Source organism: Ursus maritimus, unplaced genomic scaffold (assembly GCF_017311325.1).
Source record: "Ursus maritimus isolate PB19 unplaced genomic scaffold, ASM1731132v1 scaffold_13, whole genome shotgun sequence".
Lineage (NCBI taxonomy): Eukaryota > Metazoa > Chordata > Mammalia > Carnivora > Ursidae > Ursus > Ursus maritimus.
In genome coordinates this window covers 58,200,354-58,488,015 of record NW_024423675.1, presented here as the reverse complement: position 1 = coordinate 58,488,015, position 287,662 = coordinate 58,200,354, and the positions used below count along the sequence as shown (strand labels likewise).

General features: G+C 41.1%; 1 protein-coding gene and 2 pseudogenes across 12 annotated transcripts; 2 read left to right on the top strand and 1 right to left on the bottom strand.

The window, feature by feature from the left end:
• The first annotated feature begins 7,147 nt into the window (after positions 1-7,147).
• On the top strand, positions 7,148-8,343 carry LOC103660909 (annotated as a pseudogene).
• Positions 8,344-45,813: 37,470 nt separating this feature from the next.
• Positions 45,814-262,524, bottom strand: SCAF8 (SR-related CTD associated factor 8). 12 transcript variants are annotated; one of them, XR_005834413.1, is made up of 26 exons: positions 261,981-262,510; positions 256,143-256,205; positions 230,398-230,481; positions 226,249-226,293; positions 216,442-216,603; positions 215,003-215,156; positions 214,009-214,139; positions 210,924-211,100; positions 209,404-209,483; positions 207,587-207,704; positions 201,571-201,702; positions 201,177-201,289; positions 199,498-199,691; positions 196,097-196,197; positions 193,669-193,782; positions 192,335-192,491; positions 190,302-190,435; positions 188,544-188,688; positions 185,862-185,930; positions 183,213-183,431; positions 181,013-182,480; positions 77,597-77,685; positions 63,494-63,610; positions 56,384-56,556; positions 55,237-55,269; positions 45,814-46,708 (listed from the first exon to the last, which is right to left on the bottom strand). XR_005834413.1 is itself a non-coding variant. In XM_040627988.1 (22 exons), the coding sequence occupies exons 1-21, from the start codon at positions 262,008-262,010 to the stop codon at positions 181,027-181,029; spliced, it is 3,876 nt and encodes a 1,291-aa protein (XP_040483922.1). In that variant the 5' UTR covers positions 262,011-262,510; the 3' UTR covers positions 113,391-114,526; positions 181,013-181,026. The 12 variants fall into 12 exon arrangements, 6 of the variants coding, with proteins under 6 accessions (XP_040483922.1, XP_040483927.1, XP_040483926.1 ...); XR_005834417.1 differs by having other exon boundaries at positions 45,814-46,705; XR_005834412.1 differs by lacking the exon at positions 55,237-55,269.
• LOC103660878 lies at positions 245,044-245,565 on the top strand (annotated as a pseudogene).
• Positions 262,525-287,662: the final 25,138 nt, after the last annotated feature.

Here is a 287,662-nt window from a genome sequence, read left to right as displayed (position 1 = left end):
GGGGGGGGGGGGGGGGCACTTCCGGTGAGGGCATGCCAGGAGGGCCCTACCTCCAGAACCAACCCCCAGGAGAGGCTGGAAGCTGGCTGTGACAAACAGCCAAGAATGTTCCTGTCACCTCACACAGCACTCTTACTTCATGCACCCGAATCCCCTTGCATGGGGGTGAGGGGAATTCAGGAGAACCAAGTGTGAAATGTGAACAGTGCCCCTGGAGACGTGCAACATAGAGGCCAGGAATTCAGAGACGTGGTAACTCAGGGTACATCACAGCTTTGCTCCTCCCGAATGCCACTAATCCCAGGAGAGCTCCCTGGAGAGCCGATATTTGTAGGTTTCCCCCCCACAACCTATGGCTGCAAAATACAACATTCATCAAAGGAACCACTGCAATCAAATCTCTAAGTGTTTTCTGAGGATCCACCATGAACCCTAACTTACTATCTCAGGTACTACCGGGCATGAAAGTGACTCATGACATCTGCTCCTCCTGAGCTTATATTTCAGACTGGAATATATACCTGCACATTGAACAGGAGATTACATACACTGTATGTAAACAGGTTACATGTTATAGATCTAACATATATTATATATAACAGAAAATTATATATAGGAGAAGTATGTATAAGACAGATTATATATATAATTAAATTTTATATAGTCTATAACAGAGGACTATATGTATATTCTATACATAATAAAGATTATGCATATTATTTTTTCTTTTATTTATTCAGTTGAGAGAAAGAGAGGGCATGCACAGGCAGGGGGAGGGCCAGAAGGAGAGGAAGAAGCAGGCTCCCTGCTGAGCAGAGTTCCCAACAGGGGGCTCCAACCAGGACCCCGGGATCAGGACCTGAGTCGAAGGCAGACACTTAACAACTGAGCCACCCAGGTGTCCCTTGATGCAAATTTTAAAAACAAGGGGAAGAAAGAAGAGACTAGGACAGAGAGACACCAGGGCTGGGCCTGTATGGCAGGATAACCATGAAAGCGGCAGCAAGCAGGTGACTGTGCAGGCCAAGGAGAGTGGGCTCCCATGAAACCAAACCTTTCGGCACCTTGATCTTGGACTTCCAGCCTCCAGAATGAAGAGACGATAATTTTATGTTGTTAAAGCCAACAGCAACAACAAAATAGGATTCTCTTAGAGGGCCAATTTTAAGACAAGATAAGATCATTGAAAACACATCTGGTAAGCTACCAAGGCAGAAGCCACTTGTTCTGGCATTAAGGCAGAGATCCCCACAACCGATACTGCTCTGGGACGAGCTGCCAAAGGAGGCCCAAGAGCACCAGGGTTGGACCTCCTGAAGATGGCAACCAAGGGAGGATCTCAGGCCCACACCATCGCTCCCAATTCATAGGAGGAAGCAGAATGGAGGTCACAGGAGTTGAGGTCAGCCATCCACTCCTGGAGTGAGTACCCTCATGACAGAGACAAGCAGCTGATGTCCTGTCCCAAGGCAGGGCTCTGGCCATGCAGACACGAGAGGGTGGTGGCATTTCTCCCCTTTCTAAGGGGGTGAAGATGCTGTTTGGTGCAGGAGTGCAATGGTAGTCAGCCCAACCCACTGCCTTGCCCCATGCCCCCGCCACACCCGGACTGACTCTGTTTCCCAGTTTTGTCTTTTACCTCTAGCAGCCCCTTCTAAATCTATAGTTTCTCAAAAAGCTTCCTTACTCTCAAATAACGCAAAACCGCCCCACCTCTCAGGATTCCCCCCCCCCCATCTCAACCAGCATCACCCACAGAGTCAGAGAGCACTGAAAACTAGAACAAACAGCAGAATACAAATAAGGGAATTCTACCCGATGGCCCCAAGTAACAGAGAGACGAGGAGGTCTGGAAGCGAGAGAAGGTAGAGAAGATGTGAGCTCAATACATGAGTAGAAATGCCACTGGACGTGTAACAGCTCGCCCTGTTACATGACATCACAGAATTTATAAAGCCCTTCGTACATCCTACCTCCCATGTCCTCCCTACAATCCTTTATTTGTGGTCCCACAACCGTTAAACAGTGGAGCTGGGATGCCTTTGGTCTGAAAAAACTGAGCATTAACACTTCTCAAAAATCTCTTATTAATACCAGAATGTGTGTATAATTCATCTCTTCCCATTAAATGAATGGCAGTAAAAACCCCTGTTATCCTTCCTCACATTTAGGAAATTACATAATAATGAAAGAATTATAATTAAGGCAAGGTCAACTCCAACCTCTGACTGCAGCTGCTGTAAACATACTACCCCATCTATCCGGGAGATCGATAAGCAACCCGTACATCCCAGTATTCCAGAGCCCTCTCCAATAGGAAGTCACAAGGTAGCCTCCACCCCCTGCCTCGATTTAAGCCCATTTCCTCCAGACCGCTGCTCTATAGACCATATAATGACCCACTGTTCATAACACCCTCGCCTACTCCTCATTTTAAAAAGTCTAAGTTTAGTTTTGTAATCTTAGTCATAAGCACAGTGTTTTTCACACTAGCTTCTTAAATCAGCACTGCTGTACTCCACATCTTCAACGCTTTGCTGAACAGACAGGAAAAGACAAAGGAAAAAAGGCAGTCCGTGTTCACTCGGCATATCCTCCGCATTTTGCGTCCCATCTGCAGCTGGCCACGAGGGAAGACTTGTTAAGCGAAAGTGGAAATATGGCATTCTCTCTTTGTGACCTGTCCTCGAAGGCAGGCGGCATCAAGAACAAAGCATCAGTCTCTTTAACCCCCCACTTCCCATCTCAGAGAAAAGGGGGGGGGCAGGGCAGGTGAAACCCAGCGCACCCAAAGCCAGCTAGCAGATGGTGGGCCAGAGGGCACCAGGGAGCTGAGATGCTTCTCACAACAGGTGGGTAATCGGAAGGATGACGAGGGCAAGAAGGCTTCCTCGAGCTTGGAGCACTGAGAGCCTTTCCTTTAATTTACTATGATCCTTATCATTCAGGTATGCTCACTTTGGGAAAACTGACCAAGATCCAACATGATTTGTGCTCTTTATACTTCGGTAAAAAGATTTTTTTTTTTTTTAATACTCCTTACTTAGCAAATCTTAAAAGAGAAAATTCTCCAAGTCAAGTTCTACTTTCTCCTATGACAGGAGAAGAAGATCGCCTCGTTACTTCTTAACAGTGAAAATGGAGAAACAAAGAATTCCTTATGGTTGGCTACATGGTACAAAAACAGGATAGAGAACAGAGATCCGGCCAACCACAGCGTCGGATAAAGATGCGGAACAGCAATGGGGACAGTAAAGAGTAGGGACTCCGAAACAAACCCTCAAGAACACAGTGAAAAGTATTCATGCTGACCCACAACTTCAGGGGAAAAGAGCATTTAGTAGTGGGTAAAAGGAGTGAGCTGTGATTTCCTTTTTCAGGACAATAAAGACAGATTTTAATTTTAGAGCCTTAATCATCTGATAGATAATTGCCAGCTACCAGACTAAGGGAAAAAAATGGTTAACAGCTTACTTAAGACCTAACATATGCCAGGTACGGTTCCAAGCTCTTCATAGCATTTCAGGCTCACAATGAAATTTGAGGTGGAGATTTTATTGCCCCCATTTTACAGATGAGAAAGCTAATAAGGTTCAGAAAATTTACAAAAGAGCATACATATAATAAACAGTTCAGAGAGAAAAGATCTGAATCAGATCAAATTCCAAAGATGATGCCCCTCCTAGTACACTACCCGGGACTGTCAGGCAGCTTGGAAGAAAGTTCTTGAACAACAGGACAGAGAAACTCTGAAGTAACAACTAGGTGAAGAAGAACAGAGAGAGTTATAGAGAGGCTTGCCTAAAGAAGGCGGCAAATCTCTCAGAACGAAGCCCTGAACCTAACAACTAATAATTTTTGATTTCTGAACGCTAAGAATTGTAGAGCTAACAGGGACCTTGAGGATCAACTCACTTTCCATGGAAAAAAAGAAAAAGGAGTAAATAACATTTCAACACATTTCCCCCCACCTCTCTTTTTCATTCAACATTTGTCAATAAATGTTTGCTGGGTGCCTCCTGTGTTTTAGGGCATCATTAACATTCTAATCAACCATCTCCTCTAACTTTCCACCTAAAAGACCTAAATAATGCACACGGGTACACGGTTATTCTTTCTTTCTTCAACATGCCCAGATAGATTTACCAGAAAGTGCATTAACTATTGTTAACAAAGCATCGAATATAAGCTCCAAGTCCCAGGAAACGTGAAAATTCTATAGAAATTTTCATAGGGGGGCATCTGGCTGACTCAGTCGGAAGAGCACGCAACTCTTGATCTTGGGGCCAGGCGTTTGAGCCCCATGTTGGGTGTAGAGATCCCTTAAATAAACTTTACAAAAAAAAAAAAAAAAAAACAGAAAAGAAATTTTCAGGGCACCTGGGTGGCTTAGTCAGTTGAATGACCGACTCTTGGTTTCGGCTCAGGTCTGATCTCAGGGTCTTGAGACTGATACCCACGTTGGGCTTCAGGCTCAGCAGAGAGTCTGCTTGAGATTCTTTCTCCCTGCCCCTCCCACCACTTGCTCTCTCTCTCTAAATAATAAAATCTTAAAAATTAAAAAATAACTAGAGAAAAAGAAATGTTCATGCTAAAAAAAAAAAAAAAAAATCTTGGTACCATCACAGCCTTCCGAGAGTCTTTTACTTCAGTCAAGCAAGGACTATGTGTAGGACCCTGTCCCAGAATTAATCACGCTCCACTGACAGTCATTTGTATTAACAAGATTTGTAATGTTTTAACGTATGATTTTGATGAGAGCAAGAACTTCCAGGCTTTTCCAGAGGCCTCCTTGGGGACTAAATTAGGTTTAATTTTCTTAATTACGGAAAAAAGGAATTGAATTTAATTCCAAATTGCTTAGACTTTACAGTTCCAGGGAGGATGATCTCGATCTCTCTCTCTTTCTCTCTTTCACACACACGCACGAATAACATGGTATTTGCAAAACTCCAAAATTATTCAGAGTCTCCTGATTTAAACACAGGAAAATAGCTAGCAAAATTAAATTTACCACTTAGACATCCATCCAGCAAATGAAAAATCAGCACCATCATTAAACAAAATAATAGGCTCATTTCCTCCAAACCATATCTCTACTACCTTTTTCTCTTCAGTTGTGAAAGCTTCTTTGACCCTGACAGTTTCATTAATACAAGTTTATATTTCCCTAGATTTATTTAAGGTAGGGATGCCTGGCTGGCTCAGTAGGTAGAGCATCTGACTCTTGATCTCAGGGTCGTGAGTTTGAGCCCCATGTCAAGTATAGAGATTACTTCTAAAAATTAGTAAAACTCCCTCTCCCTCTGCCCTTCTCCCTGCTTGCATGCGCACGCACACTCGCTCTCTAAAATTTAAAAAATAAAAATTTTTTAAAGTTTATTTAAGGTGGATTTTTTTGTTATTTTCAGTATGGATCCTCTAAACATTAAAAATATTTATTTATAAGTAGCTAATGAAAATGTTTTTAAACTTTATTCTTAAAATCTTCATAATACAGAGCATCTACAAAAACATTTACAACTAACATTACACTTACTGGTGAAGACTGAATAATTTCTACCTAAGACCAAGCCAACATTTTCTTGGAGGCACTAGCCAATGTGATAAGGCAGGAAAAATTGGTTAGGTAACCTAGCCAGGATTCAAACATGGGACTCACAGTCTGTCATAGGCTCTGAGGCAGAAGCTCCATGAAGAAGCAACTGATAAAAAGGCTTCTTTCATTTTTTTGATTCACTCAGTTGCAGGAACATAGCAAACATCTAAATGAAGATATCCAATTAGAAGCTAATAACACTAGACCCATTAGAGAGGTCCCACCTAGAGGTGTATTAACTGGGCGGAAATGGAGATATACAAATGGTAGTTGAAAGCAGGGGCAAAAATATGATTATCCTAAAAGGATAAAGAGGACCGGGGATGGTCCCCTAAGGAGAATGTCATCTTATGACAGTGGGAAGAAGATGGGAGAAACCAAAGGGCAACAGGAAAGGAATGACGAACAAAGAAGGAAGAAAGACAAGAGAAAGGGGCTAGGCCAGAAGCCAATGGCTGCAGATGCTTCAAGAAAGAGAAGAGAGACAAGAGTGTTCAAGGAAACAGAGCTGCTCTAAGAAAAATGTACACAAGAACAATCTCTTGGGCAAAATTTCTTTTTCTGAGTATAACTCATATCTGGCATAGTTCTTTTTTAAAGAAGCTAAGTCTTTCTATTCTTAAACTTCTTTGTTATCTGTAAACCTGAAACACTTGCTTTGCTTCTACTCTGGATTTCAGAACCAAAGCGTTATACCAACTACAAGATGAGGGAATATCATAAAAAAGATATTTTTAAGCCACTGATATTATAGACCACAGATAAAATATAACTTTATGCTTTTGAGCAACATTATCTTTTTCACTGATGCCCTGGAAGAGAAGCCAGCTGCCCTCCAGGAATTAAGAGTATAAAACGTAGGGGCACCTAGGTGGCTCAGTTGATTAAGCATCTGACTCTTGATCTCAGCTCGGGTCTTCATCTTAGGGTCATGAGTTCAAGCCCCTCGTTGGGCTCCATGCTGGGTATGGAGCCTACTTAATAAAAATAAAAAATAAAATCAAATAAAAAGTATAAAACTTAACCATGGCTCCTAAAAGATCACAGAAGTGGCCCAGTGGTAACACCACAAAACTTGATCTCCCTGGGCTTCCTTCCAACAGGGCTTCGGGCTGCAGAGGTCCTGAGGTCATCACTGTGGCAATGAATAGACCCAGCTGTATTAGCCTATTCCCAGTATCCAGGAAGGGAGCCCTAAGACCTGGGAACAAGGAAAATCAAAAGCAGTCTGACCAGATGTGTTTAATGTACAATATGGCAGTCACACATGCAAGGCACGATCACAGCCAATACAGAGAGAAAATGCAAATAAGCTATGGTCCTGGAATCTCAAACTACAATAACTTAACACATAGTTGTTTTCTGTAAAAAGACAGGAAATATTAGACCAAAATTATTTTAGTCTATATACAACACAAATGTTTAAAAAAAAAAAAAGTCTCCTGGCTCTCTGCTCCTTCCCATTTGACAGACACCTGCAGCTTCTGGTGCTGTGCCAGCTGCATCCCCAAGACGTGACAGTGAAGGTCGGAATAAATGGATTTGGCTGTATCGGGCTGCTTTTAACTCTGGCAAAGTGGATACTGTTGCCATCAATGACCCCTTCGTTGCCCTGAACTACATAGTCTACATGTTCCAGTATGATTCCAACCACAGCAAATTCAACAGCACAGTCAAGGCTGAGAACAGGAAAGCTGTCATCAATGGAAAGCCCATCTCCATCTTCCAAAAGCGAGATTCCCACCAACATCAAACAGGGGTGATGCTGGTGCTATCTTGTGGAGTCCACTGAGGGCTTCACCACCAGGGAGAAAGATGGGGCTCACTTGAAGGGTGGGGCCGAGAGGGTCATCATCTCTGCCCCTTCTGCTACTGCCCCATGTTTATGATGGGTGTGAACCATGAGAAGTATGACAACTCCCTCAAGATTGTCAGCAAGGGCTCCTGCACCACCAACTGCTTGGCCCCTCTGGCCAAGGTTATCTATGACAACTATGGCATTGTGGAGGGACTCATGACCACAGTCTATGCCATCGCTGCCACCCAGGAGACTGTGGACAGCCCCTCTGGGAAGCTGTGACATGACAGCTGAGGGGCTGCCCAGAACATCATCCTTGCTTCTAGTGGCACCACTTAGGGATGGCTGTAGACAAGGCCATCCCTAAGCTGAATGGGAGCTGGCATGGCCTTCAGTGTCCCCACCACCAACACGTCAGTCGTGGATCTGACCTGCCCCTGGAAGAAAGCTGCTAACTGCAAAGACATGTGGTGAAGCAGGCACTAGGGGGCCCCTTTAAGGACATCCTGGGCTCCACCAGGGACCAGGTTGTCTCCTGTGACTTTAACAGTGACACCCACTCTTCCAGCTTTGATGCTGGGGCTGGCATTGCCCTCAACGACCACTGTGTCAAGCTCATTTTCTGGTAGGACAATGAATTTGGCTACAGCAACTGGGTAGTGGACCATACTTGCGAGGGCAAGAGGAAGAAAGAGGCCCTCAGATGCTGCTAGGGAGTCCTTGCCCCAACTCATCCCCCAACACACTGAGAATCCCCTGCTTCCACACAGGTTCCACTCCAGACTCCCCAAACAAGGCGAGGGGCTTGGGGAGCCCTACCTTGTCATGTACCATCAATAAAGTATATTATACCCCCCCCAAAAAAAGTCTCCTGCATTAAGCCCCACTTTGGCTCCTCTGCACTCAGGGGGACACTGCTTGAGATTCTCCCTCTCCCTCTGCCCCTCCCCACTCACCCCCCACCCATGCGCGTGCATGCACTCTCTCTCAAATAAATCTTTAAAAAACAAACAACAATTGATAGGACAATTAAGTCACACTTTTAATCAACTAACTTAATTAGCAGGGAGACGTATTTATGAAAGTGCATTTTCACAGTGGGATGTGGGGCACACCATCAAAGGGGTGAATATACTAGAAGGCATCCTGTGAATACCAATTGTGTGGCATTTCATGAAAATTCTCAGCCATATATAACAAAGAAGTAACAATACTCAGGGAGGACAAAGACCCTCATGGGAGCTCATTCTACCAAAACCATGAATGCATTCTTAAATTTTAAATTTTATGGCTATTAGGCATCATTACCATGGGAGAAACTTCCTTACCTATTATTCCCCAGGTCTTCTAACAAGAGGCAGAGAGACCTCGATTCAAACACAGGAAACTCTCTAAAATGAAAGGTTTAATCTCATCATCTGCAACTACAGCATCTCCCTTGTTGAGCCATGAGCTCAGAGCAGGGCACTTACCAGAAGTTATTTATAGTGAACAACAGAATCCAAAAATCTAACGTCCACCCTTATAGAGAAACAGCTTTCTTCCAAGAGTTACGCCACATAAGTGAGGGAAGTTAGCAAACACAGTCTCCCACCATCACATGAGGGACGGGCGGACATTCCCCACCTGGTGCCCAACGCCTGAGCAGACGGCCCCTCAGCAGTGGGGTGACCGTGACCAGGAGGCTTGTGATTCCGAAGCAGAATAAAGGCAGAGATGGTCACCTAGTTCCTTCTTACAGCCAGCCCTGGTCCCATCCCTGGTGAGCACGGCCTGCCAACCTTCATCTCTCCAGGTCACATCACAAAACGTAAGCAGCCATCACAAGATTTTCAAAATCAAGTTTACCAAAAGGAGGAAGTTCAGTTTCAACTTGAACACCCTCAGCCACTTCCCTTGTTTTCCAGGGAAAAGGCCTGAAGATTCATCACAACTTGGCCGGGGAAATGGCTGAGGCATAAAGCGTTTTCCCTCTAACATGCAATAATGATATTCCAGAAAGGTCTTGCACCAGGGGCGCTGGGGGTGGGGAGATGTCACTCTCCTCTGATCACTGGATCACCCTCTTTACCTGTGTACCCCAGCCACCTTCCCTGCCTCACCTCCCATGTCTGATCGTTCTTCCCTCCAGCTGCCAGCCTATCAGGCTTCCTCTTACTAATTTTAGGAAGTTATCATAAAGTAACACGGAAATCATTTCAAGCCCACTTGCTTCTACAGGTGATAAACTATGAAACTTTCAAAGAACAGCAAATCCTTATTTCACATAGCTCCTGAGTACAGAAAAAGCTCCAATTCATTTCAGGAACCCTAACGCACCAATCAAGAAATGAGGAATGAACATTGTTCCTCCTTTAATGGATAAGATATCAACTTAGTCAACCAAAAATCCGTTGGAATGATTAAGCAAGTTCAGTAGGGGACCACAGAGTAAATATAAAAAAAATGAGTAAGTTTCTACCTGTTAGTGATAACCACTTAAAAATTGAGGGGAAAATTCCTTTTTTATCACCTGCAAAAATTACTTCAAAACTAGGAAGAAAATAACAATGTATAATATTTATATTTAAAAATATAAAACTTTTACTAAAAGGCATAAAAAGATCTAAACAACTCTGAGATATTCTATATTCCCTGGTAGGAAGACCTAAATCAACAGGTCAATTCTCCTTAAACTGCTACAGGTTCAGCGCAATCCCAGGTAGGTTTTTAGAACGCTGTGATAGGCTGATTCTAAAGTGCATCAAGAAGAATGACATTGTGGAGTAGCCAAGAGGAAGCACTCTGAGGGGAAAGACAACGGAGTATTTGCCCCATCAGAGAGCAAAATATTCGGTCAAGGAACAGTAATTTTAATAGTTTGCTACTGAACAGAAATAGTCAAGTCCAGACAAAGATACAAGTTACGTGGAGATTTAGAATACGATAAAGGTGGCATTTCAAGGAAGTAGAGGAAAGATCAGGGCTGTGGCAACTGACGTTTGAGCAAGTTTTCTGTTCCCAACCCACTGCTCCATCGTAGGGTTTCCCAGTGCACAAAACCAGCAGTACGACAGTGTCTTCTACGTCACCCAGGCTGCCAAAGCCAAAACGCGTGCGTGAGCTTCCTAGAGCGTCTCCCCAAGTCCCTAACGAAGGGTGAGCCCACACTTGAACCAAGCCAGAATCAGAGTCGGCTATTTCGACTTCCAAGTTCTCATGGGAGAGCCGAGACACCGCCTCTCTACGTCCAGAGGCTGGCACCAGGGCCAAGGGGCCACCCAGGCTGTCATGTGAGTCATGGATGAGTCAGCCCCTCCCAGCCTGCCAGCCCCTGCTTGAATCCATCCACCTCTAGCCAGTGGCCTCTTGGTTACAAAAACATTTCCAATCCCCACTCTGTGTTCTGGAATGGTCTATTCCCTTCAGAACGTGACGAGTGACCACAGTGAAATTCTGCAAAGAAAAGTAACTGCATAGCATCAAAACGTTCTACCCCCACAGTGATATTGGGGGGGGGGGGTGAGAAACTCTCAATTTCTGTTGCAAAAGGATGATCCTGAATGAGAACCTTGGGAAGAACTTGGGGAAAGCATGTTAGAAATGATGCCGAGATCATTTGTATTTCCTGAGGAGGAAATAAAGATTTTTATGTGAAATTCTGAACATGTTCCTGAAGGGAATACTGTTTAGCATTTTATGATGTGACAGCGTACCCAGGTCTTAAATAGTCCTCTCATTAGGCCTTTTTTGTCCAGTATCTAGCCAAAGCCATGTAGCACTTCAGAAGGCAAAACAAAATGCCTGGATAGAAGCTGTTTTGTGTTTCCGCAGAGAAATCCAGCCTATCATTATCAGAGCTCCAGCAGAGTGACAAGGCACCTCTGAGCAAGAAAGAACAGTTAAAGAAGCCTATTGCACTTCTGAGATGGGATTCCTGAGACATATATAGAGACCAATTAATGTTCGGCGTTCTGAGTTCTCAGAAAGGCCAGAAGAGGCTTGCATCAGCCGCTCAATACCGAAAGAGCCAAGTCCTTTTCAGGCGGCTCCAAACGTCTTCCTCCCTTGCTTCCGGTCTCGCGGAATGGGGAGGGTGGGAAGAGGCAGAGGGGAGGGAAGGTGCTCACAGCATTTGTGTATGTGTGCTGAAAATACATTTTTTTATGTGACTAGCAACACTGGCAGGTACTGACTTCGGTGGTCAAAGACATAATTTCAAGTAAATTCATTTTAACTCTGATGAAAAAACATGATGGGCACGAGAACACATTAAATAAAAAGTAAACTTTAAAACAACCCACAGGTTCTAAGGGATGCTAGATAACTAAGAGGACACTGAAAGTATAACATGAATGAGCACTTCGTCCTTTCACATCTGTCTCCCAATCCATGTATGACAAGTGCTGAGACCTGTAAGGGTCTACGGTCCTAACTCTGAGACACCTGCACTCCCCACTCTGCTACCACAGGACACAAAAGCACAAAGAAAGTCAGGGCCATTTGCTTAGTACAATGAAATCCCATCCCGGCTCTCCTACGATTTCATTCACTTTGTAGAGCTTGGCTTTCCAACACGGTAATTGCTTTCTTTTTTTAAAGACATGGATTTACACCACATTTGAGTGTCCCTATATATAGGTTTCAGTCTACTATAATAGCAACCTCACAAGATCTACCCTTGAAGACCTAAATATAACAATTTAGGAATAGGGGCCTTCTTTTCCTATAAAGTAAAAATATTAAAATCATCAAAGATAACTTGCCCAACTGCCACCAAAAGACAATTCCTAAACCCAGTTGTTATGACATCCTCAGAAAAAAATGCACGATTTCTTCCAGGAAATTTGTGGCCTGCGAATTCTGTAAGATTTAAAAAAAAAAAAAAAATACATCATGTTTCGTTTCTGTTAGTTGTTATGATCTCTGGTTCAAATATTGGTACTTGAACCTTACGGTTCGAAAAGCAGTTATTCTAGATTGCTTAGAATTCTCAGAATTCACTTCCGTTCTTCAATTACTTATATCCTATGGAAGCGACAAGTACTTTACCCCAAATCGTGAAGCCTCAGGTAACAACATGGTAGAGTCCAAAAAAAAAAAAAAAAAACAAAACAAAACCAAGGGCTTTGGAATCAGAGCAGGTCAAAACCCAGCTCTAGGGCCTACGTGCTCAGCTCCCCGAGCCCATGTCCTTGTGGGCAGACTGGGAGCCCATGTCCTTGTCTGCAGCCAGGGAGGGAATCCCTCCCGCAGCGCTCAGAGTTCAAGGACACCGCTTGAGAAGGACGCGCTACAGGCCCTGGTATGGATGGGCTCCTGCAAAGCCCACTAGGTGACGATGTCCCCGACGCCCACTCAGGTTTGAGAATACTGTTCCATCTCTTCATTTCTCAGAGCAAGAAAAGGGAGGGCCAGAGACATTATGTCCAAACCAAATCTGCAGCTCAGGAAGGGGTGTAGCGAGCAGACAATCGAGGCTTCTAGTTTGATGAGGACGTCTAAGCATGAGGAACCAAAGCACAAAAACATTCGGGTCCACAAGGGACTCGACCTCCAAGGATGGCAGGCTACGTCTCATGATTGTTGAGTGTGTGCAGAAATGAGAACTTTCCCCCCAAGAGAAGGCCTCCGAGGGATGACGGGTCACATGCTTCACGCAGCTTTCCAGCATGTCCTCATCTTTGCTTGGCCACCTGACACCATTCCCGGCAACGGCTGCCCTTGGGCCGGGATGCCACCTCCCCCCCGCTGCAAGAGCCGCAGAGAACACACAGAAGCGCGCACACCCAGCCCGCGCGAGACCCACTCACAAAACACGCAGGAGCAGCCAAGCAGGACACAGGGGCACCACGGAATGACGGACTCCCGGCTGTCCAAAGGCAAATCCTCAGAAAAACTGATTTGCTTCGAATCAAAGGCGCCCCTCCCATCGGCCCCTCACCAATCTGCATCTGGGCAGACTTCGCACCTCAGATTTCACTCCAGGGGGAGCCGTGGCTTCAAGAGTCCGGGGCCGGGTACGGGCAGCCCCCATCGCTGACATGCCCCCGAGGTGCAGACCGGCCTCCACAGTCCACTTCCTGAAGTGGCCGGAAGTAAATGCAAGTGAAATCCAGACACCTCGGACAGAGAGGAAGGGGTACAGATTTCAAGATGAAGTGAATTCATTTGCCAGGAAAAAACATAGAACAGAACCGGGTTCCTCCTTCTCTCCTGGTGCCCTAGTTTGAAAAACCACTTCGTCGAAACAGAAGCCAGAAATGAGGAAACCTAAGACAGATATGAAAACAAATTCACTGTATTCACATCCACAGCTGCAAAGCCAAAACCAAACCCAGAACAGGACACAAGCAAGCCCGGCGACGCTTTACTCAACACCATCATCAGTTGAACATTCTCTAAGGAGAGCCTGTATTTAAGCAGTAACCATACTCTTCACTTCAGTAAACTTTAACCTCTTGTAACTCAAGGGATTTGGCAACAACAGACGTGGTATGGCTTCTGCAATGGCCCAAGCAATGTTCTCTCCAAGGTCTGAGCTGTACTAACACAACTTGGGAGTCCTGGTTGTTTACAAGTCTCTCATTAGCATTGAATGTGTCAGAGATGACGTCAAGGGGCTGAGAGCTACACAGGCACCCGCGTACGCACAGCATGCCAACGATGTTTAAATATGGCCAACTTTCTACAACAGTGGCTAGAGAGCTCACCATCTCTGTTCCTTTCCCCTTTATCTTATTTTCTTCTCAAATGATTTTGTGGAAAATTACCGAGTTTTGAGAGCTACACTGAGAAAAACAGAGGAGGCAAACCATAAGAGACTCTTAACCACAGGAAACAAACTGAGGGTCGCTGGAGGGGAGGTGGGGAGACGGGGTAACAGGATGATGGGCATTAAGGAGGGCACGTGATGTAATGAGCACTGGGTGTTGTATAAGACTGATCAATCACTGACCTCTACATCTGAAATGAATACACTACATGTTAACTAAACTGAACTTAAATTAAAAAAATAAAAATAAATGGTAGAATTAAAAAAAAAAGAAAACAGGACTAGGGAGGTCATTCTCACAAGCTCCTCTGGACTGATAACACAATAGGGGAGGAAAGCAAAAGCAAGAGTTACCAAGCATGATTCTGCAGATTCTATTAGCTGGTCATTAAACTGACAGCTGAACAGTACTGAGCAGCTTTGGGTGAAGCAGCAGCCAGGGACAGGTGGCGAGGGATGTGTCTTCAGGTGAACTGTCTTTGTCAACTCCTGTACCTCACACAGTACTGAGGTGTGTGGTGTGTGTTAGATACGGGAATAAGTGAATGACCAGACTGCACCATTCATGCAACAATGGGAATGGAGAGACTTGAATTTCAGTCCTACCTTTGACCAGGACAAGTTCTATGACAAGATATATGGTCAAGTCACTTAACCTAGCAGGAAATGCTTCACTATCTATTTAAATGAGATTAACTGAAAGGATGGTATCCAATTACACTTCTTAGAACCCATAAATTTTTACTATCTAAAGTCTGGTTATACAACGACCTCACACCTATCAGGATAGCCACTATTAAAAAAAAAAAAAAAGAACAAATATCGGTGAGGTTGTAAAGAAACTGGAACACCTGTGCACTGCTGGTGGGAATGCAAAATGGCGCAGCCATTACGGAAAACAATATGGCAATTCCTCAAAAACTTAAAAACAGAATTACCATATGATGCAGCAATTCCCCTTCTGAGCACAGACCCAGAAGAACTAAAAGCAGTATATCAAAGACCTATGTACACTCATGTCCATAGCAGCACTATTCACAATAGCCAAAAGGCAGAAAAATTCAAGTGTCTGTGTATGCGTGAGTGGACACCCAAGATGTGGTACACCCGCACAACAGAATATTATCCAGCCCTAAAAAGGAAGAAAATTCTGACCCATGCTATACGACACAGACGAATCTTGAGGACATTACACTAAGTGAAAAGAACAAGTCACAAAAGGACAAAAACTGTAGGATTCTGTTTATATGAGGTACCTAGAGCCCTCGGATTCAGACACAGAAGGGTGGCTGCCAGGGGCTGGGGGAGGGGAATGGGGCATCATCATCTAATGGGCACAGAGTTTCAGTTCAAAATGAAATCAGAGCGCACGTGGGTGGCTCAGTCAGTTAAGTGTCTGTCTCTTGACTTTGGCTCAGGTCATGATCACAGGGTGGTGAGACTGAACCCCGCATCAGGCTCCGTGCTGGGTTTGGAGCCTGCTTCAGATTCTCTCCCTCCCCTCACCCCACCCCACCCCACTCCTGGCTTGCGCATGCGTGCACTTTCTCTCTTAAAAAAATTAAGGTAAAAAAGATATTTATGGTACACAAATTATCCCTCAATATACCTGATTTTACAATAAAAATATTTTCAAAACTTCCCCTGATAGTTAGCCTCTCATTCTTCAACAAATGTTCAATCACCCACTGGTATGCAGCTGATTTAGGAGCTCCTCTGTCAGGAATAGGAGAGACCCTTTCACTCTCACTCTTGCAAAGTGTCAAAGACGTTGGGGAACGCAAGAATGGCTGCAGAGCTGGGAAGTGGGAAAGCCAGCATGGAGAAGCCAACCTGACTCCCAGGCCACGTGCTACCACCTTGCTGCCTTTTCTGATCTATCCCCCCTGCTCTGCAACAATGAAGCAGAGGCTCAGAAAGCTTAGGTGACTTCCCCAAGATCCCACAACTGGATGGTAGGCTGTGGGCAAGAAGTCAGGTCAACCAGTTATCAGTCTCGTGTTCTTTCCATGTATCACAGGAAAACGTATTTGGGGAGAAAAGGTACCTCCGGGGTCCCACTGGAATCTCCACGGCAGTCCATCCCCACCATTTTCAACCTTCCCCCCATGAACAGCCTTCACTGCATCATTCATTTCTTCATTTATTTTCATTCACCTAATTTTTAATTTCATTCATTTCTTACTTTACCATTCACTCAATGAATCCTTACTAAGAACTTAATCTTTCTTAAAAATGTCCTCTAGGCACATGTTCTCCCTTACAGCTACCATTCATTATTCAATCAGCAGATATTTACTAACACGCCAGTAACAATGTGTTTCTTCAAGGACTCTTCGAGAAGAGATGGAGGGAACTATTATTACTAATTAACTACTGAATAGTGGCAAACACTGCCGCTATTTAGAATTATCACAAAGCAATCTAACGAAAATACCGTCAGAACATAACCAAGGGCCAAAAATGCATGGTACCACCAATGGGGTTTCTAGCAGTCAAGAGGAGAAAAAATTCCATGTACATTCACCGTTGGCTTCCATGCAGAGTCTCAACATCCTAAACGAACTAAAAAGGACCTGGCAACATATCAGGGTAAGTTTTGAAAATATTTTTATTGTAAAATCAGGTATATAGAGGGATAATTTGTGTGCCATTCGAGGCCAGTCCTGTCCAATTCCAAATACTATACTTACCCTAAAATTCAGGGATGTCTAAGAAATTACCAAAAATACAGGTAGCATTATAGTACTGATTTGGATTTTAAAGTTAAGAGACCAGTGGACACGCAAATACATTATTTATTCATTCAAAAACTTTGGAGTTCCTCTTAGGGACAGAGCCCAGTGCTAGAGATGTTGCCAGAAGCTGAGACAGAACTACACCTATGTTATCAGTCCCGCTTTCAAGGGGGTTACAATCTAGTAAAGGCAATGCCAATCATGGATTCTGGGCGATAAGAAATGGATGCAAGCGGATTTCAAATAAAAATACAAACCAGAAACTCTAGGGGTTTCCCAACAGGAGCTGGGAATAAGTGATAAGAGACAAGACAGTGTCACAGACAGGAGAAGAGAGGCATGTCGCCCCTGCAGCATGGATAAGACATGGCTAAGTGAATAGATACTAGGAAGACATCCAGCAGAGAGAAAGTGCGCCAAAGGTCTAGAACAGTGCTACCCGACTGAAATAAAATGGGAGCCATGTAATTTAAATTTTCTAGTAAGTATACTTAAAAAGGTAAAAAGTGAGGTGCTTGGTGGCTCAGTCGGTTAAATATCTGCCTTCAGCTCAGGTCATGATCCCGGAGTCCCAAGATCAAGCCCCACATCGGGCTCCCTGCTCAGCAAAGAGCCTGCTTCTCCCTCTGTCCCTCACCCCACTCGTGTGCTAATAAATTTTTTTTTAAATAAAAAGATAAAAAGAAACAGGTGAGATTAATTTTAATATTCTTTAACCCATGTATCCAAGTTATTATTTTACCATGTAAATAATCATTCATGAGGTAGTTTACGTTGGTTTTTTCACGCTAAGTTTTCAGAACCCAGTGTGTGTTTTGCACTTCCCGCATCCTTTAGCGGCACTGGCCACATTTCACCTGCTCAACAGGCACACGTGGCTCGTGGCTACCGATGTGGACGTACAGGTCTACAGGAAAACCATAGAAGATGGAGGGGGTTGTTGTTTTTGAAGGGCAGTGACTAAACCAGCTAAGCCAAAGCAACGACTTCATGAGAAATCCTGAAGAGAGAGCTTAAAGTTCACCTCAATTTGTACCAAAGGAAGTCGGTAATGTTCTAGGACAGGTAACATGAGGTATCAAAGGATGATCCAACAAGCTACTGCTCTACCCCCAAGACCTCTGACCCCCAGGGACGGCAACCCTCTGGATTCCATTCCATCTGCCTGTCCATGTCCCTCAACGGGTCCTGGCCCCCCTCAGGCCCTTTCTGAGGGGCCCTCTGACCTATCTCCCTCTATCAGTTCCACAATGATGTCGTTACCCATCTGAAGCCTCTTGCCCCCCTCGTTCTCTTGGATAAACCTGTCCCTGCTGGAAGTCAATTCTGGGGGTTCCATCTTTCCACCCCGCACTCCTGAACTAGCCAGTCCCCCTGCAGTTTGCCTTCAAGTGTCACTGAATTGTGGGGGTGGCCACCAGGCCTTCCAGTTCTCTAACCTGAACCTCTGCTGCTTCCTACTTTTTCCTGATGTTTTCTCAATTCTCCATCATCTACACGGAGGCTCTTCCAAACTTGTTGCACTTACCCAAGTAGCTCCTGCCACCCGAAAGCCCCCAACGGTCAGCCTATAATCCTGCCCCCCATCCCATTTTAAAAGCACATTCCTTCAACTTCTGTCCAGACCTCAAAATCTTTCTGTCTCTTCCCTGGCCCACGTGCTCACAAGACAGGAGGCTGTCACCCCCCAGGCCACCCACTGGGGCTCCAGACCTGGCTGAGCCCCGCGTCCAGCCCACCCCCACCCCAGAGCATCTGCAGTTCAGCCTCTCCACCTCCAACACGCCCATTTCCTTCCCACACGTCCACACTTGTCTTTTTAGCCCTGCACCGAATAAGTCTTACCTCTGTCCTGTCTTCTGTTTCTCTCTTTTGCCGCCAGATACTCCTACAAAACCTCTTCTTTACTTTTGCTTTACTTCTTTACTTACTTTTCAACTATCTGTGCTGTCGCTATTCCTGACCGTGACAAATGGGGCTTCCATTCCCAAACGCTCTTGGAATGGTTTCCAATGATTTCTAAACTCTAAATCCAATGGCCTCTGCTCGCTGATTGGCAACCAACGCAGAAAAGTCATGAGGAAAAAAAGGAAAAACTCGCTACATCTCCACACCCTGAGACCCTCACCTGTAACACTCTTCCGCCATCTGTCTACACGGACATACACACAAGTCCTTTCCCATTCTGTAGGCAGTCTTTTTTATGGTTTATCTGCCACCCACCTCCTTCCACAGTGCTAACCTCCCTCCTTCCAGGCAGTATGAGCATGCATACAAGATTGCCGTTTGGGATCTCATATTCCACAAAAACGAGATCATATTCTACATGGTTCTTTGCCTCTTCATTTCTCGTGGGAACCCTTCCAGGTCAGGAGGGACGGAAATCCGAGGCATGGCTGTGCCACGTTCTACCCACCCGTTCCCCTGCAGAAAGCATCCACTTTCTTCCCAGTTCTTTGCTACTACAAACAATGCTGCAATAAATATTCTTGTACAAACAAATTACATACAGCTGCTTTTATTTCTATGGGATAAAGTCCCAGGAGAGGAACCACTGGGTCAAAGGTTATGTGCATTTTAAATGTAATAGACTCTGCCAGCACTCTTCCCGCCGGGGCTATTCCCACCAGCACTGCTGGAAGACTGCCTTTTCCCAATATTCCTACCAGCAGGAGAGAGCATCCCTTCTTAAACTCCTACCAGTCTGACAATCTGAGGAACAAGGTTTAAAAACTCACGCTCACGTCCCACCCTGCTCTGTGGCATTCAAGAGATGAACTCTCTCCTGTTTCCTAGTCTTATTTTACCTCCAGAAAGTAAGCAGACAACACGGTTGTGTCCCAGTCCCTTTCTCCTCTCTTCCCTTGCTCTTCTCTGACAAGACCATTCCTTCACAGGGTTTTAGTCGTCATTTCTAGGGGCAGGATCCAAACCTGCATATCCAGCCAAGACCTCTCTTGGGAGCTCCAGACTTCTAACTGCTGGTGGGACATTTCTCACAGACACTGCTGACACCTCAGACATCGGCAGGCCCAAATCCAAGTTCCCCTTGACTAGCTCTGAATCTCCTCCGTCGCCATGTCTGTAACACGGGCACCCAGGCCTGAGCAGCCAGTGTCCTGTTCTACTCTTCCCTACGCTCTGCCCACATGCAGCAAGCCTCCGGGTCTGGGCAGTTCTCCGCCCCTTCTCTTGTCCATCGGGTGCAGGTCCCTCCTACATCACCAGGGCCCCTGCAACAGCCTGCTTGCACCCCCAGCTCCAGCACACACCCCGACCCTGTCAGTGCGACCCTGCGACCCCTCCCCAGTGGCAGGTGACGTTGAACCCAAACACCCTCAACCACACTTGTAAGATCTTCCAAGCTCTGTTCCAGTCTACTATCCAGCCTTTCGGTGGGCAACTCCCTCAGACCCCAAACTCCACACAGGCATGTCTGGTTGCTGGAGCCGCGAGGAGATTCTTCTCTAATAGGAGAGAAAACTGCAAGAAGGACAGAGAAGGTAAACGGATGCTTCCTGGAATTCCCTCTGCCACTCTGGCCCTGCCAAGGACATGTCTGTCTTTCTTAGCTTCAAAGAGGAAAACTGTCAGATAAAAGAAACTGGGTAAGTAAATGAATCATATAAAATAAACTGACAAGAAACTACAATAGGGTGTAGTGTATACTCCAAAATGACCAAAATCTGAAGATGGATGAAGAGAAAAACCGCCCTACTCAAAATATTCCTCCATTTTTACAAATGGCAGCAAAGAGCTTCACAATCACATCTGTCTCCTGATAGAGCTTCATGAATCAGACAGGCATAACTGGCTGGCATTAAAACTCAGCAAGAGAGCCCTATCACATTACAATAGAAAAAAAAAATCACTAGCGTGAATTGAACAAAACTTCCTATATAAAACTTGAAGAGACAAAGCTCGAAAACTATTTGGCATAATAATTCAAACTAGTCATTTGGAAAACAACGAAAATGACTTAATAAGCATTTACTTGATGCCTGAGTTAAACTTCGTCCTGAGTAATTGAGGAAGGACAATAAATAAGAGATAAGCTCAGCGACCTTAAAGAGTATACACACCAGGGGCACCTGGATGGCTCAGCCCATTGAGCTTCCTACTCTTGGACTCTTGATTTCTGCTCTCTCCTTCTGTCTCTCTGCCCCCTCCCCCTGCTCTCAGGAGCACAGGAGCCTGAGCTATCAAAAAAAAAAAAAAAGGTATACATATGGCTAGGGAGATGAAGCCTACACCCACAAAGGGAGATAAGGGAGGAAGAAATAGATTTTCAAGGGCAAAAAGTCAATACGCAAGGAAAATGAATATGAATAACATGAGATAAATCAAAATACATTTTCGGAACTCTACTATGTGGAAAAGATCTCTGCATTTTTTTGTCAAAGCAAACAGAATGATCTGCTCCACCTAAGTTGTTTAGAAAAAAAAAAAAAAAAGCCCCCCTAACAGTATCTTAAATGTTTTCTAGCCTCACAGTAATGATTAAAATCCAAATTTCAATCATGCTTCACACTTTGGAAAGACTGTGAGCGCCGCTCCACCAACCGGGGCTCCAGCCTCTTCTGATGGGAACTGTCAACAATCCATCACCCATTCTAATGGCGGGATGCGGTGTCACAGATAATTTAAACAGCTGTCAGAGCTGAGCAGCTCTTCAGAATTCCATCTGGCTTGTAAAACACACAGATGCTCTCCACCCAGCCCCCGCTCAAGAAAGAACCAGGAGGAAGGATATGAAGTCAGACAAACTGGGATCCAGTCCCAGCTGTATGCCTCACAATATTCTCAGCTACAATATGGATTCCCAAAATCCTTTTCACGTCGTGGAGGGGAGCATTCATTTAAAAGCCACATGAGAGGACCTAGCACAGTGCCTGATGCACAAGAGAGACTCAGTCAGTAACCCCGCCTTTCGCCTCTTCCCTTGAGCCCCTCAACCTTTCACAGCATGTCATTTCCAAAGTGCAGTTCTTTAAAGCAAAATTTCAAAGCAACAGAGACAAAATTCTATGCCAAACTCTGAATGTGGGGATTTACAGAACGTCAAACACGTATCAGGCAGAGAGGTTACTTTACACTCGCTTGCCAGATTACCTGCTCAACTAGCTGCTGCATCCGAACCCCAGCTGCACTTCAGGCGCCACGAGAGCCTTCTCATTATGGCTGAAAAAGCCGGGGGCCTCCAGCCCACCAAGGGGTGAAGAGCAAGAAAGGAGGGAGCAAACTCAGGAACCACAGCATGACGCCCACACTTACGTGGGAGGAGAAGGTGGGCAAGTCAGTTCTCCCACCTGTCCTCTAAAGTGAATCTGGAATAACTCTAAGGTCTTCCTGGTATTTTAAGATTCGAATAGTTCAGGAGCTCCAAAGGGTGCAGTGTAAGATTTTAAGGGGGGGTGGGTGGATATAATAGGTATTTCTGTAATAGCATTGCGAACTGTCCTGTGGCTAATTCTATGAAACATATATGATAGAGTCATGACTTAAAGGATTCAGTTGGTGGGTTTGCTTTTGCTTTTAACAACCCCAACCACCCACTCAGCATACAGGTAGGAAAAAATAGGGTTTTTTGCAAAACCACATTCGATCAAAAGCTCAAAAGGAGGATAAAACAAAATATGTAAGGATTATCTTTCTCTTCCTACTCTGTGAACTCCTTTTTTTCCTTAGTAAACTGTCACAGGAAAAAAAAAAGGATGACAAATGTGAAGAGATATACAGTATAAAATGGAACAGAGCAATGGAGGGAGGGGGTAGAGGGAATCAGGACTCCGTCATAAAAGGTTTGTAATAAACTGGAGAGAACAGAAGATACTCTCTTTGAATTTGAGCTCTACTCAAACACTACATTTTATTAACCACTCCTTTTTTTCTTTCTACAAAGAAATTCAGCACAGTATCAGCTTTGATATATTTATAATACTTCTCTGGGAGAAAGTCCAGAGTCTACATTTGGTTTTAAAAGAAGGTTCTTCCTGCATAGAAGTTATCTCAAAAAGCCAAAACACACATTCAGAAAAGCCGAGCCTCTTGTTAACATTTCTCAAGCAGACAGTAGCTATGCACCATTTGGTACCCACCAGAATCCCTCCAAAAGTATCAAAAGGCTGCCAAATTCTCTATGCATTTATAAGAATAATCCCAAAGAAGTGTGTGTTTGCAGAAGAATTCCATTTTGACTGCTATGCCCATCAAAAGTTTACTGTCTCCCCCGGGAGCGTTCACTGGTTTTAGTGACTTGGACAAATATTAAAATAGCTGTAATTAAATGGATTTCTGAGAGCCAGATAAGGTATAAAAACGGAGGACCATCCCAAAGGAACTAAAATTATGCTAGTGCATGTTTAAATTATATACTAGTCAAAAGGTCACTGTCAGACACACCTCTGAGAAAAACAGATCAATATGACTGAAGGAAGTATGCCCCGAGACAAGCCATTTCACAGTTCAGTACTGAGATGGCTGACGTAACTGTGCTGTTCAAAATAAATATTTCATACCCAATTATCTTAATATGGTAAAAAAAAAATTTTAAAAATCTGAGAAGCCACACAATCTCAATTCAGTTCATTTGAATAAAAGAAGATACTCATGAAAACGGCACCATGAGGTCAAGTCCAAGGGCGAGAGCATCTAATTCAAAAGTTCAAGCACAGGGGCGCCTGGGTGGCGCAGTCGTTAAGCGTCTGCCTTCGGCTCAGGGCGGGATCCTGGCAGGATCCTGGCGTTCCCGGATCGAGCCCCACATCCGGCTCCTCCGCTGGAAGCCTGCTTCTTCCTCTCCCACTCCCCCTGCTTGTGTTCCCTCTCTCGCTGGCTGTCTCTCTCTCTGTTAAATAAATAAATATAATCTTAAAAAAAAAAAAAAAAAGTTCAAGCACAGACCAAACAGTTGCCTGTCCCAAAGTTGCCTAACTATGGTCGATTCCAGAACAGCATCCCTGCCCCTTAAATGGACAATTACATCTTACAAATTGAGTGGCCACCTAACATATCTAAGGAGTCATTTTTTAAAATCACTCTGTGTCAGCGTGCTCACCCAACGTTAATAAGGCCTGAAAAGAACGGCTCCTTCATTTTGTTTTTTATCCCCTTCCCAGGCTCAAGAAGAGGAGTAGCCTACTAGTTCATGTATATACACAGCAAGAGCTCCCAGGCCTTCCCAAGCTCCTCACCTCCAGAGAAACCGGCCAGAATAAAAATGGTAACCTGTGACTCAAAGGGTAGGTCTGTAACGTTTTAAAAGACCTGCTGTAATCATGGAACACTGCAGCAAGAACTGGGGATGTACTGTATGGTGACTAATATAACAAAATAAATATTAAAAAATTTTTTAAATAAAAAATAAAAAAATAAAAGACCTGCTGTAATGACATAATTATAAAACTTTAAAGATGCTCCAAGCCGCGAGTATATGGCACGGGCTAACACAAACTCTAAGCATTATTACCACATGTATTTTCAGTCTCAGCACGAATATCAGTGCCTGGGCAGAGTGCAGACGGTAGGTAAAGCAGCAGTGGTTTCCACATGGTTAAGGACCAGCAAACATCAGTGAGTGTCTGGCAGCTTCCAGGAGCCTCAGGTGCTGCGCCCACTATAGGAGCGAGGGGAACTCCTAGGGACATCAGCAAGACCCGCTGTCCCCCAGGGCCCATCACCACCTGCCCGCTGACTGACGCCTAAAGCCCACCCTCAGAGCTGCAGTCTTCTCTTCACTTCAGTCCTGCCAAGCTTTTTCAGAAAATATTTTGCTACTTTCTATCCATGCCCTGTCCCCCATTTTCGAAGTCATTCTTGAAGGAAAGGCACAGAAGTGTAAGGAAGGCCTGACACAGACACACATATCTTAGAAAAGCTCCCAAGGTGATTAAGAACCCTTTCCCCAGACTGATAGGTATCTACCTACCTATAGCATTCATTCATATGTATACACAAACATTTATATGTACAGATAGATACATATAGCCCTATGTAAATATACATCCGTATATAACCTTTATATATAGGTATATCCAATATATACATATCTGTATACATATAAGACACATTTTGCCTTATAACTTAATATACCTACATGTGATGGTTACTTTGTCAACTTAAAGGATGTTCTGGAGATTGGATTAGCATTTAAATCCATGAACTTTGAATAAAACATGTTGCCCTTCACGTGAGTAGGCCTCATCCAATCAGCTGAAGGCCTGAATAGAACAAAGAGACTTGCCTGAAAAATAGAGGAAGAAAAACTTCCAAATTCATTCCATGAGGCCAGAATTACCCTGATACCAAAACCTGATAAAGGCACCACAAAAAAAGAGAACTACAAGCCAATATCTCTGATGAACAGAGACGCAAAAATACTCAACAAAATGCTAGCAAAGCAAATCCAACAATATACTTTAAAAAATCATTCACCACAATCAAGTGGGATTTGTTTCTGGGTTGCAAGGGTGGTTCAATATTGGCAAATCAATACTGTACATCACATCAATAAGAGAAAGGATAAGAACCATATGATCGCTTCAATAGAGTCAGAAAAAGGATTTGACAAATACAACATCCATTCATGATAAAAACCCTCAACAAAGTAGGTTTAGAGGGAACTTACCTCAACATAATAAAGGCCATTCATGAAAAACCCACAGCTAAAAATCATCCTTAATCGTGAAAACGAGAGCTCTTCCTTAAGGTCAGGAACAAGACACGGATGTCCACTCTCAACACTTTTATTCAACATAGTACTGGAAGTCCTAGCCACAGCAGTCAGACAAGAAAAAGAAATAAACGGTATCCAAATTGTTAAGGAAGAAGTAAAACTTTCACTATTTGCAGATGACATGGTATTATATAGAGAAAACCTGAAAGACTCCACCAAAAAACTGCTGAAACTGACAAATGAATTGAGTAGTTACAGAATACAAAATCAATGTACAGATATCTGTTGCATTTCTATATACCAATAATCAAGCCGCAGAAAGACAAATTAAGAAAACAATCCCATTTACAGTTGCACCAAAAATACTAAGATACCTAGGAATCAACCTAACCAAGGAAGTGAAAGATCTGTACTCTGACAATTATAAAACACTGATGAGAGAAAGTGAAGATGACACAAATGGAAAGATATTCCACGCTCATGGATTAGAAGGTCAGATATTGTTAAAAAGTCCATACTCCCATAGCAATCTGTAGCAATTCCCCCTAAAAACCAACAACATTTTTCACCGAGCTAGAACAATTCTAAAATAAGTATAGATCTACAAAAGACCCCAAACAGCCAAAGCAATCTTGAGAAAGAAAAAGCCAGAGGCATCACAATTCCAGACTTCAAGTTATATTACAAAGCTGTACTAATCTGGGGTGCCTGCTTGTGTGGCTCAGTTGGTTATGTGTCTGCCCTAGGCTCAGGTCATGATCTTAGAGTCCTGGGATCAAGCCCCACATTGGGCTCCCTGGTCAGTGGGGAGTCTGCTTCCCCCTCTCCCCACCCTCCCTTGGTCCATCTCTCTCTCAAACAAATAAATAAAATCTTTAAAAAACAGGCGTACTGATCAAAACAGTATGGTACTGGCACAAAAACAGACCTTGATCAATGGAATAGAATAGAAAACCCAGAAACCAACCCACAATTATATGGTCAATTAATCTTTGACAAAGCAGGAAAGAATATCCAATGGGAAAAAAATGTCTCTTTCAACATATGGTATTGGGAAAACTGGACAGCACCATGAGAAGAATGAAAGTGGACCACTTTCTTACACCATTCACAAAAATAAATTCAAAATGGATTAAAGACCTAAATGTGAGACCTGAAACCATAAAAATCCTAGAGAAGAGCACAGACAGTAATTTCTTTGACATCGGCCACAGCAACTTTTTTCTAGACAGATCTCCTGAGGCAAGGGAAACAAAAGCAAAAATAAACTGTTGGGACCACATCAAAATAAAAGGCTTCTGCACAGTGAAGGAAACAATCAACAAAACTAAAAGGCAACTTATGGAATGGGAGGAGATATTTGCAAATGATGTATCCGACAAAGGGTTAAGTAACCAAAATATATAAAGAACTTGTAAAACTCAACACCCAAAAAAAAAAATAATCCAATTTAAAAATGGGCAGAAGACATGAATAGACTTTCCTCCAGAGACATACAGACATGTGACAAGAAGCTCATCATCCCACTTATCAAAGAAATGCAAATCAAAACCATGATGAGAGATCACCTCACACCTTTCAGTGGCTAAAATCAACAACGTGAGAAACAACAGTTGTTGGTGAGGATGTGGAGAAAAAGGAACCCTCTGGTAAACTGGTGCAGCCACTGTGGAAAACAGTAGGGAGGTTCCCCCCAAAAAGTTAAAAATAGAACTACCCTACAATCCAGCAATCGCACTACTGGGTATTTACCCAAAGAATGCAGAAACACTAATTCAAAGGGATACGTGCACCACTACGTTTACAGCGGCATTATTTACAATAGCCAAGATACAGAAGCAGCCCAACTATCCATCAACTGATGAACGGATAAAGAGGATGTGGTAGAGATATACAATGGAATATTACTCACCCATAAAAAAGAACGAAATCTTGCCATTTGCAATGACATGGAGTTAGAAAGTATCGTGCTAAGAGAAATAAGTCAATCAGAGAAAGACAAATACCATATGATTTCACTCATATGTAGAATTTAAGAAACAAATGAGCAAAAGGGAAAAAAAGAAAAAGAGACAAACTAAGAAAGACTCTTAACTAGAGAGAACAAACAAATGGTTACAAGGGAAAGTGGGTGGGGGGACGGGGGACACAGGTGATGGGAATTCAGAAAGGCACTTGTGATGAGCACCCAGCGATTAAAAACTTCAAAAAAATTTTTTAAAAGACCTGCCTGAACAAGACTTGATCAGACTTTATCTGCACCATCAGCTCTCCTGGGTCTCCAGGCTGTCTGCCCACACTGCAGATTTTGGATTCACCAGCCTCTGAGATGATGTGAGTCACTTCCTCATAATAAAACCCTTCTGATACAGCAGTATGATCAACAGTAGCCAAATCATGGAAAGAGCCCAAATGTCCATCAACTGATGAATGGATAAAGAAGATGCGGTACATGGGGCGCCTGGGTGGCTCAGTTGGTTAAGCATCTGCCTTTGGCTCAGGTCATGATCCCAGGGTCCTGGGGTCGAGTCCCTCATCAGGCTCCCCCTCTGCGGGCTGCCCCGCCTACTCATGCTCTCTGTCAAATAAATAAAACCTTAAAAAAAAAAAAAAAAAGATGTGGTACATAAATACAATGGAGGATTAGTCACCAAGGAATGAAATCTTGCAATTTGCAACAACATGGATGGAGCTAGAGTGTACTATGCTAAGCGAAATAAGTCAGAGAAAGACAAATACCATATTTCACTCATATCTGGAATTTAAAAAACAAAAGGTGAACATAGGGAAAGGGAAGGAAAAAAGAAGAGAGGGAAGCAAACCGTAAGAGACCCTTAACAACAGAGAACAAACTAAGGGTTGACTGAGGGAGGTGGGCCAGGGATGGGCTGGATGAGTGATGCGTATTGAGGGCACTTGCTGTGGTGAGCACTGGGTGTTGTAAGAAAGTGATGAATCACTGAATTCCACTCCTGAAACCAGTATTACATCGTATATTAACTAAAATACAAATAAAAATTTGAAAAAAAAATTGTGAAAATCCACAAAAAAATAAAATTCTTGCATGGCTGTATATATCCTAATATACCCTACAGAACCCTAATATACCATATCCAATACACACATATGCGTAGACACACATACGTATATATTTATATTAAACTAAAAAGTTTCAAGCATTAGTTATCCTTACTACATGCAATACACTTAGATACTTTCTATTCCATATTATGCTTTGCTATTCTATCTCATGTGTCTTAATATGGGTACTAGTCAAAAAAGAAAAGTCAGAAAGCCACTGGAATAAAATTCTACCCCTAGAATTTAAAAAAAAAAAAATTTTTTTAAGAAAACAACCTGACCCACTAAACTGATGTCACTGCCCGTGACAGTGTGAAAAACACTGTTTTATTCAAAAGGCTGCATACCATATAGTGTTCTGTCCCAAATGTCTTCATGTATCACAGAAATTATTCTGTATTTATGGATACTTATTTTGTAGATCTTTTCTTATAATGATAGTGAGATAAGGAAAAAGAGTGAAAATAATGGTTTCCAAAAGCCCCAAACAGAATCACTGAATACCAAAACCAAGTTTAAACTAAGTCAAAATGTACCCTAAGGTTGATTTTAGGGTTTCCATAAAGTGGATAACAAAGGGAACCAAGAGCAGTAGGCAGACATCCTCTTTGGACACTTGTAACTTATGAGATCTTTCATTCTAATTATTGAAACATTAGTACTGCTGCTCTCCGTCTCATCTATTTTCCAGCAAAGATTCCAGTCAAGAGTAGGAAATTCAATTGCAGGCTTGACCATCAGACTTACAAGAACAGGTTAAATGATATGAATTCAATTACACATACTGGCTAAATACAAAGACAGGAAGGCACATCCCTGTTACCCAATGATCCCCTCACCCTTCCCCCCATTTCCTTTCTAGTAATTTCCCCATTTCTACCTGAAATGAACTGGAAATCTTCTGTTACCATGACGGTCTCAAACTCATTTACTTCCTACCTATTTACATATCCCAAACACGGTTTCTTATGTTAAAATCACCATCAGATTCTTCCAACTTTTTAAGTAGCAGTCTACAGTGTCAAGAGCATACAGAATCAAAGCAAAAGGTACCGATGCTTGGGGCCTTAGAAATGCTCTTCCACGGGATTCACGACTACATTCAGTTCTGCAGAGGGGCCCCAGGGACTTTCCCCATTCCCATCTCAGGGGAGTAATAAAGCCAAAAGGACACATGAATCCTTTTGTCCTCTGCCCCTGCTGTAACTCACACAATTCCAGTTTATCTCTTTTGTTTTGGAGATTCACAAAAGATGTAGTTCGGAACAAAAGATTCCTCTGATTTCAAAGGTGTGAAAAACCAGTAATACTGTACAGTTCACGAACAGGAAAACAGAAAGCCGGAGCAGCTGAAGGCGGTTTATGGGTCTACAATCCCATTCAGTGCCGACCAGCACTGGATCTCCAGAGCAGCAGTCCCCCAAGTGTGGCTGGGATCGAGAGAAGCAGCATCTCTTGGAAACTTTTTAGAAATGAAAATTCTCAGGCCAATCCCAGATCCTCATGAGAAAGGGTTAGGGTGGGAGGGTGCGGCCCAGCCATTTGTGTTTCACAGTCGCTCAAGGTGACTTATATGCCCTGAAGTTTGAGAGCCTCTGTTCTGGAGCAGAGCCCATTCTTGCCATTATTCTCTGCCCTCTTCCTCTTCTGATCCCACATCTCTGCCAGAAGCACACCTGAAGCAACTGCCCCCAAAATACTGAACCTAACTGCAGAGTCACCCACTGAAAAAGTGAAGACATCACGAGGAGGTATTCAAACACAAGTTACCACGCAGTCCACGAATTTTTTCCTTTCTCACAACAGGAACATCCACATCCCAAAGGGTCAAATAAAAGTATCAGAGTTTTCAGAGAATAATTCGAGAGGGCAGTTTTCACTAATATTTCAGAAATTAAAGCTCGATAGGGCAACTGGGTGGCTCAGCTGGTTAAGCGTCTGACTTTTGGTTTCGGCTCAGGTCATGATCTCGGGGTTGTAGGATCGAGTCCCACGTTGGGCTCCATGCTCAGCAGGGAATCTGCTTGAGATTCTCTCCCTCTCCCCCTCACGCCTTGTGCGCTCCCTCTCACGCGCGCACTCTCTTTCAAATAAATAAATAAATCTAAGAAAGAAAAAAAGAAAGGAAGGAAGGAAGGAAGGAAGGAAGGAAGGAAGGAAGGAAGGAATTAAACCTCGAAAGGGCTGAGCAGTGCTCTAAGACGCTTATTTTCAGGAAACCAGAATCATGGTACCCTAGACTGTCGTAACCAATAATACCTAAGAATAGCACCAAAAAGACAGCTAAAATGTTAATAAACTATGGGAAGATTATTAAACTATGAGATGGCTCCTTCCTGAAAAACCTAGTTCAGGTACCTGAAAATAAGGAGAAACACAACTATTTCTCATCCCCAGCCTGAGGTGCTTAATTCCACCAGGCCTCACAGTCTGCAAGGTTTGAGGTAGAAATCCGTCACCTACACAGGTGACTGTGCTGACCTTCTGCAAAATAAACATACAAGAGGCACTATGCAGCCTAGCTGCCCTGAGCGCATGTCAATTTCATGCTATTTTAACAAATTTCAAGAGTGCCACATGAGAAATTACCACAGGAAGCTTGAACGTCTAAATTTAAGAAACACCATAAGAATCATACTATTCAAACGCTTAATCATTTTTTCCTTTATGAAATAAAATCTTTCAAACTAGTTCCTATTAAGCACTCGGTAGGTGAACTTTCACCTTGAAAAGTAAATACAGTATATACCAAAGTGGAGAGGCTTGGGGGAGGAGTGACAACAGGGAGAAGCTTTTAGCTAATTTCCTGAATTGACTAATGTGAGTAGTATAATTGGCTTACAAAGAACATTAATATTGCCATGGCCTCTGCTCATTTATTCACTTCAGATTAATTAGGATAAAGGGATGCACCGCAATAATGAAGATCTAACAGGAAAAGCCCTCCTCATCTCTTAGCAACGTTCCCCCATGCCCTCCCCACACAAACTCCTACTGTTTGCTTACCTGCAAAAACCTACAGAATACTTGAATAGCAAAGACACAAAACGTGAAAACCAGACTTCAGACCACAATAACTAGTACAGGTGGACAGAATTTAAAGCATCAGTTGTTGCTTTTTAAAACAATTATCAAAAACAGCACAGCTATTTATAAACATAAAGCCAAGACAAAGTCATGTATCTTCTTACACAAAATAAAGGGGGTGAACATGAACTACAGGCATCCAGCTGGCTCTGTCAGGACAGCATACAACTTTTAATCTCAGGGTTGCAAGTTCAAACCCCACTTTGTGTGTAGAGATTACTTAAAAAAATAAAATCTTTTAAAAGGGGGAGGGGGTGGAATTAAACTAGATTGCTTCTAAAATTCCTTTCAGCTCAAATAATGTATATAGTATCCTCAAATCCCCTACTCACAAATTATTAGAAAAAGTCTATTTATCTTTGTGCAGATGACACAATCTGCTTTAAACAACACAATAAGCTGCAGTTGTAGGCCATCCTATGTAAAGTTGTGCATTCCTTTGGGCAATCTCTAAAGTACACAAGCTAAGATGTTATTGCCTTCACTGATTCCAAAAAGTCGTAGGTTTCACTTCCATTCCTGTAGAAAATCTAAGACATTTCCTGGTTCTTTGATGCAGTCCTTGTAACAGGTCCTCCTAATTGTTAAGTAGAGAAAAAAAACGTCCCGAGTAGACAATCCTGGGATCCAGGCCTATCTCTGCTCACCACTAACTTCTTACGATAGAGGATTAAAGCAGGTCATTTAACTTCCCTCAAACATCAAGCTTCTCTTCTGAGAAATGGGTTGAATTACAAGATTTGTAAAGGCTATTCTGTTCTAAAATGCCTAGTGTCTAGGTGGCTCAGTCATAATAATAATAAATAATAATAATAAATAATAATAATAATAATAATAATAATAATAATGCTTAACGCATCTGACTCTTGATTTCAGCTCTGGTCATAATCTCAGATGTGGGATCAAGTCCCAAATCCAGGCTGGGTGTGGAGCCTGCTTGGGATTCTCTCTCTCCCTCTCCCTTTGCTCCCACCTCTCTCCCTCCACTCTCTATAAATAAATTAATTGCTGATACATGACAACGCAAAGTAATACCACAAGGTTTGTGATTTGAGACATCTTTAATGTGTATGTGAATATAAATCCTCACATCTGTATTACTATTTTTAAAAGTTTGTCGTATCTTCTGCAGACAGAAATATAAATGTACTGAAATTATTCAAGAATTTCTAATGCATTCTATAAATGTTTAAAGATTTTCCTTTAGACAACACAAAAATTCTGAGGTGTTATTTAACATTGACAATAAAATGGGTATGTGCCCATCCATTTTCAGGACTACTCATTTACTGATCTGCTGAAAATTCCAAGCATTCGCTGCCAACTGTGTATACACCATTCAAGTTTTAGTCAATTCTCTACCTAATGAGATTTATCAAGCCATCAAAATTTAGTTTCTGTAACAGGCAGCTTTTCAGGAAATGCCATATTGCAATGACATTCTCAACACACGCCAAGGCTCCAGAGATGTCAACCATCCTTCTGGACTCAATTTCCTCACACATTTAGACTAATGGTCAAGGTGGAACTTATTATAGATTTAGTGACATCCCCCCAGTTTTTAGACAGGTGATTTTAAAATCTCAATTATATGGAAACCTGAAATAGAACTAAGCAAAATGCTGCCTGTCGGTGTTTCTTAGGAAATGATCTTTATTGCAAAGATAGAAATGCTTTTTCACTAACAGTTATTACAAAATAGATGTTCCTAAATACACTGAAATTTTCTCTACTAGTTTTTGCTATTAATATGCTTACAGTTAATATACTTAACAAATCTTTTCTTTAAAGACCAAATGTTTCTTTTAAGATTTTTATTGAGAGAGAGAGCACATGCGCACGTGGGGGGGGGGGAATCCGAAGGAGACTCCCTGCTGAGCACGGGCCAAAGAGGGGCTTGATCTCTATCTCAGGCACCCGCCCCCCACCAAAGGTTTCTTTTTAAAAAAAATAGCGCCCATCACACCACAAATCACAGATCAGTCAGAAAAATAAGAACAACAACTGCATCCGTAGGTGGATAACCGCCAAGGCTCTTGCGCCTCTCTAGCAAATTAACTAACACAGTTAGGTCCTCCCAAACCAGACAAGCCACTGAGGACAGGCACCATGCAGGGCGCAGACACAGGAGAGGGCGTCTGAATTCCACGGGCACACCCCCACCTCCTCTCCAGGCTAAGTGTCCTACAAGGCAAATGTCACCCAAAGGGCAGAGTTTCTCAAACTACAGCCACCAGCAACACGTGATGTGCTTGATAAAATGCACCCCAGATCTCCAGAGTCACCATCTCCGGGTAAGTTCCAGGAACCTGCACGGTCCTCTGCGGTTAGAGTACTGGGTGACATGAGGAGCACTGGGTGTTACACGCAACTGGGAAGTTACTGAATATCTGAAATTAATGATGTACTGTATGTTAGCTAGTTGAATTAAAAAAAATAAAAGTAATTAAAAAAAATAGTCAACTTTACCTTCCAAACTGATAGGCAAATTCAAGTTTAAGAACTGCCATCACTGACCTCAGCGTCTCCACTTATGAGAGAAGATAACAAGACCTGACCGCTACCTAAATCCTCCTCTGGTCACCCTCACAATCCATCACATTAAGGCTCAGCAATGCCATCATTTTACATTTTCACAGTAGCTCCAGCTGGGGCCCATTGTGGCTACTCTGTTCTACACACACTCCACACGGCTACAGTGTTCATACGTAGTCTATACCCGCCCTGCGCTTCAGAAAGCCACGGTCACCACCTCCACTAGGGCACTGATCTCATCTCAGGTTCTTCCCCAGCCCTTCTTCTAGTTCAACGCGGAACTCCCCTACACCCGGTTCCAGAAGCCTTGACGTTCATATTACCCACAGCCCCCAAGACCACAGATAACTACCTCCTAGCAACGTCTACATACTCATTCTGGATTTACGAAGACCCAACATGCTGCCAGCCCTGCCCTCCTTACTAGTGTTGGGTGATGGCTACCAGTCCTCCAGCAATGTTCAAATGCCAGTGAGCGTAACAGAGAATAAATCTGCTACTTTTGAATTCTCATAACATTTTTCCTTCTGTTTTCTTGTACTCAATACTGCATGGAATCATTGAGTTTTATAGCTGAGAAGTCATTTAGTCCAATGTGATTCCCCTGGCCACCAACGTTGCAAATTAAGAAATGGAAACGTAGGGAGGAGGTCGTGTTTTGTTCAAGATCACACACCTATTTTTGGTGAAACTACCCAAAACCCAGGCTCTTAAATCTATCCAAAACCCGCAGCTCCAGTCTTTTGTTAATCGGGTATGGTGACTGCCTGAACAAATACAAGAACAATTCGACTGAACACATACGAGTATCTTTCACATAGTTCCTCCTTTGCTGCCCATCAGAACGCAGAAAAATGAAGGTACTGATAAAAGTCATATAGGTCCCAAAACATCACAAAGAGCAGATGATCACTTCTAAATAGTCAATAAGGAATTCAACGGAGAGAGGGGAAGGACACCGGCATACATACCACCTCTATGTGGGCAATACCGCCATGAGGCAGAAGGACCCTAAGCTCAGACAGGGTACACCTCTCAAGAGAAAATAAGGGGGTAGGAAAGTATGAGGGAGAGCTTCAGAAGGAGGCCATGTGAGATGAGTGCAGAGGGCTACGTGCTCTCCAGATAAAACAACAAAATTCTGATGCAGGAGAAAATGAAAAGAAGTGAGTCACTAGCGGGGCTGGATGTGCATCTAATGAGTGGATCCAGTCAGAGGTGTTTCTGGATTTCAAGTCTTAGGTAAAGCGAGGTTATTTGCCCCCATGACATGCAGTGCCGTTCTCAACAAGAAAGCGGGTCAGCGGACAGCTGCGAAGGGAGAGTTATTACAGAGAACTATGGTTTCACGGAGTCATTATGTTTTTCCAGAGGAAAAGCTCAAAATGGAACGGTTATATGGGAAAATATTTCAGTTTTTGATGTGGCAAACATTCATCAAGGTTTCATGTCTACATACAGTAAGTATTAATCCCAGACATCTCAAACGCCACCAATGCAAATGATAACTTAATTCACTTTAATGTATTCCAAATGCATTCTTCCTCAGTTTCTGTTCCTATGTACAAATGCCTTCTTTTGAAAGTACAAAAATATCTACTCTAAACCAGCTTCATGGTTATCCAGAGTGGTAAGGGTAGATATGACTATTACCCCACCAAGTACCACCCTCGTGTGAGGCCTGAAGAGGAAAACTGATGAGAAGGACTCGATGCCTCAGCTCCTGGAAGACATTACATGAACCACTCGAACACGATTTCGTTTTCTTCCTGAGAGATCTAAGGCCCTCCTACGTTCAGGGGAGTTGCCAAATGAGTAAAAGGTGTATTCCAGACCAAAACCTAGATCCATTAATACCCAGTATAAGGACATTGCTACCACCCCCCACTTAGGAAAGATGGTGCAACATTTTTAGCACTTTGTTATTGATAAAGTCCATGTAAAGAGTCAACTATCTGGCAAAGGGTCACTTGACTTTATAATCATGATATCACCTTTCAAAACAATTTCAATGACCACTTCATACACTATCAACACCACTTCAGAGTGTCCACTGAATACCATGCTGAACCTGGAAGGGGTACAGAGTAAGCCCAGCGATCCCTGTGTGATGGAGAAACGGCCAACAACTATCCCACGATGAATCAACGGCCGATAGAGACCACGTGCTAACAAAGTGCCTGGAAACCCAAGAGAGGCTGAGACTCGGAAGGCAGGCTCGGCAGAGTCTGAACGGATGAAGGCGACGACGAGTTCGCCAAATAGGGAAGAAGCGTCAGAGGGAATGGAGGGAAAGGAAAGGAAAACCGAAGGAGTCGGGCCTGTACTTCGCCACACCACCCCACAGCTCCGTCCTGCGAACATCCTTGTTTTACACAATTTGAGACAGCCACATGGCACATACCAGGAGCAGGGAATGCACACTTCCAGAACTCTTTCACTGTGGCAGGCAAGGTTCTAAGCACATTATGTAAATTAATTCATTAATTTCTCAATTCTCAAAACAATCTTCTATGAGGAATGCACTGCTGTCACCCTCCTTTTAGAGACGAAAAATCCTGAGGCATCGAAACCTCTTTACTAGACAAAAACCACTTTGAAAACCGATGGTCACCAGAGAGGAAGTGGAGGGGTGGGTGGGTGAAATAGATGGAGGGCATTAAAAGTACCCTCATCGCCACGAGCTCCGAGTCCCGCACAGAATTCTGGAATCACACCTGAAACTAGCAACACTGTATGTTAACCACACCAGAATTTAAAAATTTTTTAAAAACCACTGAAATTTTAAAATAACAAAATACTGCACTAAAACCCATCAGCACACTTTAAAGGCGATGGGAATGCGTACCTTTTACCAGCTAACGGGACGATTTGCAAGCTTATTCAGTATGCCGGTTCCCAAACCACTAATGACAAGAGAACCTTCAAAATTCCACTTCTGCATCTTGTTCCCAATGCAAAGGGATCAGTAATGGGAACTCCTGAAGAACTATGTCCAAGAGACACAGTCAGAAATCTAACCATGAATTTAAAAGAAACCTTGTAACCCAACACCATGAAAACACAATGAAAGCAGCAGTCCAGATTCTATTACTCCATCTACAAACCTCGTAAATGGAAACAAAGCAGACCCACTTCCAGCTGGATGGAATGCCTGGAAAGGATCGGGCTGGATCCCAGGGCGGGCGGAATCCAAGACAGGAAACGTACCACACACCCCTGGCCGGGAACCCTGTCGGGCCACCAGCCTGTATCTACCGCCCCTAGTCTGTGGGAGGGCTTCGGAATGGGAACTTCTTGTTCTTCCTTAAAATTCTGAACCCAGTCATAAAAATAAAAGCTTTCAAATTCTAGGTTGTTATTAAAATCCTTGATTCGCTTACAATTACAGACATGCCAACGGCTGACAGGATGAAAGGGGAACGTGGAAGCACACAGAGGTGGGTCCGATGTCAGCTGTGACTGCATTTCTAGATGAACTTGGGTGAGGGGGCCCCTCCCGCAAGTCCCCAACCTCCTCCTTCGGTGCTGCCGAGATCAGTGAACATCCGTAACCGGACACAATCCTCCGGCATGCCTTCCACACGCTGTCGCTCACCAAGCCCATTTCACCATCTAGTTAGGGAAACCTCCAGGTCCGTCCCCAAACCTCTAAGCCACTGCCTTTCAGCCTCGGCCCTATTACAACTGCTCCTCCTCCCTCCAGCCCAGCCTTTCTACATCCACCAGGCGCCAGTCTCCGAGGGGCGTGGTCTAATATGCAAATCTCCTCCACCTACAAGGGGATTCGCTAAAGTGATTTGCTCCATCGCAAAGTCAACTGCCTTTCTTCTCTACTTGAAGTTCTCTCTGTCAAAGATTTAGAGTACTTAATACAATTTAGGGGCTCACTAAATACCTATTCCATATTGAAAGGCAGTGTAGACTTCAGTTCCCTCCTGATTCCACAAACGGACAGCCTCTCTTCAGAGGAATAAACGGGACCATGGGTACACAGAGCCTAGTACAGTGCCTCGTAGGCACGTCCTGCCACAGATTCTCTCCTCCTGTTACTGTTCAGTGGTCCGAAGTGTACGAAGTACTTTCACACACATGAGCTCATTCGACTCTTCTAATACTCTGAGACTTACGAGGTTACATGAAGAAACTCAGGCTACTGAGGTTTAAGGCCCCGGAATCAAGGCTAGCCTTTGGCAAGACCTAGTGATTCCAAATCCTGAGTTTTTCAATGATGCCTTGTCAGGAGTTCTGGCATTGTTTATAGAAAACCATTCCTACCCATCTCTTCCAAGAAGTTTATCCAACAAAAAGTGTTATTTTATTGCACTTATGGAATACAAACACATAGGCCAAATGTCACCATAACGGATTTAAAGGACTCTGGTTTGTGCTATACCGAATAATTCGAGTAAACTCTCAACTGGCTTATTCATTCACGCCTTCATTCAGCAAATATTTATCACACGCCAATTTGACACCAGGCACTGTGTGTGCTGCTGGGAATCTTCCCTTCCCTGAGAAATTATAATTATACAAGGTTCTCCGACTGAAGCCAGCGATGAAAGGTACAGAATGCCAGTACCTGAATCACAGACCAACGAGCGAAGAGCCAGAAAATCTGGGAACACATGCTATGCTCCTGCATAAGCTCTGTGACCTGAGCCAAGTCCCCAGTACTAGAGTTCCTTATCTAAAAAATCGAAAAATTGGTCCACATTATCTTTAAAGTTATTCTGTGCTATGAATTCTAGAGATTCCAGGATTCCATTCAGCAAGTCCTTAACACATTTACAAGTATTATTTTATACCACAATTTTATAAAATTCTGTAATTTTTAGGATGACATCTGTTCTGATATCAAATGGCACTTCGGTTCAATTTATTAACACATGTTAACGTAAGCAAAGCTCTTTATGGCCTTACTTTCAAGATTCTTGCATCCTTCTCTCAGCAAATCATGATTAAACGTGTAAACCTTAGCGCCTTAAAAAGTAGCTAAGGAGGCCCATTACATGTTGGCACACATCTCTGATGCCCACCTATAAATTCATACTCCCAGATTCTTCCCTATAATCAAGTAGAAGACATCTGTTTAAGAATCACCCTGAACAGCCAGACAAAAGATGGAGCGAACCAAAGCACATTCCTATATGCTGACTTACATGAGAAATCTTACCCCAAACACTTGCTTCAGAATTTTCTAGAGTCCTATAGAAGTGATCCTTTCTTTTCTCACTCATTCCAGGAAACTTAATTGGGCTTCTGCTCTGTCAGCCTCTGGGATGGGTGCTGAGTACAACAGTGCAGAGAGGCTGAAGCAGGGTCATCACTAGCCCACACTGTTTTTGGATGAATTACAAGAGATGCCTCATCCCAGTGGAGACAAGTGCACCAGGGGTTTGGTAAGTGGGGTGCAAACAGGATTTCTACCTCTACTTGTCCACTGGACAGGATAACCTTGAGCAGTGAACAACCTGCACAACTGTACAAGGTAGCATAGCTAGATATGTTTTTAAAAAATCATGTTCTAGTAGGGGCACTGCCTACTATAAGAGAAGGAACTTAAATGCCTAGGGATTATGGAAAGAAAAGGCTCCTGGAGAAGGTATTTGACTGACACATGAAGGATGTGTGGGTAAACAGCAGATGGAAATTGGAATAAGAATAGTGTAAGCGGAATGTTCATTCATTCCAGATAGTGGTCCAGAAATGACAACTTGGAAGTAGTATGATGTGTCTGGCAGTGTATAGTACATGTGTGTAAGGAGGAGAGGGAGGGGAGACTCAGGGAACAGTCCCTAGACAAGACTGAAAAGGAGCCAGATTATGAAGCATCTTATATGCCATGACATGTTAAGGTGTGGAAACCTGATTCTGAGATCACTAGCGGCTTGTTTTACCACTGAAAATAAACTCTTCCTCAATTATACTTTGCCATATTTTTTTTTACATTTGCTAATCACAAAAATCTCTGATATCCTAAAGCAACAAGTCTTATAAGCCAAGCGGGCAAAATCCAATGGAAAAGAAATTTACTTTTAGAGCTGCACCCATTTTGTTTGATATTTCGTTTTTAGAATCTGAAAACCTTAAAGAGTATCAAGAAACATCTTTAAATGTGTATATACACAAGTTCTATTGGTTATGCTCAAATTATAAGCCCAGTAATTGACACTTTTTATTCACAGCCTAGGTCTGAAATACTTCTAGCATATGGTCTGCACCTGTAAGAAACTTGTTAAACTTATTTGGAAAACTTCTAGAGACACCCAGCTTAAACTATTGGAGAGGGAACTGGATAGCCAGGTGCTATCCATTAAAATAATTATGTCAGCAACATTTGAGAAACAGGAGGTAGAATGGGTGAACAACCATAAGATGAGAACCCCAAGACCTTCACCACGTAGAAATAAACGTCTTATCAGGACCCAAGGCTGCCTGGAAGATTTCAAGGGAAACCAGCCTGCCTTTTAACGGGGCCACGGCGGCAGAGGCGACGCAGAAAAACCTCCCCATGAACAGAATTATCTTCAGAGCGAAGCAGCCTCCTCTCTGCCCCTCTCCCCAATAAAGTTACCCCATTTTGCTATTTTAAAAATAAGGGGCAGAAGCCTGTCAATATTGTTTCACCGTTTCTTAATGATAAACTACCCTGTGCAATCTTACTCCATACCTTTACGGTGGCTGTCAGCAGTCAATTGTGGGAAGAAAGGACTCTTTTCTTCCTTAACTGGTTTTGGTAAATATGATCCATTTGGGACACAACGTGTGCGTCGGCTTTCCCAGAAACTTGGCACCTCGGCCCCCCTAGGAGCAGGGCCCGTCAGGGACTGTCGGCGGCGCGGGCGGGGCGGGACTTGTCTCCCCTCACCCTACCCCCAGTCCTCCCCGACACGCCGGGGCTCCCACTGCCCGCAGGGCCCCAGGACTTCGCGGGGGCCGCACGCCTCTGAAAGCTGAGCCGCCGCCCGCTGCGATCTGCTCTCCAGACCCCTGCCCGGGCTCCGCTCCCGGTCCCCACGACGGCTCGGCCCGGCGACACGCTGACACGCGAGGCCCGGGGAGTGAGCCCGGCGTGCTCGCGCCGCCCCGGGCACTTCGTGGAAGAGAGTTCTGGCGAGTGTTGCCGCCGCCGGGTCCGGCTGCGCAGGGAAAGTAGAAGCGCGCAGCGCGCTGCCGCCGTCCGCGGGGTCCTAGACTGGCTCTGCGCTCCACGACCCCCACCCAGCTCTCTCCCGGGGAAGAGGGAGGCCGGCGCCGGGAAACAAAGCGGAGGGGAGGTGGGACGGCGGGCCGGGTGCCAGGCCCGCCCGCAGGGGAGGCGGCCGCCGGGAGCCGCGCGAGGGGAAGGGGGCCCGGGGCGCGCCCGCCGCCGGCCGCTCCGCCCGCCCGCCGCCCCTTACCTTAGCTCGAGCGCCCGGACCTGCGCGCCCGCCGCCCTGCCGGCCACACCGCTGTTTCCGCCGCGCCCCCACCGTGGGGCCCCGCGGGGACGCCGACTGCGCGGGGGGCGAGAAGTTGCTGGGCTCCCTCGGTCCTCCCGGGCGGACGCGGCCACGGCCGGCCCTCGCCCTGCGCGCAGCGCCTGTGGCGGCGAGGGCGGCCTCACCTCCTCCCGGGCCGCTCGGCCCGCCTCCCTCCCCGCCCGCCGCCCAGCCCTCGTCTCCACCCCGGCCCCTCCCCAGCCCCCTTCCTCCGCTCACCGCGGCGCGCGCCGATCCCCTGCCGTCCAGCCCCGACCGTCGCCTCCCGGGCTTTCTTCGGGACTTGCCGACTAACGAACACCCAGAACTCGCAAACTGAGCGGGCGCCTACCCGGGGCTAGGGGCTCTGCCTGCCTTCGAGGCTCGAGTAAGCTCCAGCTCCTTCCCCAGCAGAGCTGAGTGGAGAAGACGGTTCCTCGGGTACCACCGAGAACAGTAGCAGGCAGAATCCCAAGTCTCGTTGGGCAGGCGAGAGAGAGATGGAGGTGAAGCCGGAATGGAGACCCGAGGGTGCAGGAGAATTGGGACGTTTGAGTTGGAGAAGCTGCGGGGTTTATGAGAGAAACCTGAGTGATCCCGAGGGCCGGGATGGTGGGGGGCGGGCGCTCAGGAGAGGCGGGAGTGAAGACTGGGTTCCTCTGATCGCTGTCCTTGCCTTTGCAGAGGCTCTCCCTTGAAGAGGACTGGGAAGGGAAGGAAGATGTAGTCCAAGTGGGGTCCTCCAAGAAGCAGGCGCCGAGACAAGACAAGCTGTAGATGGATTTCTTAGGGGAAATGGCTGTGGGATTAAATGGAAAAAGGAGAGGCTTGCTTTATGCACTCCAGTGAAGGAAAGAGGGAAGCAGTCACCCTAGCTTCCCTGCCTGCAGTCTAAGGAGGATCGTTGTGAGTCCTACGTTCCCAGTTCCCCCTGGGACCCACCTGCCTCGTATCCATGTCTCTACCAGTCATTGGCTGCGAGGTGTGGCCTTGAGCACAAACCCAGAGATGAATTTCAGAGTACAAAAGCCAGGGCCTTTGGCCAATGAAGCTCCAAGACCGCTGGGGGAAGATCCTCACAGCTGCCCACAATCTAGAGGACAAATGGAATCAACTCTCCCACACACAGCTACAAATTTTAAATAAAGCCCCAAGGGTTTGCTGGAATCAGATGGACCTGGCTCTCCACCTTCCACTGACACGGTCTCTGCTCAGTGAACTGGTAACTCACCCCTTCAACCTGCAAAGGCTTTTCCTGGCCCTGTCTTTGCACCTGCACACGTGGCTCTACCTAGGAAAATGCCTCCTCAGTCCACTCACCCCTCAATACTCAGTTCAAGCATCACCTCCTCTCAGGAGCTTTTCCCACTTAGCACATGACTTGTTTCTGCCACAGACCTACCACACAGCGGTTTGGTTTTTTGGTAGTTTGTGGTTTTGTTTTTGGCATAGTTTCCCCCCACTATATTATAAAATTTGTTTTCCCCCAATTATACAAGTAATATGTTCATTGCACAAACTTGGAAAAATACACCCAAACCAAATGTCTCCAACTCCCCCAGTCTTCAAAGAACAGCTTCCCTTGATAGCCAATTAGAGTCTGAGCCCCCTTTCCATGTCTATCAGTCTAGGTCCAGTCAGGAGAGAGAAACCACACAGCAATTAAACAGTAAAAGTTTAATATAAAAAATATTTAACTACAACAGGATTTGGAGCAATGAGGGATTGGCAAGTAAGAAGTAAATAGAAAAAAGAAAATAGGTATAGCAGGTGAAAGAATTCAGGAGAAGCCACGACCCATAGGGCTGAGACAGAGCTCCAAAGGACAAGCTTCCTGCTCCCCCAGACTAAGACCCAGACCCTGCTGGAGAGAGCATGGCCATGGCTCACTGAACGGCAGAGAAGTCACTATGGTATCATGCCGGGGAACTTGCTAGAAATCCACCTTCTGCAATTTGCTGAGAATCTGCCTCTGAGGTTGTGAGGAACGCTGTTCACAGAGCAGTGTCTCATGGAAGCATTTCAGTGCAATATCACCCTGAGAGCAAGGTGCTGGGAGAAGCTGTTGGCTGCCCTGCACTGCAGGATCCTGGTCCCAAAGACACTGCCCAAAATGCAGAAGCCGGCCAAGCGAGGGCATGGCAGCCAGTGGGCAGAGCTCTGTTAGTCCTGCAGTATCTCCCCCACACCCTGTACTGATGCGTAACAAGCCAGCTGGCCGAGGAAATTATACAAAAGGCCCAGATCTATTTGTACGGAGAAGGCAAAAAGGATGAAGTTTGGAACTGACGGGTAATGACTTGGTAACCAGCACACTATGCAACCTCAAAAAGTCCAGGCGTAGTCACTTCCTCCCCAAAATACACCGGCACATCCCAGAGGCACACTGTTACGTCTACGAATCTTGTCCCCCAGCTGGCCATTGTGTTCCTGACTACCGTGCCCTCTCTCGCATCATGTCTCAGCCTTTCCCCCCTACAGCTTTGCCCCACCTGGAGGCAGCGATGCCTCCTCCCCGAGTTCCTCAAGCACAGCTGTTGTCAGGCTCAACAAAATTTAATAGGGGAAACCGAATGGGATTACAGAAAGGAAAAGAAAAAGTTAAAACCTAATAATGGACCCCAGAATGTGAAACCATCCACAGAGCTCCCTACAGTGTGTCTCTCTCCTTAGCCAGAATCCCACATAGGCAAACAGCATGTGCCCCCCCCCCACCAGAGTCCAGGCTGCAGCGCCGTGAGGGCCTAGCAAGAGACAGACAAGCTTCTCTTCACTTTCACCTAGTCCCGCTCCATTAAATACAGAATAATCTGCAGAGATGCAGCTCTAAGATGAACATACATGTTGTTAGGAAGAGAAACTTAGTCCCCCAGTACCTAAACTCACTAATTAAGCCTCTTACGGAGCATCTACTCAGCACCGGGCACCGTCCTGGGCAGTAGGGATATAATCTGGGTAATCGTTACAATATGAGGGAGATAGATAGTAAACAAATCATTTTACAAATAGTTCTTTTTCATATCTCTGCTAAAGATGCAAAGCATATAATAATGAGTTAACCTAGCACTAAGGAATTAGAGAGGGACCCCTGGAGAAAGCAACATTTAGCTGAGCTCTGAAGGACTGAGTTGGAACATTCCAGAAAAGGGGGATGCTGAATCTGAGGCTCTGAGGTGGGAAAGAGCCAGGCCCATCTGAAGAAAGAATTTAAGGACAGAGCAACAGGAGATGAGGCCAAAGGGGCAAATAAGAGGCAGTCATGCGTGCTCGTGTAGGCATGTTAAGAATTTTGGATTTTATCCTTCCAACAATGAGAACCCACTGGAGGGTTTTAAGCACCAGTCTAGCTAGGGGTGGAGAACAGACTGGAAAGTGCAACAGGGAAGGGTCTGGGGAGAATACATGAGACTCGTGTTCAGAGCAGAGATTGGGCCTGGAGATAGAGATTGAGAAGTAACTCGTCTGTAGAAAGAGAGCATAGCCCCAGGTTTGGCTGAAGAGCTGGTAAAGATTGCGGACAGAAGCGAAAGAACTCTCTCCAGGTGGGGTGGGGTGAGCAAAGAGAGCTGAGAAGGGAGAGCCAGGGGGACGGCGGACAATCAGGAAGTTATGCTGGATCATCTTCATCATAGAGCAAGATCAGCTTCCCTGGAGAAGAACCAACGGCCCAATCAAGGCAAATCTACTCCTAAAGATAAATTCAAACTTCCACGCTTGGCAAAGAACAGCATGAAGGTTTAAAAAAGGCAGCCCCAATCTCCTCCCCACCCACTCACTTCATAGCCATCAAAACTAATCAGCCACGGTTCCCCATTCTTTTCTAAAAAGTTGAAAACAATATTAGTTGTAACCCCACTTCCTAGAAATACCCATGTTGTTATATTCTCTGGCAGAATCTTTACTTAAATTACCCAAATCTAAACTCAAAGTAAAGGAGCATCCCCAATTCATCTTTTTCTCTGCATTTTCTTTTTTTTTTTAAGATTTTTTATTTATTTATGTGACAGAGAGACAGCCAGCGAGAGAGGGAACACAAGCAGGGGGAGTGGGAGAGGAAGAAGCCGGCTCATAGCGGAGGAGCTGATGTGGGGCTCGATCCCAGAACACCGGGATCCCGCCCTGAGCCAAAGGCAGACGTTTAACGACTGAGCCACCCAGGTGCCCCTTTTTCTCTGCATTTTCTGGCACATAGAAGGTGCCTAGCTGTGTTTACAGAATTGAATTTTGTCTGCAAACTCTCTCCAGTGCTGAGCAGTATTTCTAGTAGAAGGACACTGAGCTCACAGCTTCAACCAGCAAATCATCCCACTGGCATTCAGTGTCAACACAAGTTTTCTTAAAACACCTTCACTTTGGGAAGATTCTTTTTTTTTTTTTCCTAAGTCGTGGCTTTTGGCTCCTTTTTCTCTCTTTCCCGGCACCTGAGGAAAGACAGTCTTCCTGCCACGTAAATTCTCTGCTACAGCCCAGACCCCGCGGGCCATAGAAACGACGTCACACACACACACAGCACCATAGAAACAGCACCGCGCACGCGCACACACACACACCCAACACCACTCAAGAATGGCCATGTTTAATACCCATCTCCACGGAGCTGAAAAGCAGTAGCACAGCCTGTTCATGGGCAAGAAAGAGGATTCCGGTCAACAGGCACTTGCACTAAGTGCGCTTCTATTCTATTCTATTCTTCACACCCTTCCCAGGAACAGGCTTCTCCTGCTCTCCCTCCCAGCAACCCCGGGATCTAGGAGAGAGCCGAAGACCACCGTGCCTCCAGTCCAGCCATCTCCCCAGCAGAGGCAGGCCACTCTGCCCTGTGTCAGGCTACTTTTGGAAAAGTCGAGAGTTCTAGAAGATAGCCTTTTCGAGGAAGGCTACATCTCTCCTTTCTGAAGATCGCTTGGTCACATAAATGGGTCTTTCCTCTGGCTGCTCGGGAACTTGCACAATTTACTTCACTGCATTTTTTCAAACTGCTGAAAGAAAGAAAGCAGTAGGCTTGATTACAATTCCAAAAATCTGTGTTTAACCCAGAACTTTAGATCCACCCTCTAGAGCCATCCATTGCCTTAAAACCATTTGCACGTGCATATGCATGTGGCTGAGAGGTAGGCTCGTGCAGTGTGTGTGCACGCCTGCACACGTGCGTGATGGATCGTCTGTCTCCTGGATTCCTTTGACCAGTTTTACTTCCCACTACCAAGTTCATAGGATCTAACTTTTTTAAAAATCTTTTTTTTTCTTTTTATTTAATTTTAATCCAGTGTACCTAACATACTGTTATCTTAGTTTCAGGTATACAACACAGTGATTCAACAATTCTGTACGTTACTCAGTGCTCATCATGGTAAGTGTGCTCTTAATCCCCTTCACCAATTTCACCCACCATCCTACCCACCTCCCCTCTGGTAACCATCAGTTTGTTCTCTGTAGTTAAGAGTCTGTATTTTGTGTGAGTCTCTATTATTGTTTTGTTTCTTATACTCCACATATGAGTGAAATCATATGGTATTTGTTTTTCTCTAACTTAATTCACTATTATACCCTCTAGCTCCATCCACGCTGTTGCAAATGGCAAGGTCACGTCCTTTTTCGGGGCTGAGTAATATTCCATTGTATACATATACCACATCTTCTTTATCCATTCACCAATCGATGGACACTTGGGCTGCTTTTATATCTTGGCTGTTATAAATAATGCTGCAATAAACAGGGATACATATATCTTTTTGAATTAGTGTTTTCATTTTCTTTGGGTACATACCCAGTAGTGGAATTACTGGATCATATGTTAATTCTATTTTTAATTTTGAGGAACCTCCATACTGTTTTCCACAGTGGCTGCACCAGTTTACATTCTCATGAACAATGCATAAGGATTGTTTTTCCCACATCTTCAGTAACACCTGTCATTTCTTGTGTTTTTTATTTTAGCCAATCTGACAAGTGGGAGGTGGTATCTCATTGTGGTTTTGATTTGTATTTCCCTGATGCCGAGTGATGTGGAACATCTTTTCATGTGTCTGTTGGCCATCTGGATGTCTTCTTTGGAGAAATTCTGTTCATGTCTTCTGCCCATTTTTTAATTGGATTATTTGTTTTTTGGGGTTGAGTTGTATAAATTCTTTATGTATTTTGGATACTAACCTTTTATCAGATATGACATTTATAAATATATTCTCCCATTCAGTAGGTTGCCTTTTAGTTTTTAAAATTTTTTTTAGATTTTGTTTTCTAAAATTTCTACAATGAACATGGATTACTTTTGTAAACAAGAAAGTTACAAAAAACCCTAAATATCATACTGAGCCAAGCTTAACAGCCCTTTTTATTCTTTTTTAAATTTTTTTCTTTTTTAAATGTATTTAAATTTTGGGTAGTTAACATACAGTGCAGTATTGGTTTCTGGAGTAGAATTCAGTGATTCATCACTTACATACAACACCAGAGCTCATCATAACAAGTGCTCTCCTTAATTCCCATCCCCCATCTCGCCCATCCCCCACCCACCTCCTCCATCAACCCTCAGTTTGGTCTCTATTATTAAGAGTCTCTTATGACTTGTTTCTCCCTCTCCTTTTTTAATTTTCCCCTTTCCCACATGTTCATCTGTTTTCTTAAGTTCCACATATGAGTGAAATCATATAGGATTTGTCCTTCTCTGACTTATTTCACTTAGCATAATAAACTCTAGCTCCTTCCATGTCGTTGCAAATGGCAAGATTTCATTCTTTTTGATGGCTGAGAGATTCCATTGCATACATATACCACATCTTCTTTATCCATTCACCTGTTGATGGACATTTGGGCTCTCTCCATATTTCAGCTGTTGTAGATAATGCTGTTATAGACATCAGGGGGGCATGTAACCCTTTGAATCAGTATTTTTGTATCCTTTGGGTAAATACATAGTAGTGCAATTGCTAGATCATAGGGTAGCTCTATTTTTGAGGAACATCCGTACTGTTCTCCAGAGTGGCTATACGAGTTTGCATTCCCACCAAGAGTATGAGAGGGCTCCCCTTTCTCCACAGCCTCACCAACACCTGTTTCTCCTTGTGTTGTTAATTTTGGCCATTCTGACAGGTGTGAGGTGGTATCTCGTAGTTTATTGATTGTGTCCTTCACAGTGCAGAAGATTTTTCTTTTTAAAATGCCAATAATTCATTTTTGCTTTTGTTTCCCTTGCCTGTGGTGACGTGTCTAGTAAGAAGTTGTTAAGGCCGAGGTCAGAGAGGTTTCTGCCTGTGTTCTCTAGGATTTTGATGGTTTCTTGTCTCACATTAAGGTCTTTCATCCATTTTGAACTTATTTTGTGTATGGTGTAAGAAAGTGGTCCAGTTTTCCCAATACCTTTTGTTGAAGAGACTTTTTTTAAAAAAGACTTTATTTATTTGAGAGAGCAAGTGACTACATGAATGGAGGTGGGGGAAGAGCAGAGGGAGAGGGAGAAGCAGACTCCCTACTGAGCACGGAGGCCCCACTCAGGGCTGGATCCCAGGACCCTGAAATCATGACCTGAGCCAAAGGCAGATGCTTAACCGACTGAGCCACCCAAGTGCCCCAAAGAGACTGTCTTTTTTCCACTGGATATTCTTTCCTGCTTTGTTGAAGATTAGTTGACCATATAGCTGTGGGTACTTTTTAGTTTTGTTGATTATTTCCTTTGCTGGGCAGAAAATTGTATTATGATGTAGTCCCACTAGTTTATTTTTTTGCCTCTGCTTCCCTTGCCTCAGGAGACATATATAGGAAGAAGTTGCTACGGCTGATGCCAGAGACATTACTACCTGTGCTCTCTCCTAGGATTTTTATGGTTTCAGGTCTCACAGTTAGGTCTTTAATCCATTTTAAATTTATTTTTGTTTATGGTGTAAGAAGGTGGTTCAGTTTCATTCTTTTGCATATAGCTGTCCAGTTTCCCCAGTACCATTTGTTGAAAAGACTGTCTTTTTCCCATTGCGTATTCTTTCTGCCTTTGTCCAAGATTAATTGACCATATAATTACAGGTTTATTTCTGGGTTTTCTATTCTGTTCCATTGATCTATGTGTGTTTTTGTGCCGGTGCCATACTATTTTGATTACTACAGCTTTACATTATATCTTGAAATCTGGCATTGTGATACTTCCAATTTTGTTCTTCCTTTTCAAGATTGTTTTGGCTATGCCGGGTCTTTTGTGGTTCCATACAAATTTTAGGATTGTTAGTGCTGGTTCTGTGAAAGGTGCTATTGGTATTTTAGGGACTGCTATAGATTGCTATCGGTAGTATGGACATTTTAATAATATTTGTCCTTCTAATCCATGAGCATGGAATATCTTTCCATTTGTGTCATCTTCACTTTCTTTCATCACTGTTTTATAGTTGTCAGAGTACAGGTCTTTTATCTCTTTGATTAGGTTTATTCCTAGGTATTTTATTATTTTTGGTATAATTGTAAATGGGATTGTTTTCTTAGTTTCCCCTTCTGCCATTTCATTCTTAGTGTATAGAAATGAGATGGATTTCTGTACATTGATTTTTGTGTACTGCAACCTTATTGAATTCATTTATCAGTTCTAGTCAATTTTTGGTGGAGTCTTTCAGGTTTTCTATATATGGTACCATGTCATCTGCAAATAGTGCAAGTTTTACTTCTTCCTTACCAATTTGGGTGCCTTTTTTTGTTGTTGAGTTGTTGAGGATTTTTACATCTATGTTCATCTGAGATATTGGCCTGTAGTTCTCTTTTTGGTTGGATATTTATCTGGTTTTGGTATCAGGGTAATACTGACCCATGGAATAAATTTGGAAGCTTTCCTTCCTCTTCTATTTTTTGGAATAGTTTGAGAAGAATAGGTATTAAGTCTACTTTAAACATTTGGTAGAATCACCTGTGAAGCCATCTCATCCTGGACTTTTGTTTGTTGGGGAGTTTTTTTAGTTTTTTTATTTTTTATTTTTATTTTTTAAAGATTGTATTTATTTATTTGACAGCAAGAGAGGCAGCCAGCAAGCAAGGGAACACAAGCAGGGGGAGTGGGAGAGGAAAAAGCAGGCTCCCAGTGGAGGAGCCTGATGTGGGGCTCGATCCCAGAACACTGGGATCACGCCAAAAGCAGACGCGTAATGACTGAGCCACCCGGGCGCCCCGTTGGGGAGTTTTTTTAATTACTGATTCAATTTTTTTGATGGTAATTGGTCTGTTCAAATTTTCTATTTCTTCATGATTCAGTTTTGGGAGATTATACATTTCTAGGAATTTATTCTTTTCTTCTAGGTTGTCCAATTTGTTGGCACGAAACTTTTTCATAATATTTTCTTACAATCCTTTGTACTTCTGTGGTGCTGGTTGTTATTTCTCCTCTTTGATTTCTGATTTTGTATGAGTCTTCTCTCTCTCTTTCTTTCTTTCTTTTTTTTTTTTTTTTATGAGTCTAGCTAAAGATTTATCAATTTTGTTGATCTTTTCAAAGAACCAGCTGGTGGTTTCAGTGATGTGTTCTACTGGTTTTTTGTGGGTTTTTTTGTTTTTTTTTTTTTTTTTAGTTTCTATTTCATTTATTTCTCCTCTAGTCTTTATTATTTCCTTCTGGTTTCCTACTGGTTTTAGGTTTTAAGTGTATTCTTCTTTTTCTAGCTCCTTTAGGTGTAAGATTAGGTTGTTTGCGATGTTTCTTGCTTCTTGAGGTAGGCTTGTATTGCTATAAACTACCCTCTTATAACAACTTTTGCTGCATCCCAAAGATTTTTGGACCATTGTGTTTTCAATTTCATTTGTCTCCATGTATTTTTAATTTCCTCTTTGATTTCTTGGTTGACACATTCACTGTTTAGTAGTATGTTATTTAACCTCCATGTATTTGTGTTCTTTCCAAATTTTTTCTTGTGATTGATTTCTAGTTTCATAGTGCTGTGATGAGAAAAGATGCATGGTATGACTTCAGTTTTTTTTAATTGGCTGAGATATGTTTTGTAGCCTAAAATGTGATCTATTCTGGAGACTGTTCCATGTGCACTTGAAAAGAATGTGTATTTTCCTGTTTTAGGATGGAATGTTCTGAATTACCTGTTAGATCCATCTGGTTCAATGTGTCATTCAAAGCCACTGTTTCCTTGATTTTCTGTTTGGATGCTCTATCTATGGATAAGAGTGGGGCGTTAACAGCCCATATTATTATATTACTATCGATTAGTTCCTTTATGTTTGTTATCAGCACCTTTTTGGATTTGTGTGCTCACATGTTGGTGCATAGACATTTATAATTATTATATCTTCTTGTTGGATTGTTCCCTTTATGATTATATAGTGTCCTTCTTTGTCTCTTGTTACAGTCTGTTTTAAAGTCTGTTTTGTCTGATATAAGTATTGTTACTCTGGCTTTCTTTGCACTTCAATTTGCATAGTAAATGCTCTTCTATCCCTTCACTTTCAATCTGCATGTGTCTTTAGGTCTAAACTGAGTCTCTTGTAGGCAGCCTATAGATGGGCCTTCCTTTTTTATCCATTCCATCACCCTATGTCTTTTGATTAGAGCATTTAGTCCATTTACATTCAAGGTAATTATTGATAGGTATGTACTTGTTGCCGTTTTATTACTTGTTTTATGGTTGGTTTTGTAGTTCTCCTCTGTTCCTTTCTTCTCTTGCTATCTTCTCTCATGTTTCACTGGCTTTCTTTTTTTTAAGATTTATTTATTTATGTTTAGGGTGAGAACATGAGTGGGGGGAGTGGCTGAGGGAGAGGGAGAAGCAGGCTCTCTGCTGAGCAGGGAGCCAGATGTGGGGCTCGATCCCAGGACACTGAGATCATGACCTGAGCCAAAAACAGACACTTAACCGACTGAGCTACCCAGGCACCCCTGGCCTGCAAAGTTTCTGCTGAAAAATCTGCTAATAGCCTTATGGAGTTTCCCTTGTATGTAACTGTTTTCTTTTCTCTTGCTGTTTTAATAATTCTCTCCTTACCACTACTTTTTGCCATTTTAATTATGTGTCTTGATGTGGACCTCCTTGGGTTGATATTGTTTGGGACTCTCTGTACCTCCTGCATCTGGATTTTTGTTTCATTTCCCAGATTTGGGAAGTGTTTAGCTATTATTACTTCAAATAAATTTTCTGCACCCTTTTCTCTCTTCTCTTTCTAGGATCTCTGTAATGCAAATGTCATTATGCTTGATGGTGTCACTGAGTTCTCTAAGCCTCTTTTCATTTTTTTTCCCTATCTCCTGTTCAGCTTGATTACTTTCCATTACCCTGTCCTCCAGGTCACTGATTCATTCTTCTACTTCCTCTTGTCTACTATTTATTCCATCCAGTGTATTTTTTAAAAAGATTTATTTAGGGGTGCCTGGGTGGCTCAGTTGGTTAAGTGTCTCCCTTCGGCTCTGGTCTTGATCCCAGGGTCCTGGGATGGAGCCCCACATTGGGCTCCCTGCTCCCCCTGCTGGTGCCCTCTGTGTCAAATCAGGGGGGAAGAGAGAAAGAATCCTCAAGCAGACTCCCTGCTGAGTGCAGAGCCTGACATGGGGCTCGATCTCAGGACCCTGAGCTCATGACTTGAGCCAAAATCAAGAGCTGGCCAATCAACCAACTGACCCACCCAGGCGCCCCCCCCCCCCCCNNCGCATCCAGTGTATTTTTAATTTCAGTTATTGAGTTCTTCATCTCTGATTGGTTCTTTTTTATGTTTTTTGTCTCTTTGTTAAGGGTCTCACTGAGGTTTTCCACTGTTTTCTCAAGTCCAGTGAGTATCTTTGTGACCATTACTTTATATTCTCTATCAGGCACATTACTTATCTCCATTTCATTTAGGTCTCTTGCTGTGATTTTGTCCTGTTCTTTCATTTGGGACATATTCCTCTATCTCATTTTGTCTAACTCTCTTTGCCTGTTGCTATGTGTTAGGAAAGTCAGCTACATCTCCCGTTCTTGAAAGTAGTTTTGTAGAAGAGCTTCTGTAGTGCCCTGTGGTGCTGTGTCCCCTGTTCACCAGTACTTGGCACTTCAGAGGAATCTCCTGTGTGTTTTGTGTGCCCTACTGTTGGGCCTAAGCTGCAGTTGTCTGCAATGGCTCTCTTTGCCTGTTGCGGGCAGGCGTAGGTCCCTGTGGTTGTTAGAGGGCCAGTCTAGGGTTGTCTTCGGTTTGAGTTGAGTCAGACTAGACATTTGCCAGAGATGTGTTAGCACCGAACTGCCGGGCACTTTCTCCGTGTTGTCTTGAGAAGCTTTCATTGCTGGGTAGGGCCTGCGATCAGACCAGATGTCTGCTCCCAACCCACAAATGGGACTGGTGTATATGGTCATCTTTCCCTTTCTCAGGGTAGGAGTCACGTCACAGTGGTGCTGGCCCCTGTCAGGGCTGCTTGCACACTGCCAGGCCTGTGGCACTGCTTTGGATGGGCTCCAGCCAAGTGTGTATTGGAGGGAGTGGGTCCACAGGAGACCACAGTGGCTGGGCTCGTGGTGCCAGCAAGGTCCTTTGCTCCTGGAGAAGACTCTCTTTCTCAGTTCCCTTATCCCGCGACACTTGCTCTTGGACTTTATCACTCTGGTTGGACTCTTCCTGAATTCCTTTTACTTCCTCCCAACCCCATTCATTACGTTCAGACATTTCCACTCTCCCCTGAGCAGCATTGTCTTCCTAAGCTTCAGTTAGGTACGTGCTGCTGCTGCTGCTGCTGGTGCTTCTTATCAAAAGCATTAGCATGTGGGGTTTGGATGCCATGGTGCTAAGTGGGCCAGAAGAAAGGAGTAACAGATACACTTCCGCTGGCTGACAAAGAGAGCTTACTCCACATCTGAAGTGGAGGGTTGTTGGTGTGGAGTCATCTGATATCTGGGCAGGATCTTTAGAAGTGAAGTGATTTTTTGAAATTAAACTACCTAGAGAATGGACATGGTCAAGATATTAGACTAGCAGCTTTCTCCTTTAAGCTGAGCTATGACATCTGTTCAGGTGTACCAGTGTATAGTTGAAGAGATGCCCACGAACTTATTTTGTACCTCCTCAGAAAGTTATACTTCGGGGGCGCCTGGGTGGCACAACGGTTAAGCGTCTGCCTTCGGCTCAGGGCGTGATCCCAGCGTTATGGGATCCAGCCCCACATCAGGCTTCTCCACTTGAGCCTGCTTCTTCCTCTCCCATTCCCCCTGCTTGTGTTCCCTCTCTCGCTGGCTGTCTCTATCTCTGTCAAATAAATAAATAAAATCTTTAAAAAATAAAAAAATAAAAATAAAAAAAGAAAGTTATACTTCGGTGAGGATATACCACTTTGGGGTTTGGGTACAAACTAGGGTATTCAAAACTAGGGTATTAAATCAACTAAAACCTGACCTTGAGCTCAGATTTATATGCTTCTCAATTTTTTTTTTTTAAATCCAGCATATCTCAAAAGAAAGAAAAAGTCTCAGGGTACTCTATAACTATAATAGTGGACATTCATCAAATGTGTCATATATATATCATCTATTTATGTATATACGGAATATACATATTTTCATGTCAGTACATATAGTCTTACCTGATTCTCTTAACAGCCTTATCCTATTGCATTCTTAAAAAGGAATTTACAAACATTAGTGTTAGAACAGAGAAATGATGTCATACAGAAAAAAATCTGCTTTTTAAACTTGTGTCTAGCATATAACATAAATACTGAATTAACAGACATAGAATTCATGAATTTTTATTGTCTTAAATTACAGCAATAATATCTTGAATTTGTAGCTATTCTTTCTTTTTTTAATCCAAACTTTCTAACTATAAGCTTTAAATAAGCCATGAGCTTTAAAATACAAACTTCAGATTTTTAAATTAGATATAGTTTTCTATAGGACCATTTATAACCTTTCTATAAGAGATTAGACTTGTATCATTACACTACCACGAATAGGTTTCCATTAAAAAATAAAAAATAAGTTTGATATTGAAATTTTCTCTTCTGAATTATTATGGAATTACCATCAGTATCTGCAGTGACCCCCCCAAAGGTATAGGATTGATGAAATCTTTCTGCCATGAATTTTTCTCTGTTACTGAATTTTAAAAACACTGACATTTTACCATTTTTCCAAAAAGAAAAGAAAGAAAGAAAATATGGCTGTTGTCTATTCTTTATGCCTCTGGAATAGTTTGCTTCCTTCCTTAACCCCACCCTTTATCGCCCTCTCCCAAGAAGGTATGGGGAACTACATTTGCATATTTTATTATTCTGTCAATGGAATGAGAGTCCCTGCAAACACACTTTCCCTCGTGGAATTCCCTCATAACAGACAGCCTGTTTTAAACAAGCAGCCCGGTGATCAGGAGACGACCCAGAAGCTCAGTGCAGGGGGCTGCCGGCCTTCTTCCTCTCAACTCACAGCCTGGCTGTCTCTATCCTCTGAGAATATATACTCCCTGCCAGCAATGCCACAGAGAATTTATAAAGCAATTTCAGTTCCTTGTGACGAGGTAGACCCAATTTATCACCCGTTTTAGAAAATGTTTTGTTAAAGCACCGTTTTCTATCACAGGAGGATCTGGTTAATTTCTGTGGCGTCCTACCTCAACCTGAAATTTGACTGAGAAATCCACACACACACGCCCCCCCCACTATTACTAGGAGCCAGCAGCGCTCCTGCTGCTACCTGCTCACACAGAAACCTGAAGGCGGTCGGTTTACTTACTGGAGAAGGAAGTGGCTCAGAATCTGCCTTTTGTCATCACAATGAGGTCATGAGAAACAAGCCCTCCTGAGAGGAGCACTCTCTTGTCTCAGCAGCACTGTCCCGACGGCAAGGGGAGCAGCGGGGTGACTGACTGCAGTGCTGCAGACCGTGACCCCACACGCTTCCAGTTCCTGCGAAGAGTAAATGAACAAGCAGTGTGTCATAGGGTCACCCCAGCCATCCACAGCCCCCAGGACCACCACCCCACCTATTCCTCCTGGAAAGCTACATTTTGCTCCCATTTCATTCCCAGTCCAACACAATTTCAGCAATACAAAGGCTGACTAGTGGAGGAAGACAAAAAACAAATTTCCAGAGAATGATGCCCGCTACCCTGCCCTGTGCACACTCACTCTGCCATTCTGCCACCTCCCAGATGCCCCCCTCCTCGGTCTTGCTCCCTACCTCACTCAGGACCTTCCCTGCTTCCCACACGGCTTGGAGCTGCCTCTGACCTTCATGCCCACAACCATTTGGTCTTCAGCCTTCTCCTTGTCACCTCCCAGAGAGCATCCAAACCTCTCCTCCTCTCCAGCATTCCCACCAGAACGGGAATGCGCAGGCGCCCGACAATCACCGCAAGTTCCCGGTAACTCTCGGACACTTTGGAACCGGGGAAAGTGGCGTCTGTCTGTGAACACCTACCAACTCTGTGCTTCCACTGCCTTACGACTATTTGTCCCCCTCCCTAACTGGACAGTGGACCCTAGGGTGGGGGTATACTCCTCATCTGGGAAATGGGACAGTACTATCACCTGTCTCATCAGGTGCTTACAAGATGCATATGAAATAACTTATCTGAAGCACTGAGCTCAGCGCTTGGCAGAGCAAACGCTCGATAAATGTTAACATGTCATCTCCTCTCCCTCGGCTAGTAGACAGTGAGGGTGTCGCTGTGCCTGGTCCAGGACTCTGAACATCATAGGCACTTCAGGGCCACTTGCCACACGAGTTTCCTCAGTGGAGCCGCGTCTGTCTCTTGCTGGGCACACACATGTTGCAAAGCCCTGCTCAGTGACGTGGCAACTGGATGCTTAGCCCCCACGGGCGGGAGTCTCTTATTTCTTTCCCGTCTGTCACATTAACTTCCTCTATTTGTTAACATTAACTAGGTTCGGAAAAAATTCCTTTTTCCCTTTTCCCCTTTCATCTGGGAGCTGCTCGTGGATCACTGTTCCCTGCAGGCTCGAGTTCACCTTCATCTGAGGGTGCAGATAAGAAACGCTGTCAGAGCTCTTTCGAGGTGACCTAACCCTCTCTGCACCGAAATTACATGGTTAGCAGAGGTTCCCCTTTAATGAAAATCCAGTGCCCTTCCTTCTCTGGCCATATCACGCTGCATCATCCCAGATGTGATGTAAAGCACTGACCATCCTACATTTTCAAGGAAAGTGGATGTGTGCGTGCACGCGTGTGTCTGCATGTGCTCGTGTGTACATATGCGCCCGCGTGTGTGTGCACGCACTCCCACGGCACAGTGTCACAGCTAACGGCCCCCGCTGCAGTCAGAATGTCTGGTTTAAATCCTGGCTCCACGTCTTACGCCAGTTTTGTGACCTTAGGAAATGACTTACCCCTCCAAGCCTGTTTCCTCATGTGGAAAGGGGGATAATAATAGAGCGTACCAGATGGGATCAAATGGGGATTAAATGAGTTCATATCTTGTAAAGCACACAGTAAGCACCATGTGTTATACAAGCTAAAAACAATTACAGAATTCTTTTATCTTGACGCTTCCTTTTCAACATATTTTCAAACACGAAAAATACGTAATATGTGCCACAGCATGGGCTGTGTCCGACGTAGGGGGTCTTTATTGCTCTTTGATGGACTGCTATCTGAATTCATATGAACAACACAACCCTGGACCACTCTGTGGAACAACACAGATGATTTTAGCACAGAACCAGCATTGGGTAAAGAAACTCAACTGTATACTAGCCCAGGGAGAGGAAATTCAGAGACTGATGATACACTCACATTTATTGAGCGTTTGCTCTGGGCCAAGCACTGAGCTCAGTGATTCAGATAATTTATTTCATTATTCTTGCAACTGCCTCACGAGATAGGTAACATTATTGTCCCATTTCACAGATGAGGAGTCACCTGGGTCATAAAAAGGGTAAGCAACTTGCCCATGGTCATAGAGCTGCTTCCCAGCTGACCCAGAGTGGACGGGTCTGATCACCAATTGTACGGGGAAGACGGGACTCTTCATTTTATTAATGAATTCCTTTCCGTTTGGAAAATATAGTTCCAGATTTCCAAGTTAATTATCATTGTTACCACATGGATGTTTATTAAATATTGGCTGTTGATTACAATGACCGAACCCTAGACCACATTGGGAAGCTGGCCATGGCCTTCTGGGTTCCTTCCCCAATATCTCCTCTAGGTCCCAGGACAGAAATCACACAATAAACCACTGGCTGTTGCTAAGAGCTTAAGCCATGAACTTTCTCAGGGGACATTTGTATTTAATTGAAAAACCAACAATGCCTTTGAGAACAAAAGGGATGATGAGACACTGTGAATGGAATCTCAGACATTCATATGAGCGATGAGGGTGATTTAATTGTGGAGGCCTCCCCGCAGCCCGTCAATCACTCCGACAGATCGACCCTGATGGTACACATTTATATGAGGAAATGTTGTGCTGCACTGAGTAATTTCCATAATTCCCTTCCTGGTGAGACCTTGGCCTGAGTTATCCTCTACTGCAAAGTACACATGGTTGTAAACTCCGACTATTTCCTCAATCAGTGTCAATCCTGACTCAAGCCAGTTTAGGCTAGTCATGAAACAAGAACCAGAAAAGCAAAAGCCCCCGACCCTTGCCACATCGGTGTACTTAAGGCAATGGATACCAGGGTAGATATAAACTTGAGAACAACTACGTGGAGAGAGGCATATCTGCACACTGAGGATGCAGGGGACCATGAATCCCCCGTGCAGGGAAAACGTAGGCTCAGATCCCGAGTTGAATATAAAATGTGGGGACGGGAACAGAAATCTAATTATCTTTGCTTTTCCATTATTGAACTCAACTCAGTACACCAGCATCCCACAGCACCTGGGGCCCTTGGGGTACACAGGACCTAAAAGCTGTCCTCTGGCTCTCAGTCTAAAGCTGGCTTTTTTTTTTTTTCTTTTCAATTCATTGCTCCACTAGATAGGGGCTTCTCAAGGGGCCCCAATTCCCTGGGGCTGACCCCCAGGAACACCACTTTGGGATCTCCAAATATTTTCTGGGTTATTTTATCCCCATCTCCAGGGACAGGGGCACAGCCTCACACAGCAACCAGCTAAACTCTCTGATCCTTTCTGTACCCCAGCTCCCTTGGCCCTGTGCCCCAGCCCAGGACAGGTGTTTATCTCCAGTCTCAGAGTAAGTTTGTGCATGGGGTCAGGGGGTCATTGTCCTTAGGATATCACACATGCTTCTCTGTTGTACAGTTTTCCTTTGAAATGCCCAAAATGAACAATCTGGTTCTTAACTTCATGCTTCTAGAGATAGAAGAAGAGCTTATATTAGACCAACCCTTCTGATCCGAAAAACTAGCAGTAAATCTGGATAAACCATCAGGCACACAAACTCATGTCTAGAGTCATTAAAGAGCTGCCCAGACAGCATGGTCTAGGACCAAAATCTCTGAGAAAAGGGAATTCTGGAGAGAGGAGCCCAATATTCAGTGTCCTTTTCTCCTAGAGATGTTTTCCCATCACTAAGCTACCAAGACAGCCAGAGAGAAGGTATCTGCAAGAATTGGGCCCCATAAAAGTCTGGCATCCAGACTATGCAAAGAATTTAGACAAATCAATTAACTAAAAAAAACAAAAACAAAACAAAAAAAAAACAGTCATTGCAATTAAAAATGGGCAAAAGGTTGGAACAGTTACTATACAAAAAAGAAAAAAAAAGATAACCAAATAGCTCATAAACATGCAAAAAGATATTCTACCTCAGTCATCAGGGAACCAAAAACTAAGACAACAAAGAGACCCTACAGCATACCCTCCAAATAGCTAAAAATAAAAAGACGATCATCTCAAGTGTGAGCGAAGCTGTGTATAAGTCTCATAATTGCTGGTGTGAGTATAAATTCATATAATCACTTTGGAAAAACTTTATGACGGTGACTCCAAAAATTGAATCAATGCAGAATCTATAATCTTGAAATTCTAATCCCATGTGTATACCCAACAGAAATGCACTTAAACGTGCTCAGTGTAGGTATAAGAGCGTTTACAGCAACATTACTTGTATGTGATAGTCCAAACAAGACACAATCCAAGTGTCCCTCAACAACAGAATAGATGGGAGTGTGATATATTCATATGATGGAACACCGTACAGCAGAGTAAAGAAATCAACTCTGGCATGAATCTTACAAACATAATGTTGAGAGAAAGGAGCCAGACATAAATTAATTGGTACTAGGTAGTTCCCTTTCTAGAAAGTTAGAAACAGGTGAAACTACTCTCTGGTGTAGGCGTCGGGATAGCGGTCACCTCTGCTGACCGTGAAGGGACCAGGGAAGGGAGGTGTGCTGGTAGTGTTCTATTTGTTGAACTGGACTGTAGTTACAGATATGTTCATTGGCGTAAATCCACAAAGCTGTATCTTAGAATCAGTGCCTTTTTCTGTACTGATGTAATTTTAATTAAAATGTTAGTAAGACAAGCATTCATCACGCAGACTCTTGACATCGCACATCAGAGCTATAGCTTTTCATGCACTTGGTCTTTGTGCAAAATAGGATATAAGCATCATTAGGACTGGCATGGCTTTTTGGATCTCATCATTAGACCTGATCGCATTTGCCTGTTGGCGAGGCCTACTCGTGTTCCTCACCTTCAAACTGAAGTTCTTGAGATGAACCAGCACCCCACCTTCATGAGCTCACCTCCAGAGTTTGCTTGTTTTAATTTGCTATGAATCTTCTTGAAGTCCCGCTACAGTCCTTCAACCCAAAGACTCCTTCTGCCCCGAAAAGCAAACTCGCTCTCCGTGTTCCTGCCTCCAGCACGGAGAGCACAAAGACAGCAAGCTCCTCTTCAGGGGTATCCTTGAGATCAAGGACCACCACTCCCAGGCCTGGCCTCTCTAGCCCCCTTGATTTTCCCTTATCTTCCTTTGTGCCACAGCTTTGAGCAAAAGCTCAAAAGTATTTTCTGAGCCACTGCTCAGAAGTATTTGCTTTTTCCCATCCTGGCCTCCTGAGGGGTGACATTGGGGGAAGGAAGTATAGGAACACCCTGGGCTTAGTTTAATCATTTTGATACCAGAACCTGCCACATTCACGTGACTCAAGGTTTTGTGATGCAAATGTGTCTGCAGGTCCCAGGTGGTGAAGTGGCAGAGTGGGGTGAGGCCATGGCGAAGCTGCCATCCAGAAGCAGACGGGGCACCTGGAGAAGGGCCTCAGGCTTCAGCAGCACGGGCAGAGCTGGGAGCAGACCCTCAGAGCACCTTCCTGATGAGGAAAGAGCCAGGGTCAAATCTTGGTCCTACTCAAGAGTACCGTTACTAATGACTGAGGGTACTCATCGGTTGTTACGGCGTGCCAGGCATCAGGCTCTCTTAGTTCATCTTCAAATCAACCCAAAGGGGTAGAAATGGTTTATTTTGCAGATGAGACAACTAAAGCCAAGACAGAAGAAATAGCTTGTCCAAGTTTTCGTGGCTAGTAGAAGTAGTAAAGCCAGGGTTCAAATCCAAGGTTCCTGTCCTCCAAACCAAGGGCTAAGGAAAACATGAACATATGGGACTAGTAAGTAGTGAAAGCTGCCCAAGATGTGATAAGACGTGCACACAGTCACTATCTACCAGACAGACCGAGAAGCGCCACGGGAAGAGAACGGGCAAGCGTCGTGATCATTTTTGGCTGCAGGGGACTCCATCAGTAGTGCTGAGGTGAGCGGGGACATTTACTCTCCATGTTACAATATTATGAAAATCTGACTTTTCAGATTGGAGGCCTTTTCTATAATGACACAGTGGGGCTGAGCTGAGCAGACACTTTTAGAATTCCTCCTTGCAGCGGAAAGATTCTGGATTTAAATATCAGTGGAATATAATTGAAAAGCTAGAGCTATCCCGAGGATGCCCAGCCACACCCCTGTCAGGTCCCTCCCAGCACCACGGGTAAGACCCTGAAAAGACCGTGGGGGCCTCAGTACTGTGTGCACTCTCCAAATGCCTTTCCGGCCATGGAATGTTCGTGAATTTTTATTGCAGGATAGACAACCACTTATCTCTTTGAAAGAAAAGCAAAATGGGAAACACTGCTTTCATAAATGATTGCAGGGTATATTATCATCTATAGAAAATAGTAATTTTCTTTTTAAACAAAGAAATGACTTCATTGTCATTGCCATATGTTTACTATAATAGACCATTTGTGGAAGTTGCTACAAGTTGCCCCCCAAAACTTCAAGATTTACATTCAGCCATTTATATTTCTATTTAGGCACTGTGGTTTTCCCCAGCATGGCTCTTGTCTGGGGCTTCAAATTTTAGAGGAAAGCCTACAGATTGAGGGCCAGCCTAAAGTACCAAAATTTGGTAATGGGGTAGACACGAGGAAGACTCCTATTCAAGCAATATTTACAACTTATTTTGGCAGAGCACTTTTTTCTTAGAAGTCTTCTAAGTTTCCAGTTCTTTTATTGAGGCTTTATTTGAAAGTCTGGCCTATGGATTCCCAACTTGTGAGCTGAAACATTCCTCTATGGTAACGTTTTCACAAAAATAGTGTGATAGCGAGAAGCAGAACCCATTGCATCCCCCATTTGCTCAAACGGTGCACCTTTATTTATTTATTCCTTATTCATCAGCTAAGGATGTACTCTGTGCCAGGCACAGCACAAGGCTCTGAAAATAAAAAGACATGGTTCACACTTTAGAGGAAGTTCCAGAGCACAGTGAGTGCTTATCCCTAGAATGCTTATCCCACTCTAGGACATTTTGGGGGCCAAGGAAGTGGGGGCAGCTACACCTAATACCTAGCATGCTGTCCTACAAGAGGGAAGCAAAGAAGCCCAGCCTGGGGGATTGGGAGTCACCTGTCCATCATCAGCCTGGTGGCTTTCAGACAGTTATGGCTTTAGCTTGATGCCCACGTGTCACATCTGTATCTGAAGGCCTGTTTGAGTTGCCACGAGAAAGGACATGGGGATACTCTGTAAAATATGGAAGTCTTACATCAGAGCCTGAATCAAAGGGAAAAACACAAAATCATGTGCATTTCAAAGCTTAATTCTGCAACACAGTCTCCAAGGTAATATGATCTTCTTGTGTTCTTCCTGCAGTTTTGTTTCCTGATTACTCCCAAAAATATATAGACATTTTTTTTTTAGATTTATTTATGTATTTGAGGGAGAGAGCGTGCACAAGTGGGGGGTGGGGAGAGGGAGAATCTTAAGCCGACTCCCCACTGAGCATGGAGCTTGATGAGGGGTTCGATCTCAGGACCCTGAGATCATGACCTGAGCTGAAATCAAGAGTCGGACATTGAACCAACTGAGCCACCCAGGTGCCCCTAGACGTTATTAAAATGAAAGGGACCAATGTGACTATTGATTCAGTGGCCGTGAAAAATGGTGACAAAAACATTAGACATAAGGAGTAGAAAATATTCCAGATAATAAGAGGATAAGCAAACAGCCCGCATCACTTCTCTGCTCATGTCCTTGCTGAGGAAATGCGGGAGCATTGGATATGGTAGCATAAAAGTGACAGTCTAAATAAATACACGGGCTCTAATCCTGCTTCCATTAGTTTCTAGCTGTTTGACTTCAGATAAATCCCTTCATTTTCCTCTGGCTTCCTCAGTTTCCCCATGTGTCTAGTGGGGACAGTCCTACCTCACTGGGTTGTTATGAAGAGTTACAGGTGTGATGTTTGGTGCGTGGCCCCGCCAGGGACAGGTTTATCTGTATATTTTAATACATTAACATCATTTGTATTTAAATATCAAATTTTCCAAAATTATAATTGGTGTTATATGTAATTTATTATATATATGGAATTTTGAGAATTCTCAAGGTTTTGAAGGAGGTGATTTTTCAATATAAAAATTTAAAAAGCTGGGCGCCTGGGTGGCTCAGTGGGTTAAGCCTCAGACTCTATTTTGGCTCAGGTCATGATCTCAGCGTTGTGAGATCGAGCCCCCAGACGGCTCAGTGCTAGGCATGGATACTGTTTAAGATTCTCTCTTGGCCCCTCCCACCTGGCTTGCTCTCTCTCTCTCTCTCTCTCTCCCTCCACCTCTCTCTCTCTAGAAAAAAAAAATTAAAAAATAAAACAAGCTGAGCGGTACTCACTTTTAAAAACCACACTGCACGGCGCTGCGTGTTGGACTTGCTGCGTTTCTCCGCGGAAATGAGAAGCGTTCGTAAAAAGCCAACACCGCCCCACCTCCCACACAGCACATATGTTTTTCTACTTTCTCCAGCAGTATGAGTCTCTAGTTTTAGTCTTTGGAAAAAGCTTCCCCAATTATATGAAATTAGTCATTTACCGTGTAGTAGAAGGGACCAGAAAAGAGCATTCAGGATTTCCATTTCACAAGAAATGTCTGGAAAGGTCTGGTCTCAGAAGCAGGAACTGTGTGTCACAGCAAGCGCACCCGGAGCGCCCCGAGCGGACTCAGAGCCGCCCGCACCGTGTTTCCAGCCCAGGGCTGCCCACCGCCAGCTCTGATACCCGCAGGGCCATTTCTTCCTCACCCACATGACACTTTGCCTGATGAAGAAAGTATGAGTTCCCATTTCTGCCAACCTTCTGGAGAAAATGCTTCTGGCTGCCCCCGGACAGGACCCTTTCCTCCCTCTCATGGTCACATGGGAGGGTCAGCTCGCCATTGAACTTGGACTGCGGAACTTTGGGTATTACTTGACACACGCAATGAAAGAAAAACAATTTTTTGAGTTGTTTTAACTTAGTAATCGTGACAGAGGAGGTTCCCTGTGATAGGGAAATGTCCGTGGAAGTGCAGAGGAATCTTTCTAAACTAAGGCAGAGGAATGGCACAGAATGTTTGTCTCACATCTGAGGATAGGGAGGGAGCCTTCTAGTGCTCACTCATGGGCTCTCCATACAAAACAAGGGCAGAGTCTGTCCATGTCTTTCTGTGGGGGGAAGAGTTTGCCTAATTTTTATGGTGACTCACATGTAAGCCTGAATTAAAAATCTGCTCAAGTTGTGTGAAATGAACAAGAGCTGAGTAAAACAGCTTCATGGTAGAGTTCTCTCCTGAATATAAAATTGATCAGGAAGATAAATCCAAATACTTTCTTTCCCCACTTGAATCCAAGATACATGCAGAAACTCACAAGTCTAGGCAACCCCTTAGTTTAAAACATTTAAGTCATATCAACTGAGCAAGAAAAAATTTTGAAACACACTAATCCTTTCATGAATTTTGTCATTAAAAACATTCTCAATATAATCAAGGGAAAATTAGTTTGAAAAAAAATGTTTTTCTGAGAGAGTGCGCAAGAGCGCACTTGTGAGGGTAGGGGAGGAGCAAAGGGAGAGAATTTTAGGCAGGCTCCACACCCATCCCCCATCCCTATGTGGAGCTTGATCTCAGGGCCATGAGATCATGACCTGAGCCAAAATCCAGAGCCAGGTGTTTAACTGACTGAGCCACCCAGGGCCCCAAAATGTTTTTAAAGGATGGTTCTTAGGGGTGCCTGGGTGGCTCAGTTGGTTAAGTGTCCAACTCTTGATTTCAGCTCAGGTCATGATCTCAGGATCATGAGATTGAGCCCCAAGTTGGCTCCACGCTGGGCATGGAGCCTGCTTGAGATTCTCTCTTTCCCTCTCCCCCTGCCCCTCTCCAACTTCTTTTTTTTTTTTTTTTTTGTCTTTATGTTTTAAAAGTATTTTCTACATCACTCTTTCAGGAGGAGGAACCTAGAATTGAAAAGGGTGCCAATGGACTATGGCTAAAATATACCCATTTTAGTAGGGAGAGGACCGTATGAAGTCAAACTATTTGTGCATTTCTACATCCTCAACACATGGCCCTGTCCTGGAATATACTGGACACTCTTAAGTGTCCAATAAATGAATGAATGAATTCATTATTATTGAATTCATGAATGAATCACTTAAAAGGATGAACTCAGTCACTAACACAACAAAGAACGTTGTTCACGAGAAAGAAGATAAGAAAAAATAATTAGAATTAGAGTCTGAAGGCATAATTTACTTAAGACATGCTTCTGCTGTGCTCATCCTGTTTCTTCTTTCTCTCTGCCTTAATCTCCTGGTGGCCAGTGTTTGTGCTGTATGCGGGAAGGTGGTGTGGACAGGAAGGGATATAAGTACTGGCCACCATTGCAGGCGCCTGCTTGGTGTGTTCACGTGAACAACAAAGGTGCCTGAACATCATTAAGCCCAAGCCCTCACCCTGCAGATAAAGAAAGTGAGAAATCAAATGACCTGACGAAGGTCCTTGGCCCAATCAGCTGAACATAAGCAATATCATATCAGTATTTATTGCTTTGGGAGGGCAAGGGCTATGTGATGCCAAAAGAAACTTATCATAGATTGATCTGATATCAGCTCCCCAGCCCAAACTCTGGGTTGGGTTTGTGTAGTTCAACCCAATTGATTGATTGCTTTTGCACTGATTTTAATGAGAAAAGCTCAAAAATAACACACTCTCTCTTTTTTTTTTTTTTTTTAGAGAGAGTGTTTGTGTGCATGCGTGTGCACAAGCAGGGGAGGGGCGGAGAGAGAAAGAGAGAGAATGAGAATTCCAAGCAGGCTCCATGCCTGGCACAGAGCCAGATGCGGGGCTCCCTCTCACAACCCTGAGATCATGACCTGAGCCAAAATCAAGGGGGGGGGACATTTAACCGACTGAGACCCCCCGATGCCCCTCAAAAATAACACTCTAAAATTTTACTCTGAACACAAAGGACCAGGGGAGTCCTTGCTGGAAATGCATATGTCTGATCCCAACTCCTGAGATTCTAATTCTGCAGACCTGCATTGAGGCTAAAAAATGGGAATTTTTACAAACACATGCAGTTGATTTGGCTGTAGAAGCTGTACGCTGGGACACTGCCCCGAAGTGCCTTAGCTCAGCCAACATCTAAAGCAACGCTTGCGGGAAGTTCCACTGACTGATTCACGGAGCTTGTCCAACGAATCATGACGTGTGCGAGTAACGTGGGTACATCAGGCTTTGAAGGCTACTGCTGTATCACCACTGTTAGAGAGACGTATTCAACGGTATGTAATCATATGCTAGTAGCAAGTGCTGTATTCAAAACCATTTATTTTTCTTCACTATTGGATACTTGTCAAAGTGGAGTTCGCTTCCCAAGACCGAGCTAAATGCTGTGCTCTTAACATGATGGAGAGACTGAGAGGCACCACCACGACTTCAGAAGATCCTTGAGGAAAGCAGCCAAGCCGGTCTAGTTCTGCTAAGTGCATCCCTAGCACCCCTATTTGCTATGCACATAGTAGGTACATGAAAAAATATGTTTATAAATTAATCAATACAAAGGAATATGAAATAGTATGAACACTTGGATAACGCCTCTGTATAAGTAAATACCAAATACTTGTAATTATAAAATTGATTCATCCTTTCTTAGAAAAATAATTGATACGTTGGAGAAGGAATGAACTGTAAGTCTGGGAGGCAACGGAAGGAGAGCAATCCAGGGCTGGAGGGGAAATCTGACCTTTCTTCCTGGGATCTGTCTATGTTTCTGATTCCCTAAACTTTCCATTACTCTAAACCACAAGTTTCTGGAAGGCTCAGTGTATTTTAATTAAACCCCAGTGATGAACACAGACTTGCCAAACTTCATGCTGGTTTGTCCCACTGGGCTTCAAAGCAGAGCCTAGAGAAAACAGTGAGGAGGGGATCCCACTTGCCCACTCATTAGGAATTTGCACGACCCTCCCACAAAGCAGAATCACAGAATAATGGGGTTCGGAATTACCCTGAGCGGGTATAATGGTCCTGAACAGTAATCCTTCCCCTGCCTTCCAGGGTCAGCGTTCTGTTCTTTATTTGCCTGTTTTGTGTTCACAAACGAAAGGTCTGTCTGTGTGACTCAGGCTACGAAAATGCTTCACTTGGCAGCCAACGTGGGTATTCCCCACTCGGGCCTCAGCACAAGTCCGGGAGAAATAAGAAGGCCAGCACAGCCACCCTCCCCTGCTGCCATCTGTAATGGTCCCCGTGGCCTGTGCCAACGGCCGCAGTGGAAGGTGGAGGCTGGAAGGGAAAGTGTGACCTGAGCTAAACTCTTCTCAGAGAGGCAGCATTTTAAAAGTGGGTGGGCTTGACTGCGAGACAGTCTCTCTTTTTTTCTTTTCTTTTTTCTTCTTTCCTTTTCTTTTTTCTCTTCTTTTTTCCTTTCTTTCCTTCCTTCTTCCTCCTTCCCACCCTCCCCCCTTCCTTCCTTCCTTCCTTCCTTTCCTCTCTCTCTCCCTTCCTTCCTTTCTTTTCTTCTTTCTTTCTTTCTTTCTTTCTTTCTTTCTTTCTTTCTTTCTTTCTTTCTTTCTTTCTTTCTTTTTCTTTCCTCTCTCCCTTCCTTCCTTCCTCTTACTCTCTCCCTGTTTCTCTCTGTCTTCCTCCCTCCCTCCTTCCCCTCTCTCTCCCACCTTCCCATCCTGCCTTCCTTTCTTCCTTCTTTTCCTTCTTTTTCCTTTCTTTTCTTTTCGCCTTGATCCTTCCTTCTGCCAGCCCTCCTTCTTTCCTTCCTTTCTTTCTCTTTGGGTCTCTTATGAAAATAGAAGGATAAAAAGTCTCAAAGAAATATTCAACTGGCAAAAAAATAAAATAAAATTCAACTGGCAGAGATTTCTGTGAACAAATCTGGCCTTTCCCCAAATCTGTCACTCTCACCAACTCAGCCCTTTGCTGTCAACGTGAGAGACACAGGTGGCTACTAAGAAAAAGTATGGAGAAACAAAGAGAAAATTCATTAACTAACCCTTACAGGATGGCTGCATGTACGCTCTAATCTGCAAAACGTCACCTGATGGGAACTTGCATGCTCCATGCAAGTCACGCACGGGACACCCCAGTACCGGGTAGCATCCTTGGCCGCTGCATAGCACCCAAAGGCGTTGGCAAGATAATCTTGATTCAGGACATTGAACCACATTATACCTGAAATATACTCTGAGAAATGATTTTTGGACTCTGAACACAATTATGACAGTCACCAACTCTGCCAACTTTACCAGGTAAATAAGGAAAAATAGGTAGTTTAAATATTAAATACTTCAGGTTTTGGGACAATCCCTTCTAAAATGGGCCCAGAAACCAATTTCCCGTTTGCACAGCACAAATTCATTTCAAGAGAAGGGGGGGCGGTTTCAGCCACCAGGTCTCCAAGGCCATCCAACCCGGGATTGACAGTCCCCAGGGGATGCACCGGAAACTGGATGGCAGCAGCGCAGCCGGACGGCCATGAAGTTCAAGTCCAGGAGGTAAACTGATATCTTCATGTTGGGCCAGCTCAGCATTTGCTGATGTGTTTTAAAGGGGAATTCAAGAAGATTTGGAGACAGCTCCAGGCTTGCGTTTCAGTGTTTCGAAGTCATTTTGCTCCGGAGTGGCCATCGCCTCAAATCACCCTCCGCATCCAGCGCTGCCATCTGGGAGCAGGTACGCTGAGCTGCGGTGGGTACACGCGAGCGCTCGGCCCAGAAAACTGTCATCTGAATGATTTACACACACGTCTTGAGCCCCGTCAGGCACTAAAGAGATGGATGCCTCGCTAATAAATCTCACATTTGTCAACATTAATTTAAGGCACTCCGAGTTGGCAGTCGAGAGCATACTTTTCAAATAAGCAGCCAACTTTTCTTCTATTAAATCTTTAGGAGAATATATTACCAACTTCTGGGAAATACCATTTACTAGAAGTTGAGCTGGAGTGGGCCGAGGAATTGGTAGCATAAATCTTCAGGCTATGGGTCCACGTGTGACCAGCAAGTCAGATGATGCCGTTGCCTACAAGGCCTCCAAGGTCGTCTCTGCCGAACCACAACCCCTGGGACGGCTCAGGCTGCCCTGGGGATTGTGTCAGTCTGGGAGCAGGACCAAGAAGCACTACAGTGACAGAGGACAGGTTTGGAGTCTGTGCTGAGAGAAGGATATGAAATGAAGAAGGAATTCCTGGACCATGAGCTCTTGGAGCTCAAAATCCAGCTGAAAAACAAGATGGCGCCAGTGAGAGTATGAGCAACACTGCTGAGCAGCAGGTAGGTGACCATGCACCAAAAGATGGGACAGAACTTCAAGGAGGGAGGGAGAACATGTTGGAGGGACAGGCAAGGTGGTACTGAGGCAAGCTAGAGGCCCAGGACCTGCAGGGGAGGAGCAAAGGGCCCAAGTGGGTCATCGGGAAGGACAACGACTTAAAGCAGAGGTCATGGTGGGACACAGAGTGCCCTGAAGGTCAAGCAGGGAATGGGTCTGTCCTCTGGGCACCCCGGAGCACCAGAGTTTTCTGAAAAAGGGAGAAGAAGAAACCAGCATTTTATAAAGATTGATACAGAGGCTGTGCTATACTGGAAGCCTGGCAACGGCAGAGCCATTAGGACATTGTCGTCATCACCTAGGCCCATGGATCCGAGTGACAGGTGTGTACTCCCACGTGTGCTCAAGGTGATCCACCGAGACAGTGGGAAGAAAATATCGGAATTCTTATTTGCATTTACTTTTAAAATTCCCATATTTTTTAGTGTCTATTTTATGTATTTTAAATAGTTTAATAGAACTGCATATGTTACCAACTGACATGTGTCCCTGCCAAATTCATGTGCTACAGCTACGACCTCTAACATGGCTGTATTTGAAGACAGAAGGTGATAAAGCTAAGCAGGCTCATAAGGGTAGAGCCTTATTTTGGCAGGACTGGTGTCCTAATGAAAAGAGAAAGAGACACCAGATCTCTCTCTCCACTCTCCCTCTGCACCCCCAGCTCCCCGTGCACCCCATGCACGCACAGAGAAGAGCCCATGTGAGGACACAGTGAGAAGGTGGCAGTCTACAAGCCAGGAAGAGAGCTCTCACCAGAAACCAACCCTGATGATGCTTTGATCTTAGACTTCTGGCCTCTAGAATTGTGCCCAAAAAAATGTCTGTTCTTTAAGCCACCCCGTCTGACAACACAAGCAGACTAATATAGTATAATATAATATATAACACGTAAACAATCTAAAACTGGAAGAGTGAATTATATCTCAATTAAAAAAAAAACTTTTAAAGGGGGCGCCTGGGTGGCACAGCGGTTAAGCGTCTGCCTTCGGCTCAGGGCGTGATCCCGGCGTTGTCGGATCGAGCCCCACATCAGGCTCCTCCTCTGTGAGCCTGCTTCTTCCTCTCCCACTCCCCCTGCTTGTGTTCCCTCTCTCGCTGACTGTCTCTATCCTGTCGAATAAATAAATAAAATCTTTAAAAAAAAAAAAACTTTTAAAATTCAAGGTCCATATATTAATATATTTTGTTAATGTGCATGATCAAAAGAGTTTGGGGGAAAATGCTCTAGGTGCTGGGGCCTGAGTTGATATGGCAGTGAGTGTTAAGAGCTACTGCAGAGGGAAGATAGAAACTTGGTGAGCCACTGGATATAGGATTTATTTATTTATTTAATATATATAAATGTATTGTATATATTATATATATTATATATATATTTTGTATGTATTTTATATATATTATATATTTTATATATAAATAATATATATTTATTCATATAATATATAAATATATTATATATTTATTATATAAATAATATATATTAATATATATAAATAAATATAATATAAGCTCTTAGTTGTTCAGTCCAGGAGACAGGGAGAGCTATCTGTTTCCCTATTAAGAGGGGATGGCAAGACTTGATCCCACAGGAGGCTCAGAGAAGCCCAAGGACCACAAGGACTGGTGGAATTCCTTGTGGAATGCCCTCAGAATGAGAAAGAGGTGTGAAAGGAAAATGGGAATTTCAGGGCCACAGAGGTCAAATGAAGAGAGACTTTCAAGGAGGAGGATAGTTTGGGCAACAGCAGCAGGGAGGTTAAGTGGAAGGGCCTGAGAAATACCTTTTGGAATTGTAGGAGGTCACGGAAGACTTTTAGAAAGTGAATTCATTGGAGGGGAGAGAGTGGACATCGGACGGTAGGGGTTAAGAAGGGACAAATGGAGAGGAAATTAAGGCAGCAGGTAGCGTTTGGATTTCAACCATGAGAATGTCAGTATCAGAGTCAGAACTGTGTGGGGTGGGAGGTTCTAATGTGTGAGCTTTCTCCTTTATCTTGGACCCCAGAGGAATTCCCCATGACTAGTGAAACAGTGGTAACGAGCTAGGGAGGTGGGACAGGGGGTCAGGGTGGCGAGGCAACAATAAATTGTTCCATCCTGTTCCAGAACCTTCCAGACAGCTCTGGTTTTGTGTGTGCAGGTCTAATTTTGTAAAGCCAGAAGAGATACACAACTCTCAGATCTACACACTGATTAGAAATCTGAAAAATTTTCCCAAACTTCACATCTTCCTTGAAAGTTTAATGTCGGAGGCAGGTCTGACATAAATGGTGGGACTAAGTGGTGGGAAGAGGTTGGAGTTCATTTGGCCATTAGTATCAGGGTCTCATCCACCAGCACCCAAGAGACCATCCATTTCTATATTCTGGCTTTGCCTGGATGGAAAAGTATTGACCACCTATTTCATGAGTGTGCAAATGAATTCAAAGTCACACATGAGAACTAAATGATATTTATAAAATTCTTTGAGATCCACAGAAGAAAGGCGCCATTTAAGTACAGCATAAGTATTATCAGCTAATGACGGAGCATCCTGAACAAATCAGATTCTCCCAGAAAATAAACAATAAACCATGTCCTGGGAATAAATTCAGTAATTCTGGAACGCACATTGAACATTTTAGATGCAAAGCAATCCTAGCTGATAATGCTTCAGTAGCCAGTCTTTCCACCTCTAAAATTATCTTCCCAGTCACATCCTTGGACATTGGTGGACTCACACAGAACATTGACATCTGTCTGGTAGAATCATTGATTTCCAGGGCTGGAGGGGTCTCCTAGTCCAGCCACCCCTTTGCTCATTTAATCCCCTCCGTGATCCCCATTTGCACTTTCTTCCATCTAAAGATAGTTTAGAAGTCCTTTAACCATCCTTTGTATCCTCGCAAGACAAGGCTCCTTTAAGGCATCTGCGGTCCTAAATCTCTCGTCATGTTCATCCCTGCTTATTCACTCTTCTCTTTCTGTATCCTTGCACATCCTTTTAAAATCAAATCCCACTGGCAGGGCCCCAGATTTTCTGCAATAATGGTTTTTGCACACAGTGACTTGCCTGAATTTGACAAATAAAACCTGACGTGACCCTAGGGTCAAATGGCTCATATATATCCTCAGAAAGTGGTTTAGCTGGTCACCGAGTGTTAGGTGATGAGGTCCTCTTTAGATCCTTGAGCTCTGAGGTTAGAGTATCAGTCCCTGCCTGAGGCCATTCCTGAGCTGCTAGTATCAGAGCACAACTGGTTAGAACAAACTAGCGATGGGGCTCAGGGATGGCTCCCTGTCCTGGGCTTAGCTGTCTCTTGCCCAGATGGTCCGGGGAACTTGCCAGTACCTTTGGTTATAAGAGGGAGGGGCAGAGTGTAGAAGGCTCAGAGTAATCACTGGAAAAACAGATCTCAGTAGCATCTACATGAGGGATACGTCGGGCGGGAGCTCTACCAGGGACAGAAGACAGTGACAGAAGGAAAGACAGGAGCCATGAGAAAGAAGGCCTTATGGAAATATGTCTTGGCTTAGGAAAGGGTGAAGGGTGAAGTGCAAAGAGAAAAGAGAGAAACATTCAGAAATTATTCAAGTCGTTCCTCAAGACGGTCTCTTCCCATACTTGGCCTCTCCATGCAGACATCCGGCGTATGTTTGAAGAGAACCTTTCATCAACCCTGAAGTATGCGTGTGCATGCTTGGGGGTGGATGGTTGCAGGCAAGTGTGTCCACGTGTGCTTGTATGTGTGCGGGCATGTGTGCGTGTTTATAAGGTAGGGCTGCCCATAGGGCTGGGTGGGGTGGCACTTGTCTGTTTATTCTCCACTGGCTCAGATGTTCAGGTGAGGGGAAAAGTGCAGGTGGGGCTGGAATGGGGAATGGACTCGAAGCAAAGACAGGGATCTACCCCTACGTGCACCCTCTTGGAATCTCTTTCGAAGAGTTCAAAGAGGTAACAAAAGGCATGTGTGCCCAGCGTGAGTTTGACACACGTGAAAATATACACCCAACTGTTTACCTTCTAGAATTTTACGGTGCAAAAGAGGAGGCTAGTCCTAATAGCATGGCAACAGAGAATGTCAAAATGTTTAAGCTATGGTCTCTCAGCAGGCATGGGAAAATGGTTTATCTTGGATCCATGGGCAGCCATTACTGCAATGAGGAAGTAATAGAAGAAGCCATCCAAAACAAAAGTTTCAAGGTCACAGAGAATTTTTCTTCTCATCCAAACACAACAGAATCTCATAAATGTCAGACCATGAGCACAGGCTGGGAAATTCCACAGAAATGGAATTTTTTTTATGTGAGATCCTCGTACTGGAACTTCAGTTCACAGAGGTTTTCACCTCTTAAAATTAGAGCACTTCACAGAAAGAGTGCAAAATTGACTATCAATCTCACCTTACGTGAAATAAGTCCTTTTTTATGCATTTGACAAAAAAAAAGCTAATCTCCAAGAAGACCATTTTCATTTTAGCCCAGTATTTGACTTTGATATTCATATAAAAATTCGATAGCAATACATTTGAAAAGAACTCACTCAAAAATAGAAATTTTCTATTAAAAAACTGTTGAATAATCTGGTTTACCAAGAATTGTTTGGATCTGTTGCTGACAAAATGGCTCAAGAAATATCGATATGTTCCAAGTCAACAGAAAGGGACTACCCAAGCTACAGCGTAGGATGTGTCTACACTGATGACTCTCTTCCCTGGGTCCTCATAGCACTTACTCTGTTTAGACCATGCACCTATGTTATAATTAGAGTTTTTGTGCCTGGCAACACTCCCTACCTCTCACCTTCCACCTCACTGTGATGGTCTTGGAGGAGAGCGCCTGCTTCCATCCTCCTTCGATTCCTCTGGAACCCAGGTGAGTGCCTCAAAGAAAGCAAGTGTTCCATAAATGCCTGGAGAGGGTGTGGGAAATATGTTAGATGTGGTAGGCTGGGATCAGGTTACATGGCACTTTGGAATCCAGGCAGAAGAAACTGGACCTGACCCATCACTCGCCAGAAGGAGCCGTTTCCGGTTTTTGAGCAGCGGGTGATAGGAAAATCGTACTTCAGTTCTGCAGCGGGGCACCAGAGCGGGAATCTAGCAGAAGCTGTCGCCAGAGGCGACAAGCATAGGGAATAAATGCAAATCGAGAGTGTTCTGAAAGAGGAGAACTTGGTGACAATTTTGAGGGGATGGAGGACAGGAACGTGTCCGTGTTGGCTGCAGTTACGAGATCAGATGGCTGAAAGAGATCGCTCCTAACAGACACTGGGATGCGGATGTGGGGGCTAGAAGGTTGGTTGGTCACATTGAAACTAAAGAGACCCCCAAGATGAAATGGTCAGACAACAATTTTTAACTCAGAAGGAGTCAGGGCTAGAGATTCCAAACAAACTAAGACAGGCTTTAAAGGAATCTAAAATGGGCTTCAGAGACCTCTAAAAGGCCTATATGCTTAGAAGCATCTGGAATCAGAGCAGTGGTGATGCCTCCCTAGCCTGGCCATTCTACTATTTCATGAAATATTATATTTCCATTCAGCTTCCTTCAGCCAAACGTTCTGAAATTTCCAGAAAAGATCCATTACCTACAAATCACTGTTGTAATTTGCATGGCACTAGTCTTCAAGGGAAGACACACAGTTTCATTGAACTTAGTCTTCAGTGAGCACTCATAATAGACAGCACATATATAGCTCTTACCACGTACCTGGGGCTGTCTCTGGTATTTCATGTGCGTTGTTGCAATTGACGCACGCAAACCCTGCAATGTAGGAAATTTTATGACCCCCAATTTGTAGAGGAGGGAAGTAAGACGGGAGGTGGAGTCTAACACAATCAGTAAGTGACAGAACTGGGATTAGAACCTGGGGAGTGAGGCTCCAGGGACTGTGCCCTTGACCACCGTGCTATCCCGCCTCAAGAGTGAGGGAGTCCTTAACTACAAGGGCACCCAGTCCAGCAGGAGGGAGAGAAAAGTAAAAGTGTAATATGGCCATGACGCGGTAAGTGTAGGACGGAGGTGTGTGCAGGGGCTGTGGGCACATGGGGTGGCTACAGCCTGATACAGTGGGTCCCAGAAAGGCTGCCCAGAGGCTCAGTCACATGAGGGAGTCTTGCAAGGTGGGTAGGGGAAGAAGAGGCTGGAGATCACGCCAGATAAAGAAGAGTAAGAGCAAAGACACAGAGGGACCCAGCACATGACGGGTCCAAGGGTGAGGAAGGGATATGAGAGATGAGGCTGAGGAGGGGGCGAGGATAGGGTCACAGAGCCCTTGAAAGCCAGGTTAGGAGGCTGGGTTTAATCTGGAGGGAGACGGAGGCATTCAGGGCCATTCTCAGGGGAGGGACACGGTGGCACAAGCATCCTGTTTCACGGGTTAGGTAGAGCGGGCCATGGAAACCGATCAGAAGGTCAAAGCAAGGGGAGAGATGAGCCCGGGAGAAATGCGCTAAGAGAAGACCACTGCTGACATCAGCTTCTTTTGCTCTCTACACAAGCACCCATGTGCCAGCCCCTGAATTGAATGGAAGCTGGGTACATGTTCATTTTGAAAACAACAAAGGTAAGGGAGTCGTTTTTGACATTTTGGGGGAGGGGGGAGCTTAATTTTCCAATTGAACCACTTATTATCCGATTTTCTTCTCCATCAGAATCTCTGTAGGGGGCAAAGCCTAGACAGGGCACATGAGAAGTTTCTGATAACTGCGCCACAGCAAGCATTTTACTTCCCTAGACATCTGAAAAATTGTGAATTTGATGCCAGGGCCGGTCAGACGTCCCCAGTGACCGCGCTAACTTCAGGACGGCCTGCGCATTCAGAAGCTGGGCGTGCGCGGACCAGCTGGTGGCAGACAGAATTCGTTACTGACCTGCTTACATTGAATCCAGACAGCCGAACATGGAAGACTGCATATTCTGCTAGACTTAGAAGCTCCACGATCCTCTGAGCCATTCTGTCCTAGAAGAAAACAGGTTGGTTCGTTAAACCACCCGCATGTCAATTATCAATTCACACCACATGAAACGAAACGCTCACACTTCACGGGCAAGATGAAGTACAATTCCAACAAATGACTGTGACGCTTCATGCCGAAGCTTGATTTCTGAGCCTTAATTGATACAGCTCACAGATAACCCGCCTCTTTGGCCCTCGGGTCAGTAAAACACCCGTCTAGAGCTTCTACCTGACAGGAGCAAGAAACTGAGAGAGAGAAGGTTCTAGGCACATACTTGATTCAGACTCTGCAACTGAGAAGGGTTTTCATTGGAATGTTATCTCCCCAACGGTCAACACATTCCAGCGAGGGTAAAATGAAGGATTCCAAAGTTCGTGTTTGGAATCACAGAATTTTGAGGATGGGGGAGATTCTCCTTCTCACAGATGAAGAAATGATACCCACAGGGGCTGCGCCACCAGTTACAGCTGGAATCAGAGGTTCACCAACCAGGGCTCTTTCTGCCACAACAGACATAATTTAGGTGTCGAGCCTCTAAAGTGAGGGCTCTCGTGAAGACTTTCGAGTCACAAAACGCGCCATAGTTCATCTTAAATTTAAACTTACTTTAGAATCTTTTAAAATGTGGAAGTAATTTTCATTTTCAAAATTCTAATAAGCTCAAGTCTTTACTTTTCATGGAGAAATGAGCCCCAGGCCAGGGTAGGACAAAGAGGACTCTCCCCTGTGACCTTCCCATATTTTCAGCCTTTTCCTGAAGAGCAATTTGCCCCTGGCTCCATAGCAACTCAGAAAATTCTCAAGTACTTGAGCTGGCTGAGGCTTTAGGCTAATGGAGTTCAAACCCTCATCACACTTAAAAAGACAACAACAACAACAAAAAAAACCTGTAGTGCTATCAGATGGTGAATTAAGGGAGAGCTAGTCCAGAAAACCCTAAAGAAACATATGTTAACTGAGCATCTGTTGGTGCTAAGCCCTGTGTTCTCTCCCCTAAATACATCTCACTCAGTTCTTAAAATTGCTCAGACGGAGCTCTTCCCTCCAACCAACATTTACCTGAGCGTCCGCTACCTGCTAGGCACCAAAGTGTACAAAGTATACAAAGGAGAAATAGACATACTTTGTTTCCTGCCTGCAGTGAGGTCACAGTCTAACAGGGATGGGGCAGAGACAGTCTGCTGCATTCACTAGCCCTGTGTTGTTCAAACAGCCACTTGTGACTTGTTAGATGATCATGAAATTAATTCAGTGGGTCTTGATCAGCATTAAAAATAAATGAGTGAACAAATAAATAGAACAGCACAGCACAGAATAGGAACTATCAGCATGCATGAGGTAAAGGTAAGGAAACTCACAGGGATTTATGTCTGTATATCGGTTTCAATCGTGTATACAATCGTAAGATACATTTCCTTTTGTGGGTCATGGTGGAAAAAAGCAGGAAAGCTCTCCAGTTATAGGACAAAGTGACAAGTGCTCTATTAGAAGTCCACACAAAATGGTGAGGGCAAAGAGGAGTCAGAGAGCACCTGTCTGCGGATCCATTAGCACCTGGCCCCAGAGGGAGCTGGGGACAATCTTGGTTCTCACCAAAGAGAAGTTCTCTTAAGGATGGGATGTCCAAACCTAATAATGCTCAGCGTTAGGACAAGCTCAACAAGGACCGGTATGAAGTTTCAGGGACTAGAGAGGAAAACAAGGTTGGGGGTCCCTTCTCCCGCAATGTTGGAAAGAAGGTGGGCACCTCCAAAGCCAAGCCAGGCTCAAGAAGAGGGAATTAAACCTCAAGAAGATGGAACCCAGATCTAGCCCTGATTGCTAGATGTGTGGGAGCGGCTGGAAGCTCCACCAGCACCAGCTAGCTCTGGAATGAATTCCCAGAGGGCAGGAGAGAGCCTCTGGGGTTTGGAAAGCCAGGAGATGGGAAGTCAGAGGTGGGGCCCTTTACACGATCTTAATCTCGAGATCAGCGCCCCCTTGGGATGGCAGGTTACTGCAGTCTCCCTTATCAGGATAGAGTTATTACTAAATCTCCTTTTCTTTTAATATCGCTACCTCCAGATATTCTAGATACCATGTTCATTATCTGAGGATCGGTGGCAATCAGCCAGATGGCCATGCAGAGATTTCTTCTCCAGTTTCTGAGGGAGGACTCAGGGCAAGAGAAATAAAGACCTTCGTATAGAATAAGATGAGTCACTCATGTTGTAAGACTCTCTGACATGGGAGTTAAGTGACTGCAGCAAGAAGTCCCTCAGGGGGCAGTCAAATGCATTATTTTGGTGACTTGGTTTTTTATCATTTAACAAGCAAAGACATGAGATGATGTCAAGATGAATTATCATGTGTGTTATTTAATCCACATTTCCCTTGTACAGACTTATGATAACAAAGTGGCTTTTTTTTTTCTAGTAATCTCTTCACCCAACGTGGGGCTCAAACTTACAACCCTGAGATCAAGAGTCATACGCTCTACCGACTGAGCCAGCCAGCTGTCCCCAGACTTATGACAAGAACTGGGTACTCCGCAAAATAAACAGCCCGCAAAATATAAAGAAAAATAACAACTCGATGTTTATGTTTCCTCCCCTATCATGTGTGACAGAACCATACAAGCACAGAGTCTTTCATAAGCTCCCCCTCACTACGGGTGAAGGCTAAAGAAAGAATACGAACGTACGTCGAAAGCAGGAGACATAATGAGGGTATGAGTGTTTATTCCAGTAAAAACAAATTAAATAGTTGATGTTAAAATGCTTCATGAACTACGTGGTATTCTGTAAGTATGGACCATTTTTTAGTTATCATCAATGCTAATAAATTATTACCAAGAAAAAAGTTAAAAGCATGAGTGCTGACAAGTAAATAAGATTGTATTTCATGCTTCCCGACTATGTGGTTTTTCACACATCTTTAGTTTTAAACCAAGGACTCAGGTGTCACTAACATTTTCAAGGGTTAACAATAATCAGGCGGAAAGTTTAATAAATAATTGTTCTTCATAAGAGAAGTACAGATTGACTTTGATTAGTAAAAATGACCTGCATCATACAGATACAGAAGCGGAGTGGTTTGTCTGGCCTCACACAGTGACAGAACCAGAACAGAAAGTCAGACCCCCGTGACGCCAGAGTCCTCGCATTTTAACTTCTAACCTTGCTCATGATCTTGGTGGTTGGTTTGCTTTCTCATACGGAGCTATGAGCTGTTTTCTAGTCTTTGTCCAGAATACAGATGATTGCATATAATGATTATATATCATAATCACACACATCACAAAATCAACAGGATAATAGAATGAAAAGCTCTCCCTGAACAGCTGCAAGACAACATCATCTTTTCTACTGCTAAGTCTGGATTCAAAAGATTTTGAGCTCCTTAGCTTTTTAAAATTAGTATTATTATTATTATTTGGTTTTACTATGTTTCAATTAAAATTAGGTGTTATCACCTTGTGTTTAGGGGAAAAAAGTCTCGAAATAATATTTCACACAAGAAAGGTAACTAAAGTGGGTGTGTTGCTGGTAGAATTTAACTTAAATACGTTAAGTTCTACTTAAAGGTTGTTCAACAGATAAGTTATATGGGGATGGAGGAAGTATCTACAGTTTTAAAAAGTAGTAAAAGGTACAGTTAATAGTTTTAAATGAGCGAGATTAAACTTTCTAATGTAGAGACGCACATTTGGGTGGTAAAACGACTAGAAGTTAAACACAAGGAACTGATTACCACAGAAGTTCAGCCAAGGAGTGGTTTCTTGTGGGAGAAGAGGGGGGTCTGTGATTGGGGTGGGGCACACGGAAGGGGCTTGTGGGGCTAGTAGCAAAGTTCTATTCCTTGACTTGGATGATGTCGCCTTACGGTAACTCACAAACCGATGCACTTGATTTGTGGGGCTTTCTGTACTGGCAGGGTTTGGGTTTTTTGGTTTTTTTTTTCTTTTTAGACTAAAAGGATTTACACAAATAAATCATTTGTTTAAAATTGGAAACTAACAATACATTGATCAATTACTTGTTGTTTTCAGGTCTGGTAGGACAAAGAGAAAATGAAAGCACAAGTTCCCTTTTAGCTTTTAAACCAGCTGGGAGCAGCTCAGAATTTCCTCTCCCAGCAGGCATGGTCAAGATACACCCTAGGCAAATTCTACTGAACAACAAACCAAGGCCAGCAGTCTCGTTTACGGCGGAATACCTGGGTCTGGGATCCCAGCCAGCAAGGCAAAGGCCTCTGCTATACCTCCTGGCCTGGCTCCAGCGACGAGAAAAGAGAGCACATTGCAGAGGACACAAGCCATGGTTATGCGATCTCGCTCTCTAGAGTCTAACTTCGCTCCTGTTCCTGTAGCTGAATAAAATGCTTCGCCCTCTTCTGTTTATTTGCACAGGGGGCTGTTTAACATAGGGGCACAAAGGGTGGGGGAAAGCCACAACCATGTGGGCCAGAATGATTTCCAATCACAATAAACATGCCCAAAGAGGGAGGAAGATGGCAAGTGATATATTTCCTTTCTAACATTCTTTAAAATAAATGCAGGGCCCTGGAGGAGGCAGCCTGACATGTTTCCACGAGATGAGTAGGTGCGGAGAAGCACAAAGCTTTGCACGCTACCTGCGCCACGCCCCGGCCCCATTCCAGACCCAGTCTGGCAACTGGCTCCCAAGAGCCTGAGTATCTGGAACCCAACTACGATGCCAAGTCCCCTTCACTGCTTGGAAATTCACAAGGCTCCTGTCTCTTCCATTGGCCCTTGGCAGCTAACATCAGGGGAGATACTCCTCGCTGACACATTCTGCAAAGCCTCCCGCATCTCCCAACACAGGCGCGGACCACGGAGCAATGCTGTGACAGTTTAGACACCCCGGCCACGACAGGCCACAGCTGGGAGCCAGCCAAACCTACATTCTGGTCCGTAATGACCTTTTGAAACTATTTCCCCTGAAACACGTGAGCAAAATCCACACAAATTTTAAGTAACATATAATTGTTGTGAAAGAATATAAGGGATTATATTTCCTTCATCTGCTTCTATGAATTTCTCCCCTGAGTGGCTAAGTCCACGTGTCGTGCTGCATGACTCACTTTGAACGACGTTCAGCAACGCTGAGCACCGTGGCACAGGGCACATTACACACTGTGAAGCCTTAAAACGCAATCACCAACAAGAAGCTGAATTTCCCGTTGCTGTCGGGACGGAGTGTAAGAGCATAAGCTCTCAAGTCCCATAAATGAGAAAAGCTTCTCTCCTTTTCAACATGAAAAGACACCCTCCCCACCCCCCCACCACACGTCTAACAACTAATGACCTGGCCATGGAAAGGCTCCCATCCAATGATTAAACTTTGCAAGTCTATCAAATTCCCATCTTAGACAGCTTATTTAGTTGTTGTTCAAAGCAACAGTCTATGAATATGTTGTGCTGAAGCTTAAGAGGGACATACGATAGCTTTGCAGGGTGACCTGTTGTTATTATTAATGTTGTCCCTAGAGTTGTGCAGTGCACAACCTGTGAGACGACATATGGCAGCCCTGATTATTCTTATAGCATCAGAATATACTCTTTATTTGTATATGTGCATGTTATATATACTATAAAAGTAATATTTATATTACATATTCCATACCCATGTAAATCCTATTGGTTCGTCAACTCTTATTCAGTAAGTTTTGTCATTCTAAACCAACATTAATAAGCTAATTATGTTTAGTGCTTAAGTGTGAGGTTCTTTCTCTTTTTAATCTTTGAGTTATAAATCTACTTGAAATTCACACTTAGTTTCACCAGAGTTCACTGTGATCATTGATTTTCCCTCGTTCCCCCATTCCATTGGTCACCCAAATTGGAGCTGGATTCTTATTCTACCTTATAAATCTCTCTCAAGTCTCCACCCTCTCAAGCCTTCTGATATCTCCTCCAGACCATTACAGTAGTTTTTCACCTGGCCTTCCAACTTCCAAATCTCGCCTTCCAAATCAATCTGTCACATTATAGCAAGAATTACTTTTTCGAACACAGATAGGTTTAGATCACTCTGTTTTAGAACATTTAAAGGCTCTATATTCCCCAAGAGATGAAGTCCAAACAAGTCTCTGTAGTATCTGACCAGTCTACAGTCCAATCAGCTCATCAGTCTGGGTTAAAATGACTTCCAATACCAACAAACATCCATTCATGCATTCATTCAATGAAAATCCACTGTGTCCTCTTAAAAGCACAGCAGGATGGAGATGTTATCTAATGTGACACTGGATCATTTTGCAATATACGAAGGTATCAAAGCAATACACCTTAAATTTACACAATGTTATGTGTCAATTATATCTCAATAAAGTTGGGAAAAAATAAAGTTACAAATAAAGATGTCTTAAACACACACACACACACACAGTGGGACTCAGGAGGACTGAAGAAAGTAATAAGACCCATTCCCAGACATAGGGGTGTAAATACTTTGGCAGGAGATACCAACATGCAAATAAGCAATTATAATCGATCATGGTGAGTGCAATTGGCCCCACGCTGCCATGCCAGCCTCATATCCAGCGATGCTCCCAGGCACAGTATTTGCTTCTTTTCTAGGGCTGCCTGTTCTTGGTTTCTACCCCTACTCTAGCAAATTCTTATGTTTTGCCACAATCATTTAAGCGTCTCTGCTCGCTGCTACTCTAAGGGCAGCTCCTATAGTTTAAGGAGCTGTGACTTCTCCAGCTCCTCTCCTACCACTTGGCACACAATGCAGAATGGTCAAGTTCAGCAAGAGAAAACCAGGCGCCCAGGGCAAGGGGCTGGAGCCACTTCCCATCCAAAGCAGTCACTCCTTTGGTCCTGCCTCAGCCCCTGTTTCACTCCTGTAAGCCTGTTTCCTTCCCAGGGTGCGGGAAGATGTTCTCTGGGGCCCCAGAGGGCTGCAGTCTCAATGAGGTGGACGTGGGAGGAAGCACCAGGAAGGGACTGCAAACTCATAACGAGGTTGGTTCATTGGGCTGCCCTGCACAGCAAAGATCCCCTGCAGCTAACTCTAGAATCTCTTACTTCTTGAGCTCGGTAACTAAGAGTCTGGGTTCTATGGATGTGGTTTCTGGAAGTGGTTATCTTCGCCTGAGGCCAATATGTTAAGGCTACTGGAATAAATATGAAAGAAGAAATGAGGAATCATACCTGAATTTAAGGACAAATGACTTCCTTCCCTCCCTCCTTCCTTCCTTTCTTCCTTCCCTCCCTCCTTCCTTCCTTCTTAAAGGTGGAGAAATTAACTTGCATGATCGATAGTTGTCATTTTTATATACCTGAATATATTATTAAACAGTCCATTTAAAAAATCCATTTCAACTAAGTGAAATTAATTTGTCATCCATTTAGTCTTACAGAGGGTAAGTCTTAAAGAGGGTAAGATGTGGAAGCTGCCCTTAAGAAATTCATCATCCAGTGGCAACGTTTAGTTCATTGATAGTTCTGCCATTTCCCCCAAACTAAGACATTTCAATCCATAGACATTTATTTTGGGGGGAACACAACTCCCTCTAGGCTAAAAGTGGTGACTTGCCCCAAGAAAAATGGGCCAAAGCCCAAATGATAGAAAGATAGACTGGAGTGTATATGTCTGCAGAAGAGCATCTGTTCATAAATATTTACAAATACAAAGAGAGGTGGGTGAATGTGGATGGAGATGTTTGCCCTTCAGATCAGCGTGGGGGGGGGGGCGCGCAGAGGTGGCCATCACGGGTGTGTGCCCTAGCCACAGGGGCCAGCAGCGGGGGATATGATTTCTTGCCCAACAGCTGGGATTCCCCCAGCTCATGATCACCCTGTGACTGTGAAAGTCCCCACCTTGTTCTGCTGCCTTTCCATGGAATGGGGACTGAAGACCTGATGTGCCCGACCCAGCCTCTGCCTGCTCCTTTCGCAGTTTACTCCCTGGCACCCCCATCTTCCCGGCAAAGGCAAGGTTATGAGCCTGCCCCTTCCTCGAGACAATCTGATGTGCTCATAAGACAGGCTTTGGAGACCCGGGTGTCATTCTCCTCCTTACTACCCCAGCTCCATCTCTGCTCCTCCGGGGGACATGGGGGGGGGGGTGGTCACAGCAGCCTCTGTCTGCAGGGCCTGTGACTGGCCAGGTTCAGAGTCCTACGAATCCAGGGAAACTTCAGTAAGTGAGCTCAGCAAGTCAGCATCTTCATCTCAGAAATGAGAAAACTGGGATTCAGAGTGGCTTACCCAAAAGATGCCCGGTAAGTAAAAGCCATAATGGTAAGTTATGGCGAAAACCAAAGAGACGCTGTTCAAGTTTGAGAAAAGCACATTCCAGAGCAGTGGTTTCCCCTCTGCCCAGCTGAGGCCCATCTGAAGTAAAATTTGCTTTTCCTTTCTTTTCTTGAATGAAGTAAACAGCCTCGCTTTTAAATTCATTATGTAAAATTAGCTCCAGAGTAACAAGGAGCACAGACTAATAAAGTCTGGTTGGGAGGAAAGAAGTTTCCAATCTACCAATCTGCCCTATCTAAAACCCACAGCCTTTCAAAAAATTCAAGGCAATGTTTGCCCAGAGATCAATTTAGTCTTGCAGAGAAAACCCTGAAGTCGGGCGGGAAGAATGTGAGTAACAAGGTGCAAGGATCAGCATAAATTCAACTTCAAAAGGAGAATAGTCCCTGTTTCTGTAAACACTCCCCTTCCAGATAAACAACTGGGTCCCCAGATTGAAGATGAGTCATGCCCATCCCCGGAGTCCCCCCAAACCACACATTCCTCTCCTGTCCTCCGCAGGCATTTGCATACATCCTAACCTAAACCAGGGCCACTTATAAAAGGGCTTGTGTTTAACTTTATTTTATTTAATTCCAGTGCTTTCTTCCAGCTACCCAATCTGTATGTAATTAAAATCATATGGCAGCAAACGTTGAACGGTATGAAAAGTTTTACCATATGTATACAATTGACTAGCTGTAGAATTTGGCATGTCTGCAGTGATCCCATTAAGTGGGGCGAGCCTGGCTTATTTTGGAGTATATGTTATATGTTTTGGAGGAGTTCTGTTGTTCGCTTCTACTCATGCTGCCTGTGACGCTTAACCCTTTGTCAGCAGTCCCCAGGTTATGTTCCTGCCTCTCCACCATGAGGATCGCTGCACCCTAGCTCTTAGATGATTTGCCTCATTGGAGGAAGGCTCCTTTGAAAACTTTCCATTTTCAGAAGCAAAATTAGCTTTCTCGGTCTTGACAGACAAAGGCGGGGCAGATACCATCAAAGCCTCCAGGACCAAGTGGAACCGAACAGAGAAATTGCAGATGGAATCATTGCTTCCAAATCCTAAAGGCACACTCCTTGAAACTTGAAAGAAGTAATTTTAGGACAAAAAGAGGAAGTGCTGGGCTACCGTAGATAATAAAAATATGAAACTTATGTCCCAAGAGGTAGCAGATACAATATAAAAGGATTGAAGCAGGAGTTAGCAAAGGTCATGCTGACAGATCCACCTTTGAGGAACATTCTTGACATTCTGAGACTGACATGAGGGAGGAAAACTATATCTTCCCAAACTGATCATACGCCCCCCGCCCCCCTCTTCCCTGCCCAACAAAGCAGCCTGGACGCCTTTGTCAGAGGAAGAATTCTAGGTTAGATGGGCCTCCAATCTGACTTCATAGGTCACTCTACTGAGACTTGATAGACTGTACAGTTCATATGGCTACACGGCTGCAATTTTGCTTTAAGCCTTTCTTCAATATAGATTTCAGAATGAGCTGAAGTCTAACATGTGACGTGAAGAGACACATGTTCTTTTTTTTTTTTTAAAGATTTTATTTATTTATTTGACAGAGAGAGAGACACAGCCAACGAGAGAGGGAACACAAGCAGGGGGAGTGGGAGAGGAAGAAGCAGGCTTCCCAGCCAAGCAGGGAGCCCGATGCGGGGCTCGATCCCAGGACGCTGGGATCACGCCCTGAGCCGAAGGCAGACGCTTAACAACTGAGCCACCCAGGCGCCCCGAGACACATGTTCTTAATCCGTGGATTTAAAATTGTTTTAGAATTACATCAGTGAAACATATCCTCATAAGAAGAGTCAGGTCACCAATCCTCCAATGTGAGACTCTAAGAATAACACAGAAGAAGATCTCCCAGGTTGGCGACCACGCGGAGATGCGGGGAGAGTGGCGTGGCCAGGAAGCTCGGCACCCTCTCCCCACACCTCGCCTTGTGCCTCCTCCCTCTGGCTGGGGCCCGTGCCTGCAAGAGGGAAGCCTCTATTCCTGAGACCACTCCTGCTTTGGGAACCTGAGCAGATGGAGTAGGAGAAGCCTGCAAACCCGAGTGGCCTCACCCTGGGAGATATTTTCATAAGATACAGTGATGGACTGGATAGTGATTGATGACTGGATGAGATTCTAGTCATGTGCCAGGATCTTGTGACTTTTAAGACCGCTCTGCTACGAGGGACCCAAGTTCAAAGACCGGGAGTGGACTGTAATATCGGGATGTGTAAGTGTTACAAACAACACCACAGGCTAAAACGGTGTCGCTTAGGCTCCGTCACCAAACTGGGGCTTCATACCTAACTGCATTGCGGTTTCAGCCTCCCCCAGAAATGAAGACTTCACTGGCCAGTCAGGAAGTTTCTGGTCAGTACCAGTGAGGTCATTTGTCGCCTGGGCCCTCTCCATTCCTCAAAGGAAGATGAGGTCATCTGCATGATAAGACCCGCTGCTCTTCCCCCTCAGGGAAGGTGACCTTGCCTGAGACTAATCTTTTCTTTTACTAATAACTTCCTTGCCCCACCCTTCTTCCTATAAAAACTTTCCATTTTGTACCATTCTCAGAGCTCTCCTCTGCTTGCTAGATGAAATGCCGCCCAATTGGTGAATCATTTAATAAAGCCAATTAGATGAACTAAAAACAAACAAAAAGCAATGTAGGATAAAACAACTTTCCAGCTGAATGTCTTACAAGTTAGTTGTTAAAAATCTTTAAAAAAGGACTTTCTGGAGCTAAAAAAAAAAAAGAGGAAAGAAAAAAGAAAAAAAGAAAAAGAAAGGAGCTTTGGAAAACATCAGTTTGTTGCTAGAGGCAGGAGTCCTGCCAAGCTGGGGGGGGGGGGTGGGCTAAGGCCGAGGCACCGAGCATCTGCTGGGAAACCGAGTCACGGAGAGCAATGACCTCAATTCCCTCATCAGATCACCTTTCCAAACCAGAACTCAGATCCTGGTGCTCAGCGTGGAATACGAAAGTACAGACCCCTAAGATTAGAAAAACGAACCTAAAGAATTCATCCCTTAAAACAGGAAAATATTGTGAAGTGTTTAAAGATCGTTTGGGAGACAGAAATGTCACATTTGCAGCTTGGGCTCATGGTAAATGATGAAAAACATGAGCGTTGACCAGCCGAGTGAAAGAGCAAAGAGAAAAAAGAAAAAGAGGAAGCTGTGATAGTGGCACTAACGGCCTGAACTCAGGGAAAGGAAAAACATGTAAGGAGAAGACCTAACCAGGGGGAGAGAGGAGCTCCAGATTGTAACGAAGACAGGTGAACTGGGCTGTCTGACAACTCCGCTGGGTCCGCCAAGCCCCTGGCCTGCGTGAGCCTGTCACCTGCAGCATGGCCCCCTCACACACCTTCCAGACGCAGGGAGGAAAGGACTGAACTTCTCGGTCTACAGACGAGGACACTGAGGCTCAGAAGAGCCCCAAAGTCACAAAATTAATAAGTGACCTCTTTGACTTGAGTCCTGTGATCTTTTTCCAGTAACATGCCTTGATCTTTTTTTTTTAAGTTTTTTTTTATTTGTTTATTTGACAGAGAGAGAGACAGCCAGTGAGAGAGGGAACACAAGCAGGGGGAGTGGGAGAGGAAGAAGCAGGCTCCCAGTGGAGGAGCCTGATGTGGGGCTCGATCCCAGAACGCCGGGATCATGCCCTGAGCTGAAGGTAGACGCTTAACGACTGCACCACCCAGGCGCCCCGATTTTTTTTTTTTTTTGAGAAAGAGAGCATGAGTGGGGGGCAGAGGAGATGGAGAAGGAGAGAGAGAATCTCAAGCAGACTCCCCACCGAGCCCAGAGCCCAATGTGGGGCTCCATCTCATGACCCTGAGATCATGATCTGAGCCCAAACCAAGAGTCGGACACCTAATCAACTGAGCCACCCAGGTGCCCCAAGTGCCATGATTCTTGACACATTAAACAATTTGAAGAAAAAAGGTAAAAAAAATTTTTTTTCTCCCAACATTTTCTCCTTTCTTACATCTATTACAGAAAAACAAATGGGCTCCAAACATCTTTCTCCTCTTTGGAAGATGTAATTCAATCACTAGAGGAGAACTAACTAACTTAGGTGATTGATCAGATTCTTTCTGAAATGATACCATCATCTCCCCCCCTCGTCCCTCATTTATTATCTAGGTAGTACTGAAAGTTTGGGGGAAATGGTAGGGCCTTTCAGGAGGCTAGAGTGAAAAGTCTTTCTTTCATGTTCTATTTCTTTCACTGAAGGCAGAATGGGGAAATGCCATATTCCGTCTGGGGACCCACCGCTGGGACCAGTAAGGATTTAAGGGACACACAAAGGCTTTCTTTGGCATCAGGTAGAGTTACGAACCTATCTGAGGAAACCAGATGGAAAGAACAGTGGATGCCAAACGTACTGTACAAAAGAAACAAACACTGCATTTATCACAATCTCGATTCTAAAAATAAAAGCATTGACTTGGGCACCCGAGTGTCTCAGGGCAGGGTAGGTTGAGTGATGCTTAGATTAGCCTGAGTACTTAGTCTTATCTCTTTTCCATGGATTAGTCCCTAATGTTTTTCTGACTTTCTCCTGCTCTGGGTGGAATCTTGTAACGTGTGTTACTGGCCTACAGATGAAAGCCCATTGCAAATCAGCTCCCTGTTAATTCAGTACATTTTAGGACTTCTTCCCCTTGCCTAACAAAATACAATATTTTGATTTTGAATATTTCCTCCCAAATCACCAAATAGGTGCAATTTCCTTAATTGGTTTCTTGGTTCAACTTGAGCTTGTGTGCCCTTATTTCCGTCTATTCCACAGAGTTGGATAATAGGAGATCTTGTATTTTCCAGCTCCTCTTAAGTTAGAACATAAGGGAATAGGCTTAAACTGAACTAAGAAAACATCAATTCAGAAATAAGAATTACTTCCAGACCAGTCCAGAGGGTCCAGTCTCCACGACCACACATGCCTTCACCGAAACAGAAGCATGAGATGCTTTAACCTAAATAACTACTCTGTATTATCTTGATAGAGTATCCACAGTTTTCGAATTTATCATTTCCCCAGGCTGGGCAACCTGTTCAGCTGATCACTACAGGAGATGGCTAAGCTGAGAATCACTAGGTGATGGGGGAGGGGTGGTGGGCTCTGCCTGAAGCTGGGAGCTTCAGGCTGCTCCTGGCGTGATAATCCTATTAAGCAGCTCCTCCAACAACAGCCTGGTCTTGAAGTGAGTGGCTGAAAGGTAACAGGTCTGTGATCTTAAGTGTCACTTAACTACATAGGTAAAACTCCAGGCTAAACTCAAGGACTCATCAGCATAATCAAACATTGAGCATGGAGGGCCCTCCAAGGAGCCCACTTCCTGACAGCCTGGGTTCTCGTAGTTACAGAATGGTCCTTGGAGAAAGGGGTCTTGCCTTATTTGGGCAGAAGCAATTTACTCTGTTCACTAGAAACTCACCCTGTCTAGACTATGGGGTTGATCTCAAGGGTGGGGATGAAGAGGAACTCTTCTGCATCTCGCTTGCCAAGGTAAAGGCCTCAGGTTCACTCTCACAGCAATTATAATCAATCTCAAGACGTCCTTTGTGTAACAGAGGATGCTGAGACAGCTGCTTCTTCATTAGTCGGGAAGATTAAATAGAAACCTCTTGTGAGTAGAGCATCCACTGGCTGATACCAGTTCAGTCCCCCAGTGGATGGCCCATTTAGATGAATGGAAACACTTTTTTGTCCAGTTATTCTATCAATTACTGTCAGAAAGATGTTAAAATCCCCAATTACGATTGTAGGCTTATCATGCCCTTAAATTCTGTCCATGTTTTCTTCATGTATTTTAAGCTCTGTTACTAGGTATATACAGACTTATGATTGCGATGTGTTCCTGGAAAATTGTCCCTTTTATCCCTGATAATATTTATCATTCTGAAGTCTATTATCTTGTATTAGTATGGCCTCTCCAGTTTTCTAAAGCATACTGTTTGTAGGACACACTTACTCCCTCTTTTTACCTTCAACCTACCCATATTTATATTTAAAGGCAGCGTATCTTTGGGTCTTTTTTCCCGGTCTAACAATCTTTGCCTTTAAATTGGAGTTTTTAGTCCACTTACATTTAATGTTAATTATTGATGTGATTGGATTTAAATCTGCTACTCTGATTTGTTTTCTATTTGTTCCAACTGTTATTGTTGTTTTTTTAATTCCTCTACTCCTCCTTTCATACATTTTTCTGGAATAATTAATTTTTTTTTTTTAGAATTCCATTCTCATTCCTCTCCTGCCGTTTTAGCTGTGCCTCTGCATTTTCTTCAGAAGAGCTAATATGATTTTTATAAAGCACCAAAACAAATGCCTTCACACCCCCTGCCTGGATACCAAATCAGTACATTAAACTATGTACAATGGTTACTGAGGGGAACCGAGAATCCTGCCTCCCACCTCCCTACTGTGTCTTCCCCGAGGTACTTAACAATAGAGAAAGGCAATTCACCCTGCCTTCCGGGGAGCCTGTCTAGTACTGTGATTCTACATACTAAAAGAATTATAGACGTTTTGTCTTCAAGTTTTCTTTATAGTAATTTTTATAGACTCTAAATCCCTGGATCTTCATGGCCTCCATCCTAAGAATTCAAATTCCTGCATTTATATTTTGTTTCCTATTTTGTTTCCTTCCAATAGGATTGCAATCCGTTCTCTTAAAAAAATTTTTTTTATTGACGTCTAACTGACACACAATATTCTGTTTCACGTGTATAACATAATGAATCAATATTTACATACATCGTGAACTGATGGCAGCAATAGTCTGGTCACCGTCTGTCACCATACAAAGTTAGTACAGCGTTACTGACCGGGTCGCCCGTGTGGACATCACAGCCCCGTGGCTTATCTACTTTATAACTGGGAGCTTGTATCTCTTGATCCTCTTCACGCATATTGGCAACCACCTCTCAGTCCTTCTGGCAATCACCACCCTGTTCTCACTCTAAGTCTCGTATGTTTAAAACCAAGTTTCAGGCCTGAGAGAACCAAATACATCAAAGGCTTGCAAGGAGCTCCCTCTTGAGGTAGCCTTTATAAAGATGTTGAAAACTGCCTTCATAGGACTTGGTGGTAGCCCTTGGAGCTTTCAGGAACTGATCAAATTAATCCAGAAGATATCCTGGCTAAATTATAAGCGTAAATATTTCCTTATCAGAAATCATTCTAACTGCAAAGAGACAAGATAACCTCTAGCAGAAAAATAAACACAGTGCCTCCATCAATGGATTCCCTAAATTTAAAATAACAAAACGCAGGAAATACACTACCAACCACAAAGGTAAATGCAATTCCAGAGTTCTGGTGCCCTTGTTAGTTTTAGATATTGTTTCTGACCAGGAAGAAAAGCCAGCTTTCTGCAGAGAAAGAAGGGGGTGTGGGTCTGGGTGTGTCGCCCAGTGGGGCTTCTGAGTCAGAGGGACCAGGATTAGGATATTGACTCTGCTGCTTTGAAGCAAAGTGACTTCGGGGACGTTTGGAAGTCCCCTGAAGCCATCTGCAAAATGGGGGGTCATAAGAATTTACTTCAGAGGGTGTGAAGAGTACTAAGTAGTGGGATGCAGGTGGGCCGTTCGCACAGGGCCTAATGCACAGGAAGTACTTGTGAGTGCTTAGTACTCCCACTGCTGTCTACATTTGTAAGACTCTTAGACAAGGGGCAGGACACCATTTAAAAAAAAAAAAAAATCACCAGGATGCTTCTTCCATCCCTGATTACTGCACATTTTTTACTTTAGCTAAGAAGAATTTTTTCCCTACCTTTTTCACCATCATTTAAGCCACCACCTGCTAAATCACGACATTAGCAACCACAAACTTCTTTACGATTCTGTGCCTATGAGGCTTGACCAAACTGAGTTTTGGAGGAGTCCGTTCAGTCATAGGTATGGGGCTGATCTCCACGTGCATGGGGAGCTGCCTTCCTGACTCAGTGCTGGAGAGCTGGGAGGAACAATCTCCATGCGGGATTTGTGCTGTTGTCCCAAATTCCCCCTAACTTCAGCCTGGCCTCAGAACGGACGTGATGTCTACTCTTTTATAAACGTAGCCACCAACGGGAGGGGATATGGTGGGAACTTCTCGGTCAGCTTGGAAATGCCCTATTTGTTTGTGTTTGTTTGTTGACTTGTTTGTTTTAGGTCCCAGCTCTGCCCACACATTCAAACAGCAGACAAAGCTGGGAAACTGGCAGGAAAGTCTGCAAGATCGGACCGGTCTTGGAGAAACAAGAAGGAAAAAGGGGTAGAGAGATAAGGATCTCACTTTCCCACAGACTCAACAGTGGGAGCTGGGGAAACACCCAGGTAGGAGAGGCGAGATAATGATATAATGATAAGGTGAGAGGAAGACGGACGGGCGGAACAAGAGCGAGTAGGGTCTGGAAGGCCCAGGGTTACAGTGTGGAAACAACTCTGCAAGCTGCCAGGGCACTTCCTTGGGGGGGTCCCCCAGCCATAGAGGGCTCGGGGCCACCGGGGCACACCGAGGAGCCGTCCGACAAACACTGAACATGCTCGTAGAGCCCACGACAGGAGCTGCAGGCAGGGAGTTCCGTGGCTCGCTATAGCACGAACCACGCCTGCTGGATGGAAACAGACCTGTCTGTCGGAATCGAGTGCAAAGTTTGCCCATGTTTTGATCATCACACAGGAGTTTTGTGATAAAATAGCGTATTTCAGTGCTTGTGACTGACCCCTGCTGTGCCCTCAGCACCTAGAGGACGGCAGTTTACTTTTCTTCTTTGCCATGGAGGGCAGGTGGATGGGAACCAGTGAGACTCCTGCCCTAAGAGCATTAGGAAAAGGCCCCCCAGCCCAGGGATGACTTTGTGACACCTCTCTCAGGCTCACTCTGTTGGCCACTCAGAGTGTGCTTCTGAAGCACAAGTCTTGATATGGGAAATGGGTGTACAGGAAGGATGCGCAGAACCTTCAGGAAGCCCCCAGATGTTGCCCCCTGGTGGGGGTCGTGACTTCCCTGATGTCCCTCTTGCCCAGCCTGGCTCCCCATGCGTTAAAGGGGGAAGAATGCAGGGTGGGGGAGGGCAGGGAAGCAGGGGAGGTGGAGAGGCAGCAGACTCAGGCACAGGCTGCTCTTGCTTTCCTGGTAAGGATGAGCGGTGAAAGGGGGCAAGCTGTGTACTTTCCCACCTTTGTCTTGGGGCCTAGGAAGGCCTGGGAAGGCCCCAAACGTGAAAACAGAAGCCACGCATTGCATTTCCCAGCGGCTTCTCTATGACATCTTTTCTGATCTTGATATGCCCTAGATGACCAACTTAAAAGGGAAGGTGATAAACGGAACACATTACTTAAAGCTTGCGACACTGGCCTTTGTTTCTGTGACATCGCGGCCACCGTGAGCCATTTTCATTAGGACTGCGAGGGAACCTTGCGGAAATATTTGTGGTCTCGTGAGAAGGGCTGAGGGCGTGCATATGCACGTGTGTGTCTGTGTGTGTTAGAAGCGGTAAATTGTAGCTAAAAAGCACCCACAGAAATGCAAACTGGTGCAGCCACTCTGGAGAACACTATGGAAGTTCCTCAGAATCTTATATTTGAACTACCCTATGACCCAGCAATTGCACTACTAGGTCTTTACCCAAAGGACACAAAAATGCTGATTCGAAGGGACACATGCACCCCGATGTTTACAGCAGCATTATCAACAATAGCCAAATTATGGAAAGAGCCCAAAAGTCCTTCGACAGATGAATGGATGAAGAAGACGTGGTGTATGTATACAATGGAATATTACTCAGCCATTAAAACATGGCATCTTGCCATTTGCAATGCCACGGATGGAGTTAGAATATATTATGTTAAGTGAAATAAGTCAGTCAGAGAAAGACAAATCCCATATGATTTCACTCATACGTGGAATTTAAGAAACAAAACAGATGAACAAATGGGAAGGGGGATAAAAGAAGAGAGGGAACAAACCATAGGAGACTCTAAACAATAGAGAACAAGCTCAGGCTTGATGGAGGGAAGTGGGTGGGGGATGGGCTAGATGGGGGATGGGGATTAGGGAGGGCACTTGTGATGAGCGCTGGGAGTTATACGGAAGTGATGAATTCACTGAAACCAATATTGCACTATGTTAACTAAAATTTAAATAAAAAATGAAAATAGAAAATAAAAAACACCCATAGGAAAAACTCAAGTTCTGTGTTTTAAAAATGTTAGCTTTCAATAATTACAGGTCACCTGCCCTATGAAATGAATAAATGTGATTATCCCCATTTTCTGATAAGAAGACAGGTGTTCCCGATGACTAATATTAGTCCTCATGATGACGTCTGACTGCGCTGAGCTCATTCAGGTCAGATACCTGTTTAAAGTCAGTGGAAATCTACTTCGAGTGTAAAGATTTCAGCTCAAGTTCCATACTCAGTTTAGAAGCTCTAAAAAGCAAATGTTTTAAACTGATTGTGTATTTTGGTACAGAAAGAATCTGGGATCACAGAGAAACATCTGGGCCCCAGCTCTCATTTGCTTATCGCCTCACTGTTGTGTCCTCACCACATTCTGTCTCTGTGGACTGGCTGAACTGGACAGCGCAGTGGGCTGGGGTGGGGGGCCGGCGGAACAGAAAGCAGCAGGAGCCCCCAGGGGCTGGTGGGACGCCTCTCCTCCAGGGGCCGGAGAGCAGACACAGAGCATCTTGAAAGCAACTGCTCCTGGCTCGCCAAGGCCAGGAGTCACGTGCCTGAGGGCATGGGAGCCAGGCTAGTGTTCGAATGCTGCTGCAGTCAAGAGTCAGAGATCTATCTAGAACCTTCCAGCCCATGCTGGGAGCCTGGAGGACAACGTGAACCTCCGAGGACAGACTGATGGCTTGTCTATGTCTCACCTGCCGGTTTTCAGGGATGGAAACCCACTCCCTCCTTACACCGCTTTCGAGCTTCCCCTTGGTGACCCTAAGAGGACATACAGCATTTCTAGGGTCCCCCCGCCTTGCCCTGCAGGCCTCACCTGTCCTTTCCTGATCTGTTTTCTCCTGGCTCTTAGAAGGGATCTGGCCAGTTCCTAACGCAGTAACAGCTCCCAGCTCTGCACCAAGGGCTTTATCTAACAGCCTCGTTTGGTTAATCCTTCAAGAACTCCCACCTCTTTTTTTCCCCACGTCACCCCTGACCTGTGGATGCGCCAGTGTTCCCAGCTCTCTTCCCCTGGTTCCTTAGGACCCCATACAAGCATCACAGGGCCCAGTCAGAAATCCCCGAGTGGTCCCTGACTCTGCCCTGCCCACCTTCTCATACCCAGCCCCCTACAAAGTCCTGCTAAGGCTCTCTCCTCTCTCATTTCCACTTCTCTCATCTTTGCATAGCTCCCCTAAGCTAGGAGGGAGAGCCTCTGAGCTGGGTTCCCTGCTACCACACACAGTCCACTTCCATCCTTCCAGAAGTCGTGTGATAGAATGATAACATTCTCCCACCTACCACTCCTCAGGGGCTGCCGTCACACCCAAGGGGCATATAGCCTTCGGTCTCAGCTGGAATGTCACCTCTCTAGGGAGAGTTTTCCCTTGGCGACACGTTTCATTCTCTCTCACCCCCCACAAATTCTCTCCTTCAGACTCTTGGCCTCGTCTTACATTAATTACAACTGAAATGCTGTTGGCCATTTCTCCGTGGCTTTCTGTCTTAGAACACACAGATCACGCATGTCACCGGTGCACTGAAACATACGTCCTATGCGGGCAGCTGTTTGCATCCCAGAGCCGCAGTAAGTATTTGTCAAAGGCTGAATAAATGACCCATCTGGTGCTCAGATTTTTTTTCCTGCCTCTTCATTCCATCCTACCTACCTCGTTCAGCTCTCAACTTTTCAGGCCTCTTGGTTTTAGGGGCATATACTCCCACCCATGGCCTGCCTGTTAGAGGAGTGAGATCAGACACCCCACTGGAGACTTTAGTTCCTGGTTCCTTCCTTCCAGAGCCCTTCCCTAGAGAACTGCAGCATCGGGAGCTTAAGCTGGAGTTCCTGGGCTCCATTCTGTCTCCAAAGTCAGCTTCGAGATGCAAGACAACGTATCAGCAGTCCTGAAGCTAGAGGCCCCAGAGTGATAAAGGGCTTCCAGTGATTCATTGGATTGGACCTTTTCTTTCTTTCTTTTTTTAACCAACAACACATTCATCATTTCCTTTACCAGACTGCCAACATATATGGCATCTCAGGAAAGAAAGAGGAGTTAATCCTGGCTGGGAGCTTGCCCGAGCACATGGAAGCCCTGCTCATTTTCACCCAGCTCCTGGTTCTGAGCAGGGAACCTGAAACTTTTACGTGTTTACCTGTCCTTCTCTCAGTCTCTGTCTGGGGGGTCCTGCTAGGTGGCTAGGTAGGTAGGTAGGTAAGGGCCCGACCTTTCTGAATTCCACCATGCAGATGAGAGAAAACACTTGGTAGATCTGTTGTGAGGATTAAGTGAGGAGATGTATATAAAGCACCTGGGGCCCCCAGCCCATAGAAAGTACCCCACAAAGAAGGTCTGTTCCTTGTGTGTGTGTCCCTAACTGGGTGTGCGTGAGGGATGGATGAGGGGGCAGAGGGGTGCATCCTTTCATAGGAAATTCCCAGTCCTAACGAATCTACTTCTCCAAGGGGCTGGTCTCTATTGAGGCCACTTGCCCTAAGTGGTCCCATAGCCCCCTCTAGCTGGCTACCTGCTCTGTTCTCTCCCTAGGGTGGGGTGAGGGGTTGTTTCAAAGTGACTGACCACCCGGCATGTGGCCCAAGGAATTTCATTCTGGTTTTGCGGGAACATTTTATAAACTTGTTGAGGCCATTTAGATTTTTACTAAGGTCTTGAGTACTGAGGATCAGCGGTCTCACTGAGTTGGGCGTCCTGTGAACTGGAGGAGCACACCTCACTTGCCATCTCCAGAGGTCTCTGGTATAGACACGGGAAAGGAAATGGATGAAAGCAGGCTTGACTAGGGTGACCTCTCTGGACTGTTTGGCTCTGACAGAATAATAGCATTAAATTGGCGTGTGTGTCTGTGCTCTGGAAACCACACCAACCAGCATGCTGGTTCTCTCAAGATGGTGGAACTTTTTTTTTTTTTTTAACTTTTGTTTATTCATTTGAAGGGGGTTTGTGGGAGGAGCAGAGGGAGAGGGACAAGCCAACTCTGCACTGAGCATGGAGCCGGATGTGGGGCTCAATCTCACCACCCTGAGATAAGGACCTGAGCCGAATTCAAGAGTCAGAGGCTCAACAGACTGAGCCACCCGGGTGCCCCCAAGATGGTGGAACTTCTTAATCACAGTTGTCAGGAGGCCAATGCATGAAAAGAAAACACCGCATTCCTGCTGCCACATACATGGCTGACTCTGATGATTCCAGTAGCCCCGACTAAGGCCCATTTATATCCCCTCTCCTCCCACTTCCCGATTTCCCAACATCTCTGCAAACCAGGATGACTCGATACAAAAAGAAAATGTGAAATTCAATCAGCACTTTTTTTCTTGATGTTGACTAAAAGCCAGCTTTGCAACCTTCTGGAAGGGTTCTAAATCCCCGTGTTCTTTCTCAGATCCCGACACCCTCACGGGCTCTGCTCGGTGAAAGGGGAGAAGAACCATGGCCCTTCTGGGAAAGAGGAGCTGCGGCGCGAACATTCCAGGCGCACGCTCAGCGGCTCACTGAGGCGGGCAAACGGAAGCGCGCCGCGGGAAGGATGGCGAACTGGAGCACGCCGCCTTCGCTCAACATCTTGTGCCAACATGCTGATGACTGGCTCAGCAGCGAGCGACGGCTCTCTCACGGTAAGTCCGAGCCTCGCCAGAGCTGGGGTTCCCATGCGACTGTGATCAGTCTGGCTCGGATGAAAGGATCACGGCGGCCTGTGGGCTGTGAGACCCTAAGACATTCAGTCGCCGGCTTGAAACAGCCCCTCGGATCCCCTAGAGGCTGCCCTCCAGGGGCGCCCCTGGGGCCTGGCGTGTCTGCGCAGTCAGGTCCCCTCCCACTGTTGCCAGCCGGCGTCTGCGGACCCTGAGGGAGCCTCTGTCCCCTCGTGGACTCTGCCCCCGAGCTCGGCTCCGGGGTACCTTGAGCTGCCACGCCCCCCCGCCCCGCATCTCAGGGTTCCTCGCATGTAAGGGGAAATTTGAAAACCCTCCAAGGGGAGACTGAGCTCGATGGTTCTGCCTCGCAGCTCCCCACTCAGCCAGTGGCGGGGCTCGGGGGACTGAAGGCTGTTGGTTGGAAAGAGGCACTTTGTCACTTGCCTCCCCACTTCTGCCACGTTGTGTATTTTGGTTAAATACGCTAGACCCCAAAAGCGAGGCACATTTCACTACCAAAACCCAGAGCTACTGTTAAAATAAATGAATGAATAAATAAATAAATAAAAAGATTATCCTTGATCTCTTTAATGCTACTCTGATTATTATAAAAATGGGATTTGAAAGCAATGATGAAGAATTTCCCGAAGCAGATCTGACAAAAAGAAATTCATTTCCTGAGACTTGATAAGCCATTTCCCTCTACTGGACAACTTGCTGCGCTGGGGCCCCTTCCAGCTGAATTACAGCCGATGATTCGCTTCTCATCAAATACTTATTATGGAGCCTGACTGCGGAGGGAAATCCCGGATCAGGCTCCTACTGTCCATCTAAGTAGCTCAGGCTCTTCCAGGAAAGAAGCCCGAGACCGCCGGGGAGTGGGCGTTGGGGGGACGAGTAACGCGGGGCCGGGGCCCGAACCAGGGCCGCCCACCCTTGGGCCCCGCTCTCCCTGCGCTACAGCGGCGATGGCGGGCCACGCACATGGCCCGCGCGGTCTGTGCGAGGCGCGGCGCCGAGGGCTTCCCACGCTTCCCCGTGACTGATGTCCACGTCAGCCGCGGGCACATCCGCTCAGCCGGGTTCACTGCCGCGCCCGGCGTCCCAGAGCTCGCCCCGGGCGCAGAAGGAGTGGAGCCCCCATCTGGATGACGCTGCAGTCAGGATCCCAGCCGCGTACTCAGCCTTCCCGGAGATGCCTGTGGCAGGACCGGCCGCTCCGGCCAGCTCAGAACAGCCTGCAGGCAGAGCTGAACCCGGGTGTATGCATGACATTCTCCGGGCGGGGAAGGAAGGCCCGCACACCGGAAACCACGGGAACAGACACAATGCTGTCGAACAGCAAACGGCACTCATTTTCTTTTAACTCTTTCCTTCTTTCCCCCCCTTCCTTTCTTCCTTCCTTTCCTTACTTTTCTTCCTTTCCTTCCCTTTTTAAGATTTTATTTTTAAGTAATCTCTACACCCAACATAGGACTCAAACCCACAACCCTAAGATCAAGAGTTGCATTCTCCAATGGACTGAGCCAGCCAGGCGCCCCTCTAATTTTTTTCAATTCATCAACCCTGGCTTACCTCCTACAGCTTTCTGATTTCTAATCAAACCAATGTCACCTCATCAGTGACATCCTCCCTGACACGTAAAGCATGAGCCATGGCCTCCCCGCCCCTTTTCCGTTCCTTCCTTACCCTACTCCATTCTCCGTGCAGCACGGGTAGCCGCCCAGGAGATCATAGCAATGTGTCTCTTCCCACTAGATTAAAAGCTCTATGACATCAGAGACTTTGTTCTGCACATTGTTGCATTTCTGGTACCAGTGCCTGCCCTTTATTAGATATGATCTTTTTCTTTTTAAGATGTATTTATTTGAGAGAGAGCGAGAGTTTGCAGGGGTCAGGGAGCTGGCCAGAGGGAGAGAGTCTGAAGCAGACTCCACACTGAGCGCAGAGCCCAACTCAGGGCCCCATCTCACCACCCTGAGATCGTGACCTGAGCCGAAACCAAGAGGGGGATGCTTAACCGACTGAGCCACCCAGGCGCCCCTAGATATGATCTTTTAAATGAATCCATACTTTTGTTGAAATCTTAAAATGAACAAAATGCTGCCCTCCAGGTGGGCGGAGAAGACAGAAGGTATAGAGTGTCACGCTCCTTAGCATGTGATCAGACCACAAGTCCTACGACTCCTCTCACCCAGAGCTCCTTACTGCTCCCGCTCTGCCTGTCCCCCTCCCCCTGCTTTTGCTCTGGTGTTTCCTTACCTGGGGATCCCATCCTACCCCTATGGGCAAAGCTCAAAGCTCAGCTGGAATGACAGCTCTTCCACGAAACCATCTCCATCCCTCTCCTCCACCTCTGAAATGCCGGCTCCTCTCTCCGTGGTCCAGCACTTTCTTGTTCCCTATTAAACCACGGACTTCATCATCCCTTGTAGAAGTGTGACATTGGTCCCCCCAACCATCTCCAGGCCTCTGTGCCTCATTCAGCTTTTCATTTTCTTCCATAGCAAGAAGAGTTCTTTGCTTAGTAGGAGCTTAACAAATGTTTCTAGAATGAACGCGACGCAGAGAGCACATGATACCAGCTTCCGCAGGGGAGGACCGGCAGGCCAAACTTAGAGCAACGAGCAGAATGTTCTTAGTGGGACATTCAAAGTTTGATAAGATGATTACCTGACCAAATCCTTTTTACGTCTTGCCTTTTTCCTAGAAACAGTCGAAATGATCAATTTGGTCTCTGATTGAACATTATTTTTTTATGGGGCTAGAGTCCAGATTACAAATCAAAAGCTGAACAGGCATTCTGAGGCTCCCATCATTTATTTGAGCCACACAGACCCTGAGGTACCAAGTGACATGAGTAATGAGTATATTTGGGACTACATATCAGGAAATTTCTGACTAAACCAATATTCCCATGATCTCAGTTCTAACTGCCTGACAGCTATGAGATCTGAAAACATTGTATTGTCCTCAAGATACAAAAAAAAAAAAAAAAAAAAAAAAAAAAAGAACTCTACAAAGTTGAAATTACTGTTTAATAAAATCCAAACAAAACAAAATACACTCTCCCTTCAGAAGACTTCTCAAGCACGCAGAGGTTGTCCCCTTAAAGGAGTCGCTCACAGTCAAGTAATTTCAAAAGCTGAAATACGAAAACCTTTAAAATATCTTAGCACCAAAAAATATTTAACGAGGCAGGTGGATTCATTCTACTATGTTTGATATGATAGGAACTGAGAGCCTTCAAAATAAAACTACAGGCTTCCAAAGCCTGGAAACAGCCCTCAGGCCGGGGCATTGCTACTGGGCCCAGGGCACCCCGGTGTGGCCTGAGGTCTGCGAGCCAGGGGTTGTGTGGCAAGGAAGGCTGGAGAGGTGGACAGAGGCACATCACCGTGGGCCTGTGCGGGTCTCCTTGGGGATCTGGGTTTTATTCTCAAGAGCAATGGAAACAGGTGTGTGGGTATCTCCATGTGTGATGTGCATTTGCACAATGAGATTTACATTCTGGAACAGTCCCTTTGGAAAGGAAACCGAAGGCGGCCTGTGAGGAAAGTATTGTACTAATTCAGGGAAGAGAGGATGGTCGTTTGGATTAGGAAGTATGATGCAGGTAAAGAGGAAAGGACAGATTTAAGGATCTTTGGGTCTTTCCTAAGTACACACCTTGGGCATGAGCTTGGACCCTTACATGGATTTCTGTTTTCATAGTCAGTGGTGTCCCAGCATCGTTCAAGTAATATTCCAGAATACTTCATATTCTACTTAGTGCTGCCCACTGGCGGACCCCAAGGGAAAAAGAGAAAATTACATTAGGAGGTAATTCGGCCTTGGGACTATGGTGTTAGTGGGTTGAATGGTGGCCCCCAAAACCTATGTTCGTGTCCTAACCTCTGAAACCTGTGAATGTGACCTTATTTGGAAAAAGGGTCTTTGCAGGTGTACTTTATGATTTCTAGATAGGATCATCCTGGATTATCTGGGTGGGCTCCAAATCTAACAGCAAGTGTCCTTGTAAGAGACAGAAGGCGAGAAGATGCAGAGGGAAGAGGGGGTGGCATGTGAGCGCAGAGGCAGCCCTGGGAACCTGACACCTGGTGCATATAGAGCAAGACATGGAGAGGGGGTGCTCTGAGAGGTGCCCACACTCCCCCATCTGCATTTATTCCTCACATATCAGAGGCCCCCCAACATGAGCCTGGGCGCTCATGACCTGAGGCGCCCATGACCTGAGATCTGCTGTTTCCCTGTGCCAGGCTCTAGACGAGCCCCTTCCAACCCCACCCATGGAGAGGTCACTCTGTGGCCCTTGGAAGCAGTGTCACACTTCTAGGGATAAGGGTAGGAAGGGCAAGGCCTTTGAATGAGGAAGTGAACAGATCCTGTCTTGGGGAAGAATTTGAAAGAACAGCAGTAGGGAGGGGAGAGAGGGATTGAAGTTGAGAACACCCACAAAGGATAAGTTTGAAGGAGACGCTTTCCAGGACCTGAAAAGGAATGTCCTTAACCTCTCTGTCTCCCTAGTACCTTCTTCTCTATCTCACCATGCATCTAAAACCTGTTCATAAGTGAACAGGGTCCTGGATTTTCAGTATTATTCTTGTTCTCCCTGGCTGGGGTGGAATGGCTGAACTCCTGGATCTGTCCTGGGGCTGCTGAGCACGGTTGTACAAGTTGCACACTGTACAAGTGCACCTATGAGGGGGTGAGCAGGAGCTGGAACCCACCTGTGCTGCTCCTCTTGCCATGCTGCATACCCTAGAGCAAAGAGGCCCCCTTCTGTAATTTGCAGAGAGGCACAGGCTGTGCTAGCAGCAGGCCTGGGGTCAGCCTGGCCTTGGTCCCCAGTACCACACTCTCAACGGTCTATTGGTGTCCGGCAATAGCAGTACCAAATTCTCTGCCCGCATGAAACTCCATCCCCCAGAATGCTCTCTATCTCCCCTCTGCTTCCTTCCATGTCTTTTCCTGCCAAAGTCAGCCTCTTGTGCCCCACGTTGCTAGAGGGACACTTTCTGAAGGAGAAAATGCCTCTGTCGAAATGCTATCTCCTGGAGTGCAAAATTCCTCAAACCCTCGTCACAAGAAAACCGTGCTATTAGGCTAGGTCAACAGGCATGTAAGAACTCCAAGCGCATATCAAAGACACTTTCTAGGCTTTACCACACGCGGGGCTCGGCCAGAGCAGTTTACCTAGAAGGTTGATTAGTAGCTGTTTCAGAAACACATGGACAAGTCACCTCTGACTATAGACTTCTGTGCTTGTTAGGGTCATTTAGAACAAGAACGTATCCCTTCCTTACTTGAGTAATTAAAAAACACACAAATCAAGAAAAGTTGGAGGTCAGTCATATGACACAGCAGCCGATGTGAAAGGTAAACAGAAGGCGATCATTCAAGATCTTTCATTTTCATCTGAGACTCAGGACTTGAATGATTAGGCCTGATGCCCTCCTTCCTAATGACATTAACTGTAATTTAAAGTGACGTGATTTCACAACGCAGAATACATTCAACACAGCGCAGGTGGGATCCGCGAAATCTGGAAAGTACTTTCAATCATTTTCTCCTCAAACAATCCCACTAAGTAGGCACAGCTGTCCCCATTTTATGGAGGGGGAAACTAAGGCTCAAGGAGGCCAAGGTGAGATACCAGCATGCAGAGGAACAGACACGGTTCAGGGCCTGAGCTGCTTGGCCCTGGATCGTACCCTCTCTGGGGAGGGTGGCTGTCCCTCTAAGCCTTTCCCATAAAGTGCTCTCAGTGGACCCCACATATTCCCCCCACCTCCAGCTTAACCACAACAAGCGAGCCCTGCGTGGTTATGTTTTCTCACTCATTGTTAAGGTGGTCCTGTTGCTGTCATGGTTGGAGAGAGACGGTTGTCAAATTCTCTCATCCTGCCAGGCCTCTCTTCGGCCAATGAGCCCATGTGAAAACTAAATCACATAAAAGAAAGAAAAAGAAAATCCATCCTGCTTCCTCTAGGCCTTTGCCTAATGCTCTAGACAACGTTTGTGTCCCCCCCACTTCCCCCACCAAATTCGTAAATTGAAAACCTAATCCCCAGTGTGATAGTATCTGGAGGCCTTTGGGAAGCGGTTAGGATGGGAGGGAGGGCAGAGCCCTCAGGAATGAGATTAACGCCTTTATACCAGAGACCCCAGAGAGCTGCCTGCCGTCCCCTTCCCCCAAGGGAGGAGGACCCAGCGACAAGTTGGCCCTTACCAGACCCCAAGTCTGCCAGCGCCTTGATCTTGGACTTCCCAGGCTCCAGAACGAGAGAAATCCATGTCTGTGGTTTATAAGCCACCCAGCCGATGGGATTCTGTGGAGCAGAACTAAGACACCTGCTCTCCACAGTGAGTGGCCGGAATGCTTTTAGACCAGGCCAGATCCCTGCTCGGACTCTTAGCCAGACTGATTCTTCCTTGCAGAGCAAAATAACGAGAATTTTCTGCGGCTACAACAGTTCTCCCTTTTTCCCAGTGCCTTCAGGGGACGTGACCTCCTCAGTTAAAGGGAGAGGGAACCGCCTTCTGCTCCCGGTCCACATGGTCGCCCTTGGGCTGGGATCTAGGGTGGATTAGTTGAGCCTGTGGTTTCAACAGCCCGTACCCGCCGTTGCTGCTTCAGCCCCGCCATGGAGCTGGGGCTGGGGGTGCGCAGCCCGGTGTGGCCGCCTGAACTCTATCCCCACTAGGCTCCTAACTGCCTGCGTGGCTTCCAAGCTTCCTTCGACCCAGTTTCCTTTCTAGTAAATTCAGTCTTTAAGTATGGAACAATTACCAAGCTCTTTGCAAATCGGAAGCAAAGCCACGGCCCGCGTCAAAGAGACATTTCAATACGCCTACAACCTTGCATATAATTTCCACATGCTCACAGTTAGGAACCTCTGGGGTTCAGGTGATCGTTCAGGTTCCTTTCAGCTCTGACACCACACCTTTCTAGGGTTTTTTTTTTTAATTTAGTTATTTGACAGAGACAGCCAGCCAGCGAGAGAGGGAACACAAGCAGGGGAAGTGGGAGAGGAAGAAGCAGGCTCCCAGCAGAGCAGGGAGCCTGATGCGGGGCTTGATCCCAGAACTCTGGGATCACGCCCTGAGCCGAAGGCAGATGCTTAATGACTGAGCCACCCAGGCACCCCGACCCCACCTTTCTAGGGTTCTATCCTCAGGGAATGCATACCACTAACCTCCCTCTCCTCCGCCACAAGAGACACCTCCCCAGGGTCCCACAAGGCAAGATGAGATAGACTCTCTCTCCTCCCCAAAGTCTGCAGGTACCACCTTCATCCCAACAGGCATGCTGTTTGTGGTTCTTTTTTTAAATGAAGTTAATTTTTGCTGGGCGCCTGGGTGCCTCAGTCGGTTAAGGGTCTGCCTTCAGCTCAGGTCATGATCTCGGGGTCTTCGGATCAACCCCACTGGGATCCCTGCTCAGTGGGAAGCCTGCTTCTCCCTCTCCCTCTCCCTCTGTGCCCCCTTCATACTCTCTCTCAAATAAATAAATAAATAAATAAATAAATAAATTTTAAAAATCTTTAAAAAAATAAAGTAAATGAAGTTAATTTTTGCTTAGTTCACATGAATACAAAGCAATAAATAAGAACGATTGGAAGAGAGAAGAGAGACTTATTAGGTTAAAAATACAATCAGTGGCAGACTCTAATGGACGAGGGCCTAGGACAGGTGAGGGGTGGGGAGCCCCTGACAGCCCCACCCCTACTTCCCTTCACATCTGTCCTTATGGATGTGCCTCGGGCTGTGGCCAGGAGCCATCAGCAAATGCGCCACCACTCATGGAGTCAAGCCGGCCTTTCAAAAGTGTCCACTTCCCAGATTTTCTCTGATTGATCTGCCTGGCAGATCTGTTCCCAAAGCCCTGGGCAGAGTCACCCCATCCTGGGAAAACAGATGAACACAATAGCCTTATCTCTGAGTATAAGGTTCTATCATTCTTTCCAACAGTCTAACAATAGATGAAAAATGCAATTGTCAGAGGGTCAGGGGGTGGGAGGGGAGCCTCCCATGTGGCAGCGAGCCTGGCCGCCATGCTACTCGTTTTCACTTTCATTAAGCTGACATCACTTCATCATCCGTGCTGTGTGTCCAAGTCTTAGGAATGGATTAAACTTGACTCTACGCTGGGGATAAATAATGCCAGCCACCATTTCCTGTGCCGAGTGCATTACACGCGCTGTCACTAATCAGTTCATGTAAACGGTATTTTCCCTGCACAGATGAGAAAACTGCCCTCATGATTATCTCTATTCTACAGATGAGGAAACCAGGGCTCCGCGAGGTTAAGTAACTTGCCCCCGTCACACAGCTAACAGGAGGCAGAGATAGGACGCAGGACTGGGCTTACCAAGCCTTTCCTTTCTTTCCTCTAGCCCAGCAGGTCCCAAAGCCATCTGCCCCAGGATCCCCCCAGGGATCTTAAAACTCCCACCGCCCAGGACACACCCAGAAATCACAATCTTTAGGGAAGGGACATTAGAGTCAGTATTTTTTTTTTTAAGCTGGCCAGGTGATTCAAATGTGCAGACCAATTTGGGAACCACCGTGAAGGGCTTGGAAGCATCTCCAACTGCAAGCACCTAGCCAATAACCCAAGTGCAAATCAAGAGAGAGGAATGAAAAAGAAGCAAGTTGAAGAAGGAGCTAAGAGTAGCGGCAGAGATGCGCGTGATAAAAGATTCTGCTTTCTCTGCGGGCAAGGGAAGAAATCTGATAAGACGCTTCCCTGACGCGAGAGTAGACAACTCAAACGGGGTGCTGGTCTTAAGCGACGGGGTGTTCAAGGGGTGAACTGAAATCCACCGAGCACAGCGCTTCTGTTAAGTGGGTTCCTCTCTGCCTTGCTCGTGGCGAGACAGTGGCTGTTCCTTCGTGTCTAAGGTAGTTAGAAGCTGGTTCTTTAGGCCTGAGCTCCGTGGCTGGCGCTGCCCGCTGCCTCCAGACCAGCACAGGGAGACTTCCGAGGCCCTTTTGCCACAGCAAAGACTGGGGGGGGGGGGGGGGCGGTTATAGTCAGTAGAACACTTGTTTTTGTGCCTTTTAGAAATATACTCAAATTCCGTAGGAACTGGAAGTTGGTGGAAGAAGGCTCGATCGTCTACTATGCTAGCGATAAGAGTTTATTGGGACGTTATCTTGTGGAAACGTAATTTGAAAATTTTGATGGTCAAGAATACTGAGAATTACTGCTTTTGGTTGGAGCGTAGGTAAATTTTGGCTGAATGGAACATTACTGCAATGTCTTGGCTGACGTCCAAGAAAGGATGATTAGCAAATGACTTAGTGGTGACCCAACACTTACTCTAGTTAATACTTCGCTTTATTTTAAGTAACACGCGTTGTCCGCGTAGGCCCGGTGTTCATCACTGAATGTAAACGCTTGAGTTTCCAAGGCAAATCTACATATCCCAAGTCTTATATTCCAGTTACGTAAATTCCTGTACTTAGGGCTGATGGATCTTTCTGCTTCACATAAACATTCGAGCCGATGATGAATGACATCTGCAACTCACTGGTTTTCTATTGGTTTTGTTTTCCTCTTTTATATTTCATGGTAATATATCTAAGCATGATCTAACTAGACCGAAACACTGAGTCAACCCTCCTTCTAGGGTTCATCAGTTTTCTGTTACAAGGATCTAGGGACTTGTTGTTTGTGAACTGCTAAGATGAACTCAGGAATTCAAACTCACTGCAGAAAAAATATGGGCCAAGAATAACAGAACTTTCTGTGTGTTCCTTCCCACTGTCTCATTATAGTCTAGCCTTGTTTCAGTGTTGTTTTTTTTAATATAAGAGAGATCTCTCAAGAAACTCTGAATTCTACTGCTTTGATAGTAGAAATAGCGTCTGGTGTTCCATTTATTATTTTCCTAAGACTGTAAAGTCAAGGTCATTGTGCTTGAGAATAGTGTGAGCTTTTCTTTCAATCCACTTACATTTGAAGTTTGTCATTTCTCATGCTGCGTTCACTGCAGCATTCATGGACGGTGGAACTTGCTTCCTCACTAAGGTTTACGGATTTAGAAAAAGAGGGGGTCCTGTTTAGGATCTGCTGCGAGGAATGCCCACTGAGAACATATTTGTGAAATCTGGCCCCAAGGAATATTGCTGCTAGGCCGCTGAAAATCGGGGAAGTCCTTGGAAATACTATACTTTTGCACAGGAGTGGTTCACTAATACATGTAGATATAATCCTAAGATTCCGAAAACCAGATAAACGATAAACTTGTTACTGGCTAGAAAATAGCAAAAAAAGAGAAAGAGCACTGTTTTCTTTTTTCTGTAGTGGAAAGTTGAGCTAATAAACTAGTCATTTTTAGGAAAACATGTGGCTTCTATTTGCTTATGTGAGCTCTTCTGCATTCATCGGCTGTTTAATACATGACACACGTCTGTCCTCCTTTTCAACACGCAGATCCCGATGACATGCATAGGCATTATTTAACTCCTTGCCCCACCCCTGATCCCCACACAGCACCTGGCATTCAGTAAGTACTAAATAAGTATGTGTTGGGTGCACAAAGGAATACTGGTATTTGAAGACAAAAGCACAACATTCTAATAAAAAGCCAGACTCGGGGGCTGGAGTCAGAGGGTATGAAAGGGACGGGGCCTCGCTTGTGGCCAGGCCTCCCACACAGAGATGAGGGTCTTGACCTGGGGCTGCTGATCCCTTTCTGGGCGGGAGATTCCCAGGTCTTGTGGCAGAAGCCCAGGCTGGTCTCTCCTTCCCTGCTGTCTCCCCAGCTGGCCATGTCTTTGGAAGTTATGTTTCTTCATGACCTGAGTTGATTCTGGTCACCCTGCTAGGGCCTCCAGTCCCATGAGGTGTGCGCAAGCCTGTGTGCTTATGTCTACACGGGAAAACAAAACTCTTATAACATGGACATTTCTGGCAAAAATGTCTTCCTTTTCTTCATCAGCCTTTTTCCTTTTTTTTGTCAGTAATAAAGGGATGGGAACAATGTAATGAGAGTGAGGGAGGAGCCCGTGGGTATCTGTTAGCTGGGGCTCTTTACTCAACTTGCTTGACACCTGACATGGGGTGGGGGGGGAGGGGTGAGGACCTTTAAATATGAATGCAACTCTTCATGAAGCATCCTTTAGGATCATATAAATAAGAATTTGGCCCCGTCTTCATTAGAAATTGTTTTAAAAAATCTTCTGAATAGCAATTACTTCCATTCACGAACAGTCTTGCCCTCAGCCATGATCACTCAGGCAAAATTTACAAAAGGTGCCTTCAAGGTCCTTCCCAACTGTGTATACTGATGGTCTAAGCCATCTGAAAGCCATGTTTATTTCTAGAAATATGGATCCTTTGGTGGACTTTAAAATTCGTATTAATATTGTATATAATAGCTCTTTAGAAAGTTGATTTGAGCAGTGTTTGAGCTTGTATATAAAAAAAGTTTAGATAATATCACGTACATGTATTTTCTTCTAGTTTATCATCTTTCCTAAGTTGTTTCTAAGAGGAGTCATATGATGTTTGTATATTTTTGGATTAAAACATAATTTACTTTTGCAATAACACAAGAATGTGTGAAAATGAGCTTTGGTTTATTTCCTTGTAGTCCACAGGTAAAGTCTTTTTCTACGAGATTTTTAAAAATGCTTTGAGGGGACGCCTGGGTGGCGCAGTCAGTTTAAGAGTCGGACTGTTAGGCTCAGATCGTGATCTCAGGGTCATGAGAGGGAGCCCTGTGTGTCGGGCTCTGCGCTTGGGGGGGGGGAGGTCTCCTTCAGACTCTGTCTCCCTCTGCCCCTCCCCCCCACGCTCTCTGGAGCTCACTCTCTCTCCCTCTCTCTCTCTCTATAAATAAATAAAACTTTAAAAAATGCTTAAAGAGACATGTGTCTCAGAGAAGAAATAAGAGAAGTAAACATAAGCTTCTCACAGATACTAAAAGGTAAAGTATCTATAAAATAATACATATGGCCCCGTGTCAACACCGCAGGAGCTCGTCTCCTGGAGATCCTCAAGCAGCCCTCTGAAAGGCAAGCCGGAAAAAGGATGCGATTGGATGCCAGCCACAATCGTGTGGAATATTCTCCAATTTAAAAAATTGGATTAAGTAATAGTGGATTTAGGGAAATTACTAATAAGGAATGAAAAGGGGCTTTCTTCTAAAGTATCAAACTTAACCACTTTCTTAACTGCTCGTATCCTAAAATCATGTAAAACACAAATTGCTTTTGATAAAAGGAATCATCTATGTGCAGTTCCTGAGCAGAGACCGTCCTGAAGCAGATGCTTCAGGTTTTCTTCCTCTCTGAAGAATTTATTAACCGGGAAGGAATTGCTTGAGACCATCTCATTTGCATGAGATCTCAGTATTAGAATTCGAGGGAGAGGCCAGCGTTTACTTATAAACCAAACAACCCACATCGACGATTCTTTCTAATTGTGTAAACACCGAATAGCTTCAGTTTGTCACAGTCACCTAATACGATTTTAAAATCTAGCTCAAGATTTTTTTTTTTGAAAGCGTTCCTTTGCTGCAGACAGAAGGGAGGGAGGGAGGACTGTTCAATATTCATGCTGACGCACAAAGAGAGCTTTGCCCAAGTGCTCAGGCAGAGGGTGACAGAGACTTTGGAAACGGGAATTCATCCGGGGAACAAAAGCTCAACCTCTGCCCTCTACTACGGTGCCCCCCCCACCCCGGGAGTTTAGAGGGATGGCCTTGGTCCGCCACCTCCCGTGAACGAGGATTGCGCATAACTCCGTTCTGAAGGAATGACCCTACTCTTAGGCTTGTTCACTCTTCTACTTTTTCCTCTCCTACCCCATCCACAGAAAAGACCCCCAGAATCTTCTGCTTGTCTTTTTTCTCTAACTTGAGAATTCCAAAATCATTTGCTTATAGATACACTAGAATGGCCAAAGAATCCCCAAATCCAGGCTGTTCCTTTTGCGGGGGGGGGGGGGGGGGGGAGGCTGGGAGCAGGGAGCTAGCTGAGCACGGTATCTGCCCGTTGCAGCTTTACTTATAAAAGACTAAAAGGAAAGGGACCTTTCCTTATTTCCCTATCAAATTCAGGGCCGAGCAAGGTCTGAGTTTTCTGAATAGGCTCACAGGTTTGGATTTCTTTGGAGTTTTACAGTTTCTTACTAGAATATTGTGGAACACACAAAAATACTCTAAAATACTGGGCAGAGAGTCAAACAAGAAGGCCTGTAGCTGTGGCTATGTGACCCACGGCCTTCTCCAATTTTCGACTTATTTACTAGAAAATAGGATCAAAATATGTTATGATTATATTATAATCCATTTAACAGAAAATACAGGATAGTCAGAAACTGAAGAAAGCGAAGGTATAATATATCTGAGGAGGAAATCATCCTTGATCCATGTTGTAGAATGCACAATCGAAACGACCTTGGCACTGGTAAATAGCTCAGCCTTTCGACAAATCACAAAGGCTGGTTGTACAAATCGAGAAATCAACAGCAATTCAGGGCAAGAGACTGAAAGACCCAAACCATGTATGCAGCTCTCTGTCTAGATACAGGGCCATAGAAATGGCTCGGCCGCGAGGCAAAGACATAGCATGGAAGATACGCTGAGCTCCAAGACCAAGTAAATGACTAACAACCAAAATTAGTTTCAAATTTTATTATGAATGTCCAAAGTGACAACATCCTGTGAAAGTGTCAGGTTCTCATTGATTCCATTTCAAGAGACCACAGACTATCGCATTCCAAGTACTTTAATTTGTGACAGAGCCAAAACAAAGAAAAGAATGATAAAAAATATTCTTTTAGGTGTAAAGAGTGCTCTTATCTGAGTTTTTGTCATTGTTTCTTTTTTTTTTTTTTCCCTGCAGGTCTTGTGAACACTGATAATTTCCAAAACACAAAATCCTGGTCTGGACATTTGCAGCAAACTTTTATAATCTCTGCCTGAATAAGAAGCTAATAAGAAATGTACTTATAAAGTATGTGTACAATACAATGTAATATGCCCATTCAATGTCATTTCCTTCCTCTCCCACTAGACTTCTCATCTGCCACCTGGGTACTTGCTGTTTGTAATAACAGGACACTGAAGACTGGAACGGAATACCCGGAAGACTATCTTGAACCCTGGATTTCCTCAAAGCTGCACGGATTTTTTTTCCATGAAAGCTCAAGACTTTCGATGCTTGAGAGGTCCAAGGAGATGACTCCTAATAGATTTAAGTCACCAGCCAAGAACTACAGTCTATGCACGTTGTGTTCAAGAAAAAAGCTGTGGTTTACCAAAGCTATGGTTCTAATAATCTGTAGCTCCAAACTCCAAGTCTGACTTTCCCCCCCTCCGAAGGGTCTCCTTGCCATCTGCCCTTTCCATCACTCGTACTGGATGATGCTACCGATGGGTTTGTTGCCATTTATACTCCAGTCCGTTCGGGTCCTGTGGAAGTGCATATCTCTTACAGATGCGACACTGTTCATCTGAGTGCATCCTCAAAAAGAACAATTATGAACTGGAAACTCATAGAGTTTGTGTTTACAATTTATAAAATTAAACCTGCTCCAACAGGTAATACAGGGAGGCACGCTTGCAACCTCTGGATTCAATCAGAAACAATGCCTGAGAGCACAGAGCCTTCTCAATAGGGAACGGCGGGCTCCTTTTAACGCTTCCTTAAACAAGATCCGATGTGATGCACATTAGAACTCTGAAGCACGTCTCATTTATTTCTACAAGGCCTGGGACACAGGAAGCTGCCAGAACTTCATTCATCATCTTGCCTGTTGACAAAAGGAACAATAACTGGTCATCACTGGTCAACGGAATAACTTTTCCTAGTTTGTTTTCTTTCCCCAAAATAATTCCTAAAGAAGAGATGGTGTCAATACAACAGCAAATGTTTCAATGTTTGATGAATTTCTGTGCTCTAAAGTCCCATGTCTTCTTCTTCGACAGCGGGACGAACCAGGGTATGCAGTGTTCATCTCTTTCCTCGCGCTGGAATTACTCAGGAGAGACCCCTGTCCTGGAAGTCAGCAAGCCCAGACTCCAGGCGTGATTCCGCCAGTAACTAACAACGTCACCCAGCCTTGCTGGGCCTTCACTCCTTCACGTATAGACTAAGATGACCTCAGTGGATGAGTTCTAAAAAGAAGGCCAATCCAACCTCATTCATGGCTCCGTGGGGTCCTGCCTCCATAGCTCCATACAGAGCATAGCCAAGTATAACCATTCCAGTCCTTGGCAATGGTTAGGCTTACAAAATACCTAAACCTGGGATGCTAGGGAGGTCCTAACGTTCTGCTTGGAGTTTTGAACCAGCTGAACGATCAGAGAAGTTGCAAAATATCTGTTAGTGTATGAAATCAATTAAAATCTTAAGTGAGGATGTGATTAAGCCATAGGGGTGTAAACTTCTGAAAATACACATTTCCATGTCTTTTGCTGTCTTAAGATCTAGGAAGTGTCTTTGGTGCAGGGGGAGGTAACTGCTGGTGTTCTTAAATTAAGAAACAATTATATATAACTGAAGAACACATTAAAAAAGTAGAGTAACACGGAAGCCTTCTGTAAGATCAGACTACATAGCCACACGATCCAACCAGCTGGGTGCGCTGAAGTACTTGCAACTAGTAACTTTGCCGCGGCACACGCTGCAGGGGTGAGAGTCAGGACTCAGGTGGTCTGACCCTAAAACTGATGCTTTCAACCACGATCCCAAATGACCTCACCTTCCCTTGTTAAAACGAGAATGAATTGGGGCTGAAAAGTTTCATAGAACTTTCATCGATGCTGTAGGTACAACCAGGAATTAGGTTAAATATTTGGAAATTTTGGGCAGTTAGTTCCCATTAATAACAAAATGGTAAGTTTCAGCAATTGAAAAACTATTTTTAGTCATTTGGACTTGATCTTTATGCCTCTGTGGCTGGCAAAACTTGGTGCCAAAACAACCGTTTATTAGTATTCTATCATATTACTGTATCATATTACAATATTGCTTTTTGAGGGCATCCCGGCTGTGATGCGTGGTAAGAAAAATGCGGAATAAGTTTTCATCCTTCTGCTGTGTGTTTGGCACAAGGGGAGACACAAAACAAAACAGGCACCAAAATATCATCGATGACGCGGGATTATTCTAGGTGTTTCGCTAATGCGTTTATCCTTCAAATGCTGACTTAAATGCTACTCAAGAGAAAACGACAATGAAAATCAGCTCCTCTTGACCATCAGTAGCTACAACCCTAAAGTAACAGAGCCGTCTCCCTAAATCTGGGTGAGATGTGCCAGGTTGTAACAGGATAGGGTTGTTGTCCAGAGGAAATCAGCGTCTGTGTGGTACAAGGCACCAAGACCACACTGGGGAACAAAACGAAAAAGACACCAGTTTACTCAAATTGTGGGGACATCTGAAAGGGATCTAACACATGCACATACGCACCAGCACGGACTCAATTTCTGTGGCTTTTGTTGCCGAGTAAGAGAAGTAAATAGCTGTGTCTTGACAAATCAACTTGAAATAAGCCAACAGTACATTTTTCATGGGATTCTGGCAAGTATTTCTATGCCTGTGCATTTCGGGGAGGGAGATACCGAAGTACCGATGGGCTTGCTATCAGAGCATGGGAAATGAGCCATCACTGAAAAAGGTAAGTATTAACAAGTAACCATCAGGTACTCGTGCAAGTAACAATTCAGAGGTGGAGAAAATGGTCCCAGAGCCCCGAGACTGCTTTCGTTAGCAAAGCGCCTTCACGTCTATGGACTCTCTGGCTCTTATTTTAACAGGCGACCCAGCCTACACAGGGAGCAGCCGCGATCTGCAGGCTTAGGTGCCTTGCCCAGTGTCACCTGGGAATACGAGTGGCCGAGCCACCGAGCGGGAGTGAGAACCAGGTCCCGATTCCCTGGCCAGTGCTGGCACTTCTCCACGCGGTGTCTCTGGCTAGTGACACTGAATATCAGCGAATTCATTATTTATGAGTATGATTCATCTCTTCTACCTGGTTTTGTTGCTACCATTACCCCTCGCCCATTAAGTGCCTTGTGAAGCCTGCCTCGCACGACAGATCTAACTGTCTCCAGGACGAAACTGAGGTTTGGACACGTGTCTGGCCCCGTGTCACATGGCAAAGAGCAGAGCGGGGTTTCAAGCCATGAGGGCTTTAATTCCACAGCTCCTGCTCTTAACCTTCACCGCGTGTGCCGTTCTGGTGTGTTCTGGACCACTAAGCCCAAGTGTCTGTACGTGCCGTGGAGATCCGTCTTGAAGTGTCAAAACCAACACAAACTGCTCTATCTAAAGCCTTGTCACAAAAAAAGGACCCCCAGTGGCTCCGCAGATCTGTGGCTGAGCAGACCCTCAGTCTGTTCACAGTTACCAGGGGGCTTCACTCTCCCCCTTAAGAACGGCTATAATTTCACAGTGAAGAGTAGAAGGCCAAAACCCCCACTTGTCAATGAGAACATGGCACCAAAGATGACCTTTTTTTTTTTTTTTAAATAAACTGAGACACAGCAGTGCCTGGAGGTGAGTAATAGTTGAAGGCAATTGTACAAGTTCTAGAACCAGTTTTCTCCAGCTCAAGTTGCCATTAATGATGTATTTGCTGCAACTTAATTTTGAAATGCAGTCATTCCTTTAGAAAATGGGCATAATGAAGGCAAATGCGCATGGAGGTGTCCTTCTCCAGCCTGGTGGGGGGCGGGGTCTGCTGGTTCCTGGTAACTTACATACACGCCTCACTTAATCGACGCAAACAGCCCTGCAAAGCAGAGAGTTTCATTAATCCCACGTTGCAAACCAGAAAACTGAGGTTCAAAGAGGTTAAGTGACCTAGCCAAGGTGACATAAGATGTCAGAGATGGACTTCAAGCGAAATGTGCCTGATCCCAATTTATCTTACACCTTTCCTCTGACAGGTTGCTTCACCCCCAGATACATCCGGGCTACCAGACATGCGAATGGCCACCCTGTATTGTGACCCACATGCCGGACTGCTGATGAGGGGCTACTGGTGACCAGGACAGCAGGGGATGCCCACCTGTTTCCAGAACAGCCATATCCTTTCTTACTTGCAGAAACAGTAAGAAAGTAAACCCGTTCTAGAAACAGTGGCCAGGTCTCCAGGTCACTTATAGGGGTGGCAGAAGAGGGAAGGAGTAAGGACCAGGCAGGGTGTCTCCTCAGAAAACCCACCACAGGCAGGCCAGCTGCATGGACAAACAGAAATTCACTTCACTTCAATTACAACGTAAAGGCTTTGTGGTCTATTTCACATTTTACCCCCTCAAAGTAAATGTGTTCTGATTTCCAAATGACCCATTAGCAGGCTGCAAACTGCCTAAGGCCTGAAGGATCGTTTCCAAATTACAATTGAGAAAAAGAATCTATAGAGAGGCTCTGACCCCTTTTTAATTAATCTCCTTCATTCTTCCTCAGCAAAACTCTCCTCAGAGCTGCCAGTGATCAGCCAAGCTGACCAACCAGAATTCAGTGCCCTTGTCACGTCCCCAAAAGGAGGAGGCGTGAGATTTCGAAGCCAGCCACAGAAAACCTACCCAGAGTGTGGTCTGTTCCAGCGTGAATACATTGGACTCATCACCAGTGGGCTAACTAAGGAGGTGATGGAGAAATACCAAGAAAACTAGGCCCCTGCAAACAGACTCCCAGATCCAAGCCTCAGCCAGCCTGTCCTGCCACGTCCAACGGAAAGTGCCAGAGTTATTCATGGATGCCAGACCCCAATCTGCCTCGTCCAGCTGATCCGTCTGGTCAGCCCATATGGGAGCAGGACGGCTGGCACAGATCTGAAAGCATCAGTGTGTGCAGACATGTTCTAACATCATTTGCTAATGTTTCATTGTTCTGTAGTTAAAAACCTACTTAAAATGTGTGGAGTGATGTCCCATTAGATTAGAACAGTACGAGGTCGAGTCTTTCCAAGTACCAAGTGTAAGAATAATTAAAATAAAATAAAAGCAATTATTCCCTATTCGGGAAGTTTATCTCTATGATGGGGGATACCCAGGGCTTCTTTATTAAACTGAGATCATGTTTTCTTTCCTACATCATATCCCCACACGTATTGTGCGTACTTGTGCATAACCTTTGTGCATACTTAATTCCGACATAACAGAACCATCATATTAGTGCTAAAACAGACCTTAGGAATTGCAGGGCACAAAATTCTCATTCTAAACATTAAAAAACTGAAGCTCAGAGGTCTCCCATTTGCTCAAGGGCCACACAAAGATTGGGCATCTAGATGACATTCTGGTCTCTTGTCCTACAAAACACTGTATGTCCTATAATGTCCCTTACTCATTTAATTCAAATATCTCAGATATTATATCCTGGAAAATGATGCCATTTGGCATGAATGTTCCAAATATAATATAGACTTTTGAATGACCCAAATATAACAGACTTCTAGACCATCACAGACTGAGCTGTTCCCATAGGTGGTGAAGTCCAATGTCCTGTGAACCAGTGAAAGGGTGTAGACACGGACGTGGCCAAACCCTCCCCGTGAGCCCGTCTACAGGAGAAGCAGTTGAGCATACCGGTGAAAGGGTGTGCTCCGGAACTGACCCAGCAGGCTTGTGTCTCTGATTCTGCTTTTTACGGGGTGGGCAACTCTCGGGCTACTGTGAGTTTCCACGACTGTACATGGGGATTCATACCCACCACTGAGGCAACTGTAGGGACTAAGTGAGGCGCTGCGTGCAAAGTGTCTATCAGAGAGGAGGCAGGAAGGATATGGATTCTCCCTTCTGCCACCCATGTTCTCAGGGAGCCCTGGCGACAGATGGCAGAGCACAGATGCTCACCCGTTCTTACATTACAGGAGCGAGGCTGAAGGTTTTCAGTCCCTCTGCCTGGTATGCTGTTCCTTTCTTTTCTACCTTGAGACTGCTTGCCAGCCACTGAAGACACGCGACAGCTGCCTCCTCTACGAGGCCTTCTCAAGTGGCCAGGGCCCAGTCACCGGCCTCCCTTGGTCCATACGCCTGGGAGAGCTCTGCTCCCATCATCATCTTCTCCCTCCTATCCTTGACTCTGAGCTCCTCTGTGACAGACTGAGCCCCTGACCTTTCTCATGGATCAGGGTATCAGTGATTCCACCGGCCACACGCTCTGGCTGTTATGGAGTCAGGATCCTTCCCTCCTCCACCCCACCCCCAACAACCAGCCTACTACCTCTGGGCCATTCCTACTTGGAGGAGACAGTCACCACAAGTAACTAGCAATCAGAGTGTGTGTGTGTGTGTGTGTGTGTGTGTGTGTGTGTATTTAAATAAACTCCACACCCAGCATGGAGCCCAACACAAGGCTCGAACTCACGACACTGAGTACACCTATATTTTTTTAAAAATTCAAAGTATATGCCCTTGTTGAGATAAAAAGAAAACAAGGATCTCTGTTAACAACTCACAGATGACCTGATACGTCTTCACTCTGACACCCAGCTTTGAACTTGGGTGGGGGCAGGGGGAGAAGACCAGAAGCAGAAAGAGAAAGAAGAAAAGCGCGTTATCCAAGGCACCATTCTATAGCCTTAAGACAGACCGCCATGTTTGCAGGAAGGGAAAGCAGACTCAGGCTCCACGCGAGCCACGGCAAGGTCCGTCTCTGCTGTTGTCAGAGCCCCACTCCTTGGCACAGGGCTTCTCAACGGCTCCTCAGTGAAGGGCAGAAGGAACGTTGATGAGATAAACTGAGTGCCATCCTGCAAGTCTAACAGACTACGTGCTACACCTCCACTCACCTAGACCTTCCGGAATAAGAAACAGCCCTGTGACACGTGTCCCCTTGGCAGCAGAAGCACCTCAACTACACGCAGGCTCTAGGCTCGGGGCGGATGCTAAATGCGAATGAATTTTACACGGGAGCTTGCTTTAGGCAGCTCTTCTAGCTTAAAGGTTAAGAGGTTTGACTTTGGGTTTCCAAGAACAGACACTGTAAGATTAATGACGGGCAGGTTGCAGGATGAACTGCCCTCAGTTTTAATTTGGCATGTTCCAATGGTCACTAGTAGGGTGTATTCGTCCTCCCTCGCAGGCTGGAGAAAAAACTATTAATATTTATTTAGAAAACTTGAACCCATCAGATAACAAATTTTTAATAATTTTAAAAGAAAGGGACGCCTGGGTCGGTTAAGCATCTGCCTTCAGCTCAGGTCATGATCCTAGGGTCCTGGGATCGAGCCCTGCATCGGGCTCCCTGCTCAGTAAGGAGTCTGCTTCTCTTTTTCTGTCTCCTTCTGTCCTTCCCCACTGCTCATTATCTCTCTTTCAAATAAATAAATAAAATCTTTTCTTTTTTTTTTTTAAAGAAATCCTATTGTAATCTTTTTCATAAGGCAAAGGAATCTTCTGAAAAGTGAACAATCATCCATTTTTTTTTAATTTCAATTTTCATATATCCAGTTTGCTTAAAGCAAATTCAATCTGGTGTCCTCAGCTGTCATCACAACTGAATTGGAGAGACTATATGGCCACCCAGTTGAGCAGATGCTTTTCTTTTCTTTTTTTTTTTTTAATAGCTGCAAAAACTAATTTGCAAACTGAATTAGTGGCAAAGAATTGATATGACTTAGTCAAGGAAATGACAAGCCACTCACTTTTCTTGGATGCCAGAAAATGCAACCCCAGGAAAGATGATCATTGGAGTTTCTCAGGATGGCGAGCCCTGAAGGAGCAAGGCCCCAGGGCTGGAGGGACAGGCGGCAGGACCCAGCCCGCCACATCCACAGGCTGCCCCTGGAGTGGACTCAGCTATGCCTGCATCAGATCTTTCCTTTCTGTGTCTACACTTTATCTCCTTATCTAGAATAAAGAGTTAAAATCGGGAATTTTCTGTTTAAAAGAACCACCAGAAGGTTAAGGGAGTGAAATTAAAAGAAAAAAAAAAGGGAGAGAGACTATTACCCTGCATGTGCGGTTGGAAGAGCGTGACCAGGAAACGCGTGCATGCCTGTTTAGTAAGTTAGCTGAGCTGCATGCATTTGGCTTCATAGCCCAGTCGTTCTCTCACGTGCACTGGGGCGCCTGGGTGGCTCAGTCGGTTTCAGCCCGGGTCACGATCTCGCGGTCGTGGGATCGAGCCCCGTGTGGGGTGCTGCGCTCAGTATGGAGTCTGCTTGAGATTCTTTCTCCTTTCCCCTCTGCCTCTCCCCGCTTGTGCTCCCCCCCCTCAAATAAATAAATAAAATCTTAAAAACCAAACTAAGATGGGCAGTAGGGCTCCAGCTTCACATAGTGAGCACGACGGGGCAGCAGCAAATGCAGCAAGCGGGGTCGCCTTCACCCCTAAACCGTGGCGTGAGCACTGGGACCAGCTACCGCACCGCAAGCAGCCCCCAGCCTGGGCTGTAACTGAGTAGGAACTCTGACATCAGCCAGAAACGCTCGACTTGAATTGCATGTCTTTTTATTTTTTTAACCGGAATAATAGTTTCCAGGAAGGCACAGTGTCTTCTTCAACAAGCTCACCGAAAACTCCAAACATGACCCAAGTTAATGAACCACCAGGAGATACTCTTTTTCTACAAGCAGCACAGTTTCACACACCTCTATCTTGGCAAATGTGAAAGCACAGAGTAGAATGGGACACGACTTTTTAAAAAAATATGGATTGCGATTGCTTTCTATAGTCATATTTCTCAGAAGCGTCGACCAGGATTCGGGATGAGAAAATCTCTTCAGCTGCACTGTTTGAGAGCTGATGTGTACCGCATCTGTTTCCCACACAGAATTCCCTTGTGTGCTCACGGAACATCCCCGAACACATCTCTTAACTCCCTGGCCTCTGACACTGGCATTCCATCCAGCTGCCCAGGGTCCTCTGCCTTTTCACAGAAGACCTTCGACATCAGAGAAGGTTACTGCTCAGATGTTACCAGACCCCCAAATTACAAATTCCATGATAGTATGCAATTTCCCCTAAAACAGGCATGCAATAATGAGTAGAAAAAGGCCAGGTGGAGACCCGGATGGCAGTGTCAACTGGGCCACAGCTCCCCTGCAAAGTGACATGCTGCTGCCCGCGTGCCTTGCGGTGAAGGTTAACTCACATCTGTGCCTTAGCAGGACTCTAGGTGATTACATGCCATGAGTCAGCTTGGACTAGCTGACATCATACATGTTAGAGCCAGGAACGCTAAGGGACGCAAACATCAGTTCGTAATTAGTTTCCTGGCTCCAAGCTGTGAGCGTCCAACGTTTCAGACACATGAATGCCGAGCAGGGGGGCAGAAGCTGGTCTGCCCAGGCCCTTGTAGGCTCCTGCAGGCTCCCGCCTCACAGGCCCTGGGATAGAGTTGGAAAGCCACTGATCTGACATCTACAACTTCTGTTTGGAAAGACTCATGCTACAGCAATTTTAAGCAGTATCAGTGCGTCAGGTCCAACGAGGGGCCACTACCAATGCAGCCTCCCTCTGATCTACGCAGAACTCCTGGGGGTTCCCTACGACGAAACTCTCTGCTTATGAAACCAGGGGCTATTCTCTTCACTGATACCTAATGCTCTTCATTCAGCATCGTATTTTGGAAAATCGAATCCCTCCCTGAAATTATAATGCATATGAAAGGAAAGCTTGATCCGATTTACAAATCATAATTCAAGAGGAAATCACCTCTTCCATCCGGTGGTAAGTGTTCTAAAAAATGTCAGGAATAAAGATGATTCTAAATAGTTTCTTGTTTAAGTCTCTCTCTCTTTGCCCCCCATCATATATACACTGAGAAGCAGGGTCCCCAAACCCTCTTGGGTGTTAGTACATTGATCATTTGTATAGGATTAAGTTAGCTGTTCAAGTAAACAAACTCCTTGGGGTCCAGCAGAAGGATGGGCCAGCAGAGTCTACACCAAAGACTAGGAAGCAGGGTAAGTTGGGATTGAAGGCAAGGACAGGGCTAGGCATTCTTGGCATAAGTGGCTTGGCTGGGAGACAGGGAGAGCTAAGGAAACAAAATTCCAACAGGTCTCAGGAGAAGTTGAGCATAGGCCCTGCCTGTAAACTATTTATGATACAAGTATTACGCAACAAGAAAAATATATCCATTTTGAGACACGGACAACTGGTTAAAAGCTTGCAATTCAGTTGTCTTTTCAAGAAAGTTTTTTTTAAGGAACCTCTATGCCCAACATGGGACTCGAACTCATGACCCCAACACCAGCAGTCGCATGTTGTTTGGACTGGGCCCACCAGAGGCCTCTCAGTTGTCTTTTTATATCTTCAAAAGAAGCTGCTCCTTACTTTTCCAACCACCTGCCACTAAACACAATCGGAAGCCTGTGTCCTCTCTGGCCATTTCAGAGAAAATACTCCTGCCTCTTTGGACAACCTTGCCCTTAACTATTTGTCCTTTTCCTTAAATGACTGCTTGAGCTCAGCCAGCCTTTGCAAATCCTGCCGAGGGGCCCACAGTGGGACTGCAGACTTATCACTGCAGCGTGGAGGGGGGAAATGAGGACCTCACTCCCATTCGTGACCTTCGAGCAGCCGCCATGGAGCCCACGTCACAGATGAGCGCACCAGCTCCTAGAGGCTAAGACCCTCTCGGCTCGTACCACTCCTGCAAGGTAGGGCCTGCATTTGAACCCCAGGTCTGTCCTCGTTTTGGTGACGTTTCCTCAATGAAGGAAACAGTTCATCCCCCAACAGGGGTCTCCGGGTTGGGGCAGGCCAGGGGAGAGGAAACGTCTGCAAGGCTGTAAGAGAAACGCAGCCTGACAAGTACCCTTCTGCCTCAGGAACCCACCGTTGGGTTTAAGCTGCGGGCCAAGCGCACGTGAGTAAACCATCTCCGGAGATCTAGTTGCCAAAAATGTTGTCAGAATCTCTGGCTTGCTTTCTCTCTGGAATGCTGACAAGCTGCACATCTCTTCACTTGCTATAGCTCCCTCTTTGAAACATCTCCCAGGTGCTTAACAGAATGCCACTCGGGGGAAGCCGTCCGAGGTTGACGTGGCAGCCTCTGGACTTACACCAACATGCCCCACGGCAGCGAGGGCCCAGGCGCGCAGTCCTGACACAGGCAAGAAGGCGACCCACTGCTGCCAGTTTTGATACATTCAACCAGGAGGTCCCGGGTGACAGCAAGACGGGTGTGCACGTCCCTCTTCCGTTTGCATCATACGCCACTCATAACCATGCTTCGGGGACGTCGGAAGTGTGGACAATACATACTTACTACAGCCAAAGGAGCCAAAGAAATCCTACGTCTCTTTATTTATTTAAGTAGGAAAAAGAAATGAAAACTCAAGCTATAATTTAGATGTGGTAGTACGTTACGGTTTATCTTTTTAAAAAAATTTATATCAGGGTGCGCTGGGTGGCTCGGTCGTTGAGCGACTGACTCTTGATTTTGGCTCAGGTCATGATCTCAGGGTCATGAGATTGAGCCCCGTGTCAGGCTCTGCACTGGGTGTGGAGACTGCTTGGGATTCTCTCTCTTATTTTATTTATTTATTTAAAAGATTTTTATTTATTTATTTGACAGAAAGACAGCCAGCGAGAGAGGGAACACAAGCAGGGGGAGTGGGAGAGGGAAAGGCAGGCTCCCAGCTGAGGAGCCTGATGCGGGGCTCGATCCCAGAACGCTGGGATCACGCCCTGAGCTGAGGGCAGATGATTAACCTCTGAGCCACCCAGGCGCCCCATCTTTCTCTTTCAAAAAAAAAATTATATCAATCCTCAATTACATTTCAAAGTAATAATTTAAAAATTATCTCGGTAGAGGGGCCCTCAGCTATTTCAGTCGGTAGAGCATATGACTCTTGATCTCAGGGTCGTGAGTTTGAGCCCCATGTTAGGCATAGAGATTACTTTAAAAATTTTGTAAAAAATAAATGATCTCAGTGGACATATAGTATATTCTTTATATTTGGTTTATTGCAATGGTGCTTTAGTCCATTGACGTCACTCTGATACTTCTTACACTGCCTAGGCAATGTTTACAGTTAAGTAACTAAACATATGGCGGTGGAGAGAAAATCAGAAAAGATACCCTGGCATACCTCACCTATCGCTCTTCGAAGACACTGCGTTCTGTACAAAATAGAGGCCTGTGAGCACCCCGCGTCAAGCCATTCTATCCGTGCAAATTTTCCAACAGCAGGTGCTCACTTCATGTCTTTGCATCATATTTTGGTGATTCTCACAATATTTCAAATTTTTTCATTATTATTATATTCGTTATTATGACCTATGATCAGTGATTATGACTTGCTGAAAGCCTGGATGATGGTTAGCATTTTTCAGCAATAAAGTATTTTTAAATTAAGGTATACACTGTTTTTTTAAAAACAGAATGCTAGTTTGCATACTTCAAACACTACAAGACAGTGTAAACATAACTTTCATATGCACTGGGAGATAAAAACCCGAATTTGACTCACTTTATCGTGATATTCGCTTTACTGGGGTGGTTTAGAGGCGAACCCACAATATCTCTGAGATACGCCTGTACTCATTTCTCACTAACACAGTTCTTTGTATTCTCAAAAAGCTTCTAACTACAACTATTTAAAAGAACCTCTCAGTGGGATTCAATGGATTCCAATTTTGTTTTGTTAAATGTAAAAATGAAACTGTGAACTGTCTATTAATGATATCCATGCTTGGGGTGTGTTTCTAGTAGTGAGGTAAGCTTTTTATTCTCTCTCTCTCTCTCTCTCTCTTTAGAAAGGTCTTCTTGGGCCCAAGATACTTTTTCTCTTGGTAACAAAGCAATACATTTCCGAAGTGAAATAAAACCCATCATCCTCCTTTTTTACCACTAAATTCTAGCTACTCGCCCTTGATCTCAAAGTCAATCTGCAGTTAGCTGAGAGAGGTGACTCTCAGGTCATTTCTAGGTTTAGTGACAATAATAAAGTACAAATCTGAAAATTATTTATTTTAAATAATAAGTCAGAAGGCTTCAAGGTTATTCCTAAAACAGTTGCTATCATTTATAGTCAATGTTTTCTTGAGTAGGAGAAATAGAGAAGGAGTTAAGGGAGATTCATGCATGAACGTCACTCATCCTATGTATTTCAGTTCAAGAAAGGTTCTGAATGAAGCACGGCTCTCCTCAGTGGTACCATATTTGGGGAGCAAGGCTGACACTGGCACTGATTTCTTTTGGGAACACTGTAAAGAACACTGAAACATCCTAAAATAGGGCAAATCAATATATAGCAGGGAACGTGAGGTAGGGTTGCCAAGCATAGCAAATGAAAATACACAAGAAATAGTTTTTAGTATAAGTATGTCCCCAAAATTGTATGGGACATACTTATACTAAAAATTATTTGTTATGTATCTGAAATTTAATTTAATTGGCCATCCTGCATGTTATTGAGCACCCTACTAGGGAGTCAGATGTGTGGGTACCGCAGGGACACGGAGCTAACATAACAGGTGGTGTTCGTTTACACAGCAACATGGTTTATCTAGAACTGAAGAGGTTTCTCAGGATGCTTACCCTTTACTACTTACTCCTGACTAGAAGAATGCTCCCTTTACAAGTTCCCTCCTTTTTCTCCTCCAGAGAATTACTGTGAGCTTACCACGTGCCTGGATGTTCTGGGAGCTGGAGACAAAGAGGTGACTAAAGCATGACCTCTGTCCTCGGGCAGCTGACATGCCCAGAGAGAGAGAATGAGAGTGAGAGGACAGAAGTGTGGAGTACGTGAGAGACCGTCATGGAGGCTGGGGATGGGCACTGTTTTAGACAAGCTCTTCAAAGCTTTCTCTAAATACAGACAGAGAGAACGTGTGGGAGTGTGAAGAGTGTGGAACGGTGAGAGGGTATGTGTGTCTGTGACAGAGAGAGAGGTTAAGAGAGACAGAGAGACAGAGAGAAAGGAAAAGAGACTAGGGAGAGGGGAGGACTGGTCACCTGACATTCTCAAAGCAAAGCCTTGGGAGCCACTAAGGCTCGACGACAGCGAGCCCTCGGGCCAACCCCGTAGCACAGGAAACCAGTCTCCTCAGTAATGAAGACAGTGTCTCATGTAAGAACTCTGGCCAACTACAGTATATTTGGGGGAAGCCCACAGTCAACACCGTTTACACACTGTGTTTAGAAGGTACACCTGTGACCAGCAAAACCGCTCCCTCAGTCCCTGCCAGCGAGCCCAAAGAGTCAGGAGGAATGTGTGACCCCCGACTGCACTCCCCCTCGGAGCAGAGAGGGGACTGTTGTCACCACATGGGAACACAGTGGAAATAAAGTTCCCAGGCTCTTGAATCCTTCCGCCTGTTCAGAAGGACAAGGGCAAGTATCTGATGGTAGGTCGTGGTCACGGTAGCAGTGACAGGAACCAGGAAACTCGCCATCGCTTGTCAGTTACAGTTAATGACACTGCGCCTTTGGCTGGCACCCAACGTTCTAAGGAAGGGTTTCCTTTCATATTTACAACGATAAATAAACACATTTTTAAAAATTTAAAATATATTAAAATGTCTATCCCTAACAATCTGCCTATCTGGAAAAAAAGTGGTTGGGTTTTTTTGTTTCTTTGTTGTTGGGTTTTGTTTTGTTTTGTTTTGTTTACAATTCAGAAAAAAGCCACAGCTCACTTTGATGGGTAAGAATGTGCGGGGCTCTCTGGCACCGAGAAGGGCAGAAATGCAAATCGGGTCCTACCTCCACCTTCCATTTCAGTCAAGTTCCCCCTGCAGGATAGTAATGAATGTCATGGAATGGACTAGGTTGAAACTGATGCCTTTTTCCTACAAGATAACCCAAACTTTCTCATTTTTGAATCATACACCTAAAAAAGAAGGGGACAATCTCAAATAGCACATCTTCAACAGCAACGATTCGGAACCTGCGCCTGATGCCCCGCGTAACCACGACCACACGGCGGTACAGACGCGGAATTAGAACCACAGAATCTCAGTCCAGAGGGGCTTACACGTCACCAGACGGATGCCTCCTTGGATCCCCAACTTGTCTCTCGTCCCTGAAAGTGGCCTTTGTCCAGGCAGCCTCTCCAGGGGCTGGGCCTCTCTGCTGAGGCTTCCGTTTCTTTTTGGGCATCTTCGAGGGCTAGGCAGCCTGACTCTACCCTCTGGGGTCACCAAAGATAAGTGCAACCTTTCTCCTGCACCTCACTGATTATCAGCCAGGGGCCAGAAAACCTGCAGAAACATCTCCAGGGTGAGCATCTGACTGATACAGACTCCCCCAAATCTGGATCATTCTCCTAAGGACATATTCGAAACAGGTCCTTTTAATGTACGCAGACTGGGACTGAATTTAAAACTTCAGCTGCGGTCTGATCTGTGTGGAACAGGTCAGCACCGTCCAGGATTACCACTAACCCAGCTTGAACCGTGTTCTGCTGCTGCAGACGTCCGAGCCTCCCTCTGCCTCCTCCCCACGCGTTACTTTCTTTTTGTTTTCTTAAGTTTTATTTATATTTTTTTAGTAATCTCTACACCCAACGTGGGGCTTGAACTCATGACCCCAAGATCGAGAGTCGCACGCTCCACTGACCGAGCCAGCCATGCGACCCCTCCTCAGGGATTACTTTTTTTTTTTTTTTAAGATTTTATTTATTTGTCAGACAGAGAGAGAGAGAGAGAGAGCGCGTGCGCACATGAGCGCACGAGCAGGGGGAAGGGGCAGAGGGGGAGGGAGAAGCAGCCTCCCTGCTGAGCAGGGAGCCCGATGGGGGCCTCGGTCCCAGGACCCTATTAAGCAGGATCTATTAAGCAGGATCGCTTTATCTCACACTTGCCGATAGCTGAGTTTTCTGGAAGCAGGTACAGAACTCATACAACATTTTAGTTCTCTCTTCCACCTTAACTTATAACTTATTGGTTTAAGTAAATGAGCACACATGATAGCCATTTCCTCATTCAAATTACTAATAAATAAGTTCACGGGGCAAAGCTGAGGTTAGAAATCTGTCTCCCAAGGAAACCTGGTGGCTCCGTTGGTTAAGTGTCTACCTTCGACTCAGGTCATGATCTCAGGGTCCTGGGATCAAACCCCGCGTCAGGCACCGTGCTCAGCAGGGAACCTGCTTCTCCCTCTGCCTGCCCCTCCCCCTGCTTGTGCTCTCTCTCTTTCTCTCTCAAATAAATGAATAAAATCTTAAAAAAAAAAAAAGAAAGAAAGAAAGACATCTATCTCCCGTCTTGGACTCTTCACACGGGCCAGCGCCAGTCTGCAAGAGCGCCCAGCGAAGGAAGACACCGCTGTCACAGCAAGGACACGTCCTCTCGGAGACGCGTGCACCCTGGCCCTCTATGGCAGCCCTCCTCCTCCTCGTTCCCAGGTGTCCTTGCCCCTTGCCCCCTCATTTTTGTCCTGGCGCTTCTTTCTGCATCCAGCTGGGTTTGTCTTCCTCCCTCTGCGCCACACGGTCCGGCAACGGCAGGTAGAGGGGGTCTCCCCCCAGGGCTCGACCAGGAGATCGGGGGCCACCCTCAAGCAGGCCCACCTCTAGGGCTGACACTGGTCCACGAGCCAGCGCTCTGAGTCGGCGTACGAGCCAGCCAGGCTGCACGACCTTCCAGGCCCTGTGTCTCCACCCTTTCCATAAATACATTTTTAGCAACTTTCTCAGCCACCTCACTCACGTGCTGACAGAGCACCTAGAACACTTGTCATCTGCCAATCAAACGACCCTCTTTAAAAGCCGCACTCTTATTTCTGGCAGGAATTGTTCTTACTGAACCTACGCCAGGTCCTTTGGGACACAGAATCCTCCCCCCTCACTTTTTTTTAACAGCTGACAAACCTTTTAATGAATTCTTTTCAGCCTCACGCTGGGAATGATGACAAGTTCACTGGCCTGTAGTTCTAGGAAACTACCTTTCTCTTTGCTTGAAAATCAAAACATTTGCCTCGTTCCAAACACAGGCATCCCTTCCTGCTCCCCACAATTTCTGGGTCTTGCAGCAATTTTGAGGTCAACCTATAAATTCTGCTAGTTCCCAGGGATGCAATTTTTCAAGGCCAGGGCGACTCTGAGAAGAACTAGGGCCTTCTCGTTGGCCTCTGACCTTCCTTACACTTTCCTTCTTAGGCAGAGACTGAGCTTTGTGTTAAGATACCGCCAGCTGCCCGGAGCAGGGGCCTCTCCCTTCCTCACTGTTTTCACGCTGAGCCACACTTACGAGACACCGAAGCCGTCTGCAGTATTTGACAGAAGCCGCATCTCAAGCCAACCTGTAGCCTCCTGCCTGGCTTTCCAGAGTGCTGTCCTACCCTTTCACGGTCGCCTGGGACCGAGCATCTTCTCCTACCAAGTGTCCTCTGCACAGAGAGGAGGAGGCTCACTTTGCACACGAGCGGGGTTCCATTGTTAACTTTATAATCCCTCCTGTGTCAGCTTCCCTTTTGAGAGTCTAGCCACCGAATTTACCTCTGCACCCTTGAAAGCTGTCCTCCCCAAACTATCACGGTACGAGCAGCAGGCCAGCCACGCGGGCTCGGTGCCAGTGTCGTGCCCGCGCACTTTGGAACGATGACAGCTGCCCACTGACTTCCCGCGGTGCCTCCCCCATAAATGGCCATCGGCGCTCTGGACACACAGACACCAGTGTCCCCACTTTGCAGTGAGACTCAGACAGATGAAGCCTGCGGCCCAAAGAAACCCAGTGGGTGCGTGGCAAGATCGGGAAGAGCGCAGCTCAGGGGGACGCAGAACTCAGATGCTTCCTCTAGCCTATGCCATCTTATACTCTCTAAAAGCTTTACTTTTCTTTTAAAAAATATTTTAAATTTATTTTTTAAAAAAGATCTATTTATTTTCAGAGAGAGAGCACGAGTGGGAGGGGCCGAGGGAGAGGGAGAGAATCTCAAGTGGACTCTGCCCAAGGTGGGGCTGGATGTGGGGCTCGATCCCACCACCCCGAGACCACGAGCCCAGCTGAAACCAAGAGTTGGACACCTAACCATTTGCGCCACTCAGGTGCCCCTTTCCATTTTGTTGTTGTTGTGGATGATTTAACAACTGCTTTTCCAATATTTATACATATTATTCCATCCTTTTCTCCAATTACATTTTTAATTTTGATCTCTCTCCCTCTCTCTATATTTTTGAGGTATAGTTGACATAAGATTATATTAGTTTCAGGTGAAAACCTTTTCCTTTTTGCAGTGCTTGATTCTACACATTCATGTGTTCTATATGGCAAACAAACATGTATACTTTCAGGAATAAAAAAATATGCTCAGATTCAGGGCTATAGGTGATTTTGTTTTTTCTATACTTACCTCTATCTTATACTTTTTTCTACCGTGTGCATTACTTGTATGATTTTTAAAGTAGAAATAATAATAGAAATAGAATCTGCATATTCTGAGAACCAACTGTATCTATACTTTATCTACACAATGGAACAGTCTTTAATATTTAGCCAAAGTTAAAAAAAAATTACAAAAGGGAAGTTTTGCAAAATTAAGAGGTTCATGATTAGAATTTATTATAAAAGTTTTATTATAAAAATAGGAGAAAGATACATTTGTTTCGTTTTTAAAGAGGCACCTGGTCAGCTGGATTGGGTGCGCAGGGGGGGGTGGTGGTGGCAGGTGTGTATTAATTTAGGTCACCCCCCCTCCACCACCACCGGTACAGGGAGTAAATGCTCCAGTCCCCCCTGAGCTCCTACATGGACTTGAAAGGCAGCTATGTCCAGAAGCGGAGTCGAACTCCTCAAGACCTTCTCTTTATCCGTCCCCCCATCCTATTTAACTCTACATGGGAGCAAATATGATTAATATAAATGGGCATAGAGTGGGTCTGGCCCCATATGCCTTAGTAAATTCATGAACTAACTAATGTGAATAATTGGGGCGTTTTCCTAAACATTCTTTTTTTTTTTTTTTAAAGATTTTATTTATTTATTCGACAGAGAGAGAGACAGCCAGCGAGAGAGGGAACACAAGCAGGGGGAGTGGGAGAGGAAGAAGCAGGCTCATAGCGGAGGAGCCTGATGTGGGGCTCGATCCCATAATGCCGGGATCGCGCCCTGAGCCGAAGGCAGACCCTCAACTGCTGTGCCACCCAGGCGCCCCCCTAAACATTCTAATAACATATATAGATTATACGTGCATTGTACAAATCTCAAGTGCTCAGGCTGGAAACACGCTCCTAAAGGAAACTGGGCATTTCTTAAGGCTCACTAAGGAAACTGCCCAAGGTCACACAGGCAGTTAATGACTAAAAAAGTCAAGAACTGAAATTTAAACGTTATTTTTTTAAAAAAAACCTTCTGTCAATTGCTTTTAGATAAACTCCTGAGTTAATTTAAACAGCTAAATTCTAGTCCAAGCCAGGCTCAGTCTGGAAATCAGATGTTTACGGTAGATAGTATAAAGAGGAACACTTTTTCTCAGTCGAACAGTTATGCAGACTCACATGCATATTTCATAGTTTTAAAAAGTTACATAGATCAATGGTTTGGTAGCTGGCTGCAATAATTCCATATTTTAAAAATCTGTAGGAGGCATCTGTTAGCAGTTTTGAATTTCTACCACAGACTAACAATTTGGTGATAGCAAGCTGTCTTCCAATTAATGTTCCAGAAAACATTTTATTTCAAGATTTTCAGAACCAGAGCCAAGATTTTCTGGGATATCATTGTAGTTTTTGCCTTTTCTAAATCCTTCATATCGAAGGGTTAATAAGCAGTACCTCTTGAAAAATGTTTTGACTTCCCAGAAAGCTTAACTGAGACTCTTTCATCTTCCCTAACCTAATGGATAAAGTCAAAAAAACACGTAGAGCCGCCCCCACATTGTATTCACACCATTCCCTTCTCAGAATTATGCAATTTCCCTTGTGTTGTTTTTTTCCCCCTTAGCAAACTTGGAATCAGACTTCACAAGGGTTCACCCTCCCAAAGAGCTTCATTTAGTTTTCTGAGGCTTGCTTCCCCGCCCCCCCACAGGCTTCTTTCTGTGAAATCACACCCCCTACCGTCTTCAAAAATCGTGAGACTAACCTTCCTTATGGAGCCTTTCAGATGACTTCCTCTTAGCCGCCAGACCCGGGTCCCATGGAGTCACATGCAACACACTGGGGGCCTATTCGGTTTTCAGGCTTTCCTGCCTCCTGTTACTATTACGCTCCGAGCTTCTAAGGATGACGGCATGTAATTTCTCTAGCACCCAACACAGTGCTTATCAGTGCCACTCACTTATCTGTTGGGTGAACAAATAAAACAAAACCTAAAGCCAAACCGATGACCAATATGTGCTCGTTCTTCATAGTTACAACTTCCTCTTTTCCTGTACTGTTCCTTTTTTTTAAAGATTTTATTTATTCTATTGAGAAAGAGAGAAAGCACGAGTGGGGGGAGGGGCAGAGGGAGAGAAGCGGACTCTGCTGAGTGCGGAGCCCAACGTGAGGCAAGACAGGTGTTAAGGCAGCCTCGTGAATGAGAAATGGGCTCAGGTGTTCGGGCCGGGACTTGAACCCCAGTCTTCCAATGCTCTTCCCCCTCTACCCCAGCTACCTGGGAAAATCCAGGCCCTGGGTGTGATGTCTATTATAGGAGAATGCCACTACCCACCTTGGTTTTTGGGAAACTATTTTTTTTAAAGATTTTATTTATCTATTTCACCGAGAGAGCGCGCGCGTGCGCACAAGCAGGGGGAGCAGGCAGAGGGAGAGGGAGAAGCAGGCTCCCTGCTGAGCAAGGAGCCCGGTGGGGGCTCGATCCCAGGACCCCGGGATCATGACCTGAGCTGAAGGCAGACGCTTCACCGACCGAGCCACCCAGGTGCCCTTGGTCTTTAGGAAATCATTAATGAAAGTGACACCTACTTCCTTGCCCCAAACTAGAGATAGCGTAGCTAAAATACTATTATTTGGAAAGCAGGGAGAGAGAGTAATAAGAATTCCCACAGACAACTCACCACCTCCTTCCCTCCGGAGTGGCTGTTTCCCTCTAGAAGAATACGGAGAGGAGACCGCCACATCACATCTGACAGCCGACATTAAATCCGTAGCCTGCGCCGCGCTCACCCCTCCGGCCCCCAGCATCAGGGCCTTATCCCACTGTGTGCTTACGCTCCACCAGTGAGCCCTCCGGAGGACCGCCCCGTCCACGGCCACGTCCACGCCGTGCTCTTGGCCAGCCCCCGCCTGCCCCCTGGGGGGACGGGGCGTTACCGAGCCCAGCTCCTGGCAGAGACTTCCTGGCCTCTCCCACCATCACCTGCCCCTTGTTCTGCTCCTTTGTTACCGCCAACCTTGCTCCCTGCCCCTCTGGGCCCTGGTTCTGCATTCCACAAGGAAGGCGCAACAGCATTTAAAAAAAAAAGAAAAGAAAAGAAAAGAAAAATTCCCACAGCAAACACAAACCCGCACAATCCTACCACTGTTTCCACAGCCGAGTGGTTCTTCCTGTGAGGGGAGGGGGACATTGACTTAGTGCTCCCTTACACTTCATAAATACAGCTACGGCTAAGTTTTAATGTATATATAAATATTCAACCTCCTTGAGCACTTAGGAGGCTATGTGATGAATATTTTTAGCTAAGTATAATAAAGAGTGGTCATTTTAAATAGAATCTCCTTGGGGAGTAGAAGGAATGTTCAGGGCTTTCCAAAAAGGTGTGTTTCATCAAGTGCTTGCGGCCAAGTGTGTCCCCGGCGCAGGGAATGCCGCTCCGCTGTGCTGGAGAGCACTGGACATCATGCAAGGCCTGCGGGGCCGTGACACCAAGTCAGACTGCGACCCACTTAGAATGCAATCCAGTTCCCATTTAGATTCCTCAAGAGCCATCAAATCCAATACACACAAGATGCCTTCTGTGTGCTCCTCGGATAGGAATATATAAACATAAACACACGAACGATAAGGCTGACATGAAATAAGAAATGAAATAGCCACCCAAGTAATTGTCGTCTAGAGCAATGCAGAGCAATCCAGACAGGGTTACTAAAGGTCCGCAGTGATCTTTTAAGGGAAAATTCAAGTTTGCGATGGTATTTTTCACCTTTCAAAGTGAAAACCAAGCTCCTTCCCTTTAATAGGTAATGTCAAATGTACACTTTCCCTGTTAGCCATTGACCTCTCCGGAATATTCCATGGCTTTCCCTATGGGCCCAAGGGCATCTGAGTGATTCTCTTCCTCCTGTGCTCCCTCAAGTCAGGCCCAGCCTGTGGCTCGGCAACATGGTGGATTGGGGCAGGCACACTGTGAGCAGGGTCCTGGGAAGGGAGCAAGGGGGGCTCCTTAAATGCTACTTAGAGAGCCTGAAGCCTGTAGCACGGAGAAGACTCCGAAGACACAGTCTGGATAAAACAACAGTCCTGAGTACTCAAGTGCAAACAAGGCCCTGTGCTAAGACTCCGCATACGTGCGCTCATGCCATCCCCTAATGGCTGCGGAAGGCATTATTCCTGCAATTGCTGTTTCACACGAGGGGATCTGGGCACAGACAATGCAGGCGTCTTCCCTGCCACCTCAGCGCTGTTCTGTGGGAGACTCTGGATTTGAATCCCATCAACCTCAAAGGCTCATGCTTCTCATGGGACTTAATACCCCCCGTGTGACACGAAACAATCTATGCACTTAGTTTCCAGGAAAATAGACTTGCTGCTGTTTTTATTCAACAAAAATAAACTTTCTTAATTACACTGGAAGAACTTCAAAGTGTTTTCAAATGAAAAAGACAATTAAGCAGTGCACATTCAGAAAGCCATTTGGGGTTGAGAGGGAAAATAATGGTACTCTATGTTCTACGCATGCAAGAAAAAGCCAAGGCCGTAGCCAACATCCCTCTTCTGCCTAAACTTAAAAAGTTGTCTCTTGAAAATCAACCAGGGAAAAAAAGAAAAGAAAACCAGGCTTCAGAGTTAAATCTGAATTTCTGGTTGTGTGAACTACCTTGGAAAGAAAACAGATGACTTCTAGTCTACAACAAACGTTAAATCTCAATTATCTACAGTGTTGAGAAATGGGACATTCCACGTAAGAGAATTGCTCAGAACTACAAATCTGCACGCGGAACATAAATCCAGCTCGGTCTACGTGATGCAGCGCCCTCGCCTGGTTTTGGCGCGTTGTGACGGTTTCCTTGCTACCTGGCAATGCAGCTGCCAGCGGCTACGGCTCGCTGCCGTCACCAGCACACATTGGACGCTGGCTAGCCTAGCTGCTGGCCTAGATTGTGGGGACTTCCCGCTCCACCAGGATAGCTTACCAGCTTCACCTCTGTACTAACTGTGGACTAGAAGGATCAAGAATCTCAGAGCAGTGTCTCATATGAACCTGAATTCATTCTCTGATGCACACACGGGTCAGAAGAGACCCCTAACAGCAAGACCCCGGACCACATCCACCTTGACCAATCGTCCTGGCCATGACCTCCCGGCTGGCCCAAACCTGTCGTACTCGGCCTAGGCCCCCCAGTCCCATGCACTCCTCCAAAACAGACCTGGCCGTTCAGGAGCCCCTGGTACGCAAGTCCTGGTTTTTTACTGGCAGGCTTCAGAACAGTGGGAAGTCCTGGAGCGCTACCTTTAAATCCGTCAGGACTTCTTTTCTTTTTTTTTAATTAAAACAAATCTTAAATGAAAACCTTTTTAAAATGACACAAATAATATGTTACGATTGTGCAAATGCTACCACAAACGAGTGAAAGTCCCTCTGTTCCCTCCTGCCATTTAACTTCTGAGACTTTCTCATATACACGTACAAACATACCCTCTCTGTCGGTTTTTCAAAAATCTACGTACAGGGTAATACTGTCCTGTAATTTGCTTGTTTCCACCCGGTGGAACATTACGAACACCTTCCGGTTCAGCGTATACAGACCTAACCCATGTTTAGTGGCTGGGCAGCTCATCCCTATTCAGGTTTTATATATAAAATGCAAATAAGATAAATGACAGATGCATTTGCTTGCACTTATGCAAATATTTCCTTGGGCTTGATTCTGGGGTAAAAGGGAGTGCTAAGCACTTCCAGCTTTTTCTATAGAACCTGTAAATCAGTCCGGATTTCTTACAAGTACTTGACCATTTGAATGGTTTGGGACGTAAATCACTAGTTTGTTTCTGTTCTCAGGTGTTCCTCACAGTGGACATTCCGACAGCCCCCGGGTGTCGTGTGGCGCCCGTACAGCAGGTACCGGGCACGCCAGACGTGTCACCGATTCCGTGAGGTTCAAGTTCTTCCAGGGGTTTCCTCACTGAGTTTATGATCCAGTAAAGCAGCATGCTAAGGGTATGAGGTTGAGAGACTCTAACTTAGTGTGCAAACCACAACCATCCAGCCGACGTCTTCGCTTTACCGTGACTTCTGAATGCAGGCTGGGCAGAGCCAGACTGACAATTCCAGCGCCAGCTCCGTCGAGCTCACTGCTGTATCACCATCGCCCCCCACCCGCCCACCCCGGCACCGGGCATAGAGCAGGCGCTCAACAAACATTTGTTGAGATAAATCTCTACCTCCAGGTTCAAAGCCATTCCGGGGCATCAGCTATCTGCCGTCAATCGTCCTCCAAGACACAAGCAGGTGTCTCCCTCCAAGTCGGGAGATTAACCTGCCGCGTTCCGACAACTTCCACCTTTCTTTCTAAGTCATTCAAATTTCATGTGTTGTTGTATGACTTGTGACTATTGGAGTTCTCTGATTTCACAGTTCAAAGTACGAGGACCATATACTATATTGCCCACGGAAGAACATTTCAAGATGGAAAAGAAGAACTATTAATCATCACACTGGGACAACAGGCGTAAACTGGGGATCTCTGGGGGCAAACGGGGATGCACGGTCAGGCTCATTTTAAGTAGGGTGATAAAGGATCTCAGCTTAGCCAAAGTGACTTCCAATTACATATTCCAGACCCAAAACTAAGAAGGCCGCAGCAATTTTGAGGAGAAGTTAAATGCGACAAGGGCACAGCAGGGCCCTGTTCTATTTCGGTAATACCACCAGAGGCACAAATGCTAAAGGTAGCAAGACTGGCAGAGTCTAAGGGAACTGCAACAAGACTGCTTAAAAATTAAGACAGTTTGCATTAATAGGAAGTATAATAGAGATTTTAGAAAATTAAGTTACAAGATCCCCTCCTCCCCTAACGTGTAACTTTAGACTTCTCTCAGTAACCAGGCAAGATTCCTGGGCCAGACCCTTTCAGCCACAAAATTCCCTGTACGGTACCTTCATTATAGTTAAATTAACAGGAAGGTTAAAAAGGCCGAAGAACTGGACTCAACATTGTTAATTACAATTTAAAACTTTGGAGTAGAAACACATTTTCCAAACTGCTTTTCTATTTCTACTCGGTGGGTCTATTCTTTCAGTCGCATTGCTCTATGGGCAGGACTCTTACTTAAGGGAATAAATTCTAGCAAAACCCATTACACCTCAAATTTTTATTTATTTACTTTTCCTCACTGATTTCAATGATAAAGGTGGGATTTCTCCTCCTGGAAAAATATGGTTCTCCTCATGGAACAAGTGGAATCTGGTGGATGACTTTGCTGGATGATTTTTATCTATGATTTATTTGGATGAACAAAGTTTATCCATCGTTATGTCACTGGGCATACAACGTAACTTACGTCTGTGCCCCAGGACAGAGATGTTTACTGTCACCATATTCAATAATAACACCTGAAGGGAAGTTTGAATACGAAGTCAGTGCTAGTCTATAACTCCTTTTAAAGATTTTATTTATTCGACAGAGAGAGACAGCCAGCGAGAGAGGGAACACAAGCAGGGGGAGTGGGAGAGGAAGAAGCAGGCTCATAGCAGAGGAGCCTGATGTGGGGCTCGATCCCATAACGCCGGGATCACGCCCTGAGCCGAAGGCAGACGCTTAACCGCTGTGCCACCCAGGCGCCCCTATAACTCCTACTTTTAAGAGCAAATTTTTAATGATAGGAAGTTCTGACTTCTGGGGAGAATATTTATCCTTCTACCGTACAAAACTACCTACAGAATTCTACCATACTTGGTTTGGAAAACCAGAGCATCGGGAAAAAAATAGGTAAATGATATAAAAGATGCTGATACAAATACACATAGAAATTTTAGGAATGAAAAGTACAATACATCGTACCTTCATATGTCTATTTCATCAGCGTCTCTTGCATTGTTTTCTCGTTTTTCTAGGTGTCTGTGTATGACGAGGTAAGTATAGTTATGTGCTTCTTGAGAAAAAGCCTCTTATAAATGATTTTATTCGTATTGCTAAAATGTTATCTATCATGGTTGTTCACTGAAATATTTTAGAACCTCAAATTTTCTATTCCTACATTCCTTGACAATCAGGGGAGCATGTCAAGTGAAATGGAGATGAGATCTTTTTATTTCTCTGTTAAAGATAATAAATATAAACCCTCCAACCAGGACATGTAACTTCAATTCAACAAATATTTCCTGAGAACTAGGCATGGCCTGGCACTTTGCTAAGCACCAGAGATAAAAAGTTGCATACCAGCAATATCTAAAAATTAGCTCATGGATATTGACAGCCACATGCATTATCATTGTTGACATATGCGTGTGTGGAATTCCCACGCTTGTCCTACTAGCATTAATGCACAAAGTCTCTCTCCTGATCATTTCTGCCTTGAATGATTATTAATTCTACTTAAGAACCCACATATACTTGAGTTCTTCAAAAATGAATATCAAATATATATCTTAACTCAATTTCAAAATGCAGCGAATTCAAACGTACAGCTATGCACGGCTGTGGTATCAGCTTATACTGGAGTAGAGTACAGAACCACAGTTGAGGATTTCCTATGCCCCTTAGCCCAAAATATTCTCGAAAGATACTTAAAACTGGAGCTGTTTTGCCGTTGTTCGTTCACTTTTTTCCTTATTTAAAAGATACCGAATGCAAATGCCTTTAGCTTAAAATTTTTAAAAAGATGTGGTTTTTCTTATATATTTAAATCGGCTACTAAAATCCAAATGCAATTTTGAAAGCAATTTCCCAAATGTCACATGCGGCTGTCAAATGCGGCTTAAGAAAATGAGAAAGACGACACAGACAAGGCTTTGCAGGACACAGCACGCATGGAAGCTCTCGGAAGCTTTTAACTGGGTTGGAGGGACAAAATGATCTGGGAAGAAGTGGGCACACAGAGGAAGCTGGTCAGGGTGCACATGAATTTTAAATTCCTGTTGCTAAAACCTCCCTACAAATTCAGTTAGGCCAAAACTTAATCTTTAATCACTAGAGAACTGGAACATTTTCTAGACTGGAGGAACTCACTGGGTAGGTACTAATCCCATAAGCAACTAGAACATGACATTCCTTCAGTTTGTCAAACTTAAGTCAACGATCTTAAATAAAAATAGATCCTACATTTCATAGTCGACCAACTGTCATCTTTCTAAAATCTTTGCTGCTAGGAACACAGCAGAAGTGAAATCAGATGGAGAAGACGGTTGTGTGTGATGGGGCTGAAAGAAAATAAAAATAACTTCAAACATAATTTGGTTGATAAAATATTTTTCAACAATGGAGTCCATTCTTTCTTGATGTAGCTCATTTTAAAAGCTGTGTGTCATGAATAGATCAATGCTGAGCAACTTCTGGGGCCCCCCGCATGTCTTTCTCCAAGTTGTCACACGTGTGAGGCGGACATGAGCTCATTTATCTCATGCTGAGATCTACAGATGTGAAGAGGGTCTGAAGATTTCTTTCTTTTTTTTTTAAAGGGAGATTCTACTTTTTTATTTTTCTAAGATTTTATTATTTGAGATAGAGTGAGAGAGAGGGAGAGACAGCACAAGCAGGGCAGAGAGGCAGAGGGAGAGGGAGAAGCAGACTCCCCACCAAGCAAGGAGCCCAATGTGAGACTCGATCCCAGGACCCTGAGATCATGACCTGAGCCGAAGGCAGATGCTTAACCGACGAGGCTTAGCCACCCAGGCGCCCCTGAAGATTTCTGAAGGGATCAAAGTGCCCTATTTTAATTAGCGAGATCAAATACTGCTTTAGGCAAACAAAGTGAACAGAGGCTAAATCCAAAAAGGAAAGTGACAGAGCATGGATTCTGAACACACAGCCCAGAGTTCTGAAGGGCAGTTCCCATCACGGAAAGTGGAGGAGAGGAGACGAGCTCTCAGTCATTTTCTGGCATGGAGCTGGCTACAGGTCACCTACACCCAAAACACGGAGAGCGGAAGTTAAGAACACAGGATTTATCATCAGACACCCTTGAGTCAGAAACCATCTTTTACCCAAATTAGCTGTACAACTTGGGCTAGAGTGCCTGCTTTGTCTGTGAAAGGAAAGAAACCATAGGATAAATAATTGATGTAAAGGGTCTAGTGTATCAGGGAGTCAACAGAATAACCATCGCTGTTATTCGACAATTACAGTGACAACCACACAATGCTCCATGATGCCAACACTCCACGATTCTGGGAATGAGGAGGAAGGAGAAGGAAAAGTGAGACAACATTTCCAGGTTATCTAGAATAGTCCCAGGAGACCAAGGCCACTGGTGAAACCCCTACACATTCTAGGAACACAAGCCGTCAACCCATGTCCTGGCTTTACCATGATTCTATGTTTCTAATCCATTAGGGATGCGAGATAAAACACAGGATGCCCAGGTAAGTTTGAATTTCAGACATACTTACACTAAACAATCCTTCGCTGTTTATCTGAAGTTCAAATCCAACCAGGTGTCTCATATTTTTCTTTGAAAAACCTGGCAAGTCCATTTCTACTGCCTCCTTTCCCTTTACTTAATTCACTTACAGGGGGCCCAAGGCAATTCTATTTTATCTTCAATCCCTAGAGACGGAGAATGGGGTTTCTAGAAGTGCGACAAATAGCATTGTTCATTTACAGAAGTTTTTTACGCTTCCCCAAACTTCCAGGGAATTTCTACCATGATGTCACCTGATGCTCATTCTAAACAGCTGGGATCTGCACTCCTGCCCTACAGACAAAGAAACCAAGGCAGAGGCGGGTGGTCTTCGCCTGGCAAGTGCTGCTAACCCGAACCTACTCTACTCCTCTGCACATAATCAGCTGCCACGTACCTTCCCTCTACCCAGACGACGTGAAAAAGTTTTAATCTGGCAACCTAAGAGCCCAGCCACACGTGAATGGGGAAAGGGGGTGTGGTATATACACACAATGGGATATCACTCAGCCATAGGAAAAAAAAAGAAACCTTCCCATTCGGGACAACATGGGTGGACCTAGAGGGTGTTACGCTAAGTGAAATAAGTCAGAGAAAGACAAATACCTTATGATTTCATTTGGATGTGGAATCCAAACAAACAAAAGAAAATAGAAACAGACTCAAAGGTACAGGAAACAAATTGCTGGTTATCAGAGGGGGCAGGGTGTACGGGGGGTGTAGGCAAAACAGGCTGAAGGGGATTAAGAGGTACAAATTTCCAGTAATAAAATAAGTAAGCCATGGGGTGTAATGGACAGCACAAGGAATACCAATAACTTTGTAATAACTGTGGGGTGACAGACGGTAACTAGACTTAACTGTGGGGATCATTTCATATAATGAAAACATAGAATTGCTATGGTGTAGACCTGAAACTAACAGGATATTGTATGTCAATTACACTTCAAGAGAAAACGTTTTATTGTGCGTTATGAAACAAAGCACATTAAACATGCTTTTCAAATTCCCTTCTTCTCCTCAATGTGACACATTGGCGCTCTTATTCTTGGACTAGATAATCTGCCAAGTGCCTTCCAGCTCCAATTTTCTTTGATGGCTGACCCATAAAGTTGCTAAGTCCCAAGGCCACTTTTTTCAAGAATCTCCGACAGAGTCCGTCCCTCCAAACTCAGCCTCCCGGCCTGCTCTCCCTCACACTCCATCATGCAAGACGAACTCTACCGCACTCAAGGCCACGGAGCCCCACGCGGCTTCTCAGGGATGTCACAACAACCACGTTGCTTGTCACCTGCCAATGCCGTAGTGCGTTCCGCATCAGACTCCAGGTGACCTGGGGATGGCGGAGAGCTGGCTCCGCTCATCGGCTCCCCGGTCACCCACCTCACTAGAGCCAGTTCTTTGAAGGCCATTTTGGCTTCCTCTGCACAAAGCAGCCTCCCTCTCCACCAGAGACGTGTCTCTACCTCGGCCTTTCCAGACAGACTGAGAATGCATGAACCATGAGCCGCTCTCAGAGAATATTCTCACTGCTATGTCCTTCCAGTCCTTGCTGCATTATTTCTTGAACGGCTGCCTTTTTGCTCTGTACTTTCCTAAATGTTTATGTACAAAAATAAGATGGCAGAAGGGGGGGTTGGGCAAAATGGGTGAAGAGAAAAGAGAGGCACAGGCCTCCAGTTACGGAATAAGTAAGTCATGGGAATAAAAAGCAGAGGCTGAGGAATACAACATTGTAATAGCCATGCAGTGGGACAGATGGTAGCTATGCCTGTGGTGAACGCAGCATAATGGGTAAGCAGCCAAATCACTAAGTTACGTACCTGAAACTAACCTAACATGGTGGGTCAGTTACACTCAAATAAACAATTAACGACTGCAGAGGCTGTGGCTGTTCTTGGCTTTAACTCCTATCCAGCACATTATCTTATACAGATCTTGTAAAATGTATGCTTTTCTGAAAGTCAAGTACTGCTAAAAAGAGAGCCTTTAAATCTAAAGATACCTCCCCATTCCACTTCTCTCAGTATTTTTAGGACACTTGCTCTGAAGAATGAATATTAACAAGCAGGACCTGGTGCTCCTAATGTCTGTGGTCCTAACATGTTTTTCTCTAGAATCGAGATAATAATGAAAATAATAATTGCTACCATGTGCCAGTCTGAGAGAGAGAGAGAGCACAAGCAGGGGGAGCAGAAGGCAGAGGAAGAAGCAGGCTCCCCCCGGAGCAGGGAGCCTGACGCGAGGCTCGATCCCAGGACCCTGGGATCAGGACCCGAGCTGAAGGCAGACGCTTAACTGACTGAGCCACCCAGGCATCCTGACGAATGTGATTTGATTCAGTGTTCTGAATTCAGCACTCATAACAGATGCTAGTGTAACTGAGAGAAATGCACAGAACGGAGGCCTGCCTCCTCTGACGGCTGGCTCACCGAACGGCTACGATACAGTCGCATGGCAGAGATTCCCAGCATCATACTGTACCACGTGCCGTTCTACAGCAGGATAGGGGGTGTGTGGGGGGGGAAGGGTATTCACATACAGGACTAGTTTAAAACTGTGAGTGCAGATATCTGGGTATTAATAAAGTATGTTCTTTCAAGATTATCTCCGTAGACACTGCATTTAACATTTTTTGCCTAAGAAATACATGGCTCTTTAGGGGCGCCTGGGTGGCACAGCGGTTGGGCGTCTGCCTTCGGCTCAGGGCGTGATCCCGGCGTTATGGGATCGAGCCCCACGTCAGGCTCCTCTGCTGTGGGCCTGCTTCTTCCTCTCCCACTCCCCCTGCTTGTGTTCCCTCTCTCGCTGGCTGTCTCTTTCTCTGTCGAATAAATAAATAAAATCTTTAAAAAAAAAAAAAAAAAGAAATACATGGCTCTTTAGTTAATGGAGAAGACATTCTGGTTTATGGCCTTTTATCTATTCTAGGGAATGTCTCCAACCCCTCCCCTAAAGAAATGCCAGATGTTAATGAGACAACACATTGGATAATAATCCCCACCCCTCCAAGTTCATATATCTGGAATACATTGTGGCAAGCTGGAACCAAAATGTCTTATAATTGATTTATCCCACCTACTAGGAGGCAATGATTATATAAATAATTGCTTAGGGGCACAGAATTTAAAAGTATATCGTGAAAATAAAATTTTAAAATATTTACTGGTTTTCCTTTTAAGACCAAATCCATACCTATAAAAATATGTCTACATATTTATATGCCAGATATTGTTTCTCTCACTCAGAATTGGTATGTGGGTAATAAATTTTTGTTATATAGAATTTGAAAGTTAATAGATCTTTTATAAATGGCCAGGTGATTGTTTAAAATTTTAATTCAAATGCCTTATAAATGACCTAAAAGATTTTTTATTTGAAATGCTGTAATAAATTAGAATGTTATAGAGAAATTCTGTTTAAAAAAAAAGAAACAACACCTTGTGTCTTGTGATTTTCACTGAAACTAGGGCATTTAAATGCACAAAAAGGTGTCGATATGAGTCATTAAAAACACCAACTGAAATGTGATTATATACTCCACAGAAAAAAATTCCAGGGCAAAGTATTACATCAAAAGAAGGAAACTCATTAAATTTATATGAGAACAACTTTAAAGAAAAAAATGAAGAAAGCTTAGATCATTAAAAATGATATACACATCTGGTTTCTTGATATAGATGCCCTTAACAGAGGGTTAGAGAAAACACAGAATAAACCATTTTGATCCTCTGAGAACAGTCAATAACAGAATAAAGTCTAAGAATTCACTACCATATCCCAACATGGTTTCTAGAGAAATGAGCGTGTGTAATAAGAGCAACCTGAGTATTTACTATGTTCTAGGTACTATTCCAAGTACTTTACATCTAACTTAACTACTGCATCCTGCTACTCTCAACCCCAACCTCCAGAAGAAACGGAAGTACAGAGGAGGTAACTGTAAGATAACCTCGGAGTTAGCAAGCGGCAGAGCCAGGACTCAAATGCAGGCCATCTGCCCACGGGATCCGTGTTGTTAGCACTGCGGTCCACACGGAGCGCCGAGGACTAAGAACGCTAGTACTGCGGGGATCTGCAAACGCACGGAGCGCAGCATCCTCCTTCTACAAACAGAGGCCCAGGTCCGCTATCTGTGGAAGAGTTCCTTGATTTTCAACTGCTTCCTCCCCTCACAACATTCCTTATCACCGTTTACAACTGCCTGAAAAGTACCCTGCATCTTGTCCGAGGCGAGTTCAAGGTTTACAGATGCGCTCTGACTCTCCTCGGGGCGCCGTGACAGTTTTATGACAAACGTGCGTTTGCCCTTGAATACCTTCCTGTGATTGTTAGCAGACGCAGCTACGGGGGTCGCTTCGTAAAACAACGTTCTCTTACGAAATACGTTGCTGATCTGCTCCGAGAATGAAACACGGACATCACGGTGTAAAGGCAGACGTGGTTTTAATAAGTTAAACTCCATACTATTAAGTAGCAGATGGCTCTACTGAAAACCATTCTTTGGGACTATTTTGGGTTAGTAAATTAAACGTTAAAATAATAGATGTTGAATCTAATGAATGTTAAAGTTCCTTCAAACACTGAGAGTCTGTGGTTGGTTTTTTTTTTTGTTTGTTTGTTTGTTTTTTGGTGGAAACAATTTCTGGAGCTTCAGCTGACACCACTAAGCACTGGGATATGCCTCCATTAGTGCAAAAACGGCAAGTGACTGTGACTGTCTCTTGGATGATGACAGGCAAGGAACTTCGTTAAGGTGGGGGAAGGAAAGTGGTTCGATTCCCAGAACCACCAATGATGAATACTAGTTCTAGGACAACCGGCTCATCACAAAGCAACACTAGCTTTCCTTTCGTAGGTGTACAGCGACCTCTACTGGTATAAATGTAGCATCCCAAACGCAATTTTCTCTGTAAGTGAATTTTCAGAGGCACAACTAAGAATATCTATTCTTTTGGAACCTTAAAAAAATCTTTAATTGAAAAAAATCCTTCCTCTGCTAGTATTAAATATTCCAATTAAAATGGTCCACATATATAATGTCATGGAACGGAAAGAACTAAACAGTACTTTAATTAAAAAAATTAATCCTAGTGACAGCAACAATAAAAGCATCATGGCATCAAAAGCTGTTATGAAAAGCAAAGCAAAACAAAACAAAACAAAACAAAACAAAAAAAAACCTTTCTGGGACTACCTCTAATATGCCCGAAAAGTTACCAAAGGCACCAATTATAGAACAATAATTTTATATTTAAAATTCTCAAATGCTTTGAAACTTTCAGTTGTCAAATATCACATGGCCCATTTTCTCATGAATACTTTGCTTTCTTGTTTCCAAAATAATACTTAAAGCTTTGTTTTTTTTCCTTTTAAGTCTCAAAGGTTATGAGAAATAAAATTAGTTGCAGATAGGTTTATTACGTTTTTTAAACTTTCAGTGGATGAACTTTGCCTACATGTGAAGAAACGGCAAAGACAGCCTCACATGCTTCATTATATAACAGCCATGCACACTCAGGTAGGACTGGAATACTGAACATGACTTCAAAGGAAAGCATGAGTTTAAAAAAACCAAGAGGAATATTCTTGATTCTTGTAAGCTGAAATAATTTCTTTGAAATTTCATTTTCATAACTTTCCACTGCAGAAAATGAAATAAGAAAGAACTCAAAATGATAACTCAAATTTTATTACAACTATGGGGGAATAATAGAACCTCTCTCCTTATGCTCATATTCTTTCTTTTTATTTTTTATTTTTTAGAGATTTTATTTATTTGAGAGAGAGAGAGAGACAGCAAGAGACCATGAGTGGGGAGAGGGAGAAGCAGGCCCCCCACTGAGCAGGGAGCCCGATGCAGGGCTTGATCCCAGGACCCTGCGATCATGACCTGAGCTGAAGGCAGACACTTGACCAGGCACCCCCATATTCTTTCTTTCTAAACAAGCACAATAAAATTAGTTGAGGATTAGTGAGTTAGTTGAGTTTTGCACAGAATATATACACAGATTAAATGCAGAGTTCAAGAAATATTTTATTGCCTAAATAAGAGTAATGGATTGGGGGGGGGCACCTGGGTGGCTCAGTCGATTAAGCCACCGATTTTGGCTTAGGTCCTGAGACCCGAGGGTCGTGAGATCGAGCCCTATGTCAGGTTCCGTGCTGGGTGTGCAGCCTGCTGGAGATTCTCTCTCCCTCTCCCTCTGCCCCTCCCCTCACTTCCTCTTTAAAAAAAAAAAAAGAGTAATGGATTAGGAAAAATGAAGACATTTCTATTTAACTTTGACAACTAGGATTTAAATGTTTCTACACTTTCTTTCCGTTATTTTCGTTTATTAATTTGTCAGTCAATGTACGTTGCACTACATGTACACACCACCAGGAATAAAAGGGTGAATAAGGCATGATAACCTTGTTCCTGAGGAGTTAAACAGCTGGTATAGGGAAAACACAAATGATTTGCTATACAAATAATTATAAGGGCATATTTTAATAACTTAACTCTAATACACAGAGTTTTCACTAAAAAGCTACCTCCCTACTCTTACCCCTACAACCGTATCTGCAGCCACTGGGAGGGCCTTGCGTCTGCAGACCTGTCCATTTCTTCTCTCTCCCCCCTTTTTTGGGGGGGGGGCTGGAGCTGGGAGAGTGACACGTCTGGCTCAGGGCCTATCCATATTAACAGTTGTTAAAGCAATTACCACCACATAGCCCTCCTCCTATCCAACCAATCATACCCACAATCGCATACTGAACGGACACACAGCTTTTAATAAGGAAAGACTAAGTAAAAAGTGAAAACCCACTGAGCCCAACACAGTCCTGCCTGCATGTTTCAGACTACAGGATGAGGCTTTACTCACATCAGGATAACATGACATTGCAAAAGCAATTTTCTAAAAATTAACTCTAATTCCCTGCAAGAATTAATAGCTTTTAAAATGATAAAGATTAAGTCAAGAAATTCTGTGTAAATACTGAAGCCTTGACAGTACTCTAAAATAACATGTCCCAAAAGGCCATAACATCATTTAAAACACTACCAGGACTGCGTGTAAGAGAAACAGGAAACAACTGAAAAATTCCTCGGTAGAAGATTAGTTAACTAAATTGTCATTTACTAAACATTGGGATATTATGCAAGCATGAAAAAGAATGATATGCTTATACACGCTGGGAGTCTCTAGGAGGGTACAGGGGGACATATGAGGGGTCGCCTCTACAGAAGAACTGGCTGGTTGGCTAATTTTGAATTTTTTACTTTTTTTTTTTTTTAAGATTTTATTTATTTATTTGACAGAGATAGAGACAGCCAGTGAGAGAGGGAACACAAGCAGGGGGAGTGGGAGAGGAAGAAGCAGGCTCATAGCGGAGGAGCCTGATGTGGGGCTCGATCCCATAACGCCGGGATCACGCCCTGAGCCGAAGGCAGACGCTTAACCGCTGTGCCACCCAGGCGCCCCATGAATTTTTTACTTTATAACTTTGGTGCTTCTTGAATTTTTCATGATGAACATGTACTATTTATAAAATAAAACAAAAATCATCATAAAATAAATACTATTTTTTAAAAGATAGAGAGAGAGAGAGAGCGCACACGTGCATATGAGCGATGGGGAGGGGCAGAGGGAGAGGGAGAGAGAGAATCTCAAGCAGACTCCATGCTGGGCAGAGCCCAATGAGGGGTTCGATCCCAGGACCCCAAGATCATGACCTGAGCCAAAATCAAGAGTCAGATGCTTAACAGACTGAGCCACCCAGGCGCCCCGAAATAAATACTGTTTTGAATGACAAAAAAACCCCAGCTGCTCTGTGGAGAATAGAAAGAAAACAGGGGTATCGCTAGGTCAGTGTGAGAGTTTTTCACAACAAAAAAGTAAACAGGATACAGTACCTTTTTTTTTTTTCTTTTTGCCAAATGAATATTCTGACAAATTTGTCAGAATAAACTTAATCAATTCTAAAAAATTAAACAATGACTGAATTGGGTTAAGTGACAGTATTCCTAAAAGGAAATAAACCTTTACATGAGAGTTATTCACTGTGGGAGTGTTACAACATTTTACAAAATATTTTCTATCTCCACAGTTATCCTCACAAATTTTCCTATTTGTTTGCTTTGCTCTAAATGTCGGCACTCTGGGGCGCCTGGGTGGCTCAGTCGTTAAGCGTCTGCCTTCAGCTCAGGGTGTGATCCCAGGGTCCTGGGATCGAGCCCCGCATCGGGTTCCCTCTGCTTCCTCTCCCACTCTCCCTGCTTGTGTTCCCTCTCTCACTGGCTGTCTGTCAAATGAATAAATAAAATCTTTAATAAATAAATAAATAAATAAATAAATAAATAAATAAATGTTAGCACTCCAAGAATTATTTCTGAGCAACACTCTGTTCTCCTTCACCCGTGGAATCTTTTGTTGCATAAACGACGTTGTAACACAGGATGAACGATCTATTCAAGTCCTCCAGACACTCAGATGACAAATTCTGTGCTTAGGACAGAATTCCCCATGGGGACTAAGAATGCGGGAAAAACAATTTTGGAAACAACCTCAGTTCAGAAACACTGCTTTTAAAAGTGGATCGAGTTTTAAGGCCCCACAATGCTCTGAGAGATTTTTTTTGTTTGTTTGTAATAATCTCCACAGCTAATGTGGGGCACGAATTCACGACCCTGAGATCAAGATTCGTATGCTCTACCAACTGAGCCAGCCAGGCACCCCGGCTTTTCTTTTTTTACTTCTCGAAAGTATTATAGAAAAAAAAAACAAAACAAAACAGTAAAAGCAACTATAGGATCTAATATGAAATTCTGCAATATAAAATTTCAATTTAATAACTAGTATAGGTAGAGATTAACGGGAACAGAGCGATCGGGGGGAGAAAACAAAACCAAGGTGGAGTTGTGGCTGAAAACTACTTACTGCTCACCTGTCTGAAGGGGGAAGACAGAGAGTGAAGTCTGAGAGGGAACCGATCAGGAATTCAGTTTGGACTTGTGAACTGATCATTTCTTAGTCATGCATTTCAGTTAAGGGTAGATTTTGTTCTGCATAAAAATGCGAGTGCTGGAGAATGATAGTGCCTGGGGTGGGGGTTAACTCTGAATCCCTCAAAGGCGCCGGGGTAGAGAAATTTTAAAATGGACAGAGAAAGGAAGAAAAGAAAGCTAGGAAAAGGCAAACACTTATTTTACAATATCACTTGAGCTGACCATGTATTTTCAGATTCGGATTGAGTTCCCAAAGTACCTGTGTGGGTGTGTACCTTATAAATCATATAAAAATCTATGCATGTAAAGAAAGCAAAAACAAACCTTTCACTGAGTCCTGACTGACCTTAGAAATATGTAATTAGCCGTGAGAATAATTTTACAACGCAGATGTCTTTGTGGTTGTAATTATGATGGACTCCATTCATTCGTCCATTTTCAAAGATTTATCATTTTAGGAGACCGAAACAATAACGTTCCTCCATCTTCATCCAATGATTAGTAAAGAATTTGCTCCTCGTGACTATTCATCAGAATCAAAACCCTGCACCAGGGAGATCACCTAGCAATGGCAAAATCCTGCTGGAGATCATCAAGTGAGAGGAATGTCAATAACTCTCCAAACTAAGTCCTTTAAAATGTAATTTTTTGAAAAACTTTAAATGAAAAATTATAGCATACTCCAAAGGGGACGCATGTAGCACCAGATAAGCAGGAAAATGAACTGACAATCCTGGAGACATGAGGATTAGCCTCTAAAAGAGTTAAAATGTTTTACATTTGGCAAAAAGCTTTCATACTACTAGGGCCAGATTTAAAGGGTGACATCTTTCCCAAGCTTCACAGCAGACACTGCAGTGAAGAGACTGATGATCTCTAACTAGAAAAACTGAGTGTTACTTTTTGCTATGGCTAATGACTTTTTAAACTTTGTAGTAATGCTGTATCATGAGTATTTTATTTGTGACAATCAAAATTTCAAAATCTTACTTTCTACTTGGAAACCTACCAAGTGGGCCTTTACAGAGAGGCTCTAACACCCACCTAGGTGGGATCTAATGAGCTACTCAATTCCCCCATTTAAATATACAACTAAATTGCACACTGAAACGCTATATGGTCCACATCAAACTATGCTACAGCGTCTGTTGAATAATGAGTCTGCGTTACGATGCAGGCTTGAAACACCATGAACTACAAAATTATTTTCCTTTTAAAAAGACATATGTTTTTAGGTCAATAGAAAACAATCCAAATTAAAAACTACATGTATAGAAAAAAAAGGTAAAAGTCAGAAACAAATCTGCCTTGCTTTTCTTAGGAAAGAAGACAGAATGCACATTTGCATCTTACATGGAGAACAAATCCACCCAAAAACCGAAGTGCATTACTGCGGCTTGTATGTATCTTCTTAAACAAATACAACTCTTGGGTTTTACAGGTCAATAAGAATGTGGATAAGTAAGTTGCTACCTTCCTACTGTTGCTCTTCTCCTATTACAAACAAGAGGTTCTAGTTTTAGTATGACGATCAGCATGGGTACGTTAGAAAGGGATATTTCAGGGGCGCCTGGGTGGCTCAGTGGGTCGAGCGTCTGGCTCTTGATTTCGACTCAGGTCATGATCTCAGGGTCGTGAGATCGAGCCCCGCATCAGGCTCTGTGCTGGGTGTGGGGCCTGCTTGACATTCTCTCTCTCCCTCTCCCTCTGCCCTTCCTCTCCCCCCCCCTTCATCTTTAAAAAAGAAAGAGAGAGAGAGAGAAAGAGAGAGGGAGGAAGGGAGGGAAAGAAATATTTCAATGTTAACCAGGAAACTAGAATGAAAAGTAGCGTGCTATATGCTATAGTCACGGAGAATAAATATCTCCGAGCTCCAATCTTAACTCCACCTTATATGAATATAAAGAAATCCTTTATCTGTTAAGTATTTAATATGCTTATCAGTCAAGTGAGTAATAAAATGGTAATATTAACCAAACGTCAGTAAAGCTAAAGGGGAGCCAGATGCAGTACAAGAAAGGGAAACTACAAGGTCAAGTGTTTTCACCCAGCAAGAAGGAAACTATACACAATAATACACCCCTTACTCCCTGCCCCCCAATAGGTTACTTTCACTTATTTGTCTAGCTTCTGAGTGTTCTAGAATTCCTCTTTTAACTTTTTTTTAAAGCCTAGTTACCAGAATTAAAAAACAGAGGTTCAGTGATTATTACAACATACTCTAAGGACAAGCCTAATAATTACAAGGAGTTTGAAATAAGCAGTCCAACAGCAGAACAAGAATCATTCAACTCCAGACATTGGTAACACTGACATTTTTATAGAAACGGAATTTGATTTAATTAGATTTGATGGATTAAACATAAACAACACAGGATGGGCTGCTTATGGTGACGGTATCCAATGCTTTAAGGGGGTAACTGCTGGCTTTACTACACAACAAGAAGTCAACTGCACTATAAGTAAAAGGGCAGGAGTGCCTGGGTGGCTTAGCTGGTTAAGCGTCTGCCTTCAGCCCAGGTCAGGATCCCAGTGTCCTGGATGGAGTCCCACATCGGGCTCCTTGCTTGGCGGGGAGTCTGCTTCTCCCTCTCCCTGAGCCCCTTCCCCCACCCCGCTCGTATTCACTCTGTCTCTCTCTCAAATAAATAAAATCTTAAAAAGAAAGAAGGAAGGAAGGAAGGAAGGAAGGAAGGAAGGAAGGAAAGAAAGAAAGAAAGAAAGAAAGAAAGAAAGAAAGAAAGAAAGAAAGAAAGAGGGAGAGAGAGAGGGAGGGAGGGAGAGAAAGAGAGAAAGGAAGAAAGGAAAGAAAAAGAAAAGGAAAAGAAAGAAAAAGAAAAGAAAGAAGGAAGGGAGGGAGGGAGGGAGGGAAGGAGGGAGGGAAAAAAGGAAGGAAGGAAGGAAGGAAGGAAGGAAGGAAGGAAGGAAGGAAGGAAGGAAGGAAGGAAAGAATCAAGCAAGCAAACAAGCAGGCCACATTGGGCCAAAACCAAAAATATCCGTAGATTATGTAGTGTTCATCTGGCTTCCAACTGAGAATAAGACGCTCCCTCTAATATGGTCTACGGGGAAATATCCCACAAGGAAAAGACCTAATATACAGGAACGGAATCTAAGAAGACCACTTGCTAGAATAATTCCATAGAAAATGACAATGCTTTAATCACTGGTTCTCAAAATTCAGGATGCGTGTAAGTGACCTGATGGCTAGTTAAAGATGCAGGTTTCCTCACCTACTCTCACAGCTTTTAGCATCACTTGGTCTTGAGAAGAGCTCAGCTGGCATTTTGAACAAAACTTTTGGGTATTCTAATTCAGGTTACCCATGGCCCACACTCTGAGACACTTAATCTTACCAAGGGATATGGCCTTAGAGGTGGCCCTGCCCACAGCATGAGCCCACTGAGTGGTATGCCCTGCCACAACTTTGAAATCTCTGCCATTTCATCATTAATCTCTAATGAAAAACCAACAAGAAAAGCTGTTTATAAAAATCACTTATTAAAATGAGTTTTTTTAAAAAAGAGATTACATCTAAAATCACAAATTCAATGAGAAAGAGGTAATTGTCTAGCATCTACTATGAGGCAATGAAGACAAACAGGAGAGGAAAAAAGTGAAAAAAAAAAAAAAAAGCAAAAGGAAGGTAACAACTTACTTAGAACAACTCTGCCAGGGCTAGTCTTATATGTCACAAAAAGCACAGACTACCCACAACGGCACCATGAGCAAACCCACTGGTCTCTCCACTCGCACTCTCCTACCCACATAGAACTACCAAATTAATCTCTCTAGAAACACCAATCCATCAAATCACTGGCTCCCTCACTGCCTAACTGGCAAAGTGTGAACTTCTCAGCTCCTGATGCTCCAGGTTCTGCGTAATCCAGTCTCAACCTAACCAACCCAACCACACGTCACCTTACTCCTAACGGGACCTTGACAGCTCCCACCAGATGGGTCTTAGATCCCACCAGCCTCTGAACGGTTGACTCTTAGGCTTATCCCTTTGTCCTAGCTACGTCAATATTCCTGCCTGGAATACCTTTCACCCTCTCTTCATCTTATGGCCGTCCTCCAAGGCCTACCCTAAATATCATTTCCACCATAACTGCCATCACCACTTTCTGATTATCCGGAACATTGCATTCATATCTTCACCAAATACTGAAGCATGGGACTATACTCTACCTTGTGTTTTATCACACCGTTCGTCATACTGTTCCACACCCTCCCCGCCCTCCGTGACTCCCCAAATTCCTTGAAGGCAATAACATTTAGAGAATTTCTTGGTATCTCCATCCCAACCTAGACTCACACTCAAACCAAATGCTAGTCACACTGAATTGGCTTGACAACTGCTACCACAATTTATGTTATTTATTTATTAACAAATCATATCCCAACGAATATCTATAAATTAATGTACTGAGCAAAGATCTTGAGTACACATTTTACATTATACATCGAGTGCTATTCCTAGGCATTCGGGCTACACTTAGTAACTGTCTTTGTCCTCAACTATTTCTCATGTCTTAAGTGTCCTTGAAACTACTGATTTTTTTTTTCTGCTACCAGCATTACATGAAGCTCTATAGTACCTCTTTATTACAGATTCTGAAACTTAGAGTTTTCTATTTGTGTAAGTTACTGACACTGATATTATAGCTGAGATGAGAAGCTGATGCATCACTTTCCCTCCAAGACAAAAATCACTGTATCTTTTATTATACTAACATTTTGAGATAAATTTCAGGTACGGAATTTATTTCCTCTGTGCCCTACTCAGCACCTGGTATATACGAGCATGAATTATTAGCTGTTAATGACTTGAAAGCTACGAACTAAATATACATATAATCTGCCATCATTAAACATTTTTATCTCTGTGATTATCTGGATTAATAAAAAAAGACAAGAGTATAACACGGCAAACAGAGACTACCTGAGGATGAACAACTTTCTTTAGTGTTTAATCATTATTTTTTAAATTGTGGTAAAATATATAGAGCATAAAATTTACCATTTTAATGGCATTTATTTTTATATTAAGAAAACTGTTGAAAGGATATTGCAATACTGACTAAAACGTGGGATTCTTTCCTGTAAAAAGACTACTACAGTTAACATCTGAATTTGGAAACTAGTGTTGGCAAATATCTTTTTTACATCATTAACACTGCCACAGATGACAAAAAAAAAAAATAAGCTATTAGTATTTCAGGCAGTGAAATAAAATACGAAATATCACATTTCCTAGATTTTAGGCATTATTTTCTTAAAATTCACAAGTGGGCCCTAATTGCAGTAGCAGCTAATCTTTATGGAAAGCTAATTATGTGGTAGGTAACTGCTAAGCGGTTGATATGCATTATTGGTTTTTGTTTTCTCATTGAGGATTAATTCACATACCATAACTTCACCTTTCCAAGTGTACAATTCAGTAGTTTTAAGCATTTTCACAAAGTTGCACAATCATCACCACTAATTTCAGAACATTTTCATCGCCCGAAAAGAAACCGTGTCCCCATCAGCAGCCACCCTCCATCTCCCCTGCCCCTCAGCTCCTGGCAACCACTCATCTGCTTTCTGTCTCTATTGATTTGCCTATTCTGGACATTTCATATAAATAAGGCATACAATATGTGCTCTTTTGTGTCTGGCTTATTTCCTTAAGCGCAATACTTTCTAGGTTCGACCATACTGTAGCATATCTGAGTACCTTGCGTTACTTTTTTTTTTTTTAAGATTTTATTTATTCGAGAGAGAGGAAGCGCATGCACGAGCAGGGGGACGGGGCGGGGTGCAGAGGGAGAGGGAGAAGCAGAGGCCCCACTGAGCAGGGAGCCTGATGTGGTGCTCGATTCCAGGACCCTGGGATCATGACCTGAGCCAAAGTCAGACGTTTAACCAAATGAGCCACCCTGGTGCCGCTGTTCATTGAATTTCTGTGGAGATGTATATACAACTATAAATACTATGTAAAATATATACAAACATATTAAATGAAGAATATATATAATTTTAACAACTGCTACCTAGGTCCACCACCATGAGTGAAAGTCATAGTCTAAGGTTTGTCTTGTGCAAAAATATAGCCAATGATCTTTATGGTGTTTTCAAACTGTAAATACAAGTTGTTTTTAAAAACATGAGAGGATTATTCCCTTTCTATTCAACTCTGCTCTGATTCCCAATCTTTAAGAATAATTACTAACTATAATTTCTATATATTATAGAGAATATGGCTTCATATCATAAAGTATGCAGTAACTGAACAGGGCACCATGGTAAGAATCTTCCTATTATGAAAATAAATTTAGTATTTACTTATATATCTGTAAATGTGATTTCTTTTTATTGCAACAAGTCAGAAAATAACATCATTTTTAGGGCTATAGAATTTTTAAAAATAATCATAAAAGGTGTCTTTGGGAAGGAAGATCCTGATACACACGCCTGAGGACACATCAGGGATGAATTACAGATAGGCTCTTGGCAAACTCATCTGGAATAACTGAACACTCCCACTCACTATAAATTTGCCAGCAGCAGTCTGAGCAGAATGTTTTTGGTCTTTTTTACTTTTGCTGATTCATTCAAAATTATCTGTCAGCATGTTTGTTTTTCTGGCCATAAGTAATAAAGTAGATGTAAATGGCAGCTGCAGCACAGAGCTCCCCAAACGAACAGTCTGTATTTGGAAAACACAGGCTGCGTTGCTCAGAAAAAACAAATGGCAAATAGAAGACATGAAAGACTGAAGAAGAAAGAAGGGATTAAAGCAGTCTGTGGAATATGTTTAACCTCATCAAACACTGTTATCTTTCATCATAAATAACATTTAAAGATGTCTGGCTAAAAATGTTTTAAAACTACTGAATTTTATTTGAGAGCTCAAGATATTTTAAGAAAACTCTTAAAATGATAATGAAATTATCAATCCAAAGTTTATACTTATAAAAATAAGAATTAAAATTGTTCAAGTATTTTAACTCTTTTAAGTAAGCTCTATGCCCAGTGTGAGGCTTGAACTCATGACCCCAAGATCAAGAATCCCTTGTTCTATGACTGAGCCAGCCAGGAACCTGCACTTTAATTCTTTTTTTTTTTTTTTAAGATTTTATTTATTTATTTGACAGAGACAGCCAGCGAGAGAGGGAACACAAACAGGGGGAGTGGGAGAGGAAGAAGCAGGCTCCTAGTGGAGGAGCCTGATGTGGGGCTCGATCCCGGAACGCCGGGATCACACCCTGAACCGAAGGCAGATGCTTAACGACTGTGCCACCCAGGCGCCCCTGCATTTTAATTCTTTAATGGAAAAATAACCAAAGGTGATAGGCTTTTTAAAAAAAATTTAAATAGTAAGGGAGAGAGGATTTTTTAAAAAAGATTTATTTATTTATTTGAGAGAGCAAGTGCACAAGCAGGGGGAGCTGCAGAGGGAGAGGTAGAGGGAGAAACAGAAGCAGACTCTCTGCTGAGCAGGGAGCCCAACACAGGGCTCGATCCCAGGACCCCGAGATCATGACCTGAGCCGAAGGCAGACACGCAACCAACAGAGTCACCCATTTTGAATCATAAAACTGCTAATAAGGTAAACAGCCCACTTCCTGGGTCTTACACTATCAGCAATCGTGGTTCTACAACAGCGCTAGAAAGTAGAACTTTGTGGAAAGGTCCCACATCTATGCCGTGCAATTTGGTAGCCACAAGCCACAGGCGGCTACTGAGCATCTACATGTTAAGTAGTGTGACTGAAAAACTGAATTTTTTATTTAAGTAAACTCTATGCCTAACGTGGGGCTTGAACTCACAACCCTGAGATCAGGAGCTGAATGCTCTCCTGACCGAGCCAGCCAGGCACCCCAAGAAAACGAATTTTTGATTTTTTAAAAAGTTTTACTTATTTAAGTAATCTCTATACCCTACATGGGACTCGAACTCTCACAACCCTGAGATCAAGAGTCACATGCTCTTCCGACTGAGCCAGCCAGGCACCCCTTGAATTTTTAATTTTTAATAGAGTTAAACAGTCATATGCGACTAGAGAGGTCCTTACAGGACGATGCAGGGGTTGAATGATGAGAGGTAACATCCTATAACAGGGCCACACCATAAGGTCCTGGAGACTTCCAAAAAAAGAAAGAGACTTGGGTTATTCACACTGAGAGGGGAGCAATAAGAGAAAATAAACTTCCAAAGAAATCTAGATTTGACCTCCAAGAATCCATGCACTAGGTCTGTGAATATAGGATGAAAAAAAGAAGGACGGGAGGCAGGAAGCACTAAGCTAGAAGGAAGGATTCTGTACAGTTACACGGCAACAGCCACTGAGTCCGAGCAGCAGCTAACATGTTTTAATCAGTCTGGGTATTATACACAGCACTGTACACGCTTTTCCATTGAATCCTCAAAACAAGCCTTCCACAGAGATGTATTTATCTTCATTTTATAGATAAGGATACTGAGACTTGGGGAATTAATTTTGCTGAAATAAAAATACAACTTGGGGCGCCTGCGTGGCTCAGTCGGTTAAATGTCTGGCTCTTGATTTTAGCTCAGGTCATGATCTCAGGGTCGTGGGATCAAGTCCCGAGCTGAGCTCAGCACTGGGCGTGCAGCCTGATTGAGATTCTCTCTCTCCTTCGGCCCCTTCCCCACACCCCATTCTCTCTCTAAAAAAAAAAAGAAAAGAAAAAGCAAATTCTAACTGAAATCTAACAACCAGCGCCCTTTCTCTACATTCCAGTGCATCCTGTCTACCCTTCTGCTGCAGCCGCTCACACGTAATACTGACGTATGGTTTGGCTCCCATTTGAAAGGTAAACTCCTTGAAGTCAAGGACTGTATTGTCAGTCCCCTACTAGCTTTGCCAATCACCTACCACTACCAACTTTTACCTATCAAAGTACTGAACATACATAATCTTCAGTAAGTACTTGCTGAATATACCGTGAATCTGTTTCTCCATCCCAATGATAAACCCATGGGGTAACATGCTTTCTCCAACTCTCACCCCTGAAGCATTTATATTTGAGCTTTAGAATCAAGTTTAAAGTTTAGCATTTACAATAAGCTTGGGGCACCTGGGTGGCTCAGTCGGTTAAGCATCTGCCTTCGGCTCAGGTCATGATCTCAGGGTCCTGGGATCGGGCCCCACGTCAGGCTCCCTGTTCAGTGGGGAGCCTGCTTCTGCCTCTGCCCCTCATCCTGCTTGTGCTCTCTCCCTCTCCCTCTGTCAAATAAATAAACAAAATCTTAAAAAATAAAATAAAATCTTAAAAAATAATAATAAAATAAAATAGGGGCGCCTGGGTGGCACAGCGGTTAAGCGTCTGCCTTCAGCTCAGGGCGTGATCCCGGCGTTATGGGATCGAGCCCCACATCAGGCTCCTCCGCTGTGAGCCTGCTTCTTCCTCTCCCACTCCCCCTGCTTATGTTCCCTCTCTCGCTGGCTGTCTCTCTCTGTCAAATAAATAAATAAAATCTTCAAAAAATAATAATAATAAAAAAAATAAAATAAAATAAAACAAACCTTCTTTGGGGCACCAGGCTGGCTCAGTCAGTAAAGCAGTAAATAAAGCATGCGACTCCTGATCTCGGGGTTGTGAGTTTGAGTCCCACGTTGTGTGTAGAGAGTACTTAGAAAAAAAAAACTTAGGGGCGCCTGACTGGGCATGGTTGGTTAAGCATCCGACTCTTGCTCTCAGCCCAGGTCTTGATCTCAGGGTCATGAGTTCAGGCCCCATGTTGGGCTCCACACTGGGAGCTGAGCCTACTTTAAATAAACAAACAAACAAACAAACAAAAGCACTTCTTTAAACTGTTTCAAAGAATTTGCCAAGAAACTTGGAACATGAAATGTCTGATCAAAACATTTCACTTTGAGCTGTCATTTTTTTCAGACCCATTAACCAAAAAAAATCAGATTTCCTGTATCTTTAGAAATTATCCTATAGATTTTAACAGTACAATTGAAACCCTGTATTTATTACACAAATGTTGTGCCACAGAATAGCATTCACCATTATATGTTCATCTTAAAAGCACAGCTGTCTTCTCAAACTCAACACACGAGAAACAAATCAAAAAATGGGCAGAAGATATGGACACTTTTCCAATGAAGACATACAAATGGCTAACAGACACATGAAAAAATGTTCAAAATCATTAGCCATCAGGGAAATTCAAATCAAAACCACACTAAGATACCACCTTACGCCAGTTAGAATGGCAAAAATTGACAAGGCAAGAAACAACAATTGTTGGAGAGGATGTGGAGAAAGGGGATCCCTCCTACATTGTTGGTGGGAATGCAAGTTGGTACAGCCACTCTGGAAAACAGTGTGGAGGTCCCTTAAAAAGTTAAAAATTGAGCTACCCTATGACCCAGCCATTGCACTACTGGGTGTTTACCCCAAAGATACAGACGTAGTGAAGAGAAGGGCCATATGCACCCCAATGTTCATAGCAGCATTGTCCACAATAGCTAAATCGTGGAAGGAGCCGAGATGCCCTTCAACAGATGACTGGATTAAGAAGTTGTGGTCCATATATACAATGGAATATTACTCAGCTATCAGAAAGAACGAGTTCTCAACATTTGCTGCAACATGGACAGCACTGGAGGAGATAATGCTAAGTGAAATAAGTCAAGCAGAGAAAGACAATTATCATATGATTTCTCTCATCTATGGAACATAAGAACTAGTAAGATCAGTAGGGGAAGAAAGGGATAAAGAAGGGGGGGTAATCAGAAGGGGGAATGAAGCATGAGAGACTATGGACTATGAGAAACAAACTGAGGGCTTCAGAGGGGAGGGGAGTGGGGCAATGGGATAGACTGGTGATGGGTAGTAAGGAGGGCACGTATTGCATGGTGCACTGGGTGTTATACGCAACTAATGAATCATTGAACTTTACATCGGAAACCGGGGATGTACTGTATGGTGACTAACATAATAACAAAACATTAAAATAAAAAAAAATAAAAGCACAGCTGTATTATACTGCTTACAGTAACTTTTAAATAACAAAGCCTTGATAGTTTCCAATTTTTACACCTCATTTTTCAATGACTTTTTTTAAGCCTTTCATACTTCATTAAAATTATATTCACTCCATACAGGCACAATGCCAGTATCTCCCAGTAAAGTAGGACCTCTGCCTCCAAATCAGAAAGGACTAAAAGAAGTCTACACAAATTTATCTCTCTAATCCAAATTCAGAGCACCTATTCCAAGATTTAATGAAATTTAATCTACAGACAAAATAATATTCATATGAAAAATGCACTCAAAGCTCTTCTTACAAACATCATCAGAGGTGGTATCAAATAAAACTCTTAAATATACCAAAAAGCACTCTAGTTAAAAAATGATCTCCCCCTTCTTGTTAGAAATAAGTATCCCATAGGGCCTCTGCTAACTGCTGTCCCACGAGAAATAGAATTATGAAAGTACTTATTCTAAGCTTTACAAACATCAAAAATATTTATGTATTCCATTTGAACATATGGAAAACCCACATTTTGGGGGGAAAAGAGAAATGAACTGGAGCCTTGTTCTTGAATTTTATCATTCCTACAAATAACCAGAGGAGCTTTTAAAAAATGCAGATCTTGATTCAGTAGTCTGAGACTGAATTTCTAACAAGCTTCCAAGTGCGATGCTGAAATTCTGTGTGGTCTAACTAAGGCTTTGTGTTGCCAAGGACAGATTTTTCAGATCTCAGTGATATTTCTGGACTCTTCTGATTTCTTTTTAATGTTTATTTACTCTTCAAATTTTTTAAAAAATTCTTAGGGCGCCTGGGTGGCTCAGTTGGTTAAGCATCTGACTCTTGGTTTCAGCTCAGGTCTTGATGTCAGGTCACTGAGTTCAAGCCCTGTATTGGGCTCCATGCTGGGTGTAGAGCCTGCTTAAGATTTTCTCTCTCTCCCTCTGCCCCCGCTCACACATACTCTCTCACCAAAAAAATAATTTTTTTTAAAGATTTTATTTATTTATTTGACAGAGATAGAGACAGCCAGCGAGAGAGGGAACACAAGCAGGAGGAGTGGGAGAGGAAGAAGCAGGCTCATAGCAGAGGAGCCTGATGTGGGGCTCGATCCCATGACACCCGGATCACGCCCTGAGCCGAAGGCAGACGCTTAACCACTGTGCCACCCAGGCGCCCCCCAAAAAATAATTTTAATAAAAAAATTTTTCTCTCTCTCCCCCCCCCCAAAAAAATTAAAAACTGGGGCACCTGGGTGGTGCAGTTGGTTGGGCGACCGAATCTTGGTTTCAGCTCGGGTCATGATCTCAGGGTCATGAGACTGAGCCCCGAGTTGGGCTCTGAGCCCAGAATGGACTCTGCTTGGGATTCTCTCTCTCTCTCCCATTCTCTCTCTCTCTCCCTCTGCCCCTCCCCCTGGGACGTGCCTGCACACACATAATGTCTCTCAGATAAATAAATCTTTAAAAAATCTTTTTTTATTCTTTCAACAAATTTTTACTTAGTGTGTATTGATTCAGGCACTTCACCAGGAGCGTAAATAAGATCTGATCTCGGCCTCTGAAGAGCAAACATGTCAACAAGTAATTGCATTATAACCACAAAGTACTGTAATAAAGATAGGCAGTAAGAAGAGAATGGCTACTTTTCCAGGGGAGAGCAGAAAAGGTTAAAGACGCAGCTCTTGCCCTGAGTCTTGAAGACGAACAGGAGTCCGCACAGCAGAGAAGAGGAAGATCCCACCTCAGGCAGAAGAAACAGCAAGACAAGCAGTGACACGCTCCGGAGGAGCTGCAGATTATGGCAAATTGCTGAAACACGCTGTTTATGGTAGAGATTGGTAGGACACCAGGAAAAGGTGAACAGATCAGGGTCCAGCCTGTCAGTGAGGACTTTGGAAAGAACAACTTCAGCGGATTGGTGGGGTCAAAAGCAAACTACAGTGCACTGAGGAATAAAAGGAAGAAGAGATTGAGACAAATGCGGCGCCTGGGTAGCTGTCAGCGGAGCATCCAATTCTTGGTTACAGCTCAGGTCATGATCTCAGGGTTGTGAGCTCGAGCCCGTGTCTGGCTCCCTGCTCAGTGGGAGTCTGCTTGAGAGTCTCTCTCTTCCTCTGCCCCTCCCCCCGACACATGCGCATGCTCTCTCTCATAAATAAAATCTAAAAAAAAAAAGAGAGAGAAATTGAGACAAATGAAACGCTCTTCCCAAAAATCTTCCTATAAAGGAATAAGGAGACCAGCAACTAAAAAGAACAAAAGGTCAAGAGCACCCTCCTTTTTCTAAGTGTGAGAGACGAGCACATTAATAGGAAAATCTTAAGAAGGAAAGGTTAAGAATACAGGAAAGAGGTAAGGAGTGACACTTGCTCCTAAGACTACAGTACGGTTTCTCAGCCCCAGCACTTTTGCCATTTGGAGAGAGAATTCTTTGTCATGGCAGGGGGCGGGGGGTGTGCCCTATTCATTGTAGGATGTTTAATAGCATCCCTGCTCCTAATACTCACTGGATACCAGTAGTATTCCCAACCCCACCCCAGTTATGACAACCAAAAATGTCTCCAGACATTGCCAAATGTCTCCTGGGGAAAAGAGGGGGGCAAAATCTTCCTCGTTGAGAACGAATGGTCTAGAGGCAGAGACCAGATGACTTTTAGTACGCTTAGAGAAGGCTGGCTGAAACAAAGTGGCTCCCACCTACCAGCTGTACCAGTAGCAAAGAGGAAGATCCTCTGCTGAGGGGAAACAGGCACGTTTTCTGGGGAGTGGAAAAGTTGTGGGATGATTCTGTGGAGAGTGGGAGAGGCATGCAACCAGGGAAAGCAAACTGTCTTAAGAAATGTTTCTGTTCTCCCAGGCTTGAAAAGCAGTGTATTTCCCTGAGTTCTCCAGAAGGTAGTACAAGAAAGGAACCCGAGCTTGAGGATTACACTGAAGGATCTTTACTAAAATACCTTAACAATTTAAGGAATTGGATCAGCTTAAAAAAGTGTTCTGACTCTTAAAAGAACCATCTTCTTGTTTGCCAGAACAAAAATTTAGGGGTAAAACTTATCTTTTTTCCCCCTGAATATGCAATTTTTAAAAAGATTTTATTATTAAGTAATCTTTACACCCAACGTGGAGCTCGAACCCACAACCCTAAGATCAAGAGTTGTATCCTCCACCAACTGAGCCAGCCAGGTGGCCCCTCAATATGCAATTTTATAACAATTTTGTAAAGTCTTTAGTAGGAAAGTTTCTATATTTGTCCCAAATCCAACCCATTAAAATCAACACATTTTTGTTGTAAGATGCAAAAGTAAAGTAATATAATCTGGGATTTTAAATTAGTCATCACATTTGAAAAACCGTCATACTAATTTTCATATGCTTCTGGATTATTAATCTACACTATATTTATGCTCTGTGTAAAGAAAAATTAATATTTATATCTGGGTCCCAAAAGCTTCATTGCTGGATACTGTCACAAATGACTGGTCAGAAGACACTGGAACTAGCCATCTCACTTAAATTTTATCTTCTAAATACAGTCTTCACAACTTGCAAATCTGGTTGTTTTAATATTAAAACCTTGTAATTTCCTGAAAATGTCAAAAGTGTACTTGTTCACATTACAGATTAAGCAGTTGCCCTCATACCAAGGAAAAGAGACCACATGTACAAGAATAACGCCAGTGTTTGTCAACATTACCAAGGAAAGTGATCTGCAAAGAAATTTATCTCATTTTTAAATCTCCTAACAGGGTGCCTGGGTGGCTTGTCAATTAAGCGTCAACTCTTGATTTCGACTCAGGTCATGATCTCAGGGTCAGGAGATCAAGCCCCAAGATGGGCTTGATGTGGAGACTGCTTAAGATTGTCTCTCCCCCTCCCTCTCTAAAATACAATACAATACAAAAATAATAATAATTTAAAAACTCCTAAAAATATCCTTTAAAAAATAGGGAACTTGCCCCAGAATTTTTTTTTCTTTTTCATGGATCCATAAACTTACTGAAGCACCTTCCTGTGTAGCTAACAGAACTAGACTGGCGTTAAGCAAGATCTTCCTCAAGAGACCAAATGCGTCTCAACACAAGTATCTCACATTAGAATATGTTAAAACAATAATCCCAGATATAACAGGCAAAGATTTTTGTCTGTACTAAATAAACCTCAACAAAAGCACATGTTCAAGAGTATGAGAGAAACCACTAGAGAGAAACCACAGTGTTGGTTATAATCGTGCTATGATTATCTAGCTAAACAGAACTCCTTTAGGTTTTGCAACCATCCGAAACCGATATTAATATTGAATAAGTGCTTTTGGATCTGTTACCCATTTCTTGAAAGAAAATTCAAGTTGGATTCACTTTTGGATCTGTGATATAGACTGATCAAAGGATGAAAGAAGCTGAAATTCCATATTCTAAAGACCAATGTGAACATCATTTAAGTGTATCTCTAATTGCAATTTGATCTATACACTTGAGGCCTCTGATATGATTTCTGATAGTGGGGATATCAGGAAAATCCTATGCACTTTATCCAAAACCTCACTACAAAATGGTATCTAGGATTACAACCAAGCAAGTAAAAGAGTTTACTTAGGGAAAACTTGTTCATACAGCAATCAGGGTTAATCCAAAGGCTGTGAGATTATGTCTATTCCTCCCAAAAGAAATGGAAATTCCATGTGCTTTGGAAACATGCTAAGAAGCATAAGAATTAAGAAAGACAATATAAGTATAGTTGAAGAGCAGTCTAGACATAATATAATTCAATTACAGTCAACAAATCTAAGGATTTCAGTATCTGGCTCATGTCTTAAGCGACTCATAAAGAAACAACTCTTTATGGTTGCATGTTACTAAATCAAATTACTTCAAAGCTAACATTAGGCAAATATGATTATTAGACACTTCAATCAATTCAGAGACAGAGTTCAGTCAAGTTCCAAAGTGGACAAATTTCTGAAACTGCTTTTATTTTTCTTGATATAAACAAAATGGATCCAATTTTTGAGGGTGCTCAGTATTAAAAAGTCAACAAGGCCGTAGGCATTGATTTACATGATCACCCATCATCTTAAAATATTTTATTCTAACGTACTTGGATTACACAAACATGAAAGGTTGATGTAAAACTTCACCTTTTCATTTCAGAAAGAAATCTGGGTTATTCAGGTGCTAAACAATTCCTGCTCCTTTCTTAAACAACCTTTGTATTGGCCTCTCACTAGCTTTACTTTCTCTGAGAAATAATGCAAATGTACTAATCCCAATTCCATTCTCTGAGTTCTTTTCAATTCTGTTTCCTTATAAAACCTCCTCCTCTAATGTGAAAATTCAGTAACTGTCCCCTTAACATTTTCTAAAGATAAAACTTAATTTTATGAAACAAAAATTAACTGGGTTCAAATGTCATTAGCATGTTTCTAATAATAACGGAAAACAATTTTATCGACAAGGTTAAAGTCAACCTAAAACAAATGGCAAAAGATAGAATTATCCCATTTAACATCTTCATTGAGGATTTTTTTCCCTATAAAGAGTTGAAATAAGGCCAAAATATAATGAGGGCATTATGACAGCTATAAAATTAAAAGCGAATAAATCATTTTATCTATACTCCTATTTTTAAAAATACTTGAAGAATTCAGAACAAAACATTTAATTCATTAACTTATGCAAGATTAGACTGCATCTCAAGGCCAGTGAAGATAAAGACAGGATAATAATCTTACAGTTCATGTAAAATAACATCACAGAACATCACCTTAAGAAGTGAAAAACTGTTCACTGCCAAGTAAAAGGAAGACACTGGAACCACTGCTGAAGAAAGGCATACAATTTTAAGTGGTCAAATCCTTCAGGACCAGGATGAAGAGGTTTCAGGTCTAATGTTAACTGGCTGCCTGGAGAAATGTGGAAAATCTGGGACTTAGCAAGAAAGAGTCTGGGATAGCTTAATTAATGGTATCTATCATAGCTGTGTAAAAGTGTATGTGTCTACCGGGGGAGGGAAATGTTGGTATACCTTCTTTTTTAACCTTGCTCTAGGTAAAAAACAAACAAAAAACTAGAGTACTGTAGCACAAGAAGATAACAAATTCCATTACTGATGAGTATTACAATGTTAACTCTCCTTAGGCTCCAGGTTCTTCCTATCGTGCAAGTTATAGTTAAAAAGGCATCCTAAAATATGTGAGTCCCTCTCCTATGGCTTACAAGATTTTTAATTGCAGATGAAAGCTGTAAGATCAGAAAGATATGAGAAAGTTAGAAGCAACGGTGCTAGGGCTTTAGCAGTTCTGCTACAAAGTAAATTCCAAATTTTATTATGCTTAGCAAGCAGAAAGCTGTAGGAATAATTATAGTGGCACAGAGGCATTGGGAATGCTGTTAATTCTCATTTACTAGAGGGCTCAAGGGTGTACATCAGGCTGTCTCAGCAGAAGGACCCAAGGGGTTTTCTTTCCTGGGCTAAATTCCAAAACCAGATAAATGTCTGGGTTTTTGTTTGTTTTTTAAACATCATCCCAAGAGGTCTACTGCTTGGCATTTCAAATATGTACTCTTAATACATGATGAGCCAAACATTCCATCTTTATTTCCATGAATCAATCCTAGGCACCTTGGCTCAACGAAATAAAGTACTTCGCTTTGAATTTATCAATTTGATAAAAAATTTAGAATAAACTTTTCATAAATTAGAACCACCAAGAGTGTGCCCATAAAGGAAAAAGAGAAAACAGAAGAAGAAAAGTCTCTGTTTGAACTTGAACATAAAGCATCTGGTCAAAGGCCAACAGGGCCGCACGCCCGCCCTACTGCAGTCACTGTCACTGCTGCACACCTCTGGCTCCTCTCTCAAGTCCTGTTCAGGGGCGCCTGGGTGGCTCAGCCATTAAGCATCTGCCTTCAGTTCAGGTCATGATTCCAGGGTCCTGGAATCGAGACCCACGTCGGGCTCTCTGCTCAGCAGGAAACCTGCTTCCCCCTCTCATACTCCCCTTGCTTGTGTTCCCTCTCGTACTGTCTCTGTCAAATAAATAAAATCTTAAAAAAAAAAAAAAAAGCTCAAGTCCTGTTCAGCCTCAACTGATTTCGCAGCTCTGGACTCACCTGGTCCAAGAAAGAAGCTGAAGCTAATTCACAAGGTGAACCATAGTACTGATGACATTAAGAGCATTGGATAGTAAATGAGTATTGTTAGGCTGTAATAGTCAGAAGATGAATCAAAAATGATCTAGTGCTAGTACTTTTTTTTTTTTTTAGCCAGCTGTCCGAAGTATTACTGATTTTTTTTAAAGTAATCTCTACACCCAACAATAGGGCTCAAACTGATAACCCCAAGATCAAGAGTCACATGCTCTTCTGAGCCAGCCAGGTGCCCTAATATTATTGCTTTGGAACTATATACGGGTGGCTCTGTTGCTTGTCCTCATTCCGAGAATGTATTTAGTACTGAGTATACATTTAGTATTAGTTTCTGGTTACTGGAGCAGTTAAAGGAGTCATATTCCTAATGAAGACTGAGTAGGCCCTGATAAGAAAACACCAGACTTTAAAGATCTAATTCCTAAAGAAATACATGTTTGGTAAGCAGATGTGACACTCAAAGCAGAGGAAGAAAAGATACTGGTCAAAGTTGTCTGATTCCTGACAGAATACTCAAGTGCCATCACAAAAAGATCAAAAGAAAATCTACATTTGCTGAAGGTTCTTTGAGAAGGTATGTGACATGTGTGTATTTGTGTGTGTGAATATGAGTGCATATTCACACATGCATTTCCAATTATGAGCTGTATTAGGTTAGAAACTATTCGAAATGTCAAATTAAAAAGGTCAACAGCCAAGAGAGAAACAAAAGTAAAGGCAGATTACTCACTGAACAACAACAAAAATATTTACCAAGAAAAGTCAACCTAGCTCAACCACTTCCTGCCAGGGTAAGTACTCTGTTTAAGGTGCCTGAGGAGATACTCGATGCCAAACCCAACAAAAGGCAGTGCCCTATGATCACTTTTTCTCATCAGACAAAAAGACACTTAGAGCTACATAAAGAAATGGAGAGCTATTTAAACTGCCAAGAATGAAGGGAAAAGTAGCAAAGTATTCCTTTGGAAAAACTGAGAAAATTATACCTCAAAGGACTTAATGACTGATCACAAAGTGTCAGCCTCATTTAATTCTCTGAACCTAGATATCACGACTGTTTTCAGGATCTGGTTACACTACTATTCCTGTAACTCTTCAAATCCTTTCCATCTGATGTTTAGTGGTTTAGAAAGAATCAAGGCCATAACCTTGTCTATAACCCTTAGATAGCTAGAGGTTCATGAGCTCTAAAGGCTAGTGCCTTTATCCCCAGAGCTTCTCAGGTGAACCCTCCATCAAAATTCTTCCTTCATGCACGACCATTTCCAGAGATTCCCTACTTTTACTATCAAACAGAATTGGTTTTGGAGTGAGGGAAGCCATTTTTTTCACCCTTTAAAAACTAATACTAATTTGGAAATCAACCTTAGTCTACCACTCATTAAAATGCGAACTACTGATTTCACTTGCCCAGAGTATAAAAGCTGTATTATGAAGAAAAGTTTAAATACACAGCTTAATAAAGCAAAGGCTCTGAATTGTGAATTTGGGGGCAGGTATATTATGTACTCAGACCCTTCCATGTAAAGTCCTACATCTATAGCTTTGGTCCAACAAATAAAATAACCAAGGTGGCAAAGAAAGATTAGAGCTGTGACATTTTAAGGGATTGCCTCATTCCAAAATTAGCTTTCTATATCAAGGTAACAATTAAATTTTATATTATCCCCTAAGGAGTCTAGCTGTTATTTTTATAAAGCTCTAATTTAAAAAATTACTGCTTCACATTTGAAAGTAGAGATAACTGCAGTTACTGTGGTATTTTGTGATTGCCAATGGAATCAAGATCCTTACTGTATCTTCTTAAACTGGCTACTATGGGTGACTAGAGATTCCAGAATTAGCAAAAGTTAAGTAACTTTACTTCTCTCCCCAAATAGATAATCTCCTGGATCTCAAATTTTATCTGACAGACTTACTTTGGGATAAAATGTTTTTCAAATTCTCTATCATATAAGGAGATCTAATAACAAATTTGAAAATCATTTTTCTAAATGTGGTTTCCCATACAATGGATTGAGTCAGACACAATTTAAGGAAGTATTTAGTTTATTTTCAGTGATTAACAACATTTTTTAGCATGAATGTATTCATGGGAAAGTGTAGATCTTTTTTTCATTTCAAACGAGTCAGCCCTTCTCAAGTTCCATGGGGAAGAAAATCTACTCTTAAAACTTGAATTCCTACTTTATTGAATTAAAAAAAAAACCAGGAATACTATTTTTAACCATTAAATTATTACTACCCGGACATATTTAAACAATTAATCAAAGATAGGAAGCTTTCTAATAGTTCTTTCTGAAATTAGATCACAGCCATCTCTCCATGACAGGCAAGCCACTTGGGCCAGTAAGACGCTTGCCACTAGCCTAATACATCAAACATAGGTCGAGGAAGTTATTTAAAAAAAAAAAAGAAAAAGCCTGAGACGACCTATAAAGCTCCAAAACCACACAAAACTCCATTCCCTGTCCTATCCTCTCCTCCCCCATTTTGAATATTCAGATCTGTACAAATAGTCTCTTAATTATTTGCAACTAACACAACACTGATTTACATGTCCCAAAGTCTCCATTGGCCATTACTGACAATTACAACAGTGAACACCTATGTAGTATGACATGCCAGGCAGTGTTGTAAGTGCTTTGGTGTTCTTCAAATAAAAAACAAGAGAATTGTCCAAATTTCTGTAAAGTTACAGGGGCCTTTAAGACACCTATTTGGTAAAGACCCATATATTCAATATAATTTAGATTTCAACCAATACAAAGTTGTTTGTACTTGATCAAATACAAATTCTGCTAATTCTATGAAAAAATAGAAAATGTATTAAGGTTGTAACACTAGATAAATAAAAATAGTGAACAAACCAGTCATTTATTTGGGAAATAAAAAACTAATTTCTAGGGGCGCCTGGGTGGCACAGCGGTTAAGCTTCTGCCTTCGGCTCAGGGCGTGATCCCGGCGTTATGGGATCGAGCCCCACATCAGGCTCCTCCGCTATGAGCCTGCTTCTTCCTCTCCCACTCCCCCTGCTTGTGTTCCCTCTCTCACTGGCTGTCTCTATCTCTGTCAAATAAATAAATAAATAAATTCTTTAAAAGAAAAAAAAAACCAACTAATTTCTAAAAAACCCACTGAAATGGCAAAGTGATAGTCATGTCACTTTAGGGGAAAAGTTAGTGAGAAGACAAAACAGAAATGCTAATACTATTTAAAAGATACAAACAGTAGAAGCGAAATGGAAAGACACACAGCAATTTTCACGGTAGCTGTATTTAATAAAGTTTTAAAAACCTCCATTTTTTAAAGTCAATTTCTTTAATGCAAGAATAATTCGCAATAGGTTCTTTGCTATATAATACTAATAGTATTGGATTTTCTTTGCAAATTCTTTTAGTTCTATTACTGAAGAAATTAACTTTTGTGTTACAGGCATTACAAATTCATATAAAAAGCTAGGCAGTGCTACTGTGTTTAATGGCTTACAATATTTGTATTACGGATTTAAATGCTTGTTTTAACAACCAAAATAAAAGTGGAATTCTGTAAAGATGTGTTTTGTCACTCTAAAACGCGACTACCTTTCCTACTGTGTGTATTCTAAAATTTTCAAGATCTGTTTACTTAGATCTTAAATAGTTAGAGAATTCAGTCACAGGCTGTTGTATGAATTGTGTCCTCCAAAAATATATGTTGAAGTCCTAACTCCCAGTACCTCAGAATGTGACCTTATTTGGAAATAGGGTCACTGCAGATGTAATTAGTTAAGATGACATCATACTGACCAGGTTCCTAATCCAACATAACCAATGTCCTTGTAAGAGGAAAATCAAGACACAGACATACACAGAGAGATGTTATAAAGACACATGATGGAAGACCACCCGTCATTTGGCGACAGAGGCAGAGATTGAAGTGACGCATCTACAAGTCAAGAACACCAAGGACTGCTGAGAACTGACAGAAATTTGGAAGAGGAAAGGAAGGATTCTCCTCTAGGGCCTTCAGAGAGACACCGGGGCTCTGCCAACACCTTGATTCGGACTTCTAGCCTCCGGAACTGTGAGAGAGTAGGTTTCTGCTCTCCTAGGCTCCCTGATTTTTGGTAATGTTGTTACAGCAGGAAACTAATTACACAGATCATGAACTAAAATCTACCTTTCCAAAACAGCATCTTTTAAAGTAAAAGCATAGATTCATAGTCAGCAAAACCTGGGGTCAAACACCTGTGCAAATAAAACCTGTGTAACCATGGACTTGAGTTTGCGTCTTCATTCGTTGAAAAAAAAAAAAAAGAAAGAGAGATAACAAATCCTACCAGTGTATTTCTGAACATAAATCATGTACAATGTCCACAACACAGAGGTAAAAAATGTTAAGTCTCTCCACCCACAAGCCTTTCTCTCCATGTAATGAGAATGCATTTTAACCTGTGGTCATTTGGCTAACAATTCAGAAAATAATAACACAGGGCTATAATTAAAATATCATTAAGTAAATTTATAAAAATCACTGTCCTAAATTAAGCCCTAATGGTTTAACTACTTAGAAATCTCTAAATCCTTATCCTGGGTATGACCACAGTATCTAAGATGTGATGCTTTTCAGAACTTCCTGATACTGTAAATGCTACCTTCTCCTTTTTAAAAAGGTTCAAAGTAATTTCAATTATCACAGAAAGAAAGATCAATTCTTAAACAACAGTTTATCCTTTATACTTTCAAAGGTTAATTTTATTCAACACAAGTCTTCTGATTTACTAATATTCTTATTAATATGCAAACTGACCCAAGTTCAGTAATAAACACAAGACTCCTGTTATTAAAAAGTCATTGTTCAAATGCAGGAATTTTTTATTTCATGTAATAATAACATAAGCAAAATAATAATGACCTTTGACAAGATTAGTAGAAATAGAAGTATAACTCACAAAGCATGTTCCCCTGACATGTGAATTAGCCAGTAATATGGCCACAATGTTTAGAGTCACCTTTCCAAAGACTCTGGAAAAGGTGATCAGAGGCCAGCACCATGACAGGCTACAGATTAAACCTTATAAGAACCTAAGTTTAGTGATATGAACAGAAGACTTGAAGAGAAAGAAAACCTTGAATCAGATTATATATTCAAGTAAAGTAAAAATCACTGCAAATTATCCACTGCCACCAAAGACAACAGAGCTAGGCTCTTGAACTACTTGAATTCAAGTGGTGAATAAAGACTAACACTGAATGCTTACTATGTGTAAAGACAATTTTACATATTTAACTTCATTCAAGCCATGGAACATTCCTAATATAGGAGTTTTATACACGAGAAAACTGAATACTAAGTTTGGGCTATACATACAGTGTATAAATGCCAAATTTTAGAAATGAGCTGCCAAAGCCACAACCTAAAATATAAATTTGCAAGCAATCACTGGCTCTGTTTTTATATGTATGAAAACATTTTAAAAAATAAATAAGTTTTGATATTTTATTTGTGAGGAAAGCTGTCATCAAAAAGAAATCTTATTTAATAGTGCAACAGAAACTTGCCTCCAGAATAGCATGTTATTAAGAAAGTTAACAATATTATAACATGGTATAATCTTAAGAAAAACCCAAATCCCGAAAACAGAATCTAAGAAAATGAAGCTGAAGTGATAGTTTAGCTATAGGAAAAGAAGATAGCCCACATATACTTGTAACAGTGAAAACACAAGTTCAGTTTAGTGTTTAAATGCAGCCTTACCCTACAAGGATAAGACTGATTCGCTGTTCAAGTGTATGGTTTTCTGGACAAACTTATTTGCTTTTTAAACAGAAGAGGAATTAATCGTTTGTGAGCCTCTGCCATGTATGTCTGGCACTTTAGTAGGTGGTACACACTAATTTTTCGAAGTAATAAACCTGGGTTTCAATCTTTGCTCAAGTATTTACAAGTTGTGTGACCTTGGGAAATAGCTTAAATCTGTGACAGGTTTCTCGTTAGTAAAATAGGTATTAAAATATTAATACTACAAGATTGTCATGAGGTTTATACAGGTAATAAAATCATCCCAGTTCTTGTCACACAGTACATGTCATTAAATATCAGCTAATATTATTATCAAATAATTTAAAAAGTGTAACCCTGCAAATTATAACAGTTATAAGAAAAAATGCTTAGAAATACAGTAACTTGTCTAGAGACATATATCTAGCAAATGTTAAAGATGGTTTTGAAAACCTAATGACAATGAAATCTGTGGTCTCTTTAAAAAGTTCCAATGTTGTTAGTCACTCCCTTTGTTCTTCCTGCTTCCTCAACTGGTCTTTTACAGAAGAGAAAATTTATTTCACAGACTCCAGGTGTTTAAATGCTAGAAATGACCTCAGAAATCACTAAGCCAAGGGGAAGCAAACTGCTTCCAACACAGTTCTGTCCAATTGACAGTCCTTGCCTGAAATGAAGGGTCAAAAAGGAGGCTGGAGTGCTATGATGAGAAGGATTTGAGAATTCTGAGAATGGCAGAAAAATAAGACAAAATAGTGATAGCTGCCCATGGAGGTTCGAGAGGGACAAACAACATAGGTCAACCAAGTGCTATATATCTGCCATTGCCACACAAGTGTAATAGACTCATTAAACTCATCTAGTTCTCATTAATCCTGGGCTCAAAGTCACAAGCTCCAAGTTTACTCTCTACTAGTGAGCTCTGTGCATAAGAGCTCCCTCTGCTTCCATCACTGTAAGTCATCCTACTATCCGAAGCACCTATCACTTCTACAATATAAAGTTAGCCCGTTAGCACAATTCTACCCATTGACCTACTATGTACAGTTTACAAATTACTTAGAATATTCGTTCTATATCGTGACTAGAACAAGGCCAAGTAATTCTAAGTGTACATACAGAATGAAAAGACCACCCTGAAAAGAGCGGAGAATTAAATCGAGTGGAAGAAAAATGTCTGAGCAAAGCTCCTGCAAAATAAACCACTGATCTGCATTGGTTTTTAATGTGCAACCCACGTCTAAGCAGTCCTACCAGTAACACTGCTAGTCCTTGATAAATTTAATGCTCGCCAATTTTGTCCCAAAGGGCCCTTTCTATAATCAAAGCATTTAATACCATGATCCGAGTAAATTTTTCTTTGAGGTATCCTATAACAAAGTTTTACTTGAGTCAAAAATACTTCCTATAAAACCATTTCATATGCTTCCTTCCATCCCTTTGCTTTAATTCATTTTTAGATTAATGCTTAATGCTTTAATGAGTTTAAACCATGTGATAATGACTTCCCTATTTTTTATTCTTACTCCAACACCAACTGCCACAAATTAAGTATAAACTTTACTGAAACACTAGAAGTTATTTTTAGATCACCAAAGTATTTTACTTAAATTATTTTTTAAAGAATCTCAAGTGCATGGTATATTAAATATTTACATGCTCTAAATTATCTGAAGTGGTGGTATGTGGGGATCTAAAAAGTATATATACACCCAGGGAGGGGTGTGTGTCTGTGTATATGTGTATAAAAATATGTATCTCCCCAGGGGATTCTGTATTAGTCTGTGGTGACATCCCCTCAACCTCCTGACATTTCCAAATAGCTCCAACAGGTGATTCTGTTATACATTTCTTGGCTGAGAATCACAGACTCGGGTGTATTTCAAATTGCTTTCAATATGTATGCCCCTATTTAAAGTAACCCCCCCACACACACAAAGAAAACAATCTGGGCCATTAATTTTGAATTCTAGTTTCAGAAAGTTTTTCTAAACCAAAGTATCTTGTTTTGAAATCTCCCATTAAAAAGTAATCTTTTCTTCTTCAGAGGTGGAAAACAAAAAATTTAGTGCCTAAAACTTATAGTTTAAAAGATGTTTTATATAAAACCACAGCATCCTCAATTAAGGAAACATTTATAGTTCTCTGCCACACTGCAGTATTTATGACTATTTACAAATATTTAGTTTTTAATTTTGCCTATCTTAAAAAATGAATATAAAGGTACTTGCTTCTCTTCTTCTACATTATGTAAAATATTTAAAGAGAAAAATGTTAATGTTTTCTTTCTCTGAGTTAAAAGCCCTTAAGACATTTTATTAATATAGCACCCGATAAAGTAATGATAATAAAGGCACATAAGGTATAACAAAATCATTTTTAATCGAATATTAAAATTTTCTTTTTCTTTAAAGTTGTGCCCATCTAAAATATATACAATGACAAACATCAAAATGTTCTTTAAATCACTTAATGAATAAGGGATTATATATATATAATTCATAATGGAGACCATATTTCTTTAATTCTAAGACACTTTACATTTTAACATTTCTGAATTAGGATGGGTCTTATAATCACTGGCATGTCATACTGGAAACATTTTTTATTCCTGAATGTTACTTCTCACAATCAATGGCACCCTAGATCTGATGAACTATGGTGTTTATAAAAAAAACACTTTTTCAAATTAAAAGAGGTAACTTTTACTTTTTAAATGTAACAAAACTGACCCACCCCCCAAAACAACTTTAAATGTGTAGCTCCATAAACTATAATCTTTTATATGAGTGAAAATGGCCAATAAATTTAATGAAACAACTAAATTATCAGGACAAAAGAAACTCTAGTAAGAATATAAGAGCTTCAATAATGAAAAAATTTATCAAATATACGAAGTCATTTTCAGAGTTTAAAGTGAATAATTTTATACTATTCTGTCTCCCAATGCTAAGCATTTGTCCATCCTATGTATTGAAATAAATTTAGCATTCCACGTACAATATGCTACAAATAATGATTACTTTGCTGTAAAATAAATTTCTAACTGCAATATAAATGATCAAAGTGCATTATATGTATTTATGCTACAAATAGAAGCCAATGTTTAATGAGATATTTAAAGACAAAAAAAAAACATTTAAAAAGTAGTATCTACTTAAACTATAGTCTACGAATACCTCAGAGAGTCATATCATTCTCTAATATATCACAAATCAAAGCATTATTGATTTGGTGGCTAATGTAGATACTGCCTATAGCACTTTGAACAATTTTATTAAAGTGGTTAGGTTACTCCTTGCATATTTCTAATGGCTAGCATTCTAGGGACAGTACTGGGATCAAATGCATCAAAAACGTGATAGGTCTTGTGTCGAACTTAAAGTAAGATAATTAACTTCTCTCCATTATTTAAAAAAATGGCGAACGTAAATATCAACTTTGGAAATTCAGTATGAGGATGAGTAACATCCTTTCACTTAAATACTATACTACAAAGTAAGAACAAAGTGAGAACAAGTACACATAATTTTTTTCAACTATTTTCAGAGTGTCCCACACTCCCAAAATGGGATTCTAGATACAGCACTGACAACTGATTAGGTTAACTTTCACCACCAGAATCTTCGAAGCACTGCAATACTTTTATATATTTTGTTTTCAAGTTTGCACATGAAGGCCCAACAGTGATAAAAAACTTGGGATCAAAGGTCACTAAAAAAGTCTTACATTTGTATTGCTACTTAATCCAAGTGAATGTCACTTAATTTTAATAATGGTAAATGCAACTAAAGGAGTTTGAAATCCCAGTCAATAGAAGTTCCTTAAGAACAAGGCTAATCATTCCTGCACATTAATACTTTGTACCAATGTCACTGTTTCTCTTGTTTTCCTAAGGAAAAGACTGAAATCAATTCAAATTACCGGACTGAATTACCGTAGAAATAAACACCCAATTTCCACTCGTAGACACTTTTTCACATAACAAAACAAATAATGTACTATTCCTGTTGAGAACCTATAAGAAGAAATGACTTGATTTTTTGGCCAGGAACCATCCATAAAACTCTTATAGCCCATTAGATCATCAAGAGGTAAGCAAAAACAATCCAATTCTAAACAGATGGTGTGTTCTATCGTTACTTTGGGCAGGCTTGACAAACGTAGCTTAAGAATTTTAGAGAAACAGAGCAAATGATGAATAAGATGAATAGTTGGGAATGCACAGGGAACAAAAATGTCTATTCATAGGACCAAATAAAAGCCTTCATTAGGAACAAAAAAAACACCAATGGTTTTATATATATGTATATACATATGTAAAACCCAAAGGAAAAACAAACAGCAAATAAATGAAAATTAAAAGCAAAAATAAATAAATAAATAGAAAACCAATCCCCAATTTTTCTGCTACTCAGTTTACCTTGGAGGTTAATCTGAACAGTGCCTACAAAACACATGGTGGATGCTTTGTTCCTGATATATATAATGTTTTTAAATCCACCAACACCTCTATACATTCTGTGCAATTAAGAAATTCACTTCAGGCAAGTGACCAGTAAGTACTTTAGTACTAGCACTATCTATGCAGAATAGCAAATATAATGTGAAACAAAGCAAGGCAAGCATTCATGTGAATTTTGGCTCCATGCTAACTCTGGCTTCATGCCTAACTACATTAAAAGAATTGCCAAACGGCCAATACATTTCTTTACAATAGTTCTTATTTTACCTTCATAAAGGCTAAGAAGAGTTTTGACTACAAGCACTGTCGACTAGCCAAATTTCTCTAATTTTCTATCTGATTTTGAATATTTTATTATCTAAACTATCAACTATTTTTCTCTGTATGTACATGAAGACAGACATACAGAGAAACAGAAAAATCTACGTATGACTTACACAATAAATATATACATATATTACATACATACTAATGAGACTGCATGATTTTTATATCAAAGAGTACATGTTTTTCCACCACACAGTTCTTCATTGTTGTTATTAAGAGTAATAAAAAACTTCTGCAACAACTAAGCACATGCTGCTAATGATCCAGGGTTTTAAGAATTTGTAGATTAAAAAAATACAATTCCTAGAACACTGTTATCAAACAAATAAGTTTTATTGGCATCTAAAAACAAAATTCACCCAACATTGAAACGTACTTTAATATTTATGTTTTCTCTTTTTTTTTTCTTTTTTCTTTTTTACTCACTGCAGTATGAGGAACAAATCACAAACACTTACTTTGGAGAAACAGAGACCATAGTGTAGATTTTACAAAATCACTTTTTAAAATCTCTGTATTGTGCTCCTCAAATATCTAGAGCCAGTCTTTGCATAAAATATCACAGCTTTGTCTATTACCTTAAAATTCTGCAGCAGCCTAAAGATATGGATAAGATATACCACCACTTGCTATTTTGAAATATATCTATTACCATATCCAACCTAATGGTAGTATCTAAAAAATTCTTTCTTCCATAGGAAGTCTCTGACAAGCTGTTATTCATTTCCTTGAAGTTAAAAGAATCTGGGGGCAACATTTATATTTTATCAGAAAAATAAAAAAATGTTTACCTACCATGTTCATATTAAGAACAATGTCTATACAAGTCAGTTGTACAATTATTTTAAGAGAAAGGTGAACATGAACATCAGATTAACTTAATTCTGGCAGACAAAAGTGAACAACTATGGTCCAGTCAGCCATTAATCTATTACAGAGAGATGACAACTTTACAAAAGGTATCTTTTACCTACTGAGTGATGATTATGTCCCCTCAGTTTCTGTGCTTTCTACCACTGGTTCACTTTCTATATCAGCAACTGTGTCACTCTTCTCCTTGTTTATTTCACTTGAAGATGTCAGTTTTTCATAAAGTTCAGGATCATTCTGTACTGGTAAAGGTGGTGGCTGGGCATGTCTCTCGGTATTTTCACCATTAACCTGAGGCACGTTATCACCTTTTCGTTGAGAAGTGGCCCCTTCAAAAAAATCAAAAACCCGAGGATGAGGAGGGGGGACCCAGGTGTTTTGAATTCTATCTCGTCCAAGACGGTTTCCATTAATTTCTCTGCAGAAATCAAAATCTCTGTCATCCCTATCCCTTTGCCTCTCCCAGGGTCTTCTGCGGTCATCAAAATCTCTGTGAACTTCTTGTCCAAATCCTCTGTTCCAAGGACCACTTCTAGGATCAAATCGATAGTTTCCAGACCGAAATCTACCTCTTTCTTCATGTAAGCCTTTTGGACCACCATAGACAGGTAGAACCCGATGTTCTCTCTCATCAAAATCTCTATGCCCCCAGGGCTTCTCTGGATTAAAGCCAAAGTGGTCTCTTCGACCAAGATGATCTATGCCTGGCCTCACAAGATTCTCTCTAATATCGACAGGAGGTCTTCCAAAATGATCCCTACCATCTAATGGAGGCCTTCCAGGACCTTCTCTTGGATCTATAGGCCGTCCAACCACATCCCTAACATCCACCGGGGGAGGTCTACTAATGCTTTCCCTGGCTTCAATGGGAGGAAACCGGTAATCTCTATCTCCTTCCTGTTGAATGTTATCATTCCCAAGTGGTATCCTTTTTTCTGGATTAGCAACATTGTCTACACTTTGTCTTCCAGGAACTAGAAAAGGTCTTTCTGGTTGACTAAAAATATCTCCTGGAGGAAAAGGACCACGGGGAGGCGGATGAAGAGCTGAATCAAGTACCGATGGGGGAGGGATTCCCCGTTGGGGTGGAATTCCAGGCTGTATTAAAGGAAATCTTGGTCCAGGCGTCTGTGGTATTAGTCCTGGACGAATGTCTAACATTGGCATTGTGGGCATCCTTTGACTAGAGAGATTTAAAGGGGGTAAATTTTGAGGCCCAGCTGGTGGTTGTGTTCCCAAAAGTCCGGGGGCATTTGGAACATTTGGTGGCTGTACTCCTATAAGTCCGGAATTATTAGGGATATTTGGGGGTAGCACTCCCAGAAGTCCAGAACTACTTGACACAGTTGGTGGCTGTAGTCCCAAAATTCCAGAGTTATTTAGAATATTTGGTGGCTGGGCTCCAATAATCCCAGAACTACTGGAAACATTAGATGGCCGGATTCCAATAATTTCAGAATTACTCGATACATTTGGTCTTTGGACTCCCAGAATTCCAGAATTGCTTGTCACATTTGATGGCTGTCCTCCTAAAATTGCAGGGCTACTTGGAATATCATTTGGAATCACTAAAACAGAAAGAGGAAAAATAACACAAAAAAAATCATTCTGATATAAAAAGGAAACTGTTGTAATTACTAATGCTATAATTACTGAGCCTAGAGGTAATCAACTACTTGTATCCCAGAAGGATCAAGATACACTAGATATTAAACAAAAATTAAAATTATTAATACCATGCATAGTAAAATTTAAATATTAAAACCTAAGTGGGGTGTTACCTAAAAATCTTTACATAGAACACTTAAAAATGACAAGTATTATAGTAACTCTCCACCTTTAACAAAAATGTTTCTAAAGTACAAACAAGTTTTAATATACTAACAGCAGTGCCATAAAAGAGAACTTGCTACTTTCAAATATATTTATCTTTTAGACCTAGTTGGAGAATACCGGATAGAAGTTATTCACACCTAATACTTGCTCATTCTTATCTTTAAGTATACATATTTTGTGCAACTGTATTCTGATACCAACACATTAAAGCAGTCCCAACAGGCCCAAAAAAGGAGGGGTAGTGGTCCAAAAAGAAAGGTGCCAAAATCTATTACTATCCTGAATAGAATGCCCACTTTTTTCAAAGAGAAATTCTAGGAGACAGCATTCTCTTTTTAAACACTGTAACACTTCAATATTCAAACTGGTTACAAATGCGTGGCATCTCAGAATCAAACACCAATATAGAGAAGTAGTGCTTGATTTAACTATGTATTTCTAGGGAATCTATTCATTTGTTTTACCTGCTCTGGTATTTTCACCAGAAGAAATCTGGTGGTCTATAAGATGAGGTACTTTTTCTTCAGGGTCTGCTTGTTTAGTTGGAGGATTAAAAACATTTCCAGCTGGAAGAGTGGAAGTAGCAAGACTGCTGGCAACAGAACCACCCGGCAAAACAAGACCACCAAATCCAACATCTTTGACAGTTTCTGGAGTCATGGATAATGGTGGCTGCACTAAAGCTGTTTAAAGAGGGAGAAAATATATTTCAGATTTACTCAGGCAAGCAATTCATGTGCTAAGTTAAAAATATTAACCATGACCAACACTGGCTCTGCTGAAGTTTTAAATGGCTTCCTGTCCTCTCTCCCCAATTGTCTGGTAAGACTACTCAGTTACCAATGACATACATGAATTCTCTTCTGGTCCCTCTCTTTTATTTATAATGAAAACTAACTTCTTACAGTTTGACTGCTTCATTTATTGACATCACTACCTAGCACACATTATACAATAATTGATGCTCAAAATGACAAGTCATCAAGAAAAGGCTAAATTACATTTAGAAAGCTTTATTTTTTTTAGTAAGGGAAAACAATAATTTTTAGAAATATTTTCATAAAAAATGTTTAGTAAAATAAGGACCAGTACTGACAATGAAAATTCCAATACAAAAAAAAAAACCCATAATTTCCAAGAATGTCAGTACATGAATTTCTGAATATACAGAAATGATTCATTCAGACTGACAAATACATATAATGATACAAATGTGCTTAATTATAATGTACTAGGGTCCTTATATTCACTACTTCTTATCAAATGAGGTTAGAAACCCATCACATTAAGAAGAGGAGGTAGACTACAAATAAAAAGGTATAAACATTCCATTTTAAAGAATGAGTAGAAAAACCCCCTAAGTGTATGTCATTCATATGTTAAAAAACAGAACTAGAGGAAAATAAAAATCACAATTAAACCATCAGAATTTTTAGTTCAGTTTATGTCACAATACAGTTACATCATTTACTTGGGAATTTTAAGAACTGTTTTATCCTCACATTTAACTCCAATTTATCTGGACACACTGTTAGCACATAATGGAGCTATAAAATAGGAATAAAACCACCTGCCATCATGTATGGGAATTATGAGAATTAAACAAGACAGTGTCGGCAACTAGGAGAGTACCTGACACATGGCTGTATTTCTCTTTCTCCATTCAACTGATCCCAGGTTTTCTAAAATGAATAAACTAAAGATGTCATTGGGAGGTAAATTCTAGGATGAATCTCTGTGAATGCTGCACTTTCCTAATTTTTAGGAAGAATAAAGAATTCTTCCTAAATAACCAAAAATAACAAAAAAGAAGGATCCTAATCCTGTCTGAACACGAAAGTAAAGAGTTTATAAATATAAGGAAAATGGATTATATTATCAATAGGTAAGTTCTCTGTCACATATACTGTCCTTACAAAAAAGTCCTCTGAACCAATATTGGGACAGAAAGCTATGAAGCTCTCCAAAAACTGATGTAGTCATCTCAAAAGAATAGAGAAGCAACTATGAAAGGTCTTGCTGTCTAAAGATAAAACAAATTGAACTTCAAAAAGAAAACTGAATGCAACTGCTCTAAAATAAAATTCTATTACTCCATAAACACTAAAGAAAATGAAGGAGAAAGAGATGAAGAGGAAAGGGAGAGAAAGAGAAGGAGAAATAAGAAAAAGCCTCTTCCCCTGCAGTCACTAGATATTACTAGAAATACCCGTAGAACTAAACTCGTTAGCTGAAAAAGGGGCACTTAGAAACGAGAACTTATCATCTACCATGGTTCTCCTGTACAAATGTACCTCAAGATAACTAAATACTACTAGTTGGTAAGAAAGGTTTTTTTAATAGAAAAATTCTAGGTAAGAAATGTGGAAAAATTATAAAATGCAAAAGATTAGCACTTTGCAACTAATGGAAAGTAGATTAAAAAGCAATAATGATCAGTAGATGAAAACATCAGTTGAAAATACGAAGGGAGACTTTTTTAATGACCAGGCTCCATTATCTGCATGCTCTGATCCATCTTAACACCACTGAAAGTGGGGTGAGAAGAAACTGCATGGCTCCTGATGTGATGTAATATCAAGTCTACAGCACCCAACCACTTAAATATTGTTGCTAAAAATGTTGAAACAGATTCTAAGCAAACCTTTGGAGCTAAAAAACTTCCTATGTACAGAAAAATCAGAAGATAGAGGAACAAATTTGATGCCACAAAGAAGTACAACCAAATCCACTGTTTGGAATCTTGCATATAGAAGTGGATTGTTTCTTCAACAAATCAAAGATATAAAGGCTTAAAAAAGAAAGGGAGGTCTCCACAGGACTGCCCTATATTAAGACATTAAATACACAAAACAAAAAAAACACCCAAATATGATCTGGGGACTCTTCTTTGACTTTTGACTAAAACCAATTATAAATGACATTTTGAGACTACAGCAAATCTGAATATCGAATGACTATCATATAATAATAATTTTTTAGAAATAATTTAACCAAAAAAGGTACTTGTCTAAAACATTCATAATAAAAAAATTAACAATGATTCATAAGAATGAGAATCAACAGGTTAACACTGCCATGAATAAAGAAAATTCCCCAAGTAGAAAACTCACATGTTGGTACCACTGGTGGAATGCTGGGTGGTGGTACAACAGGTGGTGGAACTGGAGGTGGCATGAAACCTACACAGGGGAAAAAAAAAGACCAAAAATAAAATAGCGTAAGAGTTACTTCTTTTAACTCAAAGATTTCAATAGCTATAAATGAAATTGTACATTCTTAGAACAGTCTTCCAATACTATGACCTTGTATTTGTGAATATATTTTTTCATTTAAAAAAATCACTTCTAGGGGCACCGGGGTGGCTCAGCTGGTTGGAAGGCCGACTCTTGATTTTGGCTGGGGTCATGATCTTGGGGTGGGGGGATCAAGCCTTAAGCTCCGCGCTCAGCAGGGAGTCTGCTTAAGATTCTCTCTCCCTCTCCTCCTGTCCCTCCCTGCCCCACACTCACGTGCACACTTCTCTAAAATAAATAAATCTTTTTAAAAAAATCACTTTTATATAAACACTACCTTATATTTGATCCTTAGTAAGCTAAGTGAAGCACAGAGATTCTTATCATGATCATGTCCTATTTACTTGCTAATTTTTTAAGTCCTGTGGCACTCTCTACAATGCTACAAAGTCAAAGATTAATACAAGCCAGGCAACTTGTTTTGTATGTTAGCACAATGACTGCATGGGGAGTTAAATACTGTATTTTAAGCTGCTGATAACACTATATGCAATAATGTCATGTGTAAAATGTGCTATATTTCTTTGATTTATATGCTGTTTATCTACTAGATCAAAATATTTTCATTAACCTTGGGTGTTACTATATTATGTTTTGAGCACTGAAATAAACCTCCACTTAATATTAACTGTTTAATAATTTTAAATGTCAAATGATCAAACTATAGACCTGTTTCCTTGCATTTTTAAGATGTAGAGCCACCATTAAATTCAATTTAAAAACAGTGGCTAAAGGGGCAACTGGGTGGTTCAGTCAGTTAAGCATCTAACTTTTGGTTTCGGCACAAGTCACGTTCTCATGGGTCATGAGACTGAGCGCCATGTCAGACTCCAAGCTCCTCGGGGTGTATGCTTGAAAATTCTCTCTCTTGGCCCCTCCCCCAGGCTCACTTGCTCCTCCCCCGCCATAAAATCTTAAAAAAAAAAAAAGCAGTGGCTAAAAAAGAGGGAAAAATAAGGATATGTGATTTTCAACAAACGAATGCTAGACAATGACTTTACAAAGTCTATGTAGTATGATTTTTGAAATAATCCTTTAAAATTATCTTCTCAAGGGGGGCCTGGGTAGTGCTGTTAAGTTAAGCACCCGACCCCTGGTTTTGGCTCAGATCATGATCTCAAGGTTGTGAGATCAAGCCCCATGTCCAGCTCCGCACTCCATGGAGTCTCCTTGAGTCTCTCTTCTCCTCTCCCTCTGCCCCTCCCCCTGCTCTTTCTAAATATATCTTTAAAAAAATACATCTTCTGAAAAAAATTTTAATTCAGAATCCAAATACAGAAAATATTTGACAAGAGTAATTTTCTAATCTTTAACATATAAGATAAAATTCTTATAAGATCTGCATCAATTTCAAATTATATATTTAATTACGATGTAAAATTTTATGTTATGACAAATAAATTACAACCAATGTCAGATAATGTTTAGTTTTTAGGAATTCTGTTCAATTGGTAAGAACTTAAATTATAGAAATCAAAGTACTTCTTTTCTTACAATATGCAAAGAGTTCATGAAGTTCAAAGAAAGATAAAAATTGCTTTGAAAAACAACATGCATCATTTGATCCCTTGTGCCTCTCCCTCATTCTTCTATCCTCCCATGGTCTAATACTAAAAGTTCTATCTTTAAGCTACATAAGCTATCATTTATATTTAATTGATGTGTGTTAAGTAATCTATAGTTTCTAAACTAGAAATGCTGACTCAAGGAACTTTCATCAAAAATTTATAACGTCAAAAAAAGTATTACAAATTCGATTAGCATTTTTAGACAGATTATAATTCTTATCTCAAAAGTGAAAACCATGATTTTTAGGAGGAATAATCTATATAATTTAATGCATACTTCCTGATGAATGGGTGATAACTACAGAGAATTCTGATACAAAAAATTCAACACAAATTTTAAATTATTTTAAGAATATTTCACTGTTTTTAAAGAATTCCATTTTTTCTCCTCCATGCTGGTCTTTCAACCATCTGCATCACCTGGGAACTTGTTAGAAATACAATTGTCTTGCCCCACCTCAGTCTTAGTGAAGTAAAAGTAATCCCTACATATGCTAAGGTTTGAGAACTGATGCTCTATAGCATTTTAACCTGGAAAAATAATAACTTGAATGATGTTGTGGGACGCCTGGCTGGCTCAGTCGGTAGAGCATGTGACTTGACCTTGCGGTCATGTGGGTGTAGTGTTTACTTAAGGAAAATAAATTTCAAAAAAAGTTTTTAAATGAATGAATGAATGGTATTCTAAAGTAGAGTACACATAAGATGAAAATTCCTGGGGTGCCTGGGTGGAGTCAGCTAAGCATCTGCCTTCGGCTCAGGCCATGATCTCAGGGTCCTGGGACTGAGTCCGTGTTGGGCTCCCTGCTCAGTGGGGAGTCTGCTTCTCTCCTTCCCCACTGCCCCTTCCCACCACTCGTGCTCTTTCTCTCAAGTAAATAAAATCTTAAAAAATATATATATAATTTAAAACAAGATGAAAATTCCTTACCAGGAGGTGGTTGTGAAGGGTTAAAACTCGCTCGCAGAAAAGGAGGTGGAGGGATTGGACTGAATCCAGGAGGAGGAACTGGCATTGAGACAGGAAATGCTGGTGGGACTAAACTAACTGCAGGCACGGCTGGCGCTACTGGAATCTTTTGTGGACAGAAAATAAAAAGTCCATAAATCACTTTATCCATTGGCAATGATTACATCTTGGAACAACTAAAGGTAAATAATTTCTATTTCTTTCTAAGGGAGAAAGCAAATACCACTCTATTAAGTTGTTCTGTTATTTTCCTTCTCGCATACTTAAAATTGACTTTAACTTGTAAAAGCAAGGCGGTATTATTCAAAGGACAGCACACATGGAGACTGAAATCTATCTTACATTCAAGTGATGTAAGTAATGGGCACCTGCCTGAATACTGAATATCATGATCAGTTTTAAACTGCCACCCTCCCACTAAGTTTATAGTACCCAGCTATGGTATGCAACCTGACCATTAGGAAGCATGCCAATAACAATTTCAAAATGGCGTGAATTTCTCCGAAGTTAATTTTCTACTCCTAGCATAGGTATTTTCTACTCATCCTAGGCACAATAATTCCCAAATATTTACTTGTACTATGAGTGTACCTCTTTCATAAATTTCATATTATCAATGGTCTATTCAACTTCGTTGTCTGAAAGACACTCCAAACTTCACTTGTGCAAAACTGAACTCCCAAATGTCTTTCCTGTTCTCAGATAAGGATAGCTTCAGCTTTCCAATTTTTCAAACCAAAAACCTTACCTCTTCTCTTTCTCACAAGTCAAGTTTCATCATGCCACATGGACAAATCCCACTGGACACACCAGCACATAACCCCTAATGATCTGACCATCTCGCATTTTCTCTACTGCCATCAGTCTAGTCTGAGCCACCATCAGCTCTCATCTGGATTGCTGCAACGGTCTCTTCACTGGTCTCCCTGCTTTTATTAATGCCCACTGGTCTATTTTCAAAATAGTAGCCAGTGAAATCCTTTAAAACCAGATCTTTTAAAACCTTTAAAACCAGATCAAGTCACTCCTTTCTTCAAATTCCTCCAATAATGCTCCATCTCAGAGTGAAAACCAAAGTCCTTCTAGAACTCTCCCTTCCACTAAGCTGGCTCTCATTGACTTCACTCCTAGCCCACTTGTTATTCCGGAACACACCAAATACACTCCTGGCCTAGGGCCTTTGGACTGGCTGCTCCCTCTGCCTACAGTGAGTGCTCTTCCTCAGGTAGCCACATGGTTAATTCCCTCAGCAACTTTAAGTTGTTGTTCAAATGTCACATTCTCAAGCCTGCTCTGACCATTTTATGTACAATCATAAGCCCTTATCCAGGTACTCCTTACAACCCTCATACTCCCTTGTCCTTCCACAGTATCTCATAAACTTACTTATTTTGCATTTTCTGTCTCCCCTATTGAAAACAAAAGCTGCATAAAGGCAGGGGTTTGTGTGGTTTTCTTTCCACTGATGTATCCTTATCCCAGGTGCCTAGAACAGTGAATGTCATAGAAGCAGACCACGGATAAATACTTATACAACAAATAAACATTTATACACAAATGACACCATTTCTAAAAAAAAAACATAATTTTCCCCAAAATTACTTGACTAAACTTGTATTTATTCTATTTTGGACAACTTTAAGTTTTATAAAGTAAATACACGAGTAAAAACAGAAATGTAAGACAACACGTTAACATAACAAAACACCCAGCACTAACCTGTAACATAGCAACAGGTGGAGGAAAAACCTCTGCCTGGGTGGTGACCACTGTCTCCTTTTCAACTGGAGTTGGGCTCTGAGTTGTCTGGACCGTCTCTTTAACGGGTTCTGAGCTTTTCACAGTTTCCCACTCTAAACAAAATATTTGAAATTGATTTCCTCTGGATAGGTACAAAATTTTCATTTTATTTCCATGTATCTATTTATTTCATCTCTACGTCCCTCATCTACCTTAGCACATCTTTAAGATGTGTCCACAACTACAGCTGCCAACCCACGTTTTGCCCAGGTAAGTCTGATGAGAATACCAAGGAGTCCAAAGAAGCATGACACAAGGCACAAATGAAAAGATACTAAAATATTCAGAGGATATCCTAGATATATATCTCAAAGGCTGTCTGATACAAGAGGATCCAATCTTATTTTGTGTCACAAGGTACAAAGGGAGACCAACAAGGAAAAGTATTAACTCAATAAAGAAAAACCTTTCTGAAAACACAGCTATGCAAAAATAAAACAGAGAAGCTCGCATGGTTCTTCCAATGGTTCTCCATCTCCTTCAATGTAAAGATCAAAATCATTATAATGACTAGTCAGACTTTCTATGACTCCGTCTCTCTGTACACCTCTCTGACTTTATCCCCTACTACTCGTTCCTCACTAACTCTGCTCAAACCATACTGGTCTCATAATTTTTGAACAGACTTTGCACATACTATTCCCTCTGTATTGAATGCTCTTTCTCCAGAGAGCTGCACGTCTCACTCCTTCAAATATCATTCTTTCCATCAGATCCTCTTCACGTAAAACTGCAACAGCTCCACACCCATACTGTCAACCCCCTCTTTTCCCTGCTTTTTCTTCTGAGAACTTATCAACCTAAAAACACTATATAGTTTATCAATTTTGTTTATTATCTGTTTCTTTCCACTAGAAACATGGGTTGGCCAACTTTTCCTATACTAACTATTTTAGACCTTACTGGCCATATGTTGTTCTCTGTTGCAACTACTCAACTGCTGTTGAAAAAAAAAAAGTCATGTAAAATAGGTTAACCACAACTGAGTATGGTTGTATTTCAATAAAACTCTACAGAAGAGCTTGCCGGCAGGATCTGGCCCATGGGCTATATATAGGCTGTCAACCCCTGTACTACAATGTGTACTCCATGAGAGGAAGGATTTTTGTCTATTTGTCTCACTGCTATAATCCCAATTCCTAAAATCATGGCTGGCACACAAAAGAAACTAAAATATTTACTGAGTGAATAAGTGTTTAGGAGAAATATCCATCAAGAAAAGGGGGGGAAAAAAAACGCCAAGAAGAAAACACTGAAAAAGTGTTTGAAAATATTTATACTGGCCTAAGAATGAAAATATCCTGAAAATTAGCTAGCTTACTTTGGTAAAAGAGCTAAAATGTGAAGAAATAAGCTATATACCACATTTTAATTATTTCTAAGCATCCATTTTAAGATTTCTTACTGTTTACAAATGCTATTTTGTGGATTTATAACTGGTATTTTTAAAAATAAAAACACAAAAAAATAGGCCAAATGATCATTTGGTTATAAGCACTCTAGAACTGCATGAATCAGAACCACAGCTCTCTAAACTAAGATTCTATTCCTGCCATTCTCAACATGGACACTAATCAAAATCTAGGAAGTTCTTCAAAGAAATTTCTTACATCCCCATTTCTTATTTAAATTCGAGTAACTGAAATATTTAGTTTAAAAAAGTCTCCTCATACACAACTCTTTCTCTAAAAGAGCAAAACTTTTTAAAAGACATACAGGAAAAATGCTACATTTATAGACTTCTAAAACACTATCCTCTTGACTTAGGAAATAAGACCTATTAAGCATATACAGTGCAAATGGCAGTGTTTCAGATTTTTTCCCTTTTTGGGGGGTAGAATCCAGGAAATAAAATAAGCACAATTCACCTTATCATGCACGACACTCTTATCAACTACGACCATTTAAGCATATATTTTTTTAAACAATACAACCACCCTTAGTGTACTTACCAGGATTTACAGTTTCCTGGTCAATCATGCCTCCTTCTGCAAAACCTTCCAAGTCATCCACTTTAACTTTTTCCCATGGTATATATGTAACTCCAAGATCCACATCCCAGAATTGTTTATATTCTGTTTTTACACCTTTGTTTAAAGCCCAAGCAATCTATCAGGAATGAAGAGAAGAAAAAAGAAAGCTCGGATATACTGTGAAAACCAGGTAAAATGTTCAAAATTATATGTAAACAATGTAAATATAAATGAAATCAGTTGGACAAGTAAAGCATCACTGGATGCTAGAAAAATAAGAGTAACCAAGTAGTTTTTCCATGTATTTCCTCTTTTTGTTTGTTTTTAAAATAAAGCGTGCATTAGACAGCAATGGCATTTATAACATGGGATGTATTTCCACTTCTTACTAAAACTGAAAAACACATTTCCAGAACAATCCAAATCTACTTTTCACCATAAAAATGTCAACCTACATTAGCAGTAATTAGAATAGTTATCATAATTTAAACAAAATCTTGGTAGTCTAAGAAAGGAGACACTTTACACAGAGGAAACTCTCTGCCATGAAATGACAAATCACATGGCATATTAACCTTGAAAGTTTCTAATTCAGTTGCAGAAATTGATGTAATAAATTATCTTCAAGTAGCAGAAATAAAATTTAAATTAGTCGCAAGAAGTAAAAATGGAAAAATACACAATAAACACTCGGTTTTAAAGACTAAAAGGAAAACAAAAATATGCTTAATAAACCCTTCACAGTGGCCTGGGTTGTAGAACACACAATGTTAAAAAGGAGGAAATAATAATATAATTAAAAAGGTATGATTAGGAAGCATTACGAGGAAGTAGTGAATGAAAGATAAGCTTGTTGGGGTGTATGGCTGGCTCAGCTGGTGGAGCGTGCAACACCTGATCTCAGGGTTACAGGTTTGAGCCCACACTGGGTGTGGAGATTACTTAAAAATGAAGGAAAGAAAGGAAAAAAAGAAAGGAAGGAAGGAAGAAAAGGAAGGAAAGAAAGGAAAGAAAGGAAAGGAAGAAAGGAAAAGGAAGGAAAGAAAGGAAAAGGAAAGAAAAGAAAGAAAAGAAAGAACTTGTAAAAATGAGAAAGTTCTGCTCATAAAATGTTGAACTGTAAGTGTGATTTCAAAGAATCATTTGGCTGAAGTTTTACTTTACCTATTTCTAATTCTATAACTCAACAATACTGAAATAATAAACTTTTCTAGAGGTTTTCCCATAACATTAAAAAAGAAGATGAATCAAATACAGGAACATTCTAATAATCCAATAAAAGAAGAACATGGGTCCCTCCCCTCCAATCTCACCTTAATGACCTTGGACCCAATTTTATATGATCCGGAACTAAGTTTCTGAAGAGCCCGAAAAGCATCTTGTCGATGAACCATGCAGACGTAAGCACAGCCCCTGGGAGGAATCATCTATTAAAAAAATTTTTTTCTTTAGAAAGGGTAAACATAAGGCATTCATTCTGACATTACTGTATGGTTTTAATGAAACAGATCACTGACTACTAAGACTGAATGGTTTTTCCCTTTTCTTCCTTTGGCTATTTATTGGTACAATCCATGTACAGCTAACGACTTAGTTTAAAAAGAATTCAAAACCTAGTTGGGTCTCACTCTGAGTCATAACATAAGCAAAATCTTGAATATCACATGTCAATCAAAGTCTTCCTAATACACAATAAAGAAATACTAAAACAAAAAATGTAAAAAGACATGTATGTAATACCACCAGATAAAAAGAAAACAATATTGCATGGCCAACATACTTGAAACATGCAATTTATTCAACAAGTGTCATACGGAGTAATGTGAGAAGGATTTTTGTTTGGGGAAGTATCTTATTCTTAATATAAAATCTATAATCTACAACAAATGATAACACTAAAGGTCTTCAACTGTATAAAACTTAATTTTGCCCAAGTGCTTCTGGACAAAGGTTTTAACACAAATAAGAAAACAGCCTTAGTGTTTTCACTTTGACTCAGAGTTCACTTCAAGCTACTTTCCAAACTTTAATAACAAACTTCTCAAAAAAGAAGTCTAACACCTTATATACTTCTTCCTCTTTTGCAATATAGACCCAACTCTGTATCAATGGACTGAAAAATTTTCAAGCTCAGCAATGACCCACTAAGTGCTAAATCGAACAGACTTTTTACTCAGTTCTCAAGCTCCCCCAAAACCAAGTGAAATGTTTATAAATTTTCCATCAGATTTTCAAATCCTGGATTTTATCACTAGCCATTCAATACACTTCAGTTCACAAAATAACTCAGTACCTATTATTTCTAAGTACTATGCTCTAAAAAGGTAATACAGAAGGCGGGGGGGGGGGGGGGGGACAAGGCAAACTAATGTCCAAATGACTATGGAACAAGAAAGGCCAAAAATGACACAAGTAATAGGACAATCCAAATGCTGCTTGGATTCAGGATCCATTCTGAGTAGTGATTTCTGACTCTGCATTAGAATCACCTGTGTATACTGTGGCACTCTAATAAGAATTTAAAGACACTGATTTTGGGCATCCCTATTTTTTCAACTGTCAACACATTTCTGACATCTCAGGTAGGGGGAAAGCAGAAAAAAAATTCAGAGGTTATAGGATCAAGGACTCCAGCAGATAGTTTATGTTTTGACAGGTGAAATTTGAAAAGACAAAAGAGTAAGAAAAGCCTACAGCACAGCCATGGTGTAGAGAGAGGCATATGAAACTCATTAAGTTGAAACACTCAACCAATCATCTATTTATTGTCTGCGCAACTCAGGCAAATCACTTAGTTTCCTCACTGGTAAAACAATAATGGGAATTACTTAACCAGCTTCTTGTGAGCTTCCAATGAGATCATATACGGTTGAAAGTAGTATACGAAATGGTCAAACAATTCAATGAAGAGTGCTGTTATTAACAAGGAAAAGTCAAGTTTGGTCACATAAGGATCTAAGACTAGAAAGGAAAGGCAACCAATTTCGTGGCAAATGATAAAAGTTCAAGAGACATAAAAATATAACAGTGAATAAAATCAGAGGGTTAATGAATTAGAAGGCTTCTCAAACAAATAAATTTCTATAAAACATTCCATGACTTTTTCCAGGGGAAAAAAACAGAGCTTGAGGACGAAGAATATACTCAAAGAAGGAGACTGGATGGAGCAAAAGTACTGAAAGAAAGCGAGCTGAGGAGTGAGAGTTGCAGTCAAGTTACTGAGGTGCTGTGACCACACAAGTTTTCTTGCCTCAGGTTTGCTTTGAGAGGGAGAGGTGGGGAGAAGAGGAAGGGGACTGGTAAAAAGACTGGGACCCCAAATCCAATTATGTCTCCACTACCACCTATGTGCTCATGTGTAGGTGATTAAAATTCTGTGGGACTCAGTTTCCTCATTTTCATTACCAAAAAAAGGGAGGGTGTGGAATTAAACTAGGTCACAGATAGGGTTCCTGCTAACCCAAACACTGGATGATTTTAGGAACCAAGTGCTAGCTATACTGCTATAAAACCTCTAAGAACATTTCGTTAGAATTTCACTAAAAAAAGAAAAATTAATTAACGAGATAAACAGCAGCATAAATAAACACAGAAATGATTAAAGTAAAATAATCCCTATAAAGATGTGCATTATTAAAGACAGATACTCTACTGGGCTCATTAGGAACCAAAGTGACTGACTGAAAATCCTCTGTATATGTATTTTTAATCTTAAACTATTGTATAAGAAGTGATACTTACATTAATGGATTCAATTTGTCCAAACTCTTCAAACAGATTGGTTAAATCTTGCTGGGTCGCCTTCTTATCCACCTGGCCAACCCACAAAGTAGTACTACATACTGTCAAGACATAAAAGAGACAAATGACTTAAATCACACAGACACAGCTATTTCTTTTGAGCAGCTGAAGAAAAAGCACTAATAACAACAAGATTTAAGATGGATATTTAAAACACTTCAGTGACATTTTTATCTGTTAGGCTTAAAATGAACTAAAGTCCCAGATATCCATCTACATCTACTGCAGATCAACCTCTGTTCGCAAGCTTGGCTGCACACTTTAATCACCTATGGATACCCGGGTCTTAACCTAAAAGATGAAGGGTTACAGGGTACGACGGACTGGGAATCGGGAGTTTTAAAATCCTGTAGGTAATTCTAATATGCAACAAAGTCACAAAAACGCTTTTCTTACTGCAAATCCTATCTCTGCACCTTTAATCTTTCTGTGCTGGAATGATTAAGTGGATTATTTCTTCCTAATCAACAGTTAAATCTGAAAACAGCACCTTATCCTTAAGGAAATAATTTGCACGGAGATACAAGGGGGAAAAGGCTGAATTGGAACTCCTTAACTTGTTATCATGAAAAACTTAAAAGATACTTTGCGGGAAGCACTTCTCTTTAAGAAACAGACCTACACATGAGGTATCTCACCTACTTTAAGCTGTACTGTTCATGCCTCCATAAACATTTCCTTTCCTGAAAACACGTAATTGGAAAATATTTACAACAGATGATACATTTGCGGAATTTTAATAAATCTAGATTTACATCAATATCATTTTTAAAGACAAAGTTTCCAGCCTTTTGATGATCTTTTTATCTATTATGGGACAGGACTCCAGCAGGTTTTACTGTAGAGCTAATTTAGCCCCACACTAGTGACTACTGCAAGATTTCTACTGAACGAAGGTTTTCTTTTTTTTTTTTTTTTTTTTAAAGATTTTATTTATTTATTCGACACAGAGAGAGAGACAGCCAGCGAGAGAGGGAACACAAGCAGGGGGAGTGGGAGAGGAAGAAGCAGGCTCCCAGCGGAGAAGCCTGATGTGGGGCTCGATCCCAGGACTCCGGGATCACGCCCTGAGCCGAAGGCAGACGCTTTAACCGCTGTGCCACCCAGGCGCCCCTGAACGAAGGTTTTCAACCAGCTCTCTCTACTCCAGCTGGTTTGAACTCAAGTCTTCCAGACACGTGTTAGCTTTAAGAATCATTCAGCTAACAGATTCCCTGGTAATGTTCTTATCCTATTTGTTCTTCGCCTCACAGTCTCACCGTATGTACATATAATTTAATATTTAACAAAAGTCTCAAGAAGCAATGTATGTTTTACTCTACTCTATAACAAAATACCACAAACTTAGTAGCTTAAAACACAAAAATGTATTCTCTTACAGTTGTGGAGGTCTAAAATGGATCATCAAGTCTGCATTCTTTCTGGACACTCTAGGGGAGAATTTGTTTCCTTGACAAACTGCCTGCATTCCTTGGCTCATGACCCCAACTTTCATCTTCAAAGCCAACAGTGGGGCATTTACCTATCTTCGTCTTTCTCCTTCACATCACCTTTTCTCTCTGACCCTCTTGTTTCGCTCTTATAAGGACCTCTGGATTATACAGAGCCCTTCTGGATAACCCAAGTTAATCTTCCCATGCCAAGATCCTGATTAATCATACCATATAATGTAACATATTTGTAAGTTCCAATAATTTGGCTATGAACATCTTTGGACGACCACTATTCAACCTATCACAAACCCTCAGCAAATTTTTAGACCTCTTTCACTGAATAGTTCCCACCGCTTCATTACTCTACCACATCACAGCTGCTTTAATCTCTCTGAAATATGTTCCATGTTTCCCGAACTGTTTCAAGGTAATCTCTTCACAAATTTTTCCCACAGACAAGTTTTTTTTTAAACCCAGAAAGCAAAAATGAATCTCCCCCATCCCACGAGAGGACACTGATTCCTAGAATATTACTGCTTGTTGATGTTTCATATCCACTGCACTATTCATGAATACTCTTGTGTTCAAAGGACCAATGATAGGGAAATACTACCATATGTGTTTAAAATGTGCTGGGGCCACATGAAATTGATATTGCTTTGGAATAAGGAGAATTTTGAGGTAAATAATGAGGGATATACTTTTCAGTGTATTTTCTTATGTGCTTTCTGAATTTTTTTATTCATGAAAAAAACCATAGCAATAGGAAATAAATTCCATGGTCAGTAACTATGTAAATGGTGGTAGCTATAATATGACAAGGAAAGCGAAGAACTAAATGGAAAAGACTCCATATAATAGCCCTACTAAAACTGGTGATTCTGAATGTCCTAATGGTAATTATGAGAAAGGGGGCACAGCAGAGGTTTTATGGTCAGACCTTTGATGTTATTTCTTTATTAGACAGCACTAAAATGTTTGAATTTGGTCTCTCACCCTAAGGGGATAAACAAATTTTCAGAGTTAGGAGTATCACATTATTAAATTAACACTGGCTCCGATTATCAGGTAAGATTCTGGCAAGATAGCCACAGCTTGCTGAAAATGCCAGAACCTAGTAAGAGGCTGGATGTTGCCTTTAATTATAAGCCTGGATTTCCAGGATGATTCAGCAGTATAAGTTATACCAATTATTTATCTATCTTCATGGCAGAGAGAATTTGGAGACCTTCAGAAATTAAACAACCTGATCGGTATTCAGCTCTTGGCAAAGAATGACAATTTGCTCCATTTTATGTACTTTGCCCATCTGCAGTCTGTCTGTTCACCTTAGAAATCCTAACTCCCTAGGAATCTTTCAGGAATAATCCGGTACTAATTACAACTCCCATTCCTACCAAGTGAACTCTCCTTTAAACTCCCACTACTACCAAATTTGTTCTAATTATACATTACAGATTAACATATAAAGGAGGGAAAGTCTGTACAATGGGAATCTCTCCCTTGGTGCTGATCCAATAAGTTTACAAATAGCTTTAAAATTTACAGGCTCCCTTCACTAATTATTCCCCAGACCTGGTGGTCAAACTTGGTTCGACACTTTGAATAGAAATCACAGTGTCTATGTAAGAGACAGTAGGCCTGGTCCACTTTATATATTATTAGTCGAGGTCTATATTTTCTAATTTGCATTTTAAAAAATCAACTCTCAATGGATCTTAAGTGTTTCAGTAGAACCTGTTCTTCCTTCTTCTTTTCTCCTCTCTCACTTTACAAAAACCAAGGATAAAATTATTCATCTACCAATCAACTTTTCAATTTCTTAGTCTAAAAATACAGTTGTCTTTAGCAGGTAATGATTTTCTTAATATTTGTTGAAACCAAAGCTTTGTAAAGTATGTCACTTACCACTTAATGTTTTAGATCTAATTGGAGGTAATCCCTTCTTCTGTCGTTCTTTCTCCCTCTCTCTAGCTCTCCTTTCACTTGAGTATGAACGTGATGATTTCCTCTTTCTTTCTCTTGAGCGTGAGCGTGATCGCTTTCTGTGTTTACGCTTTCGGGAACCAGATCGTGACCGAGACCTTCGTTTTCTTGGTGATCTACAAAAAAAATATTATTTTACTTCTAACAAAAGTATTATTCTTCTGTCAAATTTCTCACTTCTAGGTGGGGGGGGAACCACACACACACACACACACACACACACACACACACACACAAAAGGTTGTCTTATATCTAGCTACCTCTTAAAAAATGTGTAAGTAGAATGAAGTATCAAACATGCATTTCTCAAATCTATGTACTGCTCAGGCTCATACTGTAATAGATGTTTGTTTGCAATGATTCTTACTGAGACCAGGAAGAAGAAAATGAGATTCTATCCAATAAGGGCCTTACTTTCCTTAGTGTCCTCCAACTCATTTTTCAAACAAGAGTCAAGAATAGGAATGAAAGATTAAAGAAAATAGAACCTTAGGTGATAAAAACATTATATTCTTAAAATTACGAAACAGAGAATGTTTCCAACAGAGAATGAGGCCACTAAAGAATTCTGCTTATAAGTTTCCAACTTCTAAAATTTCAAGGTGCTTGACTTTAAATATACGGTGATCCGGAAACACTGTTTCTTTTCTTTTTTTTTTTTTTACCGTCGACCATATGCCCCTGCACTGCTTCTAAATGCTGAATAAGGAGGTGTTGTTAAGACAAAGAAGCTGCAAAGATTTCAGCCCTAACACTGTAATTGCTTTAGCAAGATTACTCACTGACATGAGATGGGTTTAGGGAGAGTGGAACTCACAGGCTCTCGTTTGTAAGAGGTAAATACAAATAACTTCTTGAAACAAGTAAGAAATGACTGAAAAATCATCAAAGATACTATCCCTCTTCCAGCATACACTGTTCAGATTTTCAGGGGTATTCATGTGCAGAAAATAAAGTATATTAATATTAAAGACTAATGACTTAAAATTTTAAGAGAATTTGTAGCAAAAACTACAAATATACGTATATAACTACAGAAGAATTACCAGGTTAAGGAAACTTCAACTCAAACTGAGTAAGCGTGTACATTATTGAGATTTAGCCATGTTGAAAAGCTAACAAAGAAAACCATAGGATATACTTTATAATAATCGGATGCTATGCTTAATGTTTATAAAAATAATTCCTGTAGTTTTATTTTTATGATCACTTTTGGTATTATTACAAAATGACATAAAACCTAAGAAATACAATGGAATTTCTAACACTGTTCCTCTACAGCTTGACTGAACAGTTTTCAGAGGCAATAATATCCTAAGTTCGGTATAATCATAATATTATTAACTAAAATCAGGTATAATCCTGAATCCAAGTCTTATGATATGTCTGCAATTAATGTATATTATTCAAATAAATGGCCACAAATATATCCAATTAATAGAGAACAAAAAATTTTTCCATTTTTGAAATTCTGAATTACTTCTTTCTGGAGAATATAAGATGTTATTTTAAGAAAAACACTTCCTTTAACCTTGATACAAAGAAACAAAGCCAACTTTTAAAGGTTCGCACACAGCTACTCTTAAATATTATTGTAGAACCTTGAGCGAGATCGTGAATGTGTTCTTGATCTTGAGCGAACAGCCACTTTCTTTGCTTCTTGTTCAAAGATCTCCTCTTCTACTCCATCTTGCCCTTCATCTATATCCATATCCTTGAAAATCAAAAGAACAGCAAACAAAATGCCTGATTGAGATGCAGTATATACTGACAATTCTGCCTTAACAAAATATTCACCATAATAGCTTTAATGCCTAATATTTACATAAAATGATTAATATATAGCTTAATTGTGAGGAAAAAATATTTAGGACATTACCATTACTTTACATAAAAACAAAATATTTTACACAAAAAAACATTTACCATATTTTATAATATTCTCCTCTAAGTAATTTTAGAAATTTATGACCCAGAAAAACATTTACTTTTTACCTGTTGCTGAATATCTATAGAATCATCCAAATTCACTTCAGGTTCAAGGAAATGCTGTTGACTGCTACCCTGTGATGGTGAGGCTGAATGCTCTGATCCAAATGTTCCCTCTTGACTATCCTGAGGGGTTGCCTATTGAGAACGTATACAAACACACAAACATTAAGAAACCATGCATATTATTACAACAGAATTTAAACATGCAAACTTCACAAAGTTTTAAAAAGGAGCACAACACATATAGAAGTCCCATGTTAAATCATTTATAATCAACCTAAAATTACACTTTTGTACAAATGAAGTTTACTTAAGAGCACGGGACACCTCCACAAAAGAGGAAGAAGACTGTATTAGAATGCTAAGATCAAGTAGGTCTTCAAACAAATTTTAAATTGTGGAAAATACAGACATTATACTTTAAAGAATGAAGGGATTACATCATGAAAGATATATAATGGCACTAAATTAAATGAATCTAGAATTTCAATGGCAATTACCATTTTTATAAAATGCTATAAATTAAAATGCTATGTTACTTTTAATGTAGAAGTATTTTATATTAAAGAACTAAGTCATACATTATTGTATAGGCAAAACAAAGCTCAAATATTACCAAATTAACTGATCTAGCGAAAGAGTTCTCAATTTGGGCCTTTCTCAACCTCCACCTCTAGGAATTTGCAAAATAGTATTAGGAAGTACTAACAGAAGTTAGGCAATGAAGACTAATTAAAGGAACATTTAAAATCTGAATCCCCCCCTTTTTGTTTTGCTGGGACTAGATTTACAGCAACTTGCTGTAGTGACACTACTTACATGACACTTATTAGTCTGAATCTGATTTAGCAATTGCATATATTATGGTGTTAACTAAAAATGAGAAAACTAATTATGAAAAAGTATCCCTACATAAACTTTTCTTAAACATCTTTGCAGGTGTTAAAGATTAACAAAAGTAGTTCCTGGTAGTAGACAAGTTGGGAGCTACTGTAATAATTAACAGAGAAGAGTAACTCAAAAATACTATGCCCTTGCTACAAACTCTGATTGTGAACAAGTTACTTGAATTGTGAAACTTGGTCTCCCTATCTGTGTAAGGAATACCAGCATAGTGACTACAGACAATATTGTATTATAAACTTCAAAGTTGTTAAGAGACTAGATCTAACTGTTCCCACCACAAAAAAATGAGTTTTGTGACATGATAGAGGTGTTAAGCTTACTGCAATATATTAACGTATCAAATCACAATGTTGTACACCTTAGTTATATATTCTATCTCAGTAACATTTTTTTAAAAAAAATTCTTATTCTAATGACATCTAATCTGAAAGAAAAAGCATAAAAATTAAGAGCCAAAAAGAACATTTAAAGAACCGTTCCAAGCTTCTAACTTTATGAAGGAACCGGTTCTCTAAGAATAAGTAACATTTTCAAGGTTTAGAAACAAAGTTAAAGTAGAAAAGACTTCTGTGAAACACATGCCACAGTACTGGCCGAAACATCAGTGAGCAAGCNCTCTTTCCGAACAAATCAAACACATTTTAAGCAAAGTCCTGGCTTATGTCTTTAAAAGTATATAACAACAGAATTCTTATCACAGAAAGGGAATTTTCAGCTCCATCCTGAATCTATTTGGTCCTGAGTTCAGTATGCATATATTCTTCACATCGTATTTTTCTTACTTCTCCATTTATCTTAAGCTTCACATTCCCCCCCACCCTTGTTTTTTACCCTAATTTTTCTATTTAATGGTTAACTCTTGGTATAACCACCAAGATCCACTGCAACTAATTTTAGTTTCTGAGTTTCTTGTTTGAGTTTTACCCATTTGAGAAGACTATAATTTCATGACCTTTATTCTTTCTTAGAGGTCTTATGAAGAACAAAGAGAAAATCTACTTTAAAATTTCAACTAAGGGATGCTGGGGTGCCGCAGCTGGTTAAGCAACCAACTCTTAGTTTCTGCTTAGGTCATGATCTCAGGGTGATGAGATGAGCCCCACTTTGGGCTCCACGCAAGCGCAGAGTCTGCTTAGGACTTTCTCTCCCTCTCCCCTCTGCTCCTCCCCTATCCCCACCATCGTGCGCAGTCGCGTGCATGGGCTCTCTCTCAAAAAAATAATTATTTAAAAAATAAAAATAAAAATTCAACTAAAAATTATCCTATTATCTTGCAATTAGCATTAGGTCCATTGTACCCTTTCCTGTATCTAAGACACGTTATGGGATTTTAAGAGGTCGTATTATCCTACATATTGAAACATTTTGCTAAGAATGTTTCATCATTCTAAGAATTTCATCATTCTAAGAATTATTCTGCTATTATCCATCAATTATTCTCAATTATTTCAAGAAAGACTAAAATAATACAAAAAAGAAAAAACAATATAATTGTTAAGAAGGGTCAATGGTGAAATAGAATCATCATCATCCAGTTTTACTGCATTACCAAAAATACTGTATATTTCAAGAAGTATCGGAGACACTATCTCTGTAGTCTGGTTTTAAGCTTTCCCTGGAACATAGTTGAATATTTAGATTTTTCCATTTCTGTATGTAATGGCAAAGAGAAGATAACTGACAGAGGAACATATTTCACAATTATTAAACAAAATAGAACATGAATACAAAGAAAAAGCAGCATTCTAGACTCTAATGATGATCTTGAAGTTTAATATCTAAGTGAAATATCAGACTATGGGTTTTCAGATGACCATATCCTAAATGTATTTCTCACACTCCAAAACTGATGGCAGAAAAATGTGTCTCTAAGGACAAAAATAGGGTCTTTTCATACACTTAGTTAGCAGGAAGGACTTTATCTTGCAGTATTTTGCAACAAGAACCTCGACTGTTCTATTCTGCTAAAAGAACGTGTGACATCTGAATTTGACACAAAATGGTTTTGCTACATTTCAATTATGTATATTAAAATTGCTCGTAAAGTACTTTCCCCCATCCCTTTTAGTCTCACTTCTGTAAACTTATCTAAGATGACTTCAAATATATTTTAAAAGGATCCATTGGACCCAGGTGGCAAATGACTGCTTTTCTGATACACTGGTATATATCCTTAGTATACGTCCTGGTATACACCTCTAGTTCCTTCAATGGTGTCCTCAGGTAGAGCATTAATACTGAAGAAACAGAAGACAAGGATAACAGCAGCTAGCAGAGACTTCTTTCAAAGGTGGATTAACACTCATGTCACATTTTGATCAGTTATAGATCCATGTTCCTCCACTTTTTCCTGTCTAAGTGACAGGAAAGACTTTGTCAAAAGCCTTACTGAAATCCACACATGCTGTGCTATAATCCTACAACTGCAGTACCATGAAATGCAATTTATGTGAGCTGAGACGGCAAATCACTTACAGTAACTCAGGGCTCTAAATATTATCACCCATCTTAGGTTTTATCATGTTCAATTCTACTCTATTATATTCTCCTATATTAAAAAAATACTGAATCAAAGTAAGTTACATATGATAGCTCTTCATTATTAAGTGGCCGAATCTTCCATAACCTTTCTATTCATAACATTCTTTTAGAAGCCCTTTTCATCAGTCCTACCATTTTCATTATCAGTATTTCACTCTGAGCTATAGCTTTCCTGACATCTCTTGACTATCCTGATAAAACAATGACTAATATCATGAACTAGAACTTAAGTCCGACAACGGCCATCATTCTCCTTCCAACATGACTATTACTCCCTTCACAATTCAGCCACTCCTTGGAAGTGCTCTGTTTTCAGTGGTTTTCTATTGTTTGGGATACTAGATATCAATTCACATGCAGGTGTGGTCAGAGCTGCAATGAGTAGGGTGGCACGAGCAATCTGATTCCTTTCTCTAAGACCCCGTAAGAACTTTTAGGCGGCCATAATGAGCTCACAGGTAAACAAAAATGCTTCATTTTTCTGCTTATTTCACCCTATCTTCATCATATGAAAGCAACTGGTTTGGTAGAGCCAATTACACAATTTATTAAATTTTAATGGTTACCCTGCTGATATACTTTCTAATTTGAAATTTGTCATAGGTTTTGAACACCATCTACCTGATGTATTAGAAAAGCTGCTTTTCTTTCACCACTCCCCCTTTCTTCAACACTTATTTCTGAACAATGAAAGCTTTTAACAACATTTAATTCTTTCGAAAGGATCTAATTACTGTATCCTTTAAAATTTTGGAGATAATGTATTAACTAAGCCCGGAGCTCTATTTTTCTTTGGTTGGTGAGATTCTTAAGACAGAATAACCCTGAAAAATGGAATGGGAAGAAATCAGAGAGGGAGACAAACCATGAAACTCTTAATTATGGGAAAGAAACTGAGGATTGCTGGAGGGGAGGTGGGGGGGATGGAGTAACTGGGTGACAGGCATTAAGGAGAGCACGTGATGTGATAAGCACTGGGTGTTATACACAATCGATGAATTACTGAACTCTACACCTGAAACTAATGATGCACTATATGTTGGCTAACTGAATTTAAATAACAAAAAAGAATAACGTTCTCTCAAGCTTTTAGGAATTTTCACTTCAATAATTTGGTGTTAATTTTAAGAGTACTACCTTGATTTTACTGCTTCTTCTAAACTTTCTGAAAGGAAACTGGCACTAAGACAATCAAAACTGCCACATTTATAGACAGACAAATCTGCTGTTTGGATGAACTCTTCCATCGTGACTACCCGTTGCCTCTATAAGATTTTTTTATTACATCACGGACAACCTGTTTCTTTTCATTGATTTGTAACTTGTGTTTTTCTTTAAACAACATCCAAATGTTCTACATTGTGCTCTATCTTTAAAGTTCCCAAATTCTCAGGCAGATAAATCTGCCTGACATAAAACACTACACCTACTCCAACACTTCTATCATTCCTTCAAAACAAGGTACAGCATTCCATTCTCATAATTCCAGGTGTAAGTTCCAACCTAGCAAATACCATGAATATCCATTTTACGTTTACTATTTGATTTAAAAGGATAAGTTCAGGCCCCAGCAGTGTCCAAGGTTTGCTATCCCTTTAATTTAAAGGAACTCTTCTCTCTTCTTTATTTCCACTGTCCTTCACTGTACCTCTATTACAGAAACTAGAATTCTGCCCTGTGTTCATACAGATGTACATGCTCCATTAGAGAAGAGATTACTTGAGGCGAGATGCTTTTTTGTTCATCTGTGTATATATCATCTAACACCACGTTGCTCATACTTTAAAAACGTTTGTAGTATTGTTTTATTGCCAAAAAGTTTCAGATATTAGAAAGAAGTATGATTGGGGGGAATTTGAAAACACTCATATTCTAAACAGTTTGTATCTATAAATATTTCTCACATGGAGCAAAAACAGGCTTTGCAATGGATTGACCCCACCTTTGCAACTTGACTTATTCTATCAATTCTAGGTATGATTCTTCTTCACATATTATCATCCCTATAATTTATTAGGGTTTTTTTTAACGCCATAGGATGTTGTACTTTTGAAGTGATTAAAAATTCGTAGCTGTACATAAAATAACAGAGTGTCTTAAGACAAATGATACATGATATTAGCTATATAGTTTTGCAATGGATGTTTAATTTCACTAAGGTACAATTGGAGTCAAAATGCTTTCCATAGCATTAAACGTAATCATGCCTCATAAACTTCCTGCCACACAGTAACAGCCTAATTAAAGGTAGCAAATCTATTTTGCCATCATCACAATCAACAAAAGCAAAATCATCATGACTTTGCTTGACAAGGAACTGAGTGGAGAAAAGCACATGAAGTATTAAGGTGTAATACTGAAACACCGCCTCTATCTTCTGTTCTCCACTGCTAATATACCAAGCACATGTATATATCCAGAACACATTCTGGTAACAGAAAAGACTATGAATCTTCCAAAAAGGTTGATCTTCCTAGTAATAAAACTGAAGAAAATCACCATGCTTGAGAAACACTGTTTTAAAGAATGTAGAAAGCAATAACTCTAAAGACCACAAGATGGAGTTATAAACCTTTTGAGGCTGTTGCTGTTCTAGGAGTTGCTGTCTGAGATGTTCAAGGTTTTGCTGCTGTAGTTGTTCAGCTATCTGATGAAAAATGGAATTGTTCACAGATTCTGAAACATGAGAACTAGAAGGAAAAACAAGTAGAAATATATTTCAAAACCCAATGAAGATAATACATAAATAACTGATTTTTCAACCCCCCCATGCCAATTAAATGAAACATACTCTACAATGTTTACTTTTGAAATATTAACAGAAAATGGAATACCTCAGAACATTAATATGTTAAAATAGAAAGATACTCTCCAACAGTCTTTCAATAGATGGATAACATGTTAAAGATACTCTGATGGAAGATCTGAGTATTAAATACATATAAATTAGTATTTTTTACATTAGAGCACTTTAAGAAAATCTCAATGAAACGTAAAAGTTAAAAGTATTTAAACATTGTCACTTAACTCCTTCTCTAAGATAGCGGGAGAAATGGTCTATCAATCAGTACATGTGAAATCTACAATTGTAATTGACCATAAACTTTATAAAACTAATCTGCTTTCTTTAGAAAAGCATTCACATTATTAGGTATGTTAACAGAAACAGTACTTAGATAAGAGGAAATAATAATTTAACTATACTCTGGGAAATTCACACCTGGAATACACCTGGAATTCTGGGTGCCACAAGGTAAGACATGAACAAAAAAGAGGGCATCCCAAAAGGGGCAATCAGGATGGTGAGAAGTCTTGAAACAGTTGAAAAAAAGTGTACTTCATCTGGAGCAAATAAACCTAAGGGGAAGAATGATACCTAACTTCAAATATTGAAAGGCTATGTCTCAAAAGATAATGGAGCAAATTTGTTTCCTTGCTTCAGAATGCAAAACGGATCAATGTGTATAAAGAAAATCAAACAGGATCCAGTAACAAAGATTATTTAACTTCTCATCATAGAAGGCATTAAAACATTACAAAAATACCCTATCAGAACACCATTAAAGGAGATTCTTACGTTGTTCAGGACACTGATCTACATGATCTCAAATGTTTCTCCTCTAACTTTATAATTCATAATCTAAAATATTAGATTTCAATTTTTCAAGTAAAGTCTCTTTACCAAAAGGATATATGTATTTTTATGTATTATATAAATATATTTTAAGAGCTATTATCCCAATATATAAAATTAATAACCTCTGCTTGAAACAAGATTCCCAGAGGCATTCCCTCCATTCATCAACCTCCATCCTCCCACCTTCCATGCCCCACTCTCTAACATTCTCTTCCCCACTGGTCCTTTCTCAAACCTGCAAGAACCTAGGGCTGCACAGAACTTACGAAAAGAAAATCACTAATCTATTATAAAAATTTACAATCCACATCTTTAAAAAAACAAAAGCCCTATAATCCCAATCTTTACTTCTGATTAGTCATACACACCCTGAGAATTTGGTAGAATGCCTAGAAGTAGCCACTGACACTAGAAGCAAGCTTCTCTCCTATTATTTCAAATATTCTTATAACTGAATAAAATAACTTAACGCCTAATACAGATATAGAAAATAACACCACTATATCAACATCTATCAATTCTCCTATAAAGAATTTTAATATACCCCAAATATTTGCAAAGATCTGAGATAAATAGGGAGGCAACAAGACAGCAACTCTACCATCTTTCTGTAATGTTAGAGCTCAACAGCCTGAAATCATATCCCAACTTATTCAAAGTATACTTGGTAGTTCAGAAGGCAATGTCCTATCCAATGTATATAATAGTAATGGGAAAAACTTATGATTATGAAGAAAAACAACAATTCTTACAGTTGAGAAGCTGAAATTTCCTTTTTGGGTTCTTCACTATGCTCAGAATCTTCCCCAAAATCAAACCTATCCATCAACTTCTAAGGGGGAGGGGGAGGGAGAAAAAGACAAATTAAAAGATGCTTCACACAAAAATAAGGTACAAATGCTATTCTGAATGCCAATGACATCCCATTAATTTCCCTTATCACATTAATACATAAATGTTTTATATAATTTTATGTTATACTATAATAAAGCATTCAATTTGAGTATTTTAAAGTACTTTGACATACATTGCCTTATGTAACAAAACAAATCATAACACAGGAAAAATACTAATGCTCTATAGAAGAGAAGACTGGGATTAAAATAATTAAGTGGCTTGCCAACAGTAATAAAGCTTGATTAAAAAACATCTAGGACTGTAATCAATGGATCTATTCGTAGTACATTTCTCTTCTTAGGATGCTCTACTATCTTCCAAATAATCAATTTAAAGGCTTTTTTTATGTGGTTTAGCTTTTTTTTTTTTTTTTTTTTTTAGTAGGCTCCATGCCCAGTGGGGAGCCCAACTCCAGGCTTGAACTCACAACCCTGGGATCAAGACCTGAGCTGAGATCAAAAGTAGGATGCTCAACTGACTGAGTCACCCAGGTGCCCCCTATGTGGTTTAGCTATTAAATTTTCAGACTAAATTAAGCTGACAGCTAAGAAAGTCTAAGTAATACAAAAATCAATATTTATTTTCCTAAAAAAAATACAGTAGCAGAAACAAAAATATGGATAACACTTCCAAGATCTTTTAATATTCTCATAATTAATAAGAACATTGAGGCAATCACACAATAAATTATACATGAGATTTTCAACTTTAAAACTACTATCCTTTATAGTTAGACCTCAATTTATCATATTACAGTATAATGACAACTATAGAGAAGTTTTCCTATGAACTTTCATATTTTGAACAATTATAATTTTAGCAGGTTAAAATTTCAGAACATAGGGGCGCCTGGGTGGCACAGCAGTTAAGCGTCTGCCTTCGGCTCAGGGCATGATCCCAGCGTTATGGGATCGAGCCCCACATCAGGCTCTTCCGCTATGAGCCTGCTTCTTCCTCTCCCACTCCCCCTGCTTGTGCTCCCTCTCTCGCTGGCTGTCTCTATCTCTGTCAAATAAATAAATACAATCTTTAAAAAAAATAAAATTTCAGAACACAGAACATCAAATTAGTGTATTTGTAACATCCATAAAAGAAATTAGAAAATTCAGAAAATTATCGTTTGCCTCAATTTTGAATACACAATTTTAGTGACCAGTTTAAAGAGAATATTCTACATATTTCAAGTGGAATTTTAAAATTACTTAAGTTCCTTCAGAAATATGTAAACCTCTAGTAAAATTCATAATATATTATACAGTACAGTGCATATTGTAATAGTTCAATAATAAAATATAATTTATAGAATTAGAATCCACATGACAGCATATAGACTTTAACACTTCTTATAGAACAAATCTGATAACTTAATTTCTACCTTGTTGAAAGCCACTCCCTGTTCCAAGGGGTTCAGGGTGTTGGCCGCTGCAGCTGCAGCAGTAAGCTGTGCTGTGAGAGCCTGCAACTGTACAACGAGACCAGCGTCCAGGGCCTGCAGAATAGAAGGCTGAGGCTTCTGCTGTTGTAGTTGTAAAGTTTGTATTAACTGCTGAAGCTAGAGGAGAAAAAAGGAAAATTATTACAAACAGATGCTGGTTTTATCTGTAAGAATGCCCATCTTTTAGTCAATAAAATTCAGTTATACAGTCTTTGGAGACAAGAGAAAATAAATACTAACTCAAAACAAGGTAATTAAAAAAATATTTTGTTGTGTGTGCCATATATGTAATAACAGTCCTTAGTAAGTCTGTCTAGCTTCTGGAAAGTCAGAGAACTTCAAGCCAAATAAAGTGGTCATACCATGACAGATACAGACCTCATCACATACAGACTGATTTTTTTCACTAAGCTTTTCTTTTAAAGATTTTATTAATTTCTTTAGAGAGTGCGGGTGCGAATGGGGAGAGGGGCAGAGAGAGAGAGACAGAATCCCAAGCAGAATGCGCACTGAGTGTGGAATCCGAAGCGGGGCTACTGAACAGGGGTTCCACATGAAGCTTGATCCCATGACCTTGAGATCACAACCTGAGCCAAAATCAAGAGGTGGAAGCTCAACTGACTGAGCCACCCAGACACCCCTTCACTAAGCTTTTCATTCCTTCTTCAATTAACTCCTTAATCTCTGTTAAAAAAAAAAAAACAAAAAAACAAGCACTGACAACAACTGCTTCTGCTATCTTTCAGATTTACCATCAGATAACACATTTCCTGAAAGCAGGAAAGCAAGTAAGCAATTTGTCTCTTAGAGCAGTCTGAAACTAATGAAATTAAAGGTGAATAGGGCCAACAAGAGTTGAAATCAAATCCCTGTTCCCTCTATTCATCCATCCTCTTAAAAAGCAGAAACAGTAAGATCCTGAAAATGTTTCATAGTTTAAGTAAACCCTACATACATCTTAGAATTAATAATTCTTTCCTAATCAAGACCTAAACCTGAGCTGAATCTGAAAATTATCAATTTACAATAGAAACAAGACATGTGTACTGTTTAAGATTAACTTATAGTGGGAGAAGGTACAAAAGCCATCCAAGATGAGAGTAAGTAATTTCATGCTTATCTAAAACAGCTACATTAAGAAACAAACTACAGTCATTTGGCTATCAAGTAAAGAGTAACTACAAACTACTAATGTGATAGCAAAGACAATACCAAAATATATGATAGCTTAGTTATTGCACTGAGGAAGCTTCAGAACAGATAAGATGGAGGGAGGGGAAGGAAGGAGGAAAAGGAGGAAAAAGGGAGAGAAAGAAGGCGCAGAGGGGAAAAGAGAGAAGAGGGTTAATACCATATTTTTTCTTTTACACATTTTAACTACTCCTTTTGACACCCGCATTTTTCTAGACAGCACTGTTACTGTTTCAGTCAGGTTCAAACCAGTGCAACACCCTACTTTTCCTTCTACTCTTGATTTAATACAATTACTAAGTCTTCTTAACTCTCCTTGCACTATTTCTTCTGGAAAAAATCACTTCTCCTGACAAAAGTATTTATTTTAATAAGTATCTTTTAAAATGAGAACATTTGCTTTGTGAATTACATTCAAAATATTATCACAAGATAAAATTAATAATTTGGTAATTTTATCTAACATCCAATTCAGTTTCCCAATTGCCCCCCAAAATGGAGAAACTAGATCTAATCTAAGACTATAACTGAAATGGGTTTTACATTTTTAAAACTCAAGAACGGTCCCTTCCTTTTGGAGATTGTCCTTTTAGAGAGTCTGCAACCCTACTATTTTTCACATATTTATTACTTCCCTTCTTTTATCATTATTATCAAAACGAAGATACTTCCTATCTCTAGGCTTCTCGCCTCTCCCAACCACTGAAGTACTGTTCAGGTCACTGACAGCAACATGAAAATCTCTGGCAATTCCCCACTGCTTAGCATATGAACTCTTTGTTTCTCAGCCCACCATTTCTGTCTTTTGAAACCAGGTCCACACTTAGGTCTACCATGTCAACTTTGTCATTATTAACATACATGCACAGGTCATCTGACCCTCCAGACATCTCAATTCTGAAAGATCTTTGCATACCCAACACTGTTATGCCTCTATACACTACTCATTCATTCTACAAAAATGTACCGAACATCTGCTACAACCTAAACACTAGAAATACAGCAGTGAACAAAACAGTTGAAAAAAATTCTCATCCTTGTAGAGCATACATTCTGGTGGGAAGAGACAGAGAATAAATAAAGTAAATAAATTATTTAATGTAATAGAAATAAAGCAGGTGATAGGAAAAAGGAGCATAGGGGATGAAAGAATGTGCAGCTTTAAATAACTTTTTGAAGGCCTTACTGAGGTGACATTTAAACAAAAACTCATAGGTAGCTGAAACCTCATGAATATTTGGAAAAAGAGTTCAGGGGGAGGGGGCGCCTTATTGCACAGATTACAATTAATCTGGTTTTTTAAAGGACAGGTAAAAAAAGGAGATGTGAAGAATGGGCTATCCTCAAACCCTACCAAGAGCAGTCCCATTTCAAGTCTCACTTCAAATGGCGCTTCCTCAAAAAACCCTTCTCTTGGCGACCCTAATTCTGACCCCTTCCCCTCAAACCCAGTCACTAAAAATTTATCCTGTTTTAAGTCATGTATCACTATCTAAATAAAGTTTTATACTTTTTTATTATTTGTCTCCCCTAACATAGAAAGACATCTTTCCTAAGAGAGAAGACATCCCTGTCTTGTTACTGGAGTAACAATAGCACCTAATAACGTTTGGCACAAACTATGTGCTACGTCAGTATTTTGGTATGAAATGAAGTTTTCATAAAACAGTGCATAAAATGATGCCTTACTAAATGAAAAAGCAAGTTACACAGTAGTATCTATAGTGTGATCTCATTTTTACAGAAATAACACATACTCTTTTATGTGGTACATTATAAAATAATCATTAGGAAAATAAATCATTGTTGACGTTTTAACAAAAAAACTGCTCACCTGTTGGCCCTGAGGACTTTGTAAGATTTGAGCTACTGCTGCAAGTGTATCTGTGTTTGTTATCTGAGATACCCACGGATCCGGCAGACCTTGGACCACATTGGCTGGAGTAACAGGTGTCACAGGAGTTCCTTTTAAAAAAGACATCACACCCACCGAAATAAATATGTAAGTAAATGAATAAGACTTGGAAAGGTAGAGAGATTTGCTTTGTCACTTTTATAAAATATATACGAACTTAAATAAACGTTTTTATTTTATTGTCTAATTACAGAATTAGGTAGACTGAAAAAAAAAAATACCAAAAAGATCTGTCCATACTTGTCCCCATTAACTAAGCTACTCCTTTAAAGGAGCCTACAATACTTACAAATCATTAAAAATCTCACTACAGAAGAAAATTCAATGACACAATATTCAAAATATAATCGAAAAATTAGAAAACAGTATGTATAATATATAACTATTTTTATTTAAAAACGGATGTGTATGTGTATAGCCACAGACACACACAACAAAAACAATATATATACCAAATGTTAATTCCTGAACTATGATAACAAATTTTAAGTGTCATTTGAATATACTTCAAAAAACAAGATTTTGAGATTATTACTAAAGCACTCTTGGCTCCATTAGATAATGTTTCAGGGATCCTTATAAATATTAAGTTCTCCTACAATACTATAACTTGATTTACATGCAAGTTTATGGGCAGCCTAAACCAGGAAAAAACTTAAGTGACATACCAATTTCCCAAAGTTCACTGTATTTATGCTTCTAGGGATTTAAAAAATTCAGCTTTTTAATTTTTGGAAAAGAATTACACACAAATATAAATTCTCAGTCTATTTTCCTTCAAATTACATTTCCTTTCAATTACTTAATGCTAGATAAATTCTCCTGCACTGTCAAACTGTTACTTTATAAATGAATAATCGCTTGGAAAAAAAGTAGAATATTTAGAAAACAAATCTCTATCAAAGTAACATACCTGGGGTGTTGCTCATAGCAGCAGTAGTACTGGCTAAAACAGGTGTGACAACTGGGGGAGGAATCCCTGCTGCCATATCCAAAAGAGGCTGAATAATCTCACTCTTAAACACATTATTCTTCTGCCATAAGTTTAATACTCTCACTATTTTACTCTAGAAGAAAAAAAGAAAAATGACATTTTGATTTTTTTCGCTTTTAAAACTTAGCACAGTCATTTCTCAGAGGCTATTCCAACAGTGGATGGGAAGGATGAATTAAAATACTTCTTCTGTAGTACTTTCTACCCCTGAAATCATGTTTCTGTAATTGTGATTTGCTAATCTTAACACACTTGAAAAAAAATGTTCATTTTGGTAGATGTACAAGATAAATGAGAAAGCTACATTTATTTTATTTTTAATTTTTTTTTAAGATTTTATTTATTTGACAGAGAGAGAGACAGCGAGAGAGGGAACACAAGCAGGGGGAGTGGGAGAGGGAGAAGGAGGCTTCCCGCTGAGCAGGGAGCCCGATGTGGGGCTTGATCCCAAGACCTGAACCGAACGCAGATGCTTAACGACTGAGCCACCCAGGCACCCCGAGAAAGCTACATTTAGTAGAAGGCAGGAATGGCAACTAGGTTTCAGCTTCTATGTGAAGTCTAATGAGATCGATGGTTATGGTTGCCTGGAGACTGTATTAAGGCTGTTGAGGTGATCAGGATTCATCTCAGCACCAAAGCTGTATTTACAGGTGATTTTAACTTCATCTTTTAAACAAATAACAAACTTCAAGACAAAGTCCTTAGCTTAAGTGACTTTAAAAAAAAAATTGCAACCAACCCTATCAGAAGAGTAAACTAAATTTCCAAATCAGTATCCAGTATCCCAAAATATGTAAACTTCTAATACCTTTGAGCAAATATAAAGAACCCTTTTTTATTCTCTCTCAGGGCAAAGCCTTCTTTATATGTGGTACAGAATATTTATTCATTCAGATCTAGAAGATTTGGTAGTGGGTTTCCAGCACTAATAAAACTCTACCACAATAAAAGAATTTTAAAATGCAGTTACTTTCTATTAACTACTTAGCAAATCCATTTTTCATAGACCCTAAATAGATAAATGTGAGTTCAGGTCAAATAATCAAAACACTAAATTAGCTGTGGGTAAGAATAAATAAGCTTCAGTGTAATTCCGAAAGCTTATTATAGCCAGTTTCTTTAACACCAATTGCTTCAATAAGGTAAAAAATAGCCAAATCAAAACTATATCTCTCCACTTTTGTTTAAGATGCTAAGAATCTCCGAATGCAGATAGTGTAATAACTAAATATTCAAATTCAGAATGACTAGGAGTAAAAGGTAACATAAAATCATAGTTAAGATAAACTAGAGTCTCATTAAGACCAAAGGGTAATGTATCGACTTAAAAAAAAAAAAAAAAAAAGGCAGCATACCTTGTCATCCCCAGGGCAACGATATAAATTCTGGAAAGTACTAATGATGTTATTGCTAAATCTGGGTGCAAACACGTCCTTTTCTTGACCAAACTGATGTCGAGATTGTCGTACGATGGAGTCAATAACATAAAGTCCAGGTACCTTGTATTCCGGTTTACACTGATGGAAAAAAGAATAGGAAGAGAAGGAATGAGAAGGTAGCATTCATTATAAATCCTATACAAATACAAAAACAATGCTTATGTAGAGGTAATGAATGTTCAAACATTGACTATTCCACACCATCTGTCTCTGGAATGGCATTTTAATCTACTTTGGCTACTCCATTCACCCGTTTCAACTGCCAATCACCTAAGTTCCAAAATAGTACTGCATAACTGGCTTCAATGACAAAAGTCAAAAGAATAAATAAGGTACTGTTATAACAAAACAAAGCAAATTTGTTTAATGACTTTGAAAAGCCACCTGGAAGGAAGCAGCATGTATCTAGAGCAGGGAAGAGCTCTAGAAAAAGCATTGCCAACATACACTAGACTTCATCTGAAATCTGTATAACAAAAGGATATCTGTACTAATGAAGGAACACTGTAACATTGTAAATACACTGAGCCCAAAGTTTCAAAAGTTTTTTCAAATATCACACCTGTAAGAAAGACACAACCATTAAGATTCCAGGAATCTACCCCATTTTTAGCTACTCCACTGATAAATGTTTCTCAACCTTCTTACCAACCACCCAAATTGAGGAATATGTCTCCTACTTTCTTGCCACAAGCTTTTCTTCTAGCCTATCTGGTTAGGTGAACACAACTAAGAATCCTTTTAGTATCAAGGTTACTGCTCCTGGTTTGTCACCATAAACAGAAGTATAAGAAAATCTGCTTTCTAAGCTTATGTTAATTAACGTGGAATTATGGCTGCAAGAAGCAGTTTCAATTTTTAGTTGTAATTAGGTAAGTATCTCACCCAAAGTAATTTCCTGGAAATCACATATGGCACTAAAGCACAATTATATTCTTGAAAAATCCCTGGAATCCCGAGTACCAGCAAGAAAAGGATCCTCAATCCACCCCTAACACACACATACATGTTTCTAATGGCATTTTCAGCTAAGACAATGAGTGATTTCATTCTGCAAAAAGGCAAGATGATGCTTCATCTACAATGCTTCAACTGTTCCTTCAAATACTTTTTAAGAACCTTATCCTTAGATTCTTTGTCAAGAAAATAAAGAGACCTTTAGCATCAATTCACAAGTATCTACTGCAACATTATGACTGTAAGAAATTGAAATATTTCCTAAGAGGGCAATAATGTTGGTGTTTGGATACTGAAGTTTTAAGTTTAACCTACCTTAAAGGTTAAAAATACCTGCTCTGTTTAAGTTATGGTTTTTGAAAGCCTGAAATAGTCTTCCCTCATGTTCCCAAAACATCCAGCATATTCATCTTCAGTTCATGTATCTGGCCAAGGCTATTTTCCTTTGACTACTCTACATTCAAAGAAATATCAACCTAGCTGAGCAAATAATGTACCTCGGTAAAGAAAACTTAAAATTTAATGAAAAGCAGGACATCCACTTTGTTAAAACTTATCTACTCCCTAATGCTACAAACACAGATAAGTGATTAATAATTATTAACCTGATTTATTGGCATCTTAATTTCGCTAAACACAGAAAAATCTGATATGATTATCTTGAGAGTGAGATTCAACAGAATTTATAAGTTGCTTTACAAGCTTTAAAAATGAATACTGAGGCACACCTGGGTGGCGCAGTCAGTTAAGTGTCCAACTCTTGATTTCAGCTCAGGTTGTGATCTCAGGGTCCTGAGATCAAGCCCCATGTCAGGCTTGGCACTCAGCAGCAAGTCTGCTTGAGATTCTCTCTCCCTTTCTGTCTGGCCCTCCCCCTGCTCATGCTTTCTCTCTCTCTCAAATAAATCTTTAAAAAAATTAATACTGAATGGTAAGTAATATGTTAAATTAAAAAAATACATCTTTTTCGCTGATTTATAACAAAAACTCGGGTTACAAACTCACCACACTGAAGAATCGTGAATGCACAAGATAATAAATGGACCTTTGGGGCCTACTGTGAAGATCCCAAAGCCTCAAACATATATTAGAAGTTTAGTGGTAAACTGTAAGGCCTAAAGGAAAAAACATTTCTTTATCCGCAGTATCTTTAGATACATCTATATTAAGATGTTGTAGAAAAGATTTTCCCTCACTTGTAGACTAGGCATTTTTGTCACATAAAATGGCAAAATAAAAAATCTTAAGTATGACTTAATGTTTTAAAATAACTTAACAATTGGTAAACTTAGCTAAGACTCAACTAGAAACCTAAGGAAAAATTAAGACCAAAAATCTGAAATGTTTTTTCAATTTCCTTTTCAAGTTCTATCAGTACTGAAAACACAAGAATTCCTAAGACTTTCCACTGGTATGAGGAATTCTTACTCTTTAAATAATAATAATAATAAAGTCATGTCAGATTAAGTTCTCAGTTATATCACTTCAAACTACATTCTAGTAATTTCTAATTTCTTCTGCAGAAATAGCCTTTTTGGAGAGAGAAAGGAAATAACACAGGGAGAATGCACCTTTAAATATATAATGTGATTTTCGTTCTAACATTATTCAAGCTATAATGTGAGTATCATTAGAAGTCAGAGTTTTTTGGCAAAAAAAAAACACTCTTTAGCTGACTTGGACCACATACTTTGCAATATATAAACATACCTTATATAATGATTCTATTATTAGAATTTGTGCGGCCACTTTCAGCTCTAAAAGTTAACATTAGGGACACCTGGGTGGCTCAGTTCGTTGGGCGTCCAACTCTTGATTTCAGCTCAGGTCATGGCTTCAGGGTTGTGAGATCGAGCTCCACAGGGCCTCGGCACTGGGCATGGAGCCTGCTTTAGATTCTCTTTCTCCCTCTCCGTCTGCCCCTCCCCCCCACTCTCAAATTCTTGAATGCTTATTCTCTCTCACTCAAAAATAAAAAAATAAAAGTTAACATCAAAGGAAGCAAAGCTAGAAGAGTAAATAGAGGAGCACGTGGCTGTACTTGCAAAGCACTGAATGATACTGACAATAGCATTTAAGTAAGGGCTGTTCCCAGGACAAGTCATATCTAATACTATATGAGTTCTCAAAGTGAATACTGGAGAAAAATCCTCTCCTGTTTCTGAGAGGAGGTAGAGAAAAGGAACCATTTTGAGATACCCAGCAGTATTCTGTTCTTAACAAGGTATGACCTTAGGAGAAACTATTTAACCAGAGCCAAATCTGCTGGGGTTTAACCAGAGCCTCACTGACCTGGGGTAAGGAAAATACAGCCATCCTGTCCTGCCTAAGGAGGATTAAGAAAAACTGAGAAGCATGTGTTAAGTCTATGGTCCAGAGGTACAACTCTATAAAAAAACCTAACATCATACTCATTGGTGACAAACTGAAAGTTTTCCCACTAAGACTAAGTATGAATGACGACAAGGAATGGATGCCCCCTCTCACCACTGCTTTTCAACATCGTACTGGAAGTCCTAGCTAATGCAACAAGAAAAGGAAATAAAAGATAGACAGATTGGAAAGGAAGGTTCAACAAGAACTAAACATATATAATACTCTTAACTGAGCCTACGAGATCTTCACTGCTAACTCTGAACTGATCTATATGTTATTTAAGGAAATAACATTTAACTACAAAACTTAGAGATACAAAATAAGTGGAAAGACTAAGTGGTATTTTCTTTTAAGATGGCAAACACACTACTTTTGTGTCGTTTTCGAGACTTCTGATGATTCAAGTTTTCCTGAAAGTGTAGAACACCTCAGAAATTCCACAATAGCAATTCTATTTGACAACACCAAAGCTGGAAGGGATAATAGGGGATCACTAAATCCTTTCCTCTTTACACTTATAGAGGGCCGTGGTCACCCAAGCAAGGAAGCAAAAGATGGACAGGGCTTTGATACCTCACTGACATAGAGTATCACTGCATAACTACAGGAGAAGGGAGATGACAAGCAAGAAAAAAGGGTATTATCCCAGTTCCTGATGAAACAAATCTAAACAAATCCAAATTTAATATACAGCTTAGTAAAATATTTCAGATTAATCCTGAGCCTGAAGAAAAACAATAATAGTTTATAATTAGCTATAAACTATTATTTTTAAACTAGTATTTTTTGGTTTGATAAAAGGACATTTTGCTCTTTGACTACAGAAATTCATTCTATTCGATAAGTCCTTAAGAGTCTAAAAACATTTTGACAAACAAGATTTAATGCTGGCTGGAATTTAACTCTTTAAGTAAAGATGATATGAGGGTAGTATCTTTTAAAAATAATCTTTAAGACTCATTAGATTAGAAGAATTTAAGTCCAACAATATTAAGTGTGGGTAAAGATGGAAGCAACACAAACTCACACACTGAATGAGTGGGAGTATGAATTAGTACAACCATTATGAAATTGATTTGGTATTATCCAGCCAAGTGGAAGAAATGCATATCGTACTACCCAGCAATTCCTCTCCACAGAAATATAAATCACACCAGGATAAGTATGAAAGTGTGTTCTCAGCAGTATATTGTTCATAACTACAAAAACAGGAAAACATACAAACACAGACATACACACACTCAATGTCTGTCAACAGAATAACAGATAACCAGCAGTTATTCACATAATGGAATACATACAGCAATGAAAAGAAATAAATACTGTTATACACAGGGATGAATCCTAAACATATAATACTGAGTAAAAACAACTGTACACTAGAGAATATACAATACAGGATTCCATTTATGCAAAACTGAAAAGCAGGTTAAACAGCTTTGTTTAAGAATTCAGACTTAAAGAGTAATACTATAATGCCAAACAAGAACGTGACTAACATAAAAGTCAAGACTGTGTGTTACTTGCGGAGGGATATGATCAGGAAGAGGTACCTGGGAACTTCAGTAAAAGTTTCCCGTCTTGCACTGAATGGTAGTTACAGGTTACTTTAAAAATTTTAGCTATGCATATTATGTTTTCTGCACTTTTCTGTATATGTGTACAAATGTTTCATATAAAAAGAAACATTTATATAAGCATCCTTGAGTTCTTAAATAAAACACAAGTGGCAAAAGCTTCTCTTAGTGACTAACAATGACTGATAAGCTGAAGATATATTGAAAATGTAAATTTAAGGTGTATGGGACAAAGAACTGATCTAAAATATCCCAGAGCAGAGAAATTTAGTAAAAAGTACATAAGGAAAGTGAGAATCTGAAAATCTACTGTTTTCAAACTATCTGTGGCCAACTGCCCAAACCTTTGTGTACCCCACACCAGAGGCAAGAAGCCAGAGTAACCTTTCAAGCAATTTTCCTGGCCTATGGGAAATCATCTTACATTATTAATTTATCTTTTCATTTATTACTATCATTCATTCTTCTATAAATCTTTCATGCTAAACAGAGATTCACAAATAACACATTATTAAACTGCTGCCATATTTCTCCTCTCCTTGCACTATTTGTCTATGATGGGTGAAGGAAAAGTACAGACAAGCTAATATGTGGGATTCTGGAGCTAGAGAATACCCAAAATTACAAGTCAACATCATTAAATAATACCTCACATTTTTCTTAGATCTCTCAACTGATTATATATGATGTACATGACAAATGGACGTTTTCATAAATTTGTTAAAACAGTATTTCCTACTATAAACAATACTCTAATTCAGTAGTTTTACAAATTGGGTTCCACAGAAACAAAGCAACTATGCAAGGGTGTCAAGGGCTATGGGACAGAAAACAAAATAGGTGGACTGGGCTTCTGGTTCCCTACCATAACCACTACCGCAACATTTTTACTTGTGTTTTATCTGTCTCCCCTCCTCCCCCATATTAAAGTTCCACTAAGAATAGGAAAGAGGGAAAAAAGAGATTTCCTCTGGTATTAAAAAAAATCACATACAATCTGGAACCTCATCAAAACTAAAAAAATCTTTGTTCTGCAAAAGACCTTGGATCTTGTGTTAAGAGGATGAAAAGACAAGTTACCAACCAAGAAAAAAATATTTACAAACCATATAACTGACAAAGGACTTACATCTAGAATATTACTCAGAACTCTGAAAACTTGACAGTAAAAAACCATCCAATTAGAAAATGGACAAAAACATGAAGAGATATTTCACTGAAAATGCCACATAAGCATGTGAAAATATATTCATCAACCATTAGGTAAATGCAAATTAAACCACAATGAGACACTACTATACCTTTATCAGAATAGCTAAAATAGTGGTAACACCAAATGATGGCAAGAACGTGGAAGCTGGATCGATCATTACACTGTTAGTGGGAATGTAAAATGGTACAGCCATTCTAGGAAAGAGTGGCAGTTTCTTATAAAATAAAACACGCACTTACTTTCCCAGAGAAATGAAAACTTACATTCACGCCAAAATCCACAAATGTTCCTAGCAGCTTTATTAATAATATCCCCCCCAAATGGAAATGACTCAGATGACCTTCAATGGGTGAATGGTTAGACAAACTGTTGTACATCCATATCATGGAATGTTACTCAAAAATAGAGGAGCCATTAGACACATGCACAATTTGGATGGATCTAAATAAAATTACACTGAGCAAAACAAGCCAATTTCAAAAGGCTACATTTATATAACATTCTTAAAATGGCAAAATTAGAGAAAGAGAACAGACTAATGCCCCCCAGGAGTTAGGCATGGGGGTCAGAGGAGAGTAGTATGTGGCTCTATAAAAAGGGGAAGGAACATGATCGCTCCTTGGGGTGATGGAACTATTCTATATGTTGACTATGGTGGCGGTCGTATGAATCAATACATGTGATTAAACTGCATAGAACTAAATATACATACACACAAATGAGTGCATGTAAAACTGGTAAAATCTAAGTTTGTTGGACTGTATGACTGTCCTGGTTGTAATACTTATGTTATCAAGACATTATCATTGGGGGAAACTGAGTGAAGAGTGAAGAGTCTATGGGATCTTTAATGCAAGTATCATTATAATCTATTGATTAAATGACACATGAATCTACAATTATAATCTATAATCTATAATTATTAATCTATAATCTATTGATTAAATGACACATGAATCTATAATTACCACAAAGTAACTTAAAAATGTACACACACAACTCAATTTACCATTACACTAACCCGCTGCCGAATTTCTGCCTTAGAAGAGGAAGGGGTAAAAGCATTTAAATTTCTGCCCAGACACTGACTGGCAATATCATTCCCCTTTGGTGTTCTAAGTCAGACTTTAAGATCAAAAGTCTCATGCTCTACTGACTAAGCCAGCCAGGTATCCCTCTAAAGGCAGACTTTAAGATACAAAAGTTAAGTTGTCTGGGCTGTGACCAACTGTACAAGTGATGGAAGACTTGAACAGACTGTATGTATATCTCATTCACTATGACATAACAGAACTGTTGATGAACCTCTTAACTATTAAAGATACCATTTCAAATGTCTTTCAGGCTGTTGAGAAACTAAGTGAAACTTAGAAACTCAGTATAATGACTAAAGAATGTGGAGGGCTGGACAAAACTGAAGCTCTATAACACCATGAAAATGAGTCTGTATACAAAGCTTCACTAAACTTGATTGAGAAGTATTTCTCTTAAGAGAAAGATCAAAATATTGTGCCAGAAATTACCTCTGAAGGTTACACATTCTAAACGGAGGATGGCATTCTTTTAGACTGCACGGCTGAGGCATAAAGTTGTTTGTACTATGTTTGGTATAAGCTTGTCCTACTATTACTCTATTAAGAACTCTTTTTAAAATGTGGCTATTGGAGCACTTTGTATAACGAAACTATATTTGAACAGTTCCAAACTGTACATACTGTATGAGGCTTCTCCTCTCAACAGGTTTCTTATTTCTATGTGGAATGTTATACCTTGCAATGTCCTGTAAATAGAGATTAAATTCCACCCTTTTCTTTACTTCAATAACCACCCCCCCATATTGACTTGCTTTTCCAGACTGATTCTACAATTATCTCACAATGGAGATAATTTTGCTCACTCAAGGTCTAAGATTCTGAAATATCTTATTAAAAGTACCCCTGTTCTAAATCAAATCAGTCAAAAAACATCTACCCATAAATTCATGTTTATTCTTTAAACCCTTACTACTATTCAAATTGTGGTTTCCGAACTAACAGCAAACATATCATCTAGGAACAGGTAGAAATGCAGACTCCCAGCCTCTTGCCACACTTACTGAATTCAGAATCTGAATTTTAACAAGATCCCTAGGTAACTCCTATGCACAAAAAAGTTTAAGATGCACTGCTTTAGACATTCGAAACCTTTTAAAACAACTTTTAAAAGCTTTAGAACAATGAAATTTTCCAATCATTAACATTTCCATTTTATACTGTGATTTACCTAAAACACACAGCATACTTATTATTTTATTTTACTTTGCATCTCAGCCTCAATTCACTAGTTGTTCACCGCAAAATATGTTTTACTAATACTCTACTGAGAAACCAAGACTTTAGAAAAAAGCTGAATCACATAAAGGTTAAGTGATTTAACTCAAGGTTACCTACATGACAGTCACCTCACTTTGATTCACATACCCTTCTCCTAGTCAACTATTTTTAAGAAACACTGCAACCTTCCTGAATTCTTAATGCCATATACCACGATTCTCAAACTGATGCTGGTTACATCGAGGCACATGAACACGGGCAGAGTACAAAACCTAAATTCAATTACAGTAAAGAACAAATATAGTATCATTTCATAAGCTTTAAGCCCTATGTACTCCTGCCAAAAATTGTGGCATGAATAGGGCACTGATTACCAAGAGGGCAAAAACCTATAATCCAGTCACCTTGGACTCTGCTTGTGTATAAGCAGCTGTTTTCAACATCATCACCCTCTGCTTACCCTAGAAAATGGAACTTCAGGTCTATAAAATAAGATGTTGAGATGTATAATGTCTTAATGGATGAGACAAAATGAATCAGCAGAAGAGAAGTAGCTGGTAGGAAATGTCTTACCCACACCTTATCTAAAAGAAGAGCTGCTCTCTAGGCATTCTACTTCAAATGACAAGTGAGAATTAACACATTTATAATTTTATTTAAAATCAATCATACGTACACCATTTTTTTCAAGGGACAGCAGCTCACTACGGCAATGCAAATTAACAAGACCATCTACCTGAATGAAAGCTATTGTTTTCAGAATTATCCAAAAAGCACTATCATTTTATTTCTTTTTTTTTTTTTAAGCAGGCTCCACGCTGGTGGAGCCCAATGAGGGGGGCTTGAATTTACAACCCTGAGATTAAGACCTGAACTAAGATCAAGAGTCAGACCCTTAACCGACTGAGCGACCGATGCACCCTTATTTTTTTTTTATTTATTTATTTATTTTTTTAAAGATTTTATTTATTTATTCAACAGAGATAGAGACAGCCAGCGAGAGAGGGAACACAAGCAGGGGGAGTGGGAGAGGAAGAAACAGGCTCATAGCAGAAGAGCCTGATGTGGGGCTCGATCCCAGATCGCTGGGATCACGCCCTGAGCCGAAGGCAGACGCTTAACCGCTGTGCCACCCAGGCGCCCCTTAATTAGAAAATAAATGGAATCACTCCTGAACAGTCCATCAAAACAATTTAAACTTGAGTGTTTGATGTAAAAGAATAAAGCACAAGGAATTAGTCTATAATTATAGTACATTTAGCGTGTATATTCAAAGTTAAATACTTACTTTCTGAATGAATTTCTCAACACTCTGTACCACATGTTTATAGAACTAAAAGAAAAAAAACATGAAGTGTGGTTTTAAAATCTGTTCAATGAGATCTGAATTTTTCTGTTAAATATAGGTTTAACATCGTTACAAAGGTCTATCAAAACAACAAATTTTAATCATGAATTTTGAGACAAACGTGTCACTCACCTTCATAAGCAATTAACTATGATATCTAATTAGTAAAGGATTCTTGAGGTGCATACATGGTCAGTACAACTAACTGACTCTTGTGTGGGTTCACTTACATGCTGATTTTTTTCAATAAACACAGTACAGTACTATAAATGTATTTTTTCTTTCTTATGATTTTCTTAATAACATCATTTTCTCTAGCTCACTCGATTGTAAGCATACAGTATATAAAACATATTAACATACAAACTAGATGTTAATCAACTGTTTATCATCGGTAAGGTTTCTGGGCAACAGTAGGCTATCAGCAGTTAAGTTCTGGGGGAGTCCAAAGATATACATAGATTTTTGACTGCATGGGGGATCAGCACCCCAACCCCCATGATGTCTGACAGCCAAATATATATTCAAAATGTGTTACGAGATACGAAACAATTTGATCACATTCCTTATAAAACCGTACTTTCACAAACTGTTAGGCTGATAGCAAAGTACTTGTAATAAGCACACTGGCAGGTGTATATTCTTACTTTCATGAAAGGAAAAGATTTCCTATGGTATCATTAAATTAGGGTAATACTAGAAATATCAACTCAACAAATAGCATTAATAAAAACATGCAAGGGAGTTGTTTTCAACTTCATTATCTCTTGCTTCTCCTGGAAAATGGAACTACAAGTACATTTAATAAGATACAGAGATGTATAAAGTTCTCATGGATCAGCCAAAACAAATCAGCAGAAGTGAAATGAACATACAGATTAAAAATAAGTAATGGGCTGCTATCAATTATAAGAAAACATGTACGTTTTAGAAACAACACTATGAATAAACCTAAAAAGGAACAAATTAGAAATTACAGATTAAAAAAATTATAGATTTAACAAAAGACATCTAAAATTTGTGCTTAATAAATCTGAATACCTCGATGGCAACTGCATAATTAGCATATTTGTTTAAAGAACCAGAACTGTGCTTCTATTTATACTTTTGATCTCAGGAATTATACTTTTAAGGGATATCCCCTTAGCTGAAGAGACACATGAACATTCCTCTGAACTGTATCATGAAATCCAAAAATCAAAAAGAAAGAAAAATCTCATTACTCATAGTATCAAATCAAAATGTACAAGTTTAAGTTTGGCTAAAATTTTCATACTATAAAGGAACAGTTTACTGAACAGTGTAAGTCACTTAAATAAAAAAGCCAAAACAGCTACTTAAAAGCAAGCACTGCTTAAACATTTAAAAGCAACATACAAAACATTAATTACACACTGAGTAATTTTATTAAATAATAATTCTTCTGGAAAATATCTTGACAGTACTTTTCGCTTCTAGCTACTTTACTACCTGTAATTCTGACTAAAACTGCTTACCAAACTCTAATTCAAAGTTTACCAATTCACACAGGCCTTCTTCCCCAACAGGTATTTTGTGAGATTTTGCTGACTGTGCAATGTTAACAAATACCCATTAAAATAATGTCTCAAACACTGATTTAAAAAAAAAAAAAATCAATGACTTACCTCAATATAAAACACAGTATCATTTAAATCCAATTTTAAAAGGCAGCTCAAATCTCAATTTACGTATGTACTAAATGCACCTGAAAATAATACAGTACTGCAAAACAACTGGTATGAACTCTTCAAAAATATCAATGGCATGAAAAACCAAACAAAGGCTGGGTAAGGCTGGGTGACAGGACAAATAAATGTAATATATGATCTTATTGGATCCTGAAATTTCTTGCATGTGATCAGTGTACAATATAGTTACTTAGTAAATGTCTTTGCTCTTAGGAGATTAAGTGCTATTATGAAATCAAATCTGAAACTAACTCTCAAATGAGTCAGCCAAAAAATGTGTTTGTGTGCGTAGAAATAAACCAAATGTAGAAAATGTTAACTGGCAAATCTAAGGGAAGACTATGTGTTGCTCATTATAATATTTTGCAAATGTTTGAATTTTCAAAATTTAAAAATTTAAAGCAGTAACAATAAATCAAAATAGTACAGTATATCATGTTTAGGTTCCTGATCGAGAGAAACTTGGATTCAAATCTAGCTATATTTATTCTGACTATTGCAAATTACTTATTTTCTCTTAGACCCTTCCCACATCTGAAAAAATAGGAATAATGTTGCTGCCAATACCTTACAGAGTAATTTAATTAAAAAATATTCTGCTCAGAGGGAAGGGAGGTGGAGAGATGAATAATAGGTCATGGGAACAAAAGGTACAGCATAGGGAATAGGGAATATAACCAATGATATTGTAACAGCAATGTATGGTGACAGATAATAGCTACCCTTGCACTGGGCAGAGCATAACAAAGAGATGTTGAATTACTAATGCTGTACACCTAAATCTAGAACACGGTATATCAACTATATTGAAAAAAAAATTTTTTTAAGTGTTCTGCTCAAGTTATATAAAATGCATCAATTATTTTCACAGACTAAAAATGGTAATATACATGTTTGCACACCCTCAGAATCATGATCATAAAAATCAGATCACAGTGTAAAATAGGATAAAGAAAGCAAAAGAGAGTCAACATTCTATACTAAGCCTATCAGACACCCTGAGAATTTACTGTGTTGAAGAAGTCTCCTGCTTAAATGCTTAGTGGTCACTGTCCTTAGCACTTACCACCTCTTTGATTTTCTGCATATAAATACAGAGATTTTAACTATAATGCTGTTAAGAAATTAACTGCATGTCTGAAAATAAAGCTTTGGCCACCAGAACACTGAAAAATCAACTAACTATCTGAATTTTCTCCTAGCAGCTATTCTCTCTGTAAATAGGAATTTGTTAAATCTAACAGATAATGCTATTATTCAAAGACCATTTATTTAAATCATTGGTGCTTCTGGTTATGGCTGATGTTCTTATTTACAATAGGGAAACATATCACCAAATATCCACAGGTTACAACCTACTTAATTAAATATAAGCATTCATTCATTCTCAATTTTAACAGCCCTACTAAAGCAGGGAGTCTTAGCTTTGCGGACAAGAACCTCTTAGAAAGAGGTATCTATGGCTGAACTTCAAAAGGTCCTAAAGTCAAGAAATTTTATGCAGAACTTTGTGCATATGTATATTTCTCTACAGAAAAGCACAACCTTTCTCTGACATTTTCCTAAGTATCAACGAGTCAAGATAGATAGTTCAAAACCTCTGTATCAAAGAAATGGCTAAAGGCCTGTGGCCTCTCCCACAGCTTAAACATCCTATATACAATGAGGTTCAATTATTTTTCATAATGGCTCATTTTCAAATCTGTAACAGAATCAATAAGGAAAAAAAAAACATTAATTTTTATTTAGAAACCTTTTACCAAGATTCTGTAAAGTTAGTTGTGACAAATAACAAACGCATTCTCCACGATGTGGCTCTATTTAAAATCTTGCCTAAGAAAAGTAAAGAAAAATGACAGCTTCAAAGATTAAGGAAGAATATTTCTCAAGGTGTTAGATGTTTATCTCTAGATGGGAGAATTCACAGGTGATAATAAATTTTCATTTTTGTGTTTTTCCCCTTGAACATATAACTCTGTAAAGAGGAAGGAAATACACAGTTGACCCTTAAACAACCAATCCCCTGCACAGTCGAAAATCCACATATAATGTCTGACAACCCCCAAAATTAACTACTGTTGACTGGAAACCTTACTGATAATAGTTAATTAATACATATTTTCTATATCATATATATGTTATATACTATATTCTTATAATAAAGTAAGCTGGAGAAAATACATTAAGAAAACCATAAGGAAGAGAAAATACACAGTAATGCACTGAATTTATCAAAAGAAATCCACGTGTAAGTGGACCCGTGCAGATCAAATCTGTGATGTTCAATGGTCAACTGTATCATCTGTAATAATTATCCTTCCTCTAAAATATTAGTATAGTATTTTCTTCTGAAAACAAAAGTGTAAAATTTTTTACTCACCTTAATAGCTTTGATGGCTGCCTTAGTAATTTGGGTCATTTTCGCTTTAGAAATGGGTGGTTTGTAGTCATTCAGGGAATACAACTGATAAAAAGAAGAACAAATTTTAAATACAGCAAAACTAATGGTCTCTAAGCAATTACATGAAATTACCAAACATATCCATTTTTATATTCTCAATAAAATCAAAGTGCTGCTTTCTTTTAAAAATCAAGTTCAACAACATTAGCCCTCAGGGAAAACCAAATCAAAACCTCGAGTTACAATTTCACACTTACTTGTTTATAATCAAAGACAGATAATTAACAAGTGTGAACAGGATGTGGAGAAACTGGAACCCTTTTACATTGCTAGTGGGAATGTAAAATGGTACAGCAGCTTTGGAAAACGGCTTGGCTGTTCCTCAGAAAGTGACACACAGTAATATGTACTATGACCCAACAATTCCACTGCCAGGTATATACCCAAAAGAGTTGAAAATATATATTCACATTAAAACCTGTACACAAATGGTTACTGCAACATTATTTTTAAAAGTCATTTAAAAAGTAAAAACCACTCAAACGTCCATCCAATGATGAATGGATAAACAAAATGTATTGTATCCATTCAAAATATTAGCCATAAAAAAGGAATGAAGTACTAATACATGCTACAAAATAGATGAACCTTGAGAGCATTATGCTCAATTTAAAAAGCCATATTAAAAAGACAAGATATTATACGATTCCATTTATATGCCATTTATATGATATGTTCAGAAAAGGCAAATCTATTTGTGACTGCCTACAATTGGGGGAATTGGAAGAAATAAATAACTACTAATGAGTACAACATTTCTTTTTGGGGATGATAAAAATATTCTAAAATTGATTACGGCAATGCTGTACAACCATACTAAATGCCACTGATTTATACACTTCAAATTGGTTAATCGTATGGTATATGAATTATATCTCAAAACCATTTAGAAATCAAGGGATTTAAGGTTTAGCAGTAATCTCCACCAAAACTAATTTTGTTCTGAAATTTCTCATATAAGCAAAGGATAATAAAACTGCTTCAACAGAAAACAGTTAAAGGGGGGAAAATCAGGCAATGAACAAATAACTAAGCTTAAATGAATACTGATTAAAATTTGCACTGTACTCAGCAATGACAAGATTTTAACTATAATGCTGTAAGATACTAACTTCAAGTCTGGAAACTAAGCTTTGGCCATTACAACACTGCAAAAACAACCTGAACAGACTTTAAAAGTAACTAAAACAGAATGTGTTGGTTAGTCAACTAGCAATTTAGGGAGTCCTCTACAGCTTTTGCTCCAACACCCCTTATAACCTATCTATCAATAAATTCTACTGATTTCTACACAGTTTTCCCCATATTTTCTCTTCATCCTCCTCCCACCACCACCACAACCACAGCCCCACACACTTTCATCTCTCACCCAAAGGACACCTCTAAATGGATGTGCATGTCTATCTTTTCAAAAACTAATCTGATCAGGTGACTAACACCCCCTTAAAAAGGTCAATGTCTTCCCATGCTTCGGATAAACACACAGGTGGAACTCCTGTCCACCTTTCCAGTCTCATCTCATTCCATGCTCTCCTCCTGAGCCCTTTGCTCCAGGCACAATGATCTTTTTTTCAGTTTCCTGCCACAGAGCATTGAAAATGGGCTTGTTCCCTCTATTTGGAATACTTTTTACAAGGATCTCCTCACTAGCTAATGTGTAGTCATCCATCTCAGTTTGAGCAACACCTAATGAGGAAAGCCTTCCCTACCTTCCCAGCCAGATCAATAACTCCTCTTTTATACTCTCACTATACTGTCATTCACCTTTGAAGCACTCATCGTAGTACTTTGATATTTGATATCTGATCATTTAACTAATACTTGATTTTTTAAAAGGACTGTTAAAAAGAGTGACAGTAACACCAAAGCTCAAAGGATTTAAGTTCCTTTAATACAGTTAAAATGTTAACGGTACAAGAGCTGTTCAAGCTGAAATCATTTGTGGGAGTACAAATGTCCTTCCCTTTAGGTTCCCACAGAAGTGCCCACCTGTTGATAACTGCCAACCACTAGGTCAAGATCCCATCAGATCATTTAAGAAGCTCTCTCTGCTAAACTCAAAGGGAATTTCAATATACTTGTGGCTTCAATTCCTACTTGTACGCCAGTTTACTCACCAGGTACAAAATAACATCAACACATTCTATAATGCTTACAACAAGCTGTATGTGTAAAGTAAAGGTCAATTTCCCAGAATTTCTCAGTAGGCCCTGGCTGCTACACATCTGAGATCTGCTCCTGCCCTCTCCTACAAGAGAATAAGCTCTAAGGATAGACACGTCTTTTTTGTTTAGATTTTTTCCTTTTCTCCAAACTGTATCTTCAGTGTCTCCGAGAAAACAGGTATTTGTTAAGAATAAATGAAAAGGAACACGTACAAGACATAGCATTGCACAAGCTTTGCACAGAAAGACATGGATATGAATTCCAACTATGTTACCTTATTAGAAGCTGCTAAACCTCTGAAGCTTAGGTTTCTCATTCACAAAATAGAAACTCATTTCAAAGAAACATCACATAAAAATAAAGCTTTCTCTTAAAATTAAAATCCTTCTCTGTAGGCGTTCTCCATTTAAATGAATAATATTAAAGGATCCATCAAACGCTTATTCACTCCGCTACTTGAAAGTCCATTCTATAGTAATTTATATTATTAGGTCAATGAAGATGCATCAGCTTTTCCCCACAGCTGACTACATATACTTTCATTTTATGTAGGAAAGCCCTGAAGTTTCGATCAAGCATTAGTTAACTACTCTAGCAGACCAAAGCTTTGTTTGCTCTCTTTGTGTGTGTGTGGGATGGGGGATGAGGTAGGGGAAATATAATTTAGATTTATACAACATTGTCAACAGTCTGAAAAGTCAGCTTTCACCTGAGATCCCCTGCCTTTTTAAATGCACGTACTGCAGAAATTTAAAGTAGTACTCAAGAGAAATACCGAGTAATTAAGTGCTTTTCCAAGGCTCACTTAATACATATGCTTCCAACTAACCATTACTCTAGATTCTCTAAAATCTCATTTTTTAAATTAAATCTGATCATCAGAAAATAGGCACAGATCATTTTATCTAACTCCTCAATGAATGCCTTAACTAAAATTTAGTATTAAGTTCTCAACTTACGAAGACTGATGAAAGACCTGCTCTACAACGTTGTTTTAACCATCTGTTAAAGAAATAATTATCTTTAACCAAAAAAAATCCCTTATGCAAGAATTTCCGAAGTATATTCTCCTTGAATGCAGGAAGAGGAGAATGATTCAGCTAGTTTCCATGTGCTTTTTTAATCAAAAAAGGTTGATTTAACATGTTTCTCCCATCTTGTGCTTGGCTTCTAAATGAGCTAGCTCAAGTTTATTTTACTTGTCTGAACAAGATCTCAAATGTCTATTGACATCTACTTCTCTGCTATATTTAACTATTACTTTTATTGTAACCAAATAGAAAACATATTTTCACCAGTGTCTAATTTTGATAAGCTGTTTCAAAGTTCTTTTTGAAGTAGGTGGAGTATAAATTTATACATTTAATGAAGTACTGTGAACTGAGCACATGACTGCAGAGACAGCCTGCCATCATGCTTCCGTTTTCTTTCTCTCTCTCTCTCTCTCTTCCTTTCTTTCTTTCAGGAGGGGAGGGGACAGAGGGAGAGGGAAAATCCCAAGCAGGCCCCACACCCCTCATGACCCTGAAATCATGACTCCAGCAGAAATCAGAGTCAGACCCTTAACCTAGATGCCCCTTTTCTTTTGTTTCCCTTCTTTTCAACTTCTGTCTCCAAATTTAAGTGTTCTATACATTATCCTGTTGTCAATCCTCAACACAAACTCAGTCCTCTAGGACCTCTCTCAAAGACCATTTGCTGAGAATTGCGGGACATCACTATAACGTTCACTATTTTAGAAAAAGAAAATAGTGCTGAAATACGCAGCCAGACCATTCAAAGCTTTTTTAAAACTTCTAGAAGTAATCCAGTGCATATCAAGAATGGTTAATCTTTAGATCTACAGGATATGACAGAATGCCTGATACACAGTAGTAAAACCTGTCTTACCCAGCTGGTAACCTAATTCTGCGATAACACTGCCATTAGGAAGTGTCAAGCTTCATTCCAACCCTCATTTTCATTAGATGAATATCAACTTCTCACCAAAAATTGGGAATGTAATTCTCCCTGTATTCTCAACATTTGATCTGGTTTTACACTGGAAAATACTGGAGAAGAATGAAAGTTTATTCTGGGACCTTCTTTTCCATTTCCCTGATAATTCCCATCTCTATGCCTGGATCAGAAGATCAGGGTTGCATATCCTCTAAGCTTGGGCTCTCTAGATACCCAGTTTTCTCATGTACAGGCTTTTTTTTTTTTTTTTTTTAAAGATTGTATTTATTTATTTGAGAGAGCGAGAGAGCCCGTGAGCATGTGCAGGGAGGGGCAGAGGGAGAGAGAATCTCAAGCAGACACCCCCTTTCGATCAAGCATTAGTTAACTACTCTAGCAGACCAAAGCTTTGTTTGCTCTCTTTGTGTGTGTGTGGACTCACGCTAAGCGTGGAGTCACTGAGGGTGGAGTCAACATGGAGCCTGATCCCATGACCCTGAAATCACAACCTGAGCCAAAATCAAGAGTTGGGTGCTTGTCCAACTGAGCCACCCAGGCGCCCCTCATATATAGGTTTTAATCCCACCAATCTATTTCTTGGGCCTGGCTCCCTCCTACCTTGTTTTCTAAAGTCTAAATGGCTGCTGATTCCTATTAGTTTGTTCCATCAAATTACTCCCTCAGTTAAGACTATTTTCACTCTTCTAGGTCTACTAATAAGCTGCTGTGTCTGAACTCTGCTTTCCAAACCTAAGCTTCTTCCCCTCAAATGCTTTGTTCTAATGTTATCTAATCTCACCTGACAACCCTTTACCCTTTACTTATACAAACTCTTGGTGTCCCTCTGACCTCAGTGACTGAAATGAAGTCCCAGTCTTGACCTGTCCCTTCCTATGGCTACTCAAGATTTATCAATTTAAAACAAAGGCAGTAAACAATAGCCTGGATTTCAGTCTAACTCCTTTACGTTCCAACTTCCGTCAGGAACTTGCAGGCACCACATCAAATGTATTCTTTTTAGATCTGAAAACAACTTCTAATCAAATCAGTTTCTAGTGACTTTAATCAAGGTTTGAGGATTTTTTTTTTAACCTAAACTGAGATATCTTAGTTGCTGCTGGCTACTGCAATAAAAAACTTATTTTGAATAAAGATTTTTAAAGCTGTCAGTTGTCAGCTATTGACTGGGCTAAGGGTCAATCAGCACAGCAAGTACTTTAAGTTCTAAAAGCCACACAGTCTCTATCACATTACTTAGCTCTACCCCTGTAGCTCGAAAGCAGTCAGGGCCAAGGATCAATTCACACATGAATGGGCAGGGTATATTCCAACAGAACTTATTTACAAAAGCAAGCCAACCCTGAATTTGTGCAATATTTCTCAGTTCTAGAAATGCACACTTCTTTTTTGCTCTTGGATAAACACTGTAATCTCATGTTCCTGGAAAGTATATTCATGACCTCCCTCATCTGCCCTCTTCCACATACTGTTAACTCATTACCCAAAACTTAACAAAACGTTGTGCTTCATGTTGTTATTTTAAGCAAACTCACTTCAAAAATGTTAATGTGTTTCCCAATTTGAGCATAAATATTACATGAATTCTATCATTACCTTGGAAGAGCCCAATAAAGAACTCATTATCTGACATACCTCAGAGAACAACCAAATTTTGGTAACATCTTGCTCATTTACAGGTTAATGCTATGCCTTCAAGTTTGTGGTTCTTTTTTTTTTTTTTTTAAAGACTTTATTTATTTATTTGACAGAGATAGAGACAGCCAGAGAGAGAGGAACACAAGCAGGGGGAGTGGGAGAGGAAGAAGCAGGCTCATAGCGGAAGAGCCTGATGTGGGGCTTGATCCCAGAATGCAGGGATCACGCCCTGAGCCGAAGGCAGATGCCCAACCGCTGTGCCACCCGGGCGCCCCAAGTTTGTGGTTCTATGATCAATGGAATTAACCCATTATGTAAACCTAATATAACCAGAACAGTCATCAACCCAATCCATCCTTCCTAACAATGATCCTCTACTGGCTTGAAAGTACTAATTAGGGGGCACCTGGGGGGCTCAGTTGGTTAAGTGGCTGCCTTCAGCTCAGGTCAAGATCCCAGGGTCCTGGGATTGAGCCTGGAGCCCTGCATCTGGCTCCCTCCTCAGAGGGGAGCCTGCTTCTCCCTCTCCCTCTGCCCCTCCCTCTGCTTGTGCTCTCTAATAAATAATAAATAAAATCTTAAAAAAAAAAAAAAAAGAACGAACGAACGAACTAGTTAGGATCCTTCAAATCTCCAAAATCACAAAATCAGAAATCACAAAAGACCCTGGAACAAACACAATCTTGATACTTTCAATTCAAGATAGCATGGTGACTACAGGCATTTTTCTTCTCTTCCTCCTATTGGTAGAACAATAAAGGAGTAAAATTTTAAAAAGGTAAAAAGAACTCACAATGAAAGCTGAATAGGGAACGGAGTAAATCAGCAGACAAGACGTCACAAATTTCCAAAAAAACAGAAATAGGATTAGTAACTGATGACACAAAGAGGAAACCACAAGCCACAGTAAGCACAGAAGATATAGCCAGAGGAAAATAATTTGTCCTACCTAATTCCAGAGTCCTACCATTCAAAATTAAGGTATTAAGGAGAGCAAGGGCAGCGGAAGTGAACTAATGCTTCATCAATTCTTGCAAAAAGTCAATAAATACCTAAAACTAACCATTCAAGAAACAATGTTTTAAAATACTGCTTAGATTCATGAAATTAATCATCAGAAAAACTAAAGTGTTAAGAACTCAAACATTTTCCTCTTTGAGGGGATCGAGCATGGTGTGAGAAGGAAGAGCTTCCAATAAAATCTCTTCTGTACTTAAAGAAAACTACACGCAGAGATTACTTTGAAAAATATAATAATTATATTTTAATACAATCTTGTTCTAACTCTACTTGCTGCAATGGTCCTCCACAGTATCTCTCCCTCCAAAATTCATACACTGAATCCCCAAACCCTAATGCGACTGTATTTGGAAAGAGAGACCTCATGGAGGTATTTAAAGTTAAATGAGATTGTTAAGAATGCAGTTCTGACTCAAAAGGATTAGTGTCCTTATTACAAGAGACACCAAAGAGCTAGCTCTCTCTCACTGCCATGTGAGGGGTTCACAGGACTACTAAGACCTGAAGGTGGCCTCTAGGAACTGAGAGCAACCTCCAGCCCAGAGTCTGCAAACTAAACAGGGACCTCAGCCCTATAACAGCAAAGAACTTTATTCAGTCATCAACCTAAATGAGCTTAGAAGAGAAATCCATGTCTCAAATGAGAGCACACGGCCTGGCTGACACCTCGATTTCAGCCTGGTGAGCCCATCTGCAAAGGCAGCCAACTAGTGCTTGGGCTGTGACCCATGGAATTTATAAAATAAATCTGTGGTGCTTTAAGCTATAAGCTAAGTTTGTGGCAATGCGTTGCAAAGCAACAGAAAACTAATACAACAGAAAAAACTGTAAATGATTTTTTCTTCACTTTACCTTGACACTATAAATTTTTTAATTTTTGCAAATATTTTTTGAAAATTATTTTTATAATTCAAAGTCAAAATTAAAATTTTTTTAAATTTCTATTTTTCCTAAATAACTTAAAAAGAAATAGAAACTCGGTATTTTGCACATAGGAATAAAATGTAAGATACTTGTTTCACTGATAAAAGTCATTTTAAAGAGATTATTCTCCAACTGTTATACGGGAAAACCAATATACTTTATTACAAATTTTACTTCAACAAATCAAAACCTAAGTATTCCCTATATCTAAAATTTGTCACTCCCTAATATACAAGTTCTCCTTTCCTACATAGCAGGACCTTCCATATTATCTTTGGGTTGGGAGACAACATAAAATATTAGATATTATAACATAAAATCAAATGCACTTGACATTAACAAAATGTGACCAGAGAACAATAACAGAATTAAGAGTAGCAGATGCAACACTAAAAGCAACATTAAGAAAAAGCATGTTCTGAAGGAATAATGTGACCAAAGTAAAATTCTTTGTAAAAAAATGTTTGAATCGAAACTCTAAATATATAAGCTTGGGTTACTTCTATTGAAGTAGCAGTGTTCTTGAACATGCAGAATTTTTTGAAGAGCAAAAGCCGAAAAGATATGTTACAGATACTCTGCCAGGACTCCCAGATCACACTTTTAACAAAGGCACAGCTCCTGACTTTACACTAAATAACGTGAGAGTATAAAAACTTGAAAACAAAGTTTCAAATGCATCTTTGAAATAAACCATATATTATTGCGAACCCCAAAGCACATAAAATCTGAAATGTTGTTAACATCTAAAAATCTGTGAGCAAAATTAATAATTGTTTTGCCTTTTTAAAATATTCTTATAACCTTTATCTGTGGTTATAAAATACTATAGAAAAATTCGAAAACATAAAAAAAAGCACAAAGATGACAGAAAATGCAAATTATCTATAATCCAACAATTCATCACTCATTCCAAATATACTCATTAGTGCCAGGCACTATGGATCCAATAGAAGAGGCAGACATCATTGTCCTCATGGAACTGAATGTGCTTTTGCAGACAGGCAATATTCTAATAAACAGTCTGCAGAGTATAGTTAAGTATACAATGAAAGTAATTACTTGGTGAAGGGTATGCAAAACTGTACATCTTTCTCCGGATCTCAAATCCAGAACCCTTTAAAAAAAAAAAAAAAAAAGTTGGGCACCTGGGTGGCTTAGTTATTAAGTATTTGCCTCCAGCTCAGCTCTGATCTCAGGGTCCTGGGATCCAGCCCCAAGTTGGGCTCTCTGCTCAGGAAGGAGTCTTCTTCTCCCTCTCTCCCCAACCCCCGCTTGTGCGCTCTCTCTCAAATTATTAAATAAAATCTTAAAAAAAAAAAAAGTATAGATATTACCAGGGAAATGATGCCTATTTTCTTAAAATTATAAATCTGAAGTATGCAAACATCTGTCTAGTAAGATCAAACCTATATACTAAACTTTTGGTGGGGCAGGTGGGGTAGGATCCTCTAGTTTAAAAAAAAAAGAAAAAGAAAAGAAAGCCAGAATTTGATATATGAAAGTGCTAACAACATTGTTATGGCAAATATAAATATTTATATGCTTCATTAGCTATTCTTCCCTATGGGCTAAAGTATTTTCACATAAATAACTAACCTTCTGCATTACTAAGCAAAACACTCTTATTTCTCAACCATGACAGTTGTCTAACGTTAATATAACACTCTTGAAAACTGTTATAAAAAGGAAGCCATTTACTTTAGAAATCTAACTTATAGTTTAAAACTGTTAGTAACAAAGAAAAACTATGATCAACTTTCCCTCAAAAACTACTAAAGAACTAAATTTAGGCCACAAAAACTTATTTGCATGGTCTTTAATTCAATACAAAAATTTATGTATCCTTTCCAAATTCTTGGAATAAAGTGGATAAAAAATATCCTTAAAATAGTATACAGGAGTTACAGTGAGCCAAGATGGAGTAGGCCCACTACAGCCTCTCTCTCTCCCACTGATTACAACTAAAAATCCCAGACTAAACACAAAATGCAACTACCTGCAGATTGTGAAAAGTAAAACAGAAGCCGACGGGAAACAAGTCGAATAGCAACCAGTGATGGGGGGCGGGGGCGCTGTGTGTAGGTGGCTGAGGTAAATTTCATAGTGTTTTGTGCTTCTCTATTATCTCTAGGTTTTGATTCTAAAGAGTGCAGAATCAAACCGTGCAGCCAGTGCTAGAAGCAAAAACATTAGAGGAAACCCCTTTTGCTTAGCCAGAAGACTAAGTAAAAGGACTCCTCCATGCTATTGAGGTGGGCATCAGGAGGAAGCTCCTTTTCTTCCTCCTCTCCCACTGCCTACGGTTGGAGGGCAACCACCACTGCCAGCACCTAAAAAACCCCAAAGAATAGCGATTTCCGGACAGAAGAACTAGGAAAAGGGGCTCCTGTTAGCCAAAAAGTATGGTGAGGAATCCCCATTTTTTCCTCACCACTTCAACTCTAAAGGTTAAAAATGAAGAGAAACCTGGCTTTTTGGCCAGGGGAACAGAGAAAAGGATGGCATGGGATCTAGGAAAAGTATGGGAATCCCACAGAGAGCTGAGAAGAGGATTTCCCAATTCTGTGTAAGAACTAACTTAAGTATTCGGCTCATTCTTGAATTGTGCCTGCGTGAAACAGACCCAAAGAAATCCGGCAAAGGCTTTGAGAACTAAAATTTATGTAAACCACTAATTCCTGGTTGGCACATGTGCTGAGTACACCTAAAACAGCAAAACAAAAGCTTTTAAAAATTGAACTGACACTGGAACCACCACAAAAAGGCAAGACAGAACTTGCATCCTGAAACTAACCAAGATGAATGTCTGCTAAATAAAACAAATCAACATTCTTAAGAGGATTTTAATGAAGTCCTACAATTTAATACTGAAAATGTCCAGTATATAAGTCAAACTTAACATACCAACACACACACACACACACACACACACACACCCCCTAACCAGGAAGATCTGTCCACAATGCTCAAGTGAAAGGAGAATCAACAGATGCCAATCCCAAGATGATGCTGATATTGAAATTATCACAAACTTCTAAAGAAATCATAATGATTCTCAATAAGATAAAGAAGCAAATTCTTGCAATTAATGCAAAAAATAGAAGTTTTCATCAGAGAAAGGAAAACTACAAAAAAAAGAACCAACTAGAAATTTTAGAACTGAAAAATACAATATCTGGAAGGAAAAAGTAGTATGGTACTCAATATAAGAGCTATAAAATTATTATGAGTGACCTTTATATATTTTAAGAAGCAAAAGGCGATAATCATGGAATTTTCACATCAACATTTCAAATAACAGTTTAAAAAATGCCCAAAAAGAGAGATTTAGTAAGATATACTAAGAAAAAGTTAATCAGATATACACATTATTAATGTAGACTATGGAAATCTCTAATATGTTACATGACAAATATAAAATATTTGCAATTACAACTTTTTAAATAAGAATTAAATGTAAAAATAAGACCAAGAAAAATGTTCAGAAAAATATCTGCTATAACAACTTAATGTAATTTATTAGCCATAGATAATTTTCTTACAATTAAAAAAAAGTTCTCCCCACATTTCTGTCTTTCATGCAATTTTTTTCTTTTACTTTTTTTTTTCAAACCATAATCTAATTAATCAACTATGAAAACTTTTTCAAGGTAATCCTAGCCCAATTAAAACAGAACAAAATAGAAAATACCAAAGCACACACTGACTAATCTTGGGTGAAACTTTTGTTCCTGTTATATTTACATAGGTAACTATAGATCATGATACAAATTATATATTTTTTAAAGATTTTATTTATTTATTTGTAAGAGAGAGAGAACACAAGCAGGGGGAGCAGCAGGCAGAGGGAGAAGCAGGCTCCCCGCTGTGCAAGGACCACCCCCCCCCCAATATGGGACTCACTGGGATCATGACCAGAGCTGAAGGCAGACACTTAACCAACTGAGCCACCCAGGTGTCCCCACAAATTATATTTCTTTTTTTTTTTTTTTTTAAGATTTTATTTATCCTTTAGAGAGAGAGACAGACAGCGAGAGAGGGAACACAGGCAGGGGGAGTGGGAGAGGAAGAAGCAGGCTCCCAGTGGAGGAGCCTGATGTGGGGCTCAATCCCAGAACTCCAGGTTCATGCCCCGAGCCGAAGGCAGATGTCCGACGACTGAGCCACCCAGGCGCCCCCCACCCACAAATTATATTTCTTACTGTGGGTTGTAAGAGGTTTTTCTGAGGCACTGCTCTAGCCCACAGTCATAAATAGAAAATAATACTAAAATAAATTATAAGAAAAATAATAAGACATGATTAAATTATCTCTGGATAATTCTTGCCAAAGGCTGGGTCTAAAGTGCAATCTCTGTTCATTTTTTTTTTAAGACCATTAGCAAATATCTAGAAATACACAAGACATAGTGGTACAAAACAGATTTTTTTTCCTAGCTGTAATCAGAAAAATGGGAAAAGGGAATTAACTTTCACATTTGAAATCACATCCCGCCATTAGTGATGTATACATCCTCCTGCAACTGTTATACAGCCTGCTTATTACCTTCATAGCAATCTTATCACAAGGCAAAATTATTTGGTCATAATTTGTTTTCTGTGTAGTTTATTTCTCTATCTACCTACCTACCTAGCTATCCATTTCTCCATTCAGCCACCCACTTTGGAAAATACTGACCTCATATATTGTAAACCCTCAGTAAACAGGTACCAATATCAGTATCCTTTTCTTCATGTCCTCCACAATGCCCAAACCAGTTCCTTGCACATATTAGGTATTCAAATAAATGCTGATTCAAACTTTGATAAAGTAGGTTACTGGGTTCTAAAAGTAATCAGGTAACCAAATACAAGCTGCCAAAATAAATTTCTCAGACTTCTTCATATCTGAATTCATCGAATGATGAATGATGAATTCAGACTTTTTTCCTCAAAGAAGTGGAATATGAAAGCCACGGATAATGATATACATTTCTTTTATTTTTCCCCCTTGAACTTTACTTGTAATAATCTTTACAGCCTTGTACCTATAATTCTTTCTTTTTTTAAAGATTTTATTTATTTATAGAGATAGAGACAGCCAGCGAGAAAGGGAACACAAGCAGGGGGAGTGGGAGAGGAAGAAGCAGGCTCACAGCGTAGGAGCCCGATGTGGGGCTCGATCCCATAACGCCGGGATCACGCCCTGAGCCGAAGGCAGACGCCTAACCGCTGTGCCACCCAGGAGCCCCTGTACCTATAATTCTATGCCAATATTCATGAAAATAAGGAACTATTTCAAAGTAGCAGAATGCTTCACTCTGAAATAATCCCCAATATCATTTATAATATTGTATAATAATCATTCTTGTATACAATTTTCAAATTTCCTTTAACTCTTAGGGTTAATCATAAGCACTAATAATATTCTTACTCAGATCAATAAAGTCTTATTATCAAGGTATAATCAACTGAAAACAAGGAACTGAGAAAAATCCAAAGCCAAATTCAACCTATTAATAGGTCAAAGCTAAACAATCATTAAATCTAATCAAACCAACATTCACTGACCACCTACAGCAGATATGCACAATATTAAGCCCTTCAGAAAACAAACAAAAATCTTGAAGAACTTCACTTCAGATATCTAACAATCTACTGATGTAGAATGGGAGGGTAGTGACCTACCATTACTATAATACAGCAGATTCTTAGCATTCTAAGATTTATCATTGTTAGCTTTGACAATTCACTAATGATCCAAAGGTCTCTAAACTGTAATCACAGGTAATTCTGCAGAGACACTAATTTGAGGTGTGTATTTGTTTCTCTTCTCTCATATTCTCCTTTGCATTTAACAGAGGAATAATATACTAAAGTGGTACTTAAAATTTGGGGGATCCAGAAGAACCTGAAGATTTTGCCTCATGAAAACAAAAACACAAGGCATAATGTAGTGCCAGAATAAAAAATGCTACATTCAAACAAATGAAACATACATCCAGTTGCTAATAGAGAAAAGGTTTAATTAAAAAAAAAATGGAAGTGAAATGGGCTGACTGGAAAAAGAGAGCATTCCTGTTACAGCCGTGATTTCGCTTCCACACTATTTACATTCGTAACACACTTGTCAATAAATCTCTTTACAAAACTAGCAATTTTTGAGGACGGACTAGAGAAGAGGACTATTTCCTAATGGAAACAGAATTAGAATCTCAACAGAATGCTGTGCTTTCCTACTGGAGAATCACTGAGTATCAAAAAAACAAGACAGATAGATGAGAATATATAATGCAGAGCTTCACGTATTTGGTAAACGTTCCCATTCATACTGTTGTACATACACAATGTATATGATAAGCACACTTTTATATTTACTTATAAATATAAATAACTTCTTTATTTCTAAAATAGTCTTGTATTAAAAGGCTTAAATCCGTAACTAAGAAATCTGCACAGCTGAAGGTAAAGGTAATCTGAAATGTTCTTAAAAAGTATAAAATGATTCAAGCAAAACAGTTGTTTGAAAAGCCTGAGTAAAAATTAATTTAGTAATCTAAAAGAACTCAGTTCTACTGTAGAGAACAGAGAATAGTAAATTAAAAGCCAATTCAAAACTAACTATAACAAACCAAGGGAGAAGTGATGAGGACCTGGACTAAAGTATCAATACTTTATTTTTATTATTTAATACTGAAAATAAAAAGGAAGGGAAGGATGCAAAACACATTAAAAAAAACTCACTGGATTTCATGACCGAAAAGATGTAAATGAAAGAGGCACCTAGGAAAATTCAAAGTTTTCAAGTCTGAGTGTCTGGGAATATGATTTTACTGCTGACATAAACAGGAAGTCTAGGTTCAGGCTAGAGCATACAGGGAAGACCAAAGACTAGACCAGAGAAAAAGCAAACAAAAGGCATGTTTCGAAGACCTGAATTACAGGGATTTCGTCAGTTTGTAAGACGTGAGTCTGAAACAGCTCGGAGCTTGGCTGTTGAGAGGTCTCTGAATCGTGTGAGTGGGTCAGGACCCCCATCATGAGATACGGGGAAGGGGAAAACCCTGTCACAGTATTTTCTCTAGCAATGAATGAAAGTGAAAATGTACCAAATGGGTGATGTCAGTCGAAAGACAACATGGCACAGAATATCAGTACTCTGACCAGGCCTCAGAGATGTGGCATATCAGTAAGTGAAAAAGGGGCCCTGAATTTCTATGGAAAGGAAAGTAGACTATGGTGAATACACAGATAAAAAATAATGTGAGGCAACAAGCAACAAGAATCATAGCTGATAATTATATTTCTGAGTGACCACACCAAAGACAAGACAGAGTGGATGATTCTTCTTTGGCCATTACTGGGCACAGTCTCATTTCCAAATCATGTACAGTCTTTATAGTTCCTAAGGACAAGAATTAAAATATCCTTTTATATAAAATGAGAAAAAAAAAAGAGAAGTCTAAAAGAAGTTCGTGGAAGAACGGTAAGTTTAGATTCAGGTGGTAACAATACAATTTCATGTGCATATGGACACAAAATACCTAAAAACTTACGAGACTGAGTCCCAGAAGAGAAAAGCAAAAATACACATCATTCCTTAAGAGACAGCTGAAGAGATAAGGAACACTGAAGACTAAGTATCAGAGAGAGAAAGTAGAACAAATGCCTACTACACCTCAGAGTAAAATCATTCCAGAAATAAGAGCAACAAATAGAGACTAAAAAAAGAGAGAAAGAGTGGCATGATAAAGGAGAAAGAAAAAAATATTACTTTCATCTACTTTGTCAATTATTAAGTACTATCATAAATGCTATATCACTTTTACCTTCAGAAGGGCCCAATGAGATTAAAATTTATTGTACTCATTTTATAGATGTATAAACTTTGGGTAAGTGACCTAAATTCAAATTGATAATACACTACAGAACCATGTCTCAAACCCAGTCCTTCTGCCTACCCAGACACTATTTCCAAAAACAAAACAAAAAAGCCCACCAGCTAGCAACCAACTAAACATATACAACTGAGCCACTGAGTAAGATGGTAGATGACTGTGGAGACAAACCATTTAATAGCATCAACCTAAACAATAACCAAGAAGACTTTACTCAAAAGACAAAACAGTATGAAGCTTATACATCCACTGACCAAATAACAGCTAAACAAATTCTTTCAAAAATGAATTTTAAGCAATCCTCAATAAGGTTTAAGAGCCTTCCAAACTTTAACAAGGAAGCTCACTTTCTCTAAAGAATTTAATTAAAATAGACTAAATCCATCTTTCTCCCGAAGCTAAGAAATGTAGTATTTTCAGTCTGAGGGAAATTACTACAAAAGTAACATGGTAATAAATGTTGTGAAAAATTCCAAATATTGAAAGCTCTCATTCACTGCACACTATCCACCTACTGCTCTCTTAAGAAATGACCACTGTTAGACTGGGAGGCTGCCTTCCAGAATTTTCTACACCCACCTATGCGTACATATGTAAGTATTGTAAATAAGTATATGTATTTATGAAAAATAAATACACATTCCAGTGCAAAATTATACTCCTAGTAACTGTTTAAAACTGATTTTCTTCCTGGATTCAGTAAAACACTGAAATTCTTATAAATGTTGACTGGTAATGATAGTGGTCCAAAATCTTTCAAATATATCATGGTATTTTGTTACCATGCGTTCAAAAGTTTTGTTCAACAATTTCTCCAGCTTAGAAAATATGGGGAATATATCTAGTACTTTCTTTATAACTCATCATCTCTGTAATTTTTATCTATTATTAAAGTATGTAATATGAATATACTTTTCCAGGGGGACCGAAATATCCACGTTGACACTAAATGTTCTCAGCTGCAGCTTTTTTTCTTTTAAACTACCTTTCTTGGGGTGCTTGGGTGGCTCAATTAGTTAAGAGTCTGCCTTCAGGTCAGGTCATGATCCCAGGGTCCTGGGATCAAGCCCGGAGTTGGGCTCCCTGCTCCACGGGGAGTCTGCTTCTCCCTCTCCCTCTGCCCCTCCCCCTTCTCATGCTCTCAAATAAAATCTTTAAAAAAAAATTCATTAGAAACTTGCTCATTAAGATTAATATTTAAGACAGCCTGAAGTTTACCTTGTGTAATCCCATTTTATAAATGATAAAACAACTATCTCCTTGTCACCTATAATCTTTCACATCTTATTTTGACAGCAATCGTTTTGACTTTGCAGATTTTCCATGCTTTAAAATACCTGAACCAGGAGCCTTGTAAACAGCAGTCTGGGACAATCTAAAGGAAGTAGTTACAAAGTAGCCACTATTACTAAAATGTGAAAATTAGAAACATGCTAAAGATACAGGCTAATAGAGTAACGGCAATCCTCTCCCACAAAGAAGGTACAGGATATGTGAGCTTTGTACTTACTGGCTTTTTTCACTTTTCTGCACAGGGCTAGAAATTCTGAGGAATTGCTAGAAAACTGCCAGCTAAGGGGTGGCGGGAGTGTTACTACACAATACTTCTTTGCCAAGGCATGCACATTTTCCCATGGTACCTTATTTTGTGGGCAGGAGAGCAGGAGTATAGTAGTCTATTCCTTATCCTAACCCAAGTGTAGCATGAAATGATAATCAACTAAGAATCACCTATTCCCACTCCTCCTCTACCTCCAACACACAAATACTACCAACATCACACTAAAAACATACTGAAAACATTAAAACGACATTAAACTGAGACACAAAGAGCAGACATTTCTTTTAATTTGTTTGCTATGTGCCTCTGATACTAAACAAGTTTCATCATCTCTCAGTCTTAATTCCTCATCCATAAAATTAGTCTGTTAAATGATATACTATCACAGGTCTTGCAGGTCTAAAATTTGTAATTTCTGGAAATCGAGTTTAAGTATGGAAGTAACCAAGAAACCCAATCATAGAATCACACACTTTAGTTATGCCTATAGCTACAAATGTGTAACATGACTGTAATGGTCCTTAGCTACCCTATTCTAAAGTTAAAGAGAACAGAAATGATTCTCCAAGCAAGAAAACAAAATCTGTAAGTATAACCAAACATATACACACACACACACACACACACACACACACACACACACACAAATAACTCTTCAGTTTAAATTTTCCCTGGGACCTAAACAATCCAACTTCCTTTCATTTCAGTTCTTCCCTCTGTCTTCTGTAAAACATTAAAATTAAATGATATGAATTTTACATACTTTTAACTTTAGAAGTACTATTAATAATGAATTGGCCAAAATGAAAATAAAGAAAAATTCATTTGTAAATCCTCTCCATAACAAATCCCCATAAACCACATTAGCTGAAATTTCTCAAATAAATGCAGGTTCTATTTTTAAATGATATAGTCTTTACAGTCACAATTACATTCACAATTCCATGTTTACAATAACTTGTTTATTATAGACAAAATTAAGGTAAAAAATTATGTGACTAGGAGGAGCTAATAAAATGTTGAATGATATGAGTAGGCTTAATGTTAAATTCTACTAAAATCTCAAACAAAATTTAAATCTTTAATTTTATTCATAAATCATTCCATTTACAACTTAAATTTTAATTGCATAGAAGAACAGCATTTGTACAAGCAGAATTTAAAACCAAGAACATTCTATGCAGAGTTACTTTTAAATGTCCTCATATTCACAAATACGATATAATGGAAAGCATCAAAACCTTAACTTAAAAAAATAAACAAAAAAACCTGAAGAACATAAAGATTCTATAAGATTTTCCCCTACGCCTGCTTCTCTTCTTTTTCTGTATCATCTCCCTAGACAACTACACCCTATCCCAAATCTTCATCTTTTATCTATTCTCCTTAGATGCCTATATATCCGGCTGGGTATCTCCCACCCTTCATGTTCCACAGACACCAAATCTTCAAGATGTACAAAATTACTACTGTATTCGGCAAAATAGTAAAAGTAAGTATCTTTGGGTGGTTGAGATACAGGTACTTCAGTTCTTCCAAACTAACGATCTTTCTTTTATTCCAGGTTATTAAAAATGATCCCACTCAAACCCAACCCACCAAATTATCTTTCTCAAGTTTTTAGCTCCTCCAGATTTGCCCACCTTAGTAATTAATATTATACCATCTTATTTACCTCGTCACTTAACCAAAGCACTGGCACCACCCTCAACCTCATATCCAGCTCCCTATTACTACTAAATTTCTCTTGCATTCATCCCTTCTTCTTCTTCCTATTATTACTCTAGTTGAGCCCCTCATCTTCTCTATGCTAATTTATTCTCCCATCCCCTAATCTCATCCCCCCATTGCCCTGTCCTGCTCCAAAGATACTACTTATTTTTCTAAAATTTTAAAACCCATCAGAATCTCCATTCCCTTTTGACTAAAAATGAGGTCTTACACATAGTGTACAAAGGCTCTTTATCAAAAAATGATGGCCAATTCTCCATCATTCCTCTCAACCCCATCCCCTTCCCAAAGTTACCATTTCCTTGAAAATGATATTTACCCTCTGCCTCATGTAACATCTCCTTCCTCATTCTGTGTACATCATGATATATATGAAGAGCTTACACACAGTATACACAGGCTATATCACTACTTCTTGTATCATACTATTCATTACCCTACCTTCAAACTCTTTGTGGTAAAATGTTCCCATTCCCACCCCTATTAGACGATGAGCTGAGAAAATGAACACGGGTATCTAATTAACGCTGGTAACCACTCTGCAGAATATAATGCCTGATAGATGGCAAATACGCATGAAAAATAAAGCTCAAACAACCAGCAACTACTTCCCAGCAGCATTCTTTTCAAACGCTAGTTGCTATTACATGAAAACCTTCATGTATATCATTACATTCTAGCAATTGGAAAATTGTAATTAAAACGGAATAAATAAGTTATCTAATAATTTTGAAGGACTAGCAAAATAAAGGAAGCCCCCCCCCCACAGAATTATTTGGAATCATTAACTATTACAGCTCTAAGAGGCCTAAGACATCTTAATCCTCCGATTTTGCAAATGAATCAAAGTACTGACTGGGGAATTTTGTACAAGGAATGATATGCTAGCCTCTGGCCAACTCCTTTAAAATTTCAATACCCTTCAGTTACGTTGGTTACAAGCCTTGTTCTTGTCACCAAAGCAGAGACAGGCCTCTAAAAAAAAGTTCTGAGTTCTCTGACAGAATAGAGACAAGAATTTGAAAAATTCTGCTCAGTAAGAGGAACTGCTGTATAAATAAAAACCACATTTCTTGGTGTAAAAAAATTCAAAGATGTGAATACTTACAAAAGCAGTCGTATCTCGATAAACTTTTTTTAAAAAGGCACTTACTGGTTTATTAAAAGCTTGTAGAAAAACTACTCAAAGACAAAAGTCCTTTCTGCAACAAACATGTAACATGATAAAAACTCATTCTGATTATTTTTATTCAGTATTTAGCCAAGAACAATACTGAATAAAAATCAAAATAGATAACCTGCACACAGTTCTGGAGCTTTTATTAGATGAATAAGCAGTAGCCCAATCAAGAGACTTTTTCCTTATTTTTTTTTTTAATTTTATTTGTTTATTTGACAGAGAGAGAGCACGTGCGCACAAGTAGGGGGAGCTGCAGGCAAGGGAGAGGGAAAAGCAGACTCCCCACTGAACAGGGAGCCTGACGTGGGACTCGATCCCAGAACCCTGGGATCATGACCTGACCTGAAGGCAGACACAACCAACTGAGCCACCCAGGTACCCCAACATTTCCCCTATTTCAGGATAACTACATAAGCAACTGCTTTCACCATGGTCCTCAACTTTGGAGATTACCTAAGAATCATTCCCATTATATTACTCATTAAAGCTTTAAAAAAGACTAGCTGAATCACTATTATGTATTTGAATAACATTTTTTGAAGAATCTATAAAATACATGTATTTACCACTAAATTAAGTCTAGGTTTTCTGTCCCAATTAATGAAGTTGTCATTTTCTAGTGAGTTAATGTAGCTATACACTGAAAGCATGATGATTAAGAATCACTTTCAAATTAAAAATCACACTTCACAAAAAAGAGGTGAAAGCAGAGTCAAACTTTTTAAAATTTGCCCCTTTGCTGCATTTTTTATCAAGTTTTCAAGAAAATGTTTGCTTTGCAATTAATATGAGAACAATTTTTAATAGATAAAATGTCACTAAATGAGGAAAAACAATATGAATTTCCAGTACACATCCATACACAAAACCTGAATGTAAACTCCATGAGCGCAGGGGTTGTTTTTGGGTGGGGTTGTGTTTTCTTTTGGAATCTGTTTTGTACACTGTTAAATCTCTAGAACCTAGGAGAGTGTCTGTACTTGGTTGTAAGTGCTCAAAATTTTGAATAAATTATTTTCACTAAGGCAGCTTTTTAAATTCTGTTTTTGACATTCAAGTAAGCTTATTATAGAGCCTATAAGGAATATATTTTCTTGCTCAATTATAATTCTGACTTATAAGCAGCATGTTATTAATCAAGTTCTCAGGTTTCAAAGTTTGCAACAGGAGCCAGCAAAAAATGGCCCATGGCCTATTTTCGTAGGTTCTCAAGCCAAAGACACTTTTTATATTTTAAAAGAACTGTGAAAGACCAAAAAGAATATTCGTGAATAGAGACCTTAAGTGGCTAACAAAACCTAATAAAAATACTTACTATCTGGTCCTCTACAGAAATAGACTACTGCCCCCTGTAAATGGAGATTCCATTCACAAGAGAATGAAAGTTTTGCACACTTCCTTTCCCTTATGAATTGAATCTGCACTATTAGAAACAGATCTTTCACCTAAGACCTTCTCCCTAACTAAATTCCTGAATTTTGGCTTGTTATTTGATTTGAAGAATGTTAAGAAAAAAGATTTAACTATAGCATAAGTGGTTATGAATGCTGAAGCTAATAAAAAGGGAAGATTAAAGTTAATTATGTTTAATGCTTTCCAGACTAAAGAAATAACAAAAATGAAGAAAAAAACAAAATGGAATACAAACAGGAAAAAAAACGATCTAATTATATTTCAAATAAATAGCAGAACTACATTAAGTGGAAAAAACTAACCAAGCCATGTGTGAACACAGCATTTTGACTATATACTGTCAGGTTAAACAAAAAATGAACTATAAACAAGTATTAAATTCTAGTTAATAGGCTTGTTTTCAGAGACATATCGTTTAGCAATACTGAAACTACTTTCTGTGTGTTTCAGGTTTGGCCAAATAATATGTAAATACACTGCGGATAACAGAAACTAGTTTTCTCACTTTCAGAGAAAGGAATTACATACCGAATTGGAAAGGGGAAAGGCTAGAATGAACCATACAGTTGTTGGAATAGAACTGGAGACATCAGGGTGAACCCATGGCTTTTTAGATAGGCAGAGAGTTAAAAAAAAAAAAAAAAAATTTTATGTGTATACATATATATGTATATATACTTAAATTCTAGTTCAATTCATTAATAAATATCCACAGGAAGAAACCAGATCAGAGCTCCTTGGAGAAATGACTGATTCCAAGGCTAGGGTGAGGATATCTTACTACATAGGAAAGAAAGAGAGTACTCAAAAGATAAAGTGCACACATCAAAAGGACACAAGAGACAGCTTAAAGTAGCTCTGACTGGTCAAAACTGAGACAATCTTCATCAAAAAAACCCCCAATGAATAAAAAAGAATCCATGAGTTCATACTGGACATACATACATACATACATAAATGGGGAGAAGGAAAAAGCTCTTACAGAAGGCCAATAATAAAGAAATGATAGACAAAGAACATCACCTTTTGCCAATCATCCTAGGACTGATTCAGGCAAGAACTAAATGGATGCTTCCGTGGGTAAAAGTTTGATAAGCAACAAAGTATATGCTTAGTTTCAAAATACCTCCCCAAATGATACTTGTTAAAAGGGAAGAACAGTAACCTTACAATGGAGAAACCTTGCAAAAAAAGTTAACATCCCTAATTAGTGGGATAAATAGACATCATGCGCTTCCCAGGAACACAGTATCACTTCTGGTGTATTCCTGCCAAAAACGTATAACCTGAATCTAATCATGAAGCAACTGCAGACAAATCCATACTGAGAGAATTCTAAAAATAACTGGCCTATTATCATTAAATATCACCAAAGGTCATAAATGGTAAAGAAAGAGTTATAACCAACTATTTCAGATTAAAGGATACTAAAGAGACAAGATGAATGAATGCAAGATGTGGTGTAGGATTACTCTACTAAGGACATTAATGATATAATTAACGAAATCTGAATAAGAGCCGCAAATTACATTATACCATCGTTAATGTCCTGATTCTGATCACTGTACTGTGGCTATGTAAAAGAATATCACTGCAGAAAATAGTCATTTAAAAGTAAAAGGCATCATGAATTGCATTTCCCATCATAATGCCAGAAAAAAAAGTTCGCACGTGTTCATGTTTGTGTGGATAGTGAACAAAAAAAGCAAAAATGGTTAACATAATTAGGCAGAGAAACCAGGATGAAGTGTACATAAAATTCTTTATTATTCTTTAACTTCTCTATAAATCTGAAGTTTTAAAATAAAGTTCAGAAGTGTGAAAAAATAAAGCTAATTTATAGTTAGACACTATGCCAGTAAAAATGAATTGTGAAAAATTGAGTGAGAGTTCTCCTTTAAGCGTAAGAAAAACAACTAGAGGTTGAGACCTGGGGTCCCTTTCAGTCTCAGCTCTAATATGTAAAAGTAGCATTTTATTGGTAAAATCACAATGGTGGTCCATTTTCTAGTCAGTAAAAGGAGGGTAGCACCTAATCCTACTTTTCTCACGAGCTTATCCTAAAATTCCACTGAAACATGATGGTTGGGGAAAAGAGGGTCAAAATATAAAACACTACGTTATAAAATGGCTCACTTTTAACAGTGTTTGGTAAACAAAAAATTTTTCAAAAATACATAAGCCAGACATTTTTCATCACAGAAAGTAGACATTCCCTGTATGGTTTTGGCTTATAAAAATTTTAACTTACTCAACATTATTTTTACCCATATACTTCAAATATTTCAATAAATCCAAATACCCCTATTTTTTTTACCATAAAATTTTATAGTGTAAGACTCTTACTAAATTTTAAAAAACCATTAACTAGGGCTTGCTCAACTTATTTTTTTAATTAAAATATAACTGACAGAACACTGTATCAGTTTCAGGTGTACCAGTAAATCTTTTAGGTGCTGTGACCCAGTATAAAAAGATCTTTAAACATTTCCCAAGTTCTACACACTAAGATATAAGATGCATGATCCAAAGTGTTTCATCTTTCACTCACAAGCTACTCAAATTAGCCCTGAGGAGTCCAATCAAACTCTAAAAATTTTTACAAGAAAGAGACCAAATTTTATCATGTACTTAAGCAAAAGTTCATTTTAAAAATAAAAATATTTATATTCTTTCAAATTCATAAAGGCTTGGTCACCACTTAAAAAAAGCTTTTTTAAAAAATTATTTGCACCTGGAGGCTAATTCATATCTCATTGACAAAAGGAAACATTCTTAAAGCTGTTATCTTTCAGCAACAGTTATGACTCCAAAACAATTTTTTTAAAAATACATGACAAAAAATTTGGTATAAAATAAAACTTAATGTAGCTTATCTTATTCTGCCATTGTTGAAAACATAAGATGATATTCTTGTTTATTAAGTCCACTTGCTCAATCTCTATTTTGAATAGTAGATGAGCTTTCTTGACTCTAAGGCAAAAATGCTGGTAGAAGAATAGGCAGAACTGTGCCTGCAGAGAAGGGCTGCAACCAGCCCAATCCCCAGCAAAGCAACCCCAGTCAGTAATGCCTGCACAGCCTCACTAGCTCCGCAGCAAGGTCACTCACTGCACACAAAGCTAATGAAGTGGAACTAAAAAAAAAAAAAAAAAAAAAAAAAAGATTACAAGAATATCAGCTCCAAGAGGGTATGCTTCCTGCTTGTCTTGTTTACCACTATATACCAGCAGAAAGAAAAATGCCTGGTACATGGTAAGCACTTCAGTATCGGTTAAATGAATTAACAAATGAATGAAAGAATGAAATCCTAGGTCTTGCAAATCAACCTATATAAAATTATATTAAGTTGCAGAAGTATTTTAAAAACAAATTTGGCATACATTAACTTAATAGCCATAACTATCTTTAAAAAACATTAATATCCTATATTCCCCCATTCTGACTAAATGTAGTGATGTCAAGGTTACTAAGATACTTCCTGACCTACAGCAGATATCAGAATACATTTACATATCCTTCCCTAAGTTTCAAATATGGTGTATCAGAAATTCTTGTAAAGCAGAATTAGAAGACCAAATAAATGCATAAAATTAAAATCAAAGCACAAATGCATCGTTTACCATCAAACTTAAGATAGCATTAATTCAGATAAGAAATTACGGGCTATAGAAACATTTCTCATCAGCATTTATTTCTCATAATAGTAGCACTACCAAAATCTGCTCCTCTATAATTAGAAAACCAAAAATTTGTCTTTTTTTGTTTCTCCATCCCTACAGCATATCTGTCAATGATCTGTCATCTTATAGTTTGAAGAACTTCCTCAAAATATAAGATGTATTTCCAACCATCAAATTAAAAGTCTTATAATTTATTCATGTTAAACAGGTAATGTTATATTCCTTTTACAATACAGTAGAATTATGTGGAGCAGAATGCAAGTAAATGCAACAAGAGTATATATGATTTATGTTCACTATTAAGCACAGTAACTTTTTTTCAGTTAACCTCTTTTTTGTGAAGAAATTCAACTATTCCCTACATGTTCTCTTTAAGATTACTAATATATTAGAAGTGACAAACTTTATTCTGCTTCCCAATTACTGCCCATATAATCAAGACATCATTTCACTACCAATTTAAACCTAATATTTTCCAAAGGGCCTGCCTTATGTGCGTTATAATCATCTTACTATGCTTCTTGTGTCCATGCTGCTGGAAAAGCAGTCTGTACAAGCAGGAGTAGAGGCACAATCCTGAGAGAGAGGAGTAGAGAAAGATGTTGAGAAAACAAAACCAGATAAAATGAGCTCACTCGAGTTCAGGAGCTCAGCCAGTGTTCAAGGTCAAGGTTGATTACATTCTCTCATACCATTTTGAGTTAGAAGTTGTCCAATAACAGGAAAACTGGCCCTAGAAAGAGATATCTGAAATTCCATGTACAAGTAGTAATATCATCACTAATTCTAAGCCGACTAAACTTCTAAAAAAAGAAGCAAGTGATCGTGATCATAAAATATGACTATTTAGGAAACTAGGGAATACAGATGTCCCCTAATATCAATCAAAATTACTGTAACAAACTCAATGCTAGCTTAGAATAAAATGATAGAGCTATTTCAGTCTTGTGAAAAAAAATTTTTAAATTTATCTTGAATGATTAAGACTATAACACTCTCAAAGCAGAGTCTCAAAAATCATTATCATCAATCTCAATTACCCTTGTTTTCTAAATGTTTAAAATATTGCAAGGAAAAACCCCACAACTTTTACCAAAGCAAAAAAAAAAAAAAAGGTTTGAAAATAGCATAATTACAGAACAAAGCTTAGGATGGATTTAATCTAACTGGAACCTTCAAATGCAATAGTTCCCTCCCAAAGCTCCCTCCTTAATAAGTGAAAATAACAAAAATATCAGAGTTTTGGTTTAGAATTTTCCACCTCATCTCCTAGATTCCTACAGTGCCGTAAAACGACCTTCAAAAAAATCCTTAATATGTACTAAGTCCTCCCCAAAATTAATTTTATATTTAATCAAAGAATCTTCTAATATAAACTCTAATCAATCATTTACTTTACATAGAGAAAACCAAATGTCCAGAAATGTTAACGACCTTGGTCCAAGTCATTCAATTCCAAGTACATCATTCATTCATTCATTCATTCAAGAAATCTTTACTTGACACATAGTATATATTAAGGTACTGAACTATGTACTGAGGATATAAAGCAATGAAAAGATATGGTCACTATCCTCATGAAACTTATAGTCTGGTGGGAAAGACTATTACTATATTACTTCCAGTAATCACTAGAAGGGAAAGTACAATTTCTTTAAGACTGTGTAATGGGAACTAAATCAGTGATTCTCAACCAAGGTCTATTTTATTCTCCAAGGGGCACCTGATAATGTCTGGAAACATTTCTGGTTGTCACAATAATGGCACCTTGTGGGTAGAGGCCAGGATTACTGCTAAACATCATATAATGCACAGGACAGCTCCTCACGGCAAACAATTATCCAGCCCAAAATATCAATAGTACTGAGGTTGAGAAATTCTCATCTTAAACCACTGGGGCAGGGAGGGCTGAGTGAAGAGTTCCTTCCTTTACAACACTAATTATGTTGTATCTTTAAGGGAGTTCCACAAGACAGAAACAAAAAAAGATGGTTTGATTGATACAATTAACCAAAACACCCACTGGAAAGTTAAGACAGGAAAGAGGAAAGGAAAAGGAGACAGATTTCCTGATAGGTGAAAATGAAACAAAAAAATGCAATGTTTTCTAGCTGCTTCACATAAAATCCCTTTCTTGAATCACAAACAGAAAACATACAAATAAAAAACAAATTTCATAGGCTTTTATCATTCCCTCTACCTTTTCCACTGTTCACCATCCCATGTCTACTACTAGATACTGCTGAGATTATCCAAAGTCCTATAGTTAGATAAATGTACACTCTGGAAACAAAAGTGGAAATGGAGTAAAGCAGAGATGGGATTTCACTTCTGATGTGAAAGACAAGGCATGGAAGAGGAAAATGTCCTGGGTGTTAACGGGACTCTGAAAAGTCTGCATCCTCCAGTTTAAAGAGTAAGCTATCTGACCAACTGAGGAGTCCTAACGACAAAAAACACTAAAAATTTAGGCATCCTAAAGATAATAAAAGGTCCTAGAATCATCTCAGAATTTATGAACCAAGGTAAACCCAAAATTTAAATTGTGGTAATTTTCCTGACACATCTCACACCTACATATCCGGTCCTTTAGCTACCACTCAGCCTTTTCTGAGCAGCAAGACAAATGGATCATGATGGAAAAAACAACCACAGTAATGCAATAAGCTATACAAAGAACTTAGGGGGGGGAAATCTGATCACTAATACTTGATTATCTGAAAGTGTTAACTTGTTGAAGTATAGTAACGGTACTGACACTATTTTTTTAAGCCCTTAAAAATTAAAAGAATCCAATATACAAGTAAAATTCATCTCCTCCAGTTACTTTGCCTAAATGTAACCAATGCATAACTGATTCTTCGATTTGCCATGTATTGTTTTAAGAGTTCCTACGTTATGAAAATGCCCTCTCCAATTAAGTTATAATTTCCTAAGGAAAGAGTCATGCATTTCTATTCTTTTCCCTCTTTTCAAAAACAAAAAACAATAACCGTACCATAATGACCATCATACAGTGGCATTCTTAAGGACAGAGTACAGATACACAGCTCACATAAAACTGCTTTATTCGAGTAATCAATGTGGTCCTAAAAACGGAATTTAAGCAAACCAGTATGAGACTCTTTTCACTGAAGGGAGAACTCTAAACCATTGCAACAAGGATATGCCACCATCTTAGAGCAGCTACAGCTATGGCACTTGTAATGATAAAAACTCTTTTAAAGAGTTAACTGCTCAGGTTAAGCATAGACTCTTAGGGAGTCTTATATTCCAATCTGGACAAACTTTCTTTCATCATTTCAGAACTGACATTACTACTCACGGGAATAACTCATCACAAGGATGATGCTTAACTGTAAATTATAGCTTTCTCACAAAACTAGCACAGTGGGCACTTAAATATCAATTCTCGGGCCTCAATCTCACTGAACTCATGATAAGAGGAATTTACCACGTAAAGGATCTTCTGACAGTGACTTTGAACACAGGAAAGGAGAAGCCACAGACCACTTTGAGAGATTATGATAGGTGGGAGTGGGGGCAGCTGCACATGTTGACCATGACTCATAAATATCCTACATAAGGTCGTGGATTTTCAGACTGTAACTCATCTGCGCTTTGTAAATTAAAAATCTATATTAACCTGGGGTGCTTGGCTGGCTCAGCTGGTAGAGCATGCAACTCCAGATCTCAGGGTTTTGAGTTCAAGGCCCATGTTGGGTGTAAAGATAACTTAAAAATAAAATCTTAAAAAAACAAAACCAAAATAAACAAACAAAAAACCATATTCTTAACTTTAATATTTCTGGCATGTTCCTATTTTCAAGCCAATGCTAGAAGGGGGGATGGTCTTTAAAAACCTGAGAATTAGCAAGCCATAAAACCTAAGCATTTCATATTTTATATAGGCCTTTAAAAGCCAAATTCACTCTAAGTAAACATTCTAAAACAACCTTTTCTTCTAATACTATAACTCAAAATTCCTTTATTTTTGCACTCTGCAATACATAATTTAATGGAAAATATTCACTACTGAATTATTCCTTATTATATGCTTATTTGCAACACCATTTTTACATCAGCAAGCATTAGACACAGAAACTATATTCAAAATCAGAAAAAAAATTGTCTTTTGTGTTTAAAATAAAAAGTATATTCTTCTGAATCTTCTTTGAATGTAATTCCTTTCCCAAATTCTGTGACTGTATTGCTATTACTAAGCTAACTCCACATTCAAACATGGTGAAGTGTGAGCATGTTAGTAAATAAAGGAGTTAAAAGATTTTCTAAGGTCCCCTGAAATCCACAGGGAGAAAGGAGAGAGTGCTACATACACTAAAATGGGAATGCTACTGCCAATCTCAAATTCCTGTAAAGGTTAGATGAGAAAAAAGATGAAATATCTAGCTAGCCATGTAAATGTTAGGCCCCCTATCCTTAATGGAAATACTAAAATGAAAACCAATATACCATTTCTACTCCACTGTGCTCTATTGTGACAACCATAGGGTAGTAACACCTTTTTCTATCAACGAAAGCCTAATCAGAATTTGGGGGGGGGGTGCTGGGAGTAAGGGATGATACATATTAGGAAGCCCCTAGACAAACAGAAAAGATAATCAAAAAGGTGTGGGGTAGAAGCACCTGGCTGGCTCAGCGGGAAGAGCGTGAAACTCTTGATCTCCAGGTCATGAGTTCCAGGCCCATGGTGGGTGCAGAGATTACTAAAAAAAGTAAACTTTAAAAAAACGGGGGAGTGGGGCAGTAAAATCAAATAACTGCAGTGGAAATGAAAGGATTTTTTTATATAGAATTTTTAAAAGTTTAACATTCTATAGAGCTGTACCACTATATGTAGCAAATAAAAAGGCTACATAGAGCTGTTTTCTTTCCTGCACAGTTGTGAAACTATTAACAAATAAATTGGAACATATAGTACCATTAAATACGTTTTCTTCTAGAATTTAAGCTCTGTAAAGTATTGCTGGGAGAACCAAATTTTCTAATTATCAGCTATAAATTCAAAAACAAAATGAAGAAAAGATTTCCAAGTCTATTGTTCTACATACTAAGAAGTGGCTTAAAAAGAGAAAGAAAACCCAATACCAAAAAAGAAAATCCTTTACAAAAAAAGTGTCTGCTTTCATATAACTGTGTCACTACTATGTACTCTAACATGGACAGTCCAACTCACATGAATGTTATTTAACTTTCAGCCCTTTGCTAAGCTTCCCAAATGTCAATTCTTAAAGAAAGAAGAAATAAAAGAAATGAAACTGTGAAACAGCTTTTAAAAGTATTGTCCTGTTCGGATTACTACAGCACTGTCTGGTATTTTAAGAGGTGAATATTTAAGATTTTGTTCATCATACTATCGAATAGAGTATTAGCACTTCACACCAAAAGTTCGGAAAATTTATGCGACTTTAGTTAACATCACATTAAAAAAATTTTTCCAAGGCATACAGACAAGGATAATTCTGGTTGCGTAGATGGGTACTTGTTATGTTTAATGTTTGCACTAAGGTCTACTTAAGTCGGAGTTTTAAAAAAATTTATATACTTTATCGAAACCTGTCTTTTAGACTAGTAAATTCAATTAAACAGTGAAAACTGGACACCTGCTTTTCTAGTGTTAGATTTTTACATATGAATGAGCCCGTGGGAAACGCTTCCCCAGCATATTCCCCTCTCGAAGCATAGACCTCTCTCCCTACTCTTTGTCTTTACGTCTGATGATGAGAGAAGGGGGAAGGTATAATAAATCGCAGAAAAACCTTGCCTCCCGATCAGCCATTCTCTTAGCTTAAGTCCCTAGTTGGCACGTTACCTAGCCAACAGTGTCTCAAATATAAACAGTACGTACAACGTGACCATAGATCATCACCTCTGTAGGTTCCCTTCCTGTACTACCCCCATCGGTCCCTGCCTCATTAAGGGCCAAGGGGAGGTCTGGGCAGTGATGTCCAGCGAGCAGTTAAAATCCCGCAGGCCCAGGAAAGAGGTGGGCGGGCCAAGCCTCGGCGGAACTGACCCCGAGAGACCTGCCTGGAGCCTCCGGGGGAGGGCCCAAAGGGGCCTTCCCTCCAAACCCTCAGCCACTCAATAGGACGCTTGGAGACACCGGAACCTCCCTCCGCCCCGGGCGGCCCTCCCCCAGCCCTCCCCTCGGACTCGGGGGAGGGGCGCGGGGCAGAGAAACACCCCTCCCCCTCCCCCCCCCGACACAGCTAGGCCGCCACTCGCCCCACCCTGGGAAACCCTGCAGGCCCGCACCCACCCCGCTCGCGCGGGCCTCGTCCCGGTGGGAAGTGTGGGTAGGAGGGGAGGCTAGACTGCAATACCAACCTCGCTATTGAAGGTTTTCACAGCCTCCATGTTGTCGGTGCGGAGGCCCCGAGCCCGGCGGCGGAAGAGGCGGCGGCCACTGCACTGGGTGGGGAGAGCGAGATGGGGGCGGCGGCGCGGCCGCGAGGAGGGGCGCCGGTGGGAGACCCGGCCGCTGCGACCCCGGGACGGGAGTGGAAGGGCAAGCACTGGCAGGGAAGGATTCCCTCAGGGACAGCGAGGCCCCGGCATGGCCGCTAGGGCGGGCGGAGCGCCGGTCTGGGGAACACTGGCGCTGCCGGGGCGGGTCGGCAGCGGGCGGGGGAGGGGCTGGGCCGCGGCGCCTTCTCTTCTCCGCCCCGCTCGGTCTCGGTCCTCCGCCCTCTAGCCCCGTCCCCTACACTCTCCACCCCCTCCTTCTTCTTCCTTCGTCAGACTCCTGTTTCACCTCCCCGCCGCTCGGGCCGCAGGAACCAGCAGCGCACAGCGAAGACGGAGGAGGAAGCGCTGGCAGCAGCGGCTGCGGCATCCAATATGGCGGACGCGAGTCGGGCCGCGCAACTCGCAGATCCGCGGCGCCGGCCAGCGCGCCCCCTGGTGACTGGACCGCGCGGGCCCGAGAGGCCGCGCGGAAACCATCGAGCGAGCGCGGGCCAGAGCGTCGCCGCCCGGAGGTCCCGCTCCGCTCGGCCCGGGAGCAGCCCGCGCCTCGCCCCCTCCCCGCGCCTTGCAGACGCGGGAGCGAGCGCTGCGGCCTCGTGGGTCGCCTCGGCCGGCCCTTGGAGGCCCCTTGCAAAGCGTTACTCTGAGGAATGCCTAAGTGTTCCCGTAACGCGACAAGTTTAGGAAGTAATCCACGTTTCCGTTGTTTCCAAGTAGATTGGTTCCTTTACGTGAGCTATTGGGTTCAGTTGCCTTTCAGAACTTTACTGGACAGTGGCCTAAAGGTTAACAGCCGAAAGAAAAGTTCCTAGTCATTCATCTATTTAGTAACGATGTGTCCATGCATTTTAATAGCGTCGGGAGGAAAAGTGAGAAACAAAAGCTTCGGATCCGGGTGGGGGCAGGGGGACAAGGGAAGCACGCACACAGCCTGCAAGCAGCTCCGAGCAGGAAATGCACGCTGCATAAAATCCAGGGGGACTGGTGCACAGACAATGAGTGCATTTTTCTGTGCGGCGGGAAGCGGGTCCCAGACCCACAAGATTTGGATAGGTGGAAGGGAACTCATGTTTAATGGAAGATGAATTATTCTAAAGGAATTTTGTCCTGGGTTAAAACGGTGAATACAGTAGTCCTAGATGAAATAAGAGATGCTGCTAGCAAAATGCCTTCTCTCACTTTGTGCAACGTAAAATAACCAATACCAAATTAAAAGCGAGCATTAATTGAAATTAAAAGGGTGTACCACTGAACCCCCAAAGGCCGCTGTCCTGTTGCTGAGAGTCTTTTTCAGCCGTTTACTCAAGGGGAAGGGAGGAAAATGGCAGAATTTTATGCTGGGGGATTGTTGGACCCAAGGTATTTTGGTAAGAACTGAGCCCAGAGCCTGTGAAACTGAGAAAGGCAGAGTGACCCTTCCTGACTTCCTACGGTCCAGGTCTACTTCATTAACAACTTTAATACAGAGGCTGACTACTTAAAAGGTAAAAAGGATAACTTCTTCATCAGTGAGAGCTTATATTTCCACCTTCAAAATCTCAAATGTGGTCACAAAGTTCTCCATCACCATTGGCCTCCAATCCTCATAGGCCTAACTGTTATGATCTCTGGCCAACGATTGCTGTAACCTCCTAACGGTTCTCCTGCTTGTCTTCCTATAATTCATTCTCCAGACTAGCCAGAGGGGCTTTGTTGTTGTTGTTGTTGTTGTTGTTGTTGTTGTTGTTTTTAAGACACAAGTCAGATGAGGTCTGACTTAAATCCTTTTAGAATTTTCCCATTGCTCTTCAGATATTGTCATAACCTCTTACTAGGGCTGAAGGCTCTGCCTACCATAACTCAGGCTTTACTCTGCTTTAGTCTCTTCATTTGGGTCACACTGGGCTCCTTTCTGTTCCTTGGCAACACAAAGCATTTTCCCCCCTAGAACACTTGTATGTGCCCCTTCCCTCTGCGATGCTGATGCTTTTGTTTTTTTCATAGCTGACACTTCATCCTGTCCTCCTCCTGCAAGAGGTCTCTTCCAATCAGTCCATCTACAGGAGCATGCCATGACTTGCATAAGTACCCCACTCAGTACAATTCATGCCAGATTGTAAAGCTCAACATTCACTGCTTTAGCCTGTCAGGGATTATTTATTCAGTCATTCATTAATGAATGTGACCAAATTACTTAGGCCTGAGAGAGTAAAATGCAATACAAGCTAAAGAGTAAAATCGGTTGTTACTATGTTACGTGACTTGATTTTATAAAGCTTCCACACCCAGAAAGATAGCAGCGGCATACTTACGATCAAGGGAAGGAAAAGAGAGGGAAAGAAAAAAAAAAGGAGAAGACCGCCTAAGCACTCAAGGTGAGAAGGAAGTAAAGCAAGAGGAAAAGTAGAGACAGATCAGAGGGGCTACAGGGCGTCTGGAGGCCCAGTGCAATGACTAAGTACAAAGTGGATGAACAACCACACATACCACAATGTGAAAATGTCAGTACCCGTATCTATAGTATGTGTATGTACGTGTATTAGGATTCCAATTCCCAATATACCCAATTCAAGCTAGCTTAAGCATACAAGAATTCACTATTAATTAGGATGTGGGTAGGTTTTGTCCTGATTCCCAAGTCAGGAATGCNGATGGGCCTAAGGAACTAGAGTACAGAAAGCCCAAAAGGCAGCCTAATCTCTGCTTACCTGTTTCAGTTTTCTTTCTTTTGCTTTATCCAACTCTGTTTTGCTAGTGAGATATGACTTGTGCTCCTGGTTTCATAATCCTAGATACCTAGAGGACTTGACTGAAAACTTTACCTTCCCGCTTTTATTTTTATTTATTTTTTTTTTAAGATTGTATTTATTTATTTGACAGAGATGGAGACAGCCAGCGAGAGAGGGAACACAAGCAGGGGGAGTGGGAGAGGAAGAAGCAGGCTCATAGCGGAGGAGCCTGATGTGGGGCTCGATCCCAGAACGCCGGGATCACGCCCTGAGCCGAAGGCAGGCGCTTAACCGCTGTGCCACCCAGGCGCCCCACCTTCCTGCTTTTAAATTCCTAAGGGAGAGAGAAGGAATTTGATTGACCCAGCTTGAATTAGGTAGCATCACCAAAGAACTTAAGAACACTAATTCATATTCTGAGGAAGAATTATATGGGAAATAGCATGCAGAAATATTCCTGTCCCTGGAAGAGAGATGCCCATTTATAAATTATGAAACTCATATTGTAGAGTTTAGGACATTCTCTTCTGAATGTGGTTATCATTGGCCTGTCCCCTAGGACTAAATCATTTCTGGAAATAACTCATAAGCTCTAATTCAGCCACAGCCAAAAGGTCAGAGTCAAAAACAGAGTCCGGAGCAGCATTCACCATAGAACCTTCTGGGATCATGGAAATGTTCTCTATCTGTGCCACCCAATTCAGTAGCACTAGCTCTGTGTGGTTATTATGTTCTCAAAATATGGCTAGTGCAACAGAGGGAATGAATTTTTATTTTTACTTCACTCTAATTGACTCAGGTTTGAATATGTGCTAGTGACAGCCCAATTGGAAAGCAGAGGTCTAGCTAGAGAGGACTTATTCCCATGGATGGGGCACTTCCTAGGTATGGGGAAATAGTTATAAGTTGATACTAACCAAAAATCAACTTGATTATTAACTATCAAAAGTAATAACATATGTATATGAGTTTCTTTAAACGGGCAAAAACCTGGAGCATTGCCTAACCCAAAACTAATTCCAATCCAATGGAAAAAGAAAACTTGAGAATCCTTAGAAAACATTCTGGAATGGTTTAGGAAATTGGGGTATAGAGCCAAATGGAATATTATACAGCCAGTAAAAATGATTAGACTGTGGGAAATGGTGTAGCGGTTCCTCAAAAATTAAATGCAGAATTACCGTATGATCCAGTGATTCTACTTCTGGGTATATGACCAAAAGAACTGAAAGAAAGGACTTGAACAGACATTTGTATACCCATGTTCATAGCAGCACTATTCACAATAACTAAAAGGTGGCAATAGCCCAAGTATCCATTGATTGATGAATAGATAAGCAAAATGTGGTATATTCACATATAATGGAATATTATTCAGCTTTAAAATGGAAGGAAATTCTGACACATACCACAATGCCTGAACCCTAAAGACATTATGCTAAGTGAAATAAACCAGACAGAAAAAGACAAATATTATATGATTCCATGACATAAGATATTACCTAGAATACTTGGATTCATAGAGACAGAGAGTAGATGGTGGTTACCAGGGGAGAGTAGGAATGGGGGGAGTTAGTGTTTAATGAGTATAGAGCTCATTTGGGGAAGATGAAAATGTCTGGAGATGGATGGTGATGGTAGTTTCACAACAATGTGAATGTTCTTAATGCCACAGAAATGTACATTTAAAAATAGATTGGTAAATTTATGTCAGGTATATTTAACCACAATAATTTTTTGATAGTGAGAATAAGACTAGAAATATGGGAAATGCGTTTGATAGGCTATTAAGTACACTGGAGTAAGACAAACATTGTATTTTAGCTCTTAAAGTATATATGCAAAAAGTGAAAAATTGCACTTGAAAAATACAAGTGTGCTAGGATTGTGAGTTGTTTTTTGTTTAAGATTTTATTTTTAACCAATCTCTAAACCCACCATGGGGCTTGAACTCAAAAACCCTGAAATGAGTGTCGTATGCTCTACCAACTGATCCAGCCAGGCACCCTTGTAAGGTTGTTTGTAATAACAATTTGGCCCCTTTTCAATAAGTTAGTATTTTTATATCTCATTTTTACATTTTTTAAATATTTATTTCAAATCCCTTCTTTCATAATACTATTTATTATGTGTGCACGCATGTGGGAGGGGAGGGGCAGAGGGAGAGGGAGAGAATTTCAAGCCGACTCCACACACAACACGGAGCCCCACGCAGGGAGGATCCCACGACCCCAAGAGCATGAGCTGAGCCAAAATCAAGAGTCAGATGCCCAACCAACTGCACCACCCAGGCGCCCGTCTCATTTTTTTAAATGGGCTGCTGTAATTCACCAAACTTGATACTGAGACCATCATATCTTAATTTGTATGGATTTTAATCTAAATGTGAAAGTTCTCAAGGTGTTCTTTTTAACCAGTTTTGAGTGATGCTGTGGGATGAATTGTATCTCCCAAAATGTGTATGTTGAAGTCCAAATGCTGAGGTACTTCAGAATGTGACTGTGTTTGGAGATAGGGTATTTCCCCCTGGCAGCTCTACTGAGGCATGATTGACTAATAAAAGTTGAATAAGTATTACAATTTGGTGTTTAAATATGTGTATACGTTGTGAAATGATTACCCCAATCAAGCTAATTAACATGTCCATTCCCTCACATAGTTACCACTTTTGTGTGTGTGTGTGTGGTAAGAACACTTGAGATTTACTCCCTTAACAAATTTCTTTTTTTTTTTTTAAGTTTGTTTAAGTAATCTCTACACCCAACATGGGACTCGAACTCATAACCCTAAGACCAAGAATCACGTGGTCTTCTGACCGAGCCAGCCAGGTGCCCCTCTCAGCAAATTGCAAGTATACTTTATATTATCGTTAACTGTAATCATCATGCTGTACTTAGATCTCTAGAACTTATTCATCTTATAACTGAAAGTTTATACCCTTTGATCAATACCCACCCCCTTGGTCCCCAACCTCTGGTAACCACCATTCTCTCTGTACTATGAGTTCAACTTTCTTTTATTTATTTATTTTTAAGGTTTGATTTATTTAAGTAATCTCTACACCTCACATGGGGCCCGAGCTCACGACCCCGAGATCAAGAGTTGCACACTCTTCCAACTGAGCCAGCCAGGTGGCCCTGCTATGAGTTCGACTTTTTTTTTGGATTCCTCATGTAAGTGAGATCATGCCATATTTGTCTTTCTGTGTCTGGCTTATTTCACTCAGCCTAATGTCCTCTAGGTTCATCCATGTTGTTACAAAGGGCAAGAGTTCCTTCTTTCTCCTGGCTGAATAAATTTCATTATATATATCTCATTTTCTCTATCCATTTTCTGTCACTACTTAGGTGGTTTCCCTATATTGGCTACTGTGAATAATGCTGTAAAGAAGATAGGAGTACAGAAATTTCTTCTAGACAGTGATTTTCTTTCCTTCGGATATATACCCAGAAGTAGAATTCCTAGATCGTATGGTAGTTCTTTTTTAGTTTTTTGAGGAAGCTCCATACTGTCTTCCATAGTGGCTAAACAAATTTACATTCCCACCAACAATGCATGAGGCCTCCTTCTTTTCCACATCCTCACCAACACTTCTTATTTTTTATCTTTTTGACAGTAGCCAATCTGACCAGTGTGAAGTGGTATCTCACTGTGGTTTTGATTTGCATTTTCCGGACGATTAATGACATCAAGCATCTTCTCATGTGCTTGTTGGCCAGCTATATGTCTTCTTTGGAAAAAAGGTCTACTCAAGTCCTCTGCCCATTTTTATTTTTATTTTTTTTTAAGATTTTTTATTTATTTATTCGACAGAGATAGAGACAGCCAACGAGAGAGGGAACACAAGCAGGGGGAGTGGGAGAGGAAGAAGCAGGCTCATAGTGGAGGAGCCTGATGTGGGGCTCGATCCCACAACGCCGGGATCACGCCCTGAGCCGAAGGCAGACGCTTAACTGCTGTGCCACCCAGGCGCCCCCTCTGCCCATTTTTAAATCAAATTATTTGGTTTTTTTTATATTGTTATGTAAACTCTTTACATATATTCGATATTAACCCTTTATCAGATGCATGATTTGCAAATATCTTCTTCCATTCAGTGGGTTGCGTTTTGGTTTTGTTGATGGTTTCCTTCACTGTGCAAAAGCTTTTTAGTTCTATGTAATCCCAGTTGTTTATTTTGCTTTTGCTGACCTTGCTTGAGAAGACCGGTACAAAAAAATATTGCTAAAACCAATGTCTACGTTTTCTTCTAGGAGTTTGACGGTTTCAGGTCTTACATTTAAGTCTTTAATCCATTTTGAATTTAAATGGAATTTAATCTTAACTGTGGGGTCAGGGAGGGCTTCCTGGAGGCAGGACACACTAGTGCATAGTTTTGGAACTCCAGCCTTAGACCCTTTGCCCTTTAGCCCCTTAAATTCCTTCAGACAGTTGACACTTTAAAATGATGTATTTCAATAGAACAGCAGACGAGATTCCCTAAACATTTTTATTGCATAACAGCTGCTAATGATGGTTAAATACTTAAATTTTCTTTGCAAGTGCATTGCTGAGATGATATAAAGTAAAGCAGTTGATAGAAAATAAGCAGCCCTCAGAAGCCAAAACAAAGAGAAAAAAGAATGCCAAGAAGTAAGATAGCACTGAAATGCCTGTCCCTTATTTTACTAAGCTTTGACTTCGGCAGCCACACAAGATATGTACACAGGACACCAGATGACCACGTTATGGAGTCTTATAAGAGAACCCTTGAATAATGCTACATGTCAAGGGCAACATCATCAGTGACATGGTTGAAGATGAAATGGGAGGAAAAAACACAAACACAAACTTTTCCAAGGATGCGGGTGGAGTGGGGGAGGAGGGAGCAGCAGGGAAATTTGCCCAGATCAACATTGGAGCAGAGGGAAGAGAAGGAAAATTTTCCCAGAGAAGTTACAGCCATATGTCAGACTTCATGCATGTTTGTGGTCCAATTCATAATACCCGGGTGGTGTACAAAACTTCAAGCAAATTATTTTAAATGAGTTCTAGGGTGACATTCTCCCAGGCAACAGAGAAAGTCACTGCAAATTCTTTCTGGAGGAAAGCAACTTCAACCTAAACAACAAAGAAGTTTGACAAATAAAGGTCTGTTGAAAATAAAATTGTAATTGAACAAATGAACAAAACAGGAAAACAAAGCATCAAGAGTGGGAGCCAACAGAAACACAAGACAGCAGGGTCAGACCGACATGAAGTTTAGATGGTGGAATGGACAGATTTGGAATGCAAACCTTTTAATAGGTTTCCTAGAATATGATGGACTAGATTATTCAGACCAGCCCCATTACTAAAAATCACAACAAGTACTGTCTAAAATAAATAAATAAATAAATAAATAAAAGAAGATTTAAAGCACTGAAAACAAGGCAAAACCAAAATAAAGTGAGAGCCAGACAGAACCCTGAAATTGCTTTTGCCTGAGGACATTTTCTATTCCAGACAAACTTGAGCTTTGGGTTTTTACAGCCTCCTGGGATAAGGGGACAGAAGTCAAAGCCTAGGGCCACCCAGCCTGGGAAGTCTAACAGGAGGGTCTCTTCACGTTAAGGTGGATCCCCAAATGGTTAGGGGGAGCCAGGATTAGGGGGAGATAGAAGTAACCTCATTTCTCTTCCTCACTCAGGGGGCTATGAGAAAATTGTCCTTGTTTAACAGAGCAAAAAGGGGGCGAGCAGTAAAAAGCACACATACCCTAGCCTTTATATGCATGTATACTTCAAGGGTATCTTACCTGAAGCCCTTAATGTAGTTTAAAGTATCCCTAGGCTAACTGCACCCCTAGACAACTAGGAGAAGTAAATGTGATTTCTCTCTGGAAGATTGCTCCCTCATCTGAGGTTTTAAGGAGGTCCTACAACTAAATTCTCAAGGATAATGAGAGTATTCGTTTTCTATTGCTGCTGTGACAAGTTACCACAACTTGGTGGCTTAAAACAACACAAATTTATTACCTTACAGTTCTGAGTGTCAGGAGTTGACAATGGGTCTCCCTGGGCTAAAATCAAGATGTCAGCAGGGCTGCATTTCTTCTGGCAGGAGACTCTAGGGCAGCATCCATTTCGTTGCCCTTCTCCAGTTTCTAGGTGTTGCCCCCATCCTTTGGCTGATGGCTCCTTCTTCCATCTCCAAAGCCAGCAAGGGCAAGTCTAGTTCTTCTCACATCAAACCACTAACACTGCTTCCCTAGGCACACTTTCCCTTGCATCTCCTGCCTCCTTCCCTCACGGCTAAGGCCCCCAGTGATCACATGGGGCGCATCCAGATACTGCAGGATAATCTCCCTCTCTCAAGACCCTTATTTTAACTGTATCTGCAAAGTCCCTTTTGCCACGGAAGGTTATATATCCATGCAGATTAGGGTGTGGACATCTTTGGGAGGGGACATTATTCGGCCTCCCAAAATAAGTGTCCCATAGTCAAAAATAGTTAAAGTCACAAGGAAATAATATACCATGAGTGAGAGTCAGCAGGAAGGGCAGATAAAACATACATACACATCAGGAACAAGCTGGGTTCGTCTTGGGAATGTAGGGTTACTGTAACATTAAAAAATTCATTAATACAATCCACATATTAAGAGATCAAAAGAGAAAATATGATTATTTCAGGAAATAGGAAAAACGCATCTGATGTAATTTAGTATCATTTTAAAAAATAGAAACAATATTAACTTCCAGTGGTTGCTGTAACAATTTACCATAAATTTGGTGGCTTGTAACAACAGAAATTTATTCTCTTACAGTTCTGAAGGCTAGAAGTAAAAAAAAAAAAACCAAGGCCTTGGTAGGGCCAGGATCATCTCAGAGGCACTAGAGCCTCTCCCAGCTTCTGCCAGTCACGGAACTCTGGCAGCTACATCCCTCCAGTCTCTGTCCCCGTCTTCACATGGCCATCCCCTATGTGTCTGTGTGAAATCTCCCTCTGCCTCTCTTAAAAGAAACCATGTAATTGTTCTTAGAGCCCACCCTGAGTAGGATAGACTCCTCTCGAGGTCCTTAACATAATCACATCTTTTGCCATCTAAACTAATTTTCAGTCTTGGATTGTGTACGGTAATAGGTACCAGTTCCAGGGATTAGGAAGTAAATACAACTTTGGGAGTGGACACTTTTTTCAATTTACCATAAAAGCAATCCACAAAGTATAAAAGACAACTTCCCTAACTTGTATTTCTTTTTTTTTTTTTCAGATTTATTTATTTATTTTTAAGATTTTATTTATTTATTTGACAGAGAGAGAGAACACACAAGCAGGGGAAGCAGCAGGCAGAGGGAGAGGGAGAAGCAGGCTCCCCACGAGTAGAGAGCCCCACGTGGGGCTCCATCCCAGGCCCCTGGGACCATGAACTGAGCCAAAGGCAGAAACTTAACCGACTGAACCATCTAGGCACTCCTTATTTGTTTGTTTGAGAGAGAGAGGGAGTGCACATGAGTGCACACTCGTGAGCAGAGGGTGGAGGAGGCAGAGGGAGAGAGAGAATCCTCAAGCCGACTCCCCACTGAGTGCAGAGCCCCACAGAAGACTCTATCTCACGACCCTGAGATTGTGACCTGAGCCAAAATCAAGAGTCAGATGCTTAACTGACTGAGCCACCCTGGCGCTCCCCACCCCTTAACTCGTATTTCAATCAGGCTCTAAAAAACAAATGTTAACTAGACCTAATATAGTGATCATTTCACAAATACACAGTACACAAATATTGAATCATGTTGTATACCCGAAAGTAATATGTTATATGTCAATTATACCTCAATAGATAAAAAATAAGAAACAGCTATAAAAAATATCAAACATTCCTTTCAAAATCAGGAGTAAGAAAGGATGTCCGCCATTACCACTTCTATTCTACATTATCTTGGAAGCTCAAACCAATGCAGCAAAAGAAAGAAAGAAAAATTTCAAGAATTGAAAAGAAAAATGCAGAAAATATTATTTTAATTGACATAATTATCTATTTAGAAAACTTAAAGAACATCAGAGATAAATTATGGAATTAATAACAGTTCAAAATGATTGTTTCTATATTCCCACATATGAAAATTATATTAGAAAATGTAATCAACTATAAAAATATATACCACAGAAAATAGCAACCAAAACAGTAGAAGGTATTGCACTTCCTGCTGTGATGAAATACTGGTACCACACTTGACCAGAAAAAATGCAAATTATATGCAACAACTGCTTTCGACATTGGACGACAGACACAGAGGATATAAAAATGTTTTCCTGGAGCACAAGGGTGCCTCGGTCTGTTGAGCTTCCAACTCTTGATTTCAGCTCAGGTCGTGATCTTGCGGTGGTGAGATGGAGCCCTTCGTTGCACTCTGCTCAATGGGGAGTCTGCTTTCTCTCTCTCTCTCTCTCTCTCTCTCTCTCTCTCTCTCTCTCGCCCTCTGCCCCTCCCCCCTGCTCATGAGTGCACACGCGCTCTCTCTCTCTCAAATAAATAAGTGAATCTTTAAAATGTTCTCCCAATGGTACCTCTACTTTCTGCCTGGCAGCTCTTTCAGGACCACAATTCAGGGGGAGAACCAGAGCATGGAAATCTTGCTGAGTTGAAGTGACAGAGATCAGATTTTAGAAAGATGGCGGAATTTGCAGAACAGGGTATTATGTAGAGAGGAGTAATCTATATGAAGAAAGGACTCTAGAAATTGGCAGAGAGGTCACCTTAAGTTTTGGCTAAATACAGAGCAGCATATATGCAGAGTAAAACAACACAAGGCCAGGCAAAGAAAAGCTCTTGGGAGGCGGCGCCTGGGTGGCTCAGTTGGTTGAGCCTCAGGTCATGGAATGGAGCCAGCATCGGGCTCCCTGCTTCTCCCGCTTCCCCTGCTTGTTCCTGCTTGTTCTCTCTCTCTCTTTCTCTGTCAAATAAATAAATTTTTTAAAAATCTTTAAAAAAAGAGAAAGAAAGAAAGAAAGAAAGAAAGAAAGAAAGAAAGAAAGAAAGAAAGAAAGCAAGCAAGCACTTGGGAGCTGACAACTGAACAATTCCCAGGACAGCGGTATTTGAATTCTCGTCAGCCAGAGTGATTATCATCAGCCAGAGCGGAGAAAGCTTCCTGACGACGACCTGGAAAGTGCTACACATTCGCACACATGCACACATGCACACACACTGATGTGTATGTCAAAACAACACCAGAACCAACTGAAAGAGTTCCCAGTGGCCAAAGCAGAAACGACGTGAAGAAAATAAAGTAGTATTGAATTATATATAATCCAAACAAGAATGATAAGCACATTCATGGAATGAAGATTATTGAATCTTTGTTAAGATGACAGTTCTTCTCAAAATGAGTTAAAGGTTCAATGCAATTTTTAAAAAGCAGATTTCCCTGGAGATCTACAGACTGATTCCACATTTTCTATGAAGACGAAAAAGATTTAGAATACCTAAAATAATTTTAAACAAAATCGAGAGGACTTACACTGACTGATCTAAAAAATTGTTATAAAACTACAACTTGAGGACAATATGGTAGTGGAGTATCAATAAGGCCATAGATAAAAAAAGGAGAATAGAAAATCCACAAATCATCCTTCCATCCATACGTACCTTCATACCTATTTCCACACAGATATAGTTTATTAATTTTCAACAAAGGTGCCAAGGTAACTCATAGTCTTTCAATAAATGGTAATAAAAAAGGGCAATCTGTACAGAAAAATAAGCACGTGCCTCAATCCTTGCAGCACACTCTAGAGGAAAATTAAGAGGAGAAGGAGCAGTACACGGAGGCAGATGGGATTGGGGGTAATGAAGACCACGGGGATCACAACCATGGCTACTTCTGATTAATTCTCCAGTTCCACTGTTTCCTCTGATGTCCCTGTCCACAGCTTCGGTTCCTCGAATGCAATATTCTTTGGTTTGATGCTAGACATCACCGTGGCATTTCGTTTTACTGGTATGCCTTCTATACAGTTATAATCTCATCTTTATCTGGGTAACTCCTATTCATTTTTCCTTTCCTTTTCCTTTTGATGAACTGGTAAATACAATAGATATAATACATCAAAGATATAGAAATTTAAAAATGAACACCTGTATAACCCACTCTGGAAAGGGATTCCTAAGGTCAATGAACTCAAGGTTTGATATCAGCTAGGAGTACTCACAGACTCAGAGTCTAGTCAAGTTCACAGTATGATTTATTACAATGAAAGGATACAAAGCAAAATCAGTAAAGGGAAAAGGCACAGGAGACCGGGTGCCAGCTTCCAAGAGTCCTCTCCCAGGGGAGTCACATGAGATGTGTTTAATTCTTCCAGCAAAGAGTAGTGATAACATGTGTTGTTGCCTATCATGAAATATTGCTTATCAGGGAAGCTCATTAGATACTCAGCGCCCAGGGTTTTTACTGGAGGCTGGACACGTAGACTCTCAGGCTTGTGAAAGAAAAGCAGGTGTTTGGTATAAATCACATTGTTGGTAGTTAGGCACAGTGAGCCACTCTTATCAGGCAATTGTGGGAACTCTCCCAAGATGGAATACAAGCTCCCAGACGGCAGCCAAGGTCTAAACTTGCAAGCAGATTTTTCTAAGGGTAGTAGTCTCAAACCTGCTGTTAATGTATTCTGCCACCCATTTCCTGTTTATCCCCATCCCAAATCCTTCCACCCTTCATCCCAAACACCCCCACCCCCGCTCACCAAGTAACCACCACATTAAATGTGTATTTATTCTCTTGCTTTTTTCTACAGATTTATTAAATATGTACACATACCTGTACAATTTGTTTTCGATTTTGAAATGTTTTGAACTTCATAAAAGTGGAATAATGCACTCTTCAAGTTTTCATTAATATAATGCTTGTGAGGCTCACCCGTGCTCATACTGGTGTATCTAGTGTGCGTATGTGTGTATACTTTGTTTAAACTTTATTATACCAATGTATCCCGTGTGTTTGTGTATATATACATGTATACATTTGTTGAAGGTAGAATACAATTTTCAACTTGATAAAGCATCATTTTCAAATTTGCTTATTGGTGTATTATTTATATGAATAGAAACTCAAATTCCATTAATAAGGTAATGGCTGATTAAGTTAATTTAAAGACGTTACTTGACTCAAGTGAACACTGTATTTTATCTTCAGCAAACATGCAGAGAATCCATTACTTTCTTGGAGGGGACGAACATGAATGTAGATACACTTGTTTGTTCATGTGTCGTAGTTTTTAGTTACCATAGATTTATGTAGTTTTCATATCTGATAATGTCAGTTCCCCTAATTAAGAGTCTTATTTTTCCAAATTTGTTAACAATTCTAACTCATCTAAATTCCTATTTGGAATTTAGAAACATAATATATAGTTGTCACCAACAAAATTGCTTTTAGGAATTATTAAATTTACATATTGCTTTGGATTTGACTTTATTTTTTCCCAGATGGCTACTAACTTGTCCCAAATCATTTACCAAACAGTTCATGATTTTCCCAATGATTTGAGAAACAATCTTTCTCGTATGTGAAGTTTCCATATATTGTCCTATTCTTTTCTATATTTTGTTCATTAATATGCCTATCTAATACTGGTTTAATATTTTAGCCTTTTATCATATATTTTATTACCTGGTATGTTTGGTTCCTCCTTATTGCTCTTTTATTTCAGAGATTTCCTGTCTATCATTCCTTGATTCTTTTCCCATATGAAACTTTAGAATCCATTTGCCTACTACCATACATTTCCATAGATATTTTTATTGGGAATCCTACTAATTTACAGATGAATTAGGGAGAACTGATATCTTCTTGAAGTTGAGTCTTCTGCGGAAAGATAGACAACAATCAAACAAGCTAAATATATGATATGTTGTTTGATGATAAGTGCTCAATAGAGCAGGGAAGGAGGCTGGAAGGTGGGGGTAGAGGTTACTATTTTGAACAGAGACTCACTGATAATTTTGGTATAGACCCCGATAAGTCGAAGAGGGAATCCTGCTCCAGACAGAGGGAGTGGCAAGCTCAAAGACCCTCAAGGGTTGACCTTTGCTAGGAGCACAAATAGCTCAACCACAGTAACGGGAGAACATGCAGAGCCTCCAAGCCCAGATGCAGTTTGATGGGTAGATGTGGTGGTTGGCTGGTGCAGGAAGGCTCCTGTTTTCTTAGTGAAATAGGAAGCTGTGTAGAGTGAGGATTTGGAAGGCAGTGTAAGAGGAGAAGGGGACTATGGTATTAAGGGCAGAAAGCATTAAGGGACTATTCAAGAATAGTGACTGCGAATTCCAAGGGAGAACTGGCAACATGGTTGTGCATCTTTCCCTAAACACATTCAGCTGTATGGGTAGAGGCACAGTAGGAGCAAGAGTTGGATTTACTTGGGTTGTGACTTAACCAAGCAGGAACCGCAAAGAAAGAGAAGGACAAGGCAATTGAGGATGTTATATTCAGGGATGATGATGGTGACCATGAAATTTCAGCTGGATATGGAGAGAAAGGTGGATAGGAGGGGGCTGGTTGCACCTCCAGCTTCCATAAAACACGCACAAGTCACTTAAGTCTGTTAAGGATGAAATGTCTATATCTTGAGTATATCAAAAGAAATGAAGGTGAAAGTATTAATAAAAAAATTAACTCACTTAACAAAAAAGAGAAACATTTAACATTTCTTGTGAAATGTATCCTTGGGTCTTTTAAACTAGGATATCAGAATTATTTTGTAAAATTTCGCTTTCTAGAGATTACCCTTCAAACCATCAAACAGCAAAGAAACCACTTAATTATTTTAATAAATTATAAGAAACTAATTATTAGTATTCTTACAAACCCGAACATTTTTATATCTTTAGAAGTTATCATGTAGCCAAGAATGTAACAATGGTTAAAGAGAGTCTTTCCTCTCTTATTAATTTCAGCATCAATCATAAAAGAAGTTCAATTCTTGTAGCATTCAAATAATTCTTGATAATCTGTGAGATTAATGACAGGAATGGCATGAATAATTGAAATTCACAGAAATTGGAGAAAGTTTAGCTAACAGTTAAGGTAATTGTTCCATCAGAAGCACAAGCATCTTCAGTTTTTGTTATTCCAGAATAGCAAATCTGATAATCACCATTTTATATTCTCTTTCTTCCCTTGCAAAGGATATGAGAAATAAAATGGTAGGCTACAGGACATATCCCAGGCCTTGCTGAAATCAAAGCCACAATTTGTACAGCACTGATTAGTTCTCTGGAAATAGCAAGTTGACTTTTTTCATTTATAACTTAATAAAACATCAAACCCATATTTCCTTCCTCCTCACTCATATTTCATAAAATCTCAAAGTTGAAAAGACTGTCTAAGCATATGCCAATGTTTAATTCCTATGTGAATTTTTGACAAGGGGTCATTTAGCTTTCTGTTTTGGGGATGCCAGTGATGGGGAAGTCCAATTTATTATTCAATTTATTTCAGCTCTGTTCGCCATTAAGTTCCATCTCAAACTGAGCCCTAATCTGTCTCTATATTACTTTCACCAGCTTATCTCAGTCCTGTAGCCCAGAGTCGCTCTGTGTAGGTTTGGCTTCTCTTGCACAGTATAATCTTTAAAGAACAGTTTTAAAAACTATCATATTTTTTCTCAACATGAACAACCATACTTTCCACCACTTCTTTTAGGTATTCTTCCTATGATCATCTCACCAACCAAACCACTGTCTTCAGATCTGCTTCAAAGGATGATTTTCCCGCTAAATAGTGGCTCCCCAAACCCCAAACTGAACACAATGCTACGAATAAGGACTGCCCAGTGCAGAGAGGATCAGACCTCTGAAGACTACTACTTTATGTCTATTTGGATGACTTAAAATTCCGTTTGCTATTTTTAGCATCTCTATCCCATCACATTTGTGCTTGTAAGCTATGCTCCTGTGTGCTTGGTTTCTTGGACAAAGTCCTGGCTGTTACACTTGCCCATGTATTTTTTAAAAACATTTAGTTGAGAGAGAAAGAGAGAGAGAGAGAGAGGCAGACAGAGAGGAAGAAGCAGGCTCCCTGCTGAGCATGGAGCCCAACACAGGACCCTGGGATCACGACCTGAGCAGAAGACAGACGCTTAACCGGCTGAGCCACCCAGGAGCCCCGACACTTGCCCATATTAAACTTCGTTTGTTTAGATTAACTCCATCATTCCAACCTACTACCTTTTTAAAAATTCTATCTCTGTCAAATCTATTAGTCTTCTAGTTTTGCCTCATTTGAAGAGGTAAAATTTGTTATTATATCAATTGCTATAAAAACAGTCTGATTACTAAGGACTCTGTTCTTTCCCTCTCCCAGCTTGAATCAAACAGCACTATTTCAGTCTTTTCTGATTACTCATTGAATACAAATCCACCCACGTCGCATCATCTTGTCTATAAAAGCATCACGCCGTGCTGATACATTCCTTCGAAATGCTAGTATTCCTTTCATGAATCATCTTTAAGTGGGACTTTATGGTGGTGTCACTGCTTTAAGACTTCAGCTAAAGACCACCCGTTGTCATTTAAATACAGCACCACAAAATGCCTTAGAGGCCTCTGGTGCAAGATAACGGACCGAGCACAGCCCTGCCTCAGGTCCTTTCCAGGACTCCACTGATACGACACTGTGGAAATGTACAAAGTTATAGAAACACTCTAAGAGGGAAGATCAGGGGACTTATCAGCAGGTAAGAAAGTTCAAACAAATTCTGGAAGATAAACTGGGCGCCATGGAGCTCAACCTACAGTTCAGCGGGGTAGCAGTATAGTTGGGGGACCAGCAGAACCTCCAAATCAGGAGTGGTGTGCAGAGTGGGACTGAAAATACCGCAGAGCTGCGCCAGTCGACTCCCTACTTTCTTCCCTCACCCCCTGGAGAGGCTGCATCTCACAAACACACACACACACACACACACACAAACACACACACACACACACACACACACAAATCCGATTCCTAAGGAAGATATTCAAAGATGTAAGTTTTCCAAGGGGAGTGATGAGTGTGACTCTTCGGTTGGTAATGATGAACAACAGCATGCTCTGTAACCGTCCCTCCAACATAAAATGACTTCCCATTTAGGGAAAAGGCTTACCCTTTTTAAAAAAGATTTTATCTATCTATCTATCTATCTATCTATCTATCTATCTATCTATCTATGAGAGTATGAGCACGGGAACAGGCAGAGGGAGCAGGAGAGAGAATCTCGAGCAGACACCGCACTGACCCTGGAGCTGGTGGGGGGAGCTGGATCCCATGACCCCAAGATCACGACCTGAACCAAAACCAAGAGTGGGACGCTCAACCGACTGAACCACCCAGGCGCCCCCAGCTTATCATTCTTATGTAGCAGAAGGAAAACCCGTAGCAACTACATGAAACAGCCCATCACATCTTTTATTCTTAAATATGAAGAAACTATCAAGGATCAACAGACATATGAGAAAAAAAAGGCAACATGAAAGAGCTAGACCAAGATACCACCCCCACAAAAATACCCAGGGGAAAAAGGGTAGTTTAGTTTCAAGAAAATATCACATACATAAGACAAAATAAAATACCTTGAAAAAGAAATGGTACAAGAAAGGGCTCCCAGAAACAAACAAACAAAATGAATGCTAAAATATTTCTATAGAAATGGAGGGTAACAGTGAAAGAAACAAACCCGCAATACCGCTCACACTTAAATGTGCATGTGTAACACCTAGGGATCTCATTAAACTGCAGAGACTAATTCAGGGGTTTCGAGGTGAGACCTGAAGTTCTACATTTCTAATGAGCTCCCAGGTGAGGCCAGTGCTGCTGAGTTATGCACACACTTTGAGTAGAAAAACCAGAAAAAAAGAAGGGAAAAAAGAGAGTCTCAAATTATACAACAGAAAATAAGAGAGAAAGAAAAGCAGAGTCACTGTATACAAACTAATTGGAGTCTCAATAAGAGAAAATATTGTCAAAGAAATAATAGAAGAAAACTTCTAGAATTGGAAAGGGGTTATCCAAGTCTCGGATTAAAAGGGCTCACTGAGTGCTGAGGGGGATGAATTTTTAAAAGATCCACTTCTAGGGGCACCTGGATGGCTCAGTTGGTTAGGCATCTAACTCTTGATCTCTGCTCAGTCTTGATCTCAGGGTTGTGAGTTAAAAAAAAAAAAGAAAAAAAAGACCCTCTCCTAGGCTCATTTCACACATAATTTTAAAACATTATAATAGAAATAAATATAAAGATCCTAAAAACCTCCAGAGAATAATAATTAGAACTACAAAGAAACTTGGAAGAGTCAGGTATAAAACTTGTCTTAGATGCGTTGGATATCAGCAGGCAATGCCTTTGACTTTCCGAGCATAAAAACTTAGGATTTGAATTTTTCAGATCCAGTTGCTCTTGATCATTCAAGTTAGGGCAGAATAATGATATAACCAAGGTATGGTAGATACTGAAGGTTGGCTGACCCATTTCCATTCCCAACACCCTTCTTCCCTGCCTGCCTCTCCAATAGAGGCTGCTGAATCCCAATACTTGCTTACAAGGCTCTGTGCAGCTAGCTGTGGCCATGAGTCATAGGTCTAGAGAGCAAGAGGCAGGCAAAAGTCTGCAGAGGGTGTTTTGCGGAATTTTTGCCCGGGTTCCATGTATGTTTCAAAAATATTTTTGTTTGTTGGTTATGTAGCTATTTATGTGAGTTTATTAATCGTGTTACAGCATCTGTAATTCACTGTTTTTGGTATGCTTTATCAATAAATTTCAATGACCATCTTTTAAAAGCTGTATCTGTCCACTTACCTATCTGATCCTTCTGGAATTCTACTAGTTGCTATTTCTCTCTCTTAAGGCATTAGAAATTTTATCTTGATTATTTTGTTGGTTTTAATGCTCCATTTCTCTTTAGAGTTGAAGACAAAAAAATGTCATCAGTGTGGCTGAGCAGATGGCTATGTGCCAGAGGGCAAGGAGCTGGAGTTTTATCTGAGAAAAATCAAAGCCTGGAAAGGCAAACAAATCTTCCTCCCATCTATCTTCAGTCATGTAATAACAGTGTTTATTGTTCAAAAAATTATATTTTTCAGGGCGCCTGGGTGGCACAGCGGTTAAGCGTCTGCCTTCGGCTCAGGGCGTGATCCCGGCGTTCCGGGATCGAGCCCCACATCAGGCTCCTCTGCTATGAGCCTGCTTCTTCCTCTCCCACTCCCCCTGCTTGTGTTCCCTCTCTCTCTGGCTGTCTCTATCTCTGTCAAATAAATAAATAAAAGCTTTAAAAAAAATTATATTTTTCATATTAAAATTAATCTCCTGGCTTTATTTTGTTCCATTAGTGTCCACTATATATCTGTATCCGTCCCTTTATCTGCAAGCTTTTTGCATATTTTTTCTTATAGACAGTTTGTTGTACTTTCCTTTATTATCCAGTTTTGGGAATCTTTGTGTTTTTAAATTATTTACATTCATTAAATGTAATAACATATTAGGACTTTATACTATCTTATTTCATATTTTCTATTTATTTCTCTTTTCTGCTTTTTATTGAATAGATCCAGATTTTGAGAGGGGACAGCAGATTGAGAGATATTTATGATATTCTAATTTTTAAGGTGGTTGCCACTAAATTATTAAGATCAATACTTGTTTATTTTTCTCTATCAACTTTTTTTTTAAGGTGTTTTTTTTTTTTAATTCAAGTAACTGCAAATAGGAAACCAGATGGGGGAAGGGGGCAGGCTGGGACAAATAATAGCTACCTCCCCCCCAGCAGAAAAGGGGGAGAAGGTGGCCCCTACACCCTCCATGGTCAACACAGGCCCCCTTCCCATGCTGCAGCATCCTAGGGGCAGGGACTGGGGTGGTCGGTAACCCAGACTACCTTGCCTTGGGCATCCTGGAGGAGGGGAACGTGGGCAGAACCGAAGGAGGCAATGAGGATGAACATTTGGAGCTGGTCACAGCAGCAGTAACAGATGTCTAAGAAAGGAAACATTGAGCAAAACCAACACAACTGTCCAGAGGTAGTGTGTGAACAGAAACAAGATGGAACCAGAACCTTGGGGGTGGAGAGGAGAAGAGGTGTGGGTGTGGGAGTGGGCAAGGCTAGCTCCTTGCTATTAGTGCCGCTTGTGAGGAAAGGCGAAATTGAGGCATAGGGTGGAAGAGTATGGGTTTGGGCAGTGACTCCAGCCCACCCCAGGTGGCTCCACAAGGAGCCTGGCCCTCCTGGATCTCGCCTGTATAAACGCTGGACTGCATATTCATTACTGCGATAGATTCCAGGGTGGGATGGGTGGGCTGGAGCCCATTTAGAGAGGGTAGTGGGCTCGGCCCCCCCCCCCCGCCTTCCTTCCTGTGCCCTCCAGGCGGCTGTCCAACCTAGAGCAAGGACTAGACAAGGTGGGAAGGGGGAAAAGTGGGTGTGAGCCGTGTCCGGTGAGGCACAGGTGGGTTGGGGGCATCTCGGGGCCAGTGTCCCTCCCCATTGGCCCCACACCTGCACCTGCGGCTGCCAGCGCTGTGGAGTGAGATGAGGCTTGGGCCCCTTGTAAGGCCGGGGAGCCCCCACCCCCGCCCCGCAAGGCCCCTTAGTGCGAAGCCAGAGGGAAGAGTGGGGAAGCAGAAGGGACCCCTAAACACTGTCAGCTATGTCCCCACCGCTAAGTGTGCGGTCGAGGCAGGAGCAGGGTGCGGCGAGGTGGGAAGTCAGCTTTGCCTGGGAGGCCAAGCGCGTGGGTGACAGGGGTGGCTGGAAACTCAGACTGAAGGAAAATTGCTCCGCACTGGGCCTCAGGGCCCTGCAGCAGGAGGGCGGCGGTGGTGCATGGACCGGGGGCGGGGCGGGGGGGGGGGAAGGGGCGGTGGTGGTGCGAGCCCAGTCGGAGCGGTGCAGTCCCAGCAGGAAACTGCTCCTTTGAAGAAGCAGGCGGCCGGCTAGTCACTGCAAGAGGGGACTCCTGCAAGATCCCCTCTTCTTCCTCCTTCTCCAGTTTTTTGGGGGGTTTGCTCCTGGGTTTCCTCCCCGGAGCCGTGGCAGTGTTCCGGGTCTTGGCAGCACTCTTGTGTTTTGCTCCCCTTTGGCGGGCACGAGGTGTCTTTGGTGTTGGCACTTCGCTGGGTTCCCCGGCCCCTACCAGCGCCATCCGGGGACCCGGGCTGCTTGAGCGGCCCGCCCCGCCCCTGCTTCTCTGTGCTCGGAGGCCAAGGGCTGGCTGGACTTCCAGCTCGGCTCGCTCATCCTCCCCTCTCTCTGGAGCAGGTGGAGGAATGACGGCTGGGATGCGGGCGCCGGACAGGCCTTGGCTGGTGGTAGCACCTGCGCCAGAAATAGCCTGGGCGCCCAGCCCCAACTGGAGGACTCTGTCCACTTCCTGGACTTAACATCTCTGTCTTCTAGCATACTTTCATCTCTCTTTCATCATCCCAGTTCTTCCCACATCGCACCACCCCTGCCCTCACTACTTTGATATTCACAATTTATGTTCTGGATTATTATAGATGCACTTTTTTGCTTCTTTCTCTTTTGGACCGTAGAATATGTCACTAGGTCACTTGCGTATATCCTATGTTATTCTCGTTTTCTTTTTTCTCACTGAAATATTTCCTACAAGAGTGCTTTCAGAGAGACCTTCTGTATCCCACACATGCTTATAGACCCTTGACAGTTTAGCTGAATGCAAAATTCTGTGTTTGAAGTTCATCTCTTCTGCTGCTTTCAAAATGTTTGCCATCGTCTTTTCTATATCCGGTGTTGCTTTTGAGAAGTTTCGCATTAATCTGATGCTTGTTCTTTTGTGGGTATTTTGCTCCTTCCCTGTGTACTTTTATAATTTTCTCTCTTTGGTGTTTAAAATAAACATGTCATCCCGTTGGACAGTGTAGGACCCTTCGGATCTTAGATTTTTCAGCTTTCATTCTGGAAAATTTCTCAGTTGTTATTTCTTTATAATTAAAGAAATTAATTCCTCCTTCTGGATCTCCTATTACATGAATGTTGACAGTTTTACTTGATAACGTTTAAAAAATTTTCTGACTTATTTCTACCCGAAGTCTTCTAAAGCACTCTGGTCTTCTAAAGAGGGGACCAAGTCCTAGTTGGCTCAGGCCTTTCTGGTTTTAGTACTGACAGTGAAACTCTTCAGTGCTTGGTAAAACAGGATGGTTGGTGGGGCACCTGGGTGGCACAGCGGTTAAGCGTCTGCCTTCGGCTCAGGGCGTGATCCTGGTGTTATGGGATCGAGCCCCACATCAGGCTCCTCTGCTATGAGCCTGCTTCTTCCTCTCCCACTCCCCCTGCTTGTGTTCCCTCTCTCACTGGCTGTCTCTATCTCTGTCAAATAAATAAATAAAATCTTTAAAAAATTAAAAAAAAAAAACCAGGATGGTTGGTCACTCTGCTTCCAGATAAGATGGGCTGAACCCATTTTTGTGACTTAATGACGCATATTGAGTTCCTTTTTTCAACTATTATTTTTCATATCCTATATTTCTATTTGGTTCTTCTTTAGTACTGTTCTCACTTCATGTTGCTAAAATCCTTTGTTCTTTCTCTGAGAGAGGCTTATTTTGAAATAGTAAACTATATACTCCATGAAATCTACTTTAAGCGATAAGGTTTTCTTAAATTGCTATTGTGTCTTCCTCTCCTATGTTTGGTGTGGTCCTGAGGACATCAGCTACTTTGACTGGGAATGTGGTCCAGTGTAATGAGCAGAAGCCCAAGTTTTGCTTCCTACTCATCTAGGTTAGTTTAAGGTATAAGGGTGTGTGTGTGTGTGTGTGTGTGTGTGTGTGTGTGTCTGTGTATGTGGGTGTGCGTGTGTGTGACTATATCTCAGGATGAAGAGCCCCTGGGGTCATAGTCTATGCCTGACCACTCCCTCCTGCCCCTCCTCTTCTCTCCTCAGCTAAGGCAAACATGTCCTGAGGAACTCTCCTTTGATCTCTGCCCAGGCGCTGCTCTTTTCAGGAGTATTCCCACCTGGATCATAACCCTCTACGCCATATACACATGAGAGTACTCGCTCATGGTCTGGGGGGAGAGAGGAGAGAAGCTCAAGGCTCACAGGTTGGCCAACACTGTTTGAACTTCTCCCTGAACTCAAATGGCTACCACTCTCACATCATCCTACGAACCTGGCCAGCGCAATGTTTCCATTCCTTCCATGTGTGCCTGGTAGAGTGAAGCTGTGGGCAGGAGAGTTCTAGGGCAACGTGGTGGAGAGAACAGAGGTCGGGTCAAATTCTCCCCCAGTTATTCTCTGAGCTTTCAGCCTATTTCTGCCCCAAACTGCTGTTTCCTCTCAAACTGTATCCCAATTGCTTCCTGCCTCCCCAAGGGTTTCTCCAGTTTTACTATAGTTTTTCAGACCAACACAATTCTTTCCTCCTTCCAAGGCATCTTCTGGATTGGGTTTGGGGAAATGAATTAGTTTGCCATTGTTTTCTGGCTCTGGAACCTTGGCCTACACAGTGAGAGTCTCATTATGGCCTAATATAGAAAATTTTATAAATTTTTTAAAATTTAAATTTTAGGTAGTTAACATACAGTGCAATACTGGTTTCTGAAGTAGAATTCACCCAGTGCTCATCACAACAAGTGCCCTCCTAAATGCCCATCACCCATCTAGCCCATCTCCCACCCACCTCCCTCCATGAACCCTCAGTTTGTTCTCTATTGTTAAATTTTTTTAAAAGTAGGCTCCATGCCCAGTGTGGAGCCCAATGAGGGTCTTGAACTCATGACCCCTGAGATCAAGACCTGAGTTGAGATCAAGAGTCGGATTTTGACAGAGAGAGAGCGCAAGAGAGGAAACACAAGCAGGGGGAGAGGGAGAAGGAGAAGCAGGCTTCCTGCTGAGCAGGGAGCCAGATGCCAGATCGATCCCAGGACTCTGGGATCATGACCTGAGCCCAAGGCAGACACTTAACTGACTGAGGCACCCAGGCACCCCAAGAGTCGGATGCTTCACAGACTGAGCCACGTAGGTGCCCCTGTAAATATTTCAAAGATACTAAAAATTTACTGTTATAGGATACTTGTTCTTCCAAATTCATCTATAGGCTTTTTCTAGGTCTCCTTAATCACTGATCCCCTTGTTTATTTTTCGTCCATCACATACTGGGGAGGAAGGCAGTTAAATTCTCCCGAAACCACTGCGTGTGTTAGTCTTTCCAGTATTTCCGACCATTTTGCTGGGTAGGTAGACGCTATGCCTTCGGTTCAATGCTCCTAAGTAAAGCTTCATGGAAATTATAATTGATTGTGAAATATAACTTTATTGGTATACATTTTCTCTTCAAGTTGATATTTCATAATATATTAAATAAATAATTTGATAATATATCAATTAAGAGAACAATTCTCACATTTGGACACCCTGTTTGAGAGCACCTTGTTTGATATTAATGTAGTGGGAACAGCTCCATAAATAGCATACAGTTCGAATCCATCTTTTGGCCCAATATGACTTTTTTTTAACATGGGCATTTTACCCAAATATACTTATTTAAATTAATGATTTACCGTATCTTCCTTTTGTCATTCTGTTCCATTCCCTGTAACTTTGCATGCAAACTACACTTTCTCTGCTGTATCTTCTCTAATGTTTTGGGAGGCAGGAGGCTATAGCTTGAATAATAGTAAGCGCATGCTTTGGAATCAGGCAGATCTGGCTTTTAACTCCTGTTCTACGAACGATGTGCTGCACTGACTCCATGTTTGTCACACACTCTAAGGTGTGGTTTCCTCATCTGTGAAATGGGATAACACCAGTTCCTACTTCATAAAGTAACTATGGAGATTTTAAAAAGATGATGCATGTCAAGAACTTTATATATGGC

What these genes read in the sequence shown, in the direction of transcription:
- SCAF8 (XM_040627992.1), bottom strand. Translation starts at nt 262,488, where the DNA reads ATGCCGCAGCCGCTGCTGCCAGCGCTTCCTCCTCCGTCTTCGCTGTGC. An exon ending in TGCTATGAGCAACACCCCAG is followed by an intron (nt 214,140 to 215,002) that starts GTATGTTACTTT and finishes CTTTTTTAAAAG; the next exon opens with GAACTCCTGTGACACCTGTT. An exon ending in TCCACCAGTGGTACCAACAT is followed by an intron (nt 183,432 to 185,861) that starts GTGAGTTTTCTA and finishes CTCTTTAAACAG; the next exon opens with CTTTAGTGCAGCCACCATTA.